This window comes from Microcebus murinus, chromosome 1 (assembly GCF_040939455.1).
Source record: "Microcebus murinus isolate Inina chromosome 1, M.murinus_Inina_mat1.0, whole genome shotgun sequence".
Lineage (NCBI taxonomy): Eukaryota > Metazoa > Chordata > Mammalia > Primates > Cheirogaleidae > Microcebus > Microcebus murinus.
In genome coordinates, this window is record NC_134104.1 from 83,072,060 (window position 1) to 83,360,417 (window position 288,358).

The following is a 288,358-nucleotide window of genomic DNA, read 5'->3' on the forward strand; positions in this document are numbered from 1 at the left end:
TCATGGACTACTCTTCAAGTAGCAAAGTTATTCAACTATTATGCAAGACAACAGTTTGAGGTGACGATAATTTGATAGACTCCACGAAGGGCTAAAAATAACCATTAAGGTAGTGAGCATTAGCCCCAGGAAGGGCTGCCTGATTCTCCAGAAATTTTGCTTATGGAAATCTACATCTTCCCTGTCAGCTGGATGCAGGTCCTCCTTATTTTGTAATATAGTACTGCCTCGCTGAGAGGCAGTATGATGGAGTAGAAAGATCACAGATTTTAGGGCCCAACATTTGGGTAAAATCTTAGTGTTCTTGATCTCTTAACCTCCGGAGTTTATTCGCCTGTAACATGGATAACATAAAGCCTACCTTATAGGGCTGTTGAGATCACATGAGATAATATTCCTAAAAACTTGGCAGGGTGCCTGGCTCATAATAAACACTTGAGAAACATCTAGGGTTGTTATCTTTACTATTATTATTAATGTATACATTAATTATTTTCCTCTCCTGCAGAAGCAATGGCAAATTTATTTGACAGTTTTTCTCAAACGATATGAGATATTTCTACTGTTTGGGGAGAGAAGACAGATATATGTGTATCCAACATATACTCAGTGGCACTGTCTTTCCAATGTCGTTTATGAAAGACATAATAGAGGAAGGACAGATTCCTCAGAGTTGACTTATTGATTCTCAGGGGCATTGTTGTTTTGAGTGACTACAGATATCCCTCCCCGACTCAGTGAATGTACAGACATTCACTGTCTGTACAATGATTTCTGAAAATCACTTCAAGAAATTGAAAACAAAATAAAACTATTCTTCTGCTCTTTTTTTTCCCCTAAGCTAAATATATTTAACATACATTATTTTTCTTTAAACCTTCCTAGACTTTCAGTTCAAGCTTTCTATCTTTTTTTTATTCATTAGCCCATCTTTTTTTTTTTTTTTTTTTGAGACAGAGTCTCACTTTGTTGTCCAGGCTAGAGTGAGTGCCGTGGCATCAGCCTAGCTCACAGCAACCTCAAACTCCTGGGCTCAAGCGATCCTCCTGCCTCAGCCTCCCGAGTAGCTGGGACTACAGGCATGCGCCACCATGCCCGGCTAATTTTTTATATATATATCAGTTGGCCAATTAATTTCTTTCTATTTATAGTAGAGACGGGGTCTCGCTCTTGCTCAGGCTGGTTTTGAACTCCTGACCTTGAGCAATCCACCCGCCTCGGCCTCCCAAGAGCTAGGATTACAGGCGTGAGCCACAGCGCCCGGCCTCATTAGCCCATCTTTACTCCCTTCATCTTCATCACTTTTTCTGTATTTATAGATGTGGTTGAGTTGGGTGGAAAGAATCTATTTACTTACAATGATTTTGTGATAACTCAAAACAGGAGAGAGACAGGAAATGAACCAATAATTTTTTTACAGATGGAAACAAAAGAAGTTCGGAAAGGTAGGCTACTTGTGCAAAGTCACATAGTTTGTAAGTGACAGGTGCAAGATATGAACTTAAATTTTTCCAACCTCACAGCTCATGATCTTTCAAGTGTGCCATGCTTATTCTCAAATCTAAGAAATAAAACAAGTACACAGATATGATAACTCAAGCCAAAGTGGGCGGCAGTGACATAAGTACACAAGAGTAGTATAAAGCAAGTGCTGCAATGATCAGAAACAAGGAGAGATGGGCTTAGTGGGAGGATCAGAATGGCTTTGTGGACTTGGATTGAGGTAGGTATGAGACACTGTGGTTTATTGGAATAGCAGAAGAAAAATGGGGAATCCCAGGACCTCTTCTCAGAATTAGGAAGAGCCAAGTTTCAAAGGAAATACCATAGAGATAAGCCTAGAAAGGACTCGTGGCCAAATTATAGAAGGCTACGCATGCCAGGTGAGTCAGGGACTTATAGTTCAGTAAACAACTAGAAACTGGTGCAGGCTCTTAGCCAAAAAGTGACTTAATCAGGGCTGAATTTTAGGAAAATAAATTTGACAATAGTATATCGGATGGATTAGGGCAGGGAAAAACCAGAAAGCTCTGTTGGGTGCCATGAGAGATACAAAGATCCATCAGACCCCCTTTATATCTTCAAGACTCTTATTATACAATTTATTATACAATCACTTTTTACACATTTACACACAAACTTTAATAAAAGGCAGAATTTAATACAAGTCATTGAAATGTACAAAATGCCATGGTAATTGAAGGTTGAGGCAGGAAAAAAATCTGTTTTTAGTTGGTCTAGAAAGGATAGATTTATTAGACAATCATTGTCAATGTGACAACTTTAAAAAGCTAGGTCTGATTTCATGGGAATTTAAACTTCTTTGAAATTTACATTTTGGTGCTTATGAGGACCCAAACAACTAGTTTACTATCTCCCCAATCAAATTAATTCATTCCAAATACTAATTTTGAAGTCATTTTTAAAAATTATATGTTATCTGTAATAGATATGCAAAAAGGCAAAGTTAAGAGTTTGGTTTTTAAAATAAAAGAAAAAAGAACAAATCTACAGTAAGTTTTATTTTTAGAGCTGCTGTTTTATCAAATAAACCAAGATGAAACAGTTACTCATCAGATGACAAGATTTTTTTTCTTCTTAAATTCATTTCTGAATTAATACATATCTGACTCACTGTCACCAAAGAGGAACCTTCTTACAGAGACTTATGCAGCTGCTCCAGGGTCAAAATCTATAGAAAATACACTTATCTTTATGCAATGCTAATAATGTGAATACTCATTAATTGAATTCTGGTTTTGATCATAAATAAATCAGATTTTATAAAAATTGATAAACTAGAATTTTCTTTGCAAAAGTGATATTTTTAAAACTGAGAGAATCTGCTTGTTACTTGAGAAAATACAAATTCCAGAACACTGACTCATTTGCAATAAGAAAGTCCATGAACTTCTCAGAAAGTAAGAGGGAGCGTGCGAATATCTGTAACAAGCAATAATGTCACATTGCAGAAAAAGTAGAATTAATGTCATTCTGATTCAAAGCTTTTAAGCTAAGAAATCCATCCGACAGAAGGCATAAGAACTCAAGTTCATTTCAGTTAAAGCAAAACAGGAAGAGCAATAAGTAGCTAATCCTGATAAGGGAAGGGGGAGGAAAAGTAGCAGAGAAATTGATGTTTTCAGTTTGAAAGAATTTGTGAAGTCTCTGGGATTTGGGTAAGTGTTGGGGCAAGTTGGGTGAGGATGGGGTGACTAAATTCTCCACCCACTTTTATTTATGAGATTCAACTGGAGAGATGGAAACGCTTTGGAGATATTCATTAACCAGAGAATCTGCCCTGATTTGTTAGAAGGAAATACCATATTCAAAATGAAACCTAAGTAAGTGAAAGCAGTTGTGTAGCTGTTGCAGGGTGGGCTCCTGTGAGCAGGGGCAGGAACAATCCAAGCATCAGGTCAGAAAGCTTTGGCTCTTATGTCAGCTCCACAGTTTATCAGATGCTTGATTCGATATAGGAGAGTTTCAGGGCTGCAGTGTTGCTGAAGGTTTTTGAAGCTTCATTTGCATAGCAAGCACATTGTTTTCCTAAGGTTGTGTAGTAACTGGTGTAGCTTGGAGGGCTGTTGAAGATGAGGGGTTGGTGGGGTCAGGAGGATGGGGACCTGACATTGCCCACCCCTGGCACTTCCTCAGGATCTAAGCAAGATGCTCAATTCTCTGAGCCTAAATCTGCTCCTTTGCACAAGGGGAATAATAATATCTCTTTAAACATCTGTTGTAGATGGTAAATGAGGTAAGTAACATGAAGTGCTGTCTCCTAAATGCTCCATAAGTGTATTTTAAATGTATATGATGTCAAAGGGGAAATACTAAAGTAGGAAATTTTTTAAAAGCAGCCTGTTTCTATTTTTAAAAAAGTCTTTATTCTGTCCTGTTCCTAGAGCATTTTAGATGTTTATTTTCAGATACAAATAAAATTGGCACTCTGTATCCTTGGGTTTGGCATATTCTAAGTCAACCAATCATGGATAGAAAATGTTTGAAAAAAATAATAAAAAATAGCAATACAATAATAAAAATCCAAATTTTAAAATATATAGTATAACAGCTATTTACATAGCACTTACATTGTATTAGGTATTATAGGTAATCTGGGGATGATTTAAAGTATATGGGATGATGTGCGTAGGTTATGTGCAAATGTTAATATTATACCATGTTATTTCAGGACTTGAACATCCTTGGATTTGGGAAGCTGCAGGGGTCCTGGAATCTATATGCCAAGGGATGACTGTATTTAGCCCTGGCTGTTAATTTTTCCCCCAAAGGCATTTTAAAGAAGAGAAAAGCAGTTCTTGTTTAAACCATCATTACCCTGCCAATACTGGGGTTCAAAGTCAAAGGGCTGGGCTTTCCCAAAGAGCACTTAAAAACAGGTGACTATATCACACCCATTAGTGTACTCGGCACACACTATGAGAACAGAAGCTGGCATCTGCCCAGTAGTTTTCTCCCATTCCTGGTCCCTGAGGAAAATGAATTGCTACAGAAGCCCTTATTAGTTGCTGTCATTTTGATGGTGAAGTGTTAGAGACTCCCGGCCCCTCCCCATATAACATTAAGAACTAAAATTACAACAGAAGGAAAAACAAAACTGTAAAAGTAGCTCAGTGCTCAAATGTTATCTCAGAGTAAAGGAAAAGCATAACAATTATCTCAAATTTTAGAACTTATGTCCTACTTCCACCCCAGCTTGACGACCTCACCTACCAGAGAAGATTCCGCTCCTAGAAGCATTAGTATTGAATCGAGCATTTTGTTAGCCTGATTCCATTTATTCCTAAATAGCTATAAGGATATCATTTTATCTAACAACACATTAAATACAAATAAATGAATGAATGGAGTTCTCAGAGACCTTCCTTTAGAGATCTACATTCATACACTCATTCATTCATTGAACAAAATTGATGGGTGCCTACTATGTGCAGGTGCCGTGCTAAGACTGTGGATATAGTGTCACAAGACATAAGTGAGTCTCCCAGGAGTGAGATTTTGGCATCAAATAATCATGCAATTGTAAACCTCTAGATCACATACAAAATAATGTATTAAGGCCGGGCGCGGTGGCTCACGCCTGTAATCCTAGCTCTCTGGGAGGCCGAGGCGGGCGGATTGCTCGAGGTCAGGAGTTCAAAACCAGCCTGAGCAAGAGTGAGACCCCGTCTCTACTATAAATAGAAAGAAATTAATTGGCCAACTAATATATATAGAAAAAAAAAAAAACTAGCCGGGCATGGTGGCGCATGCCTGTAGTCCCAGCTACTCGGGAGGCTGAGGCAGGAGGATTGCTTGAGCCCAGGAGTGTGAGGTTGCTGTGAGCTAGGCTGACGCCACGGCACTCACTCTAGCCTGGGCAACAAAGCAAGACTCTGTCTCAAAAAAAAAAAATTAAAAAATAAATAAATAAATAAATAAAATAATGTATTAATATTATGCTCTAGGTGTTATAAAATGGACCCAATTATACAAGAGGAAAGCTATATAGAATGTAACTTTAATACATCATACGCTTGATCTGAACTGAATTTGCTATCATTAACAATTTCACTTCACTTTCTTAGAATTAAATGAGCTTTTGGAGACATAATTTGGATATCTTGGTCTATTTAGAGAAGATGGCTAAGGAAGTCTGAACTACTGACTCCTTTTTCTCTTAAATATTCCTTGGGGCAAGAAGAGGCACTCAAAATCATTCTCTTAATCTTAGAGTTTTGTTCTAAAGAGCAGGATCTTTAATGGTTGTTGTAAGAATAGAATTTCTACCAACAAATAAAAATGTTTAGAGTAATAGTCAATCCACAAGCTCCTTTTCATCTTTTCTTACCTCCTAAGTAGAGTCTGAAGTCCAGGCTAAGTGGTTTGGTATCAGACCAAAGCAATTGTCTCCATCAGAAAACTATTAATGTTATTAAATTATTCTTTCTCACCTTTCATTACTGAAGGGAAGTGACATATTGTTGACAGCTATCAGAGCTCTTCATGCTTTACTGGAAAGTCACTTGAAAAATTACCATATCATTAAACTCAATTCTTAAAAAGTTTCAAAAATCTCTCAGAGAACTGCTAAAACAGGCGTAAGATAATATCTTTACTACATATTCCCTCTTTGCCTTCTAGTGCTCAGACACTGGTTAAAGGGAGGATGGGTTTGGGGAAGGGAAAGGCCTTTAATGGAATACAGTGCTCTTGGAAGAGAGGCCAACCCACTCTTTTAACTCTCCTCCCCTCTCCAAGGGAGGGGGGACCAATAGAATCACTTGGAAAGCAAAAAAAGACTCATTTCTCAGCTGGATACCTGCCCAGACCAGGAGCATGCTCTAAGAGCTGGAGATGAGTGTCTAGGATGGATGGCATGGTATCACACAGTGGCATTGCAGGCTTAGAAGGGCAAGAACAGTTTCCTCAAGTTCTTGGTTCTTGAGAAGGAAAGAGGAGCCAGTCTTGGAAATAGCACTGATGAAGATGGGAAGACAAAGAACCTACTCGCAGAAGAGCAAAGAACTAGGTGGGGTGAAAAATGAAGCAAAGTAGTAAAAGATGGACTGGGAAATGTAGGTTGGAGCCAGATTATGTAAGGCCTTGCGTGCCAAAGCAAGACGGGTATATTCAATTCAGTAAATAATTGGAAACCATTGTAGGTTCTTTGAGCCAAAAAAATGGATATAATCAGTGCCGTGCTTTAGGAAAATAAATCTGAAAAAAATGTATGGACTGGATCAGGGCAGGGAAGGCAGGAGGCAACATGCGTATGTGATGCTGAAGAAAATACAAAGATATACCACCATGCCGAGATACCACTACACAGCTATTTGAATAGCTAAACTTAAAAAAAAAATGACAATCCTATTGCTAGCAAGGACTCAGTGCAACTGGAACTCTCCACATGTTGCTGGTGAGAATGCAAAATGTACTACTAGCCACTCTAGAAAGTGGTTTGGCAGTTTCTTATAAGGTTAAACACACAGTTGCCATATAACCCAACAATTCCACTCCTGGTTATCCACCCTATAGAAATGAAAACATATGTTAACATAAAAACCTGTACATGAATATTTATAGCAACTCTATTCATAATTGGCCTAAACTGGAAAGCACCCCAACTGTCCTTCAGTGTATCCATGTGCTAAATGGATACACAGACTGTGATACTTCCATACTGTGACATACTACTCAGCAATAAGAAGGAACCAAGGTGTCATGTTGAGTGAAAAAAGCCAGTCTCGAAATGTTATATACTATATGATTCCATTTATATAAAATTCTCAAAAACAAGAATTAAAGGGATAGAGGACAAATAAATGATTGCTAGGGGTTATGGGAGGGAGGAGAGTGACTATAAAAGAATAGTATGAGGGAGTTTTGGGGGAGCAGTAGAAATGTTGTGTATCCTGATTGTAGTGGTTGTTACATGAACCTGTACATGTGTTTAAACTCATAGAAAGCTAAACTGAAAGAAAAAAAGTCAATTTTACAGTATAATTTCTAAAATAAAAATTAAAACAGAGAGCAAAACAAAAATAAATCAGTACAGAAAATAAGATATTTTCCATTGTTTGAAATCTCTAACTGATAGAACATACTAGCATAAATAAAGTCAATGCCATATGGGAGGAAGCAATGGAAAGACAGAATCTTAGATTGGGTTAGATTCTCATAGATCATTAATCCAGGGTTAGCAAATATGCTTGTGGCAATTGAAATACACGTTGCAAATATGTGTATTTCCAATGATAGCTACAATAATATGTGCCAGCCGACATGCTCTTCTACACCTGGCTGCTCCTCCATCAAGAGGTGTATGCCCCTGTCACTTGATAGTCATTACAATGGTATGCACTTCCTCCTGTTCTCTTGGAACACTCGCTCTTAGAACCCAGCCAGGGTAGTGTGAGGAATTCCAGGGAACCCATGGAAAGGCCTGCGTGAAGAGGAACTGAGATCTTTACCCTGTACCTGGGTGATCTTCCAACCAACAGCAAGCACCGACTTGCCAGCCATGTGAGAGAGCCATCTTGAAAAAAGTCAATTCTAGCTGACACTGCATGGAGCAGAGAAGAGCATGTCTGCCAGGCACTGTCCAAGTTGGATATCCCCGAGCAAAAAATGGTCGCTGTTGTTCTAATCCATTAAGTTTTTGGGTGGTGTCTACAGAGGAGAAAGATTAATTGATATTTTTACTCATCAATAAAAACAGATCAGAGTCCCTTTCTAGAACACGGTGTTCTGAAGAATTCTTGGGATGGGATGAGACTTAGAGAGAAGGAGTGTGAGATTGATTAATGAAGCCATCCCTTGGGCATAGTACTGAGTGATGGCACCAGTACTAGAATCATGTTAGAATTCAGCACCTTCATGTTATATAATTGAGTAAGACAGAATGCAGGCGAGTTGTGATCTGCTCAAGATCACACAGATATTTAGTACGAGAGCCAAACCTCCAAATCCGGTCTTCTGACGTGCAGTTTAGTATTTTTTCCACTTTGCCATGTCCCTTCCCAATGACAGATTCCAAGGACTTGAATTACAGGACGTAGAGCAGCAAATATATGCCTGAATGCTTATACTTCCCCTTTCCATGCCTGTGACAGACATCATTAGCTAAGTATAGCACTCTCCTAAGATCACTGGGATACATATGGATGATAGATTCCAAATTGCTATATAGCTAACGAGAACCTGAGTAGAAAGATATAAGAGCTATAACTGATTTGTATCAGGACCGTCAGAGGAATACAGCTCAAAGGAGGCTCAAAATACATGCTGTAAAAATATTTGATATGGAAATGCATTGAGTGTGAGCAAGAGAGAAGGCTTTAGACACGACTACTCTGTATCCAGGATGTCTGTCTGAAATGACACAATAAACTTACTTCTTACAGGATCTACTAAGGAATTGCTTCTCACATCCTTGGGGAACTCTGCTGCAGATCCTGTTAGACAATTTCCATTTAATATTTTTGAACTTATTTTGTTGTAATTGAAAGAAATCCTGTTACTTTAGTTATGGTGTTGCATGTATATAATTTGGTCTCCTGCTGAATACCACAGGACTGAAATGCATACAACACATACAGGGCAGTATTGAAATATTGTACACTTTGATGGTTCTATTCTTCATGGTGCACTTGGCATCATTTGGGAGCAAGGTGGGTTACGAAAAAAATAGACCATTTTTAGGGTATGATTTAAAAGCTGGGGTTACAAACCCATGGCACTGTGAATTATAGGTTAGTTCACTAAGAACTGGATTCAGATTCATCCAACATAGGGCCAAGAACAGAGCTTCTTTGAACTTGACATAGAGGAACAAAAATACCCTGTATAAGCAACTGTAACTTAAATCCCAGGAAAACAATGATCACTTCTCCCCTCCTGTGATTCTGAGTAGGGTGTGTGGAGGTTAAGTATGAGTGATATTTGAATAAAACAAGTAGCCAAGTGCATTCATTCATTTATTTGTTCACTGAGCATCTAGTAAGTGCAGGGCAGTTCTGTTAAACACATGGGTGATACAAAGATGAAATGATAAGGGATTTTGTCTTCAAAGTTTCTCTAGCAGGAACCCCACCATGAGCCTAATGAATCAGAAATGTAATTAGTGGTCAATGGCAAATGGCACCCAAAGAAAAGATCACTGGGCTTAATTCTGAGAAACAGGATACATTACTGCAATTGTCTACGCAAACCAGCAGGCATCAAAAATATTAATAGCGTGCTTCTCTCTCTCTTTTTCTTTCTCTCTCCCTCCTACCCTCTTTCCCACTCTTTCTCTCTTTCTACATGGATTTAATTATCATTGGAAAAATTATGAATTGCTGGGTCACTTAGACTCCTTACTATGCTCTTAGGAAATTGTTCCTGGTAATGGAATTCTTTTCATCATCTCCTCTCAGATTTGCAGTATAGGCTTGCCCTTTAACAAGTAAGTGTTCTTTTCAGAAAAATATGCAGCAAATGTGGCAAAACAAAAATATAATATTCTTGGAAGTGGATTAGTTTGGAGAATAATTAAACTTTCCTTTTTTGCACTTGGACTTCATTCTTCTAGTAATTTCTCCGTCTACATTAAATTTTCAGGAAGGTTGAAGTCATTTATTCTTAGCTCTTCAAAAGACAGTAAATTCGTGTTACATCTTTTCAGGTTTTGTATTCTATGTTTAGGAGCTGTTGATTTATAGTTCCCCTAATCTTTTCTAAAATAGACCATCTCAGTGCTTTCCACTGGACTTTCCTAAATACCAGCAACTTGTTTTTCAACAAATAATCTTAACCCAAAGCCTTATAATATCTGGTAAATGCCAGCACACAGGAACGAGACAGAAAAGAATCTAAAGAAAGTGGGCTTTGGAGTTGATCCAATTGGATACCCTGGAAGACTCTGCTACTCCCTCTGTGACTCCAGGTAAATTACTTAATCTTGCCTGGCTTCAGTTTGCTTATCTGTAAAATGGAGACAAAACTCACACTGCAAGGTCATTGTGAGTATTAAGTACAGTATAAGAAAGACCCTGGTACATGATAGGCAATCCTTAACTAACAATTTCCCTTTCTTCCTCCTAAAAATGACAATGATAAGGCTCAGGGTTTAATCATTAAAACAAAAACAGTTACAGAAGAAAACACTCGGGTCCCAATCAACTTTCCTGACACTTTGATATGCAAAAGATTTGGCATTTCTCCCCTTTCTTCTTAATGAACAAAAGCCCCTCACATTAGGGAAAATGAAAATCTAGGGAGAAAACTTTCCACAATCTCATCATCCTAATACCACGACTGTTTCCATTTTTGTCATGGGCTGGCTTTTATAACAAAACGGTCACATTTTCTCCACAGTAGCAATCAGGATGTGCTTACCGAGGCATCATCTCTTGTAAGGTACTAATAGATTTATTCCAGGTGATAGTGGGAAGCACTAAAGAAGAAGAAATGGAAGGCTGCGGGGGTGTTAGAGTTCTCTTGTGATATTGTTCAAACCTTTCTCCAGCACAGAAACTCCACAAAGAACTCCTCTGCAGTTTTTGTTACCCAGGGCTGTTTCTTTAAATTGTTTGACGTCAGAGAAGGAATGCTATAGCAACAGTCTGTCAAACTGGAATTAACTCAGAAGAAAGATGGGGGTGGGGAGAGGAAAAATGCTCCCAGGCGGTACTGACTTCAGAGGAAGCAAATTGGATAGATGCATTTATTTTATGACATTTTAAACATAAAACACCCAGAGAAAATGTTTTTTAAAAGTCGATTGAGATGCATGTGGTGTTTCACTCATGCAGAGAGGAGCGACTTGGCAGGGTTATCTGGAAGGCCTTCTGCTTTCATCAGTGAACAATAGTAACAACTTCCAAGTATTGATCATTTATTTAGGGGCAGGCTCTGTGCAAACATTACTTTATTTAATATGTTTAGCACCTTTATGAGGCAGGTATCACTATCCTTATTTTGGCGATGACCAAACTTAGGCCCCGAGACAGTACATGGTCACATAACTAGTGATGGTAGAGCGGGGACCGACACGCAATTTTGTATGACTCTGGGCTTCAGTTTACTTTCTGACATTTAGAATTCCAGAACGTTAAACCTAAGTGGGACCCCAGGGTCTCCTAGCTCAGCCCTTTCTCGTTCCCTGCTCAGAGCAAAGTACCGCCCGTGCAGGGCCGGGAAGGAAGCTGAGCACACCCCTTAGACGGGCGCTTCTTACAAGAGTGCTCGGGCGCCGCACCAACAAGAAAACGAAACTGCCCGGGAATTAATGTTTTTCTTCTCGTTCTAGCAGGAAACGAGAGAGAAAATAGGAAGCAGAAGCTGCGCGCGGCGCCCGCTCCCTTCGCCCCCCGCCCGGGCCGCGCGCTCCGGGGCCTGCGCGCGCCGCCTGCACGTCCCCGCCGGGCCCGCGCCTCGTGCCTCGCGCCTCGCGCCTCGCGCCACGTCCCCGCCCCGGCCCGGCGCGCGGCGGAGTTGGCCCTGGGCGGTGCGGGGCTGGGTGTGGCCGGCGGCTCTGGTCTCGGCCGCGCCGCGCTCTGCACGCCGGCTCCGCGCTCGAGGGGCTGCCGAGCGCCCAGCGGACACAGGCAGCGCCCGGCTCCCGCGGGCCCGAGCTCCCTCCAGGTAGGCGGCGAGCGCGAGCGGCGGCTCGTCGGTGCGCCCCGCAAAAGGGGCTCTCGAGCTGCCCGCAGGGGTGCGAGGCGCCGTGGGGCGGCCCCCGCGGAACGCGGCCCGGGTGGCGGCGCGAGGCCGGCGAGGTCCCCTGAGTCGGGGACTCGGGACTCCGGGCGTCGGCCGCTGCCCGGGAGGGACGGGGCGGGCGCACTCCGCCGCTGCTGCGTGGGGACCGGCCCCGCGGCCGCGGTCAGGCACTTCCTGGGCCGCTCGGACCGCCGCTCCGGGGAAGGAGGGGACGTCGGCCGCCGCAGTCCTCCAGACCCCCGGGTTTCTCCTCACGCCCGAGGCCTCCTCCCGGGGGGCTCAGAACGCGAGCTGGAGCTTGCCCCGAAAATAGCGGCGATTCGGGACTGCCCCGGAGGGTTATTGGGCGGAGAGCGCTAGGAAAACTCACGAAAGTTCTCCACTGAGTGCTAAAATGAGTCCGCTGGTTTTGTGTCAAATTTATTTTTAAGATGATATGTCCAGCGGTTTTTTTTTGGGGGGGGCGGTAATGAATTTAGAATATTTGTAAGTTGGGTACATGAGAGAGCACATTTGGTACATTCTTTTTCTGCTTCAAAACACAAATGATTACCTGATACTTTGATATTTATTGCTATTCTGTAAGGGACTGCTGAATTCCCAAAAGTTTAAAACCAGGCTTTCATTTGTTTCTAGAAGCAGTGCTTTGTTATTTTGCATCTCTCCCTCTTCTCCCACTCCTTCCCTTTCTCTTTCAGTAGAGGATGAAGATGTATCTTTTTCTTCAGCCACCAACAAAATAGCTTGGCGTGTATATTAGCACCTTACCAGGCAGTTTCTTAAGGCATTCGGAAATTAACTGTTGATTACTACTTTTATTATCACTCCATCTCACTGTCGTAAAACTGAGATGGTGACCTTTAAGTACATCTTCTAGAACAGAGGTAGAGCTCACAGTGCTTATTTAAGATGAGAGGGAGTTCATTTCCAGTTGCCGAGGGATTATTAACATTTAAAATGGTATGATTTGAGTCTCTGCCATTGCCCATTTTAATTCTCTTCAAAGTGTGGCTTTGGGTTTACCACTGATCCTAGGCTCTGAAACTTAATTGTATATGTCACTATCGGGTTAAAAATCATTTTAAGATTTTTCATGTTGCCTTTTGGTTTCTGGATGAATTTGAAACTGAAATAGAAACTTTTAAAATATAGTTTTATTGAACATTGTCAACCTTCTGAATACACATTTATAAAATTAATGATTAATTTAGATTGTGATACATTTAGGTTCATCTTTTTGCATGCAAGTTATTCTGAATAATTGGTCTTTGTTAACCTGTAGAATTGTTTCTTTTAAATCAATGATGTTTAAGTATGTTAGCACATAGTTTTACACTTTAAAAATAGACTCTGGGGAAATTTGAAAATTAAGAATTAAAACTAAGTGTTGGACATTTTTCTGCCCTTACCAAATATTGCTTGAGATGGTGTGATTTCTCTTAGGTATGTTATTGAAGTCAGCTGGCTGTGTTAGTTTCTTTACCTTGCTGATTAGTTTAATGTCTATTATAGGATTTATTTATTAAACATCTATTCTGTTCTGGACTGTTGCAATGCAGTGTACATTATTCTATTTATATCGCACAATAATTTGGCAAAGGACACATTATCGTCTTCCACAGGTAAGGAAACTGCCTGTGAGATGTCAGGTAACTTGCCAGTGGTCATGTAGCTGTTAAGTAACTCAACTGGGATTCAAAGCAAGACTTCTGTGTCTCTAGAATTCATATCCTTTCCTCTGTGCCACATTAACTTAGTGGCAGGGCAAGAGGAGTGACCCTCAATTACTTGTTAGCATATGTTTAAAATAACCAAGACATGCCAAAGATGGGTTTGTTTTTCCAGCACGGTTGTTACCATCCATCCATGTTACATACAGATTCTCACATCAGCCATTCTCCTTTCACCTCTTGTCTCCTGGTTAAATGTCTTCTTCAAAGTTCAAAACCTCCCTCTTGCTAGGGTAGAATTGATCCTACTGACAATAATAGGTAGTGATGGCTTAATTATCTTTCCAAAATAATAATCCCATTTTAATGTGGGTTCTCTAGAGACAGAAGGTTACACACAGGATGGCAGTCTATTTTGGGATATGGGAACCCTTTGATAGCCCTCAAATTAAACCAGAAGATATTTTGGTATTTTGTCCTTCAGTTAATCCTTCTCTCCTGTATCTTCAATTTGCCAGTTATTATGGAATCATTTACATTATTATACATTCTATCTCCCACCTTAAAATAAAATTATTTTTTGATCGAGTGTTATGCTTCAGTGACTGCCTCCGTTCTCTACTTCACCTTGAGAAAAGCATAATTTTTTGACAGAACAAAAATACATAGGGAGATAACCAGAAACTAATTAGTTAACCACAGGGTTGAGTAGGAACTGAGTAAACTGGAATAGCAGAAGGAATAGCACTGCTCTGAATATACCTTTTTGTATAGTTTTGGAAACTTGTTAATCTTTTATATGTTCAGAAATAAAACTAACAAGATGAGGGGAACTCCAAATTGAATACAAACAGCAATGAATGAACCACCTATATTTCAATGAGTAAGGTAAACTCCCTGAAGAAAAAAAATGAATCCAAGTAAATTCTGAGCACAAGAGTTTTGCTGTATGTCCTTAATTTAAAGATTAAAAAGAGCTGAGAGGCGGGCATGGTGGCTCACACCTGTAAACCTAGCACTCTGGGAGGCTGAGGCAGGCAGATTGCTCGGTCAGGAGTTTGAAACCAGCCTGAGCAAGAACGAGACCCCGTCTCTACTATAAATAGAAAGAAATTAATTGGCCAACTAATATACTCATATATATAGAAAAAAAATTAGCTGGGCATGGTGGCGCATGCCTAGGCAACAAAGCGAGACTCTGTCTCAAAAAAAAAAAAGCTGAGAAAAAAATCCTGAACTCTCTGTAGTGGGCTATTATTTGTATGGTAGAGGTATAACAATTCTGAAACTATTTTGTGTGTATTGTAGGATTAAGCAAATGAGTAAATTCATTGGTGTTTTGGAAGCTAGGGTTTTTGCCATGGGAGAAGAAAATAAAAATTGGCACCGAAGGAGGCAGTGTCTTCACTTTTGATTGGATTGGAGTTAGTGGTATCAATATGAACTCATGATTAAATATGTATACATACATGCATACACACATACGCATATTTCCTAGCTTTTATCTGCTGAAAGGGCCTAGGAGCAATGACACCCTAGGAGCAGGGAACATAACTAATGCCCGTACTAAATGGCTGATTCCAGACCTGGAGCAGGGAAAGTATGAAATGAGCCTTGAATATCTTGTGCCACAATATAAAGACATGTCCAAAAAAGTGATGGGAGGTGTCAAAAGGATATAGAAACTAGCCTGAAGGAGCTCCCAATGCCCAAAGCTGAGAAAATTTGAGCATCAAAATGAGTGATAGTAATAGATTATATAATAAGCCATTGAATAAAATAAGGATCCCCAAGTTCATAATAAATAAATAAAAAGGGAAAGCTTTTCCACGTAGAATGCCAATTAAAACATATGTAGAAGGAACGATAGCGTTAGAAAAACCATGAGTTTACAGTTATCATAATAATATTGATTCAGGCAACTGTTATACAGTCTCAAATGATCAGTGAACAAGGGGAAAACAGTAACTTTACAGTGGAGAAATCTGGCAGATACTACCTTAACCAAGTAATCATAGTTAGTGTAATCACCAATATTAGCATAATCATGTTTTTCTTGATGTGCTTGAACTGGGATCATCATTACTTTTCTGTGTATTTCTAAAATGTATACCAGAATCTAATCATAGGGAAACAATTGGGGGACCTTAAATGAGGATTATTTTACAAAGTGACTGCTTTATAATTTTCAAATATGTCAATGTCATGAAATACAAAGAAAGGCTATGGAACTGTTCCAGATTAAAGGAAGTTCAAGAGGCAGGATAATTAAATACTATGCATAATCCCAGATTGAATCTTGGATTGTAAAAAAAAAATTATTGCTCTTAGTACATTGTTAGGATATTGGCAAAATTTGAATATGTGCTGATTATTTAATAATAGCGTTGTATCAGTGTTAAATTTCCTGAATTTAATAATTGTACCATGATTATGTAATAGAATGCCCTTGTTCTTAGAAGATAATACAGTGAATTATTTAGGTGTAAAAGATCAAAATGTTTTCAACTTACTCTCAAGTGGATAGGCAATAATTATACTTACATATAGAGAGAGAAACTGGGAAAGCAAATGTGGCACATGTTAACAATTGGTCAATCTAGGTGAAGGGTGTAGGGGTGTTCACAATACTACTTTTTCAGATGCATTGTTCACAAGTATTTTCTCCCAATCTGTAGGTTGTTTGTTTACTCTGTTGATTATTTATTTTGCTGTGCAGAACCTTTTAGCTTAAATCCTATTTGTTTATTTTTTATTTTATTGCATTTGCTTTTGGGGTCTTAGTCATAAATTCTTTGCCCAGGCCAATGTCCGGAAGAGCTTTTCCTAGGTTTTCTTCTAGAATTTTTGTAGTTTCAGGTCTTACATGTAAGTCTTTCATCCATCTTGAGTTAATTTTTTTTTTTTTTTAAGGTACATTTCAGAAGTGAATTGAGTTAATTTTTATATATGGTGAGAGGGAGGGATGCAGTTTCATTCTTCTAAATTTATCAAAATAAAAAAATTTTAAAAACTACTTTTTTCAAGTTTGAAGTTTTTAAAAATGAGAAGTTAAAAATAAAACTTCAAAAATAGGCTGAGCGCAGTTGCTCACGCCTGTAATCCTAGCACTCTGGGAGGCTGAGGCAGGCAGATTGCTCGAGGTCAGGAGTTCGAAACCAGCCTGAGCAAGAGCGAGACCCTGTCTCTACTATAAATAGAAAGAAATTAATTGGCCAACTAATATATATATAGAAAAAATGAGCCGGGCATGGTGGCGCATGCCTGTAGTCCCAGCTACTTGGGAGGCTGAGGCAGAAGGATTGCTTGAGCCAGGAGTTTGAGGTTGCTGTGAGCTATGCTGACACCATAGCACTCACTCTATCCTGGGCAACAAAGCAAGACTCTGTCTCAAAAAAAAAAAGAAAAAGAAAAAGAAAAAAAAAAAAACAAAAATAATAAAGCTATAAAAAATTTTTTTGGCTGAGTAAGGTGGCTCATGCCTATAATCCCAGCACTTTGGGAGGCTAAGGCAGAAGGAGCACTTGAACCCAGGAGTTCAATATTATAGTGAGCTATATAACTGCACTCCAGCCTGGGTGACAGAGTGAGACCCTGTCTCTAAAAAAAATAATACTAATAATAAAAATCTTTGGAAGACTGCATGTAGGCTGCCTTTGCTCCACATCTCCTATCTTCCTCTGAACCTATTCCAGAGGGACTTTATTCTGCCTACTCCATGACACCACTCTTCTCCAAGTCACTGGGAACATCAGTCTTCCCAAGTTGGATCTTCCAGCCACATTTGACACAGGTAATAGATAACTCCTTCCTTATTGAAACATTTTTTCCCTTGGCTTCTGGGACACCCACTCTTTCTGATTTTTGTCCTGCCTCCATTTTTCATTCTTCTCCATCTCACTACATGGTACCACCATCCACCAGTTGCTCAGGCTAAAAATCCAAAGAGTTATCCTTAATTCTCCTGTTTCACTCATCCTAAATCTACTCCTCCATCAGCAAGTATTGTGGGCTCTACCTTCAGAATTATTCCAAATTTGACTATTTCTTATCACCTACACTGCCACCACCACTCTTGTGTCAAACCACATTCTTCCCTGGCCTGGAATATATTGTAGCTTCCCAGCTGGTCTGTCAGCTTCCAATTTCTGTCTCCCAGCAGCCAGGATGAATTTTAAAAGAGGTAAATAAAACCAGATTATATCTCAGTCATCAGAAACCATTACTGTTAGATAAAAGTCGGACATTTATCCCAGGATCCAGAGACCTGGGATCACAGTGATCACGTATTAGACTTCTGCTCACCTCCCTAATCTCATCTTATGCCCCTCTTTGCCTAGCTTACTCTCCTCCAGCCTCACCATCTTGAGTGCTGTTGATCCAGCATGCCAGGTTAGTTTCTGCCTCAGGGCCTTTGCATTTACTGTTTCTTCTGCCTAGAATGTTTTCTTCACTTAAGACATGGCTCATTTCCTCACTTCATTCAGGCCTTTACTGAGATTAATTCAGGGGTCCTCAAACATTTTAAACAGGGGCCAATTCACTGTCCCTCATATCGTGGGAGAGTGCGCACTGTGGGTCCAGGACGAGTTGGCTGCTAAACAGAACAGGCAGCAGCTGCAAAAACACCTGGAGGGCCGGATAAATGTGCTAGGCGACCCGCATGTTGCCCACCGTCCGTGGTTTGAGGACGCCTGGATTAATTTATTTAAAAATGGCTTTCCCACATGCAGATTTAGTTTTTCTATAGCACACACACACAAAAAGAATAAACAGTATAAGAGGCCGGGCGCGGTGGCTCACGCCTGTAATCCTAGCACTCTGGGAGGCCGAGGCGGGCGGATTGCTCGAGGTTGGGAGTTCGAAACCAGCCTGAGCGAGACCCCGTCTCTACTAAAAATAGAAAGAAATTAATTGACCAACTAAAAATATATATACAAAAAATTAGCCGGGCATGGTGGTACATGCCTGTAGTCCCAGCTACTTGGGAGGCTGAGGCAGGAGGATCGCTTGAGCCCAGGAGTTTGAGGTTGCTGTGAGCTAGGCTGACGCCACGGCACTCACTCTAGCCAGGGCAACAAAAGTGAGACTCTGTCTCAAAAAAAAAAAAAAAAAAGTATAAGAAAAATAAGAATTTAAATTAAAAAAATGGCCTTTCTAGTCACCCTCTAACTTCTTATAGTTTTTTTCTTGCATAGTATTCATTTGTATCTAAAATTATTTTATTTGTTTAGATGCTTTATTATCTGTCTCCTAGACAGATATAGAATAAAGTACCACAGCAATGGAAACTTTGTTTTATTTACTGCTAAATCTTTAGAGCCTGGAATATACCTGGCACATGGTTAGGACTCAGATATTTGTTGAATGGATGAATGAATTGATATTTGCTGTATTTTAGGTGATGCTGCTAAAGCTTTTATGGAAGCTAACAGGTTATCAACGTTGAGAGTTTCACATCTTCACCTTTCTATTTTCTGCCCTCTGGTGGAGTAATACTAATAAGCAGCAAAAGAGTAGAATAGGAAGAAACTAAAATGAAAGAACTTTAATTACCAACTAGATAATTAACTTTTTAAAAATTAGATTTGAAAATTTTAATTTTAGGTAAGCCTCCAAATTAAACATCATAAGAAAACAGGCAGTAGTTAGATTTGAATCGATATCTGGCTTAGGATGAAAAAATAAAACCATTGGGCTCACCCAATGTTTGGATTACTTAAAATGATTTCTGCATAAATGCACTTCTTTCCCTTAACATATTTTAGTATTTTTCCATCTGAAGTTCAAAGACCTTCTTTTCTCAACTGTACTAATAATTTCAGTTGACTTTTATTGACTTTACCATGTGTAAGTTAACATATGCAAGTGGGGAAAGCTCGTGTTCAGACTCCAGCACTTGGACACTAGGACAGCACTTTTAGCCATTTTGCTTCACTGTTACCTTCCTCTAAGGTCTTATAGATAGATGGTACTAGTACCAGAGAATTTCCTTTGGTGCAATAGTTAAAAACAAAGTGCTTCATAAGTTTACAGCATGTGTCCCTCAATACCATTTTTCTAAAATGCATTATGGAGAGCCTTTTCTTCCAGAATGCTGAGAGAGATATGTTATTTGATCTATTTTTTAAATTTTTAATTAATTAATTAATTTTGAGACAGGGTGTCCCTCTCTTACCCATGCTGGAGTGCAGCGGCGTCATTATACCTCACTGCAACCTCTAACTCCTAGGCTCAAGCAATCCTCCTGCCTCGGCCTCCCAAAGTGCTGGGATTACAGGCGTGAGCCACTGTGCCCAGCCTTTCTGATCTATTTTGAAGTAGAAATCACATGAAATGATTTCTACACTCAGGTGCTGCTGACTTGCTAAAATAATACAAAGTTTAAAAGTTTCTCTTAGTGTCCATATTTGATATTTAAGGCAGTATACAGTATAATTTTTGTTTATAATTAAATTTTGTTTTCTAGCTTTAGCCTTAGCAGAATTGGTTCCTATACAGTATAGTTATTATTAAAAGGAAATTTAGTATACTCTGCCTTGTAAGGACGAACTCCCACTGAGATGCTTATTTTACTTAGGACTGGACCCAGAAAAGAGAGATTTTGTTCAGGGGATATTATTAGTGCTGGCATCTTTGCAAGTCAGTACTTGGAGCTCCAACATTTTCTTCTTAATAGCTTCATAATATTTCATTGTATGGATGTAGCATATCTGCTCTCCTATTGATTTATATTTTTAATTTTTTACTATATAAACAAAATTGGTCAATGTTATCCTTATTTGTATATAATTATGAGGTATGAGTGTAATTTTGCTACATTAATATATTGCATTATGGTGAAGTCAGGGCCTTCAGTGCATCCATCACTGGAGCAAAGCACATTATACGCACTAAGCAAACTCCCATCATCTCCCCTCTCACCACTCGTCTCCTCAGTTCTCCATTGTTCATCATTCCACACTCTGCTTCCGTGTGTACACATTATTTAGCTCCCACTTACAAGTGAGAGCATGTGATATTTGTCTTTCTGTGTCTGAGTTGTTTCACTTAAGATAATGGTAATGAATATTATCTTTCAACATTAATACTCATTCAAAAGTAATGTTTTTAGAAGCCTTACTGTTTCTACTCTCTGTCACCTAGCTTGTCATACATTTTCAGCAAGTTCGTAGAATCCACTTTCATTATGGAACAGAGTCTATCAATTTCTCTATAGCTGAAAAAAATCGAGAATACTGCTTTGGGAGGTACAGAGATGAGGACAGTGGTCTCTATGCTCAAAGACCTGATACTCTCTGGGCTCTTACATAGTATTTTTAATATTTTTTGTGGCAACATTTAGCAATAGCTTGACTCAGTTTTTCCTCCCCCAATTTTTATGTTGAGTTCTCCATTTAAACACCTTTACCCAGGAATTATTTAAAATATGAAACTTGAGCTTTAACTGTTTGGTAATGTGAAATTAAAAAGCTTAACTTAAAAATTAATATAGCTTAAACTGAATGAGGCTTTGTTGTCTAACTGGTATATGACATAGATTGTATACACTGTATTTAGAATAGTTAAAAAGCCTTATACTGACCAGTTTTTATAAGGAAATTAAGACATTATAGAATTTTGTAATTTATATTATATATTTAAATAGAACATGGTAGACAGTTAATTAAGGAAATTTAAATTTGTCAACAAGAGATCTTCATTATTTGCCTTACTAAATGGGGCTTTGGGAAGCTGTTGGGAGAAAAACTCTGAAAGATATGGCCTCCTTATCATATGGTCTAAAAAGCAAAAAACTTGGTAATTTTTTTTTAAACTTAGATATTAATTTTCATGGTTATGTGTTAACTGTTACCTATATGAATTAAAATTTATGAACAAGGGATTTCATCATGTTTATTAGTCATTAAATGTGGCACTAGGAAACAGAATAGAGCAAAAAAATCCACAAAGATGACTCCTTGCTGTAAGGTATAAAGAAAGTAGAGAAAAGTTGGTATGTGCATTTCATTCATGTGTATGCGTTAACTCACCATTTGGTAAGGAAAGATTTTTGCAAAGGTTTTAGAGATGACGGTGAGACCAATTGTGAGGAGATGTATCAGGAGTAATGTGTGTTTCCTTAAGGTGCTGAAGAGCAATACTGGCTTATATGACAGTGAGTCTTACGCGATAAAAACATCAATAGGAGCATCAGAGCAATAGAACAACACTAAATGTGACTAGATATGACAAAAAATGAATATATTGTTCAAATCAGCCAATGGAGATAAACCCTTTTGATTGTTAGATTTTGAGAACTTTAATGGTGGGGGTAGAGAGTTGGGGATGGGGTGGAATCCCAAATAACTAGTCTGACTTGTTATCATAATTAGCTGTTAGTCTGAACCTGAGATAGCAATTGTATGATATTTTGGTAAATAAAGTGTGATCCTGAGGTATCAAAGGTGGATATCTGTTCATTTTAGAACAATATCACATAGATACACTTGCTTTTTAATTAAAACCTTCAAAGTTTTATCTTACATTATGTGTTACGACTTTATGTTAGAATAAAATCTGTGGTGAAAGACACTGAATGCTGTATTCTATTTATATTGTATTTATTATTGGTAACATTAAGATATTTTACTTTTATTAAAGCTATGAACATCATGAGTGGATTAATAAAATGTGATATATGTATACCATGGAGTACTACTCAGCTTTAAGAAACAATGGTGCCGGGCGCGGTGGCTCATGCCTGTAATCCCAGCACTTTGGGAGGCCGAGGCGGGCGGATTGCTCGAGGTCAGGAGTTCGAAACCACCCTGAGCAAGAGTGAGACCCCCGTCTCTACTATAAATAGAAAGAAATTAATTGGCCATCTGATATATATAGAAAAAATTAGCCAGGCATGGTGGTGCATGCCTGTAGTCCCAGCTACTGGGGAGGCTGAGGCAGGAGGATTGCTTGAGCCCAGGAGTTTGAGGTTGCTGTGAACAAGGCTGACGCCCACGGCACTCACTCTAGCCTGGGCAATTAAGCGAGACTCTGTCTCAAGAAAAAAAAAAAGAAACAATGGTGATATAGCACCTCTTGTATATTCCTGGATATACTACTAAGTGAAGTATCTCAAGAATGGAAAAATAAGCACCACATGTACTCACCAGCAAATTGGTATTAACAGATCAACACCTAAGTGGACATGTAGGAATAACATTTATCGGGTGTCGGGCAGGAGAGGGGGGAGGAAGGGATGGGTATATACAAACACAACAAGTAAAATGTGCAACGTTTGGGGGATGGACACGCTTGAAGCTCTGACTCAAGCGGGGAGGGGGAGCATGGGCAATATATAACCTTAACACTTGTACCCCCATAATACGCTAAAATAAAAAAAATAAAAAAGCTATGAACACATGGAATTGTAGGTGGATTTCCATAAGTATGTTAATTATACAAGTCACATTTTGTCCTATGAAGCTAAGTCAGCAAATAAGCTAAATCTGTTAGAGGCTCATAAATATTTGTTGGATAAAGCTCTGATATCTCCAGTAGTCATATTTTCATCCTTTAGTGGTGAGATTGATTTCTTTAATTTTTATATATGGCTAAGAATAATATGTAACCAAGTCTGGTGACTTTAAAGGGTTGTTTCTGGTAAAACAAAGCAAATTATGTGACTTTAAAGTGATGTAAGACTGTGTGATTTAGTGATATAGAGATAACCACACATGTCCTATCAAAAAATCCAAAGAGATGATAATGCTTAAGTTACATGTGAGAAGAAACAGAGTGACAAGGATATGTTTTATAATTTATTTGTTTTATTTATTCTTTTTAGAGACAGGGTCTTGCTGTGCCACCCAGGCTTGAGTGCAGTGGTGCTGCATAGTTCTTTGAACTTATGGGCTCAAGCAGTCCTTCTGACTCAACCTCATGAGTAGCTAGACCACAGGTGTGCATCACCAAACCTGGCTAATTAAAAATTTTTTTGTAGAGACAGGGTCTTGCTATGTTGCCTAGGTTAGTCTTGAACTCTTAGTTTCGAGCAATCGTCCCACTTAGGCCTCCCAAAGTACTGGGATTACATGGATGAGCCACCATGCCTGGCATTGATTTGTAGTTTAGGTAATCATAATTTATGTTCCTAATGTTTGAATCACAAAATCTTAGATTATTAAAACTAGAAGTTCCTCTTAGAGAAGGTAGTTTTAGGACTAAGCAAAAGGAAGTACCCTGCTATTTTACATAGCTGACAGTAAATTTACAGAACTTGTTCCTTTAAGAGTTCATACAGGCTGGGCACAGTGGCCCAGGCCTGTAATCCTAGCACTTTGGGAGACCAAGGTGGGAGGATTGCTTGAGGCCAGGAATTGGAGGCTGCAGTGAGCTATGGTGATATATGCCACTGCACTACAGCCTGGGTGACAGAGAAGGACAAAGAAAAAAAAAAGAGTTTATACAGATGAAAATACAAGCATATGAAAAATGATTTCAGTGAATTAAGGGACAATAGTTTCAAGATGTATTGCATAAAGTTTAAGAGAAATCCTTTGTGTGTTGAGTTCAGCCACATTCACATAAATATTTGATTTCAGTGACATTACACTAAATAGCTCTATCATAGCACTTACATCCTAATATAATTACAGTCATGCGCTGCATAACTATGTTTCAGTCAATGACAGACAGACCGCATATAGGACAGTGGTCCCATAAGATTATAATACCATATATTTATTGTACTTTTTCTATATTTAGATATGTTCAGATATACAGATACCATTGTATTATAGTTGTCTGCAATATTCAGTACAGTAGCATGCTGTGCAGGTTTGTAGTCTAGGAGCAATAGGCTATACCATATAGCCTGGGTATATAGTATGCTGTACCATCTAGGTTCATGTAAGTACACTCTGTGTTCGAGCAATGACAAAATTGCTCAAGGAAGCATTTCTACTTACCTGTTTTTTCTCCTGAGATGATGAGCATTTCTGATGGGGTGGGTTCCTGTGTCTCCAACAGGGTAGGTAATAAATCCATGTTTGTTGAATGGAAGAATGAATGACATGGTTTGGATTGAGAATGGGTCAGAATAATGCTCATTTCTATGTACTTTAGGACTGACTATAGATAAGAACACTAGGAATAATACATGAAGAAAATCTTCTAGAAAACTTTCCCAAAAGATTGGAAAGTAGCTAAACTTACTCACTTAAAGCTTCCATTATATATATTAACATTTGAGGATTTTTTAAAAGAATATACTGAAAGAAACATATCAGCACTATATTTAAAACATGTACTCTACATTAGGTCTTAATTCCATGACTTCCTATTCATCTTTTATTTTTATGCATGAAATATTACAGGGTCATGGAATTTACCAACCCCATTTAGATTTCTGCATTGATGACATCCTATTTAATGATAAAACCCCTAATTATTACGCGAGGTGTTCACCTCAGATGGATCCATTTATGATACATGGATAGTGAATTTGGTTTTCTTGCTGATTTATTTAAGACTGTGGACTGATCACATTGTGCCTTGTGGAGAAAATGTAATCACAAGTTCATTTTTTGAAAAAATAATAAATATATAAAAGTCACTTTTGGCATTTCAGAATCCAAGTTCCTTTTTTAGTTAATTCCCAAAATACATGAAACGCTATTTTCTTGGTGAGTATTTTTTCATATACTTTGCAACTTTAACAAAGATTAGTGCAGTTAAATCTTAATTTTTAAAAAAAAATTTTTTCAAGTATCTCTTTTTCCAGGAAGCAGGACTATTTCAAGATTTAAAAAGATAGCTTTGTTCCTAACTAAGCTGTCATTCTTGATCTTGTTGTTTATTTCATTTTTATATTTCTTAAAGAGTAAAACAAAACCAAACAGGGGTACATTATTTTTAAGGAGATATTAGCTACCCAGAAAAATCATGATTCTGTCTGATACATTGTTTCCCTCTAGGAAAGAGAAGATAATATCTAAAATATTTCAAGGAATGATTTCTTTGGGAAAACATTTTGAGTTGGGAGTTTTGAGAAATGTGAAATTTGTATGGGAACTTTTCTTTTTTTCTGTATTACCTCTTTCCCTTTATGAAGCCATTCTTTTGAAAAAAAATTCAAAATCTTGTCACAGTTAAGTTGTGGGAAATTATTTTGCTCTATTTTAAAACCAATTAAGAATGGGAAATTTTTTTTAAAAATCTATATTCCTTTTATTTTGTATTTTGTAATTTTTTTTTTAGAGACAGAGTCTCACTGTGTTGCCCAGGCTGGAGTGCAGTGGCTATTCACAGGTGTGATAGTAGTGTACTACAGCCTGGAACTCCTGGACTCCGGCCATCCTCCTGCCTCAGCCTCCTAAGTAGCTGGCTCTGCAGGTGCCTTGTATTCCCCTTAATGTCTTTATTTTTATTTCATTTATTTACATGTTTTGTTTGACCAGAAAGATATAATGTAAATGCCAGTTTAGTTGTTTTTAAGAACTTCCTAATGTATAAACACACATTCTTGCAGCATAACTGGAGTGCAAAGGCTCTGAAAAGACCTCTTTCTGGTAATAATTTTATTTTCCTTTTTTTGTATAGAGCGTTATGATATCCATGGATGGATCAATAGCTGTAGATACCATCCTGAGTAGTGTTCATGGTTACAGCTCTTTCATATATTTCCCTTGTAGGGCCAGATTAGCTCTGACTTAAATTTCCAAGGACATTTTTAAAAAGGTATGTTATTTAATTCTCAAAACAACCACTTGGGGGTAGATATCCTCACTATACAAATGAAGAAATTAAGGCTCAGAGAAGTTAAACAGTTTCAGGGATCACACTGTAGTAGAGTCATCTCTGGCTCCATTCGGTTGTGTGAACTTGGGTAAGGTTCATAACCTCCATGTGTAAAGTTTCCTCATCTGTAGAATGAGGGTGATACTAGTACCCACCTTCTGAGGTTGTTTTGAGAACTAAAGAGTTAGGATAGGCTGGACATGATGGCTCACACCTGTAATCCTAGCACTCTGGGAGGCTGAGGCGAGAGGATCACTCGAGGTCTGGAGTTCGAGACCAGCCTGAGCAAGAGCGGGACCCCCATCTCTACTGAAAATAGAAAGAAATTAGTTGGACAACTAAAAATATATAGAAAAAATTAGCTGGGCATGGTGGCGCATTCCTGTAATCCCAGCTACTTGGGAGGCTGAGGCAGAAGAATTGCTTGAGCCTGGATGTTTGAGGTTGCCGTGAACTAGGCTGATGCCATAGCACTCTAACCCAGGCAATATAGTGAGGCTCTGTCTCAAAATAATAATAATAAAAATAAAAGAGTTATAATAAGCTTTGAATGGGAGGTGCACATATTAAATGTTCAGTACATGTTATCTCTTAGTGGGCTAAGTCCTACATAGCATCTTTTAAGCCTAGGGGTCATTCTGTTTTTGTCAGGTAATCCTCCTGAAATATATATTACTGGTCAACAGTCTCTTATCCACAATTTAGAAATCCAAAATGCTTTGAAAACTATAGGTTTTTTTTTCCATAAATTGTATAATGGCAAAACTTCATATGATCTGAACTCATTTGGTGTCAGAAAACAAACAGTTTAGTGGTAAAACTTTATATGATCTGAACTTATTTAGTGCATACTATGACCTTAACAAACATGAAGCTATTGCCTATCTATTTTTTCCCTGCCTGTTGACGTACATGCTTACATTTTGTTGCAGAAATGTTAATTCTTGATTATTTGGGATACTGCCCTAAGCTTGGTTGGGGTATTATATCATATATGATGAACACATCTTTCTGGAACCTGAAAACTTCCAAATTCTGAAATGTATTTGGCCCTAGGATTTAGGGTAATGGATTCTGGGCCTATGTGTGTATGCATTTATATGTTTGTCTTATTTTGTACACTATAAACTCCTTGTGACCTGGGCCTAAGTCCTACTCATATGTAGCCCCAGCTCCTGGCACATTTAGTAAATGTTTGGTGAGAGAATAAACTCTTGCAGAACATAACAGTTAGGTGAAGAGAAACAGACTAGAGAGCAGTACCTTATTTATTTCCTGGAACACAAACAGGCTATCTTCTGTTCACAAGCTGTTGACTTGTTTTACTTTGGAAATACTTAAAAACGCTCAGTGTAATGAGTGATTTGGTAGCAAAATAAAAAATAAAATGAAAAACAAAACTTAATACCCGTGCTACAATTTCAGCATCTCCATCTTCTGTTTTCCTCTCTTATCCACTTGCCCCGTGCAGCTCTAAGATTTTAGCTAACTTCTTGAGAAAGAAAGCCACATAGAGATATCTCTATATTGAATACCATGTTTCCCCGAAAATAAGACCTACCCAGAAAATAAGCCCTAGCAGGATTTCTAAGCATTTGTGCAATATAAGCTGAAATACCCCTAAAATAAAACATAGTGATGGGCGTGGCTATGCAATGCATCTGTATCTGCACAACCCATGCATTTCGTCGCAGAGCGGTAAAGAAGACAGAAGACCAGCAGCCCTTCTCATCTGCCCCATCGTGACAGCTACTATCCCAGAGGTGACTGGAAAGGTGCGGGCAGCCCCACCAACAAGGTCGGCTCCCCCGTCAGGTCCCGGCCATCCTGTGCGTGCTGCAAGATGAGGCTTTGAGGGGAAAATAACACATCCCCTGAAAATAAGCCCTAGGGTGTCTTCTTGAGGAAAAATAAATATAAGACCCTGTCTTATTTTTGGGGAAACATGGTACTTGGGATGGGTGGGCATGTGTGTTTTTAAATTCCTTGGTAAGAATGATCAAAAACACTTAAATATTGTACCTGATTCATTATGGTTTTTAAAAATTATTTTATAAAATATTAGAAATATAAATCTGGATTGCAGAGAGAAAAGTAGAATATTAGAAAATTTAATTATAACAAACTTAAAATTAACTTTTCTGATGATTAGACTTTTAGGAAACAAAAGTGGTTTGTGCTTAAGTTTTTTAAGTATAATTTAAAATATTCTTTCATGCCTTATATGAGCTTTCAGAACCAGTATGAAAATTGTTAGTAGCTAAGAAATGCTTGTATTTTCTTGTCTTGTGTAGATTAAACTAGCTGTTCACCAACACAGCAGTATAATTGTATAGTCTACATAATGCTTTGCTTCAGTAAAAGTTCTATGGCCATTTTAAGATGTGGAATGAGAAGGCCATTTGAATTATGCAAGTGTATTTTTTTTCCCATTTTATTTAACAAATTGGCTTGGATACAATGGCTCATTGGTATCTTTTGATATTTGTAACTGGTACAGCTGAACTCTTAAAAGATAACTGATATGCTGCTTTCTGCACAACTTAGTGCTTTTACTATATGACAGTTATTTAAAATGTTAAATGAATCAAATATTCATGTTGAAGAGAACTTAGTCAAGAAGTTGTAGTAATTGAAAATAAAAGCACTGTGCTTATTATGAAACAATTTCTATTCAATTATTAGTTTATAATTGCTTCAGTCAACAATTTTAATGCCACTTCAAAGATTAATTATGACAAATAGCTCTAATTTGATCCTCAGCAAAAATCACCATTGGTGAAATCCCTCGACTCTTACACTGTACCCTTTTGATGTTTTGTTTTTTTTTGGTAAAGGAAAGTAGGGATGGCTTTTATATATAAATATATATGTATATTTAATATTCCTTTTTAGCTTTCTCTCCTTCTGGGAGGGAAGTTTATTAACTAGCTGGCTGAAGATAGAACCCTGGGAAACGTAAATATTTAAGAAATAAGTGGAGGAGAAGGACTCACAAAGATAAAGAAGGAATAGTTAAGTACAGGGAGAATTAGAGAAGTATGGGGTCATGAAAGCCACAGTAATAAAGTTAAAATAAGAAGTGAGGGGCTGGGTGCGGTGGTGTGTGCTTTGCCTGAGCCCAGGAATCTGAGGTTTCTGTGAGCTGGGGTGACGCCAAGACATTCTAGCCCGGGACAGACAGACTCTGTCTCCAGGTCTCAATCAGTCGATCAATCAATAAAATAAGGGAGGATCATCAGTCAGATTTGGTGAAGGGGTCCAATGAGATGCCCTTTGAAAGAGGCAATATGGATGGCATAATGGTTAAAAAGCCTGGGTTTCAGAGTCACATAGCCTTGGATTCAAATCCGACTCTTCCACTGATCCTAAGCAGGTTACTTGCCCTAAGCTGCAATTTCTGTTTTTCTTTCTTTCTTTTTATTTTGTTCCATTTATGTTATTGTTCCCAGTGGACTTCAGATGCAAGAGTTGGATTAGTTATACTCATCTTTGATCCATATATGACTCACTTTTATATATTTATGATTGCTTATTAATAATATGTAAACACCTATAAAGCAAATGTTTGACCCAATGTAAGAATTCAAAAATTAACAATTACTTGCAACCATTTGTGTTCCTACTTCATACTGCTTTATCATTCCCTTGCTTAGAAAGATTTGTATTATATATATGTATATTCTTAATATATTATTAATATTTAGTTTTATTTGTTTTGAGTTTTGTAAAAGGGATATGTTGCTGTTATGTGGCTTCTGGGACTTGCTTTTTCCTTTTTTTTTTCTTTCTTTGTCTCAACATTATTTTTGATTCCTCTGTGTTCCATATAACTAGCTTATTTGTTCTCACTGCGATATAATAATCATGTGAAACATTACAATTCTCCTGTCAGTGGGCATTAGTGTTCTAATTTATTATTGCAAGTAGTGTTGTATGAACACTCTTATACCCTGCTCTTGAGCACATGTACTAGAGTTTCTTTAGGGCATATATATCCAGAAGTGGAATTGAATTGTCATGTTGAAAAAAAAAAAAAAATATATATATATATATATATATATATATATATATATATATATATATATATTTCATCACCTTTGTTAGAGATTGTCAAATTGCTTTCCAAAGGGTTGTCCCACCAGAACATGGGTAATCATTTTTCTACAACCTTGCCAACCTCTGGTTGGGTTAAAAATTTTGTCAATCTAATAGGCATGAAATCATACTTTATTTTAATTTGCCTTTCCCTGATTACTGAGATTATCTTTTCATTTACATATTGACCCTTACAGCTTATGCTGCGGTTTGGCAATTCATATTTTTGCACGTTTTCCTATGGATTGCTAGTCTTTTTTTTTTTTTTTTTTTAAGACAGTATCTTGCTCTGTGGCCCTGGTTACAGTGCATTGCCATCATCATAGTTCACTGTAACCTTGAACTCCTGGGCTCAAGCAATCCTCCTGCCTCAGTCTCATGCACCACCATGCCTGGCTAATTTTTTTAATTTTTTGTAAAAATGGGATCTCGCTGCATTGCCCAGGCTGGTCTTGAACTCCTGGTCTCAAGCAATCCTCCTGACTTGGCCTTCCAAATTGCTAGGATTATAGATGTGAGCCACCCATGCCTGGCCTGTTTTTTTTTTGTTGTTGTTGTTGTTGTTGTTATTTAGTTTTTGGTTTTTTCTTTCATTCTCTTTGGGGTAGAGGAGAAACTCTCTTCTCATAGATATACTGTATTTACCCAGCTGAAACTGCTAACTCTTATAGTTGACCTTTTCTTCTCTTCTCAGTCTTTTTATAAATAGGGATAATTATAAAAATCAGCAGTAGATGTGTGTGTGGTGGGGTTTGGAGGTGCAGCTGATCATGGAGCTTTTTGTAAGCCTTTAGGAAGATTCTGCTCCATATGTTGGAACCTTTTAAAAAAAAAAAAAACATGCTTGATGCCTCCTTGTCTTCAGCTTAGGGGCCCATTCACTAGATCCGGGTTCTTGGGAGAACGCCCACTCAATTTTGTTATACATATAACCAGTGTAGATGGAAAACTTTAATTTCTGTCTGTAATTACTTCCCTTTTTTTGGTCATTAATTCAGGGAAAGTCTGATCAATGAGGGATTATTTTTTTAGTTTACTCCCTTCTGAGATTGTGATCTTGATTATATGAAGCTTTAAATAAGGAAGATTCTAAGGTCATTTATGCTACAGTTAGTCTGCCTGGCTAAGATCTAATGGAAGATTTCTTCAGTTGGGGGTGACTGTTTGTCTTACTGATTTTCTTTCTCTCCCGTACCCTTCCATATTTTTCTTTTCCACACATTGGATTCACAAAGTTTTAGAAAATAGTTTGCTACTTCACTTACTCCTTTTTTTTTTTTTTTTTCTTTTGAGACAGACTCTCACTTTTGTTGCCCGGGCTAGAGTCCCATGATGTCAGCTTAGCTCACAGCAACCTCAAACTCCTGGGCACAAGGGATCCTCCTGCCTCAGGCTCCCGAGTAGCTGGGACTACAGGCATGTGCCACCGTGCCCGGCCAGTTTTTATATATATATATTTAGTTGGCCAATTAATTTCTTTCTATTTATAGTAGAGATGGGGTCTCACTCTTGCTAAGGCTGGTTTCGAACTCCTGACCTTGAGCAATCCACCCGCCTCGGCCTCCCAGAGTGCTAGGATTACAGGCGTGAACCACCGCGCCCCGCCTACTTCACTTATTTCTATCTCTTCTTAAACTGTGGTGGCCATGCGTCGTGGCCCACGCCTGTAATCCTAGCAGTCTGGAAGGCTGAGGCGGGAGGATTGCTTGATCTCAGGAGTTTGAGACTAGCCTGAGCAAGAGCAATACCGTCTCTACTAAAAATAGAAAAATTAGCCAGGTACCCTGGCACGAGCCTGTAGTCCCAGCTACTTGGGAGGCTGAGGCAGGAGGATCACTTAAGGTTGCAGTGAGCTAAGATAATGCCACTGCTCTCTAGTAGCAGAGGCAGCAGAGCGAGACTCTGTCTCAAAACAAAAACAAAAAAACTGTGGATATAAAGGAACTGCAAGAGGGCAAGTAGTAAGATGACTTTCTTTTCTACAGGTCAAAATAAGGACTTCTCTGAATTTGAGCATGCTTTAGGTGTGTAGTATGAGAGAGCTACTTACTAAACTATACCTGACGGAATAATATTGTTCCGAAGAATTCAAAATTTTATAGTCATATACACACATGTCAACACACAGATTGGCCACTTCTTGGGATCCTCACCTTCAAAACTTAATTTACTAGGACTTATATTAGTTAGGCATCTTGTAGCCTCATTTTACCCTACTCAGCCTCTAGGCTTGTCTAGAAGAGTTGATAATCTGTTTGTCTATGCTAAATTTTATTGTACGCTCAGGAATCTAGCAATTGTTGGATGAGAAGAAAAGATCACCAAGAAATCTGTGTAGTCAAAATGTTCTCTCTCCAAAGTGACAAAACTAATCAGTTTATTTTTTTAGAGAGAGTGAAAAGTTAGTTCCTCTTTTTAGCAGCAGAAAGGAAAAGGGAGTAAAGGGCAGCTTTGACATTTCTTTTCAGACTTCCAAAGAAAGATTGCGGTTGTCTGGTACAAGCATCACAAGGGTTCTGATTTTGCAGCTTAGCAACATTTCTCAGACAGCCCCATGCTTTATAAGTGCCTGTCTCCTGTCCCTCATGCCTGCTCGCACTTAGCTGAGGCCTGCTGGACATGAGCGAATTTGGAGAATTCAGAATTCCATGTGAGAAAACAGGGTCATGTACAAGCAACCCTTTTTAAAAGTTCTTAATGAAGGGGAGAGAGGGACTTAAGTGATGGTGAAATGTGGCATCAAGGAATTTTTTTTTTTTAAGGGAGAGACTTGGGCATGTTTAACCACTGATATAAGGGGTCCGATTGAAAGTGAAAGGTTCCCCACAGATCGTTTGCTGGATGAGAGTGGGGAATTATAACTTTATAGTAAACAGATTAAGCTGTTAACATCTGAACACCCTGACAAATCTTAGCTTCACTAGTAGTGGCAGAAAACAAACATTAAATTCAGTCTGATGGACTAGAGTATGAAGTTCACAGCATCACCTAGAAGGAATTTTGCCAAATATATCAAACCTGAATATAATCCAGCCTGTAGATCTGACTTCCATTTTATAGGCAGTATAGAGGATAAAGGAACAAGTTAAACAGTGTCATAAGGAAGTAAGCAGTGTGTAGTACAGTCTGTCTAATAAGTCAGTATCATAGAGAAAAAAAGAAAGCAGGGGGTGGATACCTTTGGGTGGAGGGACTTGAGACATAATGAAATATATAGTTCTTAATTTGATGCTGATTTGAACAAATCAGTTGTAAAAAGATATTGGTGGAAGAGTTGGGGGAATTTGAAAATATACTGGGTATTAGATGTTAAATAATATCTGTTAATTTTGATAGCTATGCTAATAGTATTGTGGTTTGGCAAAAAAATGTCCTGGTATTTTTAGAGATGTATAATGAAGTATTTAGGGCTATGTCTTGATGTCTGTAATTGACTTTAAAATGCTTAAAATACTTTAAAATACCATCATGGTGTGTGTAGTTGACTTCATTTCTTGCCATGTCTTCTCACAAGACTTTCAGAATCAAGTGATTCCCGGCCAAGTAATAAAAGCAAAATTGTCCCACACCCCAGTGGATTTGGATGAAAACTGGTAATAAAATCAGGCACAACTGCAAGAGGAGACATTGGGTCTATAAGGAATTGCACGTGAGATGACACATTTTTTTTGTGTGCTGTATGACGGTCACTGTCATCTTACCATATCAAGTGGAAAATGTCACCACTATATGGGCAGTTGGACATGTTTTATTGGGAAAATGTTTTTTTTTTTTCTTTGTTTATAGGCTCTGTACTGGTAGACTGGTTCAGTGATAAATATGAGAGGGAAAAATGGGGGAAAAATTTGTTGGGGGAAAAATAAAAATACTTCAAAAACAAAAAGGTCGAAGCAAATACAGCAAAAAAAGTTAACATTTTGTAAACCCACATGGTGAGTATTAGGGATGTTTATTATACTAATTTTTCTACCTTTCTCTTTGTTAGAAAATTTTCTTAATAAAAAGACTAAAAGGAGAAAAAAGTAAGAGTTTGAATATACTAGACATGTAAGATAATTGAAAAGGTTAGAGTTTAAATCATCAGTGGAGGAATTGGCCCAAAGAACAGAAAAGTGAGCTCTATTACGATGGAAGGGAAGGAGAAGGCTACTATGAGTCAGTCATGTCTGTATAGCTTTGTGTGTCTGGTAGTGGAAAATTGAAAGAGTTGGTGTCTGATGGCTTCTGCTTTCCCCGTGATATGAAAGGCATGGTCATCTGCTGCAAAGGGGTTGTGAGAAGGTCAGAAGAGTGAAAAGAGTGCAAAGGAATGGAAATTGTTGATACCGACAGTGGAAATGATTATGGAAACGCTGCATAGTGTTGCTAGGTACTTTTGAGGGCCCAGTTGAGATCAATGATATGAATTTATAATAGAACTGATAGGCCCCATTGTTTAACTTTCTTAATCAATGTTTGGCTACTTGAGTGCTGGCTAAAAGAAAGTAGGTAGCTGAGTTCATCTAAGGTGTGGTTTTGTCTACTGAGTGTGACAAGACATTATGGAAGGGCAGGGGAAGCTAGGGTACTGGTGAATTCTTTTATTTTTTTGAGACAGAGTCTTACTCTGCTGCCCAGGTTACAGTGCCGTGGTGTCAGCCTAGTTCACAACAACCTCAAACTCCTGGGCTTAGGCGATCCTCCTGCCTCAGCCTCCCGAGTAGCTGGGACTACAGGCATGCACCACCATGCCCGGCTAATTTTTTCTGTTGTTTTTTAGAAACAGGGTCTCGCTCTTGCTCAGGCTGGTCTCGAACTCCTGAGCTCAAGCGATCCGCCCACCTTGACCTCCCAGAGTGCTAGGATTACAGGCATGTGCCACTGTGCCTGGCCAAAATAGAACTGGAGAAATTCTTGATGAAGTGCTGGACTTGAAATCTAATCTTGATAAGAAAGGATGTGCTGCAATCTCACTATTTTCCACATTGGCCCCCCTCATCTTTTTTCTTAAGAACCTTAATCCCTGTCAAGGACTGCAGAGGGTCTGGGATTTTTACCTATTTACAAGCTAATCAATTAGCCCATTACTCTTTCATGGATGCTGGCAGAAGCCATGAGACTTCTTGGGAAAGATTTTATTACAGCACAGCAGGTAGCATGGCTTGATGCTGTGGCTTGATGGTTCATGTTGGTTCCCCATACTCCCTAGTTCCCATGAGGTGGCACAGGAGGGCCCAGGTGGATGCTGCATTTACATGGGATTTGCGTCACAGCCTAGAGACAGTAAGCTTGGGGAATTTACCACTTTTGTGGTAGGTAGAAGTAAGCCGCCTCTTTGTCTTGTGGAAGACATCGTCTTATCCCTCAAGGTTGCTCATTTTAAATACAACCCTGAGAGATGGCCCAGGTAAAGCCACTAGGGCCTTGTATTCGTGGCATTCCCAGCAAGAATGTGCAGGAACACTCGGGCCATGGCGGATCGCCTCTCCCATCAGTGCCCCATTCATGGAGGGTGGTGATAAAGGGAACTACTTTGTCTTTGCCATTTGTATTCATAATATCTCCACCCTTTGGGGCACTCAGCCTGGAAAATCTCATTCTTTTGGTACAGGTCACAGTCTGTGCCAAGTAGCCGTTGCTGCAGAAAGTAGCTGCTTTAGAGGGTCACCTATATGTAGGTGTGGCTTTGGCGGTGGGACAGCAGTAAGGGTGGGTAATAGGTAGTTTTGAATGTGCTTAAAAATTCTGAGACACTTTTGGGCCTCTTCTAGTATTAATACATCAGCAAAGTAGTAGGGACCTAAACTAGTCCTGCTTGCTCAGGATGTTTTGGAATCCAGAAATAAAGGAGTGTCAAAACCAGTCAGAGTTTCTAGGACTTTGGGGCCAGGGATATCAAGGGCAACTAGAGTTGTAACTTTAAAGAACCTGGATATCTTGGTTGGTTATCTTCGGTTTGGCAGAGTGATATTCCAGCCAGGCGTGGTAGCCCACACCTATAATCCTAGTACTCTGGGAGGCTGAGGCATGAGGATCACTTGAGACCAAGAGTTTGAGACCAGAATGATATTCCAAACTGGCTGTGATCTAACCAGTCTGGTACTTTCTAAGGAACATACTAAATTGTCAAACTTCATAGAAGAATAACACTGGTGGCTGGGCGTGGTGGCTCACGCCTGTAATCCTAGCTCTCTGGGAGGCCGAGGTAGGCGGATTACTCGAGGTCAGGAGTTCAAAACCAGCCTAAGCAAGAACGAGATCCTGTCTCTACTATAAACAGAAAGAAATTAATTGGCCAACTGATGTATATATAAAAAATTAGCCGGGCATGGTGGCACATGCCTGTAGTCCCAGCTACTTGGGAGGCTGAGGCAGGAGGATTGCTTGAGCCCAGGAGTTTGAGGTTGCTGTGAGCTAGGCTGACTCCACGGCACTCACTCTAGCCTGGACAACAAAGCGAGACTCTGTCTCAAAAAATAAATAAATAAATAAATAAGACTGGTGAAGAAGATAAAGAAATAAAGAACATTTAGATAAACGGAGAGATATACCACAGTATTAAATGAAAAATGAAATAAGAAAGAGAATTTCAGTTCTTCTCAAACTTCTTTATACTTAATGCCATGCCAATCAATCCCTATAGATTTATTTATTTATTTATTTATTTATTTATTTTTTTGAGACAGAGTCTCACTTTGTTGCCCCAGGCTAGAGTGAGTGCCATGGCTCAGCCTCGCTCACAGCAACCTCAATCTCCTGGGCTCAAGCGATCCTCCTGCCTCAGCCTCCCGAGTAGCTGGGACTACAGGCATGTGCCACCATGCCCGGCTAATTTTTTGTATATATATTTTTTAGTTGGTCAATTAATTTCTTTCTATTTTTGGTAGAGATGGGGTCTCGCTCAGGCTGGTTTCGAACTCCTGACCTTGAGCAATCCGCCCGCCTCGGCCTCCCAAAGTGCTAGGATTATAGACGTGAGCCACCTCGCCCGGCCTAGATTTATTTTTAATGTGACAAAATGAATTTAAAGTTAATTCTGAAATAACAAACATATTTTTACCATAGTTAATGTGAACAAAGGATAGACATCAGAAACATATTCTCTGGTATGGGAATCACATTCTTTTTTATGGGAGTTTGGAGTTGGGACAGTGATTTGGGGCTACAGTCTTGACCTAAAGATATAAACTTGGATTTTGTGCTTGGAGAAACAGAGAAAGTCATTGTGTAGAAAGAAAAAACAAAGCAGATGTGAAGAGAAAAAGAAGACAGATGAAGAATTATACTAGTTTCTAGCCTTGAGTTTCTTCCTGAGGTAGCAATATTCCTGTCTTTGGGTTCTGTGATTCATCCTAAATCCTTAGAATGAAATTTCCTTTATTTCTTAAGCTATTTCAGGTTGGTTCATTTACTGGCGACCAAAGTGTCTTAGGTGATGGGGATATAGCAAAGAATAAAGCAAACAGAGACCTTGCCCCAAGAGGCTTACGTTTACCAGGAGGAAACAGACCACAAATAAGTAAATACATATTTACTAGATGGTGGTGTGTCCTATAGTGAAAGTAAGGTAGGGAGAGGGGCCTAAAGAGGAGAGTGGTTGGGTGTGTGTGTTATCAGCAAAGGCCCCACTGCGAAGATCACATCTGAGTAGATGGAAGGGGGCAAGGCATCAAAATATCAGGGGCAAGGGTGGTCCAGGCAGCGGGAAGAGCATGTATGGACACCAAGGCTGGAGCCACTTAGTGTGTTCAAGGAACATCACAGAAGCTTTTGAGCAGCTGGAGCAGAGTAAATGGGAACATGATAGGTGAGGTCAGAGTGGAGTGTGTGTGTGTGTGTGTGTGTGTGTGTGTGTGTGTGTGTGTGTGTAAGAGAGTGTACAGGGCAGGGTTCTGCAGGTCAAGATAAAGTGTTCAGCTTTACTCCAATTGGAGTAGAAAGCCATTGGGGGATTTAAAGCACAAGAGTGACTTGTTTTTTAAAAGAGTCTCTAGTTGCTCTAGTCAGACTAGACTAGAGAGTGGTCACGGGCAGTATAAAGGAGACCAGGTGGCTTGACCTAGGCAGGTGGAGAAGTGGAGACAATCAGATTGAGGCAGATCCTGGATAAATTTTTTAAGGGATATGATTTGCTGATGGACTAGATGGGGAAAGTAAGCTAAACAGAGAAGAATGACTCACAGATTTTTTAGCTTAAATTATTGGAAGGATGGAATTGCCATTTACTGAGATGGGAAAGACTTGGGCGTGGGGTAGGGTTCAGTTTTGAAATGTTAAGTTTGCGGTTCCTGTCCGGATATCCAAGTGGGGGTGTCTCTTGGTGCCCTCTGAACTATTGAGAAGTATTTCTTACTGGACTCTATTCTAGTATTAATTCCCCATAATTCAGTCTTGAATACTACAACTCAGCATTTCTCTTACATCTTCTGATCATTGTTGCATAAAACTCTTCACTAAATAATCTAGATCTATATTTAGTAAGTAGCTTTAAATTCCAGTAGTAATTGACTATCTCACTTGAGTTTCAGAAAAACCAAAAAGAAGTTATATGTTGGTTCTATAAAAAAAAAAATCTGCACTGGAATATTTATAACAGCACAATTCACAATTGCAAAGATGTGGAAACAACCCAAGTGCCCATCAGTACACAAGTGGATTAATAAAATGTGGTATATAAAACAATGTTGATCTAGCACCTATCATATTATCCTGGCTAGAGCTGGGGCCCATTCTACTAATTGAAGTATCCCAAGAATGGAAAAACAAGCACCACATGTACTCACTATCAAATTGGTATTAATTGATCAATACTTATATGCACATATAGTAGTGACATTCATCTGGTGTCAGTAGGAGGAGGGGATGGGTATATTCACACCTAATGGGTACAGTGCATACCATCTGGGGAATGGACTTGGGTAGGGCAAAGGCAACAAATGTAACCTAAACATTCGTACCCTGGTGATATGCTAAAAAAAAAAAAAAAAAAAAAAAAAAAGAGGCAGTGAGACTTATAAAACCTTAAAAAAAAAAAGAAGCTATGGCCCGGTGAGGTGGCTCACTCCTGTAATCCTAGCACTCTGGGAGGCCAAGGCAGGTGGATTGCTCAAGGTCAGGAGTTCAAAACCAGGCTGAGCAAGAGCGAGACCTGTCTCTACTAAAAATAGAAAGAAATTAATTGGCCAACTAAAAATATATAGAAAAAATTAGCTGGGCATGGTGGTGCATGCCTGTAGTCCCAGCTACTCGGGAGGCTGAGGCAGGAGGATTGCTTGAGCCCAGGAGTTTGAGGTTGCTGTGAGCTAGGCTGATGCCATGGCACTCTGGCCTGCACAGCAAAAGTGAGACTCTGCCTCAAAAAAAAAAAAAAGTTATATGTCAGTATTTTAAAAGTATATTGAGATGTCAATGGAAAACTGAATCTTTGTGTGTTTTTTTTAACTTTTCTCTCTGTTTTTTAACAGTTGCTTTCACTTACTAATTCCTGACGTAAACAGATTCAAAGGATGAGTGAGCTGGAACAGTTGAGGCAGGAAGCAGAACAACTGCGGAATCAGATTCAGGTAAAAACTTTTCATTTTGAAATTTTAACACATTTATTTAGTATCAGCAATGTATAAAATTTGCTTATTTATCAGTCTACATATATTAAATAATTTATAAGGCTAGAAATATTTTTTTCTTACATATAAACTAAGAGCTAAAGTCTCTTTGTGTTTATCATGCCTCTAAAGAACTCACCAAAAACCATTCCTAATGAGTACCTATCCGGAAGAACGGCCTCTGTGGCCTGAGAAGTTAATAGTATATCTGTAATCTCAGCTGAAAGACAAACATAGTTGTCTTCTTTTTAAAAAAATTATTATGGGTACATAATAGTTGTATATCTTTATAGGGTACAAGTGATGTTTTTATATAGGCATACAATGTGAATTAATCAAATCAGGGTAATTGGGGTATCCATCACCTCAGGCATTTATCATTTCTTTGTGTTAGGAACATTCCAATTCCACTCTTTTAGTTATTTTAAAGTATACCCTAACTTGTTGTTGATTATAGTCACTTTGTTGTGCTATCAAATATTGTTCATTCTATCTAACTATGGTTTTGTACTCATTAACCATCCCCATAATTCTCTTCTTATTCACATACCTGGAATAATAGAGTTTTTGGTATAATGCGATGAAGCAGATAATATCACCTTATAATATACTAGGAAAATATTAATGTCTACATTAGATTTCAGGGAAACTTTAAAAATTATTAATGGCAAGATCAAGACATACCTAATACTCCTGCAGATGAACTCAAACACTAAGAAGGATAAAAAACAAGTAACAAGCTTTAGCTTTGAGAAAATTAAAAGACACTTAGAACTTCAAGCCATAATAGTGTGGGGAAAAGTTGGAAACACTGTGAAGCGACTGCAGGTGGGAAGGCTTTGAGAGAAGGTGCCTACAGTTGTAAATCTCATACCAAGTAGGCAGCATTCTCTAAGGACAGCACCAACAGTCCCTTCTGTGGAACAATGGAAACACATGCTTCCTTGGACTTCGTTAGTACTGAGGAGTATCGAGGAAGGCAGAGCTAAAATGAAAGGATGTAGGCCTGCTATCTTGTAGGAAGCCTGTTGGAGAGCAGGGTAGGGGAAAGAGACTGAGTTGTGAGTAGCCTGGCAGCTACCTGCTTCCTTTCATACGGCAAAGTAAAGGCTAGAACAATTTACAAATATAAGCAGGGAGAATCTCTGATAACCTGGAACACAGCTATGGGCCTTCCTAATGTGAACCTTTTGCAATAGCTATTTCAGAAGAACTTGTCTAATTTAGAAATGAAGAATACAATCTATACAAAGATATTACAAGACAAGAGAATAAAACATCAGGAAAAACAAGGGACGAATGAAGAACGTTGACCAGAAAAGTGCTGGTTCTGAGTGGAGTGAAGTCCTCACCAGACTCACTGCCAGGAGTTCAAGGAATTCAGTGACTTAGATGTGAATAAGGATTCTAAGTTGATACCTTAGGGGTCTGAGCAAAGCTTTCAGAACAAAGGAGGGATTTATGTTGCCTGGGATTATCAGAGAAGGTTTCACAGGCTAACCTCTGAATTAGTGTCACTGCCACCACCAGAACGAGTTATCACTTACTCCACATGCTGAGCAGGAGCAACTGATTGGCCAGACTTGTGGTCAGTTGCCATCTCATTTATTCCTCACAGCATCCCTGTGAAGTAGATGGTGTAGTTGAGGAATCTGAAGCTCAGTGAGATTAAATAACTTGCCAAAGTAACATAACTAGTAAATAGTAGGTCCACGATTCAGACTGGCCACGTTTCGATTTCACAGCATGTGCTCTGTCACCAGTGCTGCACTGCCTCCTGCCCTTTTTTCCTAGCATGCTTCCCGGCACCCTGTTCTGCAGCAATACTCACAGGTTGCTGCTCCCGAAACATGCATTAGTCTTTCCCACCTCATTGCCTTTGATCAGATTATTTCCTTTACCTGGAATTATACCACCTCTTGCTAGATCTACCCACAGAGTCTTGATCCTCCAAGGGTCCTCCGCTTGAATTCATTCTTTCTTTTCTTGGAAGGCAGCGTGGTGTGGTGGAACATGCATGGACTCCACCTTTTCATCACTTTGTGGCCATGGGCAAGTTCCTTTACTTTTTTGATGCTCTATATCTTTGCCGTGAAGCAAGAGTACCAATGTTCACTTTATATATCTGTGCAGAGGATTAAATGAAGTAACACATAAAGGACTTAGTCTAATGCCAGCAGGTGGCAGTTCCGTACTTGTATGGCACGCTAGACTCTTATGGGATCAGTCATGGTCTGTCTTGTATTATAGTTCCTTGTGCACATTTGCCCCTAATACTTGTCCTTGGATGGAAAACTATGTGTCTTTATCATCTCCATATCTCACAGCATCCCCAGCACAATGTCATGGGCACAGGAGCTTACTGAATCATTTCCCCCTGTGATTTCAAGTAACCCCATATATATAAAATACTATGTACTTCTCTTTTCATTTTAATCATGTCTCACTATATTTAAAAACCCTCCCTTCCTTCTTTATTTTCTTTCTTCTGCCATTCCAGAAATATAATCTAACTATATTTTTACCTAACTATGTTATAAACATATGGCATAATAGAAATGTGTGTTATTTGGTTTAATAGATGATTTATTTTAAATTCAACGTAGAGAAGGTATTTTATTTTTTAAAATTTTTATCCATTATGATTTATTCTCTACAGTACTTCATTCAATAGTTCAATGATTTGCACTCAGAAGTTATATAGCCAAGAGGCAACCAAGTGTAATACAAAGAATTGGTCTGAAGTTTTTGCACTGAAGGCCATATAGTCTCTTGCTTCAGAGAAAAAAGAACAAACATAAACAAAAAGAACACAGCTCCCTATGCTAGAGAAAGAATTTTAAATTCAAGTAGAGAAAACAGATTTTGTTTTCTTTTGTAATTGTTACATCTTTGATTTGGAACAAGAAATATGTCTTCTTTTGCACAAAGATGTTAATATCAGACTATTTCTTGAGGTGGACAGTATGGAATTCAGCCTTTAATTGAGAATATTTGCTTTAGATTCAGTTTTATAGTGGATAATAGTGTTCATAAGAGTAAGTTCTTCTCCAGGCGAACAAAATCTTTGCAGAATGTAAATTTGCAAGTAACCACTGCTAAGATATTTGTAGAATTTTTGTATTCCAACATAATGTTTTAATTTTTGTACTGATTTTCACTATAGTTCAATAATTTTCATTTACAGTTTTTAAATTGTTAATGTAAGCTCTGTGAGGATGGAGTTTTTTTGTTTACTGATGTATCCATGGTGCCTAGAATAGTGCCTGACACATAGTCTTTCAACCAATTTTTCTATCAAATGACTAAATCAAGAAAGATGGCCTAAACAGAGATAGTTCATTTTCATAAAGCTTGAAATTAGAGAATCTCTTTTTAGAATTTTAATCTTCAATTTCACCATTTTTGGAACATGGCTAAGGCCATCACTGTCATTTCTGGAAATTCTTTTCATTGTAGGAATGTGGGGTAAATTATTCCTTGCCAAATGAGGTCTCTAAACCCACAATTTGGCTAAGAATGAGAGAATCAAATCATATGTTTGTGCGATTGCTTGTGAACACCCTTACATAGAAATATTCTGAGTGTTTATAAATAGGTGGAAAGGGCAGCCAATAGGTCATATCTTCAATCCAGTCTTTGCTGTGAGCTGAGGCAGGCATTTCTCCCTTGGCCGACTGGAACAAGTTGTCCATTTGGAACATTTATTCAATAAATATTGTGTGCCTTCTCTTTGCCTAGTAGTATACAGTACTAAGCACTGTAGAGAAAAAACAAAGTTAAAGAGGATATTATCCTACCCTTTGAGGAAAAAAAATTTAAGTCTAGCAGGAAGGATTAATTCCACTTCTGATTTTCCCATGTATTTGAATTCTCTAAATTTTTTATTAACTGATAAATTTGGCTTAAAATGTTTTATTACTTATTGTTCTTTGTTGTCTTTCTTATTTTATGTCAATTTCTGTTTCACTGTCTTCCTTTTGATAATTCCCTTCAATTTGTATAAAAATTTGGAGTTTCTTTAAAAGGCTACTTTATAATGCTTACTCATAAATACCTGCTAACATGTAGGGAATTTGCTGTTGGTATAAAAATATAGATGCCACTCAATGTAAATTGTTGCCTATTACATAAAAAATTATTTTCCTGAGATATCGTTTTTACATACTGAATCAAATACTTTCTGTCTAATAGCATCTAACACAGTATATTTGCAAAGCATTTTCAAGAAATGTTTTGTATTTTTTTTTAGTATTTCTGAAATGACTTAGAGTATACTATAAAAATCCTTCCTCTTATAAATGTTACGTTAATAGTATACTATACATATCACCTCAACTTTTAGATGCAAAAACAAATAGAAGGAAACTCAGAACTCTTGATTTTTGCTGATGCTTAGTAACAAATATAATTTGAATAGTAAGGACTTACTAAATCAACCTAGATCATTTTTAATCACAGGATGCAATTAAAAGATATTTTATCATAAACCAAAAGTATATTTGTACAATGAGACTAGAATTGAGGCCGGGTGCAGTGGCTCACGCCTGTAATCCTAGGACTCTGGGAGGCCGAGGCGGGCAGATTGCTTGAGGTCAGGAGTTCAAAACCAGCCTGAGCAAGAGCGAGACCCCGTCTCTACCATAAATAGAAAGAAATTAATTGGCCAACTAATATATATAGAAAAAATTAGCCGGGCATGGTGGCGCATGCCTGTACTCCCAGCTTCTCAGGAGGCTGAGGCAGAAGGATTGCTTGAGCCCAGGAGTTTGAAGTTGCTGTGAGCTAGGCTGACACCATGGCACTCACTCTAGCCTGGGTAACAAAGCAAGACTCTGTCTAAAAAAAAAAAAAAGAAGAAGAAAAAGAGAATAGAATTGAGAGTCCATAAATAAATCCATATATTTATGATCAGTTGATTTGTAACAAGGGTAACAAGATCATTCAATAGGGAAAAATAGTCTTTTCAACAAATGGTAGTGGGACAGCTGGATATCCACATGCAAAAGAATGAATTTGGACTCCCCACCTCAACCATATACAAAATTAACTCAAAATGAGACATAAATGTACTGTTTAAAAGTGTAAAATTTTTGGAAGTAAACATAAATGTAAATCTTCATGATGTTGAACTAGACAACAGTTAAATATGACACTAGCATCAAAGGAAAGCACAGATAAATTAGACTTCATCAAACTTAAAAACCTGTGTGTCCAAAGACACTATCAAGAAAATGAAAATATAGCTGATAGAACTGGAGAAAAAATTGCAAATCATATAAGGGTCTTAGTATCCAGTATATATAAGAAACTCCTACATCTGAACAATAAAAATACAACCCAATTTAAATATTGGCAAAGTCTTTCAACAGACATTCCTCCAAAGAAGATATGTACATATGGCCAATAAGTGCATGACAAGATGCTCAACATCGTTAATCTCTAAGAAGATACAAATCAAAACAACAGTGAGATACCACTTCACACCAAGATGGTTGTAATAATTATAATAATAAAAGCAATGGACAATAACAGGTGTCGGTGGGGATGCAGAGAAATTGAAACTCTCATACATGGCTGGTGGGAGTGTAAAATGGTGTAGCTGGTGTGAAAAACAATTTGGTAGTTCCTTGAAAAGTTAAACATAGAGTTACAGGCCGGGCGCAGTGGCTCATGTCAGTAATCCTAGCACTCTGGGAGGCCCAGGTGGGTGAATCATTTGAGCTCAGGAGTTCGAGACCAACCTGAGCAAGACCCTGTCTCTACTAAAAGTAGAAAGAAATTAATTGGCCAGCTAAATATATATAGAAAAAATTAGCCGGGCATGGTGGCGCATGCCTGTAGTCCCAGCTACTTGGGAGGCTGAGGCAGGAGGATGGCTTGAGCCCAGGAGTTTGAGGTTGCTATGAGCTAAGCTGACACGATGGCACTCTAGCCGGGACAACAAGAATAAGACTCTGTCTCGAAAAAAAAAATAAAAACAAAATAAAAACATAGAGTTACCATGTCACCTACCAATTCTACACCTAGGTATATATAGCCAAGAGAATTGAAAACATGGGTACACCAAGAACTTGTATATAAATGTTCATAGTATCATTATTCATAATAGCCAAAATGTGGAAACAACTCAAATGTTTATCATTTTTTATTAGTAGATAAACAAAAAGTGGTATATCCACACAGTGGGTTAGCATTCAGCCATAAGGGAATCAAGTAATGATACATGCTACTACACAGATGAACCTTGAAAACATGGTGGTGAGTGAAGAAGCCAGACACAAAAGGCCACACGTTGTGTGATTCCACTTATATGAAATGTCCAGGACAGACACAGCCATAGAGAAAGAAAATAAATTAGTGATTGCTGAGGCCTAGGGGAGAAAAAGGATTTGGGAGTATGGGATTTATTTTTAGAGTGATGGAAATGTTCTGGAATTAGTAGTGATGGTTGCATAACATTGTCGGTATACAAAAAAACACTGAATTATATACCTTAAAATGGTTAAAATGGTTAAATTTATGTTATGTGAATTTTATCTCAATAAAAAAATTGAAAAATAAAGATTATATGGTATGCTGAAAAGTATATTTGCAAATCTACATTTTTAATTAAAATATTACTTTAGTGTAAGCTGTAATTTATTTGTTAAAAATTACTTTAGTCATTTCTAGAGGTTTCCACATCTAAATGTGCTATACTCATTTTTCTTTACTTTAGGATGCTAGGAAAGCATGTAATGATGCAACCCTTGTGCAGGTAAAGTTTTTTTTCTCCTTATTTCATTTTAGTAACTTACACAAAATAACACTGATGCAAATAACATTCAGATTCCTTTTATTAGTACTTAATTGAAAAAAATGAAATGAAATCGCTATGTAAAATCACTTTGTAATATGCCAAATACTATACATTACCAAGTGCTTTTTAAAACAATGTTAAAATAGAAGTCTTTAGAAAAATAAATGGTATATTATAGATTTTTAAGTAGTTTCTGATTCTTTTTGGTATACTCTGATTAAGTTTTCTTTTCTTATAAAAACTCTTAGGAAGGCTTCATGTTTAATTAATATTGATCATTTTTATTAAGGAAATATTTTATGTGCTCTACAAATATAAAACTGACTTTCTTACACACAAAATTATAAATGTTGCTACTAGATTTTTATTTGTAGCTGCATTTTTATTAAGATTTAAAGGTTGTGTGTATTGTTTGTAATTAATAATCTACAGAAGATATTCTTACCTATAATAAATAGCACACAGGATTATTTTAAATTAATCATAATTTTTATGAACATATTCATCCCATGACAACTCTGTGAAATTATATATATTAAATTACCTTCAATTACTATAGATTTACTTGTGTTTGCTTTTTTGCTTACTAATTAATTATTTCTAGTTTATCTCCTGAACTATGTCTAAGGTAAAGAATAACATTTTTGTCACTTTCTAAAGATCACGTCAAATATGGACTCTGTGGGTCGAATACAAATGCGGACAAGACGTACGCTGAGGGGCCACCTAGCTAAGATCTATGCTATGCATTGGGGATATGATTCAAGGTTTGTACTTGTCATTTTCAAATTGTCAGCAGAACTATTTTTATTAGGAATCATCATTTGCATTTTTATTTACTTTCTCTACAAAAACAAACTGTATTTATGAAGTATTTACAGAAAGTGCATCTAAACTGACACTTTGCTTTCAGTAAGAATATTCATTGACACTTTCAAGGTTTAAAAGCCTTTAATATGGCTTTTAAAAATATCTCTCAAAAATATCCTTTATCCAATAATCCTGGACAGGTGTTTAGAAGAGGATTTCTTTTCTTTGTAGTGCGATATTATTATACTTTGTTTTTTTTTTTTTTCTTTTTTTTTTTTTCTTTTCCAAAATGTCCATGCTACTGATATACTTTGTTTTTTAATACACCAAAAGCAGGTTTACTCTATATTAACCTTGAAATCTTAATAAGCAAATATTTATTGAACACTGTGTACAAGTTACTGGACAAAGCTATGATTACTTATTACATAAATTCACAGATGATGGAATTACATGAAATGAGGATATTTCCATTGATACATCTTTTATTCTCCCAACCCCAACTCAGAAATGCATGTGCTTGAATGTGCAAGTTGACCATCTGTAAGTGCATGCACACACACACGCACGCACGCACGCACGCAGCTGCCACCTGGCCTGCAGTTAGATGTTTTGGTCATCAAGATTCACTATGTTGCCGGGTGCGGTGGCTCACGCCTGTAATCCTAGCACTCTGGGAGGCCAAGGCGGGCGGATTGCTCAAGGTCAGGAGTTCAAAACCAGCCTGAGCGAGACCCTGTCTCTACCATAAAAAAAATAGAAAGAAATTAATTGGCCAACTAATATATATAATATAAAAATCAGCCGGGCATGGTGGCTCGTGCCTGTAGTCCCAGCTACTCGGGAGGCTGAGGCAGGAGGATCGCTTGAGTCCAGGAGTTTGAGGTTGCTGTGAGCTAGGCTGACACCACGGCACTCATTCTAGCCTAGGCAAGAAAGCGAGACTCTGTCTCAAAAAAAAAAAAAAAAAGTCTTAAAAAAAAAAAAAAAGATTCACTATGTTAATAGGGTTATACTGTGGCTTGTGCTTTTTCTAGAGTGTCTGGTAATAGCAGGTCTGCCTGCTGCCTCAGTGATTGACTTGTTATCTTATTGGGAAGTGTCCAAAGCAAGAAATTACTTTTTAGTAGAAGTTGCACATTTGCCGGACGTGGTGGCTCTCACCTGTAATCCTAGCACTCTGGGAGGACGAGGTGGGAGGATCACTCAAGGTCAGTAGTTCGAAACCAGCCTAAGCAAGAGCGAGACCCCATCTCTACTAAAAAAAAAAATAGAACTAAATTAATTGGCCAACTAAAAATATATAGAAAAAATTAGCCGGGCATGGTGGCGCATGCCTGTAGTCCCAGCTACTCGGGCAACTGAGGCAGGAGGATCGCTTGAGCTCACGAGTTTGAGGTTGCTGTGAGCGAGGCTGATGCCACAGCAGTCTAGCTCAGCCAACAAAGTGAGACTCTGTCTGAAAAAAAAAAAAGAAGTTACACATTTATTATCTTCTTCTAGGAGACAGTAAAATTGTCAAGTAGAGGAAGCCTCATTTGTTGCTCTCAGATGTCAGTGGAATACTTGAGCACAGTATATAGAATATGTGCCTCTTAGGAGGGGATATGTAAGTTCTATAATTGACAACTGACATAAGACTAGGGCAAATGTTTTATTCTTTTTCTTTTTTTAATTTTTTTCTTTTTGAGACACAGTCTCACTCTGTTGCCTGGGCTAGAGTGCCATGGCATCAGCCTAGCTCAGAGCAACCTCAAACTCCTGGGCTCAAGTGATGATCCTGTCTCAGCCTCCCAAGTAGCTGGGACTACAGGCATGCGCCACCATGCCTGGCTAAGTTTTTCTATATGTATTTTTAGTTGTCTAGCTAATTTCTTTCTATTTTTTAGTAGAGATGAAGTCTCACTCTTGCTCAGACTGGTCTCGAACTCTTGAACTCAAAGCCATCCCTCTGCCTCAGCCTCCAGAGTGCTAGGATTACAGGCATGAGCCACCACGCCTGGCCTATTCTTTTTCTTAAAGTTTAAGATAAACATAATTTACCTATTGATATAGTAGACTTTTTTTTAACTCAAAATATAATAACTTCAAACAATGTTAGTGATTCTTACTTTCCTTAAAAATTTTCTCAAGACTATTAATCTTCATAAAAAAACAAAGATATCATGTAGGAACCTATCTCACATTGTCTTTCTACTCATTCTGATTATCAGCTCGTTACTTAATGCTATTCTCAGCTCATATGCTGATGATTCCAACTGATTTTTAAAGTAATGTTCTTTATGTTCCACCCATACCTCACTATTAGATCTTTTCTTTTCATAAAAACGTAAAGTGATTGATGATACATAGGAACCTGGTAATGTTTACCTGTAGGGAAGGGAACTTGGTGGCTGGGGGTGGGCCTAGGAAGATGATTTTTTCACTGCATACCCTTTTGTATCTTTTGAATTTTATATCATGGTGAGAAATAAAAATTCCAAACAAAACAAAAAATTAATTGGTTAATAATTACTTAGTCAAAAGTTCATACTCCTTAGCTTGGCAAAGCTTTCGCAGTTTAAGCCCAGTCTACTTTTCTCAATTTATTTTTTTCTCACAAATTCTATATGACTGAAAGGCACACAATTCCTGAAACACTTGTCATATTTTTCTACCTCTTGTCATTGATCATATTAAGCCTCCTCCTAACATAAAGACTTTCCCCTATCTTTTGCTCTCAAAATTTCATTTTTTAAGATATATTCTTCTTTGATTAATTCAACTAGCTGTTGTTTGTGCCTCCTTTACTCTCCTATGCCATTTATTTTGTACCACTCTCCTAAGTTTTCACGTACTTGATTTATTATAAATATGAGTAAATGTCTTATCTCCACCAGAAGGTAGAGGCCTCAAGAACAGGAGATGTATCCTGTATGGTACCTATGACACTGTCAGTTGATGAGTCACAGTCAACTTTATGATTTATGTTCAAAATTTTTGGTATGCATCATAAATTTTTTTAAAGTTAGGCTGAGCGTGGTGGCTCACGCCTGTAATCCTAGCACTCTGGGAGGCTGAGGTGGGTGGATCGTTTGAACTCAGAAGTTCGAGACCAGCCTGAGCCAAGACTGAGACCCTGTCTCTACTAAAACAAAAATAGAAATAAATTAGCTGGACAACTAAAAATATATGTAGAAAAAATTAGCCGGGCACGGTGGCGCATACCTGTAGTCTCAACTACTCGGGAGGCTGAGACAGGAGGATTGCTTGAGCCCAGGAGTTTGAGGTTGCTGTGAGCTAGGTTGATGCCACGGCATTCTAGCCTGGGCAACAGAGTGAGACTCTATCCCTGCTCCGCCCCCCAAAAAAGTTGGAAGAACATTTCTTGGTGTCAAGTTTTTAGAAAAATGGTATTTTTCTTTTCTGAACTATTCTGTATTAATGTAATATACAACTAAACTACCTTTTCCCTCTAAGTATCAAATTATTTTTGTGTTTGTTCCTCTAGGCTACTAGTCAGTGCTTCCCAAGATGGAAAATTAATTATTTGGGATAGCTATACAACAAATAAGGTAGAATTTCTTAATCATTCTTTTAAATAAACTTGTATTTGGTTTGCCATCCTGCAATTCTTTCCTTTATTGCTTCAAACTTTAATTGCCTTCTGAGAAAAATTTATTCTATTTATTTTAATCTAGATCTTTTCCTTTGTCTTAGTGTTTGTCTTTAATATTTGGCCCTTTTTTATTTCCAAAGGCAATTTATTTATTTCAGAAAATATATTTATTTATATACAGAAATATTGATCACTATTTTTTACTTGACTCTCATATTTCAAATTTAAATATTAGGAAAAAGTACCATTTTTACATATAAATGACTTTGTTTTTAAATCCCATTTCTTAATATGACAGTGACTCTAAGATTTTTATTTCTAGTTATGAGTGAGCTAGATGACTAGAGTGAAGCTTTTCTTTGGCCCACTCCAGGCACTGATTTGTGTTTCTGGACTGCTTAGAAGATACAGTAGATTGGGGCAAATTACAAGTTCTTTAGATCTCTCAGTGGTGAAAGACTGTGGATTCTTTTCATACATCCACTGGAAAGAATCCCTGATTTAAAGTATTTTTATTAATATTTTAATTCCTTAGTATTCCCAATATATGTTGAATTTTTCTATCTGACCTTCAAATGATTGATGTTGGGATAACAAAGCACCATACTGTGGTAGATCAATGCAAAACTGTCACCATTGTTTAAGTGAGATCCCAGAATAAGTGCCTATTACTAGAAGGATGGTAATGTCATCCCTTCATGGAAGAACCATCTTAATCAACTCTGATACTTGCTGATTACCTCGCTTTTTATCATTCAGTGTTATGTTGGAGGAAATTCATTTCAGCAGTACTGCAAAAACAAATAATTTTATTAAAATCTTTAACATTTTATACGTAATTTTTCAACTGTCTGCATTAGCATTGAAAACATCCTCATGTATTTCTAAAAAGAGTACTTCCTAACTCTGATTCAATAATACAGAAAAAAATAACAGGCATTTTAATCTACATGAGTATTTTATTTTTCATTGTTCACCTATTCAAGCCATTACATTTTTTATTTGGCTTCTTTTTCGTAGATGTATTTGAGTTTTAGTAATATGTACTTCATTGTAAATAGGTTTACAAAATAAATGTGTGATTTGTAGTGTTTGTTTAGTAATAGTTCCGTGTGGAATGTGTTCTGCAGATGCACGCTATTCCTTTGAGGTCCTCCTGGGTGATGACCTGTGCTTATGCTCCCTCTGGCAACTATGTTGCCTGTGGAGGCCTGGACAACATCTGCTCCATATATAACTTAAAGACCAGAGAGGGGAATGTGCGAGTGAGCCGAGAGTTGCCTGGCCACACAGGTGAGCTTCACTAAGCATCATTCTTTAGTGAAGGAGTCAAACCTAGCTCTTTCTGTAGAATGCGCTGATCCAAGGGCAAGTGACAAATTATGCTCAGCTGGCTAAAGGATGAATAACAATTGGGTGAGAGTAGAAATTACTATGAATTAGGAAAACATTAACTTTTTATAATCATACATGCAATGACTGCAATTTTATTTTTCTTTCAAAAATAGCAGTATTGTTTTTGTAAAAATTATAAATTTACTGCCAAAAATTCAAACTAATGAAAAATACAAAAAGAAAGCAAATATAATTTTCTCTGTTTTCTACTGTATAACAGGGCTTGTGGCATCTATACTCAATTATATAATTGAAAGTAGGCACTAAGGCACATTAATGAAGTATTTTTCACCATGTTAGTGCATTGCTTTATCTGCCAGTATGCACACCATAGTTTAGTAGAGTCATATTTGGTTAGCAGTGTTAGTTAGGAATTTGTTGCCATTCATCTGTTGTCTGCCCATTGGAACTTTTGCCAGTCCTGTTTGACCATGCTTTCACCAAAATCTCTAGAATGGTGTTTCCCTGCCATTTCCATATTTGGAAACACTGATGAATGCTAATGTCATATCTTTATTTAATGTCAATTAGATGTCATATCTTTCATAAAGCCTTCATTGATATTCTTCTAATTTCTCACAATATTTTAAAATTATTTCTTAAAGGTGCTTAACACAGTTGGCCATAGATTATATTAATAGTTATTTGTGTAAAGGATTATCTTCCCTCACTAGGTAATTTTCTTAGAGGGCTGTGTCTTACTCAGCTTTCTAACTTTCAGAGTGCCCAGAACAATGTCATTGACACATTAAATGCCTGAGAAGGTTTGTTGATAAAATTTACTTGTAGACAGCACAGAGTTTGAAGTAAGTAAAAGTAGAACTGTAGACTATACTGACAAGCCCACTTGTTGTCCAGGCATTATATTTTTGAAGATATATATTACTGTTTTATATGGTAACTGGAGTCATTCAGTCAATGATAACCTAAAATTTGCTTCTGTCTGTGCTGTAGGCTACTTGTCCTGCTGTCGTTTTTTAGATGACAGCCAAATTGTTACAAGTTCAGGAGATACAACTTGGTAAGTTTACTCCAGAAAAACACTAATTTGGGGTCTGAAATAATAGGAGCTAATGCGTGAAGAGATAATAGTCATGAAATATTTTATTTATTTTTAATTGTAGTGCTTTATGGGACATCGAAACTGCCCAGCAGACCACCACATTCACTGGGCATTCTGGAGATGTGATGAGTCTCTCTCTGAGTCCTGACATGAGGACTTTTGTTTCTGGTGCTTGTGATGCCTCTTCCAAGTTATGGGATATTCGAGATGGAATGTGTAGACAGTCTTTCACAGGACACGTCTCAGATATTAATGCTGTCAGTGTAAGTGAATAGGATCTTCACAGAAAATGTATTCTGCCTTTAAAGTGTTGAACTCTGGGGTGGGCGTGGTGGCTCACACCTATAATACTAGCAGTAGCACTCTGGGAGGCCAAGGTGGGAGGATCGTTTGAGCTCAGGAGTTCCAGACCAACCTGAGCAAGAGTGAGACCCTGTCTCTACTGAAAATAGAAAGAAATTAACTAGACAACTAAAAATATTTATAGAAAAAATTAGCCGGGCTTGCTGGTGCATTACTATGGTCCCAGCTACTTGGGAGGCTGAGGCAGCAGGATTGCTTAAGCCCAGGAGTTTGAGGTTGCTGAGAGCTAGGCTGATGCCACAGTACTGTAGCCCAGGCAACAGAGCAAGACTCTGTCTCCAAAAAAAAAAAAGTCAATGTTGAGTAGTGCCAGTATCTGAGAAGAGGTATCCACAAACTAATCATTCACAGTTTTCTTTATTACTTAGCCTAATCGGAATGTTTTAAATTTATTTATGTTCTATTTATTTATTTATTATAATGGGATTTTGAATATTTCTTTAAGAATACTTATGTAAGCTGGCACAGTAGCACATGCCTGTAGTCCCAGCTATTAAGGAAGCTGAAGCTGGAGGATTGCTTGAGCCCGGAGTTAGAGGCTGTAATGTGTGAGGATTGTGCCTGTGAATAGTCACTGTATCCAGCCGGGGCAACATAGCAAAACCCCATCTCTAAAAAACAAAAAGAAAAAATATGAATATGTATGTATATACCCACATACATACACATTCTATAAATAGTAATATTTGACTTAAATGTTTTAATAAGAAATATAGGACACCAGAGGCAGTATTTGTTGAATACTTGCTATGTGCTAAATAATGAGCTATATACTTTGCATCTGTTATTTTATTCAATCCTGACCAACACTCTGAAACTAAGGCCCAGAGTATTTAAGACTCTTAAATGTCCAACATCACTTACCTGGTAAGTAGCCTCGTTGGAATTTGCATCAAGATCTGTCTTACCCTAGAGTCTATTACTACACTGCCTCTCATTTTTATTTACATCAATGGAATAAATGTTTGTTGCTTTTCTTTATAGTTTTTTCCAAATGGATATGCCTTTGCCACTGGCTCTGATGATGCCACTTGCCGGCTCTTTGACCTTCGTGCAGACCAAGAGTTGCTGTTGTATTCTCATGACAATATCATCTGTGGAATCACTTCTGTAGCCTTCTCAAAAAGTGGGCGCCTCCTACTAGCTGGTTATGATGACTTTAACTGTAACGTATGGGACACGCTAAAAGGAGATCGTGCAGGTTTGTAAATGAGTCCATATTAAGTTATGATTTTCAGGAAGCATGACGTGGTTCCCCTTAGTAGTTTTCTAGGCTTCCACAGACAGCCTGGAGCTGTGGAAAATGGTAACTCAGAGGTTCTCATTCCTGTTCATTGTTGTTACCCTTTGAGTGCAGTCGTAGTCCATAAACTATTTATATTTTTGTTTTCTGAAGTAACATTTAGTTCTATAATATGTTCTTGTTTTTTGGTAAGTTTCAGTATTAAAGATGAATAGTGAATATGATTCAATTTGGTCTTGTATGAATCACAGGTTTTTTCTTAACCTGTAACTTGTAAGCGCCGTGGATTGTCTTCCTTCTGGAGCAGCCCTTCCTTCTCAGCAGCCCTGAGCAACAGGACACAGGCCCATTGTCTTTCCTCAGCCTCATTCTCTGAGTGCTCCCTTGAGGTTCCACAAGGTTAGAATACACAGTAAGCCATACTGGGGACTGTCATTAATAACACATGACATCCTTGTTAGTATAGTGCATAGATGATAGATAGATAGATAGATAGATAGATAGATAGATAGATAGATAGATAGATAGATAAAATTACATTGAGTGATTTTTAAAAATTTTTAAAAATCAAAATTATACTCAATATTACACTTAAAGGAATCAAATAGTTCTATTGGCTTGTTACCAAAACACAGCAATCCTTTGATCCCAACTTAATACTTTTGGCTCCCCAATACTTGTCGCTCCCCAAAGCAGCTGCTTTTAACTTTTTTTTTTAATTTACATTAAAATTTTTTTTTTCTTTTTTATTTTTCTTAGATTAATGAAAACACTCTTCAAACTCAAGCTTATAACTTTTAAGTATTTCCTTTTATGTCTCTAAATAACATGCCAGTATTGTGGCTACTTGATTTTATTTGTTCAGTTTAGGCCTTATCTGTTGTTGACCTGTTATCACAGAGGGTGAGGGTTTGGTTTTACAGCCCTGCCCCCACCACAGCCACATCCTTCCTGTCCAGTTTTCCCCATGTAGTAAACTTTGTTGAGAACAACATTTGGTGTTTACATAATGGTGGCCTTTTAAGGAGTATTTACTGCTGAGCCATGAGGTACACTGTGACTTCTTTTGCCGTGTGCCTTTTTTGTGTTCTCTAAAGTTTTTGGTTTACAGTCTCAGTTTTGATGTACTTCTCACTGATGAAGCCTCAGACTTTCTGCCAGTTTCCGTATGTCTTGGAGTGGATCCCTTGTCATCCATGGTGCTGGGATGCAGTGGGCCTTTTTGATCTGGAAACTCATGCACTGTAGTACTAGGAATTTGGGGGGGCTTGTTGGATTATATTTCTTCTCCATTATTATCATTCCTTCTTTCTAGAACTCCCTAATGAGAGTTGATGTTAGACCTCCTGGACTGGTCCTTTTACTTTTTACTCTTATGTTTACCTTTTACTCTTATGTTTTCCATTTCCAACCTTTTTTTTCCCCCTTATATTCCAGGAGAAATCCTCATCTATTCTTTCAGCCCTTCTATTAAATTTTGGTTTTCATTTGTGCTATCATTTTTTAATTTTGAGAGCTAATTTGGTCTCTATTTTTTTGTGGCACTCTTTTTTATTTTTCAATAATGAAGTCTTTTGTTTCTCTGATGTTAGTAGTGAAAGAATTATTTTTTAGTTTTCTTTTTCAAGCATAGACTTTTATGTTTCCAAGTTGCTTTTCCCCTTCATCTTTTTAGTCCCCTGTCCTTATTTTTAGAATATTTCCTTAAAAGTTTGGTGATTCTAAGTTTCTTATTCATACTTGAGGGAGGCACCAGAAGTGTGTGAAGCTCTGTGCACATGGTTGATGTATTGACTGTAGGCCTCACTGAAGGGAGATCTGGCCAGGCTTCCACTGGGAACCTCTGGTATATCTTACGGCCTTTTTGTCTTGGGCTAGCCATGTTCCCCTGAACAGATCTTCACTCTGCTACCTGAAGTGTATAATAAGCTGGTTGACAGTTTCAGGGCCCATTTCAAGAGGAAAACCAGGGGCCATAACAATTAGCAAGTAAACTTTCTTTATTCCTCATTTTCCTCACAGTTTTACCGATCTCAGCTGTGCCTATTTTCCTCCAGTCAAGAGACCCTGTTTTTCCAACAGATCAGAATCCATAAAAAAAAAAAAAAGAGAGACCCTGTTTTACCCCCTCCAAGGAATGTGTCTCTAATCTTTAGGCCACAGTGCAGGATGATAAGTCACCTGACTCTGCGGAGTGAAGGAAGAAGATACCTGGGAGAGTCATACTGACTCATAAGCACTTTCTCATGCAATCTTATTTTACCCTATCTTTGCCACTACCTGGTTCCAGAGATACCTGGTTCCTCTAGTAGGGACACATTTGGAGGTTCTGCAGTATAATTGTTTCTTGGCTTACAAGATCATTCATTTTGAACTCAGCATTTTGGAGTTCACTAACACAGTTGCCACCATCCAGCTTACAAAATTTTGTTGCCATTGCTTGCTCTCATCTTCTCACTGTCCTTGTGAATTTATGGCCTTACCCTTTTAAACCCCTGGACAGTTCTTGTGGTTTCTGAGGGAGGACAGGCAGTGTCAACATTCCCAGGAATAATTTTCTATACCCTCTCTTAAGAAACTGCATGGTTCAGTTTTACACTTTGCAAGTAGATTTTTGGAAATATTCTGTTGCCCAAAGCCAAATATTTTTTAAAATATTAGGTGTTTTGCCTGGATTGAATAACTAGTATGCATAACACAATAAAATGTGTTTTGCACATTTTTAACATTTCCCTATTTTCGTTTCACTGCTGCATACAGCTGGTTTTAAGTTGGCTCAACTGGGACTTTCACCTTAAACTGAATTCTGATTCGTGAATTGCTCATTCATTCTCCTACCCAGTATTTCTTGGACTATTTAGCCATAGTGTTCATTTTTTGTTATTTCAACCAATAATGGTAAATTTGCCCATTGTCAATCTGCCATATTGGAAATACTGCAGAAGATATTAAGAGTTAGATGAGATGAACTTTTCTATTCCTGAGATAGAGTGAAAATGATATGCTTATCACATATATAGAGATAATGCAAATTCAAACACAGTATATTAAAAAATATTTTGAGAATTTGATATTCTCCAGTTTTTCTTTTTAATCTTTATATTTCTCATTTTCCTCCAAAATATTGAAATATCTCATATTATCCTATGTGGTAATCAGGATGTCAAGTTTAACTTTAATATGCAAAGAAACTAAACTTAGATAAGTTTGATGGTTTCACAAAGCTGTTATATAATAAACAACAACATCCCAGTTTTTCTTAGTTAATAGAAATAAGTAAATTATGTTGGTATTTTTGGAAGTGGTGATATAAGACAACTTCACTCTTCTTTGTTGTTTTTGTTGCCGGGCATGGTGGCTCATACATGTAATCCTAGCACTCTGGGAGGCTGAGGCGGGAGGATTGCTCGAGGTCAGTAGTTCGAGACCAGCCTGAGCAAGAGCGAGACCCCATCTCTACTAAAAAAATAGAAAGAAATTAATTGATCAACTAAAAATATAGAAAAAATTTAGCCAGGCATGGCGGCGCATGCCTGTAGTCCCAGCTACTCGGGAGGCTGAGGCAGCAGGATTGCTTGAGCCCAGGAGTTTGAGGTTGCTGTGAGCTAGGCTAACACCATGGCACTCTAGCCCCGTCAACAGAGAGAGACTCTGTCTCAAAAAAAAAAAAAATATATTTTTGTTGAAAATAGCATAGCTCAGTAGCAAAATCTGGAATATCGTGAACTTATCAGAGTTATGGAATAAATGTCAACATCTGTTTCCTAGATAAAACAAAACTTAATTATAAAATTATTTTTCAAAAATTAAAAACAGGCCGGGCGCGGTGGCTCACGCCTGTAATCCTAGCTCTCTGGGAGGCCGAGGTGGGCGGATCGTTTGAGCTCAGGAGTTCGAAACCAACCTGAGCAAGAGCGAGACCCTGACTCTACTATAAATAGAAAGAAATTAATTGGCCAGCTAATATATATAGAAAAAATTAAGGCCGAGGCGGGCGGATTGCTCGAGGTCAGGAGTTCGAAACCAGCCTGAGCAACAGCGAGACCCCGTCTCTACTATAAATAGAAAGAAATTAATTGGCCAACTAATATATACAAAAAATTAGCCAGGCATGGTGGCGAATGCCTGTAGTCCCAGCTACTTGGGAGGCTGAGGCAGGAGGATTGCTTGAGCCAGGAGTTTGAGGTTGCTGTGAGCTAGGCTGACGCCACAGCACTCACTCTAGCCTGGGCAACAGAGTGAGACTCTGTCTCAAAAAAAAAAAAAAATTAGCTGGGCATGATGGCGCATGCCTGTAGTCCCAGCTACTCGGGAGGCTGAGGCAGAAGGATTGCTTGAGCCCAGGAGTTTGAGGTTGCTGTGAGCTATGCTGATGCCACGGCACTCCTAGCCTGGGCAACAAAGTGAGACTCTGTCTCAAAAAAAAAAAAAAAAAAAAAATTAAAAACAAATTGATGTGCATGTCAAAAATTCAAGTAATTCAAAAAGGTGTCTTTTATCTACATGTCCAACATACCCCTTACCACTCGGAAGAACCTGTTAGTTTTTAATTTTTGCTGCTTTTTAAATTTAATTATTTTTACTGATGAGCTATCAAACTGAACTGTTAAAGTACCCTTCTAGATATTTATACATATACTTCTTTAATATTAAAACTCTATAATTGCTAACTTTATACTGAATTTTTTTTTCAGGTGTCCTTGCTGGTCATGACAACCGTGTCAGCTGCTTAGGTGTAACTGACGATGGCATGGCTGTGGCTACAGGCTCTTGGGACAGTTTTCTTAGAATCTGGAATTAAGAGTGTCATACATATTTTCTGTTCTCCATTGGTATCTGGAGAAATCAATGTTACAGCCTATAGCTGTGAAAAAATTCTACCTTATATTTGCAGGTGAAGATTTTTCTATTGAGATTATTATATACAAAAAGAAGCTTTCAGTAAACTACAAAAAAAGTGGGGGAAAAAAAAAACACAAAACAAGGCAAAAGTGCCTGGTGAGATTAATAGGACCAGTGTATTAATCTGAGGAGTTGCGTTAATTTAACCTTGATGAATTATTGCGTGTACTCAAAGTCTAATTATTTTCTTTGTGTAGAACAGAATGTACGTATTATAGCAGCTTGTAACTGTGTTCGTTTGAATTTTTTAAGGACTACATTTTTAACTTTGTATACACAAGAAATGTCATATTTTTGAGTTTTGTAATGGAAGAACCAGGCAGAGTAGTGGATGGAAACAGTCTTCTGTGTGTGTGTACTTATGCTTCAAGAAAGTCCCCTTGAATTCTGACATTCCTTTTAATCTAAAGGAGATCCTTATGACTTTAATGTTTAAGACTGTTGACAGGCTACGTGCCTCTGAGGCAACTCATTAGTCTCTCATACATCCTTTGCCATAATGTCAATCTAAATAAGTGCTCATTTTCAGTCCTTGGAGGGGACAATAATCTAAAGAGCAGGGATTAGAAATGTCACTCTGATATATTAGACATACATAAGGAACTTCATTAGAATTTATCATATTCATAAAAAGTAGATAATAATAGCATTTAAATGATTCTTGGTATTTTAAAAGCCTGGTTTTGATCAATTGACACTTTTGGTAGCCCTTTAAATAGTTGGACTTTCCTATTGATTTCATATTCTAGAACTAAGTTTATGAGTATACTCATATTTCAGAAGTTAGATAAACGTTTGGATTGACCCTGCATCTGAAGAATTTTCCGCAGTGTTCTCTATCAGTTTATACTAGATAGAAAATATAGTGTGACAGTGTTACATTTTGAAAGAAGTAAAATCTAACTAATCACTAGTACTGATTTGTTGCAATTGTAATAAGGTGGCTTTATGGGTTTTATGTTCATGTAATATAAAATCTGAGTTGATGTAAAATATATGCCTTCAAATTTCTTAAAATGAAACATTTAATCTTTTTGTTCTTCTGTAATTTTCTTCCCTTAGCACAAAATACTGGGTTCTAAAGTGGTTTTGCTTCAAAGAATGAGTAGATCTAAGTGATTCCACTTTAAAAACAAAAGAAAAATTCCTAAAGCAGTTCTTAAAGGAGTCAGAGGAATATATTAGCAATTCCTCTACTTGTCAATGGTATAATAATGTGTCTGTTACGAGAATGCCCCCCATTCCCCCCCATTAAACAAAGATAGTTTCCCTCTTGGATTTTCCCTTACAAATGAATCTAAAAACAATAGAAGATTGTTAGTCTTGCTTAAAATGGTGAAGTCATGGGTTATTCTACTATATAGAGTGCATCATGTTTTGTAACTTAGTAAGTTGCTCTTCAGATAGGTCTGTTTTTTTGTTGTTTTGGGGGCACATTTTTGTTTTTTTAAGACAGAGTCTCACTCAGTCCCCCAGGCTAGAATGCTATGGCATCATCGGCTCACAGCAACCTCAAATTCCTGGGCTCAAGCAATCCTCCTGCCTCAGCCTCCCAAGTAGCTGGGACGACAGGCATGTGCCACCATGCCCGGCTCATTTTTTCTATATATATTAGTTGGCCAATTAATTTCTATTTTTTTTAGTAGGGACAGGGTCTCGCTCTTGCTCAGGCTGGTTTCGAACTCCTGACCTTGAGCAATCTGCCTGCCTCGGCCTCCCAGAGTGCTAGGATTACAGCGTGAGCCACCGCGCCTGTGTTAACTTTTGATCACTGTAACTCTAACCTAAATACTCCCAAATTTTACCTGTAAATTTTCACTTTTGTGACTGTACTAATACGTAATGAAGTCAGTATCAGTTTTATTAAAGGTGAGTTGACAATTAGAATAAAAAGGATAAAAGCAAATTAAGATAGAGGACCAAAACAAAATATTATAATGGCAGTTATGAATGTATTTTTGTATTTTGGTTAAGATTTCTGTGAACTTTTTGCTATTAATGTTTATTTGTGGGCTATTTATATCACTTCATAAAGAGCAGCTCTTTGAGATAAGGCAAAATTTTTTTAAAGGAACATATTCATTTCCAAAATAGTGGGGGGATTGAAGTTTGCCATGTAGTTCACCAAATTCATTCTAAAATACTGTTCAAGAAAGCACTTCTATGTATAAAATAATCTCATATATATGAGAGCATCGCTTCTACTTAAAAGTTATTGTAGTAACAAGATACTTTAGTCAGAGAGACATACAGACCACAAGAATTATATGGTCTTAACATATTTTAAAATGACATTTTCATGTTATTAAAGATTGTGTGGAAGAGTTTAAAGCAATTCCCCTAATTAAATATGTACTAGGCAACTGAAAACCTCTATTGAACACTTGTGGCTAATTAAACATATGACCAAATAGTGACAAGTAACTTCACTACCACATTAATTAACTAACTGGTTAATTCTTTGCTTTCTGGTGATAGCAGTTCCACTTACTAAATATACTTAATTTACTTGCAGTTTGAATTGAGCTGATTGTCTATTTAATTCTGTTATTGTGCATAAGACTTCCTAAAATCAGTAAGAGTATATAATTTGTAGAGACGTTATGTAGTTTGGATCTTAGTTTTTCAAGGCTAAAAAATATGGCTGGATTTGGTTTTAAAGAATTTGTATCATCAAAAATGTTACATGTATTTGGTCTCAATTAATTTTTCTTCTTTATAAGGAATAGTTTAACATAATGTGCCTCAGCAGGTTGACCTGTAGACTATAGCACATTAGAAAGAGTAGTTTTTTGAGACCTGGCAAGAATATTTCAGTGTTACATATTTTTTTCTAAAATGTGATCACCATGTGGTTTAGCAAATCAACCCAGAAACCCACTCAAGAAAGCAATTCTTGAGTAGGTGCCATGGCTCACACCCTGTAATCCTAGCACTTTGGGAAGCCGAGGCAGGAGGATCACTTGAGCCTAGGAGGTTGAGGTTGCAGTGAGTTGTGATGACACCACTGCGCTCTACCAAAGGTGACAGAACAGAGACCCTGTTTCAAAGAAAAAAAGAAAGCAATTCTTGCTATCAACAAGGGTATCTCCTCCACTTGAATGGACAGGTCTCATTTTCGGTAGCTATACTGTTAGAGATTTCGACTGAACATCCAAGGTTCCTCCCTAGCTTAAATTTTTATCTTATTATTTATTATTATTTTTTTCAAGCGTGAAAAGAAGTTTCTTGAGGAAGGACAAGATAGGTTCACAAAGCAAGAGCAAGATCCCCAACTTAAATTTTCAACTGTGATTAAACTTAAACCATATTGAATTTCATCTTCACACAGAGATTTGTACTCAATATCTCAAGAGCAAGAGAGAAATTACCTACATTTTAATTTAGACTCAGGTGAACTGACTATTGCATGATGATCATATCCATGAAATAATGGATTTAGGTGATTCCAGAATGTTAAGGAATTTTAAAGTTAACCTATTAAAAGAGAAGTGGATCTTGACTTCTCCAGCTGAGAAAATGAAACTTTTATTATTGCTTAAAATCATTGTGCCAATATTATACAACTGAGCTCCTCAGACACTTTTGATATTTTAGATTTAATAATAAGACCTTAAGTGTTTTGAAATGTTCAGGGAAATTTATGCTTTGATGTGAATGTCTCAGATATCAAATTATAATGTAGTTTTGAACACTTATGGCTCATTGTTGATGTGTTAAACTTAGGGAAACTGATTAAACAGTCCCTCCAGTGGGATTGCATTATTTTAACAGTAAAGATGTTCTCAAATCTTCAGAGTCAGGCTTTTAAAAAAATTTTTTTTAATTAAGTACTATGTTCAACTTCTTTCTCTTTTGCCATTGTGGGAAGCAAACATTTAATTTTTGCTTTAATTTCTTAACTCTTCTTAGAATTTTTTTAAAGACACCCACAGGTTAGACCATCTTTCTTATAGATAAAATAGCACAATGAATAAAATTGTTCTTTTATTTTTATTTTTTTTAGAGATAAGAGTCTCACTCTGTCACCCAGGTGGAGTGGGATGGCACATTTTATAGCTCACTGCAGCCTGCAGCTTTTGAGCTCAAATGATCCTCCAGACCCAGCATGCCAGTTAGCTAGGATTACAGGCACATGCCCCTATACCCATCTAATTATTTTTTGGGGGGAAGGAGTCTCAGTATGTTGCTCAGGCTGGTCTCAAATTCCCGGGCTTAAGCAATACTCCTGCCTCAGCCTCCCAAAATGCTTAGATTATAGGCATGAGCCCTGTGCCCAGCCAAAATTGCTATTTTGAATCCGACTAAGTAGAATGTGAAGTATACTTCAGATTTACTAGTTTTCCTTCTATTGTTCATTTTGAATTGCCTCCCTCACATTCAGTGTATATTTTAAAATACTGGTTACAATAATAGGGATTCATTAAAATGGTTTATAGTAGAATGTCTAAGCTATCATTTTGTTTAAAAAGTAATTTATTAATCACAAATTGATGGTACACCTTGTGTTTAGGAAACATTTGCATGTTGGTAAAATTTCCTGCGTCTGTTTTCCTAAATCTAATTACTGATTTTGTAAAAAGTAGTTACAATGCAGCATTATGGAAAAAAACTTATGTTTCAACTGGTGTTAAATGTACCCAATAAAATCTTACATCATATAGTATTTATTTCTTCATTACTAGAACTTCAGTGATGATATACTTGGTAGATATTTCAGACCTTTTCTGTCTTTTACACAATGGTGCTCTATCCTATTTTCTTTTCAAAGAAGCATCTGGATACTTGTATTTGCATTTTCTTATCCAAAGGCTTTCACATCTAAGTGTGTTTTTAAAGTTGATTAAAATATTTTTCTGCTAAAGCATTCTGAAAATGTTTTCCTTCACCTAGAATGGTTTCTACATACTTCTGGCAAATTGACTGTGAATGTTAGTGGTATGTCTAATGATGGGAAAGATAAACGTGCTCTTACAAGTTTTAAACCATATAAACAAACTATGGACTTGTACCATGATTTAACAGTATTCTTGGATCTTTCTTACAGTGATTCATTTCTTTGTGTGTACAGTGGCTTTGTGAAATCATGTTGCCGTGAATTGATATTGTAATCAATAAAGTGCTTTTAACCAGCTTTCACTGAACCAGTTTTCAGTAGGATTTATTTTTTAAATCAAGTCCTAGAATGCAACTCTAAGGCCAAGATTTCATGCTCAGCCCAAGTTCTTGATCTAAACATTGGTAAATTTTTTCTCATGAAAAATGGGATGTTAGGACTTCCATGGATTTGATAAAAAAAAAAAAAATTGGGATGCAGAAGCAAACAGGAAATCAGAGTGCTACTGATCTATCCTTTAGTGTATTTGGTTTTGTTTTGTTTTTTTGAGAGAGTATCCCTCTGTCACCCAAGCTAGAGTGCAATGGCATCATCTTAGCTCACAGCAACCTCAAACCCCTGGACTCAAGCGATCTCCCAGCCTCAGCCTCCCGAGTAGCTGGGACTACAGGCACGTACCTTGATGCCCAGCTAATTTTTCTATTTTTGGTGGAAATAATGGGATCTTACTCTTGCTCAGGCTGGTCTTGAACTCCTGACCTCAAAGCCATCCACCTAAGCCACCCAGAGTTCTAGGGTTACAGGCGTGAGCCACTGTGCTGGGCCCCTATGCTTCTAGCTTATAGGTAAAAGGCTACAGATTTTTATTAAAACACATGTTGTTCATCCCCCATATGTAAATCCCTTGGGATAATTTAGCTGTCTTTTGTATAATTTTTAAATAAACAATTCTGTTTATAGTATTGATAAAAAAGCACCTTGGCTATGACTTGGTAATTCTTGAAGCTGGGTGATGGGTCATGGAGGTTTATTATGCATTCCTGGCTACTTTTGTTCTTGTTTGTTTTTCCACAATAAAGCAGTTTTTTTTAAGATGTAGACACACATAGCCCTGTGGGTTGAAACACAGAGTACAAATAAGCTCCCCTTTCATACTTTGGATGGTTCTATTCAGGGAAGAGTACTGAATAAGTACCTGTAAATTATATGTCTAATGTAGAAAACACAAAATTTATTCCCCTAATGGTGGTGGGCTATGACATCTACCAAGGACTAGTGTATGTAATATTTACTTACCCTTTCAATGCTTGGCCAGAACTTAACAGTAATGTAGTCAAAAGAGCCAGTCTACTCAAGATAATCTATATGCCTGCCATAAAAATGATTAAAAATAAAAGATTAAAACTCACTAAATACTAATATAAATGCTACATTTATAAACTATCAGGCAAACAGCTTTGTTTTATTTTTACCTTGTAAGCTGGCATACTTATAAAAAATGTTTTGTAAAAAGTTTAAGATTTTTTTAAGGTTATACAAAGTTTATAAATAATCCTGCAAACATACATAGTAAACAATCAAGTATATGTGCAATAACTTTGAACTACATCAGTCACAAGTACACAATTTCTGTATAATTCATGGGCTTGGTCATAGATGCACTTATCTCCAGGCATAAGAGTTGAATTTCATTATTTTAGTGTTCCATTTCCAACAGTCACATAATTTCAAACTTGATCAGATAGAACTACATTCAAACTAGTGATGGAGGAATTAACCACTGGAATAGTGGTTCCCAAACTTTAGTATCAGGATCACCACGAGGGTGTGTTAAAACAGATTTATCGTCTAGGGTCTCTGATTACCTAGGTCTGGGTTGAGATCCAAGAACCTGCATTTCTTGCAAATTTGAAAGTGATGTTGGTGATCCAGGAACCAAACTTTGAGAACCACTTTACTAATGAGGCGAAACCAAATTCCAAAGTTGAAGTACTTTCACATAAAGGTTACAACGTAAATTAGTAGTTCCTAGTCTTACACATCAGCCTTCATGTTGTAGTTGTTACCTAATTCCACTTGGTGGCCTGTACCATTTTTGGTGTTATAAATCAGCAATAAAAGCTAAAACCCAACATTTATTTGCATTTGTATACTGCATTCTAGTATCTGGTCTGCATAAAAACAAATATTTGAAAGGCTTCCATGCCCTAAATAATGTTTTCTCTTTAAAACATCTTGAAAAACAGAGTTGCACCTGCTGTGAAGAGTGAATAGCATCCAGAAACTTTAAAAGGCACAGAAAGGGAAGTACTGAGTACTAAAATGGAAAGAAAAAGCCTGAAGTTTTCTCTCTCCTATGAAAAGGAAGCTTAAATTATACTTTGCCAAATGTACTGTATCCCCTGGGATTGTGCATTTCTGACAAGCATCTAGGAGATGCTGATCTGGTGGTCCTATATTTTGTGTAGCAAGACCCTAGAATGATGTCATTTTTGCATATTTCATTCCATATAAGTTTCAATCACTTTAATATAAAAGCAGACATAATACTTGAACCCATATTTCATTTGAGGTAAAAAATACAGTAAGTTTTAACAGAACCCTGGCAAATTCATATAATTAACCACTTCGGTACGGTGCTCACCGGCTACGAAACCTTGCTGGCACTCATGGTCCACATGATAGTTTGTGCTGTGCATTGATGACGAATCCATTTTGCTCTTGTGTGATGAGGAAAGCTTTAAAGCACTGAAAGCTTGTTTTACTTTACAGGCAGCTTTACTTGTAATGTAACTCAGAATAGGTAACATATACATATATGTTTTTATTACGTTATTTTTAAATGTTCACAATTTTATTTTGATATTGAAAAATTAGAAAAGTCCTATCACGGCTGTCGGCTAAAGTCGCTGTGCTCGTTCATCTGTGGCTGTCAACTATAGCTGATGCTCGTACAGAAGTGGTTAACTCCATTGGGGGACAATCAAGCAATATCCTGGGTAAATGCCTTTTGAAGAACAGCTTTTAAACATTAATGTTATCATTCAAAATTCAGAACTCCATTCCTTGGTATGGGGGCCAAAAAAAAAAAATTCAGACCTCCCATATCTTTGGCTATTTTTATCACTTCAAACTTTATTCCTAAAACTGAGCTAGAAAAGCTTTCTTTTACTGGAATCAAAATTGGAACAAAGCTGAAAATGTTTCTTTAGAAACAACTCAGGGAATTTCTAGATCCAGATACTTTTATAAGTGACCATAATAACAAAACTTTATAATGTTTTACATCAGTTTTAATAGAAATAAAAGAGGAAGTAAAAACAGCACATTTATTAGTGGTTTACATACCTGCCACGATGGCAAAAGTGATTCTAACTTGCATAAATAATACACTCAAGAACATTCCACACTCCTTGGTGGTTCAAGCAATGCAGTTTATAAAATAAAACCAAAAAGTGACTATTGCCATTAAAGAAAGCATCAAAAACTAGCATTGAGAAATTAGATGAAAGGATCAATCTCTAACTCCTGGATGCCAGGAAGCAGAGTTTTTCAGAATCAAAAACAAAGCCCTAAGTAAGAGCTCAAGGCCCCACCCCTCAGGGGTCACATAGTTGGTGCTGTTGCTTTTAACCAATTCATTATTTTAACACAAACAATTCAGCCTTTTCTCTACCCAAAATTAAAACTAAGGACATATAACTGCTCTTCAGAAATGCAAACACCCTGACATAGCTCATTATCAGAACCTACACAGGGATTTGCTATTTAGGTACAGCTAGTGTAATTCATATTTAAAGTTATTTCATAAAAATAACAATTGTCCCAATCTTCCAAGTTCTGTTTCTTCCTATGATGGTTGCCAAAGTAATCTCTATTAAGATTCTTCTTCATTGCTTGAATGTAGAAATTGCTTAGTAAAATTCTCCAGCTCATTTTCAAGTTGAACAGCTTTATTTCTAATTTTAAAAAATAAAACAATAATCTAATTATCATAAAGGTCAAGGAGAAAAATTCATTCCAAACAATCCTAAGAAAAACTCACTAGCTAGCAGCTGCTACATTTATCTGAACACCGACTCAACTGTTATCAAAGCACTTTTCAAAGCATTCATTATATGTGCTACTGCAGCTTTGTAGGTAAACACAGACCTCAATGTCCAGGACCTAAAAACGTTATGGTGAGATAAAAGGTAAGAACTTTATTTTTCGTTTTTTTTTTTTTTTTAGTAGAGACAGAGTCTTGCTCTTGCTCAAGCTGGTCTCAAACTCATGACCTCAAGCAATCTTTCCACCTCGGCTTCTCAAAGTATTAGGATTACATACAGGCATGAGGCGCCGCACCAGCCAAGATAAAAACTTTATAATAAAGAATGAAAAGTGGCTGGGCACCATGGTACACACCTGAAATCCTAGCACTCTGGGAGGCCAAGGCGGGAGGATTGCCTGAGGTCAGAAGTTCAAGACCAGCCTGAGCAAGAGCAAGACCCTATCTCTACAATAGGTAGGAAGAAATTGGCCAAACAACTAAAAACAGAAAAAACTAGGGGCATGGTGGTGCATACCTGGCATGCATACCAGACATGGTGGTGCATGCCTGTAGTCTCATCTACCTGGGAGGCTGAGGCAGGAGGATCACTTGAGCCCTGGAGTTTGAGGGTGCTGTGAGCTAGGCTGCCGCCAGGGCAATCTAAGAGCCCAGGCAAGAGAGTGAGACTCAGTCTCAAAAAAAAAAAAAAAAAAAAAAAAAAAGAATGAAAAGCATAGTAGACAGTGGGGGTCACATCACATCATCTTACATGGGATTTATATCCTAAGTTACAACCAAGACTGTCCAAAAATTTCCTTTAAGTAAAGGATTAAGTACAGAGGAAGTGGTTTTATGTACATGTAAAGAATCTGGCAGATCTCAAAGGGCCATGGTATACCAAAAATATTTCTTTGAAATACTAAATTATACTTGGTGTGCCAAATGCCAATAGTAAGAGAAAAACTAGAACTAAACTGACAGATTCACTCATTGAGTGGGTGTGTGCTCTCTCTCTTCCTCTCCCTCTATTATGAAGAGAAAGAGAACTGTTTTGTTGCTGTACACACACATATTTGAGGTCATATAAATGTATAGATATTACCAACTCCACAGTATATATTTCTCAGGCAACTCTTCTGAGGGATTAGGCAAGTTAAATTCTATACAAATGGCTGAGCTTAATCTATTAACAGTAATAGTGGAGATTCTAAATATTATGGCTTTAGAAAACTTTTTCCTACTAGAAAAAGGATTTAAATCAGCAGATCAAAAATATTCATACTTAAGTGAGTCTTGCCAAAAGCAGAAGGCTACATGATAAATGACAATAATCTATTTTATAATTATGTTTTACTATAATAAGATGAAACACTACTTAAACTTACCTAGGTAAAGACAAAAAAAAAATTCTACTGGATAGTTTCACCAAATTTGCAAGGTGTATTTGGGATGAACTAACTTAAAATAAAATAAGAGCAATGGAATATGTAAAGTTCACTTGGTGGGTGAGGTGCATAGTATTAAAGTGACAGGCAGTCATCTTTTGTAGAGATTTTGAAACTGAGGTACAAAGTAAATGTGATTTCTAGTCAGATTAAGACATCAAGGATAATCATTACCACATGTTTTTAAATATATGTCCCCAAATCCAGGTCGAAAAGACAGTCCCTCCAATTTGCAAACACTAAGATGCTCTTACATGGGCTATTTTGTGTAGCATGTGCATTAGAAGTAGCAGCAGGGATTAAATGAGGTTTAATGATTCTCCCAGATATCCTAGAAAGCCAGCTAATGAGTAAGAGAGCTGAAAAGAACTACCAACTGAAGGACTAATGAGAATCCATAATAAATCCCATAAAACCAAAAATCCAAACTTTTCAGGAAATCTTATTTACCTTTTTTTTCTTTCTTTTTTGTTTTTTATTTTAGGAAATCTTATTTACTTTTGTTGCTTCAAATTTACATTTACCCAATCAACAGTCCACAATGAGAACAGAAGTTATGAGTCCTAGACATACAGGACTCAAAACTCACTTTTAATTACAAAACTTCTGTTCTGAAAAGGGACTGCTAACCAATAATAAGTTTATATCTATAAATTTGCTTTTAATTTAGATTTGTTCTCTTGTGGAAACTAGCTTTCATTAAATTGCAAAACATAAGGGATTAAACAAGGAAGATTCTAATTTAAACCAACACAGAAAACTGTAAGTTATACAAAGTCATCTGTGATTTTACACATATATTTTGGTAATGAAACTAGTAAATGTTCCTATTACTGGGAAAATAGGTTTAAATACCTTAAGAGCTTTGAATTGTTTTGTATTTTCTCCAATTGATCTATTTCTTTGGATAATCTACCAATTTCTTCTTCCAGATGTCTTTGAGTAATATCAACTTGTTGGCACAGACGAGCAAAAGTGGTAGCCATTTCTCTTAAAATTAAAAAAAAAAAAAAAATCGATTAGCATTCATGAGTGTCTTCTAAAATGAATGATAAAGCTTATATAAAAAGAATACAAGTTTGAAAAATAAATTATAAGGAATCAAACAACACTAAGAATGGTATGAGAGAAAGTATGGCATCTGTAGGTTTAATTTCTTTTTTTTTAAACCCTGAGTTACAGTTTTATGTAGGCTTAATTTCATCTGGCCTCAAGAGGCAGCATTACTTCTGCTATATGACTGTGAATAAGCTATAAAAAGGCAGAAAACAAGTAGATTTCTTCAAAAGCACAATAATAAACCTTATTCTTGTCCCCTCCCCAATAAAAGAAATTATCGAGAACAGCAAAGAAAAAATCCTGTGACCTTTTATGATACTGGCAAAATTAGTTGATATATTAGCTCTGGCCAAACATTATGCTTGTATTTTTACAACTGGGAGCATGCTTAGTATATGTGTACCTCCAAAATATAACTGATTTATTTTTCTTTCCTCCTGTGCATACTAAGCTTTCCCCTGGTCTTTCTTCTCTCTCCCCATTCTACCAAATCCCAATATTAGGTAAATGAAGCATGTTTCATTGTTTTACTATTTTGTTAAACATTAAATTAATATTTAGTGAATATACTGTACCTAATTCTTTGAGGTTGCCTCCATTAAAGTCCTCGGAGAAAGAGATCAAGTTATCTTTAACTTTTTATTAATATTTCCCATAACCCCTAGCATATCTGTTGCCGAGAAGGCAATTAATAATAAATGTTTGATGTTTCATGATCAAATGAACAGCAGAAAGCTAAATTCACTTAATGAACAAGTTCCTCAAATCTCTAGTCTCCTTGTTTCCATTCTCTAACTGTAACTGTTAGTTCAAACTTTTATGTCTGAAACAGTTTAACCTCCCTCCAGTTCCTGCCTCCTGAGTCTAAACCATTTCATATACTCTATTACTGCACAGTTATTTGTTCTAGAGCTATGTGTTGATGGATTCCAGGATTCCTAATTATCCAAATCCCAACATCTACACAAAAAGACTGTTTCCTGCCATTAGGTGTATGATCCAATGTACACCCCTAATACACACATCTGCTGCACAAATTTTCTATTCATGTTCTTGAACACATTCCTTTCCCTCTTACCTTCTTGCTTTTGGTTTGGGTTGTTTTCTCTCTCTTATCTTCTCATCTGTGTGTTCAAATCTCATATAGCGTACCTCTCCTCCATGAAACCTTTATTGACCCGCTATCCTTCATGATTTAAGAAACTTTAGAGCCTCACATTGAGAACACTTTATCTTTCTCTTATATTTCTTATGACTTTTACTTTGTATTATAATTACATATGTTATTTTCTTCCATTCAACTGCAATTCTTGAGCTCAGAGAACATTTTCTGCTCACATCAACATCCAAATATAGAATATTGTGTCTTAACTGGAGTTCTATATATTTACTACATCAGTGAAACATATTTACAATGCAAAAGCAGAAACTGGGTGGACATAGGCATTTATTACTATAAAATTCTTATGAGATCTAAAAAATACCTTTAAGCCTATCTACAAATTTTTATTGAGAAGAAAAAAATTACGTTCACCATAAAATTGGAGTCAGCCTACCATCAAGCTCACTTGTTAAATGTTAAGAATTCATTCAGTTTTCTTAATTAAGCTACAACAAATATCTTAAGGACAGGAACATAAATTTACAATAGGTCTGTTGAAGAACAATTTTTTGAAATCCCTCTATAGTTCCTGAGGAGTTCCTATTTACCAATTTTCAAATGTTCAAATCTAATCTATCAGGAGACTGGGGAGAACAGTTATTAGGAGGGAGAGAGCGCATAAGTAAGGTTCAGTGTTGTTCTTTTTTTTCAACTTGGTGGGGATCACAAAATGTATTCATATTTGTGGCAATTCTTTGACCTATACACTTATCTTCTTGCATTTTCTGCATGCATGTCATACTTCAATAAAAAATTTTAAAAGAGCCGGGCGCGGTGGCTCACGCCTGTAATCCTAGCTCTTGGGAGGCCGAGGCGGGCGGATTGCTCAAGGTCAGGAGTTCAAAACCAGCCTGAGCAAGAGCGAGACCCCGTCTCTACTATAAATAGAAAGAAACTAATTGGCCAACTGATATATATATATATTAAAAAATTAGCCGGGCATGGTGGCTCATGCCTGTAGTCCCAGCTACTCGGGAGGCTGAGGCAGGATTGCTTGAGCCCAGGAGTTTGAGGTTGCTGTGAGCTAGGCTGACGCCACGGCACTCACTCTAGCCTGGACAACAAAGCGAGACTCTGTCTCAAAAAAAAAAAAAAAAAAAAAAAAAAAAAAATTTTAAAAGAAAAAAATACACCTTTCAACTTACTGTTGCACTTGGTGGCTACAGTTTGCACTCGTGAAGCTAACAATCATCTGTAGTTTTTCAGTTGCATAGTTCACAAACTGCTGTTTAAAGGCTCTCTCCTTGGCATGGGTGGTCCAGGTCAGCCGTTCATAAAGATACAAAGCTCCATACATGCTTAATGAAACAGATATGAGTTTCCAGCCTATAGTTTTCCAGATCTGTAAGATAAAGTCACAGGTTACTCTGAGAAGCAAAAATACCCCTTGGGAGAGTATATTAAATGGCATTTTAGCTCCCTATAGATCTTCAAGTCAGATCCATTGTCTAAAAATCTATATTCCAACCGGGCGCGGTGGCTCACGCCTATAATCCTAGCACTCTGAGAGGCCAAGGCAGGCGGATTGCTCGAGGTCAGGAGTTCGAAACCAGCCTCAGCAAGAGCAAGACCCCATCTCTACCATAAATAGAAATTAACTGGCCAACTAATATATATAGAAAAAATGAGCCGGGCATGTGGCGCATGCCTGTAGTCCCAGCTACTTGGGAGGCTGAGGCAGCAGGATTGCTTGAGTCCAGGACTTGGAGGTTGCTGTGAGCTAGGCTAACACCATGGCACTCACTGTAGCCTGGGCAACAAAGCGAGACTCTGTCATAAAATAAAATAAAAATCTATATTCCTTCTTCATGAGAAAACCTGAAGTTACCAGAAATCAATCAAGATGAAAAGGCATCAGAACGTAAGTATCAGCAAGGTTAAAGCAAGAGCTTTTAACCTGCCAGGTCTGTGAAGTTGACTGACTGTATCTCACAGAAACAAATGTTCTTTTATCTCAGAAGTTTCAAAAACCAAAACAAGTATATCTATGCTATTAATGATATGAATTTTACTTTAAACATATAAAAAATACTAGTAAAAAAAATCTTTTAAGACTTATGACAGATCCCATTGGCATTCAAAAAAGGGCATCCGGGCATTTCTAGTTACTCCAATGTACAAATATTGTGTGCTGTGATATGAGAATAGTTAGAAGCATTGTTTTAAGGGCCAGCTAGTTGGTGATGTTTCTTTGTAAAGATATTTTCAAAAAATTTCAGATTAGACTTCTGAAACTTTTTAATTCACTTTTAACCTATAAATTTTTATATCATTTATAGATTATATAAATAGAAATATATCTTTCTGTAAACAGGCAGCTCTACAAAAAGTTCAATTTTCATTATACTAAAAGTAATGTTTCTTACCACTCCTCCAACAACAATGATGCCCACAGAAGTTCTAGATGTAAGAGAAGCCAATCCTGTTATTAAGGTAACCATGATTTCTTCCTGTGATGCATTATCTGGTGTTGCTGGATTGGTAGGAGCAGTGGGAGTAGAAGCTAAAGACCTAGGGAGCTGATTAAGTTTGGGGGGGAAAAAAGATTACACTTAAATAACTATAAATGAAATAGTAACTTTTATAAAATTCTTTTGTACTTCTTTTAAAATTATAGTAGCAAATCTATGGGGAAAAAATGATCCCAATAATGAGCATTCCACAAATATGTAAAAAAAATGGTTTAAAAATTATTTTCTATGACATGGACTAATGATATCATGAACAATAATAAATTTTCACAATATACAATAACACCTACATGTAACAGTAGGTTCTCAACCCTCAAATGAAACTAAAACTGTAGGCTGGGCACAGTGGCTCGCGCCTGTAATCCTAGACTCGGGTAGGCCGAGGCGGGAGAATCACTCAAGGTCAGGAGTTCATAACCAGCTTGAGCCAAGAGCGAGACCCTGTCTCTACTGAAAATAGAAAGAAATTGGCCAACTAAAAATACAGCTGGGCATGGTGGCACATGCCTGTAGTCCCAGCTACTCGGGAGGCTGAGGCAGAAGGATTGCTTGAGCCCAAGAATTTGAGGTTGCTGTGAGCTAGGCTGATGCCACGGCACTCTAACCCGGGCAACAGAGTGAGACTCTGTCGCATAAAAAAAAAAAAAAAAAAATTAACAAGTGTCAGTGAATATGTCTAGAAACCAGAACCTTCATACATTACTGGTGGGACTGTCAAAATGGTCCTTTGAAAACAGTTTGGCAATTCCTCAGAAAGTAACATAAGTTACCACATGGCCTAGCAATTTCACTCCTTGTATATACTCCAGAGACATGAAAACATAAATCCACCATAAAAACATGTATATTAATGTTCACAGAAGCATTATTCATAGCAGCAAAAAGTCCAAATTATCCTCATGTCCCTCAAGTGATGAATAGATAAATGTCTTATATCTATAACGAAATATTACCCAGGCATTAAAAGGAATGAAGTACTGATGCATGCTATGGTAACCTTGACAACATTACACTAAGTGAAAGAAGCCAGTCACGTAAGGCCACATTTTGTATGATTCCATTTATTGGAAATGTCCAAAAATGGCAAATTCATATGAACAGCAGGCAGGTTAGTTGTGGAGCAAGAGACAGGAATGATGATTGACTACAAATGGCATAAGGGACTCTTCTGGGGTAAGAGAAATGTTCAAAACCTGGATTGTGGTGATGATTTTATAAATCATCATACATTTTCTGAAAAATTAATAAATTTTTTTAAAGTTTTTCTTTCAAAATGCCTACATTTATTCCAATTTATTTGATATCTGAAAAAAAAAACTTTTAAGTTAACAAGTTTCAAAAATGAATGTAGAACCACCTATAATACTGGATGAAAACTTTGGGATTGACTTTCCCTTATGTATGGTATAGATTGAGTATCCCTTACCCCAAATGCTTGTGACCAAAGGTGTTTCAGATTTCAGATTTTTTAGGATTTTTGAATATTTGCATACACATGAGATCTTAGGACCCAAGTGTAAACACAAAATTCATTGATGTTTCATACACACCATATATGCACGATCTGAAGGTAATTTTATTAACATATAACATTTAAATAATTTTTGAGTACACTGATCCATCAGAAAGCATAAATGCTGGCTGGGCGCAGTGGCTCACACCTGTAATCCTAGCTCTCTGGGAGGCCAAGGCTGGTGGATTGCTTGAGGTCAGAAGTTCGAAACCAGCCTGACCAAGAGGAAGACCCTGTCTCTACTAAAAATAGAAAGAAATTAATTGGCCAACTAAAAATATATAGAAAAAATTGGCCAGGAATGGTGGCACATGCCTGTAGTCCCAACTATTCGGGAGGCTGAGGCAGGAGGATTGCTTGTGCCCAGGAGTTTGAGGTTGCTGTGAGCTAGGATAGACTGATGCCACAGCAGTGTAGCCCAGGCAACAGAACAAGACTCTGTCTCAAAAAAAAAGTATAAATGTTACTAAGGCAGCCACTCACATGGATAATCTGTGGTTGTTTGGCATCATCATCATTCCTGACTCTGAATTTATATGCTACAGTGAATAATGCATGTAGGACTTGGCCCCCTGCAGAGTATCATGGGGAACCTGCCCTAGTGGCATCCAGCATTACCCTTTGTGGGCAGTTTGTGAGGGTAATCTGGGGGTGTATGGAAAACTGTACCACAGCTGAAGGAGGCTGGGTCTTTTTTCCACTGGAGATACTGAATAAACTGTTGTGTGTCTGTGTTTTGACCTGTCATGACATCAGGGTATAGAATTTTCTACTTGTGATATCATGTCAGAGTTCAAAAATTTTCAGATTTTAGAGCATTTTGAATTTCAGGTTTTCAAATTAGTGTTGGTCAACATGTATATCTGACTCAGAAATGGCTCTATGAGATAGATGTTAGCTTATAAACATGAAGATTTGGTAAAGCTAGTTTTATCAGAGAAAACCACATAAACAAATTAAGAAAGAGTCTCGACGAGTAGATACAAAAATACCTACCTGAAAGATAGGCTCTGATAATCCTAGGAGCACTCTCTGAGCATTCGTAGGGCCCAAGAATCGATGCACAAGGGAAGACCAGCCCATGGAAAAGCGAAATACAATATCCTCCTGAAAATCTGAACATAACTTGTGGCAATTTAGGTCGTAACTCAGATCAAATTTCTTGCAAGGGATCAGCGTATGTAGTTTATTCTGTATACCAGCTGGAAGTAATGGCTTCAAGTTTTCTAGAAAGAATAAAATTACAACTTTTATTTTAAGAAAGAATAGTAAATATTTTGCCTCCTATGAAATACCACAAGGAAAATAAACACTTCACCAACAAAAGAAAGAAAAACTATACAAAACTTTGTATACATAAATATTACCAATAATTTCTTGCTGCGACTGAAACATTGAGGCATTGACTTCACTGGTACACCGATCCGCCAGATTTTTTCCCATACCATCTTCTATGTGCTTATTTAACTCCTATTAACAATGAAAAATTGTGCACCTTAATTTTTCACCAGAATATATAAATTTTATAAAGACTTTTAAAATGTAGTAAATGCTAAAAAGATCTTACTCTCATTCTAATATTAATAGTGTAAATTTTCTCTGTGCTTTTATATACATGAGAGTTTACATTTATTGGGTACACAAGAGATATTAACAGTTTAATTGCATACTGATTGCCATGAAAACACTGAAGTGGACAAACCACTAAATAAAGTATAGAATAACATGAAGAAACAGTCCCTGAATAATTTTTAACTATATTTTAACTTACACTTTTATATACTTTCAATACACTTGGAGTAGGATGAAACTCGGAACAAAATTCATCAACCAAAACAGACAGTCGACAAATTTCATCTGTCATTGCACATGAAACCTGAAAATATTTTAAAGAGCAGAGTTAAAAAAATTAAACAAGATTACCAACTCCTCAAAAAGTGAAATTGAAAAACACTTAAAATATTTTTTTAAGGTAACAGGAGTAACATTTTTAGCATTATCAAGAATAACTTACATTTCCAGATACTCCAATCATAAAGTTATTGTTACACACCTTGTTTGCCACATCCTCCGTAACCTCCTTGATTTTTTTCTTAACATCCAGTGTTAAAAGGTTCATCTGGTTTCGGATAAAGTCCAGTCTATCGATTTGGTCTTCCCTCTCTTCCATTGAATAAACTCTATTATAGTATAAAGAGTAATTAGTATTCAGGGGATATTAAAGTCCCAAAACAAGTAAGGGAATTCACTCATGTATTGAGCCATCTATTAGCATGACAAGAAAAAATAAATCTCAAATTTCAGCATCCAAAAGGATTCAAATAATTCACTTTATGAAATACTTTTTATATAGATGATTTAATATAAACAACTTTTGTCTCTCTGCCCATGTTACACCTGAATTCCAAAGGATTAATAAGGATTCTAAGTCTTCAAACACCCCATAGATATGAACAGCTAAAATAGAACTCAATATTGACTTTAAATAAACAAGAGTCTGCATATGGCACCCTAGAAGTCAAATCCAGCCAGCTGCCAGCTTTAAAGTGTTCTGGAAACACAGCCACACATATTCAATTACCTATTACCTATTTATATGACTACTTTTACTATAAAGCTATCTGAAAGGAGACAGTAAGTATAGCCCACAAGGCCTAGAATATTTACTGTCTGGCATTTTATAGAAAATTATCTGACCCCAGAATGATGATCTGAGACCCTTTTAAGAAGGTCTTTTAGATTAATAAGTTCCTTACATGTGACTGTACTAACAATCTTCAAATCATATCATCTTTGTACCATATTAACTTTAATGTCCTATATTTTTAAAACTAATCCTAATAAGGTCAAATAATAAGATCAAATTTTAGGTACTAGAACAAAGCCATTGAGCTGGAAGAAAATTCTATTGCAACACAAGATCATTACACAGAGGCTATACAAAGGCTCTGCACAGGGACTAAGATCAGACTCAGGGTTCTCACCCTTGTGTTTTACATGCTGGCAGGTCTCTGCTTTTGAACATAATGCATTCCTGAAAAAGTATCAAAATCAAGCAATAGGCTTAGACGGGATGAAAGGGGCTTTGTTGCCAGCAAGAATACATTTCAAATTCTAATTTTATATTATCTTGGACTCAATCTTTCATGATTTATGTTTCCTTAAGGTAGTTTAAGCCCACTAAAGGTCCAATTGAGGCTTAACATACATATATTTTTCACATGTAATAACATTCTTATTTTTGTGAGAAATTTACTTTTCATCAATCCTGTTGGTACTTCATGCATTCACTGCCACCTTCGTAAGGTAATGAATGGAATAAAATAGGGCAGAACAGTATGACATACAGGGTACGCTTACCAGATCAAATTTCTGGTTGGCAGATAGTAAGTATCACCTTGTTTGTTCACCAGCTGATAAACAAAAACCCACAACTAGTATAAAAGAGTGATTTCAACGTATCAATGTATGAGAATATAAAAGAATGTGTCCTGGGTTGAATGCAAAAAAGAGGATCACCTGTTTTGTACTTCTTCAAAAAAAAAAATCTGCTTGAAGAAATGGTTCTTCCACTGCCTTAAAAATATTTTAAAGCCACTAAAATTTATAAAATCACAATTCGTAAACAGGAATACTGAGATCTGGAGAATGTAAATGATGTGTTCAAGGTCACAGAATGCTTATACTTTCAAATATTCATTTAAAAATATATAAGAATGCATCAGTTAAATTCACAACATTGATTTTAATGAGAAAAGTATCTGTAGCACAATTTAAAACTTTGGTCTTAACAACAAAAAAAATTTTATGTTGCAATAAAATGAACTCATACCTTTTCTCTGCTGCTGCCACGTTTACTGAATCCATTATGTCTTTCACAGTATCTAGTATCTGTTTAGCTCTGATAGTGTGCTGTTCAAACTTTGTTTTCACTGCTGACTGCGAGATACACTCCTGCGAGGGGCCCAAGCCATAACACATTACTGTAATTCCATCCCAACATTTTAAGGAATTTAAACACAAAAACTTGCTGCTTTTAACTTTAACCAGAACAAAAATAAGGACAGAAAATAAACACATGATAAACACAACTTAAAATTACAAAGGCTAAAAAAAAATTACAAAGATTAAAAAGTAAAAAGAGCTTTAACAGCAAGTTCATCTTTGTGTATTTTTACACAGTAATGTGCAATGGTTTGACTATAACGCTAACAAATAAAAAAAAAAACAGGGCACTGCATTTCAATGTTTAAAAAGCTTCCCTCACTAGAATTACTAATTTTATGTAGAGCACCTTTAACCCAATTATAGTCTATCTATCTTGATTTTTTCTCATACTTGTAATAGATAACCTAATAAAGTTCTTGAATTAGTTATGTATTAGAATTCTACTTTATTTTTAAAAATTAGTTAAATGATATGATGATTCAAGTAAGGTTACTAAAAAGGATTTCTATGTATTGAAATGTGAACAATTTTTAAAAATAATTTTGGGTTTTTTTGAGACGGAGTCTCTGTTGCCCTGGCTAGAGTGCCGTGGTGTCAGCCTAGCTCACAGCAACCTCAAACTCCTGGGCTCAAGAGATCCTCCTGCTTCTGCCTCCCCCGTAACTGGGATTACAGGCATGCGCCACCATGCCCAGCTAATTTTTTCTATATATTTTTAGTTGACCAATTAATTTCTTTCTATTTTTAGTGGAAATGGGGTTTCGCTCTTGCTCAAGCTGGTTTCGAACTCCTGAGCTCAAACGATTCTCCCACCTCAGCCTACTAGAGTGCTAGGATTATTCCTAAAGTTTATTACTGTCCTTCCTTTGTCAAAATAAATAGCTTTCGGGCTTTAAAAGGTATTCGATTAATATCCTAGTACTACATTTGTTATCCTGCAATTATTAGTATATGTTCATTTAATGTGCAATCTACAACCTATGCTTAGCCTTCATGTCTCTAAAATTATTTGTACACTTCACTAGACAATAATCTCTTTTGCCATTTTAGCTCCCCTCTTCAGGATTTTGAAGTACAGAAAACAAAATATACTGACTTCTTTAGCTATAGGGCATATGAGAGTAATTGATTAGTCAACAGTTTAACTCAGAGTTCATTACTTTCTTACATTGCCTAGCTTCATTTTGCTCATGGTTAAGCTTATTTTCACTAATCTTGAAGATTATTGGTAGGAAGTTACACTATTCCTGCTCCATACACACCTAAACCAAAGATAAAACATTCCTACATGCTTTCTTCTTTAAAATCATCAACAATTACACAATAGTAAACATTTGAATTATAAACTACTTTTTTTTTTGAGATAGAGTCTCACTCGGTTGCCCAGGCTAGAGTGCCATGGCGTCAGCCTAGCTCACAGCAACCTCAAACTCCTGGGCTCAAGTGATCCTCCTGCCTCAGCCTCCCGAGGAGCTGGGAATGCAGTCATACGCCACCGTGCCTGGCTAATTTTTTTTTCTATATATTTTTAGTTGGCCAATTAATTTATTTCTATTTTTAGTAGAGATGAGGTCTTGCTCTTGCTCAGGCTAGTTTCGAACTCCTGGCCTCGAGCAATCCTCCCACCTTGGCCTCCCAGAGTGCTAGGATTATAGGTGTGAGCACCTGGCCTAAACTACTTAATTTTTAATGACCAAAATAAAGCTTTAATTTTATTTTAAATAATTGTGCCTAATAATGCGCTAAGTTAACTCCCACAAAAAATTATAATAAAAACATAAAAATATTTTTAAAAGGAAAAAGTTTAAAAGAAAGTCTATTCCTCGATGAAGCAGATCTAGATATCAGCAATGAAGATCCAAATTTGCAGATAACAGCACAGTGTTAGAGCTAGACTTGACAGAAAAGAAAAGATCTTCAAAAGTTATTAGGTAATATAAGTTACATTCTGATTCAAAAATACATAATGATGAATAAATATAGAAAAGAAAACAGGCAATGTTCTTGTAATTTAAAATTACCCCAAACTGGTATTCTCACTAAGGATACTAAGAGGCATCCTGAAAAAGAAACAGTCTAGTCTCAAGTAAGCATGGGAAATGTTAATTTAAATAAACCTTCTTTGAGTTATTTCTCAACATCCTTAGTAAATTAATATGCTAATAAATCTCCACAGGAAACACAATTTGTGTAGCAGTTACCAGACTTAACTTATTAGGGACTCTAATTTTCTAAGAAGTTTAATATACTATGCTAAGCCAAATTTAAATTCCATCTTATAAGAGTATCCTATAATCTGTTTTAAAACTTACCAAAGATTTAGAACCAAAATAATCACATCCTAATTAAGACAGTTTTCTGTATTCCTAGTAAAAGCTAAAGAAGCCAGTTGATAATCAATAATCATTACAGTTTACATTTGTACATATTTTTATGTGTAATTAATTAAAACATAAAACCAACAAAGTTGTCAAATCTCCTTCATAACAGACCCTACATACACTTAACAATATTCTAGTCATTACTCTCAACTATTTTGATGTATTTTTAAATAGAAAGCAAAAAGCAAAGTACCAGAAAAAATGCCAATATACCCTTCATCTCATTTGTTTACCTGCCCCCTCTCTCTCCACACACATATCCCTAAATCTGGTGGGGTGCATACATTTTTATACACATTTATATATTTTTTTCCCTTGCATAACAATGTAACAGGTCATGACAGCCATCATGACCTTACTAGTAAGTACATCAACACTTGTCTTCTAAGAAAGGTCATATTTTCCTACACAATCACAGAACAATTATATTCAGAACATTAACCAGTGAGACGATATTATTACCTAACACAAAATTCATGTTCAAATTTCACCAATCATTCTAGGAATGTCCTTTATAATAAATCTACTGACATTTTAATTAACAGTTATTCTATACCTCTCCTTCCCATCATACAACCAAAACTATTAAAAATAAACGGTGAGATATTTGGGCAAAGAAATTTGGATTTCTAGCTTGCCTTTAGAATAATGCAGGCCAAATGCATTTTCAAACTGTCCAAAGGCATTTTGAAAACAATAAGGAAATGTCTTAATAGAATAACACTGATCTTGATTGTTGTTACTCAACTTCCAAGCCTTGTTAAGCACAGTACATTAAATGTCTCAACTGGGTACAAAGCTACAAAAATCACAAGACTACAAACAAAAATAAGTGAATCCCAAAACAAAGAGAAAATGTGTAAAGGCCACATTATGTGACCACAATGCTAAGAAACCAAGAAATTAATAACCAAAAGTTGGACTAAAAGATTCAAAACAATGGGCTTTTTAACAACTCTTGTATTGATAAGGAAATGCCAAAAACTATAACTAAAAACCAATTAAAAAAAATAAAAAACCAAACTAGATATTGAAAACCTTGGGATATGTGCCCAAAACTGTATTCAGACAAATTCCCAATGCTAAATCTTTTCTTAATGAACAAAAAGCAAAAACCAATGCAACTTTAAAGGAAGCTATGTTAAAGATTACAACAGAACTTAATGAATAAAACCCAAACAATGGTACTTATTGATAATTAGTGAAAGGCTGGCTCTTTGGATGATAAATTATTGACAAATCCAATTAAGGCAAATATATATACTATATATTTTTATAAATATTTATATTTTTAAAGGCATATATGTAAATATAGAAGGACAAGATATTAAAACATAAACATAATTTTATGCTACTAATTATAAATTATCAGAAATGCACCAATTTCTAGGAAATCACAAATTACCAAAACTGATTTAAGAAGTATCCAATCTCAGCTTTGGGAAAAAATGCTGACCAAAGTTGTCAATATAATCACCAAAAATGCTTTGGCCTATTATAACACAGCGGGACATAATTTTTACCCAGCTGATTATTTCTTTAGATAAATTTAAGTAACTTTTAATTGATTCTCATTTTAGATATTTGTTTTATTTTTTAAAAATTTTAAACTCTAAACCCTGATGTTCTCCATGACTTTATGTAAAAGCTACTGCTCAAAAAGCAGTGTTTTTCCATATATAATTTTGAGTCTCAAATGAACTATTACGATAAAAAAATGAACTGCCTAGTTTTTTCTAAAAACATTTTTAAAGAACAGTTCCTAAGTCTGTCTGATTATTGCAATCATTTGGGGAGCTTTGAATATATATAGATTCCTAAGCCAAACCCAGCCTCACTGGATCAAAGTCTCTGGGGTAGGTTAGGAACCTGTAGCAGTTCTCTAAAGCACCTCATATGATTCTGATGATCAGCCAGGTTTGGGAACTGATGGCTATAACCCATCTTTTATCCTTCTCATTCCCACTTCTTCATGGAGATATCCTAGGAAAGCAAAGGTGTACCATAAACCATTATGAAAGACATATTAAGTGTATAACAGAATAATAAATAATCTGGTAGAAGAAATCAATGATAAACATCCACAAAAAATATATAAAGAAAAGGTCAATTAAAGAAGGAAAGATATGGAAATGGAACAATAGATTCTCTCCCTATATATTTTCCCCATGGATGGAATAACTAGTAAGAGTGAAGAGCATCAATTCCCTCATGAAAGCAAATGGGGAAAAAAATAAACAATGATCTTTGTGTAACTGGGACCTCGTGTATCCTATGGCTTGGCTTGAGAGGACGTCGGACATCTACTGATATTTCAGAGGCCTCAAAACAATTAGAGAGCTTACCAAGACACCTGGTTGTGTGTTTCTTTCTTCCACTCTATCATACTCTGTCTAATAATGACCTCTTTATTACTCATCAAATTAAAAATGAAGGACAGTAAGCATTTTTTTATTTGAGGGTGAGTCTCACTCTGTTGCCCAGAGTAGAGTACACTGGCCTAATCATAGCTCACTGTAACCTTGAGCTTCTGGCCTTAAGCAATCCTTCCACCTCAGCCTCCCCAAAGTGCTGGGATTACAGGTATCAGCCATTCATTGTGCCTGGTTGGAAATTTTCATTTTAAAAATTCTGCCAAATATAGGAAGATCACTTGACCCAGGAGTTTGAGGTTTAAGTGAACTATGATTGCACCACTGCACTCTAGCCTGAGCAACAAAGTGAGATTGTCTCAAAAAAAAAAAAAAAAAAAATTCTCCCAAGTATACTCAACATTCATGTTCCTCCTATTAAGGCAGTTACTACTTACAAGGAGGAATAATTACAGATGGAGGTTTCTTCAATACTAAACTCTTGGGCCCGGTGCAGTGGCTCACGCCTGTAATTCTAGCACTCTGGGAGGCGAGGCGGGAGGATCGCTCAAGGTCAGGAGTTCGAAACCAGCCTGAGCAAGAGCGAGACCCCGTCTCTACTAAAAATAGAAAGAAATTAATTGGCCAACTAAAAATATATAGAAAAAATTAGCCAAGAATGGTGGTGCATGCCTGCAGTCCCAGCTACTTGGGAGGCTGAGACAGAAGGATTGCTTGAGCCCAGGACTTTTAGGTTGCTGTGAGCTAGGCTGATGCCACAGCACTCTAGCCTGGGCAACAGAGTGAGACTCTGTCTCAAAAAAATAATAATAATAATAATAATATTAATAAATCCTAAAGTCTTTGTGCTCATGCATAAGTGGGAAAGTGATATGGAATCCAAGCAGAACTGCATCATATAGGGCTAAATAAGAGTTTAGGATGTTAACACCTAAAGAAATTTTCAACAAATGTAGGATGAGTTTTGATGTCTCTGAATAAAACATGTATCACGCAACATAAGAAATTATATTCTCTCCCCAATGCCGCATACACATCAGCCATTCATACACTTTAGTACTTTCCCACCAGATTCCTAAAGTAGTAGAACTGTATCTTAACAGTTGTACCCATTTGCTATGTTTGTACCCATTTGCTTCTTCAGAATGTTTGGCACAAAATGTAGAGAATGAACATGTTGTAATACAGCTTAGAAATGTAATAAAATTTTGTCAAATGGCATTAATCATGTTCTATATATCTCTATTAATATTATGAAACAAAAGAAAAAAAGATAATCCTCACTTTGCTCTATTATCTGTTCCAACAGCAATTATACTTGTTTGCTCTTGCTCCAAACTACTGAATACAGAGAATTTCATTCATTGTACAATACAAGCAATATTGGAAAATAGTTTCTCACTTATATGTAAATATATAAACAAAAAAATAAGGAAGAAATAATTTTTATTCTCAGTTCTTACAGATCATCCATTTTGCAGGAGCTCCCTTTCTTCAAACTTTCCATGTCTCACTTCCTGTGTCAATAACTACACTAAATAACAGCAAAGGTTATTGACAAGGATAAACAATGAACACAGATTACCATCACTCTCCATTCACTGCAAGAGTTTTGTTATTAGCCAATACACTGACAAAATTCCTACCTCAAAGATTTGTTCAAAATTTTGAAACTCCTGTAATCTTGCCTGAAATCCTTCAGCAAGTGCCCCACCTGTAATACACAGGCAAAGATTTTAAAACCTAGTATGTAGCAAGGTAAGATTTCTGGCATGTTACTGATTTTATAATCCATTTTTAGATTTAAAAATGGAACCCTACAATTAATACATACCACCTTCTGGCATCCCCTGTGATTTGTGCTTTCTGGCACTAAGAACCTCCTTTGCCGAAACGAAGAAGATACGATTTCGTGCTTCTAAAGAATCAACAACTTTAAGCTCCTCGACCAAGAAATGCAAGCATCTTTCCATGTGCTGTCTGCGTACCTAGAGAGAAAGGAAAAGTATTCAAAGAATTCTAATAGCTTAAGCAAATATAATGATAACCAACAACTATGGCATATACTAATATTATAGCAAGTATGCATATACTTAATAAATCTAAGAAATTCTAACAAATCAAGTTTCATACTTGATGACAGGAAATTTTCTTAATGATTCTTCATTTTGAATCTTTTTTTTTTTTTTGAGACAGAGTCTTGCTTTGTTGCCTAGGCTAGAGTGAGTGCCGTGGCATCAGCCTAGCTCACAGCAACCTCAAACTCCTGGGCTCAAGCGATCCTTCTGTCTCAGCCTCCCAAGTAGCTGGGACTACAGGCATGTGCCACAATGCCCGGCTAATTTTTTCTATATATATTAGTTGGCCAATTAGTTTCTTTCTATTTATAGTAGAGACGGGGTCTCGCTCTTGCTCAGGCTGGTTTCGAACTCCCGACCTCGAGCAATCCGCCCGCCTCGGCCTCCCAGAGAGCTAGGATTACAGGCGTGAGCCACCGCACCCGGCCCATTTTGAATCTTTATTTAAAATTTTGATGGACCATCAACTACTACTATATAACCACTATAAAATATTATAGACAAATATCAATACTTAATAGCATGAAAAAACGTCTCGGTTCTATATTAAGAACATATATGATCCTACTATAAAAAATATGCATATATCTGTACAAATTATAGTAGTAGTAGGCAGGCAACACCCATAAGAATGGCGAACATTTGTATTTCTTCCTAATTATGCTTTTCTTATTTTCCAAATTGTCTGCAATGAAGCTATTAATACCTTTGAAATCAGAAAATGAGCGCTACAATAAATCTATTTTTATTTCTTCTTAAAAACAATCAGCCAGGTGTGGTGGCATGCACCTGTAGTCCCAGCTACTCAGGAAACTGAGGCAGGAGAACTGCTTGAGCCCAGGAGTTTGACGCTGCAGTGAGTTATGATGACACCACTGCACTCTAGCCCAGACAACAGAGCAAGACCCTGTTAAGCAAAATTCCAATGAGGGGAAAATGAAAGCAAATAATCTAACATGTTAACAGTGGTAGGACAGTATAAGTATTTTTAATCTCATTTTCTAAATTTTCTACAATTAACCTACACTACTACAATAAACCTATACTGTTATTAAAATCAGAAAAAATAGTAACACGTAAACTAAATAACTTATAGACCAAATGCCAGATATTCTAATCTTTTTCAAAAGTTTCTACAATCACTGGTATAACCAAAATGCTAAAAAAAAGTGTTGGTGAGGATGTAAATCACCTGAAACTCTAAGTCTGCTAATAGGAATATACACTGATGCAAATGCTTTAGAGAACTATTGAGCTGTTTTTACTAAAACTGAACATATTCTTAACCTGTAATCCAATAATTTTACCTATAAATATACATACCCACTGCTTACTGACCTCAGCATTAACGACATTTTGTTTTTTTTTTTTTTTTTTTTTTTTTGAGACAGAGTCTCACTTTGTTGCCTAGGCTAGAGTGAGTGCCGTGGCGTCAGCCTAGCTCACAGCAACCTCAGACTCCTGGGCTCAAGCGATCCTTCTGTCTCAGCCTCCCGAGTAGCTGGGACTACAGGCATGCGCCACCATGCCCGGCTAATTTTTTTTTCTATATATATTAGTTGGCCAATTAGTTTCTTTCTATTTATAGTAGAGACGGGGTCTCGCTCTTGCTCAGGCTGGTTTTGAACTCCCGACCTCGAGCAATCCGCCCGCCTCGGCCTCCCAGAGAGCTAGGATTACAGGCGTGAGCCACCGCGCCCGGCCCATTAACGACATTTTGGACGAGCTGAAACTTTGGGGGGCTGTATTGTGTTGCAGGATGTGTAGCAGCATCCCTAGCCTCAACTTACTAGATGCTAGCAGCACAATACCTCAGTTGTGACAACCAAAAATAACTTGAGACATTGCCAAATATTCCTTGGGTTTCATAACTGCCCACCCCACCATAGAGACCACTGGTATATACCTAACAAAAATGCATATGTATGCCAAAAAAGACATATAACAAACAGTAGCATTACTCTTAATCGGTAAATACAGAAAGTTAACCCAAATGCCCATCGCTAACAGAATAAATATATCAATTGTAATGTATTCACAGGATGGAACACTATACAGCAAAAAGAACACACTACAACTATGCACAATTTGGAAGCATAAGACAATCATGTTAAATGAAAAAACATACACCAAAGTCTATACTATATGACTCCATTACATAAAGATGAACCACCAGAAAGATTAATCTAAGTTGTTAGAAGTCATGGTAAGTGGATAAGTTATTCTTGGGAGGTAGGATAGAGACTGGAAGGGGGCATAGGGAGGGCCTCTGGGGTATTGAGAATGTTCTGCTTTTTGATCTGGATCCAGACAGTTGTGACCATCTGTGTTAAATCTGTAAAATTCACTGAGCTGGACAATTAACCACTTCAGTACAGCGTTCATGGGGTGCGAAACCTTGCCCACAGCCGGCACTCATAGTACACACGATAGTTTGTGCTGTGCATTGACGACGAATCTGTTTTGCTCTTGTGTGATGAGGAAAGCTTGAAAGCACTGAAAGCTTGTTTTACTTTACAGGCAGCTTTACTTGTAATGTAAATCAGAATAGGTAACATATACATATGTTTTTATTATGTTATTTTTAAATGTTCACAATTTTATTTTGATAAATGAAAAATTAGAAAAGTCGTATCATGGCTGTCGGCTAAGGTCTACGCTCGAACTGAAGTGGTTAATGCACTTTTCTGTTACTTGTATTATTTATATTTCAATACAAAAAACAATCAAAAAAGATGTTTCAAGCTCTGAAATGATTAGATAGTACTTTTATAACACAAATTGCCTCAAAGTAGCTTAATACTTTGTTCTCTATTACATACTACTTTCAAGTGTTCTCTAACTATATTCGTCATTTCCCAAGTAAGAGAATAGTTGCTTATCATGTTCTATTCTATAAGGTATATTGTCTTCTCAGATGACAATGTACACCACTGTATTTCAAAACTTAAGGAAAAAAATAACTTACATCTTCCATATATTCAGGCTCTGATGCAGAGGCATCCCAACGATTATTCAGAATGAAAATATTGGGTTTGGAAAGTCGCTCATTTACCTTGTGAAAAAAATGCTTTTCCTGGAAAATATCAAAAACCACACAGTACATTCATTTATAAAAGATATTTTCATTAAAAAAATGAAATCTAAAGAGATATTTTATACTTACATTTATAATTGAAAATCTTATAGACTATAATGATTAACACTCTTTGATAAAGGATCCAAATGAACTTTACAAGCATTAAACTTTTCAAAGATGACAAAATTAACATATATGGAAGGCAAAACTTATAATTTTCCTGCTCCTGCCATAAGTCTTTTGAAATTCAACTTAACAAATACCTATCAGTCTCTACTATGTACAGGAACTGCTGGATAAAAATAGCCCAGGTTCTCAATAAGCTATCACAAATCTTTTTTAAGAGTTAGGCTAAGTAAATTAATAATAATATAAAACACTTCTATAACTCATGATAATAAACAACAGAGAAAAGTATATGTCATAAACACTATAAATAAATGTTATGATTACTCAAAGGAAAGAGATATCATATCTAGTTGAAAGTAGAAAAAGCTCCATAAAGAAGGAAGTGGTGACAAGAGGGGCTTCAAAGAACTAGTAAAAGGGCTTTTGGAAAGACAAAAAGTTCAGAGACGGATGAACTGCGGTCAAAGAACAGCATAAGGAAAAACACCAAAATCATAATGTATATCAGAATGTATAATCATAATGTATATCAGTTTGTCTATCTGGCTGGGCACAGTGGCTCACGCCTGTAATCTCAGCACTTTGGGAGGCCATGGCAGGAGGACTACTTGAGGCCAAGAGTTCAAGATAAGCCTAGACAACACAGTGAGACCCCGTCTCTACAAAAAAATTTTTTTAAATTAGCCAGGTATGGTGGCATATGCCTGTAGTACCAGCTACTCAGGAGGTTGAGGTGGACATTGAGCCCTGGACATTGAGGTAACAGCGCTATTCATCACCCCACTGAATGCCACTACCTGGACAACAGCAAGATTAAGACCCTGTCTGGGCTGGTCCAATGGTAGTGGGTTATCAGGACTTAACGTTAGTGTCACTAAAGTTGGTATTCAACCCCCCACTGTTAAATTTGACTGGCTAAAAAAAAAAAAAAAAAAAAAAACCAACTCTGTGACTCTCTATGTCTACAAATTTTTCCTTTTTTTTTTCCTTCAGAGACAAGTCTCAGTGACGTCATCATAGCTTGCTATAACCTCAAAGCACCTGGACTCAAGCAATCCTCCTACCTCAGCTCCCAAGTACTGGGATTATAGGTGCCCAGCTATCTATTTTTATTTATTTATATTACCATGTTGTTAAACAACTGCCAGTATTGTTGTTAACAGCCTGGTCTACCTGATATTGACTGAGCGATCCAAACATGAATAACACAATCTTGCTGGTAACCTCTAGGTTATAATGGTACTAAGTCATTTATATGCTTTTAATGAATAACAATTTTTTTAAATCATGTTGTAGTGTTGGATATAAGATACTTAAGCTCTAGGCCGGGTGCGGTGGCTCACCCGTTATCCTAGCACTCTGCGGGGCTGAGGCGGGCAGATTGCTCGAGGTCAGGAGTTCGAAACCAGTCTGAGCAAGAGCGAGTCCCCGTCTCTACTATAAATAGAAAGAAATTAATTGGCCAACTAATATATATAGAAAAAATTAGCCAGGCATGGTGGTCATGCCTGTAGTGCCAGCTACTCGGGAGGCTGAGGCAGTAGGATCGCTTGAGCCCAGGAGTTTGAGGTTGCTGTGAGCTAGGCTGATGCCACAGCACTCACTCTAGCCTGGGCAATAAAGTGAAACTCTGTCTCAAAAAAAAAAAAAAAAAAGATATCTAAACTCTAGAAAATTTTCACTGGGATGAGTCAGGCTCTAGACATCCATAAAAAACCATAAATAATCTTCTGAGTTTAACAGTATGTTAAATTACACAAGTAAACTAAAACCTAGCGTATCAGGGTAAAGCTGGAAAAGGTTGACAAAACTGAAAATATGAAAAGCTCTGGCCGGGCATGGTGGTTCATGCCTATAATCCTAGCATATGGGAGGCTGAAGTGGAAGAACTACTTGAGGTCAGGAGTTCAAGACCAGCCTGAGCCACACAGTGAGACCCCGTCCTCTACTAAAAGTAGAAAAATTAGCCAGGCCTGGTGGTACACGCCTGTAGCCCCAGCTACTTGGGAGGCTGAGGCAGGAGGATCGCTTGAGCCCAGGAGTTTTAGGTTGCCGTGACCTAGGCTGACCCCATGGCACTCCAACCCAGGCAACAGAGCAAGACTCTGTCTCAAAAACAAACAAACAAACAACAAAAAGCTTTGTCTCACACATGGCAGGGAATGGGACTAGGAGTGGTTTGTACTTTTATTCAAGAGATCTCAACATCCTAACAATTCTGGCACCCATTCTCTGAGACTGCAAATAAGTGCCATTAAGCCCTATACTGCTACAGAAACCCAGGGAACACACACAAATAGCCCTTCCGGTCCCAAAAAAACACAAACTCCTTCATTCACCCCTGACTTTAGAAGTTCTTTCTAATCCACGATTTGGATTTCCCTCACTTTTCAAAATTAAATACCATTTCAGTTCCTACCACCCCAAAACAGTATATGATTAAACCCTACCGTGTTCATTAGTGTTGATTCAGAGTTTGCAACCAAAACGAAGACATCAGCATCTAAGCAAAACTTATCAATCCAGCTATCCAGCTCTGTAGTGACATCTGTGCCTGGACTAAGAGTGAAATAAAAATTTTATTATTTCTGTAGCATAACCTGGTAGGCAAAAGTAACATTATTTTTTAAAAAAAATAATTTGGGTTATAAAATGAATTTTAAAAACATTTATATATTAAGTTATTGAGTATGAAATGTCTGATTTCCTTAAGTACTAAGTTTGACAGTTGATATTTCTGACATTTCACTTTGACATTTCTTGTTTTTTTGTTTGTTTTTATTGTGAAGGTACATCTTCCTCCTTTCAAATGCATGGTTTAGCTCGGATTTTCTTTCATATTTTTTATAACAATTTTTGTGAAACCACAGATAAGTCAAAAATTCATGTTATTTTTGAGTATGAGTTCTATTGTGGAACCAGCACAGCACAGACAGCTCTAAATATCAGTCAAGTGTTTGGGAAGGATGTAGCTAATGAATACATAGTATATCATTGGTTTGAGAAGTTCCATTCTGGTGATTTTCATCTTGAAAATGAGCCATGTGTATGACCTGACACCAAGGTAGATAATGATGAGCTGAAGGATGTAGTAGAAGCAAATCCATCTCAATCCAGGTGTGAATTAGCAGCAAGGTTTGACATTACTATTCCAACAATACTGGACCATTTGAAACAAATCAGCAAGGTAAAGAAGCTGGAGAGATGGGTTCTGCATGAATTAAACGAGTATCAGTAGAGAAAACATCTTGAAGCTTGCCTTTCTTTGCTGTCATGACATAAAGATGAACCATTTCTATATCATACTATTATGTACAATGAAAAATAGTTTCTTTTTGATAATCACAAGCATTCAGCACAATTGCTGGATAAAGATGAAGTGCCAAAACACAGTCCAAAACCAAAAATTCGGCCAGGCGCGGTGGCTCACGCCTGTAATCCTAGCACTCTGGGAGGCCGAGGCGGGCGGATTGCTCGAGTTCAGGAGTTCGAAACCAGCCTGAGCAAGAGCGAGACCCCGTCTCTACTACAAAAATAGAAAGAAATTAATTGGTCAACTAATATATATATAGAAAAAATTAGCCGGGCATGGTGGCACATGCCTGTAGTCCCAGCTTCTCGGGAGGCTGAGGCAGGAGGATTGCTTGAGCCCAGGATATTGAGGTTGCTGTGAGCTAGGCTAACGCCACGGCACTCACTCTAGCCTGGGGAACAAAGCGAGACTCTTGTCTCAAAAAAAAAAAAAAAACCCAAAAATTCATCAAAAACAGCTAATGGTGTCTGTTTAGTGGTCCAGCCCTGGTATTATACACTACAGCTTCATGACACCAGGTCAGTCGATTCTAGAGGATGTCTACTGCAACCAATTGGATGAAATGATGAGGATGCTTATGATTAAGCAGCCAAGATTGGTCAGAGACAGGCCAATCCTCTTGCAAGACAACACTTGACCACATGTCACACAAACAATGCTGCTTGAACTACAGCCAACGGATTTGGAAATTCTGTCATCTACCGTATTCACCAGACCTTGTACCAACTGACTACCAGTTCTTCCATGCTTTGGACCACTTCTTGCAAGAAAAAATATTCAATGCTCAACAAGCTGTGGAAAACGCCTTTTGTAATCTCATCACCACTTGATCTCCGGGCTTCTTCGCTGCTGGCATAAACAAGCTACCATTAAGATGGCAATGCTGTGTTGATAGTTTAGGTGCATACTATAATTGTATTGCTTCTTGTTTGAGATATAATAAACCAAACTTTTGATTCTAAATCAGATATTTCAGATTTAATAACTTAATATCATTTGAAGTCTAAAGGATAGGACTTCTATCAGTCATCTGCATGAAGCCTAGGAAATTTTAACCCAGTGAGATTTCTGATAAATACCATGGTCGATATTTCAACCTCTTTAATTTTTTGTATTTGGGAAGGCTGAAAAATAAAACAAACTAGGCTAATAGATAATACAAAGTGAGGGTGTAAGCAACTCTGTCTTGTATAGCTCAGAAGATTTAAGTGTTTATAAATAAAAATAATAAAAAATAAAAAAACCTAGTGGTAGATATAAATTTAATATGCCACCAATATAAAAATTACATTGAGGCATTTGCCATCTGTCAGTCTTGAATGATTGGGTCACAGATACAGTCTGGCCATGAAATAAAGCAAAACTAGCTAATGCTGTATTTAAACAAAATATTTAGATTTCACAAGTATTTTCTTGCTCATCTGTTCCAATTGATTACTTGAAATACTCTTCCATTTAAAAGGAAAACCCACCATCAAAAACAGAATGGTGGCCTGGAGCGGTGTCTCACACCCGCCCATAATCCCAGCACTCTGTGAGGCCAAGGCAGGCAGATAGCTCAAGGTCAGGAGTTCAAAACCAGCCTGAGCAAGACCGAGCCCCCGTCTCTACTATAAATAGAAATTAAATGGCTGACTAATATATATAGAAAAAATTGGCCGGGCATGGTGGTGCATGCCTATAGTCCCAGCTACCCGGGAGGCTGAGGCAACAAGACTGCTTAAGCCCAGGAGTTTGAGATTGCTGTGAGCTAGGCTGATGCCATGGCACTCACTCTAGCCTGGGCAACAAAGCGAGACTGTCTCAAAAAAAAAAAAAAAAAAAAAATCAGACTGATGAATTGGCATTTTTATGTAACTATTATAATTATAAAACAAAACAAATACCTTACCTGTTCTTTGACAATCTAGCTAATGAGAACAAAACAGCAACTGAATATTTTAAAATTTTATACACCATACAATAAAGTAAGCAGCATTATACTGTTGAATAAGCCTCCACCAAGAGAAAATACAATCCACATGTAATTTTACCTGTCTACTAAAACCAGGTCATCTCTCAAGAGGGCACATTTTGCCTTTGGCCAAAACACATGTACAAGACAGCCAGCTTTCAAGTCTTTGTCCATATGAAGGGCATGGGCCAGTTGATTAACAGTCTAAAGCAGGAGGGAAAGAAAAAATATATTCTACTTGTAAAATGCAACAAAAATTAAACATAACTATGATTTAGTACATTTATTTTTATAAAAATGTATACAAAAGGTAGAACTTTGAAGAAATGTCATTATTAAAGCATGTTTAACTTAAATAGATTTAAAAATCCCATAGAAATAAGGTAGATGCAATACAAGAGGATATCAATACATATTCAACTTTTAATAAAGCATTTCCCTCAGCAGGCAGTTATTTATTCACACAAACCTGCCTGACACCAATGACTACCTTTTCTTCTATTTAAATTCACCCAAATTTCCTATTTCTCAAGATGACTTGTGATGTACATTAATTTATCAAACTAGTGTTAATTTAATACACTTCATGCATGTGTTAAATTAAATATACAATAAATACAGAGGTTTTAAGATAAAATTGATAAATAAATCAAGGAAAGGGCATCAGCACATACACCTCTATGGTTTGTTTGTGATTTTGTATCAAATTTTAAAAGGATCCTCTATTATTTTCAAGTGGGCACAACAGTCCTGATCAAGGCTGAAGTGAATTTCCATCATGACAATGTTAGTTTTTTTTTTTTTGCTCATTTTTATAAAGTTTCTGATAGATTTATAAACTTGTAATATAATCTTGGTGCTCAGCCTATAAAATTAATAAAAGCACCTGACTGACATAGTTGAAATTTGAGTTATTTGAAATGTTTAGAATAGTGTCTGGTACATAGCAAGTGCTCAATGAAGTATTACCTACAGCTGTTCCCTTTACTAAGTAAACTATTACAGCTCAAGACTCAGTTTGTGGCGAACTGTGATGACACCACTGTACGCTCGCCAAGGCAACAGAGCGAGACTCTATTAAAAAAAAAAAAAAAGACTTAAAGTTGATTTATACCTTAAAGCAGGCCACTACTTGAGGTAAACAAATTTAAATCTGGGAGGTGGGAGTTAAAGAGTGTGAAAGAAGAGGATTGGAAGTAGAAAGCACAGATGAGGAAAAATTAGATGGCTTCTTTTAGAATACCACAGTACTTTCTTTTGAGACTCTAAAGCCATGAGTAGTCTGAATTCTGATTTAGTAAAAATCTTAATTACAAAATAGCAATTCCTTTATTTGTATGGGTTAAAGGTCTGAAAAGTATTTTCATAAACATCATCTCGTATTTCCTCATAACTAACCTTAAGGATATGCTCATTCTAAGATTCACTGACAGACTGTTCACCAGAACTAGATCAAACAGCAAACTCATAAGAACCACCCATGACTTCACCTACAGATTACTAAGAACCAAAATGGCTTGGATTTTCAAGTACTAAACTTTTGTGTTTGTGGAAGATATCTTTAGACTCAAGTGAAACTGATCATAAGAAACAGTGCCTTTACCAACTGCTTTCAGTCCAGAGTCAATATCTTGCATCCTAATTTCTTTTTTTTTTATTATTATTATTCTTTTTTGGCTGAAAGAGTCTGGTGGCACTGAATCAAGAAATTTACAAATGGTACAGAATTGTCACTGGCCCTTATCTGATAAAGCAATAACATTTATTCATGAACATGCTTACTAAATATTCCTGAGATAAAACAGTTTCTAAAAGCTCAGAAAAGTATTAGATTCCAGGACCCAGTTTCTAATGTTTTTTTAAAAAGACAAATTTGAGATTAAATAGCAATAATACACTTCAATGTTCTTCTCACTGGAAAGTTTAAAAAACTTTTAATCCTAATTTACTTTTATTTTAAATTTAGCTCTGAAGCAAAAAAGTTTTAAAGGATTCAAAATTAGTGACAGCTTTGAAAGTTATGAATAGAAATATTAACAGTTTTTCCATCTCCAGTTATGTAGGCATCTTTAAAAAATGTCTTTTAAATGACAGGAACATTTTTCAGGTAAATTATGTTGCTAAAGGTTAAATATTATACCTTCACACTCTTTTTTTCATCTGATCCTTCTGTCATAAGATAGGCTTTATCTCCATCAGTTCCTTCAACACTTAGGAAGCAATTAGTTGTATGGCCAATCCCACTAGGGAGAACTTTATCCCACAACATTGCATTGATAACAGAGCTCTTCCCACTGCTTGTCCTGAAGAACATTTAAAATCATGAAAAACAAAACATAACAGTAAAAAATCTGTTTTCACTTGGTCTAATTAGATCAACTTTTTTAAAATTCAAGTTTTCTTAAAATTTCCTAAGACTACATTTTTTATGAAAAGGTTGACAACCTGACTTATACAAATATTAGCAAAGTACATTTAAGAAAAAACAAAGTACAGGAAAACAAATTTCATCTGTTTTATAAAGCTACCCTCAGCTTTTCTTTCTTGCTTTCTTTCTTGAAATCATGGCTCAAAATTCTGTGACATTCCTCCCATAACAAGATGGAGGTATATCCCATTTCCTTAAATCTGGGCTGGTCTGTGACTGCTTCAACAAATAATACACGTCAGAAGTGACACTCGGTAGCTTCCAAGACCAGGTCATAAAAGGCAATACAACTTCTCTTTTGTTCACTGGAACACAGGTACTTGGAGACTTGCCACATTAAATCCAATTACTCTGAGTCTGTTATGCTGCAAGGAAGTCAAGCTAAATGGATTGGTTTGGGTAGGTGCTCTAGTTGATAGTCTTTGTCTTTGGAGTCATCCCAGCCCAAGTACTAGATATGTGAGGGAAGTTTTCAGATGATTCCAACCCTTAGGTGTTGAGCCAACTTTCATGTCTGCTCAGCTGAGGCTCCAGAGATCATGGAGTTAAATACAAGACATCCCTGCTGTGCCCTCTCTGAATTCTTGACTCACAGAATCAGTGAGCATAATAAAATGGCTGTTTTTAGTTGCAAAGCTTTGTGTAATTTGTTATATAGTCATAGCAATCAGAACACTTCTAACGGTTCTGAAACCCAAGGAACACCTCGTACCCATTGAGGATTTTCTATCCAATCAGTCAACTCAAACCCCAAAGGACATTGGGAACCTTTTGCTTTATTGCAAAAACAGCATGCTATCTTTATGGTATATGCTTTACCACTTTGCTCTAGAGTAAGAAAGAACTTTTCTTATCTTATGGATATTATTCCCAACTCCTTCCCAAGGAAACCACAAAAGCTTCATTATCTGTACATTGGTTTCTATTGTCACTTTATCACAACCTACAAAAGGATGTCTATGACCTCACTTAAAATTAACCCTTCCTACAAACATCTTGATTACGTTAAAAGAAAGAAAAAAAAATAAAAAAAAATTAACCCTTCCAATTGCTGCATGAAGCCTTGCTGCAGTGATCCTCAAGAGTCATTAGCCCCCCCCATATCAGAATCACCTGGGAAGTCCATTGATGATGCAGGTTCTTCAGGTGCATTGTGAACCTATAGAATCGGGCTTTCTAGGGGTGCTCCCAGGGTGATTCTTGTAACTTACTAAAATTTGAGAACACTCAGTCACCCTGCCTTCCCAAAACATTAAAACAACAAAAAACCAACAGTGGAAAAAAACTTTTTCTCCTCTACTATCACACTTGGCATAGACACAGTACATACTTCTGTGACCAGATATATAGGGCAGGGGTGGGGAACCTGTGGCCTTCTATGTCCTTAAGTGGAGCCTTTTGACTGAATCCAAATTTTACAGAACAAATCCTTTTATTTTTATTAATACATTTTTGTTCATCTTTTGTTTTTATTTCATTTTTAAAATGAATGTACTTAAAATACCAAAGAAAATAATTTTCAACAGGCCGGGCGCTGTGGCTCACGCCTGTAATCCTAGCTCTTGGGAGGCCGAGGCGGGTGGATTGCTCAAGGTCAGGAGTTCAAAACCAGCCTGAGCAAGAGCGAGACCCCGTCTCTACTATAAATAGAAAGAAATTAATTGGCCAACTGATATATATATAAAAAAAATTAGCCGGGCATGGTGGCGCATGCCTGTAGTCCCAGCTACTCGGGAGGCTGAGGCAGAAGGATCACTCAAGCCCAGGAGTTTGAGGTTGCTGTGAGCTAGGCTGACGCCACGGCACTCACTCTAGCCTGGACAACAAAGCGAGACTCTGTCTCAAAAAAAAAAAATAATAATAATTTTCAACAAAATACTCCTCCCAGACTGGCAAAATTAGCACATTAGTAGGCCATAAGGGCTAAATTGATGGCTGCTACACTCATGATTTAGTTCTAATTTTCCCCACCTGACTGGACCCACTACTGTATGAGGCTGGTTGTGGAGAGTTTATGGGGGTCAAGTATGCTAGTCTGTTATCAGCTTTTGACAACAGTGCGGCTGTGTTTGCTTGAAGTGGAATTTGTGAATAGCTCACAGCTCAACAGTATTTTTTTAATTCTGTCTACTTAACAGCCCATCATGTCAAAGAAGTCCAAGAAAACACAAAAGGAAAAAAACAAATTTGTTAATGAGGACTGAGAATTGAATATTATTTTGTCTCTGCTAAAGATAAGATGATTTGCTTGCTTTGTGATACTGCAATATCAACATTAAAGAAACTCAAAGCTCAACAGCATTATAACACTCATAAGGACCACAAATATTTTAGAGGGAGATGCACGAAAGGCTGTATTGCAGAAATTAAAAGATGAAAAGCAAAGACAATTCTTTCAAGCAGCAATAATGGCTGGAAATAATGCCACTGAAGCAACTTACAAAGTAGGTTATATACTCAGGAAAAAAGGGAAGCTATTCAGTGATGCTGAAATTGTAAAAGAATGCATTATCAGGCCAGGCGCAGCGGCTCACGCCTGTAATCCTAGCACTCTGGGAGGCCAAAGCCGGCAGATTGCTTGAGGTCAGGAGTTTGAAACCAGCCCGAGCAAGAGCAAGATCCTGTCTCTACCATAAATAGAATGAAATTAATTGGCCAACTAATATGTATAGAAAAAACTAGCCTAAGACATGAGCCCAGTGAACTAAAGAAAAAAAAAAAATAAAAAAAAAAAAAAAAGAAAAAAAGTAAAAAAAAAAAAAAAAAAGAAAAGAAAAGAAAAAACTAGCCGGGCAGGGTGGTGCATGCCTGTAGTGCCAGCTACTTGGGAGGCTGAGGCAGCCGGAATGCTTGAGCCCATGAGTTTGAGGTTGCTGTGAGCTAGGCTGACACCACGGCACTCACTCTAGACTGCGCAACAAAGTGAGACTCTATCTCAAAAAAAAAGTTACTTGGCCGGGCATGGTGGCTCAGGCCTGTAATCCTAGCACTCTGGGAGGCCGAGGGGGTGGATCACTCAAGGCCAGGATTTCGAAACCAGCCTGAGCAAAAGTGAGACCTGTCTCTACTAAAAATAGAAAGAAATTAATTGGTCAACTAAAAATACATAGAAAAAATTAGCCAGGCATGGTGGCGCATGCCTATAGTCCCAACTACTTGGGAGGCTGAGGCGGGAGGATCACCTGAGCCCAGGAGTTTGAGGTTGCTGTGAGCGAGGCTGACACCAAGGCATTCTAGCCCAGGCCACAGAGTGAGACTCTGTCTCCAAAAAAAATTAGTTGGGTGTGGTGGTGTGTGCCTATAAACCCAGCTCCTCCAGAGGCTGAGGCAGGAGGATCACTTGAGCCCAGAAGTTTGAGGTTGCTGTGAGCTAGGCTGACACCACAGCCTAGCTGGGCCATCCACTGTAGCCTGGATGACAGAGCAAGACTCTGTCTCTAAAAAAAAAATGAAAATCAAGATGCCCTTAAGGTCATAAGTAACATCTAGAGGATCAACTGAAACTGTAAATGCTTCCCAATAAAAAGCAGACATAAAAGTCATTAAAAGGTTAACTTTAAAATTAACAAATTGTAGGCTGGTCCGAAGGTAGTGAGTTATCTCACGTGATTGTTCACAGTCAGTTACAGATTTAACTCCTTGTTCTACTACTTTCCCCCCTCCTCACTACTGCACTTGACTAGTCTTAAAAAAAGAAAAAAAAAAAAAATTAACAAATTGTTATTTTTTTAAATTATTAAGTACAAGTAGTTAGATTTTTACAAAATAATGTACATTTTTAATATATCTAATTGAAAATTCTGGAATACAGCCTTATTTGATTACAGCTAAATTAATGTAGCCTTCCAACATGAAAAAGTTTCCCGCCCCCAATATAGGGATTTTCCCATACACACTGAGCAATTCTCCAGCAGACACCAACCTCCTACTTCCTTAGGGTCAATAATTTGCTAGGATAGTTCAGAGAACTCAAGTAAACACTGTGCTTATATTTACTGGTTTATTATAAAGGATATTATAAAGGACACAGATGAACAGCCAGACGAAGAGATGCTGGAGCATCTATGCCCTGTCTTTATCCTCCCAGCATCACTACCTGTTAAGCTACCTGGAAGCCCATCAATCTTCTTGTTCAAGACTTTGTCCTTTCTGGTCACTGGCCCCATTCTAAGCCTATCTAGAATTCCACTAAGTCATTCATTAGCAAAAATACCAGGTGTGATCAAAAGGGCTCATTATTAATAACATAATGATACTCCTATTGCTCAAGGAATTCCAAGGATTTTAGAAATGTAACTCGCTGAAACATCAGACAAAAAGCTGATTTCTGGAAACTAACTTTAGAAAAAATAAAGGATTACCTGCCAAAAAATGCCACTTTCATGTGTCTCCGAGATAACACCTCACCAATGACAGAAAGCTTGCTTTTATATCCCTGTATTTCTACCAGATCATCCTCAGTGGCTATTCGATCAAGTTCTGGATTCCTGTATGTTGCTACAAAATAGAAATGGCATTAGAAAAGCGATATAAATGAATACTAAGTCAATTATACAATGGAATACTTAAGATTTTATATATTTTGGCTTTGTTCTATATTAACATGCCATTTGAAAAATAAAAATGCCCATAATTTCTGAATGTTTGGTAAAAGGCACATGCCCCATTGCAATGAGTCATAAGAATCCTGCCCAAAAGAACTTCAACAAAATTAAAAATTGCCAAGGGCCCTGTCAAAAAGGGTACTTATTATTCACCAAAGTTTCAAAAATGCAAACTACCTACCCGAGAGAAGAATGCACTTCTATAAAGAGAAACTAGAACCTAATGCCCACTTATTATTGTTCTACCCTGACTGGACCTTTAGATCTTGAACTGAGAAGGGGGATCCACATATTAGGAAAACAGTGAAGTTTGAATAGGAACCCCTCAGAAATTATGATATGGTTTAAAGAGCCAGGCATGGTGGCTCATGCCTGTAATCCCACCACTTTGGGAGGCTGAGGTGGGAGGATTACTTAAGCCCAGGAGTTTGAGACCAACCTGGGCAACATAGTGAGACCCCATCTCTTAATAAAAAAAAAAAAAAAAAAAAAAAAAAGATATGGTTCAAGGTCTCCAAGATAGTAAAGACCTTGCTACCTTAGTACTTTCTGTATGCTTCCCACTGCAGTGGGGTGAAACATGAAAAGAGAGAGAGGAAAAAGAACTACAGATTGTATCCTACTCCAGTGAGGTTTAGGGTTAACTGCCCATCCTTGCTCTAATGTCTCTTCCATGGATGGAAGTAGCTAGCAAAGCCTGGGTTTGAAAAATAAAGAAACCTTTCAGTTTTGTTTCTATTTCAGGACCAGGAGATAACGTGACATTTACATTCTTATCACCTCTTTGAAGGTTAAGACTCCAAGATTGTTCAGGCATGGTGGCTCACACCTGTAATTCTAGCACTCTGGAAGGCAGAGGTGGGAGGATCACTCAAGGTCATGAGTTTCAGACCAGCCTGAGCAAGAGTGAGACCCCATCACTACTAAAAACAGAAATTAGCTGGACAACTAAAAATATATAGAAAATATTAGTCGGGCATGGTGGTGCGTGCCTGTAGCCCCAACTACTCGAGAAGCAGGAGAATCACTGGAGCCCAGGAGTTTGAGGTTGCTGTGCGCTAGGGTGACACCACAACATTCACTCTAGCCTGGGCAACAAAAGACTCTATCAAAAAAAAAAAAAAAAAGACTCCATGAAATTCCACATGGTCATGAAGCAATAATAAAGAAAAAAAATATATATATATATAAAATAAAAATAAAAAATAAGAAAAAAGACTCCTAAGATTCACCTATTTGAAAGATCCTAATTAGAGAAAAACACTGCCACTTAGAACTTATCCAGTGCACATCTAATTAAACTTAAGCTTTTTTCTGGTCATACTTTTCTAGCACATTAATAAAAATATGTGCAATTTGGTGAATAATGAAAAGACAAGCCTGGCTTAAGTATCATTATACTTACTGCCATTTCACTACCTCCTAACATAATGTACAATCTATAATAGGCTCAATACATGAAAGATATTACATTTAACTTCATTTTCACTTCCTATCAAAAATATTTTGAGAAAAATATTTTTCAAAAGTCACTGTTGTGGGCCAGGCGTGGTGGCTCACGCCTGTAATCCTAGCACTCTGGGAGGTGGAGGCGGGCGGATTGCTCAAGGTCAAGAGTTCGAAACCAGCCTGAGCAAGAGCGAGACCCCATCTCTACTATAAATAGAAAGAAATTAATTGGCCAACTAATATATATAGAAAAATACTTAGCCGGGCATGGTGGCGCATGCCTGTAGTCCCAGCTACTCAGGAGGCTGAGGCAGGATTGCCTGATCCCAGGAGTTTGAGGTTGCTGTGAGCTAGGCTGACGCCATGGCACACACTCTAGCCTGGGCAACAAAGCGAGACTCTGTCTCAAAAAAAAAAAAAAAAAAGTCACTGTTGTGGAGTTCTAGACCAGCCTGAGCAAGAGTGAGACTCCATCTCTACTAAAAATCAAAAAAATTAGGCGGGCATGGTAGCATGGACATGTTGTCTCAGGTATTCAGGAGGCTAAGGCAGGAAGATTGTTTTAGCCCCGGAGTTTGAGGTTGCTGTGAGCTAAGCTGATGCCATGGCACTCTAACCCAGGCAACAGACATTTGTCACCCAAAGTCACTGAACCAGCTTAAATTCTTCCCAAGCAGGAAGCAAATGGATTCTATACCAGTGGTTTATCCATTTTATCATTCAACAACAAAGCCTGAATTGTGTTTGGTGCTAGAGACACAATAATAAGGTAGGGTCTCTGCCCTAAAAAGAGTTCAAACTCTGTTGAGGGAAGGTTAGAACAGACATGAAAAAAAAAGTTTGATTCTGGCCGGGCGCTGTGGCTCACGCCTGTAATCCTAGCTCTTGGGAGGCCGAGGCGGGCGAATTGCTCAAGGTCAGGAGTTCAAAACCAGCCTGAGCAAGAGCGAGACCCCGTCTCTACTATAAAATAGAAAGAAATTAATTGGCCAACTGATATATATATAAAAAAAATTAGCCGGGCATGGTGGCGCATGCCTGTAGTCCCAGCTACTCGGGAGGCTGAGGCAGAAGGATCACTCGAGCCCAGGAGTTTGAGGTTGCTGTGAGCTAGGCTGACGCCACGGCACTCTAGCCTGGGCAACAAAGTGAGACTCTGTCTCAAAAAAAAAAAAAAAAAAAAAAAAAGTTTGATTCTACCAATCTACCAAAGGTTTCCCCACTGTCACTGGAGAAGTTTACATAATCTCTCTCTTTTCATCTTATATTTGAGGGACACATAATCTTAAGATAGTTATCTTCAGGCTGGGCAGGGTGGCTCACGCCTATAATCCTAGCACTCTGGGAGGTTATCTCCAGGCTGGGCGAGGTGGCTCACGCCTATAATCCTAGCACTCTGGGAGGCTGAGGAGGGTGGATTGCTCGAGGTCAGGAGTTTGAAACCAGGTCAGGAGTTTGAAACCAGCCTGAGCATGAGTGAGACCCCGTCTCTACCATAAATAGAAAGAAATCAATTAGCCAACTAATATATATAGAAAAAACTAGCCGGGCATGGTGGCGCATGCCTGTAGTTTCAGCTACTCCGGAGGCTGAGGCAGCAGGATTGCTTGAGCCCATGAGTTTGAGGTTGCTGTGAGCTAGGCTGACGCCACAGCACTCACTCTAGCCTGGGCAACAAAGCGAGACTCTGTCTCAAAAAAAAAAATAAAAAATAAAAAAATAGTTATCTCCAAAGATGTATTCCCTAATAGAACATTGCTCACTACCTGTTTGGAAAGTTACAAAAAGAAAACTTTTTGGCCCTTTTCCACTACAACCCAGCCTCATTTGAGATAAAGTAGGTCTGAAATTGGGTATAATGGCTAAATGTGAACTGCCTGAATTTTCATCTGGGTATGTACTAGCTATGTGATCTTGGACAAGCTGCTTAACTTTTCTGTGCCTTGGTTTCTTTAAAATGAGCATGATTAAAACCTGCCCACTGGTGATATGAGAGTTATTAATACAGAAAGTGTCTAGTTATTATTAATGCCATTTAATCTTCCTCTTTGTGGGGGGCAGAAATGGGTTTTATTCCTTATATTATTCCTCATATAGCACAATGCCTTAGGTATGTGTTCAATAACTGGAGTTGAAAAAATAAGGCACTTCTATATATTTTCAACAATAATCATTTTAAGAACTTAAGAGGAACTAACCTTCAATAAAATGTGATCCTTCAGTAACAAACTCCAGTAACTGGTCAAAGATTGCAGTAATTGCCTTTTTAGCGAGCACAAAGTGCTTCAGTGGAGAAGCAGTTGCTGACATTATGCTACTACAGGGAGAAAATAAAGTTAGAAAAGCACAAATTAAACTGGATGATACAATTGTACAAATTCATGACACTTTCCAGTATCATTCACTAACATCCCACTGGAATAAATAAAACAATTTTGGCAGTTTATGCCAAAATATTTTTAGGTAATTGCTTTTTGAGAAAAAGTGTTTTAGTCAGATAATTCTACTTTTGAGTGACATTTCACTAAAATAAGTGAAATCTATTAGCTAAAAATCTTGGTTGCAATTTCTACTTCATTTCCCTTTGGTGAAGATGAAACTAATTGTGGCTAAGTTGTGACTGCATGTGACTCTTAAGTACACCAGGGAACTGGGTTAATGAAACGAAGCCAAGTCACAAACAATAACTAAGTTATTAAGTTTCTCAACCTGGAGCTCTAGGTGGGTGGAGGCGCCCACAGAGTGAGAAAATAAAATTTCAAGGCCACAGTACAGTACTGACGTTTAGAAACAAGTAGTTTTCATTCCAACAAATGAAGAGGCAAGGCTTAAAGGGAGCACTGACGCTTCCAGCCAAAAGTACCCCAAACTAGAAGGAACATGAGTTTAAGAAAAAAAATTTTCCCTGGCGGCTTCTCATGAAAAAGACACCAAAGGCAATCACACCCAGTCTAATCCTGGCATGTAGTGGAACGGACCACGGTGGCCATAAAGAAGGCAGATCCTTCCAGAGAGTCAAGAAGTGACCGCGCGAAGGAGCTGCGTGGGGAAAGCAGGGTGAGGGCAATGACCCGAGTCAGCTGGTGTGAACACCTACCTTGGGGACAGGCCTTCCACTCGGCCGCCGGAGCCCCGCCCGCCCGGTTCGGGGCCTGAACTCACCACTGCCCCGCGTGCGCCGGCCCGGGCCGGACCTCCCCACCCCCGAGCTTGGCCTCGTGGGCTCCGCGGGCTTGGCCCGGCGGCCGGCCCCGCTCGCCTAGTTCACTCACTCCTTCTCCAAAGGGCGGCGGCGGCGCCTCGTCACAGAGCGCTCCGCGCACGGCTGTCCGCCCCCTGTCCGTAGCCGCTCGAAGGTCACCCCGAACGAGCTGGCGCTCAAGGCAGAGGACACTCACACTGTCTCGGCTCTGACTTGTCAACCAACAACCGCAGCTCGGCCACCGCTCCCGGACTGCCTCATCCTCCCGAGAGAGGTTAGAAGTAGAGAGGAAGGGGGAGGCGTGGCAAAAGGCGGCCACTTCCGGTCTCCTGTCTCCCCTATTTTGTTTGGTTCCGTGGCCGGAAGCGCATCTATGCCAGGCGCCATTTTCCTTAAGGGCAAAAGGCGAGGCTTGTTGTGGGCAGGGACTGCTACCAGAAGAGCGGTTTTTCTGTTCCACCCTTCAGCTTCTCCCACTCCTTTCTCCCTTCAAAGTTTCCAAAGCTCTGCTCAGGTTAGGCATTAGCTAGCTTCCAATGGCTTCCATAAGGAGGGAGAACTGGAAGTATGGTGAGGTGGGACTGGTGCTGTGCGACAAGAGGTGATGAAAAAAAAAAAAAAAAAAAAACAGGGTGGCTCGGGTGTAGGGAGAGAAAAAGAGAATGGAGGAAATAAATTTAGAGAGGTAGGCGTTAGGGCCCGGCTGACAGACACACATACACACACGCGAAGCCTCCGGTTTGGCAAAATGCTGTTTATTTTGAGCATCTGGGTGGAGGGCCTCCACGAGAGATAAGGAGGGAGCCTGGGGTTTTGTAGAGGGTTTTTCTGGGAGAAGTAAATACTTTTCATATAGCCGGGAGGGAAAAGGAAAGTAAGTTCCCCTCTTGCATTCCATTCTTTTGTATCCCTGGGGAACAACTGAGAAGGATAAATTTAGTCCTTATCTGGAGGGAAAAGGAAAGTAAGTTCCTCTTTTGCATTTCAATCCTGTATCTCCCTAGGGGCCTGGCAAAGGCTAGGTGCCTATTACACCCCTAGGAAGGGAAAGGGTGGGTTCTATAGGAGGTTGGGATGGAAGTTTGGGCAGGGTGAATTCTTTAAACCTAACAGTAGGCAGGTTAGAATCATATAGGCCGAGATCAGAAGTTTGAATTTTAAATGCAGTGGCAGGCTTTTGCAAAGTTTTGGGCCCAGAGAATATTATGATCTGATTTACATTTTAAAAGGTCACCCTGATTGATCTGTGGGTACTGGACTGTAGAGAAATTCCACACAATGCTTATTAAAGAGCCTGGTCCATGGGCTGGAAGTAGAAACATTTGAGAAAAGATGGCTTTTATTAGTAGTGACATACTAAACTCCTAGGCGTAACTGCAAAATAAACTGGAATGATTTGGCTTAAGTTTACAATGTTTATCTCTTTTCTCTTCTCCCCACACCATAAACACAAACACACAAATATTATGCTAACCGTATCTGCTAGGGAATCTTTCTTTCTTTCTCATTCTTTCTTTTTCTTTCTCTTCTCTTCTCTTCTCTTTTTTCTTTTCTTTTCTTTTTTTTGAGACAGAGTCTCACTTTGTTGCCCAGGCTAGAGTGAGTGCCGTGGCGTCAGCCTAGCTCACAGCAACCTCAAACTCCTAGGCTCAAGCGATCCTCCTGCCTCAGCCTCCCGAGTAGCTGGGACTACAGGCATGTGCCACCATGCCCGGCTAATTTTTTGTATATATATTTTTAGTTGGCCAATTAATTTCTTTCCATTTATAGTAGAGACGGGGTCTTGCTCTTGCTCAGGCTGGTTTTGAACTCCTGACCTCGAGCAATCCGCCCGCCTCGGCCTCCCGGAGAGCTAGGATTACAGGCGTGAGCCACCACGCCCGGCCTCTCTCTTTCTTTCTTCTTTCTTTCTTTCTTTCTTTCTTTCTTTCTTTCTTTCTTTCTTTCTTTCTTTCTTTCTTTCTTTCTTTCTTTCTTTCTTTCTCTCTCTCTCTCTCTCTCTCTTTCTTTCTTTCTTTCCTTTCTTCTTCCTTTCTTCCTTTCTTTCTCTTTCCTTTCTTTCTTTCTTCTTTCTTTCTTTCTTTCTTTCTTTCTTTCTTCTTTCTTCTTTCTTTCCTTCTTTCTCTCTTTCTCTCTTCTTTTCTTTCTTTCTCTCTTTCTTTCTCTTTCTCTCTTTTTCTTTCTCTCTCTCTTTTTCTCTCTTTCTCTCTTTCTTTCTCTCTCTCTTTCTCTTTCTCTCTCTCTCTCTTTCTTGAGTCTCATTCTGTCGCCCAGGCTAGAGTGTGGTGGTGTCAGCCTAGCTCACAGCAACCTCAAACTCCTGGGCTCAGAAGATCCTCCTGCCTCAGCCTCCCAAGTAGCTGGGACTACAGGCATGCACCACCATGCCCAGCTAATTTTTTCTATATATTTTTAGTTGGCCAATTAATTTCTTTCTATTTTTAGTAGAGACAGGTCTTACTGTTGATCAGGCTGGTTTCAAACTAATGACCTTGAGCAATCCTCCACCTTGGCCTCTCAGAGTGCTAGGATTATAGGTGTGAGCCACCCCGCCTGGCCCATAGTTTTTCTTTTTATGGAACAGACTCATCAGCAAAACCCAGGAGGAGTATGCACAAAGAAAGTAGGAAAAAGAATGAAAATAAAAGACTAAAACCAATAGAAATGTTAACAAAAACTAAAATTTGGTTATTAGGAAGAACTTATCTACATATCTCTACTAAATCTGTCCAAGAACATAAAAAATGAAGGAAGACACAAAGCAAGTGGAAAATTTTAGGAGTCTGACATCTAAGACTAGGAACAAAAAAGGAATGCCTACTACTTTCATTTCTGCTTGTTACAGTAATGAAAGTACTGAAAATTATGTGATAAAAGGAAAATAGATTGCTTCCTGTGATTTGAAAAAGCAACATAGAAAATAGTTTTTTATTTAAAAATTAAAAAAAGAAAATAGAGCTATTAAGGACTCACAGACTAGAAGAAAGGAGATATATGTCATTTATAGATTATGATTATTTACATTAAAAATTAAACAAAGATAGGCTGGACATGGTGGTTCACACCTGTAATCCTAGCACTCTGGGAGGCCGAGGTGGGAGGATGGGTCCAGGTCAGGAGTTTGAGAACAAGAGCAAGACCCCGTCTCTACTTTATTAATTTTATTAATTTTTTTCTATTTTTAAATAGAAAGAAATTAGTTGGACAACTAAAAATATATAGAAAAAATTAGCTGGGCATGGTGGTGCATGCCTGTAGTCCCAGTTACTCGAGAGGCTGAGGCAGGAGGATTGCTTGAGCCCAGAAGTTTCAGCTAGGCTGATGCCACAACACTTGAGCATGGGCAACAGAACAAGACTCTGTCTCCAAAAAAAAAAAAAAAAGCAGCCAGGCGTGGGGCTCACACCTGTAATCCTAGCACTCTGGGGGGCCGAGGTGGGAGGATTGCTCGAGGTCAGGAGTTTGTTGAAACCAGCCTGAGCAAGAGCAAGACCCCATCTCTACTATAAATAGAAATAAATTAATTGCCCAACTAACATATATAGAAAAAATTAGCCTGGCATGGTGGCACATGCCTGTAGTCCCAGCTACTCAGGAGGCTGAGGCAGCAGGATTGCTTGAGCCCAGGAGTTTGAGGTTGCTGTGAGCTAGGCTGATGCCAGGGAGCTCACTCTAGCCTGGGCAACAAAGTGAGACTCTGTCTCAAAAAAAAAAAAAAAAGCATTCTGGATATTTAAATCAGAAGCCTTCTAGTGTACCAGTAATAACCAATTAGAAAATAAGATAGCATGTCAAAGTAACCAAAACTGTAAAGAATCTAAGAATTGACCTAACAAAACTGTATACAACCTTTATAGAAAACGAAGTAATTGAGAGCTTTTAAAAGAGACCTAAGTGGAGAAATATACAATATTTACAAAATGAAAGATTTATTATAACACAATAATTATTTTAATTCTCTCTAAAATGATCTCTAATTTTAATGCAAATCTGTTAAAATATCAACAAGACTTCTAATGGAATCAGAACTAATTCTAAGTTTACATGGAAGAAGAAAAACTCCATGAATAACTAAAACAGTTCTCAAAAAGAGCAGAGAGAATGAATTCACACTACCTGATATTAAGACATATTGCAAGGACCTAATATTTAAAGCATACTGTTACTATTAAAGTATTATATGTGATACTGTTGGACAAACAATGGAATGTAATTGAGTACAGACACAAACTAATATGCTAATTATGCCCATGAGGAGTTGATATATGATATAAATTGGTATCATGACTCCTTGGGGGAAGATGAATTATTTAACTAATAGCACTGGGGAATTTGGCTTACTTGAATTGAACAAATATAAAATTTGAATCACACTTACACACAAATTCAGATCGGTATAAGACCTAAACATGAATAGTAAAACTAGAAAATTAAATAATTTTGTAACATTGGATTGGAGAGAATTTTGTAAACAGAAAGCACAGCTTATAAAGGGAAAATGTGATGGATCTATCTACATTAAACTTAAGATTTCTGATGAACAAAAGACATCAGTAGCAGGTGACATACTGATAATCTATTTTTTGCAGTGTATATAGCCAACAAAGATCAATGATTAAAATGTATAAAGAACTTCTGAAAATTCACCAGAAAACCCAATAGAAAAGTGGGTAAAGGATATGGAAAAGCAGTTCACAAAATGAAAAACCTAAATGACCAATAAGCATATACAACCTTGCTAATAATCAGATTATGTAAACGTAAACAATAATGTACTTCCTTATACTTGTCAGATTTATAGAAAATTATTTTTCTTTCCATTGTCAATACTCAATATATTTGCATAAAATCAAAAAGTTCTATTATATTAATTGTACAAAACATGATTTTGCTCGTGGGAGTATAAACTTTAGCCATTCTGAATTTTTTTGGAAGTAATCACAAGTATATAAAAAAACTCTTAAGAATATTTATGGTAGCATTATATTATACATAAATCAAATAATAAAAGTCACTCAATTTGATATTTAACTGGAGTTCAGAAACGTGACACTTTCCTGCATTATATGGTAAATTTCTTTGAGGTCAAAAATGACAATTTATTTATATTTGCACCACTGAGCACTTGGCTTGATAGTAGCTATTCTAATAGCTGTTTGTTTAATTGAAGAGTAGTGAAATGGAAGTTTTTAAGGAGTTGCAGAGTCCATGGATAATTTTTTTTTTAATTTAGTAACAGAATATTCATTGTTCATGGTCATAGTCACACAATTTGTAGTTAGCGAACAGGGATTATAAATCATTTATATGGCTGGGTGCAGTGGCTGACTCCTGTAATCCTAGAACTCTGGGAGGCCAAGGCGGGAAGATCACGGAGCTCAAGACCATCCTGAGCAAGAGGGAGACCCAGTCTCTACTGAAAACAGAAAAAATTAGCCAGACATGGTAGTTCGCACCTATAGTCTCAGATACTAGGGAGGCTGAGGCTGGAGGATCACTTGAGGCCATGAGTTCAAGACCAGGCTGGGCAACACAGCAATATCCCATCTCTAGAAAAAAATTAAAAAATTAGCCAGGCATGGTGGAGTGTGCCAGTAGTCCTACCTATTAGGGAAGCTGAGGCAGGATTGCTTGAATCCAGGATTTTGAGGTTACAAAGAGCTATGATGGTGTCACTGCACTTGGCTGGGTGACAGAGCAAGACCCCATCTCTAAACAATAAAAATAAAACTATGTACCATAAACAATTATTTTTATATGATGTCACTTTATGAGTCTTGATTAGATCTCTGAGATCTTTCTTAGAGCCAGCATTCTGTCATTCTAGGTTAATTTCTTCTACTTTAGCATTTTAGTTGCTCACTGATATTGGGCCAATGCCATAAGGAACTTAACCATAACTTTGTGACCATAAAGAAGAAATTTATTAATGTTCTGCTTAAAATCCAAAATAGACACATTCAAATTTTACAAATCCAGCACAGCCAGACAGGTACATATATTTAGTGTATACAAGCAAGCAATGTGATATATGACATGAAGGAAGTAACTTATTTTAGCGTAGAGGGAAAGAAGAATCAAAGAAAACAAATCTACCCTGTCTTAGTCAGTTTGAGCTGCTATAACAAAATGCCTTAGACTGGGTAGCTTATAAAGAACAGAAATTTAGGCCAGGCGCGGTGGCTCACGCCTGTAATCCTAGCACTCTGGGAGGCTGAGGTGGGCAGATTGCTCGAGGTCAGGAGTTCGAAACCAGCCTGAGCAAGAGCGAGACCCCGTCTCTACTATAAATAGAAAGAAATTAATTGGCCAACTAATATATATAGAAAAAATTAGCCGGGCATGGTGGCACATGCCTGTAGTCCCAGCTACTCAGGAGGCTGAGGCAGGAGGATTGCTTAAGCCCATGAGTTTGAGGTTGCTGTGAGCTAGGCTGATGCCATGGCGCTCACTCTAGCCTGGACAACAAAGTGAGACTCTGTCTCAAAAAAAAAAAAAAAAAGAACAAATTTATTTCTCCAAGTTCTGAAGGCTGGAAATCTGAGATGAAGGTGTCAGCATAGTCAGGTTCTGGTGAGGGCCTTCTTCCAGGTTGCAGACTGCTGGCTACCCATCGTATTCTCACATGGAAAATGAGTGAGAGCTCTCTCTCTGGGGTCCCTTTCATAAGGTCACTAATCCTTTTCATGAGGGCCCCACCTTCATGATCTAATCACCTGCCAAAGGACGCACCTCCTAATACCATCACATTGGGGGTTCGGATTTCCATATATGAATTTGGTGGGAGAACACAAACATTTAGCTCATTGCAACTCACCTTGTTAGTTGGAAAAACTTTAATCTTTTGAGACTACCCAAAAACCCAAATAAGGTGAAGAATTATAAAGATGATGGAAAATCAGCCATAGAATATATTTTGAAGAATATATTTCAGAAAAAGATGAATAATGCTGTTCTATAGAGTTAACCTGGGAATAAAATGAACAGGTTAAACAGGAAGAGTGGGAATTCCGTATTCTCAAATTTTAGCCAGCCAAAATTCAGAACAGCATGGTAGATGGCCTTAAAAAGAAAAAAAAGTTACCCATCAGAAATTACATTTAATTATTCCAATTTCTTTTATTTTTTCTTTTAATTTTTTGTAGAGACAGGGTCTGGCTATGTTGCCCAGGCTGGTCTTGAACTCTTGGCTTCAAACAATTCTCCTGCCTCAGCCTCCCAAAGTGCCAGGATTGCAGGTGTGCCACCATGCCTAGCTGGATTCCAAAGTCTGATCTTGGCTTTACTCTGAAGAGTAAAGGCAATAGTATCAATTATTTCAACTGCAATATTTTCAGTAGTGGACCTTCTCTGGACAAGATATTAACAAGTAGAAAACTTTGTGTTTTCATTAAAAAGAAATGTACTATTCATTATTATATTTTTCAGAACATAATTCATTCCGTTCAGTATTTCTAGCTAGGGAAAAAAAAGATCATTCAGGTCAGATTCATATACCTATTTAAAAACAAACAACAAACTTTTAAAAACTCTCTTAATCACCCCTCTTTTTTTTTTTTTTTTTTTTTTTTTGAGACAGAGTCTCGCTTTGTTGTCCAGGCTAGAGTGAGTGCCGTGGCGTCAGCCTAGCTCACAGCAACCTCACACTCCTGGGCTCAAGTGATCCTTCTGCCTCAGCCTCCCGGGTAGCTGGGACTACAGGCATGCGCCACCATGCCCGGCTAATTTTTTTTTTTTTTTATATATATATCAGTTGGCCAATTAATTTCTTTCTATTTATAGTAGAGACAGGGTCTCGCTCTTGCTCAGGCTGGTTTCGAACTCCTGACCTCGAGCAATCCGCCCGCCTCAGCCTCCCAGAGAGCTAGGATTACAGGCGTGAGCCACCGCGCCCGGCTTAATCACCCCTCTTATAGTATGGGAATAAGATTAGTAGATAATACAATATTCTTATTTAGCAATGTGAGAAAATTATTTTTAGAATGAAGAAATTCCTTTTCATGAACTTATTACTTATTAATATTTTGGGTTCAGGTGGTTACCAGTTTAACACCAAAATTACTAAGGAGGATGAGCTTAATAAAGAAGTTGTGGTGATTGATGCTTTAATATGCAAAATCTTTATCCAGAAAATTATTTTTCAAATGACTAGTATGAAGTGATTCCAAACAACTGATAGGCTCTTAAAATCTTATTTTTAAAGTTGTAAATTGAACATGTAACTTCATATTAACACACAAATTTCATGTGAAAACTTGTAGCTTTATGAATTTTCATACACACACATATTTTGAGACAAGGTTTTGCTCTACCACTATAGTGCAGTAGCATCATCATAGCTTACTGCAACCTCAAACTCATGGGCTCAAGTGATCCTCCTGCCTCAGCCTCCTGAGCAAGTAGCTGGGACTACAGACATATGCCACCGTGCCCAGCTAACTTGTGAATTTATATTTCACACCATAAATGTACACATCCCTTAGATTTGCGTGTTATTTTTTATTTTAAATTATTTTCTACTTTTATTTTTTTCTTTTATTTTTTGGCTTCTGAGTGATTTCTCTAATTGCATATTGTTTTAAAACATTAATTTATGGAAAGCCAAATTAATACAAGGGATATACGTAAACCCATAAATTCAGTGCCATGAATAAAACTTTTCTTGTGATACTCTATCTTTAGTCATCAACATTGAGGTTAAAAGTTACTGGCCAAGGAATTTATATCCCAAAATTTCATTTTTAATTTATAGGTGTGCTGCCATATAATTGTAGAGTAAGCCTAACCAAATTTGCTTCTCCATTGGGATTTTATTATCATTTTATATATTTCAATTTTTTATCATATTTTCTTTTTTAAATTTAAAATGTTTAAATCTTTTTACTTTTCTTTTTCTTCTGAAATATATCTATTGTGATGAAATTGATGATTGGGATTAACGGTCTTAACTATTTATTTTCCCTGAAATTCTTTTTTTTTTTTTTTTTTTTTTTGAGACAGAGTCTCGCTTTGTTGCCCAGGCTAGAGTGAGTGCCGTGGAGTCAGCCTAGCTAGCTCACAGCAACCTCAAACTCCTGGGCTCGAGCGATCCTTCTGTCTCAGCCTCCCAAGTAGCTGGGACTACAGGCATGCGCCACCATGCCCGGCTAATTTTTTATATATATATCAGTTGGCCAATTAGTTTCTTTCTATTTATAGTAGAGACGGGGTCTCGCTCTTGCTCAGGCTGGTTTCGAACTCCTGACCTTAAGCAATCCGGCCCGCCTCGGCCTCCCAGAGAGCTAGGATTACAGGCGTGAGCCACCGCGCCCGGCCTATTTTCCCTTAAATTCTTAATATTAATTTTTTGGGAAGCCAATCTACTTTCCAGGATTGTGGCCATTTGATTTTTATAAGCTTTTCCTAATTTACATAGCATGTTATGTATTAGCAGTCCATTAAAAAATTAATCACAATAGTTTGGAAAATATATTAAGCTGCTTGCCACAGATAGTAAGACAAAACAAGCAAAGTAAGGTTAATGGAAAAGCGACAGGAATTAAGTAATTCAATGATTTGTAAATCAGAATAAAAAATTAGAAATACTGTTAATCTATTTTTTTAAAGCCTATATATACTACACCTGCAACAATTCAGCAGTCACCTAACAATAGGTTATAGACCCTGTGAAACTTAGAAATTGGTTAATGTGTGATGATGCATATTCAGAGAAATCTAAGAAAGGTGATTTAAAGTAGTAAAACTTGCAAATTTACAAGCAGGAAAAAAAAGACCATTTTGAAATTCTGGAGTACCAGGGAAAGGTTTTGGAACTTCAAAAGTAATAACTCATTGCAAGGTGAAGATAAAAAAAAAAAGAAGCAAGAAAAATAATGATGACCTGTCACTACTGTTCACTGCTGCCAAGAATCCTACTGAGGTGTTATTATCACCATCAGTTAGTCTCAGAATTGCAATGTGGTTCAAGTCACAAAAGAGGATGCTGGAAATATTTGTAGCTGAAGTGAAAAAAAATCTAGAAGTAGTTAGAAAAAATTTTAAGGTAGGTTTGTTTTTCCAAAGTTCATTAAGCTAAAAATACAGACCAACTAACAGCAATTTATGGTCAACCACAGACTTATTTGAAAACTGAGTCAAAGCAAAAAATTTTTATTGGACAAACTGTCATTGGGTTACAGGCTCAACCTGCAGATTCATCAAAAAAGTACAAAGTTATGTTTTTTGTTTTTTTCTTTGTTTTTAGACACTGTTCCTGAGGAAAATTATATGGTTTTAAAACTTGGATTTATCTCTGTTGAGTAGTTTCATTACAAGCTCTTTGATTTGATTACTAACACCTGATCAAATGTAAAGCCATAAAATAGATTTTTTTTTTTTTTAAACCAAGGCATTACTTAAGGTATCTTTCCTGAAAATCAAATTCCGAGAGCTGGATATTTAAGAAAAAGTATAAAAACAGAAGTATCAAGAAGCTAGGTGAATGGCTAGGTAAAGCAGTCATGAAAAACACCCCAAGGACAAAGGTTAGGTTTATGTAATATGGTGTAATGGAAATATCACTAGACTGTAAGCCAAATAATCTGGATTCCACAGCTGTATGCTAAAACTGGTTGTGTCCTTGGCCTTATAATGACCTATGTTTCTATTTGTACAGGAAACTTAGAAAACTAGAGGGTTAGATCAGATGGTTTCTAAGGTTCTCTTACAATTTAAACCATTACAATTTTAAGTCTTCTGAGAAATATTTGTATCACATAGCCCCATCAGGAATGTTACAGTCAGATGGAATGTGAGTTTCTAGGAACACAGGCTTACATGTACCTGTGGTACCCAACCCCTGGGGCCTGTTAGGAACCTGGTGCACAGGAGAGCCACACAGCAGGAGGTGAGCAGGGGGCTAGCCAGCAAAGCTGCATCTGATTTCCAGCCACTCCCCATCGCTTGAATCTCTGCCTGCACTCCGTGTCCCCCCCCCCCATCTCCCTCTCCTTGTCCATGAAAAAATTGTCTTCCATAAAACTGGTCCCTGGGGCCAAAAAAGTTGGGGACCACTGGCAAATAGTGGAAATAAAAACGATAGGTTGAGGATACTTGCAGCCACCATTTTCAAAAGACTAAATTCCCAGGGTTCTTGAAGTGGGAAAACCATTGGTCATAAACTGGTCTATTCAACTGTATCAATACACCTGGACAATAAAAGCGTTGGCAGCAAAGCTTGTTAAATTTGACGGCAACAATACTCATAATTCAATTTTCTTGATAGTGCTGTTTCACAAGCTGCTGTTGAATTGTGTCCCCCCCAAATTTGTATGTTGAAGTCAGTACCTCAGAATGTGACCTTATTTGGAGATACAGTCTTCATCAGGTTAAAATGAGGTCGTTAGGATGGGCTCTAATCCAGTATGACAGATTTGCATACAAAAAGAACACCAAGGAACATGAAGATAGCCATTTACAATCCACGGAGAGGCCTGGAACAGATCCTTCCCTCACAGCCCTCAAAAGGAACCAACTCCATCAATAACTTAATTTCTAACTTCTGGCCTCCAGAACTGAGAGACACAATAAATTTCCACTAGAGAGGTGACCCACTTTGTAGTAATTTGTTATGTCAGCCACAGGAAACTAATATAGATGCTAAAATCAATTTGTCATATCGGAAATAATTTGTATATTTCCCTGCCAGCAACCCCCACCCAGATCTTCCTAACCTCTATATTAACACTTCAGTGGGTTTTCTCAGTCAATAAAGCAATCTGACATCAAAAGTCTGGGCATGACATTATGGTTCTATAACTAAAAATGAAATATGTTCCTTCCCACCCCCATCTTAAATTATTCGTCATACAGACAGGGGCTTAGGAAATTTCTTTTAAGAAACAGACTAAGAAAACCAAATCTTTTCCTCCTATAATATTGGCCTCCTAGTGTTAAAACAATCACACAGCATTTGTGTTTCTTTTTAACTTGTGGACAAAGATTTACAGACAACTCCAAAAAATAAATCCTCTTTTGCAACCCAGAACTCGCTGTTCAGTATGAGTTTTGAGAAATATATATAAGGAGTATGCAAAAAAAAAAAAAAAATCAGAGATTCCACTGATTACCTAGAGGATAATTACTGATGGGAAATGCAAAAGGAGGGGTTTGGTTTCTTACTAATGGGATTATTAGTGGACTTAATTATATATTATGTTGCATTTTAGTTCTCGTAGTGCAATAATTTAATGACTTCATACAAGAAAAACTAAGCTTGTCTTGAGTTTAAAAATGAAAAAGTTAATGGTACCTATGGTTAAGGAAGGAAAACTGTAGCTCCTTTCTTCAGTACATCTGTTTTTCAATTCATGAAATTACAACACATACAAGAAACAGGATAGTCACCAAAAATAGTTAAAACCATGAACTACCATGCAACTGAAAATAACACATTTAAGATATAATTATATAGTTAAAAATAGAGCAATGCCAAGAAAATTGGACAAGTAAAAAAACTAATTAAAGGCAAATTTCATAAGTTGTGTTTAAAATCATCCATCTTAACATATCCAAAAAAAGTTGAATTTATTATTTTACATTGACATTCTGTAAGTTAAAATAAAGAGATCAAGTTGTCTCATGGACTGGAAGGTGACTTATTAATTCCCTTTCATTTCCAAACCTCATCAAGCAGTCACTACATTTATGAGGTAAGTCAGCTGAATGCTTGAAATCTAGATGAATTTTAAGATCTTCAATTTGTCCTGTTGAATATTCACAATATTGACATAAATAAATCCCTTCAGATAAATGTGAATTTAAATGCTTGCAATATTCTAGCATACTGGAAAAGCCTTTCCCACAGTCGTCACAAACATGAGGAAAAATTTTCGTATGTTCAATAGCCACATGCCTATTAACATTTGTATGAAGTCTACTCCGAAAACCACATACTTGACATACAAAGAAGTTTTTACATTTGTCAAAGGTAATTTTGCTTAAGAGGCTGTACTGTCCATGTTCTCCATTGTTATACTTATCACTTAACTCTATTAATTTACATGCATGCTCATTTACCACGTGGCTATGCAAGTCTTCTGGATCATTAGTTTCGTGTTCACAGAACTGACACAAGTACTGCTCATCACAGCTGTGCTCCTGGAAATGTAGGTAGAGCTCACTGCTTGAAGAGAACTGCACGTCACACTGCTCACACCAATAGAGGTGATCACTAAAATGGGTGTCTGCAATGTGCTGGCTGAGGTTCTCAAAAATTACTGTCTTATAATCACAGTATTTACAAATATAGGGGTCCTCTTCATGTAGTTTGGCATGTTCTATCAGAAGCATGTTGGTAGAGAAACTTTCCTTGCATACTCGACACACATTTGAATCAGTCCGTTTATGCTTTAAGATCATATGCTGCTTTAAATCAGAAAAATATTTGCTGTTGAACTCACAAAGTTCACATTTATAGAGGCCACTGCTGTTAGCTCTCAGTAAAGGCCATTTCTGCTGAGCAGTCACATTCAAAGCCTGGCTCTTGTCAAGAATTTTACAAAGTTTAGCTGGTGCCTCTTCATCAGTTTGGTCTTGAAGACTCTCAGAGGAATTGTTTTCTGTCTCTATATCATAATCCTCGGAAATTGCATGCACTTCTACAGCAATTGGAACATCTTCAGCAGTGTGAACTTCTATAGGACTCTCCTCTTGAGTTTGTTGGTTGACTGATTCCGGTGAGTCACATTCTTCATCGCAAATTTCAATATCGGCAGATTTTTCTGAGGAATAAAACAAGCCTATTATTATTTCTAAGTAAGACCTGTTAAATAAATGCAACTGGGCAAAAAGAAATTTATTTTAAGCACTGTTTTTCACTGATCTATACAAAATATGTCAATGCTAGTAATTAGTTTCCCCAACCTGTAGAAAAGGCAGTGTGGTCTAGAATTCTAAGTACTGGACTAGGAACCAGGTAGTTCTGGTTTCTGTTTCTGGCCTTGATTCCATCTGTAAATTTTGGCAAGTCACTTGACGTCTCAATATCAGAATCATCATCTGTAAAAAGGAATTTGGAAGAATACATTTTATATCAAAGCATTAAGCATTAATTATAAAATAAAGCACCAACTGCTTTTAATATAATTTTGATTGTTATGTATATACCCCAGTCACACAGAAAATCTGCCCAAACAAGCAACTGCTTTTGCTTCTATGCCCCATTTAGACCAGAATACACTTGTTTATGTTAGTTGGGAATTTTAAGTTTCAATTACTGAGTTTGAATAAACCTTTATTACTTCAGCCCAGTCACAGTGTTTTTTAGAATGGGGAAACTGAAATACAGGTCAACAGAGAAAATTGGGCTTCGCCATGTTTATTTTTAATACAATTTTTTAGAACAGTTCTAGATCTATAGAAAACTGAGAAGATAGTATGGAGTTTCCATATATCCCACACTGTTTCCCTACTATTAACATCTTACATTAGCATAATGCATTTCTTATAATTAATGACCAATACCAATATACTGTTAGTAACTGAAGTCTCTACCTCATTCGGATTTCCTTAGCTTTTACCTAATGTTCTTTGCTGTTCCCGGATCCCCTCTAGGATACCACATTATATTTGTTATGTCTCTCTAGACTACTACTATTGGCTGTGGCGGTTTCTCACATTCTTGTTTTTCAGGACTTTGACAGTTTTGAGCAATATTGGTCAGGTATTTTGTAGGATGTTCCATTAATAGCATCTGTTGGGGTTTTCTTTTCAGTGATTAGACTGGAATAATGGGTTATTAGAAGGTAGACCAAACAGGTAAACTGGCATTTTCATCACATCTTATCAAGGGTACATATTATCAATATGATTTGACTGTTAATGGTGATCTTGACCTCCTGGCTAAGGTAGTACTTATCAGGTTTCTCCACTGTAAACTCACTTTTACTTTTCATACTTTACCCTTTGGAATGAAATTACCACGCACAGCCCACACTTAAGACAGTTATGTTCCAACTCTTTGAGGGAAGAATATCTATATTAAAAATTTATAATTTTTCTGCACAGACAGGTCTTTCTCTTATTTATTTAATCATTTATATCAGCATAGACTAATTAATATTTTATACTCTGGTTATAATTTTTTCCTCAAATTGTTTCAGTTTTGGCTATTGGGAGTTCTTTCAGTTGACTCTTGGGCTCCTGCAGCATACTCCTATATAAAGTAAGTGTGTTTTGGTTTTTTTTTTTTTTTTTTTTTTTCAGTATTTCCTTATTTTCCAGCACCATAAGATGCTCCAGGGCTCATCTTGTATATTTCCTGACCCAGACCTAGAATTAGCAATTTCTCTGAGGAACCATAGTTCCTTTTATTAGAGAAAGGTATTACAAACCAAGACCTGGGCACTAAATGTGCTCTTTTAGTGGTGTAGTTTCTTTTAGGCCCTCTTAGCTAGTAGAGCAAAAAATGTGTGTATAATATACCATGTATATATATATACACACACACACACATATCTATAAACATTTCTGTATGTAACCATCTGATTCTATTAATTTATTATGCTAAACATCAGTTCATATTGATGTCTCTGACTCCACATGTTTTCGAGCTCCAGGGAACTGGGACAATCCCAATGCCAAATCAGGAATTGGTGCAAATTATTATTCACTCAATGTTCTAGAAAAGAGGAGTCAATAGAAAATGCAAGATTTGAAAAGACCAAATCACCCTATGTTATTTCCTTCTATCAGCCCTCTAGACCGACAGGTATAGCTGAGTGAAGAACTGTGTGTAAAACTATTCTTAACCTTTCACCATAAATGCTCCCAACTCTAGGTCATTCCTGCTTTGCCACCAATTCCTAGCCAACTAAAATGGACTTGGGAGCATGTGCTTTTTATTTATATATCTGAAATAATGTTAAAAACTAAAATTGCTTATTTGCTTTCTTATGAAACTTTGTTTTCTTACATTATAACAAATTCAAACAATTGCCTGTTTAGAAATTATCAACCCACATTTCACCCATATTTTCAAATAAGGAATAAAAATATGTAAAAGCAATTTAAGCAAAAATACTTTCAAAAATATTAGATATACCTTTGTTGTCAAAATATTTTAAGTCTGGCTGTCTCATAGAACAGACACTATAACAATGATCAGAAAAAATTCCATTGAATCCATCTGCAATTCTGCTTATTCCAGAGGAATCTGAACATAAAACAAAATTAAAAAAAAAATTCAAGCATAGTAAACATATACACATTTAATGAGATATCCCTTTATCTAACACACAAATTTTCATGATTTTAATTACAGTATCTATAATGAAAATACTGCATAACATTTTCATCAATTTGTAAAGATTTTATTTTCAGATCTCATACTAACATTAAGTTTTGAAAGAATCACAAATTATACACTTTAAAATATAATTTTGAAACAAAGATACATTTGCTGTGTAGTCAGAATCTCACAAATATGATACTGCCAGCAGACAGCAGACCAAACCTCAATCAAAAGATCTAAAATTACAAAATCAAAATGAAAGTTTATATTTTCAAAAATAATGTATAGGATAAAGTCCTCCCCCCCAATGCAAAATATCTTCCACTGAGGTTACTGTTGTGTCTTAAGCACAGCTTGGAATTCAGACAGCTAAATCCCAATTAGGCTGCGTAAGTAAGTAATCTTGGCTACCTAATTTTAAATATCTATAATCCACAGAGTTGTGAGAACTAAATAAAATATCTAGAATATTTAAAGTTTTCTCTTACCTAAAACTTGACCCAGATATTTAAGTCTTACCTGATCAATTATGAAAAAATGGATGGGAATAAAATTTCACTGAATTAATCCATGGCCCAATTTTAAAATGACTTAATACTAACCTGAATAACGAGAAGGGTGTAAAGTCTTCCTTTTTCTTTTCTTAGGATATTCATTCATATCTTTTCAATCTAAAAAATGAAAAAAAATATGATAAATAACTGCTAATATTGTTATAAAAATTTTTTCTAACTAAAGAATTTGTTGCCAATAAGAAATGTGTATGAGGCAGTGGTGTGATCCTATCTCACTGCAACCTTGAACTCATGGGCTCAAGTGATCCTCCTACCTCAGCCTCCCAAGTAGCTAGGACTACAGATGCACACCACAATTCCCAGCTAATTTTTTTTTTTTTTAGACAGAGTCTCACTCTGTTGCCCAGGCTAGAGTGCCGTGGCGTCAGCCTACCTCACAGCAACCTCCAAATCCTGGGCTCAAGAGATCCTTCTGCCTCAGCCTCCCAAGTAGTTGGGATTACAGGCATGTGCCACCATGCCCGGCTCATTTTTCCTATATATTTTTAGTTGGCCAATTAATTTATATTTTTTAGTAGAGATGGGGTCTCACTCTTGCTCAGGGTGGTTTCCAACTCCTGACCTTGAGCAATCCACCCGCTTCATCCTCCCAGAGTGCTAGGATTACAGGCGTGAGCCACCACGCCCGGCCAATGTTTTAACTTTTTTTTGTAGAAACGAGGTCTCACTCTGTTGTCTAGCCTGGTCTTGAACTCGTGGCCTTCAGTGATCCTCCCAAAGTGCTGGGATTATAGGCATGAGACACTATGCCTGGCTTGAAAAATCTACCTTTAAGAAAACTATTGGCTGAGCGTGGTGGCTAACGCCTGTAATCCTAGCACTCTGGGAGGCTGAGGCGGGTGGATTGCTTGAGGTCAGGAGTTCGAAACCAGCCTGAGCAAGAGCCAGACCCCATCTCTACCATAAAAGGAAAGAAATTAATTGGCCAACTAATATATATAGAAAAAAGTAGCCAGGCATGGTGGCATATGCCTGTAGTCCCAGTTACTTGGGAGGCTGAGACAGAAGGATTGCTTGAGCCAGGGGTTTGACCTTGCTGTGAACTAGGCTGATGCCACAGCACTCACACTAGCCTGGACAACAAAGCAAGACTCTGTCTCAAAAAAAAAAAGAAAACTATTAAGGATGCCTCAGGTTTGTATTTTGGATTTTTTTTTCCTATCAAGTTTAAAGGCAGGACAGATTTCTATTCTTTCTTACTAAGGTTGAGAAATTCTATTTCAAATGTTGATGTAAGAACTAGATAATTACAATAAACCCTATGGTTAAATTATTTATTTTTTAGAAAAGAAACATTGTGCCCATGGCACCACACTGATTTTTTGTTTGTTTGTTTGTTTTTGAGACAGTGTCTCACTTTGTTGTCCAAGCTTGAGTGAGGTGCCCTGGCATCAGCCTAGCTCACAGCAACCTCAAATTCCTGGGCTCAAGCAATCCTGCTGCCTCAGCCTCCGGAGTAGCTGAGACTACAAGCATGCGCCACCATGCCCGGCTAATTTTTTCTATATATATATTAGTTGGCCAATTATTTCTTTCTATTTATAGTAGAGATGAGTCTGGCTCTTGCTTAGGCTGGTTTTGAACCCCTGACCTTCAGCAATCTGCCTGCCTCCACCTCCCAGAGAGCTAGGATCATAGGCATGAGCCACCACGCGCGCGGCCCACACTGATTTTTTATAAGCACATTTCCTACAATTGAGAACATTTTCATAGAAGTTTCAAACTAAAGGCAGGTATATTTCCTCAAAAAATATTATCATAAATGTGTATTGACCTCCTGGCTTCCAGAAAAAAAATATTCATTACACAGAAGCTCAGAATATAAATAATTTTCAAGAAAAAATTTTTTATTTATAAGGTCACATTCTTCTACTGAGAACACAACAGGTATAGCAACCATTGTACAATTAAATTCCCATGAACTGTCATAAAATTAATTAGTTTACTATATTCCACTTACTTGGTATTATTCTTACTACTGGAATGAGGAAAAATGAAGTGAATTACAGGGAAGTTTCCACAGATGGTTTAAAAAAATGCCTGTAAGTAAAACATAAATTATATAAGCAAAAGTGTAGCTTACTTCTGAGATTCAAGAATATGATACTTTATTCAAGCATAATATTCTTTTGAATATAAAGTACTGAGTACTAAAAATTATATATATTGATAAATGTGATTATGCATAACTTTTTCATATTTCTTTGAACTGAATTCTTCTGTTACAGCTATAATTTGACACCAAAATAGGAATATAAATCTGCATTGATTTTTCAGCCACAGGAAAGCAAGCATAATGAAAACAAACACCAAATCAGACTTAAAATCCATATCATCCTCTCAAAATTGTTATTACTTACTCTTTGATATTGATGAGGAAATACAGTCATAGTAAAGGTAAGTAAAGTTGGATACTCAAGTGCTGGGGTTGGGATTTGAACAAAGAAAGATCTAATGGATTTTAAAGCCCACGCTTTCAATTCCTTTATTTTAGTTTTGGAAACAAATACATAGATAAAGTAACCACCACAATTCCAGTAGATCAGTGTCTTACATTGGTGTTCTTTCCAGTGAAGCAGTGGCCAAGTAAGGAATGTCAGAAATAGAAATGCATTGTGACGTTTTCTCCATCAGTTTTATTATATATACTGCCTGCCTGCCTGCCTGCCTTCCTTCCTTCCTTCCTTCCTTCCTTCCTTCCTTCCTTCCTTCCTTCCTTCCTTCCTTCCTTCTCCATCAGTTTTATTATATATACTGCCTGCCTGCCTGCCTGCCTGCCTGCCTGCCTGCCTGCCTGCCTGCCTTCCTTCCTTCCTTCCTTCCTTCCTTCCTTCCTTCCTTCCTTCCTTCCTTCCTTCCTTCCTTCCTTCCCTTTCTTTCTTTCTTTTCTTTCTTTTTTTTTTTTTTGAGACAGAGTCTCGCTTTGTTGCCGGGCTAGAGTGCGTGGTGTCAGCCTTGCTCACAGCAGCCTCCAACTCCTGGGCTCAAGCGATCTTCCTGCCTCAGCCTCCAGAGTAGCTGGGACTACAGGCATGCGCCACCATGCCCAGCTAATTTTTTCTGTTTTTTTGTAGAAACAGGGTCTCGCTCTTGCTCAGGTTGGTCTCGAACTTCTACCTTGAGCAATCCGCCCACCTGGGCCTCCCAGAGTGCTAGGATTATAGGCATGAGCCACCGCGCTCGGCCTTATATTACTGCTTTTCTTACCACCAAGGTGATATAGTGATATGTCAAACAGTAGGTAATAAGATAGTGCCTTTTTAGTTTATTAAGCATTTTCCTAACTCTTATTCTATTTCATCTTCACAACAATCCTGTGAGGTACACAGAAGGGCTATTATCAAACCCCATCTCATTTTCACCAATGAGGAAACAAACACCACAAAGAAAGTCAAGTTAAGTTAACTAAGAAGTGACAGAACCAGAGATGTAAATGAATCTTCCAACTCCTGGGCATGGAATAACTAACGCTATGTTAGTAATCTTCACTGCTAACCACTGCCCCCAGCAAGTTACATCTTGCTTCCAGTTATTACTCAGCCACCTCCAACTGAGAAAAGGGTAACAGAATTGCTTAAAGAAACGTACAACCATGATATGGATAGAAATGATGCCAATATATATTATAAAAATGCCTCACCAAACAATATAGTAGAACTCCTTGAGTAACCATCCCAATCCACTGCATTCAAAAATAAAAATAAAGAAAAGCTGTCTTCCTATTTATGTAATAAACTAAAATTTCAAGACTTATTCCTGATACTCTGAGGTACGCTTCCAGAATTTATATAGCCAAAAGCTTCACAGTGCATGTTCTAAATACAAGTATCAGGGAGAACACTAAACCATCAGCCAAACGTGTTAAGTGGTCTCTTGTTACTTCAGAATACATTTCAAGTTCTTTAGAACTTGAAGAATAAAAAAGTAAGAAAAGGAAACCAAGCATGGCATTAAAATGAATGTTGCAAGCTGGCCTGGATTCAGACTGTCAGGTGAGAAGAGTAGGATCACCTGGCTCAAGAAGGGTTTTTGTCTCCTACCTAGGGCTGAACAATATCCAAACGTTTATCAGGCTTTTCAGCAGGACGTTGAGATGCCCACTCAAGACCAAAAGTGCTAATCATGTCTCATTTCAGCAAACATGTTTATGTGCATTTTGTATGTATAATTGCCATGATGAAAAAAATTGGCTTTTTATTCAAGGATGTCATAGAAACATTTGCTCACGAGTCCTCTTATCAGGAAGATTCTGAACCACAGGCAACTTATCACTCCGCTTTTCCCACTTAAATACAAACTACACATGTAATACATGTCACTGCAGATCAGAACATTTTTAAAAAAATTAAATTAAATCACCTGAAATCCGTTCTTCCAGAAAAACCACTGTTAACATTTTGGTGTATATATGTAGACTTTTTCCTATGCTAAGCTATACATACATATTTTACATTTTCAAAAATGGGATCAAACCACAGGAAACATTACCGACTTGGAATCAGCCTTTGCTCAAATATATGGGCAATGAGTATCTGAACAGCTATTTTTCAGACCAGCACAAATTTTTATCTCTTTGCAAAGAGATAAACTGCCTCAAATTACTCATATCCCTAGGTAACCAAAAAAGGGTTTATAAGCACCGAAACGAGTGGGTTAGACTACCGACTGGAGACTTGGGGCGCCAGGACCGAAGCCTGCTCTCCGCGGCTACGACCGGCCGCGCGGGCACAGTGATGCGCCGCCGGAGGGCCAAGACGCCGGGCGGCCGGGCTGGGGACCATCGAGGTACCGAAGGGCGTCCGGAGCCCGGAGCAGCAGCAGAGCACCAGTCGCCCGGCCCAGCCGCCTCCACCCCAGCGCCACGCAACCGCCTCGCCCGAGCCCGGCGACCAGCGGCAGGCGCCGAGGACACTCCCGAGCCGCGGCCCCAAGGACCGTAAGGAAGCAGCAGCGCGGGGCCGCGGCGGGCCCCGGACGAGGGGTCCTCCGCGGGAGTTGGACCTGCCGCGGGGGTGGGGGAGGGGAACGCCATCCCGCCATAAAACGAAGGCAGGGTTTCAGTCTAAAAGAAGCCATCCGGTCTTTCCTGCCCTCTCCCGCTGGACGAAGCGCCCGCGCGCCCGCGTCCTCTGCAGCAGTGCAGCACCCGGCCCACCGGCTCCTCCCTCACACTCACCCGTCCCCCGGGGCCCGCCCGGCCGGCCCCAGCTCAGCTCCGAGGCGGCGGCGTCCAAGGCGCCGGAGCGCCGGCGGAGCGGCCGCGCGGTCCTGCCCGCAGACGCGCTGCAGCGGGCGGCGCCGCTCCAGCCCTCGCGCTCCGGAGCGCTACGCTGGGCCGGCCCCTCTTCCTCCCGCGCGCCCCACGCCCAGCGCGCCAGGCCCAAGGCCTAGGCTCCGAGGCCGCACTCACCGCCTCACTCCGCGCCTGCGCCGCGCACCTCAGAGGCCCGCCGACAGGGCGGGGAGAGGAGAGGGGGCAGGGGAGCGAGCTGCGCGGCCTCACAGCAAACCGGGCCTGGGAGGGACCACCCGCCCGCAGCCCCGGGGGTGGCCCGGCGGCCGGCGCCCCCTCTCTGCGCCTCTGCGCAGCCTCAGGCCTTTTCTGGGCGGGGAACCGCCCCTCGCGGCCCCACAGGGTGATTCCACCCTGTACAGTTGCTCCAGAGCGGGCCGCGGCCGAGCGGGCGTCCCTCTGCCCACCCCGCTTCCTCCCTCTCGCCCTGGAAGAAGCGGGGAAGCGCGGCGCGCGAGAAGCCCCTTTCCCACACTTCTCCTCCAGGGGAAGCGCGAGAATGGTCTTGCCCAGGTTAGGCTAGGCAGATGGCGTGCCCAACTCCCAAATACGCCAGCTGTCTGTTGGGGACAAAAAGGGCAAGAACCGCGGCATGGTTTTACTGGGCCGCCCCAGAGAACCGCGCGAGGCTGGGATGCTGTCCGCCGGGCAAGAGGGTGAAACTTGAAGGTCGTAAATCTGTATTAGGCTTTGGCCGGATTCCTTGGCTCAAGAAATCGTCGTGGAATGAATGTGAAGTTATAGGGGAATTGGATTCGGCCACTTAAATCCTTTTCCGATCCTGAGTTTCTACGAGCAGATATAGAAAGAATTGAATAAGCGTAAATAAATCTGTGAACACAGTTTCAGAGATGATCTCTGCGAGTGTGGTCATATGTTTAATCCTTTTGCCCGCTGGTTGAGGTTGTTAATCCTAATTTACAAATTAGAAAGGCGAGTTTGTGAGAAGCTAAAGACTGGGTAGCCTCAGCACCTGAGGTTATAACAGTTGTTAAGTGGATGAATGCGATCCATGTGGATTATCAGGTGCCCAAGGTCACTCGGACAGTCAGGGTTGCGAAGGTGTCTTTTTATCCACGCCCACTGTTGTTTCTGATAACCACAGGCTAAAGCAACCAAGAGCTGGAAAGTGCTAATCACAGACCTTACTCCGATCCCTTCACTGTTTTACAGGAGATAAAGCTATATTTGAAAGAGACATGACTTGTCTGCGAAGCTCACTTTTTATAACCTCATAACTTTAATGTGTGGACTCAGCCCAAATAAAAGAATGTTCACGAATAATAGTATGGGCTGAATAAAGTATGAAGAGAAGTAGAGACATTTTAAAATTCCCAGAATAGTTAGTACCTGACGCAGAATAGGGAACCTGATATAGTAGAAGCCACAAGGGGGTGTCATGTGACCATATGTAGTTGCTGTTTTGCTCCTGCATAGCCTTGTGTCTCGCATAGCCTTGTGGATGAAGTTTTATTCAAAAACATTTTGTAGTGAAAGCAAATGCACATTCTTCCTCGCTGCCCCACCCTTGGCCAGTGCATTACTTAAAAAAAAAACCAAAAACAAAAATTCATATTCTTTGCATTTAGTATTGTATTGTTTCCATGTCATTTAACATAATCACACAAATCAAAGTGTTTTCCAATTTAATTTTTGGTTTTCCTTTTTCCTCTTGTCCTCTTCCTAGGGGAGGGTGGCCCCTGAGATAAAACCCTGAAATTTCAAGAGTGCCAAGTTGTAGAGTTTGTTAAATTCTTTTCTTTTTCTGTGACATCATTTTATTTTACTTTATTTCAACATATTATGGGGGTACAAATGTTAAGGTTACGTATATTGCCCCTGCCCCCCCCCAGTCAGAGCTTCAAGCGGGACTATCCCCCAAACGTTGCACATCTCACTCACTATTTTTGTATGTACCCATCCCCTCCCCCCCACCTGCCCGACACCCAATAAATGTTATTCCTATATGTCCACTTAGGTGTTGATCCTTTCATACCAATTTGCTTGAGTACATGTGGTGCTTGTTTTTCCATTCTTGAGCTACTTCACTTAGTAGAATGGGTTCCAGCTCTATCCAGGAAAATACAAGAGTTGCTATTGTTTCTTTTTTTATTGTTTCTTTTTTAAATTTTTTAATTTAATTTAATTTTTTTTTGAGATAGAGTCTCACTCTGTTGCCTGGGCTAGAGTGCTGTGACATCAGCCTAGCTCACAGCAACCTCAAACTCCTCAAGCGATCCTCCTGCCTCAGCCTCCCAAGTAGCTGGGACTACGGGCATGTGCCGCCATGCCCGGCTAATAATTTCTACATATTTTTATGTTGGCCAATTAATTTCTTTCTATTTTTAGTAGAGACAAGGTCTCGCTCTTGCTCAGACTGGTTTTGAACTCCTGACCTTGAGCTATCCTCCCGCCTCAGCCTCCCAGAGTTCTAGGATTACAGGCGTGAGCCACCGGGCTGGCCTCACTATTGTTTCTTAAAGCCAAATAGTACTCCATGGTATATATATATATACCACATTTTATTAATCCACTCATGATTGATGGGCACTTGGATTGTTTCTACAACTTTGCAGTTGTGAATTGTGCTGCTATAAACATTCAAGTGCAGGTGAGTTTGTTAAATTCTATAATAAATTTGACTTAGGGAGTATTTCATCATCATTCTTCCAACTTCTTTGTGTGTGTGTGTGTGTGTGTGTGTGTGTGTGTGTGTGTGTGTGAGGCAGAGTCTCACTCTTGCCCAGGCTAGAGTGCGGTGGCATCAGCCTAGCTCACAGCAACCTGAAATTCCTGGGCTCAAGCGAACCTCCTGCCTCAACCTCCTGAGTAGCTGGGACCACAGGCATGCACCACCATGCCTGGCTGATTTTCTATATATGTATTTTTAGTTGTCCAGCTAATTTCTTTCTATGTTTTTAGTAGAGATGGGGGTCTCACTCTTGCTCAGGTTGGTCTCGAACTCCTGAACTCAAACAATCCGCCCACCTCGGCCTCCCAAAGTGCTAGGATTATAGGCGTGAGCCACCACGCCCAGCCTCTTCCAACTTTTTGACACAGTTGTAGAATACCTTAAATTTTTCCTGGTTAGGAAAGGGATACCAAGCCTGGAGATGCTGGCCCTTGCCTTAGTCCCAGCTTGTAGGAGTTGGAGGCTGCAGTAAGCTAGGATCCTGTGTCTGTAAATGGTCACTGCATTCCAGCCAGGGCCATATAATGAGATCTCTATTTCTAAGTATATATATAATAATTTTTATTGATTTATTTATTATTATTTTTATTTTTTTGTAAAATTATAAATATTCTTTTCTTTTTATTTTTTTTCCTGCCATGAGGGCAGCATCTGAATTTAATAAAATAATTTTTAAAAGGGATACAGTTTGGGCCGGGCGAGGTGGCTCACGCCTGTAATCCTAGCACTCTGGGAGGCCAAGGCGGGCGGATTGTTCGAGGTCAGGAGTTGGAAACCAGCCTGAGCAAGAGCGAGACTCTGTTTCTACCATAAATAGAAAGAAATTAATTGGCCAACTAATATATATAGAAAAAATTAGCCAGGCATGGTGGCGCATGCCTGTAGTCCCAGCTACTCTGGAGGCTGAGGCAGAAGGATTGCTTGAGCCCAGGGGGTTGAGGTTGCTGTGAGCTAGGTTGCTGCAACAGCACTCACTCTAGCCTGGGCAACAAAGTGAGACTGAAAAAGGGATACAGTTTTGTTACATAATGGAGACAAAAATATAAAGATCAAAAGAAAAATTTACCATAATCCACATTCCTGAGCTAATCACTAGTAACATTTTGCTCTATATCTTTCTGTTATTTTTATACTTATATAGACATATACATTTTTTTGCAAAATTAGAATATCATATTCATGTTGTTTTGTAACAGGTTTTCCCCCTCAAATTATAGCATGAACATGAAAATATAGCATGAACATGAAATTAATATAGCACGAACATTCCTTATGCTATTAAAATGTTAATGGCACTTTAGAGCTATTATAAATGACTATACAATAAAATAGTGGACATTTGGGTTGTTTCCATCTTTTTTTTTAAGAGATGGGATCTCACTATGTTGCCCAAGCTGGTCTTGAACTCCTGGCCTCAAGCAATCCTCCCACCTGGGCCTCCCAAATGGTGGGAATACAGATGTTAGCCCAGCCTGTTTCCATCTTTTAAAATGCTTTGCCAATTTGGTAAGTAAAATACAGTATTACATTTTAATATGTACTTTTTGTATGAAATTGAATATTTTCTAATGTGTTTGTTGGCCATTTGTATTTCTTTTGTATAAATTTTCCAGTTATGTCCTTTGCCCATTTTTTATAGGCTGTTCTTTTTTTAAGTAAACTACAACCTTTTGCCTGTGATTTCTGTTCCATAATATCTCTTTTTAGTTTGTTGTTTGCTTTTTAATTTTGTTAGTGGTACAAATGTTTTAAACCATTGTGAAATCAAGTCCATTGATCTTTTCCTTTACAGATGCTATTATTGACCTTATGCTGAGATAATTTTTTCTTCTACCCAAGATCTGGTTGTATTTTTTGCTTTAACTTTTTTTTTTTTTTTTTTTTTGAGACAGAGTCTCACTTTATTGCCCAGGCTAGAGTGAGTGCCGTGGCGTCAGCCTGGCTCACAGCAACCTCAATCTCCTGGGCTCAGCGATCCTACTGCCTCAGCCTCCCGAGTAGCTGGGACTACAGGCATGCGCCACCATGCCCGGCTAATTTTTTCTATATATATTTTTAGTTGGTCAATTAATTTCTTTCTATTTTTGGTAGAGACGGGGTCTCGCTCAGGCTGGTTTCGAACTGCTGACCTTGAGCAATCCGCCCGCCTCGGCCTCCCAAAGTGCTAGGATTACAGGCATGAGCCACCGCGCCCGGCCTGCTTTAACTTTTTATTAATAGTTTATAATTTACTTTGTATTATGAGATGTGGAGAACTCTCTTTCTCTGTCATAATCCTTTCTTTTCACATTTTTCCCTATTTTGTGTAACAGCCTGAAGTTAAATTTGTAAGAAATAAAATAACTTCACCTGATGTTCAAGTAGTCTCCTAAAACATTAGTTTTCAAACTTTAACTGCATCAGAATCACAGGGAGATCTTGTGAAAATACAGATTTCTGTATTTTATTTCCCAGAGTTCCTGATTGGGTAAGTATGGGCTAGGGCCTGAGCAGCTGAAGTTCTAACAAGTTTCCTGGTGATGCTGCTGTTGCTGGATCACATTTGAGAACCACTGTCCTAAGGCATTCTTCACCCAACCCCACACTAGGTGGGTTGTGTTTCTCACTGTTCCACAGATAAGCTCTGTTGATTTCTCACTGATGTGAGTTTGTACATGTTTCTTCCCCCTGCAATGCCTTTCCTTTGTTTTTGTCTATAAGATCAACCTTACAGTTTACCTGTTCCATGAAATCTTTCATTTTCCCTTACCGAGATTTCTGATCAGTCTTCAGAGATTCTACAGTAATTAGCACATTTGTCCACTTGTCACCAGAGATGCATTTCTGTGAAGGTAATGAAGCTTAAGTTACAAGTCTCTTCAATTGCATGAACATCTTCCAAGACAAGGTACTTAATTTTGAATTTATAATTTTATATTATTTTTCTTCAATTGACCACCCCAGTTTGCATAAGCTTCTGTTCTCACAAAATTTGGCTCTACCAGTTTGTCATGTTGTTTCTCCACAGATTGTGAGTTCCAGTTTTATCATCTTTTAAAAATACTTTCTAAATTTATTATTATTTTTTTTTTAGAGACAGAGTCTCACTCTGTCACCCAGGTTGGAGTGCAGTGGTACCATCATAGCTCACTGAAACCTCCAACTCCTGGGTTCGAGTGATCCTCTAGCATCAGCCTCTTGAGTATCTAGGACTACAGGTACATGCCACTATGCCCAGCTACTAGTTTTATTATCTTCTAATCTGCACCATCTGCCTGCCTGCCACAGTGTCTTGCATACAGACGCATTCATTTTTTTGAGTAGAATATTCATTGCATATCTATAGTCCAGCACTGTACTAGACACTAAGAATACAGTGTGAGCAAGATAAACATGGTCTTTGCCCTGCTAGTTGTATATATAGTTGAGTAAGAAAGATAGGCCATTACAACACTGGGATGTAATGAGTAAACATACGGTACCAGTATGGAGTGTTATGGAAGCACGTGAAATATGGCCTATCTTGGTATTAACTTGTTGAATGAATTGATAAACTATGTTATGGACACTTACTCCACTGACACTGGTGTACACCTGACTGGGAAATATGCTCCCGACTCAGGCATGGGGCAGCTGCGTGCCAAAGTCCTAAGTCAGTGATCTCACATACTTAACAGAGCTACCTTTAGACAGTTACAAGAGCTAAATTTATACATTTCTACCTTGAAAGCCCAGATCTGGCCTGCCAGTCAACCCACTCTGACAATTTGCTTTCCTGAAATGGGACAGTGACAGTTATATAAGCTTATAAAAATCTACCCCTTTTCTCCTTTTACCTTTCTTTAACCTCATCCCTGAGAGCCTACCTAGATCTTATACTGGACCAGGGTCTCTGTTTGACTGTAAAACCTTTTTACTCAGTGCTCAATTTTCAGTCTCAGTCTTTATTTCTTTTTCGTTAGCTCAGTGGATGACTGAATAAATGAATGAATAAAATCTGATTAGTCTTCCCTATTAAAATATTAATAACGATACCTTATACAGTGTTTCTGTGGAACTTTTCATTTTTCCCGGGCACTGTATTTACAGCACCTGGGAATGCAGATCACGTTGTATCCATTTGATAGATTGGAACTCAGACACACACAGCCACAAAGATCCAAAGATTGAACCACATCAAGTGAAATTAAGATTAATAGATAATGAAAAGGAAGCATTTCCCCACTAAATAGGTGCGTTTATTCTAAGAAAAAAACTTATTGATTGTTTAGGTCTCTGGTAAGCATTACTACTCTTCAACAATATCAATTTTTAGACTTCCAGGCATATAGGAGATTATACCGCTTGTCCTCCTTTAGGTTAGATACAGCCATATGACTTGGTTCAGCCGTTAAAATGTCAGTAGAAGTATGTGTCACTTCCAGGTGGAAGCGTTTCATTTCCAGTGCTCAACTCCGTAGCCCTCCATTCTTCCGAATGGAATCGTCAGGACCCATAGCAGACACTGCACGTGAACGAGAAACAAACTTTACTGTGTTATATTGCTAAACTTGTGAGATTGTTGTTGCAAAATCACTAGCCTATCTTGACAGTTGCAAGGGCTAAATTTGTATATTTCTTCAGCCAGTGTCTGAGACTGAATAACAGAATCAATTAACATTTATATTCCATTAATATGCCTTTGGATTTCATTTGGATTCATTTAGCAAGCTTTTATGAAAGCCTACTAATTTCAAGATGACTGTAGTAGCCACTGTGGACGGGGCAATTCAAAAATATGTTTTTAGTTACTCTTATGATGGTCTTATAAGGCCATATTGAAACTGTTTGTAAATCTGTTAGAACTGTAATTTTCTTGGAGTATTTTAAAACATTTTTAGTTTATCTTTTAGAGACAGGATCTCACTATATTGCCCAGGCTGGTCTCAAACTCCTGGGCTCAACCAATCTGCTCGCTTCAACTTCCCCAGTAGCTGGGATTATAGGAGCATGCCACCACCGCACCGCTTCTTAGAGTATTTTCGTGTTGCAGTTCTCAAGTTTTACACCAAGCGGTGCCAAATACTAAGTAGTAACTGTGGGAGCTGCTGTTGATGATCAGGCATATCCAGAGAGTTTACTTCAGAGTGTGACTAGCTCAAACTTAGCAACATTGCTTTCCTGTTGTTGCCAATAGGCATAAAAAACCCTCAAAGGCATAATTATCTGTAATGATTGCTAATCCCAGTGAAAAAACAATCTCATCACCAGGGCAAAGGTGAGGTATATGTATTTTACTTATTTTAATTTTTTTGTAAAGACAGGATCTCAGTATGTTGCCCAGGCTGGTCTCAAAATCTTGGCCTCAAGCAATACTCCCGCCTCACCCTCCCAAAGTACTGGAATTACAGGCATAAACCACCATGCCCAGTCTGCCTTGTTTATGTATAATCAAAGCTTAGCGCAGTACTGATACAGAGTAATCACCTAATAAATATGTATTGTGTGAATGAAGGACAAGAGGAAAGAATTCATGAAATTCATGTCTGCCTTAATATGTTATAAATATTCATACAATGTTTAGTTCAAAGTATGTTTAATGACAAAAGGCTTACTTGGCAGGCATTTCTTCTCATTATTAATTCCTCCCAAAATTAAGTTTTTTTTTTTTTTTTTTTTGAGACAGAGTCTCACTTTGTTGTCCAGGCTAGAGTGAGTGCCGTGGCGTCAGCCTAGCTCACAGCAACCTCAATCTCCTGGGCTTGAGTGATCCTTCTGCCTCAGCCTCCCGAGTAGCTGGGACTACAGGCATGCGCCACCATGCCCGGCTAATTTTTTTATATATATATCAGTTGGCCAATTAATTTCTTCCTATTTATAGTAGAGACGGGTCTCGCTCTTGCTCAGGCTGGTTTTGAACTCCTGACCTTGAGCAATCCGCCCGCCTCGGCCTCCCAAGAGTTAGGATTACAGGCGTGAGCCACAGCGCCCGGCCCCAAAATTAAGTTTTGAAATTTGAAATCTTTATTTTGAAATCAGAAAATTGATGTGGAATTTTAAGGAGAAAGGTAGCATCAAAGCAAACTTTGCTTGGTTACCCATAAAACTATAAGGTTTTCAGGTATTTTCAAGCCTTTAAGAAAAGAAAAAAGATTTAAGGAGGAACAGCATAATGAATTAAGGTCTTGGTTTTTTTGCTCTTCACAAATGTAAAATGTCTTTTTAAAAGAATTTTTAAATGAATTATGTATAATTGATTTAAACAATGATGAAGTTTGATATATTCAAAAGGTAGTTTGCACAATAATCTCCCTAAATGAATTTTTTCCTTTTTTTTTTTTTTGGAGACAGAATCTCACTCTGTCACCTGGGCTAGAGTGCTGTGGCATCAGCCTAGCTCACAGCAACCTCAAATTCCTGCTTTAGGCTTGAGCAATGCTCCTGCTTCAGCCTCCCTAGTAACTGGGACTACAGGCATGCACCACCATGCCCGGCTAATTTTTCTATTTTTAGTAGAGACAGGGTCTCACTCTTGCTGAGGCTGGTCTGGAACTCCTGACTTCAAGCCATCCTCCTGCCTTGGCTTCCCAGGGTGCTAGGATTACATGTATGAGCTACCTCACCTAGCCAGATTTTTTCCATTTTTAATCTGCATGCCTTGTGGATATTTTTATGACTATTCTAACATTTTCCAAACATACAGAGAAATAGAATGATAAAGGAATGAACACCCCATGCTCATCATCCAGTTTTTGCTTTTTTTTTTTTGAGACAGTATCTTGCTCTGTCACCCAGGTGAGAGTGCAGTGGTGTCATAGCTCACTGTAACCTCAAACTCCTGGGCTCAAGCAATCCTTCTGCCTCAGCCTCCCAAGTAGCTGGGACTACAGGCATGCACCACCATGCCTGGCTAATTTTTCTATTTTTGGTAGAGACGGGGTCTCACTCATGCTCAGGCTTCAGACAAAGAAGTAGTAGAAGGAAAAAAGGAACCAGGATGTGTTCGGGCTCCAACAAAAGAATCCTCTGAAGAGGAATATGAATTAGGTGTTGAAGAAGAAGGATGGCCTTGTCAGGCAGATGCTGCAAACAGCTAAACTGTCAGATTCCTGTCCTGTATATAAAGCTTTTATTTCTTTTGTTTAGGATCATAACTGTCTCTACAGTCTGATATTAAAGGCATTGGATCTATCTTGGCTATCATACATGGTCAGAGAAGCCTTTAGGATAAGAATCAGATCATGTATATTATTGTAACATCACATTGATTTATACAGAAGACATTGTGTGAACTTTAATGATGCAATGTTTAGAGATAAATGTATTGGTTCAATTTTTTAAAAATATGCTTTAACAAAATTCTTAGGAATTCTTTCTTTTTTTTTTTTTTTTTTATTTATCCCGCGCCCCCTGGAATTCTTTTAAGCAATGCAGGTATTGCAATAACTGTGGATTTTACAGTAATGTTACTCTACAAATAGGAAAATAAATTCTTTAAAATTAAAAAAAATTTGCATTTTTTACTTTCAAAATTTTTTTTACCTGTGCTATAAAAGTTTCAAATGTTTTAAATTGTGTTAAAACAGAAATCCAATGATTCACATTTTAAAGAATCTTATATCTCTGAGTCTTTGCCATTTTACAAAAAGCAGACTAATCTTCAAAATAGAATAACTAGCCTTATGGGGACAAAAGGACTCTGTTTTTATGAATTTATTTGGTGCCATAATAAAAGCATATTTTCATTTTCCAAGAAGAAATAAAACATTGTTGAGTGTAGCATAGGTAATTTGGTCATATTTTTCTAGCTTATCACTATTAAGACTTGTTACTTCTTTGGCTGCTTAATTTTTTCCCCTGTAAGGACCTGAGGGAATTAAAGTTTAAACCAAGATCAAGAGTTCCCTATTCAACATACATCTCACCTTTTACTTTGAGAACTAAATCCTAATTTGACTGAGGACTGCAATGTATCAAATTTTAAAACTGTGTTTTCCAGTTCTAATTACAGGTAGGTGTGATATTAAGTGCAGGTCTGGCCAGTGAAATATAGGCAAAGGTACTTACTTGTGAGGGGCTACCAGAAAGCTCCTTTCTAAAAATGGAGACAAAACAGTTTATAGACAAAGAAATAGAGATGGCTCTTAAATATTTTTTTTAAATGGTTGGGTTAATTCATAATAATATATATATAAATTAAAACTACCCTGAGCTATCCTTTCTCACTGTCACATTGGCATAGATCCAAAAAATTGACAACAAATTCTTTTAGAGAGATTACAGGGAAATAGGCAATTTCGTAAATGCAAAAATGATACCAACTCTTGGGTGGAAGATTTGGACAATACCAGCAAAATTTCAGATAAATTTTCCATTTGATTGATAAATCCCACATTTAGAAATTTATCCTTAGAACACACCACCACTAATGTGAAATCACATATGCACAAGGTATGTTTGTGTATATGTGTGATTGTGTTTTCAAGCAAAAATTACAACACTATCTAATGTGGTGCTCATTATATGAAGAGGAAATGCATACGATGATTGCATTTTTAAAATTGAGAGGGTAAAGGGACATAAATGAAATCAGGATCTACATTTCACTCAAGATAGTAAAACATTCTTACCAATAGGCTATGGTAAATTGCATATTTATAATATATTGTAATACCTATAGCAAACACTAAAAAAACTACACAAAATTAGATACTAAAAACACTACAAATAGACCAGATGCAGTGGTTCACACCTGTAATCCCAGCACTTTGGGAGGCTGAGGAAGGAGGATCACTTAAACCCAGGAGCTTGAGACCAGCCTGGGCAACATAGTGAGACCCCATCTCTGCATAAACTCACTCTATTTCCCAGGCTGGAGTGCAGTGGCTTGATCATAGCTCACCGTAACCTTGAATTCTGGGGCTCAAACAGTCTTCCTGCCTCAACCTCCAGAGACTATAGCTAAGACTATAGGTGTACACTACCATTCCTGGCTGATTTTTTTCTTTTTTTGTAGAGGTAGGGTCTCACTATGTTGCCCAGGCTGGTCTTGAACTTCTGGCCTCAAGTGATCCTCCTGCCTTGGCCTCCCAAAGTGCTGGGATTGCAGGTATGGGCCACCATGCTCAGCCAGATTCATTATTATTCACTATAAAAAAAGTATTTACAAATCTATGAAAATAGGCATCTTAAATTTCTGTGTGTGTGTGTGTGTGTGTGTGTGTGTGAGAGAGAGAGAGAGAGAGAGAGGAGTAATGATAATTCCTATCTCACAGGATTATTCATGTTAGAAAATATCAACATTATCTATAGAATGCATATTATATACCTGTGTTTGGGTAACTCACTGAGGAATACAAAGTTGAATAAAACAAAACACCTACCCACCCTAATAGTCTTCTGGGTTAGACAAATGATGTTAGCTAGGTTGTGTGGTACCGCGTAGGGAGGGCTTCTTGAAGGACTGGTAGGAATCAGCCAAGTGACAAAGAGCAGGAAGGTTGCTGGCCAGAGGGAATGCATGAACAAAAGCAATGAGAAACAAACATGGCCTGTTATTTCTGGAAGAAAGGGTTAAATTTGAAGTTTGAGTGTGTTTATAGACTGGGACCAAGGGACCAAAATGAGCAGGGACCAAGTCTGGGAGGGTTTTGGATATCTTACTAAGAATCTTAGACTTTATCCTATAGCCAGTAGGAAGCCATTTATAAGTGGAATAGCCATTGGATTTGCATTTTAATGGTGGTTTCTACCAACAACTGTAGAATAAGTGTTGTTTCCTAGGAAATAGAATAATTTAGAAACTATTGCATTGTTCTAGGTGACAGATGATAAAGACTTTGAGATAGGGCAATAGTATTCAAGAAATATTTAGGAGGTAAAAGAGTCAGAACTTGGTAACAATAGAATGTTTGGAGGTCAGGAGGAGGGAGCAGCCTACAGTGAATTCCCTGGCTTGTATGGCTGATTAAGTCACAGTTTAACTGGCATAGGGAATCCAGGAGGGGGAGCAAGTTGGCTGGGGAAAAAGGGTAAGCTAAGAGTTGGTCTTGTTGAATTTGATAGAGTTGGGGTTTGTAGGCAGGTCTAACATTTTGTGGAAAAACCAGATCTCGGGATAGACATACATCATGAAGATTCAATCTCCTAGTTTATATGCATAGCACAGATGTCAGATTTATTCATTTATGATTCCTGTTCCAGTGTATTTTGTGCTATTAACACTGTCAGGTACCTGCTGTAGGTGATAGAAATCAAGTATGAATAATCTTAGGCAATAGAATATTGGTTCACATACAAGTGGGGAAGAAAGGACAGAGAGAATATAACTTGTGGCAACATTAGAGGGAGAGAGGTCAAGAATATTTTAGAAGCTGGAAAGTAGATACCCAAGAATCAGCAGACTACAGAAAGCTGAGTTCTGTGAAAGTTCACTAGCCAGCAATCACCAGAACACACCTGGAGTTAAACAAAGTTATGTTTATTTAGTTTGCTGCATCAAGGGAGAACATGCCTCAGAGAAACCCTGAATGCGTCTTAGTAAGGGGGAGTAGGGAGGGGCTCCTTACAGGGTTGTGTTTGTGCTATGTGACTCTGAGCAGAGATTAGAGATTCAGGCTGCCATCTCTGAAAGAGATATGGTCAAGAAGTAGGGGAATTTCAGCAACTGGATAGCTCAGAAATTTTTTTTTCAGGAGGCTGAGGAACAAAACCAGTCTGTGGATGTCATTTGTAACAAAGCAGCAATCACTTAGGAGAAAAGATTTAGTCATTTTTGCAACTGTGGTGTGGTATGGTATGGAAACATTGTTTACATGGCCTTGCCCATGTCCCTTGGAAACATTGTTTACATTCTGTTAGTTGTATCACAGGGTGATTACCAGCAGGGCTGATTTTCATTTTCTTAAATCTAACTGCCTGTCAGATGGTGACTCCAAGAAGCAAACTGATTTTCACAGCAGAATTCTGGAAAAGCTCAAATTAAACGCAACAGGCATGGGTGGGTATGAGTGGTATTGAAAACCTGAGAAAGTCTGTACAAGAAAGTAGCTAGGCCTCTAGAAATCTCTTTCTACATAGCCAGTGAAGATTTGCTCCCTAGAGAGCAAATCTAGGGAATTAGAGGTTGAATCAGAAAGACTCTGGACTTGGGAATATGTGAAATGGCAAATGAAGGGTGGGGGGGGGGAGTAGTACTAAGCATGGGAACTGAGGGAAAGTTTGCATATTCATAGTTAAACTTTAGTCTTCTTCCCAGACTCAGCTGTCAGAGGACTGGCTTTCAGACTTAGAGTTAGGATAATTCCCTTGGGAAACCAGTTAATCTAAGGAAAAAAACCTTTTAGGGATGGGCTATAGAGAAACACATGGGCCCTCAGGGAAACATCTGGGTCCCAGCCTGATCACCCTACAAAGCCCACCGCTGTGCTCCCAATCAGCTTTGTAGTGCCTTAGTCTTAAATATGGACCGCATTCAAGGACCATGTGACATCTGGGGAAAGCATTTAACAGAAAAAAGAGAGTATAACAAATGCTTTTTTTAAAAGTTGGAAGAAAAGACAATCCAGGAAGTGGAAGAAGATATTGAATCTACAAAATAAGAAAAAGATACTCTAGAAAAGGAACATTTGGAGGTCAAGAAAAAGTTTTTGACTATTAAAAATGTGTTAGTTAAACTGAAATTGAAATTAATAAAAGCTCTGGAAGATAAAGTTGAAGACATCTCCTTCAAAGTAGAAAGAAAGAAACCTGAATAAAGAAATATAATGTAAGGGAGTAGGATCATTTGAGCAGGTTCAATACTCAAATGAAGGAGTTCCAAAAAGATAGAAAATAGAAAAAAGAAATAATTGGGAAAAAATATAAGACACTTTCTCAGAACAGAAGTGCATGAATCTCCAGATTGAAGGGTCCACTAAGTGCCCAGTGAAATGAATGAAAAAAATAAAATCTGCACCAAGACAAAGCATGGTGAGATTTTAGAATGTCAGGATTAAAGAGAAGATTTTAAAACTTGAGGGATGGGGAGGGGAGAAATCACATACCAAGGATAGAAAAAGTGGACCATCCATTGGGTGTTGAGTCAGAAAAAAAGAAGAAAAAAGAAAGAAAGAAAAAAGATAAAGTGGACCACAATGAAGCAACACCTTCAAATTTCCATGGGAAAATGAAATTCAATCTAGAATTCTATAGCCACCATATTATGGGTAAAATAAAGGCAACCAAGGCTTTAAACCCCTTACTCTAATTATGTTCTTTTTCAGGAAACTCTAGAGAATGTACCCCACTGAAACAAGGGTGTGAATCAAGAAAGGAATATGAGAGCCCCAGTAAACAAGAAACACAACACAAGAGAAAGGTGAGAATTCCCAAGATAATGACAATTCCCAGAACACAGTAATATATGGTAGGCCTAGAATACAGACAGTCCAGATTAGAGAGGGATGGTGGAGAGCTCCAGACATGTTTAAATTTAAAAACAAAATAGAGTACCTGAGCAGACGTGGTGGCTCATGCCTGTAATCCTAGCACTCTGGGAGGCTGAGAGGCTGAGGCAGGCAGATCGTTTGAGCTCAGGAGTTTGAGACCAGCCTGAGCAAGAGTGAGACCCTGTCTCTAATAAAAAAAATAGAAAGAAATTAGCTGGACAACTAAAAGTATATATAAAAAATTAACCAGGCATGGTGGCACATGCCTGTAGTCCCAGCCACTTGGGAGGCTGAGGCAGGAGGATAGCTTGAGCCCAGGAGTTTGAGGTTGCTGTGAGCTAGGCTGACGCCATGGCATTGTAGGCCAGGCAACAGAGTGAGACTCTGTCTCAAAAAAACAAAAAACCAAAAACCCCCAAAACCAATTTTGTGTCTGTGTAGAGTTCTATGTAATTTTAACATATGTATAGACTCATGTAACCAACACCACAATCAAGATACAGAGATATTGTATTAATATCATCACAAAGATTCCTATGTTAGCCTTTTATAGTCACACCCATCCCCCTTCCCTCTTCCATCCAATCTGCAAGCTCTGGCAACCATTAATCTGTTCTCTATAATTTTGTCATTTCAACAATGTCATATAAATGGAATTGTGCATATGTATCGTCTTGAGATTGGCTTAAAAAAAAAAACAGCATAATACCCTTGAGATCCATCCAAATTGTTGCATGTTTCAATAGTTTGTTCCTTTTAATTGTTGAGTGGTATTTCATGGTATGGATGTACCACAGTTTAACTATTCATACATTGTAGGATATTTGGTTGTTTCTAGTTTGGGGCTATTACAAAGTAAGCTACTATGAATAATTATGTACCAAAATTGTATAACAAACAAAGAAACAAAAAGCCCTGGCTTCAGACTATCAGAATCTCAGAGGTAAAGCCCAGGCATCAACATTTTAAAAATTCTTCCCAGATAATTATGTGCATCAAGGATTTCTAAAACTCAACTTGATTTTAGAAATCTAAAAAAATCATTTATTAATAACAGTTATCATTATTATGTACCTACAATATGCTTGGCATTGTACTCATTTAAAGCTCTAAAAAATCCTAGAAGGTATATTATTATTCTCCTTTTGCTTGTCAGAAGACTGAGCCTTAATTCTCTCAACTTAGATAAATGGACATTCTCACATGTAAAGAAAGAAGTAAATTTTCTTTTAGCCTCTTTTGGTTACAGGAGAATCTAGCTTACAGCTTTTTTCTAAACTATTTTGCATGTGGAGAAAGATTTATATTTCTTCTACTTAGAATCTTTTGAGCAAGGAGGACTGTTAATTCCTTGTATCTGTTATTATTATTATTATTTTCCAAAACAATGGTCCTGGTTCTTGAACTTAGGATGCTTTTTACCTGAGACCATTACCTATTGGTACAGTAAACCTAAAACCATGAAACACATATTTTTGTGCTAAATGTTGCACTATTTTTTTTTTTAGTATCCAGCACAAATAGTGGTTAGCTTCAAAAATTAAAGAAAAAATGTATGAGAAAAGAGGTATTATAGCTGAAAAAACTTTCTTTGCCTAATAAATTACAAAAAGATAACAATTGCTCTATGTCTTTGAAAAATAGTCACATGTCAGTGAAAAGAGCATATCTGTTCCTCTGTAGATCAAACATTTAACATGAGGAGGGCACAGAATTCTTTTTCAATTTCTTATAAAAAGGATAGTGTCCCCAATGAAAGTGTCAGAATACGTCAACCCAAGATATGCCACTTTGGCATAAGGATTATTTTGAGCTAAAGGTACTTACAAGATAGTAGGTACAAGGAGAATTTTCTGACCTCTTCTTTGCTTCCCGAAAGTAGAAGATAAAACTCCCATGTGAAAGATGTTCTCTCTATACCAGAAGGAAAGAAACACTCTTATCACCAGAGACAGGGAGTTGAGGCCTAGAGAATTCTGTACAAACCTTGTTAAAATAACTCTTATCTTCCTTTAGCTTCCCCATATATTTTAGTTACTTTTCCACAATTGCCTCTTTTTGTTCAACCTAATATAAAACATTTAGGTTTAGCCACTTGTTTGGGTCTTCTTTTCTTATGAAGAATCCTGTGTCATGTAAAACTTATATTAAATAAATTTGTGTGCTTTTCTCCTATTAATCTGTCTTATGTCAATTTAATTCTCAGGCCCAACTGAAAACTCTAAGAGGGTAGAGGTAAAGTTCTGCCTCTGCTATACCAAAAATGGGAAAATACTGTACAATTATTATAAATTATGTTTGCAAATTCTGTGATCTTATATGTGTTTGTTCAAAAATTGCAATATTGTAGTTTTATATAAAATTCATTCTATATGCATTTTAGAAATCATTGTAGGGAAAGACAGAAAAGAATAAGTACTATATAGCAATAAATAAATGTACTTCTTTTATAATTATTGGCATTATAAAATTACATTTTATTGGCTATTTATTTATTTGAGAGAGGATCTCACTCTGTTACCCAGGCTGGAGTGCAGTGGCACGATCATAACTCACTATTAGCCATCCTCCTGCCTCAGCCTCCTGAGTAGCTGGGATTATAGGCATGAGCCATCACACTTGGCTAATTTTTCAATTTTTTTTTTCTTTTGCAGAGATGTCTTACTCTTCTTGCTCAGGCTGGTTTTGAACTCCTGGCCTCAAGCGATCCTCCCTCCTTGGCCTCCCAAAGTTCTAGGATTACAGGCATGAGCCACCACACCCAGCTTCACTGTGGTCTTAATACACATTTTCCTGTCTGATGGTATTGAGCAACTTCTTATGTGCTTATTTGCCATTTGTATTTCTTCTTTGGTGAAGCACCTATTAAAATCTTTGGCCAATTATTTTCTCAATTGAATTGTTTATCTTCTTATTACATTGTAAGAGTTGAAAAAGTTTTTGTTATATTCTGGATAGAAGTGCTTTTTTTTTTTTTTTTCTGAGACAGAGTCTCACTTTGTTGTCCAGGCTAGAGTGAGTGATGTGGCATCAGCCTAGCTCACAGCAACCTCAAACTCCTGGGCTCAAGCGATCCTTCTGCCTCAGCCTCCCGAGTAGCTGGGACTACAGGCATGCACCACCATGCCCAGCTAATTTTTCTATATATATTTTTAGTTGGTCAATTAATTTCTTTCTATATTTAGTAGAGACGGGGTCTTGTTCAGGCTGGTTTTGAACTCCTGAGCTCAAGCAATCCGCCCGCCTAGGCCTCCCAGAGTGCTAGGATTACAGGAGTGAGCCGCCATGCTTGGCCTGGATAGGAGTCCTTGAACAGATGTATCAGTGGGTTTTCAAACAAAGAATCAGAACCACTAAGCAGGTAGAAATATATTCTGAAGATACACATGCAAATTTTTAAAATCAGGGATTTGGCCTTATATATAGCTGGGGTCTGATTGTGCCCCATTTACGAGATAATAAGTTAGTTTATTAGTGTTTCTGGCAGAAGACATGTGAGTCTTGGGTCGGAAAAAAAAGGGATTTAATATGCATGGCACAAGCCACATAAGTATCAGCATTTTGGGCTCAGCCCCCATTCCCCCTCAAGTCCCATGGGGTGACATGGATGACACTGATGGTGCTTACACATGCAGTGGTCTTACAGGAAAAAAAATGAGCCTAGGGAACTCACTACTCTGTAGCAGCCTGTAAACAGTCTGCTCTTCTTCCCGGAAAGAGACATTACTTCATCCCACAGGGTTACTCACTGGAACCATCACCCTGAGAAATGGCCTGGGTAAAGAGCACTGAGAGACGTGTCCTTCGTATTCTCAGCAAGAATGTGCAAGGAAGCACAGGGCCTATGGTCAGGCCTCTCCAACAATCCAGCTGTGGTCTCTAAGGCCCCTTGGGCATCAGGAGAAGTCTGTGAATTTGTATCAGCGAGACTGAAACAATGTTGTGCTGGTCCCTGTGTTTGTACACAAATGGGGGCTAGAGGCACATTCAAGAGCTGTCACTGAAAGCCTCAGGCATAGGAGACTAGTTCAGCATCAGACATATTCATAGGAATTTTTGTGTTTTCATAGTGCATGGACACGGGTGACAAACTCAGTGGTATATCATATCTGCTGCTTAATACGGGTGGATCATATGATTGTCTTGCTGGGCTGTTGTGGTGGGTATATCAGACAGAAAGAACATAAATTGTTCTCCCCCTCCCTAGGGAAGACCTAGGGTCTAAGGTTTTCGCTTCCCTGGTGCCAGAGTTATTACTCTTCTTCCATGGCCACAAAACGGATGTGTCCCATTCCATTAGCTATAACTTCATCTTTTTTTCTATGAATCTCCTATTCATACCCAGAGGGGTCAGGTGTGAGAGGTACAAGGGTATTGTTATAAAATTTACAAAGATCCACTATATTTTCCAACTTGGCTCACATGGGACATTATATTAATACAAGAACTTCGCAATCGGTGAACCAAGTGGTCATTATCTTTAGAATCCAGGACCATGTCACTCCAACAAGATTGAATTCAACAAGAGAATCAAACAAGTTTGAATCCTTAGGCCTCCTTTTTGCATGGCTGCTACCCAGAGGATGTACCAATCACAAAAGTCTGGGCACCAGTTGGGAAATAAAAGAATCATCGTGTCCAGAAATGGTAAGGGTAAAATCACACATTTTCAACATAGGCCTATATAGCCCTCTCTTCCTTCCTTCCTAATCATTGCACAGCACATTGAGACTGAAAGAAAAGGATCTCTCTATGGGGATAGCCACATGCATTGCTCAAACTACTTTAAGCAAGTGTGTGAACCAGAAGGAAGTGAGGGAGATAGACTAAGAAGTCTTTTTGAGTTGGTTTTTAGAGGATGCTCTTTTGGTGCTGTATGACACCTAATGCCAGCACATGGTGGGGAGCATAGACTCTCCTCTGAATAACTTGATTATTGGCCCATCATCAGATGGCCTTTGAGAGGGAAAAGGACAGAGGATATGATGGCTTCAGCCTATGCCTGTGAAGTTCAAGTCTTCCTAGTCTTCTCTTCCTGACTGCCTGCCCTTAGCCCCCATAATTGCATAAACCAATTGCTTGTAATAAATCACATACACACACACACACACACACACTGGAAAGAATTACTGGGAGGAACAATTTTGGGAATGAGAATCAGGCATTCTCTTTTGGACAAATTCAGTAGATGGTACAGACTTCCAAATGGAGAGGTCAAGTGGGCACTTGGATGGCTAAGAAGCATGAGGGCTAGAGACATAAATTTAGGACCTATGATTATAGAGATGCTTATTTAAATCATGAATCTTATGAAATTGGATGGGATCACCAAGGGAGAAAGTGTATACAGAGAAAATGAGGGGGACTGCAACTGAGCTCAGGGTGGTTCAACATTTAGAGCTCCAACAGAGTAGGGGAAACCAGAAAAGAAGATGGAAAAGGCATGGTCCCTGAGGTAAGAGAGAACAAGAGAGTGTCATGTTGTGGAAGCCCCAGGAAGACAGTGTTTCAAGAAGCTAGAGGTCATTCAACAGCCTTGTATAAGACAAAAAAAAAAAAAAAAAAAAAAAAAGATTGAGGCCAAATGATGCTAGTGCTGATATACTGTATAATGAGGTGAACACTGGATTTGATAATCACTATAATTCAGAGCATTTTTACAAAATACATTTTGGAGCACTTATACAAAATCTGGAATCTCAGAGTGTTTCTCTTACATGATATAGTGGGAAGTAGTTATGATCACTATTGTCATTCTTTTATTAATGAGGAACCTAAGCTCACATAAATTTCAGGGAATTGCTCAAGGTTAAACTAGTTAGTTATGGCAGACCTGGGTTAGAACCAGATGTTTTCATTCTAGCTCAATTCTCTGATTCTAAACCCTGGTTGGCATAAGAATCACCTGTGGGTGGGGTTGTCTAAAAGTACAGACACCCAAACCCACCCCAAATAGTCTAGTCAAGGAACTCTGGGATAAGGGCCAGGGCATGAGCATCCAAAAGGAAATACATACAACTAAACAAATAGTTCTAATGAGAGACCAGAGTTGAGTTAGTTTATAATGTGTTCTGAGCAACCTTTAAACTGGACTTCTTAGGATTAAAGTCTAAGCAAGGTTTGGTTAAAGTAGTTCACAAAGGTCAGCTGGAATTTCTTTGAGTTTCCCAGGGTGGAAATACTAATTAACTCAATATGTTAACACCTCAGTTCAATCTGCTAAGTTGTTTTCTTATAATTAGTCCCCTGCTTCTGAACGGAGAAAGCATTTCCCCAAAGACGGTTCTTTTCTTGGTGTTTGAACTTCCAAATTAAACTTAGTTGTCTCATCAGGTGAATTTCCATGACCAAGTCCCCCAAGTTGAGAACCACTTAGAGTGATGAGAAATGCAACAGATGAGAATGTGTGGTGGAGACAGTCATCTGTACGTTTATGACAGAAGGATGGTGTCTAAAACATAGGCACTTCTACCTGCTGCAAAAGAGAAAATTGTGCTTCATAGGTAATTTAAAGCAAGGATTCAACTTACTAAATTGTGAAGTACTTTTTCTAAAATTTAACAGCTTATTATGCTCATCAGTTCAGGGCACTGATATGACAGGCATTTCCATTCTTTCTGTGAGAAGTTTATTCAATCCTACTGTACTTCTTTTTCCTGGGAATATAGTTAGTCCAGACCAGAGCAAACCCAGGACTAATCCTGCTCAGATGTGGCTCCTTAGAAGAACCCTTTTGCATTTGTCCATGATCATGTTATTCTGCTGTGTCTTTTCCCGCTTTTTCCTCTAAGAACTGACTGCACATCAGAATCACCTGGGAGATTTAAAAAAATACGTTGATGCCTACGTTCTTATCCCTACAAGTTTAATTTCCTCAACTGCCCCTTTTATTATCATGTGTTTGGACTTCTGCAGTAGCTGCCTCATTTTTAATCTCTTCTCAAACTAATCTGTTTTACATATTCCCACCAGGTTAATCTTTCTAAAACACATCTTGATGAATTTAGAAGATTAAAGATGACTTTCTGCCTACCTCATACTATGTACAAAAATTTACCTAAAATGGATCAAAAACCTAAATGTAAGAGCTAAAGCTATAAAATTCATAGGAGAGAATATAGGCTTAAATTTTGTATTGCTTTAGACTAGGCAATAGTTTGAGATACGATGCCCAAACCACAAGCAATAAAATAAAAAAAATAAACTAGACATTATTAAATTAAATTTATTTTGCCTCAAGGGATAGTATCTCCCAAAGACTGGGAGAAAAGTTTTTCAAATAGTCATCTGATAAGAGACTTGTATCTAGAATATAAGAGAACTATTACAACGTAATAATAAAAAGACAAATAACCCAATGTAAAAATGGGCAAAGGGCAATGGGCTCGGTGGCTCATGCCTGTAATCCCAGCACTTTGGAAGGCTGGAGGATTGCTTGAGGACAGAAGTTTGAGAGCAGTCTGGGCAACATAGTGCCCCCCGCAACCCACCATCTCTATAAAAATTTTGTAAAATTAGCGGGCGTGGTGGCACGCACCTGTAGTTCCAGCTACTCAAGAAGCTGAGGTGAGAGGATCACTTGAGCTCAGGAGTTTGAGGCTGTGATGATGCCACTGCACTTTAGCCTAGGTTACAAAGTGAAACCTATCTCTAAAAAAAAAAAAAAAAGGAAGTATGAACCTTGAACACATTATGCTAAGTGAAAGCAGCCGGTCACAAAGAGCTACATGCTGTATGATTCCATTTAAGTAAAATGCCCCCAAATAGGCAAATCTATAGAGACAGAAAGATTTATGGTTGCCAGGGCTAGTGGAAAATGAAGTATCGAATAGGTGATGTTTAGGGGTGTGGGGTTTCTTTTTGGGATGATGAAAATGTTCTAAAATTGATCGTGGTGCTGGATGCACAACTTTAAGTACAGTAAAAGCCATTGAACTGTACACTTAAATGACCTGCTGAGTCTTTTAAATGCCTTAGCCTTGTTTTCACAGCTATCTACCTTTAGATCTTCTCTGCTCAAACTTTGGTTTTCTGCCCTTTTATTCTCCTCCCTGTACTAGGTGACAGCCAAACTGGACTTGTCAAAGTTTCCCTAACAGGCCTTGAACTTTCCTGTCTTTCTTCTTGTAATGCCCCACCCACCCTGCCATAGGTACTATTTCAAAGTCCCAGTGAAGTGCCTCCCCCTCCATCCCTGCCCATCTCAATTCCCATAATGTTTTTTGTCAGTCTTCTTAGTGCTGTTATGATTGAATATGGGGAAAATCTTGCCTCCCCCCCCCCCGCCCTCTTGTTCCTCAGGTTGCCTCCAATTGCCTTCATCCTCTCTTCGCAATGCTTGCAAAATATGTGAAAAATGAAGTCAAAATCACTTTTTAGTGAGCAAAAAGGGTTGTAAGTACCCTTGTATCTTTTTTTGACTGTTTGTGAGAATGTTTATGTGTTGGATAGTTTGCATCCTGAATCTGACCATCAAGGTCAAGTTGCACCAAGCAGAACACACCTGTGTGATAAAACCTGGGGGTGAGTGAGTTCAGATGTCAGTTTAGGAAACATCTCCTTTTGTTGAGTGAGTGGATGACAGGCACACAGAGACCATCCCTGAGCCAGGAGCCTTGCATTCACTCTGCTGCAGGCCTCAGCCTGCTGAGCCCTGTGCGGGTCAGAGTGTCGCGCCCGCCTCGCCAGCAAGGAAGACGCGGCAACTGGAGTTCTTCTGACAGTGCTTTAATGGGGTTCCCTTTAGACTTACATGATGCGGAAGACCCTGAGCACAAGCTCTCACACACTTATATACTCTAAGGAAGGAGGGAAGTGATGGGGATAGGTTAAAAGCGCGCGAGGGTTATTACTGATAGGCCAAGCTAAGATCCTTCATATGCATACTTATAGAACAGGCCAGGACTTACTCTGCGCATGCGCTGAACTTGTTTACTACAGGCGGGCCACCGGAAATCGGCGCCATCTTGTAATGGCGTTGTCACCGCGCCCCACATCTCCCCCTGTTTTATTAATTTAATGAGAGCTGAGCAACCGTTCAGCACCGTCCTTCGACCGTGCGATCAAGGTTGCAGAGCCTCACTTTCACCAGCAACCACCTTACCTCGTGCAATGAGCAAAACTCGGAGGTGTGCAAAGGCTGGCTGTGGGATAGGAGACATGCCTTATCTGGTGCAATGGGAGAAATCCCTCAGAGTGCAAAGGCCATGTCTGCCAAAATACCTGGGGGTAGGAGCGCGTGCAACCCAAAACTAGGCTAACCCTTAAGCATGGTCAACCACACCTGTGTAGGCTGTCCCAGTTCAAGCGCAGCAAATGCCTGTGCCAATACCACATGGTCCCTCTGTCTCTGGGCCTGCAGCCTACAGATGGCCCACAGCCCGCCGCCAGCCGCAGCAAGCAGCAAGACGGCCGTGGCTGCAAGACCGAAACAGTCATAGAGCTAGGAGCTTTCACAGAAACAGGAATGTATCTAGGCAAGCGGGTAACAATGGCAGAGGGGTGAGACGTGGCATTCTAACACAATGTATAATTGCACGTATTAGAGGAACAGTTCACATGTGTACCAGAGGGTTTTTCCGTGGATACCACCCAGATAAACGGGGGCCAAACACAGACAGGTGTAGGGGCAAAGGTCGAGTTTCGCCCTCCCGCAATCACCCTCACAGAACCTTCAAAAGAGTCGCTAAGATTCCATGCGAAACTAGCATTCCCTGCCATACCCCCAGCCACCAATGGACAGGGGGGCCAAGTCCGTGCAGCTTCCGTTAACCCCACACAAAACACAAAGTCCCCTTCAAGGAGAAGGATCTATTTCCCTCCAGTTAAGCAGGGAGCTCACGGGCTCTCAATAACAGTAGGCAGGGAAAAACTGATGCGTCATGTGTCACAGGCAACGGCAGGGGAAGCACTGACAGGATCCCCCAGCGTGGCTCCGCTGCCATCCTCGCGATCATCCATACTGTCGTCAGGAGGAGTAGCCACTGGGTCCCCATGCTGCTCTGGAGGCTGCTGCACCGTTGTGGGCACCCAGATGGGATTGTCCTGGTCCAGTAGTCAAGCAGGCCCTTGTTGTATTACTCCAGTCATCAGGGGTCATAGCTAAGTTACCAAGCCTCTCCACTTGGGCTATGGTGAAAGATGCCGTAACCCCCCAGGACCGCACCGACTCAGCAAGGTCTTTCAATTGTTTGTGCTGGAGAGGCTCATGATACCATTGCTGATTGTTGTTCTCGAAAACAGGGAATGAGAGAAACATTTTCCTCATATCGCGGGGCCTGATAAACGAGCTCCCGCTGACTTGTTTTGGTCTGGCTCCTCCCTATCATTACTCTGAGTATCCTCAGCTGAACAACATCTACCGCTTCATTTATTCCTACCACATTACTTGTATCGCTAATCACATCTTTTTGAATTTTGTCATCTTTTCCCAATTTCTCTTGGCTGTCTTCCTTTTTAAGTCCAACTTCACTATCAACTGCCTGAATATCTGCCTCATTTTCTCCAGTCTCTTGAGAAACTAAATCTATTGTTTGAATAGCAGTATCTTTAATTTCTTCAGATTTTACATTTCTTTCTCTCCCTTTTCTTCTTTCTCTCCCTTTTCTTCTTTGCTCTGACTCTCGCTCCGGCGCTCTGGCTCTGGCTCTGGCTCTGGCTCTCACGCCTGCCTTGGTCAGCAAAGGTCCGAATTCGGTTCCGTCCCACGCGTCAGTTCTAAACTCTACCTCTATCGAGGTCGTCTTCCGCTGGTGCCTCAAAGTTGTTTCAAGTCCCGGGTTTCGGCACCACTTGTCGCGCCCGCCTCGCCAGCAAGGAAGACGCGGCAACTGGAGTTCTTCTGACAGTGCTTTAATGGGGTTCCCTTTAGACTTACATGATGCGGAAGACCCTGAGCACAAGCTCTCACACACTTATATACTCTAAGGAAGGGGGGAAGTGATGGGGATAGGTTAAAAGCGCGCGAGGGTTATTACTGATAGGCCAAGCTAAGATCCTTCATATGCATACTTATAGAACAGGCCAGGACTTACTCTGCGCATGCGCTGAACTTGTTTACTACAGGCGGGCCACCGGAAATCGGCGCCATCTTGTAATGGCGTTGTCACCGCGCCCCACATCAGAGGAGGCTGTGGGCAAGCTCCCAGACACAGATGAGGAACAGGAAGACTCTCTCTTGCTCTGCCTCCAGTGTCCTCCTTTTCCTTCACTCAGGGTTTGAATGGCGCTTTCCAGGTAGTGGCAATAAAAGGACAGGCGGGACCTAATTATGTGTCCTTAATCTCATGTGTTCATGCTGAAATTAGAAATGTAAGAGAGGAAGCAGTAATACAAAACCCTACTGTGAAATCAGAAAGAGAATTTAAAGTACGTCAATGTGCAATTTTAAGGTCTCAAATTTTATCTTTTAGAAAATCTTGAGAATTAAAGGATTGTTCTGGTTGAATTTATCTCCCTACTTTAAATATTCCTAAATGAAGATTTTGGAAAATTATGTAGGTCTCAGGTTAAGGTAATCTAAACTGGGTTACCCAACATCCCAAAGCATTAGAATTTTTTGTCATTATAAATTACTTAAGTACCACATGCTTTCATTACAAATTCAAGCATTATGGAAGCATATATCCTTCAGAGTTTTGTTTGTATATGATGGCATTAGGTCATCCTCTCGTGTATTCTGTAAGTGAAGTAACAGTACATCTTGTGTAAAGTACATGGGCTTTGGGGTCAGAGAGACAAGTACAGATTCTAGCCTACAGGGTGTTTTACCTTGAGTAAATTGCTTAATTACTCTGAGTCTGCTTCCATGTCTGCAATTCTCCTTTAAAGGATTGTTTATGAGGATTAAATGAGACATTAATGATTAACCGTTTAACGTGATCATGCTTGGCACTTGGTTGAGTTTCAACAATTGAGAGCTAACTAGAAAAGTGTGTAGAGATGTTTTCTTCCTTACTCAATTATAAACCTGTGTCTTATTTAGCTAACAATTAGGATATGATGCCTAACCGCTAGTCAGTGTTTGTTTAATGAATGAATGAGTGATAGCTTCTTGGAGTTCCTGATAAAAATGAGTAATACATAGATTTTTAAACATTGAGATATTGTTTTGCATTTTTTTTTCTACATGGTTTCTTTTTCCCTGAAGTCATTCTGCATGTTTGTTTTCATATAGCAAGATTTGAACAGAGCTTCATATACTCTGGATGCTTCTCACGCAGATGTCCCCTCCCCACCTTGGTGAGGAAGGCAATTACTATTTTCTCTTTCTGCCGAGGGAAGGGATTTATATGTCACAGGCTTTGCAGTAAAATTAGCATTAGAATGTTTAGTCTTCACAGTAGCAGAATTAATTCTTCATTTTATTCTGTTGGGCCCTTTTCTGCTTTTCTATTCATGTGTAGGGAGTCCATTCGATAAAAATCACCTCTAAAGTCCTTATTCCTTCTCAGAGAAAGCACTTTCCAGATAAGAAATGCTATTCAAAAGAAGAAACATCAAAATAAATGATCAAAGTGAGAAGCTGAAGGAGATGATTGATGGTGTTACTTAGCTTGCCCCTCCTCCCTCTTTTAAAACATTTTTATTGTAAAATATTGCACATTTGTTTAGAAATGTGCATCTACTTATTTACGCAGCTCAACAAATATTTGTAAGGAAAAAATCCATGTAACTGGTACTCAGATTAAGCAATCAAACACTGTGAGCACTTACAGTAATCCACCCATCAATTTCTGATCACAATCCCTATCTTCTATTATTATCCTTCTCTTATGTTAATCATTTTCTTGCTTTTTCTTTATAGTTTTGCCACATCTAGAAGCATTCTTTTTTTTTTTGAGACAAAGTCTCACTTTGTTGCCCAGGCTAGAGTGAGTGCCGGGGCATCAGTCTTGCTCACAGCAACCTCAATCTCCTGGGCTCAAGCGATCCTGCTGCCTCAGCCTCCCGAGTAGCTGGTACTACAGGCATGCGCCACCATGCCCAGCTAATTTTTTGTATATATATTTTTAGTTGGTCAATTAATTTCTTTCTATTTTTAGTAGAGACGGGGTCTTGCTCAGGCTGGTTTCGAACTCCTGACCTCAAGCAATCCACCCGCCTCGGCCTCCTAGAGTGCTAGGATTACAGGCGTGAGCCACCACACTGGCCTGGATGCATTCTTAAATAAAATTGAATAGTTTTTGAACTTCATATGAATCATATTTTATATATGCTTTGTGTCTTTTTCTTTCAGCATTATGCTGTAAGAGTTACTTAGATTGCTGCACATAGCTGAAGTTCATCAGGTTTGTTGTTGAATGATATGTCTGCATGAATATACTATAACTTTTTTATCCATTCCAGTGAAAATGGATTGCTTCCTTTGTACATTTTCATACATGTATTCTGGTTCATATGTACTCACATTTCCTTAGGATATATGCTAGCAACAAAACTGCTAGATCACTGAGTAGGTATATCTTCAACTTTACTAGATATTCTCAAGTTGTTTTCCAAAGTAGTTGTACCAATTTACAACCTCCTCAGCAATGTATTAGAGTTCCAGTTGTTCCAAATCTTTACCAACACTTGGCATTTTCTTTTTTTTCCCCCTTTAATTGTAGCTATTCCAGTGCCAACATCATGTTTATCATTGTGGTTGTAATTTGCATGATAACTAATGAAGTTTACTACTTTTTCATTGACAATTTGGATTTCCTGTTTTGTGAAGTATCTGTGTCTTACTCATTTTTTTATTGTATGCCTTTTTATCCATAAATTTGGCCTGTCTTTCAAGAGTTACAAAGGTGGACATTGATAGAGGGAGACGTTCTATAGTAATATTCAACCTTTTAAGAAAAATGCTAAATGCAATGTAAATTATTTGGGGGGGAGAGAGTTGTATTCAATCCATTTTCCTTTTCAGATGTTATCTTCAGATAGTTCGTGAGTTTTCTGCCCTTGAGCCTGGATAAGTGACTGTTAGTAAAATTTGACTAAGTACCATGGGGCACAGGAAGATAAACAAAAACCTGATATCAGGAGATTATTTAATGGGGGACAGCAAAGGATGTCCATTGCTTGGGGAAGACCTTCTGTTTATTACTACTAGAAGCAGAGAGCAGAGCATAGGTGGATCAGTCCCCTAAACTGGCGAGTCCCCTTTAATCAGTGCTTTGAAGATACTCAAATTCCCATCAGACCCATTAGCTCATCTGGAAACCACTGTTTACTTGGAAATGAGCCAAATGAGAAAGGGATTTTCTGAAACAGTCCCCTGGAGGAATGCATCTTCCTTTGCCTTAAATAAAGCAAAGTGGAGGACAGAGAGGAAAGTAGAACAAAGTTAATTGTAGTTTCTAATAAACACGGTGCTGGAGCACCTCTGCATGTCTTTAAGCACTGTTTTAGAAGAGCTGACAGACTAACTCTGCAATGTAGTGACCAATAATCAATACTCTACCTTTTCTGCACAGAGGATTAATCTTAAGAGTTTTTTTTTTTAAATAATGCTTGAGGTAGTTGAAATTTTGCAAAGCATAATTTCTCAAACAAAACTAGAATTGTAGCTTCTAATAAGCTCCATATGGACAGATTTGGGTCTCTTACATATACTATTGTTATTTCAGAGCCTTGAGCAGTGCCTGGTACATGGTAGGCACTCAAAATATCCATTAAATAAATGAATGAACAAATGATTTTTTTTTTGGCATTGATGGATATTGAATGCTAATATCTTAGTAACAGAAGAAAGCGAAGATGATGATCAAAGGGAACAAAGTTCAGTTATCAAAGATAATTAAGTTCTGGAGATCTACCATGCAGCATAGTACCTATAGCTATCAATACTGTACTATGTACTTAAATTTGCTAAGTGGGTAGATCTTATGTTAAGTGTCCTTAACATAAAAATAATAATAAAAAAGGAAGTGGGAGGAAACTTCGGGAGATGATAATATGTTTGTGGCCTTGATAATTTCATAGGTGTATATTTATCCTTAAACTCATTGAGTTGTGTACATTAAGTGTGCACAACTTTTTGCATGTCATCATACCTTAGTAAAATGCATTTTTAAAAAGATGATGCTTATTATCATGTGAACACACACACTGTCACTACTTTGACTGTTTATGTTTATGTCTTCCCAGTGAAAAAGATGCACAATTCTGCTCTTTAGAAGATAATGCATGTAAATAACTAATGAACATGGAAATAGTTTTAGAGCCATAGACACAAGCAATAAACTTGAACATCTTAGTTTTTGAGGGCAAAAACTGCTCTCCCAGGCTGGGCGCGGTGGCTCACGCCTATAATCCTAGCTCTCTGGGAGGCCCAGGCGGGCAGATTGCTCGAGGTCAGGAGTTCAAAACCAGCCTGAGCAAGAGCGAGACCCCGTCTCTACTATAAAGAGAAAGAAATTAATTGGCCAACTAATATATATAGAAAAAATTAGCCGGGCATGGTGGTGCATGCCTGTAGTCCCAGCTACTCAGGAGGCTGAGGCAGTAGGATTGCTTGAACCCAGGAGTTTGAGGTTGCTGTGAGCTAGGCTGACGCCACGGCACTCACTCTAGCCTGGACAACAAAGCGAGACCCTGTCTCAAAAAAAAAAAAAACTGCTCTCCCCCTTCTATTTCTTAAGGATCTTCTGGCTTAGAAAAGCTTAAAACAGGTATTGTACATAATAGATTCTCAAATAATCTCCAGAGGATGAACATCATTTTGAAATAATTTACCTGAAGTTATAATTTAATTTATTGCAAATCAACTCATCCTTTGCAGCATTTTTTGACTGCTGGAAATAAGCCCGGCAGTGGGAAGTGTATGTAATAGGACTCAGTTATGTTGATTGAAGGCATTCATCAATCCTATAAAGAAGAATTGAAGGAACTGAGCATGATTAACCTGGAGGAGGAGAAGAATTTGGAGAGGAAACAAGCTTGCTCTCTTTGGATATTTGAAGGCCTACCCTGTGCCAGACGAGGAGCAGAATGAGGACACTATGGGGACACTTCCAATAGGCAGATTTTTATTCATTACATATCAGCAGAGGAACAGCTTTATCTTAAAACCAAAACCCAGAAGAGAGAAAAGTTGATTCCTTTTCTGGGTTATTTTTTTCAAGCATTTTTATGGGACACCTTCTTTCCCCTATTATTTATTCCCTTTTTTTTCCTCCAAGGTTCACAGTATGAGTTCCCTGATTCAGCAGGAAAACTCCAGCTCTTTATCAGCATATTTGCTTCCTGAGGAATGATGGTTCTCTTTGGGTCATTACATATACTGCCTTTCAAGGCCTAGGATTCCATGGCTACAATCAGTTAAGGGTAATGTAGTGAGCTACCTTGGTCTATAAAAACGAGACTTAGTGTGGTAAGACATAAATCAGTTTCAGGGCTACCTAAATCTCCATAGCGTTGCTCCTAGTGGTGTCAGATGCTAAGGACTGCCCACAAATCAATGTGAAAAATTAGTCTCTACAGACAGTGATGTGTCTGTCGCCCTTGGTATTATTTGTATATTACCTTGTTATTAATATGTATATTATCTTGGATTAAAAATATTAGTTTTACCTTGACTTTTGTTTGAATGATAAAAATCTCAACTATTAGGCTATTACCCATCAATCTTTTCCACTTTATATTCAGACCTCATCCCCTCTTTGGAAAATGCATGTCATTGAAAAGAAGTGTTATGACTTAGAGAGAGAGACCCGGAACAGGAATAGAAAGTGTTCTCACCTTAAGTTTGCCTTATATAATCTTAGGTAAATTGTCTAATTTCTCATTGTTCTACCCATAAAATAATGTTAATAAGAGAAATTTACCTCATTCTTCTTATTGGAAGATGAAGGTATATTTAAACATTCTTGGCATATAATATTACATTGTCCTTGGAAATAGTGTAAAAATAACTAACTTTGAGTCATTTTTTTTTTTAAAAAAATCTTTGTTCATACTTCTAGCTTTCTCTATGAACAGGGCTATGTAGGACCTGGCTTTGGGGCCCTCAGTGGCTGAAGTTTACAGACTGAATCGTGGTGAGGATGCAGGAGTCCCCACGGAGAGTTCATCCAAGGAGGGAGAGGGTTGGGATGGGAATGCGGTCAGTTTGAGGTATGACTCAAAAGATGCCAGCAAATCAACCACAGCAACCCATCAGTTCGACAGCGCCTCACTACACAAGGTGTGGTAGGAAAGTCACTGTCGGAAAGCTTGGGTTGCTCTAACTCAACTACAGACTGACAGCAAGCCGGAGCAAGTCACTTAACCTCTCTGTGCTTCAGTCTTTGGAAGCCCGGGGAGTTTGAGCCAGGTCTACATTGTCCAATGCAGTTAGCCACTGGCCACATACGCTATTGACCGCTTGAAATGTGGCTAGTGCGATTCAGGAGAAATGGAATTTTTAATTTTGTTTAATTTTAATGAATTTAAAATTAAAAGCCAGAATAGTATAAAATATTTTTCTTTTATTTGTCATTCCCTTTTTCTTTTTCTCCCTTCCCCATGCCCCACTTAAGTCCTGTTTCAGTTGGGGAATCAAATGTTTTTCTTTTAAACACAACTTAATAACTTTGATAGGACTACATTTCACTTCAACCATTGAAATTTTGTGTCCATATTGAGATGTGCTAGAAGTGTAAAATACACATTGTATTTCAAAGACAGTATGAAAAGGCCAAACTATCTCATTGATAATTTTTTGTATTGATTACATGTTTAAATGATGATATTTTGGATATATTAGGTTAACACATTGACTGCCCCACTAGAAAAAAAATTTTTTTCTTGGGGCCACAGTGTTTTATTTTGAAAATAGAATAAAAACATTGAAAGCAAAATGATCTTTTCTAATTTAATGAAAAATTTGTTATTTTTTATTGTTTTCTATGTTTTGAGTTCTATGCAACTTGAAAAATATTTCACACAGCTCCCAAGGTGAAGAGATATGAGTTGCATATGCTTCATAAGGCCCTGGGCTCAAAACTAGCATGAGTCAAATACAACTCACAGGGTAGTTAATGTGTTAAATAAAATATATTATTAAAATTAATTTCACCTGTTTCTTTTTAACTTTTTAAAATGTGGCTACTAGAAAAAATTAAATGACATATAAGCTGACATTATCCTCTATTAGATAGTGATGGGCTAGATGATCTCCATTGCATCTTCCAACAATGAAGCCTATTGTTCTAGGTAGCTTTTGTGAATGTTCACCTCTGAGTGGCTTTGACCATAAACTTTCAAAGTAGAGAGTGTTAATTATAACCCCTGCTTGCTAGCTGTGTGATTTTTGGGCAAATTACTCAACCTTACTGGGCCTCAGTTTCCTCATCTGAGGCAAAGAGAGTAACGCATCAACTTTATAGGGTTGTCGTGAGGGTTAAATGGAATAGTATGTGTAGGCTGCCAAGCAAAGTGCCTATGGCCATGTGAAATAAGTTCTCCTCAACTTTCCCATTTCTCTGTTGTGATTTTTATTTTATTTTATTTTTTTTTTAATTTTTAATAGAGACGGGGTCTCGCTCAGGTTAGTTTTGAACTCCTGACCTTGAGCAATCCGCCCGCCTCGGCCTCCCAGAGTGCTAGGATTACAGGCGTGAGCCACCGCGCCCGGCCTGTTGTGATTTTTAATACCCACGAGGACCAAAAGGGGAAAAAATGACATGACAGTTTTAGCACAAGCACCAGTTCTTGTGAAGAATCAAGATGAGGAGTGGTTTAGGAGGCCACAGGAAACATATGGCTTTGTTAACATGAACCAGCCGTGTTCACCTTGGTTCTTGACTCGATCCAGATGCCCCCTTTCTAGCCCTGCAGCTCCTGTCGCTCCCTCCCTTTACTGCTCCCCCTTTGCCCTGATTAGTTGTATGCCAGGCTTTTGGAGCTTGCTGCTGTCAAGATGTCGAATTGCTGAAAGACAAAATTCAGACCATTTGGGAAAGAAGACACAACCTTCCTTTCCTTCCTGGGTGTTGCTGTGAATCATGGAGGTTTCTAGGATGCAGGTGAGAAAAAACGCTTTGTAGCAGGCACCACCTTTGTCTTACGGTATTTAGGCTCCCCAAGTCCTCCCTGCCACCTCAGCCCTCAGCAGAGAGCCCCAGACAGAATGATGAAAAAAAAGGGCAAGAGATGAAGCATTTGCTTTAGGCATTGGGCCTAGTGTTAAGGATAACAGATGTATAGCATGCTATTAATATATTTTATTTAATCATCATTTATTCATGGACATTTTTTAAATTCAATCAATAATTGACTATTCATAGTGATGAAGAGAGTAAGTTCTAGGATCATAACATGAGGTGTATTCTTGGATAAGCTACTTAACCTCTCAGAGCCTCAATTTCCTCATCCGATAGTTGTATCTATTTTTTTTTTTTTTTGAGACAGAGTCTCACTTTGTTGCCCGAACTAGAGTGCCATGGCATCAGCCTGGCTCACAGAAACCTCAAACTCCTGGGCTCAAGTAATCCTCCTGCCTCAGCCTCCCGGGTAGCTGGGACTACAGGCATGTGCCACGATGCCCAGCTAATTTTTTCTTTTAGTTGTTTGGCTAATTTCTTTCTATTTTTAGTAGAGACAGGGTATTGTTCTTGCTCAGGCTAGTCTCAAACTCCTGAGCTCAAGCAATCCTCCCACATTGGCCTCCCAGAGTGCTAGGATTACAGGTGTGAGCCACCGCACCTGGCCAGTTGCGTCTATCAATAACATTGTCTACTTAACAGCACTATTGTAAGGATTAAATGAGGCAATGCACAGTGCGTGGGGCATGAAGAGAAATGGTAGTTAAGGGATGGTTACTCAGAAAATGGTAGTTATTATTGTTGTTATATTTATTTCTTTTTTTTTTTTTTTTTTTTTTTTGAGACAGAGTCTCACTTTTGTTGCCCAGGCTAGAGTGAGTGCCATGGCGTCAGCCTAGCTCACAGCAACCTCAAACTCCTGGGCTCAAGCGATCCTCCTGCCTCAGCCTCCCAAGTAGCTGGGACTACAGGCATGCGCCACCATGCCCGGCTAATTTTTTGTATATATATTTTTAGTTGGTCAATTAATTTCTTTCTATTTTTAGTAGAGACGGGGTCTCGCTCAGGATGGTTTCGAACTCCCAACCTCGAGCAATCCGCCCGCCTCGGCCTCCCAGAGTGCTAGGATTACAGGCGTGAGCCACCGCGCCCGGCCTATTTCTTTAAAATTATTATTCCATTATTATTTAACCAACTTAAAACTAGTCCTCCTGTTTTTTGGTAGCAGCTTTTCATCTCTTGTCTGATTTCTGTTAGGGGTACTTTATTTCTTTGTTATCTGTGTAATCTATTTACTTTGACAGTTAAAAGCATAGAAATTATAATATAGATTAGTAAAGAAAATATCCTTACGTGCGACTTGCAACTCTAAATATGACCCTATCCCCGAGGGTTGTATTTCAGTCATGCTGCTCGGTGGGTCACTGAAGTGGGACTCTTCCGTGGGTCCCATAAGAGTCAGCTAAGGCAACTAAAGTCCTCGGTGCTCTTAGCAAGAATAGAGATGCTCAAAAGACCCTGATGAACGTTGCACCAAGGTTTCCTCTCTAGAAAACAGGGAGAGATAACCAAAGGGATTTTTTAAGAAACCTAAACATTTAGCCACCTTTTGGTTTTGCTCTTTAACACCAGCCAATCAACTACAGGTTCCTTGGAAGAAAAAGCAAAAGGGATAATCATTCCTTGTGGATTGATGTGTCGCCTGCTCCATGAACTGCAGTATCTGTGGTCAGTGGCTAGGCTGCCTCACTACTGCCCCAGGTTCATGCTTTGGGAGCTATCCTGGAAGCCAAGAAATCTCCCTTTGGTCTGGTATTAATCACTTTCCAGAAGTGCTTCCTGATGCACAGGAATGCAGCATGCAGGAATGCCAGCAGGCGCCTGAACCCTGGGCCTGCTGCCCCCTTAACTTGAGGGAAGCCATTCATGTCAAGCAGGACAGATAGAGCTATTCTGTGACTTGACCAGGTTCCCATGACGCCTTGCACATACTTTATTCCTGCACCTTCCCCACATAATTCTTTCTTTCTTTCTTTCTTTTTTTTTTTTTTTTGAGACAGAGTCTCGCTTTGTTGCCCAGGCTAGAGTGAGTGCCATGGCGTCAGCCTAGCTCACAGCAACCTCAAACTCCTGGGCTCAAGCGATCCTCCTGCCTCAGCCTCCCGAGTAGCTGGGACTACAGGCATGCGCCACCATGCCCGGCCAATTTTTTTCTATATATATATATTAGTTGGTCAATTAATTTCTTTCTATTTATAGTAGAGACGGGGTCTCGCTCTTGCTCAGGCTGGTTTCGAACTCCTGACCTCGAGCAATCCACCCGCCTGGGCCTCCCAGAGTGCTAGGATTACAGGCGTGAGCCACTGCACCCGGCCAATTCCTTTATAGCTCTGTCACCAGCAGGAATATGGATGCTTCTGGCAGGGCCACCATATTGCCAACTTCAGGCGGCCACCATGCACATAGTAGCTGCATAGTAGCTGGTGTGAATGGCGCCTCCTGGAGGTGGCAGTGCACAGCCGGAGCCTGTAGCTGCTCTGCCTGGGGATGGGGTGAAATGGGTGGGTAGGAGATTGGCCTTGGATTCATCTTTTATCCTGGCATCAGGTACATAATTTGTGCTCAACAAATATTTTTGAATGAATGACACTGGATTTCCTACTTGTTTTGCATTGACTTGATCCATCTGTGGATCAATCTATGGATCTTTTCATCTAGTCAATTGTCCTATTATTATGAGATTCTGCCATCCAGGAAGGTGCTTCAGTTTTAATAGATTTATGTTAATGATGTTTCTTCGCATCTAGCAAAACTTCTGGAGAGGTGAGTGCATACCAGTCCTCATGTGCAGGGAGCTGGGAGTATTCGGGCTGCTCCATGCTGCTGGGGACTTGCCAGTGGAGGTGGGTAGGTCTTGGGGGCTGGTTTGGTCCATGCGTGACCCACTTTGATGCTTGAGAATAACTCAGTGATTTTTCTGGCCTCATTTTTGATCTCACAGATGTGGCCTGGGAGAAGAAATCAAGCGTATAGCCTCAGAATACAACATCAATGAGTTTGGGTCACAGCTGCAGCACACCCAACCAGAAACAGATACACAGTACCCACACAGAGTGGGAATAAATCCAACCCATTTTCCTAATTGGGAATATGGAGACTGAAGAGTGAGATTGTGGGTGCCTTATCCATTGTAGGCTTTTCTGGTTTCTTGAATTCATACTTCAATGCAGAGAAATTGACTCTGGTGCCAGGTGGGAAAGCCTCCTACCTGTGCCCTTGCCTTTCAGTTTTGCCAGTTCAGGTGGACAAACAGTTCTGAGCACTCACTATGTGCCAGGCTTGAGGTGGCCTTTGGTATTTTCACTTCCTTCTGATCCTTTCCCCTCAGGCTGTAGGCCCTGTGTTCTGGGGGAAATTAGGAGCCACGTCTTCCTTAAAGTTCTAAAAAAACTGCGCTTCCCAGACTTAGGTTCACCTGAGCTGCTTCTTGAGTGTTACAGAGGAACATAAAGGCACAAGAAAATCCTTTTCTCTCGACAAAGCCTGGCTTTCATATTCTGTTGTGTTGCTGCAGACCCCAAACTCATACATTTGGATCTCAGAGACTGAATACTGATACCCTGTCTCCTATCTCCACTTCTCCCCACTTAGATGCCCCAGAGAGCTGTGTGTCTCAGTCTGGCTGGAGAGAAGATCACGCATGTGGAGAAGCGAAAGAGGAGACCCCATCAAGGAATTTCAGAAACGCTACCCTGTAATACCAGAATTGAGTATTTGAGTACCACATTGAGGCAAGAGGCTTAGCTAACCCTCAGCCTCCCAGAGGAGAGAGGAGCGATCCAGTCCCAGCGCTAGAACATGCAGGTGGGGCTCTCTCCCAAGCGTCCTGTGCTGTTGCCCTACACCGGCCCCGCACCAGCGCCCTCTCAGCTACCCCACCCATGGACAGAAGTGGTGGTCTAGACACACATGGACATGTGCCAGGTTTGGGAAACAAGCTTCCTGAAGAGAGAGTAGAAATAAATTGCAGTTATTCATAAAGGATTGTTGACAGGCCATACATACTATAAATATAATTTGGAAAAGGGTAAATAGATATTTGCCTTTGGCTCTTTGGAATCTAGTCCAGGCCTATGGACTTTTAGGCTTTCTTTTGCTGCTTTCCTTTTTTTTTTTTTTTCTTAACATGTCAGGGAAATGCAGCCTAGATATTTCAGCTTGGAGGAACCAGATGTGGTAACCCATGACGGTGCTGATGGTTTTTGCCCATGTAGCTGCAAGTGAGGCAGGTAATTGTGTGCTCTAGAAATAACCATGGTGCAGCGTGTCCTCAAAGTGAGGGCTGTTTTCTTGCTGCCAAAGTGTTAATGGATGTCTGAGAATTTAACTTTGCCAATATTGGTGTAGATGCTTTACTTCAATTTATGATTAATAATTCATAATTATGATTAATTATTAATATTCAGTTAGAATATTGGCTTTAATTTATGATTGATTGTTGGCACATAGAGCAAATTTGATTTTCTAGCCTATTTACTCTTTCCCGGATCATTTAAAGTGGGTAAGTTGATGGGTACTGCACTTTTTATCATCTTTGTGCGTATGTGAATGGGTCGGGCTTTCAGTAAAAGAAGACAGAAAATAAAAATAATTACTTTAATGTTTTCATGAAATTTCTTTCTTTCATCTAAATGGCAGAAATTGACTCTTTCAGAGACAAGTGAAAGAAATCCAACTCCATCTAGCTTCAGCAAAAAGTTTGTTTATTGACTCATAACAGGGCAATGTATCCAGGAATGGGTTGGCTTTAGGCACAGCTGGATCTAGGAGTTCACACTTTGTCATTCAGGCAACTTTTCTTTTCTTTCTTCTTCTTTTTTTTTTCTTTTTGAGACAAAGTCCCCCTCTATTACCCTGGCTAGAGTGCAGTGGCATCATCATAGCTCACTGCAACCTTGAACTCCTGGGCTCAAGCAATCCTTCTGCCTTAGGCTCCCGAGTAGCTTGGACTATAGGTTTGTGCCACCACGCCCAGCTAATTTTTCTATTTTTTGTAGAAACCGAGTCTCACTCTTGCTCAGGCTGGTCTCAAACTCTTGGCCAAGTGATCCTCCTCTCTCAGCTTCCCAAAGTGCTAGAATTGCAGGCACGGGCCACTGTGCTGGGCCAGGCAACTTTTCTCTCTCAACCTTTTTGTCTCTGCTTGTCTGTTCTACAGGCAAGTTTCCCCTCAACCACTGCTTTTTGTTTTTTTACTTAACCAAGAGAAATTTATTGGCTTACAGTTCTGGAGGCTGGAAATCCAATATCAAGGTGAGGGCAGAGCTGGTTTCCTCTGGAAGCCATAATAGAAGGATCTGTTCCAGGCTTCTGTTCTTGGCTTGCAAATGGCCATCTTTTGGTGACTTCACATGGTCTTATCTGCATGCGCATATGCCCTTCCTTCTGCTTTCTCTCTCTGTTTTTTACCCATAAAATGTATGACTCAAGGCCGGGCGCTGTGGCTCACGCCTGTAATCCTAGCTCTTGGGAGGCCGAGGCGGGCGGATTGCTCAAGGTCAGGAGTTCAAAACCAGCCTGAGCAAGAGCGAGACCCCGTCTCTACTATAAATAGAAAGAAATTAATTGGCCAACTGATATATATATAAAAAAATTAGCCGGGCATGGTGGCGCATGCCTGTAGTCCCAGCTACCCGGGAGGCTGAGGCAGAAGGATCACTTGAGCCCAGGAGTTTGAGGTTGCTGTGAGCTAGGCTGACGCCACGGTACTCACTCTAGCCTGGGCAACAAAGCGAGACTCTGTCTCAAAAAAAAAAAAAAAAAAAAAAAAAAAAAAAAAAAAAAAAAAAAAAAAAATGTATGACTCAATACTTTCTTTTCTTATAGGGACACCAGTGGTGTTATATTCGGAATTGACCAAATAGCCTCATTTTAAGTTACTCGTCTATTTAAAAACCTTATGTGCAAATACAGTGTTAGACAAGATGAGTGACAATAGCCCTGAACCAATTCTCTAATTTAGCAGCCCTGAGTGAAAGTAAAAGTTTTCTCTTCTAATGTCCTTACATTACCCTCAGAGAAAACTCTCATTTTCTCCGCTTGGGTCATATGTTCACCCTTGAACTAGTACCTGAGCTAGAGGGACAGTACATGCGAACTGGACAGTCTGGGGCAAGCACTCATCCCTGTGGTGGGGATGGCAGAGCACTGCAATGGAGGGGTCCCCAGGGACACATGTGGTTAGGGAGGAATTTTTCTAAAGGAATCAGAAGAGGGGTGAGAAAATGGGACCAGCAGATAAAAGTCATAGTTACCACAGTCTTGCAAATGGTCTCACAAAATGACTCCCTTTCCCTCATTTTACCAGATCCTGACTTTTCTTCTGGAACTGTCTGGGTTTCTCTGGCTTCAGGGAAGCTTCCTTTTATCATTTCCCTCCTCTAGTGCCTTCTGGCATTTGTAGGCCAGTGCCACTAATTTAAAAATTAGTCACCTGTTGCATTGTATTTTTTTGAATTAACAAAAGTACTTACAATTTTATAAATGATTTGATGATGCACTTGGCCACAAAAAATGACAACAAACTTAATAAAAATAAAAATCACATTTTTGACCAGGCGCAGTGGCTCACGCCTGTAATCCTAGCACTCTGGGAAGCCAAGGCGTGCAGATTGCTCGAGGTCAGGAGTTCAAAACCAGCCTGAGCAAGAGCGAGACCCCATCTCTACCATAAATAGAAAGAAATTAATCGGCCAACTAATATATACAGAAAAAAATTAGCTGGGCATGGTGGCACATGCCTGTAGTCCCAGCTACTTGGGAGGCTGAAGCAGGAGGATTGCTCGAGCCTAGGAGATTGAGGTTGCTGTGAGCTAGGCTGATGCCACAGCACTCCCTCTAGCCTGGGCAACAAAGTGAGACTCTGTCTCAAAAAAAAGAAAATCACATTTTTAAAAAGGAGGGTGTTGGCCAGGCCTGGTAGTGGATGCCTGTAATCCTAGCTCTTTGAGAGGCTGAGGCAGGATTGCTTCAACCTAGGAGTACAAGACCAGCCTGGGCAATAGTGAGACCTCATCTCTACAAAAAATAAAAATAACTTAGCCAGGCATGGTGGCATGTGCCTATAGTCCCAGCTACTCAGGAGGCTGGATCACTTGAGCTGAGGAGTTTGAGGTTGCAGTGAGCTATGATGAGACTACTGCACTGTAGTCTGGGCAACAGAGCAAGATCCTATCATAAAAAAAAAAAAAAAAAAAGGTTTTCTCAGCAATGTGTAGAAAGGTAGAAAGTAGGCATTTAATAATAATATCTATTGATTTGACTTGTGTTTTATTGTTTACAAAAGGTGGCTAGCTCCTGCAGGGCATGGGTCCTGTACTCTGAATGTTCCAGAGAGCCCAGAGCACTGGCCAGCCCCTGAGGCTTGTGTGCTGAATGCTTGAGGATTAACATAGAGGCCTATTGACTGTATATTATCTGCTTTGGCATAAACTTTTCTGGTGCTCATACAACTTACTCCTGTTACAATTTACTAAAACACCACATGGCAGGGAAACAAATAGTAAAGTCCCCTGTTTCTAGACTTTTACTGACCCATGCTGCTGAGGAAGATCCAGTCTTTGCAGTGCCAAACTTGGGACACCTTGTTGTGCTGATTGGTGTAATAGATAAACCTGAAGATTTAGAAGTGAGAGATTTAAACTGAATTACATAAGAACAGGCTTTGGTTGACAGGGGAGGGGCTGTTCAGAGAGGGAAGTCTGAAATGTTTTGTTGGGGTCAGTGTACAAGAGAGAGAAGAGAGATTGGGAATACAAATGGTACTATGTGAGACTGTAGGGAAAGAGAAATGTAATAAGAATTTTTAGGGCACACGCTCCAGACTGTATACTGTGATTTCTTCCCTCACCCAACCCCAACTCTGCTGGTAGTTCACGTGAATCAGTTAGAACCCACTAGCCAAAAGTAACAGGAGGCCGGGTGTGGCAGCTCACACCTGTAATCCTAGCACTCTGGGAGGCTGAGGTGGGAGGATCACTCAAGGTCAGGAGTTCAAGACCAGCCTGAAGAAGAGCAAGACCCTGTCTCTACTAAAAATAGAAAAAATTAGCCGGGCATGGTGGCATACACTTGTAGTCCCAGCTACTCAAGAGGCTGAGGCAGGAGGATCACTTGAGCCTAGGAGCTTGAGGTTGCTGTGATCTAGGCTGACACCACAGTGCTCTAGCCCAGGTGACAGAGCAAGACTCAAAAATAAAAAAAAAGAAAGAAAAGAAAAAGTAACAGGAAAAAAAACAAGTGTTTAGAGCAAAAAAAGGGAATTTATAGCCTGTGTAACTAAAATATTATCAGGCAGTTTGATTAGCTTGATTCAGTTATAGTTTGATCTAGAATCTCAAGCAACGTGATCAGAATTTGATATCTGTTCAGTTTTTGACTCTGCTTCCAGCGATATTGGTTTCATTCTTTGCTATCATGAGACGATCCCAGATGTTCAGAGCTTCAATCTCAGTTTCAAGTCCAGTGGAAAGAGAAAGTGTGTCTCTCTTCCAACAATCCCAGAAAAAGTTCCTTTGTGTCTCATTCACTCTGATATGGTCACATGCCCAACCCTAAATCACATATGAGATCAAAAGAATATGCTCCTTTGATTGGCCAGTCATATGCTTTGCCCAGAGACAGAGATGTAGGATGAGAATGGAGAGGGAAGGAGGGCTGGTGCCAGAAAACAGTTGGCATAGGCCCAAAGGAGAGCAGAAGCTGGCCAGCTAAAACAAAGCACATTAAGGGACTTTTTTTTAAGAGACAGGGTCTTGCTCTGTCACCCAGGCTAGAGTACAGTGGTGTGATCACAGTTCACTGTAGCCTGGAAATCCTGGGCTCAAGTGATTCTCCTGCTTTAGCCTCCCAAGTAGTTGGGACCACAGGTGCATGCCACCATGCCAAGCCAATTAAAACAATTTTTATTTATTTATCTATTTTTTGAGACAAAGTCTCACTTTGTTGCCCAGGCTAGAGTGAGTGCCATGGAGTCAGCCTAGCTCACAGCAACCTCAAACTCCTGGACTCAAGCAATCCTCCTGCCTCAGCCTCCCAGGTAGCTGGGACTACAGGCATGCGCCATCATGCCTGGCTAATTTTATATACATATATATATATACATATTGGCCAATTAATTTCTTTCTATTTATAGTAGAGACGGGGTTTCGCTCTTGCTTAGGCTGGTTTTGAACTCCTAACCTCAAGCAGTATGTTCGCTTCAGCCTCCCAGAGTGCTAGGATTACAGGCGTGAGCCACCGTGCCCGCCCAAAATTTTTTTAGATATGGGGTCTCTATGTTGCCTAGGCTGGTCTTGAACTCCTAGTCTCAAGTGTTCCCCTCCCCTTGCTCCCCCCAAAGCGCTGGGATTACAACTGTGAGCCACTGCACATGGCCCACATTAAGAGACCTTAATAAAAGTTTGCATTTATTGTTTCAGCTTTTTAAGGTTGGATTTGTTTTCTTTTTTATCTGACACTATATTGAGACCTAAGGAAACATAAGTTTATCCTGGTTACAAATATCTGTATTTGTTGAGTGGTCTTGCTTGTACACAGTTCTTCCATAACTCCCTATAATAATCCCATGAAGTTTGTGACTTTTCTCATTTTGCATGAGGAAGCTAAGGTACAGAGAGGGTAAATAACTAACCCTACGCTGCACAGCTAGTAACTGGAGGGAGCAGCATTCAAACCCAGGCTCTGCATTTTCCACTCTTCCCTGCGAGAGAGAAAGAAGGCGCCACTAAAGCAGCTTCAGTGTGAATAGGAAGAGGGCACAGATTCAAGAGATAGTTCAGAGGAATTATCAGCAGACTGCAGTGACTCATGGCTGTGGGTGGAGGTGGTGGCGGTGAAGGAGACACACATGACTCAGCTTCCAGCTTGGGTGACTGATGGGGTGGGTGCTGCTGCCATTAATTAAGATAGAGCACACAGGCGGAGCTGGCTCCCTGCGTCTCAGGAACCTCCCCCGGCCCACTGCAGTGCCTGAGCCGGGCCTGGTAGGGGCCAAGCGATAACCAGCCGTCTTTCTCCACACCTTCCTCCATCTGGTGGGGCTCCTTCTTCTAGATCTGGGATCTTGTGGTCTAGCTGGGTCTAGCCTCCATGTGGTCTTGTGGTACAGCATTTATGTCTTCTCTCAGAGTTCCTCCAGGATCCAGGTTCTTTGCTGCAAGGAATTTGGACCCAGGGTTTGGTGTCCTGGGAGTGAGTCCTGGTGCTTAGATAGCTTGAGTTTCAGCACATAGTAAACTGTCTCGGTTTCCCCTCCTTCGTCCCAGCATATCAGTGTTGCGCTGAGGACTGGTCCAATGGTTGGCCCCGGTGTCTTCCTCAAATCTTGCAGTCTCCTTCTGTCTGGCTTCCTGGCATGTCGGTCAGGACTATGCCTCTCATAAGCAAATACCTGTTGGTGATGAGCTATTGTCCTGTTTTCTGATTATTGTCCATAGGTTGGATGCCCCAGAGCATTGCTCTGCTAGACTACTGCATGGCTGGGAACCACTTAGGACCTCCTAGACCCTGCTTCCCTGGCTTGGATGGCTTAGCCATGGTTACCAGGCCTCCTCTTGTTCCCCTTGCTGCCCAACTCTTTCCCACCTCAGAGACTTTACTCCACCTGTCCCCACTGCCTGCAATGCTCCGCTCCCTGGCCTGGGTCCTTTGCTTGCCATTTGGATGCCAGCTTCTGTGCCATGTTCCTATTTAATGTTGCCTGCCCTCTTTACATCTCTCTCCATGCCATCACCCATCTCTTTCTTCACAACATGAATCTCTCTGGATTTATTTTATTGGTGTCCTTGTTTCTTATCCATCTCCTTACTAGAATGAAAGCTCCTGAAAGGCAGGGCCTGCCCTACTATGCTTGCTGTTCTATTAAGGGCCTAGAAGAGTACCTGCTACCCAGTAGGTGCTCAACTGACTATGGAATATGCCCCATGATCTGTATGGCTGAGACCCATGTCTGGTCTAACCCAAGGGAGAGAAGATAGGATGGATTTTGTGCAGGCTGAATTGGAGGGCTGTCCACTTGGAGCTGTCCAGCTCCCTTTGCTGGAATTTTCCTCCTTCTCTCTCTCCTAGGTTCAGTTTAGAAGACATCTTTCAAGAATCTTCTCTTGGCTTAACCCCCAAAACAGTACCAGGCATCCCTTCTTCTTTGCTCTGGTAAAACCTCTTTCCAATCTTTAATTATTCACTTGTCATATAGCTTTGTGCATTTATTTGTTTGCTTATCTATCTTTCTTTCCAGTTTGATCGTGAGCCTTTGCCGGCAAGAATTCTATGGGTTTTGTTGTTGTTGTTGTCATCTCTGATGTCTAGAACAGAGTTACAGTTCAATTCCACAATTATTTGTGTGGGATATACAAGTTGAGTACCTTAAAAAACTAGATGTGTTGGCCGGGCCTGGTGGCTCACACCTGTAATCCTAGCACTTTGGGAGGCTGAAGCGGGTGGATTGCTCGAGGTCAGGAGTTCGAAACCAGCCTGAGCAAGAGTGAGACCCCGTCTCTACTATAAATAGAAAGAAATTAATTGGCTAACTAATATATATATGGAAAAATTAGGCATGGTGGTGCATGCCTGTAATCCCAGCTACTCAGGGGGCTGAGGCAGTAGGATGCTTGAGCCCAGGAGTTGGAGGTTGCTGTGAGCTAGGCTGACGCCATGGCACTCACTCTAGTCTGGGCAACAAAGTGAGACTCTGTCTCAAAAAACCAAAAAAACCCAAAAAAACTAGATGTGTGAGTCTGGTATGCAAGACTCAGGTAAGGCTTAGTGACAACAATAATTGATTTAGCAGCCATTTATCCCAAAACTATGTTAATGAAGAAAGAAGCCTTTGAAACTTTGGCTAGTCATTTGCAAAAGAGCTCATGTCATCATTTTTGTGTCATATTCCTAAGTTCATCTGAGCCATCCTCTTGAGTCACAAGCCTAGGCTAGGTTTACTAGGCTGGAAATCCAAAGAGTTTTATATCCTGACCACTCAGGATAACTTCAGATTCATGGATCTGACATTTTCAGCTCCAGAATAACTCTATTTTCATCTAACTTGAGTTATAGTCATGAGCTCTTATGAGACCAGCCTCATTAATCATAGAAGTGTCTGCACTGGGGCTGGTGTCTACCTCATCTTGCCCATGTGCAGACTTAGTGACGCATGACATGAGTTAACTCAGCCTCATTCTATTCACTTTCGATTCACTGATAATTTTATTCCACACATCCCTTGGCCCACTGTGTTATCACAGATTTGAAATTCAAGGACACAATTCATTTGGTAATTTTATGTAATGCCATCCCTGAGGTGAAATTTTAATTGTGAAAGAGAATTAGTTATGTATTCAACAACCATTTATAAATTATGTGTTACATTCCAAGCATGGTGCTAGGAGCTAAGGACAAGGATGAGTAAGATAATGTCCTTGTCTTTGAGGATCTGATAGTCTAGGGCGATGCAAGACAAAATTTGGAAAACATTAATTGAAAAGACAGTATTAGTAATGCTCACTGCGTGCCTGTTTGTGCTGAGCCCTGTGCTTCATCTTGTGTTAGGCAGGAGGACTACAGTGGGGAACAAACAGGTACAGTCCCATACTCCTGAGGCTTGCAAGCCAATGAGAAATGTAGGAACTAAACAAAGTAATTACAAGTGAGGAAAGTCTCAGAAAGGAGCCTGAAGGGTATTATTGAATATAGGATAGAGTGGTTAAAAAGAACAACAATTAACATTCTTTTAGCCCATGCCATGAACCAAACCTTGGGCTAAGGGCTTCACAATCATTATTACACTTAAAGCCAAGTAGGGAATATTCTGATTTGCCTTTTGCATTTCTTAGTGTTAGGCATAGCAATAGGGCATTTCTCAAATGAAAATGACCACAGGATGGTTTTTTCACAAAATATCCCTGCAGTTCTATGGTGGTTTTGGCAGGACTGTCATGAAGCATGGGGAGCCAGTGAAGGGGTGCTCCAATGGGGAAGGATAAGGGGAGGTTTAATTTTTCAAATGATAGAAACCATTTACTCAGAGATCCTGGTGATTCACAAATTGCCAGAAACTTTAGAAAGGGTTTAAGAATCCTCAGCTTTGCCAGAGCATAAGAATTACCTTTACTTTTCAAAATACCTGCTTATCAAATCTAAGTTTCCTGAAGAATAGTCTGAGTTTTTTAAAAAGTACAGATACCTAGGAAAGTGGTAACACTGGTTGTCTCTGGGGAGGGGGACTAGGTGGCTAGGCATCAGGGACAGGAGGAAGACTCTTCACTGTAAAATGGTGAACTGTGATTAAATATTACCTATTAAAAAAATAAATGTGTATTTTTTTTTGAGACAAGATCTTGCTCTTTCACTCAAGCTAGAGTGCAGTGGTAAGATTATAGCTCACAGCAACCCCAAACTCCCAGGCTCAAGCAATCTTCCTGCCTCAGCCTCCCAAGTGGCTGCATCTAGAGGTGGGTGTCACCACACCCAGCTAATTTTTACTTTTTTTGTAGAGACAGGGTCTCACTATGTTGTCCAGACTGGTCCCAAACTCCTGGCTTCAAGCGATCCTCCAGCCTCTGCCTCCCAAAGCACCAGGATTATAGGTATGAGTCACCATGTCTTGCCAAAATAAATGTGTAAATTAAAAAAAACAAAAACAAGAAACCTCCATGGGTGATTCAGATATAGCCAAGATTGAGAACCACTGGTACAGTTAGTTAAAGAATTAAAAAAAAAAATAATGTGAAACAAGTAATTAAAATTTTCTATTTAAGGAGGGAGGATGAAAGGAGAGTGAGGGATGAAAAATTGTCCATCAGGTACAATGTACACTATTTGGATGACAGAAACACTAAAAACACTGACTTCATCACTATACAATTCATCTGTGAAACAAAAAACCACTTGTACCCCTAAATCTATTGATTTTTTATTTTATTTAATTTTTCATTTTTAGTCATACACTCTCTAGATGCATCCCTAAATCTATTGAAATACATTTTTTAAAAAAATGAACCAAACAAGAAAGTTGTGCTAGAATAGATTTGATCACTGGGAGGTTATTAACCTAAAAGAAAGCAACTTTCCAGTGATGGGGTGGAGAAGTCAGATCACAGGGGGTTAAGGAGATAAGAAAGGGAGGAAGATGGTCAGCTGCTGTCTGGGGGGCAGCTGCAAGTGGCCTGTCTACACCCTGATCCCTCCACTCACGAACTGTGGGACTCAGTTCCCCAGATTACTTATTTGTAACATGGAATAATATTATCTGTCTTAGAGGATGGTTGGGGAAATCAAATGAAAGAGTAAATGAAGATTATAAACACAGACACCCAGTGCTTAGCATAGTGCCTGGTGCAAAGATAGGATAGAAGATGTGGATGTTTTTGAGAGGAGAAGATGGAAGTTACAGATGAACACCCTATAGATGGAGGGAAGGGAGGGGAGGAAAAATGCAGAAACTTTTTTTTTGGCTAGGGGCAGAACACTTTCCTCTGCGAGAGAAGGACGGAGAGGTGGGCAGGTGCAGAGGCAATGTGGCAAAACAAGCATTTTGGGGGAGAGGAAGGGAGCTGCAGAGCTTGGGTAAGAAACCTCACTCCTCTGTAAAGAAAGAGGCAAGGTTGGGCCATGCACGATGGCTCACGCCTGTAATCATAGCACTCTGGGAGGCCGAGGCGCGTGGATCATTGGAGCTTAGGAGTTTGAGACCAGCCTGAGCAAGAACAAGACCCTGTCTCTACTATAAAAAGAAAGAAATTAGCTGGACAACTAAAAATATATAGAAAAATTTAGTGAGGCATGGTGGCACATGCCTGTAGTACCAGCTACTCAGGAGGCTGAGGCAGGAGGATCGCTTGAGCCCAGGAGTTGGAGGTTGCTGTGAGCTAGGCTGACACCATGGCACTCTAGCCCAGGCAACAGAGTGAGACTCTCTCTCAAAACAAAACAAAAAACAAAAAACAAAAAAAAAAAAAAAAAGAAAGAGGCAAGGTTGAAACTATAGTACATAAAATGTTTCAAATATTCATAGTATTTGATGAACAGAAACAATATTATATTTTTAGGTTAAAATAAATTGGTGCCAGTCCTTATACTTGGATAAAAATGCATCCAACTTGTCTGCTGTGTCACCTTCCTGCTTCTCTACTTTTTACTTCATTACCTCTGGCACAAATAGCATCAAGGTGCATTTATTCATTCAAGCCTTTTGTTTTGAGCCTACTGTGGGCAGGTACTAAAAGACCAGGGAGGTTGACACATTGGTGATGGTACAAGATTGTGGGGTTATGGGGAAGAAAAGCACAGCTTACCTCTTCTTGTCTATGAACTTAGAAATGCAGAGAAGGCTGGATGTTTCCAGAGCAGGAATTGTGTGGTTTTCTCCGCACAGTCGTGTTGAAACCTACTTATTCCCCCATATGAACTCATTGAGATGAAACTATGGATTCACTTAAGTAGACATGTTTCATTTGGCTCAAGAAAGATGCTGGCACATTGTATATGCTGTATCAAAAAGCCTGGAGAAGAATATGTTGAGTCAAGTTTTAAAAAAATCCTAAACTATAATTGTCTATGTTTTTAGCAAGGAGAACAGTAGTGTTCAATCCCTTCAGCCACAGTGCCCACTTCATACCAATCACTTTATGATTCTGAAATGAAGTTCATAGATAATATAACTTACCTACATACCTTTAAAAATAATATGATTTCATAACTATAGGATATAGGAGAAATTAAAATAATTTATCATGAATATCATGATAATATCCACGTGAATATTTGAGCATGGCTGTATCAGTAGTACAACTCAGACACTGACATCGAAATGAATAAACACTAGATATTTCAGAAGAAAACAGGCCAATTTTGGTGTGTTATTGTATTGGCAACTCAAACACTATGAATAGCTTTGCTGCTGGTGATGTGGCTTTTTTAAAATGGTGAAGAACTTTTGGTAAAGTACCACATTTATCTCAATTTACAAGGTAGATGCATTTTGGGAAATTCAGTGGATATTGAAAAAGTGCAAAAGATACTCAAACACAAGGTACTTTGTGTTTATATGTAAAATGGAATTGGGTTTTAGCTTAGATTATGATAAATAGCCTTTCAATGTACATGAATTTCCAGTGAGGCATGAAAAGCTCCGTGGCTTCAGCAAATTCTTTGTTGCAGGGGACTGACTTCCCTGCGAACTGCTGAAATGCCTGGCAGTGCCCCTCCAGTCGTGGTGACAACCAAGAAACACTCCCACAGATTTCTAAAACGTCCACCAGGGGGTGGCACCATCCCTTTTGAGAATCTCTGGAGCGAAATGTTTGAATAAAATTGAACTCTCTACTATGAGAGGCTAAGTGCTTGTTGAATAGAATGGCTAAGAATCTTGCTGATCCTCAGAGCCATCATTTTGAATTTTGATTCACAATGTAGGGAGGCAGTAGATATAAATGGGAGATCGAGACAGGGATAGCCTAATGTTTCAATCCGTCCAGCCTACCCCAATTTGTTGGAAGTCGCTGTATGTATCTAGCTTATTCAATCATGCAGGGACTATATATGGAACATCTGTACTGGGCACTGTAGTAGGAGCCAGTGATACAGTAATGAATGAAAAAGACACAGATTCAGGCCCTCATGAAGCTACAACTTCAAGCTCAGCAGCAACTGACAGAAGGGTCTACCATGGGGCCAGGAACACACTAACCATGAATTTGTCTTACCTGAAACAAGAGAGTTACCCGAATCACTTCGGACCCCCAGGAACTCTCCTGGGATTTTATTTTAAAAATTAAGTAGATGTATGTTCATTTTTCTGTTTTTCATTTTTTCCTCAGAAGGCGAAATAGCAGCAAAGCAAAACAAAACAAAACTTGTAGTTTGATTGAGAATTTAGGTTATTTGGAGTTTTGTTAACAGGGGTTATTCTATTAAGGATGTGTTAAAATTCATAACCAGGGGAATGCAACTGTAAGGAGAAAGGGCAGTGGATATCAGTTAAGTTCCTTATGTCTTGCCCTGAAATTGCTTCCCTCTCATGGGGGCAAATGAAAGTACAAGGCTCTGCTACAACCTGTAAGGACTGCGAAGTATGGCCTGGGGCAGTCGGGCGTGGGATTGGCGAGAAACAGGAACTGAGCATTCTCCTGGCGTGCAGCCTGCAGATGTGAAGGGAGTCGTCGAGAGGGGTGTACAGACTCTTGTGATTGGCCGAGGGATGAGTGAGGCCTTGAAGGTGCCTCCATCAACTGTGGACACCTCCAGAAACATGGCACTGATATGCCGGTCCTCCAGACAGAGGTGGCAGTGAAGGAGTATAATGCCTCGGCTGCCCAGGAGGTCAGGGTGGGAGGTGTCTTCCATTCTCCCTGCTGATGGAGCCTTAGGAGGAGAATAAATCACTCTGAAAAAAAAAAAATGCATAACCAGATATCATTTGCCAAGAAATAGGGACTTCAGCAAGTCTGGAACAAGAATTTATGTAAAAGTAATCAAGACATTAATTACTATTGTAATGTCTTATTTTGATAGACTTTTCAAAAGTTATGAACATCCTGTCTGTATGACAACTCAGCCAGCAACATACCTGGGCAAAGGGGTAGGTTCCCTTAAGCCTTGCGAATAAGATACTTAAAACAGTAAGTCCAAGCCATTGAGTGAGAAGGCAGAATATTATTGTCAGTAAAAGCATGGGCTTTTTTCCCCTCAGAATTTTAAGGAGTAACAAATGTTTTGGTTGCGTTAATTACTTTTGTATAGATCACCCAGATAGTATGTATTATACCCGTTAGCTGTGAATTTACCCATCCCTTTCTTCCCCCCACCACCTGCTTGATTTCCATTGAATTTTACTACCATATATACACATGAGTGTTGATCATTTAGTTTTAATTTAATAGTGAGTACACATGGTGTTTATTTTTCCATTCTTGTGATACTTCACTTAGGAGGATGATCTCTATTTCCATCCAGGTTGTTACAAAAGGTATTAGTTCACCATGTTTTTATTGCTGAGTAATACTCCATGGTATACATATACCACATTTTATTAATCCACTCATGTATTGTTGGGCACTTGGATTGCTTTAACATCTTTGCAATTGCGAATTGTGCTGCTGTAAACATTTGAGTGCAGGTGTCTTTTTTTCCTTTGGTTAGGTGCCCAGTAATGGGATTGCTGGATCAAATGGTAGTTCTACTTTTAGTCCTTTGAGGTATTTTCATGCTACTTTCCACAGAGGTTGCACTAATTTGCAGTTCCACCAACAGTATATAAGTACTCCTTTCTCCCCACATCCATGCCAGCATTTGTTGTTTTAGGACTTTTTGATAAAAGCCATTCTCACTGGAGTTAGGTGATATCTCATAGTGGTTTTAATTTGCATTTGCTTGATGATTAGAGATATTGAACATTTTTTCATACAGCATGGGCTTTTGAATCTGATCTGTTCTGGAGCCCTGGACCTGCCTTTTGTTGTTTTGTGATTTTGTGCAAGTTACTTAGCCTCTCTAGTCATCTGTGTGCTTATCTGCAGAATAAGTAAAATACCTATCTCCTTGGGTTACATGACTGAAGGACATAATGTTCCCATAGTACTATGTGCAATGCCTGACACACAGTTGCTCAGGGCACCCAAGTCATCATTACTTGTCTAGGAAAAGTGGGATTGGGCTGTTGTGGCTAGATTCTCTTCTCTTCTTTCTAGATAAGCATCGCCTCTTAGCAGCTGCCAGGGCAGTTCTTGCATTATGTAACTCCAGGAGAGAAAATATCTGCTCCTTGCAAACAAACTTAGGGTTTCACACACTGTATTGGATATTAAAGGCACATTAAATCATCTGCTCCAGCTCCCATATTGCACAGAGAAATAAGCTGACTTCCAAGGAGGCAGCATGACTTGCAATTAGAAGTGGTGCTGTTTTCCAAGGCCAGGCCTCCAAGGCCTGTTTAATGCATAATGTGACCCAGTGTTTCCCAGAGGATGAATGATCCCATATTAGGATCATACAAAGGGATTTTAAAAATGCATGTGCATTTTAAATCCTATACCCAAACTATTTTATCAGAATCTCTAGAGATGGGACCTGGGAATCTGTATGTAATAGAGAGTCACACTTGAATTCCAGTACCACTTATGTAGTAAACAATTACATTGACTTACAGTATTATAAAATGTGTCTGTGTCACCTGGTAAGGATTTCAAACAAGATCATAAATGGAGGGCTGTTGAACTATCTAATAATTTCAACTATTTTTTCTATTAGTTTCTGCCTCAATTATCCATTGAGTTGCATGTATGCTAGGATAGGCCCAGTCCTAGGGCTCTTGTGAGTTTGTATAAGTCAGTGTAGTTCTTTGCTTTTCAAAAAGCCCAAAAAGTGAATTAATATATGTGTAGGCTTAGAACTGTGGCTCAATAAATGTTACCCATTAGTACTATTACTCAGAGCAGAAAAACCATCCGCATAGAAGTGGTGCTGTTCTCTCTGATATGAGGCTAGTTCATGGGGTCAGGTGTCCATTTGGTTAGCAAAGATGGCTGGAGATAATGATTAGGAGAAAGAAAAAGGAAGATTCCATCTAACACTCCAAAATTGTGTGACAGATCATACTTCTTTGTTTTTTGTTTGTTTGTTTTTTTCCCTGCAAAGAGAATGTAAGATTAGATATGACTTAACTTTTGACAGTATAAATTGTTGCTTGCATCAGCAAAAATTCCCCATATTGGGAAGATTGTTCAGTTAGGGATTTATTTATTCTCCTACACACAAATAGATACAGTCACACAAAGAACATAGGCTGTTGTATACTTTTTAGGTTGTTGTTGATTTGTGCATCTCTAAATTTGAAAACACAAAGATAGTTTTCATAAATGGAGAATTTCAGCTATAAACAGATTCTTAGTTGTAATACGTAGTGTGTAATTGAGAGAATGTGAAAAAGAATGAGAAAGTAGTTTCTGTAGCATAGTGAAAGGGAGAGAGAGTTTTTTCCCCCTTGAGTAAAGCATCTATTTTTTTTAATTTTATTTTATTTTATCAAATTATGGGGGTACAAATATTGTTAGGGTTACATATATTGCCGCTGTCATTCCTCCCCCTGCCCCCTGCCTTACCAAAACATCAAGCGTGTCCTACCCCTAGGTAGGACATGCACATCGCACCTATTTTGTAAGTATAAATTCTTTCCCTCCTCTCCCCTCCCATCTGCCCACCACCCGATAAAAGTTTTTTTTTTTTTTACCTTTGGGTTGCATTGTATATCTTTGCCTTTCCCTAGGGAGGGTTAGAGGTATTCCCTCCCCCCCCACACACCCCCATGCTCGTGAAGCATCTATTAAATGCAAAATAAATAACTGTGGACTCTGGAACCAAGAATCCACAATGACAGCATTTTGCAATAATGGCCCCTTTCATATATAGATTTCATAACAGTTTATGGACACTAAGTTTTATCATGCTCATACAACACACACTGGGTTTTTATTAACTCCTTTTTTACTGAGGAAAAGCAGGGCAGGGAATTTGTAAAGAGTTACTTGAAGTTACAAAGCTAGGATTTGAACCCAGTATCCAAAGCCTTTGGGTCAGATTGTGAGGGGGCCCACATGACAGGCTTGACAGTTCATTCACAGTTTTGGTTTTGTGGAGCAGGCAGTGATCTCCAACAACTCAAAGGAAGAGGTAAGCTAGGAGCTCAGGGAGAGTCTAGGGGACCAGAGATCCTGACGTACAGGACCCGGCCAGATGGAATACAGAATCACCACATTCCATCTGGCTCAGCCTTGCCATGTTCATGCATGGACACACTGAGATTGCAGTTCACATCATCCACTCTAGGTTCTTCTTGAGAGGTAAGCTGTGAGCCCCGAATGGAGCATGCGTGTGTAGGGGGCTTGGCAATCAGGGCAAGAGGGGAGTGGGTGTGGTATTTGGGGACAGAGAGGCCAGTTACCAGGTGAAGGGACATCAGGAAAATACCAAAGAGCAGAAAATTATGTTACTCTTATCAAACAGAAAGAAAGAACAAAGTGTAGGCTAGCTCTGAGATTGTCTCAGATGGCCAACTGAGACAGTTACACCTAAGATACAGCCAGGCCCAGACTTGTCCAGGACCCAAAACAAATCTGTGAGAGTCTATCAGAACTCTTGAATCAGGACTAAAAGTAACTTAAAATAACCCGCTTTCTCTATTCATATCTTTTAAAGATTGTAGATGATTATTTTTTAAATTAATGATTTATTTTTTCAAGAGACAGGGTCTCACTCTGTTGCCCAGGTTGGAGTGCTGTGGCATCCTCATAGCTCAGTGCAACCTCAAACTCCTGAGCTCAAGCAATCCTCCTGCCTAATTAAAAATTTTTTTTGTAGAGATGGTATCTCACTATATTGCCCAGCCTGGTCTTGAACATAGATCCTTTTTCTTCACCCTCCCAAAGTGCTGGGATTATAGGTGTCAGCTATTGTGCGCAGCCTCTTTTAAATGGATCAGGCAGGTGTGGTGGCTCATGCCTATAATCCTAGCAATCTGGGAGGTCAAGGCAGGAGGATTGCTTGAGGTCAGGAGTTTGAGACCAGCTTCAGCAACAGTGAGGCCCCGTCTCTTCTAAAAATAGAAAGAAATTACCTGAGCAACTAAAAATAGAAACCATTAGCCAGGCGTGATGGTATGCACCTATAGTCTCAGCTACTCATGGAGGCTGAGGCAAGAGAATCACTTGAGACCAGGAGTTGGCGGTTGCTGTGAGTTAGGCTGATAGCACGGTACTCTAGCCTGTGTAACAGAGCAAGACTCAGTCTCATAAATGAATGAATGAATGAATGGAACTAGAATCATAGTGAGAATGACCAGAAAGCTCCAGTAAAGGCAGATGCAAGTTTGGGATGCCAAAAAAGGGTCTTTATAGGCTCAAAATGACCATATTTCTGAGGTTGAATTAATTACATAAAAGTAGCAGCAAATCATCCACTTCTTTAAAGAGTTACATACCAAGTTTCAGGGGGAATTTATTAGCACATCTAAATCTGAAGAGGAAAAGTTATCATATATTTACAAGGCTAAGTTGGAAGTAGGAGGCAGAAGGAAAAAAATCCTAGTTGCTATCAGTTTTTATTCCAAATTGCATCAGTTCACTAAAAACAAATATTTTACAGAGAATGTAGTCCTTAACTCTAATAGAAAAATAATACAAATCAGAAGTATATAAATATCTATCTTATATTAAACAATATGAACATGGCTGCCAATAACAGTTTATGTAGCCATATATTCATGGATATTAATAGATGAGATTATGCTTATATTGTTGCTCACACCAACATTTGGAAAATGTTAAGATAATTTTGCCTTGACTAAAAAACATACAGCAGAAGTGATCTATTTGGCATTCTATTACCCACATCTATAGGTGCCCGTAGCAATATGTGGTACTGTAATATAATGATGTTCATAATTTGGGAGTATCCAAAGATCCTCAAATGTCTTTTCAGGTAATCAAAGAAAGATAAAATAATATTTGATATAATTTAAAAAATTTTTGAGATAGTTTTAACGGTGAGTTATTTTGTGGCTCTTTGAGTCTTGAAAAACTGGGAAGGCACATATGGTATTAAAGCTAATTCTCTTAATTGGAACATGCAATTAACCAGAAAAACCCATTCTCTAAGCTGCACTCTAACAGACAATTTGTGGAAAAGGAAACGTGGCCAGGGCAAAACATTTCCTCTTCTTATAAAGCTTGAACTGAGTATGTCCCTCACCAATTACAGAGGGTCCCTTGGGCCTCAGAACTTTCCACAAGCCTTCAGGTCTCTATGGCGATGCACTCGGCTGCTGAAGCGGAAACACAGGCGATAAGGTGGAAGCGGGCACCGTGCAACGCCAGGGGAGAAGCTTGGGCTGCAGAAGGCCACGCAGGTCCTTCTTGAGCATCTAGGACTGACTGCTCCGCCTGGCCGGGCGTCCGCGGGGCCACCCGGGTCTGCCTGCCGGTTCCCGCCTCTCCAGGAAGGCGCGCGGGCCGCAGCTCCCAGGCGCCTGCTTCTGCTGGCCGCCGCTGCGCTGGGGGCCGGGGTCCCCTGGGACTCCACTTCCTGGATGCTTAAGCTTCGGCCTCCTCGCGCCCTAAGAGGGCACGACGCAGCTAACAGGGATCCGTTTTGCTCAGCCCCCTAGTCTCATGCAGCCCTTCAGCATTCCCGTTCAAATCACGCTGCAGGGCAGCCGGAGGCGCCAGGGGAGGTAAGTCACCCCGGGGTATCTCAGCCTGGGACCAGCATCTCACCCGGCAAGCGGTCAGGAGGGGGCCATGTCCAGTTTGGGGGTTGAGTGTGGTGTTTGCCCTCCAAGGGTGCCCACTTACCATGCCTCCTAGGATACCCGAAAGCTTCCCCAGTGCTGGCATCACAGGGCTACATCCTTCCTCGTTGGCTCCTTCCTCTAGGTTGCAACTTCTTGGAGGCCAGATAGACGTGGGCAGTAAGAGTCCCTCAGCATAGTGTATACGCTCTATGTACTCTTTCAACTATGCCGTCTGTATACTTTGTAGCTATCGTTATTAACCAACGACCTCTGCTCCTTAAAGGGGGAAGTGAGACAGACTGGCTTCAGGACGGCTCTTCTCCCTGGGGACATGCAAAGCCGAGGAGCTGAGGGCCTTCAGCGAAGCCGCACTCCTGCCTGCCCCGAGGCTGCCGCCCTGGGGCAGTCAGAAGTGGGCACCCAAATGGAAAGAAGAGCAATGCCTGGGGTGTTTGAGAAATAAGATATTGAAGGCCTGCCTGCTTATTTTTGGGAGAGGGGCATTTCACAGCCAAGTTCAAATCACTATCTGGAAACTTGCATGTTTGTTAGTGGCTCAGGTAGAGTTGGGAGTTGAGAGTGTGGAACATTAAAGATGGTAATGGTTTCACGATACCAACTGCTACTATCACTCAACTACACTCATGGATATTTGAGAGGAGAATGGAGGAAGAGAGTGAGACACAGGGGTTTGGATGGCGTGGGGGTTTAGAGAGGAAGCAACAGACAGACTACAGAGGAAAGAAAGAGACTCATCTGTCCTAGACATGAACTAATTCTTTTGCGAACAATTAAAGTGAATCATCATTGTATGGCAAAAGATCAAATGACAAACATGCAAGCAAACAAGTTTTAATGCCCTGTTCATAACATAATTAACTAGATATAAAGGCAGCCGTATTCTCAAAGCAACGTAGTATCCCATTTTCATTTCTGAAACGCACAATTGGATTATTGCTCTTTCCTCTTGCTGAACTTGATGAACCATGTTGACTTTACTCACCCTTATTTTTCTGTTTCAAAAGAAGTTGTTAAATAATTTTGTAATTAAAAAATGGAAGGATAAAAATCATCACCAAAGTCTCCTCTGCAACAAAAGCAAATTACAAGGAAATATTAATTTAACATATCCAATGCTTAGAAGTTCCGTGCACATGTGAAATGAGTGTCAGATGGTATTTATGGAGCTTTGATGAGCCGCAGCACCTTTCTAAGGGAACACTTCTTGTACAAGTTTAGGTGTTGGAGGGAGAGGCTGCTGGCTTCTGTGGGGCTCACACCCAGATGACTGTGTCCAGGCTCTTTGTAATGGAGTTTGCCACAGGCTAAGCCAGAAAGAACCTGTAGCAATGTATAGTACTCGTGTCTGGTGGGAAAGTCAGTCCTGTCTGCAGTGAAGACAACAGAAGAGGGGTCGATACTGCCTTGACTATGAATAAAACACCTCAAGGTAATACATTGGTTAGAAGTGGAGATGAATTACTGGCAAAAAAGAATAAAATGTTTTACATCCATCTCACTGATGAGAGAGCAAACGAGATGATTCTTCAGTGCTTTGAGGTCCCTGGTGTCTAAGGGTGCTTGTAAATACCACAAAGTTAATTACGGGGCTGTTTATAGTCTGGGAAAACTAGAAACAACTCAGTAATATTTAGCGGTAAGGAAATGGTTAAGGAAATATGGCATATCCAATTGATGGAATATTATTATGTAGCCAATACAAGGGTACAAAGAACTGTTAATGACATGGGAAAGTGCTTATTATGATAGATAGAAAAGACAAGATGAGAAAAAAAAAACCCAAACTATATCTAGAGTGATCTTATTCTATTTAAAACACTATAAAGAGGAAGGGGAATAACCCAGCAAGTGAACAGAAAGTACATTACTTTCATGACTCCTTTGACATTTGTTGAGGCATTCTTTATGGATAAGTTTGTGATCAAGGCTCATAAATATTCCATATATGCTTGAGAAGAATATATATTCTATAAGGGTCAGTATTTTATATTTATGATTTAGATTAAACTTGTTAATCGCTTTGCTCAAATATATTTCCTTATTGATTTGTCTGGGTTGAACTATCAATTACTGAGGGAGTATATAAAAATATCTCATAATTTGATAGTGGATTTTATCTATTTTTCCTTATAGTTTTGTCAAAGAGGCAATGCTGTTAGGTACACACAAATGAGCATTGTTATATCTTCCAGGTAAATTGAACCTTAATCAGTGTTATTACTTTCTTGTCATAAAGTTTTTTATTTTAAGATTCATATCAGCTTGCTTTTTGTTGCATTTTGTCTATAAATTTCAACTCTTCTGCATCTGTGTATTTTACATCTATCTTTTATGAAAACAAATACAGATGCTCCTCAACTTATGATCGGATTATGTCCTGATAAACCCCTCATAAGTTGAAAATATTGTAAGTCAAAAACTTGTATTGGTTGTTTACCCTTGTGATCATGTGGCTGACTGGGAGCTGTGGTTCGCTGCCTCTTCCCAGCATCTCGAGAGAGTATGGTACTGTATATTGCTAGCCCAGGAAATAATCAAAATTCAAAATTCCAATTACTGTTTCTACTGAATGTGTATTGCTTTTGCACCACGGTAAAGTTGAACAATTGTAAGTCAGGGACCATCTGTATATCTTTAAATCTAGTTTGACCGTCTTTATCTATTGACTGGATCACTTAATCCATTTAGCTTTATCGTAATTACTGAGATACCAATAGAGTAACATGCTTTCATGTTATTTTGAGCTTTCTATTTGTCCTTTCTTTTTCATGAGTTTTTTCCTTTTCTTTTGGATTATTTTTCCCTTCCATTCTTTCTCCCTCTGCTAGTTTGGAAGTTATATCACCTATTTCTGCTCTTTTAGGGGCTATTCTAGAAATTTAGCATGCAGACTTGATCTGTATTATACTCTGGCTATTTGGGGGATCCAGCTCTCTGTTTCCTAATTATCTTGTCACATATATCTAATTGACTGTTAAGTCTGTTTATTAAGTTTTTACTTTTAATTATTTTATTTTTCGTTTCTAGAAATTCTATTTGCTTCTTTTTAACATTAGCTTGGTCATATTTTAGAGTCTCTTGCTTTTTCTGACATTTTCAATCCTTCATTTCTGTAAACATATTACAGATACATAATACACATTTTATATTCTGTTCAAATACCTGAAATTTTTGTGGATCTGACTTTGTTGTCTATTTTTTTTTTTTTTGCAAAGGCCTAGATTTCCTTGTGTGTTTTATGAATGAGAGCACATACTCCTTAGAAATTTATAGGATTCTTTCAAGGCCTAAGTTGGAGGTGGGCTTCTACAGAGCAGATATGTATTCGCTTCTGCCAAGTGGCAGAGGGCACTACCCACTGAAACAACATTAAACTAAAATTCTTAGCTAGAGACTTTTGGATTACCCCAGGTAGTGTGAATTCAAGCTAAAACCTCTCTTGAGGATAACCTGAAGCTTATAAAATTTCAGGGGAGATTGTAATTTTCCTCCTCTAGTCAGTGTCAGGTTTTGAGAAAGGAATTTTTCTTGCAGTCACATATGGAGTTGTTTGTGTGAGGAGTGGGGGGAAGGCTTATTGCTAGTTCAACCTGACACTGAGTCTTAGGTCCTTGGGGTCCCAGCCCTTGTTGAATGGTGTATTAAATTCCATACCTTGGATAAGCCTTGGGTGTTATCTCCTGTCCCCGTGACCCTACAAACTGTGACACTAAGGCTCAGGCTCACCGAGTTCTGCATATGCCCTCAGGGGAAAACTGCTTCTGTCCACTTTCCTCCCTCAGTTCCCACTTTCACATAGTTTTTGGTCCTTTGAATATTTCCAACTCTTTTTTTTAAGCTTTGTCTATAATTTTTAGTTGTCTGCAGTTAGAGTGGGTGTCTAGTCTACCATACTGCTGAAACAGAAGCCTATTACTTTTATAATAATAAAAACATATCTGTTTTAATTTTTAATTATTATTTTATATTATCCCTTCCCACAAATATGAGATAATTTACAAGGGATCTATGAGATTGTCAACTTTTCATAAAGCCTTGGTACAAAGTGGACAGAAATAGAAATAAAAAAATCTAGTCTAGGACACCACCAGGCCTCTCTTATTCCTAAATTAGATCAGAATCAGGTTATGCCGGTTTTGTATAACATACCATTATAATTGGATACGTTAAATGAATATATTAGAAATGCCATAGAGACCTCATTATAACCCTTTTCACCCATGGATTCCAAGGATATCTTACAATAAGCCTCCAAGATACCTTATGCTACAGAGCCAGTTTCAGAGCACAAGGGAAAATGCAGGGCATTGAGTATCGGAAACTAGAAAAAATATCCAAACCTTACTTTAGGGCTAAAACTCTCTCCTTAATCTGCCTTATTTGTTGATAAATGATAAAATGTACTGGCTCAAAATTTATTAAAATTATTTTTTGTGCTCATTCTCTGCGGGTGGGATGATAGAGGATGAGCAAAATATCAAAGGGGACTACAAATACCCAACCAGATCGTCAGTTCCCAGAGTAGTGTTGACCAGAGTCCTGCGTCTTCTGAGGCCAGTGCTTCCCGGTGCAGCCTCCTGGGACTTTCTGGATTGTCTGACATTCCTCCCCTCTCTTCATCCAAAGATGTTGCCGAGGGGAAAGGGAGGAGAGGAAACAGGAAGACTGTGGCACAAGGTATGAAATATGCTTTTGGGAACTAGTAATTCCCTAGATAGGGCTTTTGCTTGGCTTCAAAATTTAGGAAGCTTTTAGGCAGCTGATGGAGCCTGAGTTTCTACCATTAGAGCTGCATTTGTTTAGTAAGATTTCATTAATTTTTAAAAAATGGAAATACCTCTGGAACTCAAATGGCTACTGAGCAGACATTGACCATAGGTAGTGGTGGGGACTCTGGCCAACTGGAGAACACGCCCTGTCCACAGGGGCAGCCACTGCTTGGCCAGCTGTTCATATGCAGGAATCTGGATCTTGTGAATTTTTCAGAAATCAGAAATCACCATTTTTATGAGAAATGTCATGATTTTTATAGTGTTAGTAACTTATCCCACATTAAAAACAAGAAGCAGCACAGAAAAGACCAAACAAAACACATCTGTGTGTTTTCCACAGGCCACCAGTTTGCAACCTTTGTGTCAGACTTTACCATTCACTAGGCACCCCATTCAGAAAGAATTTACCACATCATTTACTGGGGCAGGTTTTCAGGTAGAAGAGAGAGAGAGAGAGAGAGAGAGAGAGAGAGAGAGAGAGAGAGAGAGAGAGAGATATGCAGGGACACTCATACAGAGCTGTGAGTGGACAGAGAGGAGGGAAAGAAGGCTCACGTCTTTTCCTGAACTTTGATCTCTGGACCCTGAGGTGGGGCCACGGAGGTCGGGTCTGGAGAGGGACTCCATGGCCAGCCTTCTCCAGGGACTCCTGTGTCTCCACAGCAGGGTCTGACTCTTGAGGGGTCAAGTCTTTGGTCTACGGGGCCCTGGCAGCCACCTGGAGAGGCCTTTTGGTCACCTGTGGATCTGAATCGGATGCCTGGGGACGCTCAGCTGACCCCTTGAGGGCTGAGTCTGATGGCAGGGGAGGAAGGTCCGAGGCCTGGGGCCCTCCTTGCCGTGCCTGGTGAAGCAAGCCCTGGGGAGCCTCATGAACAATTTTATAGTGATCAAGTCATGATAAATGAAGGAAAAGAGGGGAGAGAGGCAGCAGTGAAAACTCCATTCATAATTCTGAGTGGACTGGGCCATGGGCTGGAAAGCCTGGTGGTGGATACGCTGCTTTTCCAACAGGTGACTGTGAAAGAACCAGTCAAACCCTACTATTTCAAGATGCTATTAATTCCAAATGTGAACTTTCTGAGTCATTCTTTCGATATGGAATTTATAAGAGAATGTAAAAAATATTTTCAGGGGGAATGTGCAATATCCCTGAAAGACAAATAAATTTATAACACTTATTTACATAAAACAAAAGAAAGCCACTTATAGATAAGTCTTTTCTAGTCATTGATTAAACAGATTTCCAAAGACTTCTACAAGGCAACATTCCTTAATCTTGCTTGTTATATATCTTTAAAAATGTTTGATAACATGTAGCACATCATTTTAGTTGTTTAGATGGATAGGACTTTTTACTGAATTCTAAACGTGGGACTTCATTGTGTCTCATTCAACCTGCTCACGGCGTTCCAGTGGGAGGCAAATGGGATTATCCCTCCACCCCCCATGACTTGGCTCCCCCTTTTTCCCCAAGCTTATCACAATGTCTCCTCTTCACTTTCCCCAAAGGACAGCCTTTCCTACCTCAGGGAAGAAGAGAGATACAGACTGCAACGATGGAGAGCTGGCAGATGTGCACAAGAAGCTGCCGTCCAGCGCTGGAGAGGACCGAGCCATGCTGCTAGGGTTCGCAATGATGGGCTTTTCAGTCCTAATGTTCTTCTTGCTTGGAACAACCATCCTAAAGCCTTTCATGCTCAGGTAAGAAACAGAAAGGAGATCCAGAGTTTCCAATTCAGATCAGATCCAGACCCAATAGTAAAGGAGGGGAGGCTGGCTTTGCTTTCTCCAGTCTCGGCCTACTTGATGCGGTCTAAGACAGGGAAGAAACAATACCCGGCGCTCTCTCAGTGCTGGGGGGAGCTGGGTGTGCAGGAGCAGGTGGCAAGAAAGTTGAAGATATTCCTTTGTCTCTCTCCACCCCCCATCTCATAATCCACATATAACAGAATCCACAGACTAGATACTCATTAGGTCATAAATTCTCCCTTTAAAATGGACATATTCCAGGGAAGGGTTAAAACTTGTGTGTGAGCACAATGAAAGTTTTTTGGGTCTGAGGTTTTTGAGTTTGACAATGTACACCTGGCACATAGTAGATGCTCAGTCAATATTAGTTCCTTTCTTTTCTTTTAGTTTCCTTATTAAACACATGTAATAATGCAATTGGCCCCCGAACAATATGGGTTTGAACTGTGCAGGGCCACATATACGTGCATTTTCTTCCACCTCTGTCACCCTTGAGACAGCAAAACCAACCCCCTCCCCTTCCTCCACCTATTCAACACGAAGACAGTGGGGATGAAGACCTTTACGATGATCCACTTCCACTTAATGAATAGTAAATGTATCCTCTCTTCCTTATAATTTTTGTTATTTTAGTGTATTATGGGGGTACAAGTGTTAAGTTTACTTATATTGCCCATGCCCCCTCCCCCCTAGAGTTAGAGCTTCAAGCATGTCCGTCCCCCAAACATTGCACATCTTACTCATTGTGGTCGTATACACTCATCCCCTCCTCCCCGCTCCCACCCTCCTGACACCCGATAAATATTACTCCTATATGTCCACTTAGGTGTTGATGTGTTAATACCAATTTGCTGGTGAGTACATGTGCCTTATAATTTTCTTAATAACATTTTCTTTTCTCTAGCTTTATTGCAACTGTTTATGTTATTAGCAAGGCTTCCTACTTTAATTTTCACTTTATAAATGAGAAAGCTGATGCTCAGAAAGGCCAAGTAACTTTCCCAAGGTCACATAGGCAGTAAGTAATATGCTTGTCATTCTGACACAAGATTCCTTGCCTCTTAATACCTAATGAAGTTTGCTGAAATGAAAGGATGGGGATTTTGGATTTTGATTATAGCAGGAAAGGAGCTGTTTAATTTTGGAGCATGTCTCACACAACATGGAGCATTTGAGGGAGGTCAGGACAGAGTAGGGGCAAAGAAAGAGATGCTTTCGCTTTGGACAGCTGAAGAGTGACCGGAGGCAGGGTGGGGGGGGGGTGAGGTTGGGAAGAAGATGGCCTAGGAGTTCTCTGAGGGAAAGGAGTCATAGAAAAGGACATAGGTGGCCTATGTTGGTTATTTATTAGAGTCATCTTCTGCCAGTCCTGGGTTACCCTTGTTAGGGCAAAAATGTAGAGGTCACCATCCACTACAGCACTACCATCCTGCTATTAGGATTCCAGAAGAATCTTCTCTTTAGTATTAGCACGAGGAGAAACTGTGCTGCTCCTGATCGACCAGCTTACTTTTATTCAGTGGACAACAGGAATCATGTATCTGGTTGTGTTTATTGCTTTGGCTGCTAGGAAGCTCAGAGTCACATTTGTATCTTGGTTCTCATAACTATAAGGGATCTTTTGGTCATCAGGTTACATGTTTGTATGCACTCCTGACTTCACTTTAGCTTTCACTCCTCTTTTTCCTGTTACTCTACTTTCCTTATCTATTTTTTTTTTTAAATATAGCTGCATTACATATGTCTATATCAGTTGAGTAAATATGTATGCATATGTGTGCTCCGACAGATATTATTTTTTAAAATGTGATATATTTGGAAGATTTTTCTTTTTTTTTTTTTTTCTTTTTTTTTTTTTTAAGCTGTTACTTCTGAAAGAGGAGATTTTTTTTTTTTTTTTTTGAGACAGAGTCTCACTTTTGTTGCCCAGGCTAGAGTGAGTGCCATGGCGTCAGCCTAGCTCACAGCAACCTCAAACTCCTGGCTCAAGCGATCCTCCTGCCTCAGCCTCCCAAGTAGCTGGGACTACAGGCATGTGCCACCATGCCCGGCTAATTTTTTCTATATATATTTTTAGTTGGTCAATTAATTTCTATTTTTAGTAGAGACGGGGTCTCGCTCAGGATGGTTTCGAACTCCCAACCTCGAGCAATCCGCCCGCCTCGGCCTCCCAGAGTGCTAGGATTACAGGCGTGAGCCACCGCGCCCGGCTCTTTTTTTTTTAATCAGGGTCTCTGGCTGGAGTGCAGTGGCATCATCATAGCTCACTGCAACCTCAAATTCCTAGGCTCAAGTGATCCTCCTGCCTCAGCCTCCTGAGTAGATGAGACTACAGGTACATGCCATCATGCCCAGCCAATTTTTCTACTTTTTGTAGAGACGGGGGTCTCACTATGTTGCTCAGGCTGGTCTCAAACTCCTAGCCTCAAGTGATCCTCCTGCCTTGGCCTCCCAAAGTGCTGGTACCGGTGTGAGCTACTGTACCCACTCTAGATTTGGGAGCTGTTTTGAAGATATCTTTTTTCTTTTTTTTCCTTTTCCTTTTCTTTTTAATGAATATTCCCAGAAGAGTTATATGAAGATACCCTTTTCCAAGCTGGCTCCAAACTTGCTCATATTTAAGTTTTACTTTTCCAAGCATTTCTGGAAATTGTTGAGTTAAAGTAATTAAGTGAATGCTTAAGAGTGGTACATTGTCATGTCTCTCTTGCCTTATAGTCTTGTGCCATCTCAGAGAGCAGTTTTACTCCATAAAAGGTGGCAGTTAAGAAGCCCTGCTTTTCAAACATTCTGACTTTAGAGCTTGCTAATCTAACTTCCTGTGTTTAAGGCAACAGTAAATAAACATAAAGAGCCACCTAGATGTGAGTGTGAGGGTGTATGAGGAGCTGGTTGCATACATTCAATCAAAGCATTTCTTCTTGCCTTCATTTACTTTATCTTGGACTTTTTCTCTAATTATTGCATACATACACATATATCCTTTCTCCTCAACCACCACAAGGTCTTCATGGCAGGAATTTTGTCTGCCACTTCTCATAGCACCTAGGACATTCTGTGTATGTAGCACATGTGCAAATTCTCAAGGAATGTTTTCCAAGTAAAATTTACTTCAGCACAACATTTATTGTGCATCTATTATGTGAGAGGTATTCTGCTTCATGCCTTGAGGAACATAAAGATGAATAGGCTGTAGCTCCTAATGTCAAGGAATTTACTGATAGCAAAAACATGGTAAGTATTCTAATGAGAGATTCCTTGTATGGTTTGCACTTGCCTCCTTGAAAGTAGAGGGGCACATGGAATTGTACCTTGTTACCAGATCTTCTGTAGGCTATGTTGACTAAGGTCCCTGTAGTTGGACTCCTTCCAAAGGCACATTTTCATCAGGACGAGGCAGTGGGTGCATCCTGAGATAATGAGGCAGGCAGGAGAGATGATATTTCTGAATGAGTGTGAACCTTAGTGGTTACAATACGTTGCTTAGAGTATGGTTCTCCAAATACCTGCATCTTAAATGCTGTTAAATATGCAGTTCCTGGGCCTCAACTCAGACCTATTGAAACAGAGTAGTTTCCGGGAGTGAAACCCTAAAATCCACATTTCAAAAAATTCTTCATTCTAACAGACTCATTCAGGTGATTCTGAAGTTTGAAAACCATTGATCTAAGCCTTGGTGTAGTGAGAAATATGCCAGTAGGATCAGAAGTGAGATGAAACTTGGCAACGTGCTGCCATTTACCCCGCCTCTTGTCCTCCCTGCTCCCTGATCATTATGCGCCCTCTGCAATGGCCCTACGTTGCACTGAAATACACGGATGCCTCTGGCTACCACATTGGAAATGTAGAAATGAATTTTCTAGTAGGTGAAGAACATTTCTCTTTCCATTTTGAAGCACTTGGAGAGAAGAATCGAACTGCACGACCATCCACACACACATCATGGAGGACTGGCTGGACTGCGCTTTCCCCTGTGGTGTGGATTGCCGTGGTCAGGGGACGTTCCCGTGTCTTCAGGTGTTTGTGAACCTCGCCCATTCAGGGCAGAGAGCTCTCCTACATTACAATGAAGAGGCTGTCCAGATAAACCCCAAGGTAATGGGAAGTTCATGTAACTAAAGAGTTCTTACTGCAACAACCCTTCCATGTGAGACTGTCCCTAGCAGGGTACAAAACCCAGGGCTGTCTCTAGGGATAAATCTATTTGCTTCTAGTGAACAATCTTATAGCGATCAAGTCAGAATAAATGAAGCTCAAAGCATTCTTGGAGAGAAATGGCATATATAGAAAGCAGAGGGATTATTCCAGCTTCACAACTTGGTGTCTGGATTTACAGGCTGAGCCAATGCGCAGTCATTTGCGGGCAGCCTTGCTTTCAGAGACCCTACTCTCCATCATTGAAAAGTGTTAAAATGTACTCACAGTCTACTATAAATCAAGCAATTTTTTTATCAAAGAAATTTAAAGGTTATTATAATTTTTATTTTAATAAGTTATATAACTGGGTCCTATCATTTACAGTTTATATACACCTAACTATAAAAGTTGTTAGTTGACATGTTACACTTTGTGTCTTTAATTGAGCACTAATTTCAATTTGAAGATTTCTGTTTTCTATTTTGGATGCAATAATTTTTGAGGTTTCAAACATTTTGTGGGCCCTTAGCACAGTATCTCAAATGTCTAACGGATATGTTAATAAACCTCAAGCTTTTTCGAAAAAGCCTCCAGCTGATAGAGGTCCCTTCTCCACTGGTTCTGTCTCCCAGGAACCAAAGCCCCAGTGGGGCTCCCTATCTGTGGACCTAGAGAGAAAGCCTCAATGAACCCCCCCCCCCCCTTAGGGAAAGGTTTGGTGGCAGGAGATCAAGACAAAGACAACAGAGGCACTACTAGGTGTTGAAAGCTCGTAGTAGGTAGGGCTCAATACGTTTTTGTTGAATGGACAAATGGATTTGTTGGGTTACTGTCCAGAAAGAGAACAAGGACCTGGATGTGGGAAGGAGTCATACTCCTTATGAAGTTGGTCACTGCCTTTCCTGCAATATGATATAGTCTAAGAATTCCTTCCCATATCCTTGCTTAGTGCTTGGAAATGGCCATTTCACTCTGGCCCTCCTGCTATGTAATATTTTACCATTTGCTACGATTGAAATTTCCCTCTGGAAGCTTCAGCCTGAAGCTATTTCAGAATCAGAACTGTTAAGTGCTTGGTATTGGTGACAGTGCCCTTTTTTCCTCCTCTATATTCCCAGTGCTTTTACACACCTAAGTGTCACCGAAATAGGAATGATTTGCTCAACAGTGCTCTGGACATAAAGGAATTCTTCGATCACAAAAATGGAACCCCCTTTTCATGCTTCTACAGTCCAGACAGCCAATCTGAAGATGTCATTCTTGTAAAAAAGTATGACCAAATGGTTATCTTCCACTGTTTATTTTGGCCTTCATTGACTCTGCTAGGTGGTGCCTTGATTGTTGGCATGGTAAGATTAACACAGCACCTGTCTTTACTGTGTGAAAAATATAGCACTGCAGTCAGAGATGAGGTAGGTGGCAAAGTACCCTATAGGAAACACCATCGATTCAAACTGTGAAGTGCCAGGAGGAGCAAAGGAAGGAGCAGAGAAATCATAAGATGGTGGCCAAATTAAAGTCCTGGCCTTCAAATACCTGGGGTTTCTGCAGTTGAAGACCTAACTATGCCTGCTTGTAAACTAATCATGTAAAGGGTAATTAAAATTAAGTATCGTGTGGGAAAAATATTTTAAAAACTCTTATTAATATATAATTAAAACCCTTGTTAATTATAATATATATTTTATTTATTCTATAAATACATACAAATCCACCAACTTTTATACTCCAAATCTCTTTCCGCATGAGCCAAAGAAGCACTTTTTGTTCCCACATGGCAAAATGAGATCAAGGTATTCTTTATCTAATTTTAGCTCTAGCTAGAATCTGTCAATACGGAAATAAACAATGAGAGTATCTAACCTATTGAACATTGAAGCATCAGCCTAATTCTGTGCAATATAGTTCATATTAAAACATTTCTCATAAAAAAAGTCATAGTGAAGAACAGTTCATTCACTGAAGGAAGGCAAGAGTCTGGTAGAAAATTTAAGAAAACATGGACTGATCACTGATCATGATAAAGGTGGAAAGCTGCTGCCTAGAAAATTCATTAAGTTTAGAGTTATTTGTATTTAACCTTGCCATGTACCATATAATTTTCCTAGTTAATTATACATATATAAGCTCATTTTACTCTTAGTGCACATTCTGGTAGGAATGGGAGAAATGGCCAGAAATGTGAAGGAAAAATGGACTGGATTTCAATATTCATATCAGATAATCCACACCACAGAAAAGTCCCACGTGAGTAGTCAACAATTGTCCATACTTTAATTAATGAATCAACCACGGTTATTAAGTAATAATGTCACAAGACTCTTTCAACAAGTGCTTTCCAGGTTAAATAAGCTGAATTTGAGTGAAAACAGTTTGTTCTGATTTTTCAATGTGTCTTCAAGTGTCTTTAAAATTTTACTAAAAAATCTAAAATTATGGACAATAGAGACTTTTGAAGCTACTTTCATATGTAGATGTAATCAAACCAAAAACTATGATTCTAAGTTAAATACCTTTTAGCAATTAATTTCAAGTTATAAGGTACCAAATAAGCTGCATAATTAGAACAGAACAATATTGACTTGACTAGTAATGAATAATCTTTCCCCTTTCTTGTGTGGAATGGAGGAGAAAACATGTGTCTCAGAGTAGGATTTATTAACTTTGTAGGCCATAATTACAACTTTGGTATGTATCCTTGGGCCAATCAGCTAAACTGAGCCTCTCATTCTCATCTATAAAATAGATATAACCTCTACTTTCATGGGGTTATTTTAAGGAATAAACAAGGTAGAGTTAAGTGAAACACCCTGCTTAGTTCGTAGCATCTAGTAGAGGTGCTCAAAAATGTTAGTGCATAGATCAAAAAAAAAAAAAATCTTGTGTTAAGTTGCAATATTCAGTCAGCATTGGTACTGTTTATTGGACAGCTGGTATCTATATACCTCTAGGCTAAGGGTAGGAGCTGCAAGAGCTGATTCCCCCTGCTTCTACCTCTGGTCTCTTGGCTAAATGTGATATTGCATTTAAGACCCAGAACTTGCTACTTAAAAGGTTGTGGTAAGTTATTTTGTATACCAAAGCCTTCTCTGTAATAAAATATATATGTATGCATGCATATTTTAAGTCATTCTTCAATTGAGATTCTACAGTTTTCTTAAATTAGGGGCACATCTCTATTTCATTTCTTAGTAAATTTGACTTCCACCTAACAAGATGCATTTGTTAGGATTTTTCTCCTAAAAAAATTCAAAACCACTTATTTGAAACCTAAAATGTGTGTTTCAATTAATATTTTTTTTTTTTTTTTGAGAGAGTCTCACTTTGTTGCCCAGGCTAGAGTAAGTGCCGTGGCGTCAGCCTAGCTCACAGCAACCTCCAACTCCTGGGCTCAAGCAATCCTCCTGCCTCAGCCTCCTGAGTAGCTGGGACTACAGGCATGTGCCACCATGCCCGGCTAATTTTTTTTTTTTTTTTGAGACAGAGTCTCGCTTTGTTGTCCAGGCTAGAGTGAGTGCCGTGGCTTCAGCCTCGCTCACAGCAACCTCAAACTCCTGGGCTCGAGCGATCCTTCTGCCTCAGCCTCCCAAGTAGCTGGGACTACAGGCATGCGCCACCATGCCCGGCTAATTTTTTTTATATACATATCAGTTGGCCAATTAATTTCTTTCTATTTATAGTAGAGACGGGGTCTCGCTCTTGCTCAGGCTGGTTTGGAACTCCTGACCTTGAGCAATCCGCCCGCCTCGGCCTCCCAGAGAGCTAGGATTACAGGCGTGAGCCACCGCGCCCGGCCTAATTTTTTTTTTTTCTATATATATTAGTTGGCCAATTAATTTCTTTCTATTTTTAGTAGAGACGGGGTCTCGCTCTTGCTCAGGCTGGTTTCGAACTCCTGACCTTGAGCAATCCGCCCGCCTCGGCCTCCCAGAGTGCTAGGATTACAGGCGTGAGCCACCGCGCCCGGCCAATTAATAGTTTTTCATTCAGATATCAGCTACTTGGTTCATTCCAGGAAAGAGAGACATTATCCTTGGAGAACAAAGTCAATTCAAAGTTGCTCAAACTATTTAGCAAATAAATAAAATTTAAGCAATGATTTGTTTAATTGCTCAGAAGTACTAAGTGATCAATGTCCATGTGTATTACTGGCCAAAGAAAAACCCACACTTACCTTTTGCCGTGTTTTTGCAGAGTTTCCAATAATGGAAAGCCAAACCAGTTTGCTTCTTCTAGCCTAACTTCACTTCTAGGTTCTGGTCTTTAAGTGACTTGAAAAAAAGTTCTGCTATGTATCCATATACATATATAACATACATATATGTATATATATATGTTTCTGCTTAAAATACAAGTAATTCTTTATGCTTAAAGGAAGTTAATATTTAAACATACATTTTTCTAATATTTCATCACTTTACCGAGGCAGAAGACCTTGCTTTTAAGGCATAATTGTTACAGATTTTCAATCAAGTATTCTTAGTCATTATTGAAAAGAATTCAAAGCCAGCTAAATTTTGATTATAGCAACACTGATTTGCTTTTCAAGAGAAATGGCAAAATAGAATTACTGGTTTTTTGTTTATATAGTACACTAAGGATTGTTTAGACACAAGTCAAAGTAATATATATATATATTTTTTAATAAACAGCGTGATGTTACAGACTGCAAAGTTAAAGAAAAGCAGACATTGACAATTTCTGATGAGCACAAACAAAAGTGCAGTCACAGGCCAAACTTCTTGCTAGGAAAAGCAAGACTGGGAAGAGGTCTTAAATTTAGTGATACTGTATTATTCTATATTCTCAATATAATAACACATGCATCTTGCTGTGTCACATTCTTTTTGGGCCATCATTAAAAGAACATTAAAAACATTTTTCTTCTAACTAATGCAGTATACCACAGGACTTCAATTCATTGAATGACGAAATATAGAGAAATAGAATTGCTACAATTATAGGGACAAAAAAGGGTGGTTCAAACCCCTTGTTGAAGCTTCCAAAGTAAACATTTGATGTGTTAGTAAGTAGTCTTCTTTTGGTAGTGTAACATTCCCCAAGATATTAAAGTGTTGTTATGCTCCGAAAGGATATATTTTTTAGATTTTATTCAATCCAATTAAGTCTGAGGACTGAATCACACTGAAAGCATTTAACTTCATTTGAAACTTGGGTTCCATAGCTGAAAACATTTGTAGAAATCAGCTGAAGACCAAGTCTTCCCACCACTCTTAATTGAATCTAATAAGGGGCTTTTTGTTATGAAATCAATAGATAATGACCACATTTAGAAATTCATATTAGAATTTAGTCATTATATTTTAATATAAAACAATGAAGGTTTTCTGCTTCCTTGCTACTCTAGAAAAATTAACAAAAATAGGTATACCTAAAAATATACATGGTTCTTAGCATAACCACAAAATAATTGTAGTGACAGATTATATAAGGTTGCAGATAGATTCATAGACTTAAATGGTTTGCAAAATGCATTTAAAAACCTTTTCTGTACTTACCTATATGAGGAATGGAGTATACTGTTGGTAGTGAAAATCATTTACCTAACTACACTATATGTACAGAGGACTAATTTTTACTTTTTTTCTCCACTAAAACTCTTATATGTAGTTGTGTAAAAATTAAGCCAGAAATTTCCTTATGGCTCACACCTGTCACTTTATGCTAACTAGCAGGGATAAAATATTAACATACCTAAAACCAAGCAAAAGGAATGTACAGCACTAATAAAAAGGAAGTGTAAAACCTTAATCAAGTGTAATACTTGAATGAAATGTTTATTTAAAAACTAACATCCCAACTTGGGAGACTGCTAATAAATTCTAAACTCTTCTGAATTTTAGAACCTTGGTATTTGTTTATATCTTTTATAAAAGATGCCTCTTGACCAGGCCTAGCAAGCAGTGTGTATACAAATAGAAATGTGCAAGTATACACACAACAAATGCACTAAAATAATAGAGAAAAGAGAACAAAATGAATTTCAGATGCCAAATTCAAGAGCTTAGTACCATGAACTTCCTCACACTAGAGCATTTTCCAAATGGCTGTAACAATGATTACATTTTAGCCAAATTTTTTTCTTAATGTCTTCTATACCATTAAAAACAAGGCATGCCAATGCTGACTTTATAAATTTAAAATACAATGATCTGCAAAATTTCTGTAATATCAGAGCCTGAAGCAATGACTGTGAGATTTATATTTTTCCCTATTAACCTTCTGAGGTAGAGTTATCCGATTTTATCAGGACCACAGTTATCTTGAGCTAAACCCCATAATCTTTTCAGAGAGTGAAAATAAAGTTTTAAAGAAGAAAACAAAAACAGGCTTCCCAGGCCATGGCACATAAGAGATATTTACAATTTTTAATGTAATAATTAAAAATGGTTTTGTTTGTATTTTCAAAAACAGCCCAGCTGTATTATTCTTTCACCAAGAATGATTATCTGATGATGCTGTCAGTGCTGAATTTTACAGTTTAGTTTTCACAATCCTATCCTTGATGAAGAGTTAATTCTCTCACAGTATACACAATATACTCTCACAACTTTCAGCCTTCTCTTGGACATGCCCCATCTGAGCTGCGTGGATATAAAGAATGTAATGCATTCAAACGAGTGAATCCTCCTTTTTCTGCCCCCACCCTTCACATTCTGCTCTTCTCAAAAACATCTGAAGTATGAAAGTTGTCTTTAAATAGTAGAAGCACCACAATCTATTAACACCACATATTATCTTTAAACTGAAATATTTTAGTGATGTCTTGGACATCAAAATAATTTTTTAAGGTGGACTGAGTATGTGGGTCCAGCCCACGTCTGCAGTTTGTGCAGACACGGAAACAAGAGGAACTTAAAATATTCAGGAACAGTTAACAGGCTAACTTTAAAATGCTGCTGGAAATTAAATTTCTTCAGAGTTGGCAAGCATGGGCTATTGATCAAAATATGAATTAAAAAGATTTACAAAATCATTAAGGAAAGAAACAAACCAAAATTTATGTGCTGTGAAATTTCCATGGTGCCTTTTAAATAGGCTGCTCACAATTATTTTTTATAATGCCAAATCATTCAGTTTTTGATGGAAAAAAGAATACAGATGGACTGTGTTTTACCTATGTAAAAATCACTAATCCATTTAAAATAAAATCCAAGAGGGTATATACAATCTAATCAAGTCATCATTTTCCTGATTAATAAGAACTACACTTTACACAAAATACTTTATCAGCAGCTGTTTTCATCAAAAAAACCAATAATTTCACAGTTGAAAAAGTTACACATTAAAATATTTTACAATTCATTATATATTCACCAGGTTCCCATTTCCCAATGGGCTTTTAATATAAAGCAGAATAGAAGGGAAAACCTCAAAGTTGATCACCTTGACACTAAGTTTTACATAGGACACTAAGAACCACAAAAAACTTAGGTTCTATCATAAAATAGCAACCAAATTCCATTCTTCTTTTAAAAATCCAATTAGAAATATCTTTTTTAAAAAACCAAATTCTACAATAAGATTAACAGATTTCAAATTAACAACAATCTAAAAATCTTCAAAATAAATGTTTTTGTATAGCTGAGAATATGGTAAAAAGTTAAAGCATGATTTTCACAGTTTTTTCTTGCCACCATGTGTTTAAAATTAGGTTTCACTTTCTTTAGACATTTTTCTTTTCTCCAAAATATTTCTCAAGTGACCCAATGAAGGAATATTTCTCAAGTGACCCAATGAAACTGCAGAGCCAATAGTCAGTTACACCATATTCACTGACAATGACGGTTGGCTACAGGAACTGTCCAATCCATGGGAACTGATCTCTGATACTGAAATAACTAGAAGTGGCTATGGTCATTGCTGGCTTGAAACAGATCCTAGTCATCTATGTAGCATTTAACTCAATTTTTGGTTATTTGACTTTCTGAGCATTACCTGCCCCTTATTTCTTTCTTAGATCACTTCATCTATATTCTTTATAGAATTTGTCTACACTTCAAATAATATTTGGCTGTAATAATTCTTCAAAATAAACGTAAATGATAAAATAAGCTATGTGGACTGTATGTTTTAATGGTGGAGAGGTCTTGGGAGAAGGGGACACAACTATCTGGAATGATGTGAAAATAAATGCAAAACTTACATAAATTTTGAGCAAGGAGGCTCAAGGCTTTTTGGCACTCGGGTAAAACACAGTTCTCTGTTAAATCTTCAGTTTCCACCACAAAAGTTTTAGATTTGTACCATTTTGCTGAGTTTTTCCTATAATCAGTCCCTGATGTAGAAAAGACTGGGATATTAGTATATATCAACTGTATATATTTAAATGACACAAAATATTAATTGTGAAATTTTAGTTAAGTTATGAAATGTTCTATAATTGCAAAAAAAAATCGATCTGGTTTCCTGCTTAAAACAGAATTTAAATTCTGCTTAACTATTCCAAGACTGTTTACAGAAATAAGTTCCCTTAATCTTCAAATTTATTTTTCTTGTTGGAAATATTATATACATGCTTTAGTGAAGTACCTAAATCTCCAATAATTATGCCCTTTAAGGGTTCTAAAATAGCCAGATATTAAGAGTATTTGTATTAGAGTCCCTTGTTCACTATTCAAGACTTCTATTATAGGTAACAGATTTCATAAATGAATATTTTTAAAGTGATGCTGTTTTACTAGAGTATACAATGTTCACTCTTTATAAAGCTGCTTTCCAATAATATGCCTAATCTAGAAAACTGTCAGTAAACTATTGCACTTTTTTTGGTGTGGCACCTGGACATTTGCTAAAGCTAATTTCCTAGGACATTAATCATTCATTTCAAATACTGAATAAAATATCAGATTCTAGAGTGATCACTAGCACTAGCCCCTACATTTGGGTTGATGTTTTTCAAAGTGTTTAAGAATGTGTCCTGTGCTTGAATGGCATTTAATAAAGTTGGAGAGTGAGCCCTGACTACTTGGAAATGGGACATGATGTTAATTAAAATGGTTTGATGTCCTATTTTTATTTTTGAGATATGGATAAATAGCTTAAAAAGGTAAAAAGTTTATGGTTTCTATTCCCCCATATTATTATTATTCATGAGCATACCAGGAAGATAGTCTAAATTGTAGACTTAATCTTGGTAATGAATTTCATATGACTGAGCCATTCTCAACTATAGAAGAAGATGAAAGAAGGGGGATTCATATGAAAACAAAGAAATAAAAAGAAAGAGGATGAAGTTTAATCTGTTTTAAGTAGTTATATACTGGTTATTGACATAAAAAAGGGATAGTGCCTGAGCCTCATCTATAGACCAAGAGAAAAGCTGACCATGCTGCTACAAATAATAAAAAATTTGGGGTGCAAAAAAATGCATGACTATGGGACAGATCATGTAAATAAAGAATATATATTAATGATAGTTTCTATAATATAAATAGCCTTTAATAAAAAAAATAATCTTTTTAATAACATTAATACTTCTATTTTCTGGAAAACATGCATGAAAAATGTATTCAGTTCAATTGCAAAAGGAGGAAAAAAATCAACTTAAGGTGAATACTGTACAATTTTGGAATAAGAACTATTCCTGCTCATTCTTTTTCTATGATGATTTTTTTTTTTTTTTTTTTACTTTGTGGGAACCCAGAATTTCCCTGGGAAATAAGAATCAGATCCTTGTCAATACTGTCCAGAAAAAAACCCAAAAATACCATCTTATAACAGGTCTCATTTGTGACTGCTTCCAAAACTGTGCAGATAAAACCCCAAATTGTCAAGACATTTGATTTATTAAAAAGAAAAAGTTTCTGGTGAAATCTCAAGAGTCCCTTCCACCCCAAGCATTTTTCTTCATTAAACAAGGAGTCAAAAAACCCACTTCAAACTATAAATTGAACAGCAATGGAAAATAAAAAAAATTTCATTCTTTTCCAATCTTATGTAATTTAACATAAACTCCAGTTTACTTAGACCTAATGCAATAACAGCCTTTGTTATGTCCACATTTCAAAACATAGAACATTTTTAAGACAAAAAAAGAACATTCTTTTTCCTTCTCCATCATGTCTATATATTTTGGGGATTTTTGTCATGTTTTGTTTTGTAAAAAAAGATACAAACAATCTTCAAAGTTTACCTTTTTGGACTTAAGGCATAACATGAAATTGCGCATTATTCTAAAGCTTAATTTTGAAATGAACTAGTTTAAGTGCTATCAAACCCTGTTTGCGTTTACATTATTTAAATTATATAGTATTTTATTTCTGTTCTTGCTGTAAATTCTAATGCTGTTCATGGATTGTGCAATTCCTATGCAATCAGTCTTTGCCTGTTGACAGTTATTAACAGTGCAGTGTAGAATCCAGATAGTGAGCTTTCAGTTTCTCAGTTATCATTTCAGTTCAATGCATGCTGCTTAATTGTGTGGAAGATCCAATCCATTTTTGTTGTCCAGCCACCATGATGTGCATCATTCATTTGTTTCATAAAATATTCCAAAGCCTCTTGCTCAGTTTTATCTAAGGCTAGAGTCTTTCGAATATATGCAATGTCATCAAAAGATTGTAGTTCTGGCATTCCAGAGCCAAGCATCATTGAGAAAAGATTTATGAAGAGATTGGCATGCTGCCGAATAGCTAGGTAAGCCTTGTAACACATCTCCTGAAACCTATAAGTAATAAGAACAGTTTGGTCAGTATGGAGCAAATGGTGTCAGGTCTTTGCTCAAATGGCACATAATTACAAAGGCTTCCTTAGACAAAGCTATAAAAAAATAGTATTTCTTTCCTACTCCCCTTGTCAATACTTTTCTATTCCCTTCACCCTACTAGAATGTAAACTCCATGGGAATAAGGACTTTTTTTGTGGCTTTATCACCAGCACCTAGAACAATGTCTAACATATCAGGAGTTTAATAAGCACTTATTAAATGTAGAATACTAAAGCCTTTAAAGCTTAGACTAGTGTCAGGACTAAGTTACAGATAAAGCAGAATTTTGTAAAAGGTTTCCAAAAGTATTTTAAGGTCTAAGATAGAATAATGATATACCATAAGGCGATAAAAAAAATTATGACTAAACATGGTAATTACAGTTGACTTTCCTCAAACTGTATGACTAAACAATGTTGTTTTAAGCATTATACATTATTTGTCAAATATAGAGAGGGTAGAATCCAACTATTTAAAAAACAGTAAAGAAAAACATTTAATGTGTTATGAAGTTTAAGGATTACTTTTTTTTAGGGCTTAATTAGCTCAATAAATTATTATTTTTTGAGACAGGTTCTCACTCTGTTGTTTAGGCTAGAGTTCAGTGGTGTCATCATAGCTCACTGCAACCTCAAACTCCTTGGCCTCCAGTGATCCTCCTGCCTCAGCCTCCCAAATAGTTGGGACTACAGCAGTGTACTACCACACCCAGCTAATTTTTCCATTTTTTGTAGAAATGGAGTCTCACTACATGGCTCAGGCTGGTCTTAAACTCCTGGCCTTAAATGATACTCCCACCTTGGCTTCCCAAAGTGCTAGGATTACAGGCAATAAATTAAACTGGTTTCCCCTTTCCATTTTTCTTCACAGTACCACATAAATAAGTAAATAAATAAATATTAATAAAAACATTTAAATAGTTTTTGCTTAAGTGGTAATATAACATCTATTATTTTAAAGTTGCTTGCAAAACATCAATTATTTATAATAGAGAAGCAAGAATTCTTTATTATGTGCTTTTGATTTCTTGAGCTTACCTCTCAAATTCTCTTGTCTTTGTGCATTCTTGGGCTCCTTTACTAATCACTATTAAGAAATCTTGTGTCAAAACAAAGGGCACACGTTCTCGTTTATAACCAAATTTTTTCTTCTTGTGATCCAAAAAGTGTCCAAAATCTATATGAAACAGCTTTCAAAAATAAGACATTATGTTATAGTTTGACACAGGCAGACATACAATATCTTAAATTAATACATTTAGTTTAAGAACACCAAAACATTTTAAAGAGAGAAAGCCATTACTTGTCCATCATCTTTCACCATGATGTTACTATTGTGACGGTCTCCAATCCCCAAAATGAAGGTAGCTACACAATATCCAGCACATGAACGTGTAAACAGGTCAATGGCTGCATCATATCTAGAAAGAAGAAACAAATACCTTAAGAGTGGTGTGGAAATATAGAGTGATGCAGGCCAAACTGGGAAAAGATGGTCTAAGTGTCTATTTAAACAATAACAACAATCAGTGACATTATGGAAGGAGGTAATTATGTTCAAAGACCTGAGGAATTTTGAGATTCTGAAGTTTTCAAGGGTTTCTAAGGAAATTTCTAGATGCTCCCTGACCAAAGCATAATTGAAAAAATAAGATGTGAAAAGTGAAAAAATACTTATGTCATTAAAATTCACTTTTTCTAATCATTTTAATAATGAATTAGAAATAAAATTTTGATTACATATCATGAGTTCTAAGGATAAAAAATAAAATCTTGAATATGCAATGATAATTTTTAAAAAAAGAACATGCAATAGTAACACATTTTACATACAGAAGTTGAATGTACAGGATTTTACCAAATTATTAGCAATTCTGATCATTTAAGCACAATAACCTCAAATATTTCAAAGGTTGAACATCCTTTTTCCCAATGTAAGTACAACTGTTTTCTCTGGTCTATTTTAGAGGAATACACAACCACTAAAAGACTCATCTAATAAAAACTTAAATTAACATAGGAAGAAAGAATAAGACTCACATTTCTCCTTTATTCTTGTCTTTTAGCCACTGATGTAGTGTGTGGCTGTTGAACTGCAATGCGCCTTTCAGGCCGCCTTTGCACTGAATTTGCATAATAGTGTGAGAATTTCTCACCACCTCAATAAGTCCCACACAGTCACCGATTGACAGACAACCGTAAGGTAACATTCTGAAAAAGGAGCAACACATTTACAATTAAATGATGGAATTTTAAAATAGTAAGTATTTTAATAGGCTAAAACATGAATGTTTCATTTATAAATCTGTCATGCATGACCTTCAATGCCTTAATCCAATTTAATTTTCTTTTGTATAGTGACAAACATATTCCTTAAAAAATCCTCAAAATTATCTGCCATCATTTATATTACAACCTTCAACTGAGAAAGTACTTCATTGTATATTCAAAAAGGACTATTTAATTGATATCTAAATAAAATTGCAGGGTAGCAGTTCTCAAATTTTTGGTCTTGGAACTCTTTTATACTTACAAAATTACTGAGGACCCCAAAGAGCCTTTATTTATGTGGATTACACCCACTGATATTAGACATTAAAACAGAAAAAACAAAAATTTAAAATATTTATTAATTAATTTTTAAAACAACAAACTATGACATGTTAATAGAAATAACATCTTTTTTTTTTTTGAGAGAGGGTCTCATTCTGTTGACCAGGCTAGGGTGCAGTAGCATTATAGTTCAACCTCAAACTTCTAGGCTCAAGCCATCTTCCTGCCTCAGCATCCTGAGTGTCTGGGACTACAGGCATGTGTCACCACACCCAGCTAATTTTTCTATATTTTTATAGAGATGGAGTCTTGCTATGTGGCTCAGGCTGGTTTTGAACTCCTGGCCTTAAGCAATCCTTCTGCTTCAGCCTCCCAAAGTACTGGGATTACAGGTGTGAACCACCGTGCTTGGCCTAAATAACATCTTTTATGAAACGGAAAACCCCTATATTAAAAAAAAAAAGCAAATTAGTGAGAAAAGTGATACTCTTTCACTTTAAATTTTTAAAAATGTCTGGCTTTATAGCACCCAGCTAGGTTCTCATATGCTTCTCTATCCATTCCAATGCAATGTTTTAACTGAAGTATATAAAGAAAATCTAGCCTTATACAGATTTTCATATTGTAATAGCTTTTTATTTTTTTTGAGTCTCACTCTGTTGCCCAGGCTAGAGTGCCATGGCATCAGCTTAGCTCACAGCAACCTCAAACTCCTGGGCTCCAGAAATCCGTCTGCCTCAGCCTCCCAAGTAGCTGGGACTACAGGCATGTGCCACCATGGCCAGCTAATTTTTCTATATATTTTTAGTTGTCCAGCTAATTTCTTTCTATTTTTAGTAGAGGTGGGGTCTCGCTCTTGCTCAGGCTGGTTTTGAACTCCTGACCTCGAGCAATCCGCCTGCCTCTGACTCCCAGAGTGCTAGGATTACAGGCGTGAGCCACTGCACCCGGCCTGTAATAGTCTCTTCATATAATTGCAGATATTTTTGACAAGGTTTCAAAATTTGACAATAGTTTCTCAAGTTGCAATATGGAATATGAAACCATATCAATAATCTTTGTGTACTCTGTTATATTAAAATCAATTTCTCTATCTTGCCTTTGAATGGATCTTTTCCCCATATATGACTTTACATTATCCTGCATTGGTCATTTGTACATCTTCCAAATGTTGATATTTTTCATTATACCATACTAAAAAATCAAAACTGTTAACATTACCAAAATTTCATCAGAGAAGTCTTAAGTTTGGGGATGCTGTTATGTTCAGTGGCAGATATAAGTTTTTCAAAATTCTAATTTTTGCTTGAAAGCTCAAATTGTCTCATTGGCAATAAATACTGTCACAGTTGTTTTCTTTTAAGAGACAGGCACATATTGTTCATTTTCAAGAAAATGTCTGCCAAATATCCATGTCTGAATAACCATAGCTTGCCTATTAGTTATTTTTAAAGCAAAAAATGGTGTTCCATGAAAAAAGCAGCTAGTTCAGCTCACAACTCAATCCCACAAATGCTTCTGTTGATACAACGACCCTGAGTGGGGATCTTGCGCAAATGTTTTTAGAGTACTATCCGTTTCATCACACAGAATATCAAATGGGACATGTAGTAAATAAAGGGCGGAGATGTGAGAATTTAAAGAGACAATGAAAAAAAAGCACCTACCATCCAAACTGGCACACAAGTACTTACAGTATGGTTTTCCTTGCTCTGTGGTCTCATAAGCTACTGTTCATTCTTTCTACCTTCCTTTACTTCTTAAGTTCCTAAAACAGTCTACACTTATTTTCATTTTCTTACTTGATTACTTGTAGCCTAGCTTCTATGCCTACCACTCTAGTGAGTAAACTCTTTGTAAAGCTAACCACGAGTCATCAAATCCAAGGGCTTTTCCTAGATCTTATTCTCTTAAACCCCTTGAAGAATTTGGTACTACAAATTGTTTGTGAATCCCTCCCCTCTTTTGGGTTCTGTGAATCACTTACTCTGATACTTGTGCTCCTTTGACCATTTCTCTTATAGAATCTTTTCTTCTACCTGCCCTGGTAAATACAGAAATTTCTTAAGGTTGTGCTCCTGCTCATTCTATCTTATTTTGTTTTCATTTTATTACTGTTGAGAATGCTCATAGATTAAAGAGTCAAACTGTCTTCTAAATCGTCTTATATAAAAAACAGAGTTAGACTATAGAGTCTGAATTACAGTTTTGCCAAGTATAAATAAATATGCTGCTATGATTTGAACTTAAGTACTTTCTATTTAAAATTAAACTTCAAATAAAATTTTTTAGCTAAATTTACTTAAGTTAAAAAATATTCAGAAAATATTATAAGACTAAAAAACTCTTAATATTTCTAATGATCTTGCTTAACTTCAGATGCTTTTTTGCACAGTCACTAATTTACAATTAAATTTTGTAATAATAACTAATAACTAGAGTTATATAGTTAAATCCCTTACTCTTTATAGTTGTACAGTCTTTTTTACACTCTATTCTGCTGGAGGAGGTGGGAGTAGTGGCATGTGGATCTCTTACAACACAGGAAATTATACCAAAAAAGGAAACTTAACTCATAAAAGATTAATTGTCTTTGGAAAGCAGCAGAGATTAAGCAATGTATTAGGAGTTAAGAATTTGAAGTTGATTAATTTTGTGTTTAGCTGGTTACATGAAATGTCCATTTTCTTCCTTGCAATAAAGGGGTACTGTATTTGTCACTGATACAATTTTTGTATACTAGCTACTTAATCTATAAAAGGCATGCCGATTAAGCCCTTGCCTGGTATTACTCGCTATTTCTACCTAATCTACGCAGTTGTTGCAGTTAGATTTGACTCTTATACCCACTTATAGACAAAAGTACTTTCAGAGAGGGTAGCTTTTGTGTAAATAACTATGAATTTGCATAGAGATAAGTCAGAGAAAGAAAAAGTACTGGAAGCAACAATGATTAGAAGATGAAGTATGACAAAATCTTGGAGATAATACTGATAACTGTGAGAAGTTGGGCAGGAACCAACAGACTGATAAAAACTTTAAGACTGTTGATTTCATGAATTTTGCTGTAAAACTGATTCAAGATTAGAGGATTTATAAAGCTTTAGAAAATTTATACTATGAAACTTTCTTTTAAACTCAACTTCTGAATGAAAACAGAGTCCTTTTGTGTCTCCTATGTCTTGTTCCTAATGGTGAACACTCCAAAGGCAGTTGCAGAGTCTCAACTAGCTTATTAGAGATAATTCTTCTTACTTAGCTAAATCTCATTAACTATTCTAGCTAAGTAAGAGGACAAATTAAAGTACCATACATAGCATAATGAACTATTGTTAATCACTACTGTGTACGTTTCTTTACAGATATATGCCTCTATAAGCTTCTATAATTAATATTTATTAATAGTTTACTCTTTCAGGATAACTTTCTGAAGTTACAACTTTCTAAGTATGGCAGTACGGTTGCCTTATTAGTTACCTACCGAAGATCAAGACCTTGATTTTGCCAGATATTTTCCATAATGCGAATAATTTGAAGTGTTAGCATATCTTGTCGTAAATCTGAAATTCAAATAATATGTATCACCACTTAATACCACAAATGCAAATTTGAGAATCATGCCATAAAATTGTTTTCAAATGGAAAACAAATAGCTATATTTACTCTTCAAAAGAATCTATAAGAAAGCAATATTCTTATTCTTTAATTCACTTCTAAAGTCTCTGCATAAGCATGTCTGTGTAACAGTATAAGTGAGCAAGCATTTCATAAAATTTTAAATTAAAATGGTTCAAGTATTTATTTTTCTGAATCCTTAAATTTGAACATGTTTATATTAAAATACTGAGAACAACAGAATTCATTGCTGAAATGTCATTTCCTATTGGAAACCGATCCATGATCCTTCCCCTCTCCCCACATAACCTGTTCTCCAAATAAATTAGGACCTTCTTTTATATGGTTCCTTAGCAGACTGCATTTTTCCTTTGTACCATGGTTGTAATTTTATTTTTAGAATTATTAGTTTAATGTCCCTCTTTTCCTTGTTATACTGTGAACTCCACAAGGGCAGAGATTTCTGCTTTGTTTATTGCTACAATCCCAGGGCCTCGCACACAGAATGTTTATGGAATGAATGGATGCTCACACAGCTAAGCAAATGATAATTAGAGACTGATTTCAAGACTTCTGACTCTAAACCTAGTACTTCTTTTCTTTTCAATGATTAAATATGTATACTGCAAAGGCTAAGGCATTTGCTTAATATTATATACTTTACCACGTGTATGTGTTCCTTAAATGGCTTTCAATAGTCTTCATGGTTCATAAATATCCTGTGTATAAAAAGATAGCTAAATTCATGCATCATAAGCTCATTGATGTTCTTCCTTACCATCCCCATTTTTAAAGATGATCTCATTGTTCTGAAACAGCAACTCTGACATGATGTCTGGGTTCTCCCAATTCAACCACAGTGGCCTTTTTGCAGAGGACATAATTCGACACTCTTCAAGCCTTTAAAATAGTTAAAAACTTTACTAAGTACCTTAGCTTTGTCATTTTATTTATCCTCAAATTTATTTTAAAATACATATACAGTATAGGTTTTTGAAATGTTATAAAGATTTAAAACTTTCGCCTCAATTTTTATTTAGAAATTCATGTTTAAGGAGTATAAAGAAAAAAATGAAGCTTTAATTATTTTAATAATTATAATATGAATTTTCAATAGAGATATATCATTAGTTTTACAGATATTACATTCTATTTTTTATCATATGATACCAGAAATCCGGCCATAGAAGGTTTTAACTTTTATTATTAAGTAGTAAAAACTCATTCTGAATAAATGCAGTTCTGAACTTAAGACAATTTACTACTCCTATTTTGAGGTTAAGAGAATGAGAGAATAAAGCCTATATAATTGGAGATTCTAATTATAAAAGATATTTTGGCTTTTCCTCAGATTTTATCCAGAATAATTTGAAGTATTATAAAAGGCACTTATTTAAATGTCAGTAAAACTCCCAAGAAAGTACTTACCTGAGATTTCCTAATTGATGAGCAGGGTTTAGAGGAGATAGAAAGCCCTGTAGAGCATCCATGAAATCTGGTCGCCTCATTTGCTCAACTAAAAACTTCATCTGTACCTGGTAAAAAAGGATAATGATGGTAAGAAACTGATTTCATAAAAACTAACTGCTAATCTCTGTTACACACTGGAACCTCAGTATTGCCTATGTAGTCTTTGAATCCATATCCTAGACTGGCTGCAATCTAAAGGGTTTCTACAACACAGAGCAGCGTAACTCACGGAGAGAGGCAAGTGTTGGCAGCACTGTAAGCCTTCCTGTAGGAAGGTGAACTCTGCTTGCTGACATTTGGCTCTACAGCAGGGTTGGTCAAGTATGGCCTGCGGGGGTTAGCTGCCAGTTTTTGTAAATCAAGGTGTATTAGAATATGGCTATGCCTATCCATTACATAGTGGCTGCTTTCACACTAGAACAGTGTAGTTGAGTAGTTAAGACAGAGACCACATGGCTTGCAAAGTCTAAAATATTTTCTATCTGGCCCTTAAAGAAAAAATTTGCTGATCCATGTTCTACAGGAAAAACTAAGGAGACTATGCTATCTTAGCTTAATAACCTTACTTTTAGGCTTTTCAGAAAATACCACAGTCACACTTTCTGTTGGGTAAAAAAGATCTAGTGAGGCTACAAGAAACTGTTGGGAAAAGGACTTGTAGAAACATTTGTTATGTGGAGTTTCACATTATACTTAGGTTCTGGTATATAGCTATAAAGAAATATCCCTTTTTAATCAATTCAAACCAGAACCCAGACTGCTGAGCTATCATGCAGTATCTGGCATTTTATTTTAGGAATCCTCCATCTACTGAAAATATAGTATGTGAGTGGGGGAGGGGGGAAGAGGTTAGGAGCTACTAATTCATAATAAATTAATTTTCATGCTGAAATTTTAGTAATAAAATTTTTTTCTTCTTGCTATATATAAACGAATAGCTAGAAAATCTAGTCATTTTTGACTAGGTACCTCTTTTTCATCCCTGACTAGGTAGCTCTCGTTCATGTAAAGGCATTTCTTTTTATATCACTGACATCCCTAATGTTAGCACAGTGCTTCATATGCTTTATTATAACTCATTGTTATGATAAAACACAAAACCACTGAAAGTAACTGCTTTTATTTTGATGACTGCAATTGTAGTTCCCTATCAAAATCTCATTTCAGCTAGTAATGATTTGAGTAATGAATTTCATGTTCTTAATTAATCCACTGTATCATAGCCAATTCGTGATATGAAAACTCTAGCTTAGAAGAAATGCCTATACAGATGGTCTCTGACTTACTTTTTTTTTTTTGAGACAGAGTCTCACTTTGTTGCCCAGGCTAGAGTGAGTGCCGTGGCATCAGCTTCGCTCACAGCAACCTCAAACTCCTGGACTCAAGCAATCCTGCTGCCTCAGCCTCCCGAGTAGCTGAGACTACAGGCATGCGCCACCATGCCTGGCTTATTTTTTCAATATATATATTAGTTGGCCAATTAATTTCTTTCTATTTATAGTAGAGACGGGGTCTCGCTCTTGCCCAGGCTGGTTTCGAACTCCTGACCTGGAGCAACCTGCCTGCCTCGGCCTCCCAGAGTGTTAGGATTACAAGCGTGAGCCACCCTGCCCGGCCCCTGACTTACTTTTGATTTATGATTTTTCAACTTTACCATGATGTGAAAGTGATATGCATTCAGTAGAAACCATACTTTGAATTTTGATTTCTTCCTGGGCTAGCACTATACAATATTCTCGTGTGACGCTGGGCTGCTGCTCCCGGTCAGCCATGAGAATCACAAGGTATATAACTTATACTCTACAGTGTACTGTGCTGCCAGCATCCCATCATGTCTACAAATGGCCATTTTTGACTTAAGATATTTTCCATTGTTTCTGATGTGAATGTAACCCTAACCCTATCGTAAGTCAAGGAGCATGTATATTCACAAATGTACCTAATATCTAGTTCTTTTTTCTTTTTTTTTTTTTTTTTTTTTTTTTTTTTATTGAGACAGAGTCTCGCTTTGTTGCCCAGGCTAGAGTGAGTGCCATGGCGTCAGCCTAGCTCACAGCAACCTCAAACTCCTGGGCTCAAGTATCCTCCTGCCTCAGCCTCCCGAGTAGCTGGGACTACAGGCATGCGCCACCATGCCCAGCTAATTTTTTATATATATATTAGTTGGCCAATTAATTTTTTTTTTCTATTTATAGTAGAGACGGGGTCTCGCTCTTGCTCAGGCTGGTTTCGAACTCCTGACCTCGAGCAATCCGCCCGCCTCAGCCTCCCAGAGTGCTAGGATTACAGGCGTGAGCCACCGCGCCCGGCTTAGTTCTTTTTTCTTAGCTCAGTTACAATATAATAAATTTTGTTCTTTCAAGGCAGTTTAGTCCTCTCTTGCCCATAAATTCCAACATTAGAAACAGTACAATTATTTCTAGTATTCTACATTTGAACTTATATACCACAACTTCAAAAAAAATCAACTCAGTCACACACTATATGACATTTGGATCAATACAGTAACTTTCTTTTAAAGTTTTCTTTCTCCTTCAAGTAGTATTAATGAAGATATTGGAAAAATTCATTCAGTATTGCTAATTTACATTCTCTGTTCTTTGAGAACTCACTAATAAACTGGGACGTTTTTGTCCCATTTCACTAGAGATGAGGAACAATGTCACTTTTTACTGTGCGATGTGGTGAATTTAGGATGTGGTGAATTTAGATGTGATAGATTAGACTGAATAAAGGATAAGGAGTATGAAAAGGTCATGGAAACCCTTTACACTGTATTTCATCTTCCTTAGTCACACCAATCTAGATTGCAGAAGTCTAAAGTGTGTGATATATTTACTACCTGACTTGGAGTCCATTTTAAACTTAGGAATATAAAAACTAATTTCTTCCTGCTCATTTTCAGAGTCCTTGCTAAGAGAAAATAAATGATAGCAGAAAGAATGAATCATTTTAAATATTTAAAGCTATTTAAAAGAGAAAGGAAGAGAAAGTATAGCGGGAACTAACATTTATTGGGCACTTTCCATGTTCTAGGAACTATGATACGTGCTTTGCATATCTTATGTAATTTAATTCTCACAACCCTATGAAGAAAGTATTCCCATTTTGCAGATGAGAAAATGAGTTTTAAAAGTCTAAATAATGTTTGTAACATTACACAACTGAGAGGCAGTGGACCTTGGATCTAAATCCTAATTTGCTTGATTCCAAATACCAAGATATACACTGGGCTTCTAAACAATCCCGCACCATGGCAAGACGACAGTCTCAAATGCAAACTAAAGAGTCATATACCTTTTGTGTTTCATCCTTCTTCTCCTGTTTGAGAATGTCAGTTAAGTTGATGAGCTTTTCCATTGCCTCAACTTGCCTATTCAGGTGCTTCAAATACATTCCACATGCACGACAATACGACTCCAAGAGAAGACCAAACCTCTGACTAACTGTTTTATTGTGCATCTCAGATCTAAAAGAATAGTGCAAGATTAATGTATATATATATGGTTTTAAATGAGTATACATATAAACTTTGTTAAGAAAATTAAAAAATCCACTTTCTAAATCCAATAAGCAATACAATCATACTAACAATAAAATGATTCCAACCTATTATTTAGAAGCAAAACAATCAAGAGTTTCAGATAGTTCCTCAACATATAAATTTAAAAAGCAAGTTTTCAGTTTTATTTCAACTACTTTTCATCCACTAATCTCAGAATAAGATATAAAAACATAAAAAAAGGAAACTGGGCACAAAAATAATAAAATGAATAGGGAGGGAGCAAGAGCTCAGTGAGTACTATTTGACTCTTCTGGCACATGTATGTCTACACTTTTCTATACTGTCTCCAAATTTAAGTTATTTTCAGCCTAGCTTCTAGCTTCCATTTTTTAACATTTAAAAAATCATATTAGACACAAATATTTCTATATTTATAAAAATGTATATGATTTATGTCCTCTAACTTTGAGTACTAGATATATCACATTCTGCAAAATATTTTTTATTCTTAATTAGCTTGTTTTCTAGTAAGAAACATGGGATTTTTGACATTCTTGTTCTGAATGTCAAGGTAAAATTTTTTCCCCATATTTTGGGATGTTTTAATCCACACATACAGCGATACCTACAGTAATAATATTAATCTGGACCTAGAAAATTTTGCTTTACTGAAAGTGGAATCAAAATCTTTAAAATATTTCAGCTCTCATTCATATATAAAATTAAGTTTTGAATTTTACTGCTTATTTAATTTCAAAGAGAAAAAGTTGAGGAAAAGCTCATCTAATGGTACAAAATACTTTCAGTATGAAAAACTCTTTCAGCCAAACAAAAACAAAAGAACATAAAGTAATATGTATTTATACATCTATTAAAAAAAGCAAACAATATATAAAGAATTTAATGGGGAAGTAATGACTTACTTTAAATGCCAAAAGAAAAAGTGCCCAATCCTTTGATTAGTCAATGCTTTCTTGAGTAAAAATCTCACAAGCAGGTTATCCAAATATTGTTCATATTTTAGGACCTAGGTGATCAAAAAGACAAAAAATCAAATAAATCAGGGTCAGTTTCAGTATAGCTAGATTTAAAGAAAATTTTTCAGAAAGAAAGTAGATACTACTGGTAATAAAAACTGATTTTTTTAAAAAAGCATTTGGAAGTTACATAGATTTAGAATAAATCATTATTTTGATTAAAGATTATTTACTATTTTACATCATTTTACCTGTACTAGCTGAATTAAGTACTGAGAAAGTTTGTCATCTGTTAAATACTTTTCCAAGCATCGAACAGCAAAACCTCTAACCATAGGATCTGGATAATTACAGTCTAGAAGCTCCATAGCCTGTTCAGGTTTGATTGGAGGCCAGTCTTTCACCAAGCAGTACATCTGTGTATGAGAGATACAATAAATTATATTTAAAAAGCAAAGAAAGTTGTAATGAACCCTCTAAAACATTGTCTTAACGTCTGATTTTAAAATTAGTTGAGATAAAAGACATCCTTAAAACCTGCTTAAAATTTTTGGTTCTAACTGTTTATCAGTGGAAATGATGTGAATGGTATTTTTCTCCACTACAATACCATTATGAATGAATTTAAAACATAGGCTATTTCATATCTTATATTTATGTAGACTTTTTGAGAGAAAACAATATGAGTGACATACCAATTTTGTGCAACAGTTATTCAGTAATCTCAAACACACATTTACCTGGGCTACTTCATCTCTAGAATTCCATTTAACAGACAGAAGCAATTTAGGTAGAATTTCAGGGATAGTTACACAATAGTGTCTGTGTGGGAAAGATAAAACAAAATAAAAAACATTTGTGTGTTATTCGAAAGGTTCAGATGTCTAATTTTTCAATTATGCAATCTTTAAGAAGTTCCAAACTACTTACTAGTCTTCTGTAAAATCAAAAGAAATCAGTGTTTAACACTATAGTTGTATATACATGTACATATAGATTTAGATACAGTTATAATGACAAAGAAGACAAAAAGAAAATCCAAATGGAGGACAAGCACTTAAGTTTAATTGATAATTAAGGAAAATTATGAATAGATGTTATAGCTTATATTTTCCACCTACTCCTTATATAGCTCATATTTTCACCCACTTATGCAACATGAACCATATAGAGTCACCACATCTACTGTGGTCACTGGACAAAATTTATGCTTTAATGAACTTTCTATCGAAATGCACTACAACTATATTTATTTGAATATACCAGTGTCACTTATGAATAGCAGGATAATTTCTTCATAAGTGAAAATAAGGCATAACACTATTACTTTGAAGAAGTGTAAGAAAAAAGAAAAATGGAAAGGCACTCCTGAAAATTATAATATTTAGACCAACCTAATCACAACAAAATTGATCTAAAACTAGATTAAAATTGATCAAAACCGATCTAAAAATCAAGTGTTAAAAATCTTGAATTTTATTTTAAAAAATCCTAAAGGACAGTCATATTAGGAATTTAGAATTAAAAAAAAAAGCCTTCAATGAGCAAAGTAAGTACCAATGCAGCATAATTTTCTAGAAATATAGATCTATATCCATAGCTTCTAAAAAGGCAAAGTTTATAAATTTAAAAATCATGTAAATTGTGCCTTATTTACTCTAATAGGTATGGTAAAAATATAGCAAGACCAGCCAAAGTCAGTTCTTTTTTTCTGTAATAAAAAAATAAAACCAAGGCCGGGCGCTGTGGCTCACGCCTGTAATCCTAGCTCTTGGGAGGCCGAGGCGGGCGGATTGCTCAAGGTCAGGAGTTCAAAACCAGCCTGAGCAAGAGTGAGACCCCGTCTCTACTATAAACAGAAAGAAATTAATTGGCCAACTGATATATATATAAAAAAAATTAGCCGGGCATAGTGGCGCATGCCTGTAGTCCCAGCTACTCGGGAGGCTGAGGCAGAAGGATCACTCGAGCCCAGGAGTTTGAGGTTGCTGTGAGCTAGGCTGACGCCACGGCACTCACTCTAGCCTGGGCAACAAAGTGAGACTCTGTCTCAAAAAAAAAAAATAAATAAATAAAAAAAAATAAAACCAGAAAATCTCCACCTTTTTTTTCTCTCTCTTTTTAAAAATTAATTATTTTTATTTTAGTGTATTATGGGGGTGCAAGTGTTAAGGTTACATATATTGCCCACGTCCCCCTCCCACCTTGAGTAAGAGCTTCAAGTGTGACCCATCCAGAAAATCTCCATCTTAACACTTACCTGTGGCTCCACAGAAAATCTTTCTCTTGCTCAGTAATTTCAGATAGAGGATCTCGTGTACAAATTGCTCGGAGCTGTTCTTTGTCATTTTCTCTTAATTCATTGTCTCTAGCTAGTCTGTTACTCTGCAAAATAAAGTAATATCTAATATGGTTTTCTTTGCTATATTTCCTCACCCACAGATTCATGAGTGATCTACCAAAAATGTTAATTTTCAATACACTTTACATTGCTTAACTGTTGTAAAAGAATTTATTGTCATTGCAAGATTTTATTTTGGGGGATAAGGAAGAACCAATTTTAGACATAGAATATGTGGAACAAATCCAATAATTTACTTTGTTAATATTACCACCAACCCACAGTTAGAAAAGTAGCTGCCTAAGTTCATCAGGGAGAAGACCAGATTGGGATACTACGTATGCTAGTGAACAATTTATTTCTTTTCCTGATGAGACCCCTTCCTAGTATCCTATTAACTTATTTATTAATGTTTCTGATATAAGAGAATAAGAAACAGTAAAATAATAAAAGCCAGGTGTGGTGGCACATGCCTGTAGTCCCAGCTACTCAAGAGGCTGAAGCAGGAGGACTGCTTGAGTCCCGGAGTTTGAAGCCAGCCTGAGCAACAGAGTGAGACTCTGCCCCCACCAAAAATAAAAAATAAAAATAATAAAAACTTTAAAAAAGTAAACACTTTCATGTTCTTTGTGGTAATACATCCTTGTAATAATTGCTGCAAGGCTTTCAAAATTAAAAAGTAAAAATAAGGGAAAAAAGAAGAAACACCCCCATTACAACCCTGTATACTGAATATTAGGAAACTAAAAAGAAAACATAACTTTTTTGTATAATTCCAAGTAATATATTTATTCCCTTTTAATATAGATACATTAACTGTGTAATGAATAATTATGAATGCATATTACCATATTATATAAAACAAATATAAATCTTTAGAATGAGTTACACATATTCCTAACAGCTAAAAATGAAAGCAGATAGCCATGCTACTTGGTTTTTTTTTTTACATTTACACATTGTTAATTTATTCAACAGCATGAAGAAATATTACTGGCATATCAACAAGTATTTATTAAATATGTACTGTGTGCTTTGTCCTGTTCTTGCAGTTGGGGTTACAAAACAGTAAAAGACCCTGCACTAACATAGCCTCCACTTTAGTGGGAAATCAAATAAATAAACAATATTGGATAGTTGCTGTAAGTATACTGGGTGTTAGAGAGTGACTGAGAGGCTACTTTATTTAGACTGAGTATTTGGAAATTTGTGATTCAAATGGCAAGAAGGAATCATCCACGCTAAGTTCAGGGAGTCTACTGTAGATGGAGAAAATAGTACAGGGCCCCAAGGAAAAAATAAGTTTGGTGGGAATGAAGAACAGGAAGAAAGTCAGTAAGTCTAATGCTCAGTAGAAGAGGGAGAGGAGAAATAGGATGTCTAGTTCAGAGCATGTAAAATTTATAGGTCAGCATAAAAAGTTTGGATTTTATTATTATTGACAACTATTTAAAGGATAAAAACCATGATTTGATTTGTTTCATAAAGATTATTGTGGCTGCTCTGTGGAGGGAAGGAGACTGGTTGGGAGGCTATTGCCATAGTCCAGGGAACAGATAATAAATACTGAGTACTCAATTTACCAGGAAAAGTAGTCATTACTGTTTATCATCTGGGTCCAATGGACTCTTATATTATTTACTTATATTTGTTTATATTTTTAATATAAAATAACTAGAAGAATAATGTGATGGTAGAAAACAATTTTCTAGACATTTTAATAAGAAGTTAAACATAGTAAAACCAAATTTTTACCTATATTTTCCTGGTTTTGAAGATAAATGTCTTTGTCAGACTGCACACTACATCATCAAAATGTAGTACTTTTGAAAACTCTGATGGCTTATAACTTTGTTGAGGAGAGGATGGCCATCTTCTTTGCTTTGTAATTGTAAAACATTTCCATTTTTATAAATGGATTTATAAATGGTATTTACTTATAAATACCAATCAGAATGATAAATCCAAGGTATTTCTTTTACTTCTACATCACCTTTTTCCTTCTAGTCACCTATATATACACACCTGCCTTCAGCATTTGACCATTTAGAAAGGGCATCAAGTAAATTTTGGTGTATGTCATAAAATATTAAAAGAATACTGCAAAAACATGAGGCTGTTCAGGTTCTTGTCACAAAATATTGTGTGAAGTCATTCCTGTTCAATGACTAATTGAAAGTGATTACCAAATTTCCTTTTGTCCTAGGAAATACTACTAATTTTTTTGTCCTTAGAAATATATTGTCCACTAACTACTACCTTGTGTTTGAGAAAACTAATCTAGGATATTATTAATATAAAATAGCTCATATTTCATTTATATAATAAATTTCACCATCATCATTGGAGTCTGGAGTGGTGTTTCTCAACTGGGGTTATTCTGCCCCCTCTACTTCCCAGGGACCTTTGGTTGTCATACCAAGTTGTGACATCTTTGATTGTCACAACTTGGTATGACTGGCATCTAGTAAGGTAGAAGCCAGGAATGCTGCCACACATCCTGTAAAACATAGGATAGCTCCTACAACAAAGAATTATTTGGCTCAAAATGTCAACAGTGCTGAGGTTGAGAAAGTTTATTTTCTAGAGTGCTATTGTCTGTCTCTTTGCATTCATACTGTGACCTAATGATTATGAAATATCTTCCTCTGTCAATTTTGTTCTCTTTTGTCATTACGGGTGGAAAGTAAAAAATTCTGAATTCTCAACAGTGTCCAATGAAAGACTAAGAAAAACAAAACAAACAAAAAAACCTACAAAGATGATGTTAGCAGACTTCTTTTATATCTCTGGAAAGATGATGTAAGACATTGGGCAATGTAGTAAGAAAACTGAATGATAATGTGGTAATGATGATTTATTTCACTATTGTATTATCCTTCTAGGCTATTCCATTCTTCATATTATTTTAGGTTTTTCTTAGCATAGTTGAAAATAATTAATGAATACTGATGAAAATAACTTCTAGGATGATGAAATACTAAAATATTTACAATACAGAAAAACTAAGATCCCATAATGTATCTTAGATTTATAGACGTTTCTAACAAATGCAAATGATAATTGAAAGAGTTTTTATTCTATTATAAAATTAAGCAATTTTTCTTTTTTCTTTGACAGAAAGAAAAATTCTTTTAAGAAAGAATATAGTTATTCACAAAGAGTTAAAACTGCTCAAAGAAGAAACTCATATATTTGAAATTATATATGCAAGAAAGATACTATATAATTCAGCTTACAAAAAGAACTGGTAAACTCCTTACTGAGATCACAACTGTAAATTAATAAAGGTCCTAAGTACGGTATTCCAGGCTGCCACTTGGTGCTGCTGTTACTGTTACTGAGATAGACAAATTTCAGGGCCTCTTGGCTCAATATTCTTTGGCTATTCTATCTATAACCTACAACCAGGCCAAAGAAAAAGTGGTAAATTTGGAAACTGGGGAAAAGAGACACCAATGAACAAAAATATCTTATCTTGGCACTAATACCTTTTGAAAAATTAGGGAGGATTAATGGTCCTTGAACCCAGTTGTATTATGGTTCCAAAGCCTCTGCCAAGTTTAGACAACTAGATTAATATTTAAACTCTATATTCTATACATTCTTTTCTGGGGAACCTGGACTAACATGGTGAAGACTTGCTATTTCCTCTCCTTCCAACCTCAACTGGTGACACATTTATATAAGCATACCTTGTTTGTATTGTGTTTTGCTTTACCGTGCTTCACAGATATTGCATTTTTTTGCAAATTGAAGGTTTGCAGCATCCCTGTGTTGAGCAAGTCTATTCGCACAATTTTCCAGCAGCAAAAGTGCTCACTTTGTGTCTGTCATGTTTTGGTCATTCCCACAATATTTCCAAGTTTTTTTTTATTATTATTGTATCTATTATGGTGATCTGTGATGAGTGATCTTTGATGTTACTATTGCAATTGTTTTGGAGTACCATGAACCATACCCATATAAGACAGAGAACTTAATAAATTATGTGTGCTCTGACTGCTTCACTGACTGGCTGTTCCCCACCATCTCCTCCTCTCTTTGTGCCTCCCTATTCTCTCAGAAACAACCATATTGAAATTAGGCCAGTTAATAAGCCTACAATGGCCTGCAAGTATTAAAGAGAAAGGAAGAGTCGCACTTGAAATCAAAAGCTACAAATGATTAAGCTTAGTGAGGAAGGCATGTCGAAAGCCAAGACCGGCCAAAAGCTAGACCTCTTGTGCCAAATAGCCAAATTGTGAGTACAAAGGAAAAATTCTTGAAGGAAATTTAAAGTGCTACTCCAATGAACACACAAGTGATAAGAAAGCAAAATAGCTTTACTGCTAACAGAAAAAGTTTTTTAGTGGTCTGGATAGAAGGTCACACTATCCACATTACTTATGCCAAAGCCTAATCCAGAGCAAGGCCCTACCTCTCTTCAATTTTATGAAGGCTAAGAGAGGCCAGGAAGCTGCAGAACAAAAAGTCTGAAGCTAACAGAGGTTGGTTCATAAGGTTTAAGGAAAGTAGCTGCCTCCATAATATAAAAGTACAGGTGAAGGAGCAGGTGTTGATGAAGAAGCTGCAGCAATTTATCCAGAAGGTCACTTATCTAGCTAAGATCACTGATGAAGGTGGCTACATTAAGCAATAAGGTTTCTTTTCTTTTTTTTTTTTTTAGAGACAAGATCTTGCTCTGTCGTCCATGCTGGAGTGCAGTGGCATGATCATTGCTTACTGCAGCCTCAAACTCCTGGGCTCGAGTGATCCTCCCACCTCAGTTTCCTGAGTAGCTGGGACTAGTGGTGGGCACCACCACACCTGGATAGTTTAAAAAAAATTTTTTGTAGAGACAGGACAACATATTTTCAACGTAGACAAAACAGCCTTCTCTTGGAAGAAGATGCCATCTAGGACTTTCATAGCTAGAGAGTAGAAGTCAATGCCTGGCTTCAAAGCCTCAAAGAACAGGTTGCCTTTCTGTTAGGGGCTAAGGTAGCTGGTGACGACAGCAGGAGGGATTGACTCTAATTTTGACAGAAGTTCTACTGTGAGTAAAATGCTATCAAATGGTAGTGTGTACTAAAGAAAAATCTTTCATGAAAGGAAGAGAGTCACCTGATGCAGCAAATTCTATTGTGTTATTTTAAGAAACTGCCACAGCCACTCCAACCTTTAGCAACCACCAACCTGATCAGTTAGTAACCAACAACATCAAGGCAAGATCTACTACCAGCAAAAAGATTATGACATACTGAGGGCTCGGATGATCATTAGCATTTTTTTATCAAAAAAATATTTTTAAATTAAGTTATGTACCTTATTTTTTTAGCTATAATGCTACTGCACACTTAATAGACTATAGTACAGTGTAAACATAACTTGTATGTGCACTAGGAAACCAAAAAATTCATGTGCCTCTCTTTATTGCAGTGGTCTGGACCCAAACCTGAAATATCTCAGAAGTACGCCAGTACTTCAGTCTCAACCTCGAGGTTAATACCTCAGAGGTCTTTTTTTAACCCAAAAACCATCAGTCTGTCCCCTCAATCCTGCTAGTTATTCTTAGAACACTATTGCTTTTTCCTTCATGGTACTTACCATGATTTAGATAGTTGACCCTGGAACAATGTAGGGTTAAGGGTATCAACCTCCTACACAGTTGAAAATCTGTGTATTAACCCCCCCCCAATATTATAGGGGTACTAATGTTTTGGTTACATGACTTACAATTGTGAAGTTACAGTCAAAGTTATATGTATGCCTGTCACCAAGATAGTGTGCACTGTACCCAGTAGGTGTGAATTTACCTGTCCCCTCCTCACCATTCCCACCTACTTGGTTTCCTTTGAGTTTTACTTCTATATGTGCACATGGGTGTTGATTGATTAGTTCCAATTTAATACTGAATACATGTGGTATTTGTTTTTCTATTCCCAAAACTTAATTACTAATGCCTACTGTTGACTGGAAGCCTTACTGATAGTACTGCACTATATTTATTGATACGGTAAGTTTGTGTTATCTGTTTACAAGATGAATCATTTGTCTGAAATGTATGCAACCACAGCTGCAGACCTCAATCTATGGTACTTATCAAGCAATTCATCTTTTTCTTATAATGTCATGACTTTTCTTTGCTTCTTGAGAGCATTTCCAGCATCACTAGTGGCACTTTGTATGGGTTCCATGGTGTTATTCAAGGTTCATATATTGTGCTAAACATGATGAAATAAACATGAGAACTGTGAAAGATTACTTTTTATTGCAATATACAATTCACTGGAGACCAATTGCTCACGAGGAGATGACTAGCATCACATAGCGTTTTAAGTAGATACTTTCAACACTTGAGCTCACCACAACAGCAACAGGAGGTGGCTATGAAATTATTATAGTCATACAGTAGGTACTGCAGATAATTTTGTGCAGTTATGATTTAATACTGCATCTTTATGTATATTTACATTTCCTCAACTGCAAATGGTGCCATGTGTGGTCTGTAAGTATTTGTATGTGTAGGTTTTGATAAATTTTAAGTTTCTATAATAGTCTTGTATATATTATGTGGTAGCAAACAAGACTAGTATCTATATATATTTTATGCATTCATGATATACCTTAACTTTTCCTTAATTTTTTCAGTATTTTCAGAATACACAGTTCATCTGATTTTTTTCAAATTGTTGCAAATCTCCAAAAATTTTCCAATATAGTTATTGAAACAAATCTGTGTGTAAGTGGACCCATGTAGTTCAAACTCATGTTCCTCAAGGGTTAACTATAATCTTACATTTCTACTTTTATCTGTTTAATGTCTATTTTCCCCATTAGACTGTATACTCAGTGTAGGTCTGTTCATGATTTTGTTACCTAGTGCCTATCCCAGTGCTTTATATATAGTCAGCACTCAATAAATATCTGTTAAATGAATGAAGGCAGGTTAGGACTTTGAAGAAGCAGAGTTATAGTAAAAATATTAGCATACAGAGAATTTTATTCTATTGCAATATATCCCAGAGCTCAAAGTATCTATGCCAGTTTAACTAGAATACATGAAACTTTTCCATACAAAGAGTATGTACCCAAGTCCACAGATTATGACAGATAGTTAATAAACTGAGTGATTTGCCTTACCAGTCCTGCATGGGAATAACTAAATCCTGCTTCTCGGGACACAGACCAATTGGCATGCTCTTCAATCACTGACATATCTGGAAACTTTACCACACTGCTGAACCAGTCAAACTCCAACTCTAAGCATGGAGTTTCCTAAGACATGAGAGAAAAGTCATTTTTTAAATATACATATATATAGTGCTTGATGGTCATAAAAAAGAAAAAAATTTAATTTATGATAATAAAAAACTTACCTTATTTGGATTTGATCCAGTAACACCAATAGGGTTCAGCAAATCTTCTAATCCATGAGGTACTGGCCAAAGATTCAAAGCCATTTTTCCAGATACTAGAGTGTCCGTGTAATCAAATAAGTTTATATTTCCCCAGGCTAATGGACAATGTTCCTTAAGAAACAAAGAAAAATATTCACTCCTGTATGGATTTAATTATAAAACACATTTCAAAACACTTTTCTTCCCCAGAAAGTTTTTTTTTTTTAAAAGAGGCACAGTCTCGCTCTGTTGCCCAGGATAGAGTGCAGTGGCATGATTATATGCTCGTAGCTCATTGTAACCTCAAATAACTGGGCTCAAGTGACCCTCCTGCCTTAGCCTCCTGAATAGCTAAGATGGCAGGTACATGCCGCCATGCCTGGCTAATTTTTAAATGTTTTTTTGTAGAGTTGGGGGTCTCTCTATGTTGTCCAGGCTAGTCTCAAACTCCTGACCTCAAGTGATCCTCCTGCCTTGGCCTCCCAGTGCTGGGATTATAGGTGTGAGCCACCATGCTCAGCCCTCAAAAAGGTGAATTCATCAACTGTCTCTATATTTATAAGAATATGGTATCTACAAAAAGCCATATTGATTTTTCAAATTTAAGTACTTTCCTTCCTTTCTCCCATTTGAAATTATAGGTATTTTCTTTAATTATAAATTGGAAATATGAACTAAAGCAAGCACGACAGATATTTATATACTCACTATTATGTATTTACTCTGCATGTTTAAAAAATGTATCAATATGAACTCAAAACATACTTATTCATCATAAATTCCTAAAGCTCTCCCAAGGTATTCTTCTATGATACATTTATTAAAAAATTTTAAAATAGGTTTAATTTATTACTGTTTTCTTTTTTTTTCATTTTTTCCCTTTGTAGCCTTGTTCACTAGAATATTAATATTTTCTTTTTTTTTTTTTTTTTGAGACAGAATCTCACTTTGTTGCCCAGGCTAGAGTGAGTGCCATGGCATCAGCCTAGCTCACAGCAACCTCAAACTCCTGGGCTCAAGCAATCCTTCTGCCTCAGCCTCCCAAATGAGACTACAGGCATGCGCCACCATACCTGACTTATTTTTTCTATATATATTAGTTGGCCAATTAATTTCTTTCTATTTTTAGTAGATACGGGGTCTCGCTCTTGCTCAGGCTGGTTTCGAACTCCAGACCTTGAGTGATTTGCCTGTCTCGGCCTCCCAGAGTGCCATGATTACAGGCGTGAGCCACCACGCCCGGCCTAATGTTTTCTTTAATAAAGAAATATAACATCCATTTTGTGTAAAATTTCATTCAGCAATATAATTTGTACCTAAGTTTTTAGAGGTAGACATAATGGTTCCTTCTGAAATACTTTACCTCTTTAGCACCCTTGCGTCCTTTAACAGAGCAAATGGAAAGGCAAAGTCGAGCAGCACGAGGAAGATCAGGAATGTATATATCATAATTCAGCCATTCATTCCATCTATGTAAAAGTTTAAAGAAAAAAGAATTTACCAAAAAAAGGGTTTTATCCAGAATATATAAATGACTCCTAAATATCATCAAGAAAAACATAAACCAAATGAAAACCAAGCAAAAGACTGACCAGAATAGGCACTTTATAAGATCATATCAAAATGGCCAGTAAACATGAAAAAGTAGTCATTATTATTTGCTGCACAGAAAATGCAGATTAAAATATCATGGAGATATCATCATACATGAGAATGGCTAAAACTATAAAGACTGATGATGCCAAGGGGTGGTAAGGGTAATGCTGTAGTAGTAAATCGCATATACTAAGGGGGGGGGTATAATTTGTTATAACCAATTTGGAAAGCATAATCTACTAAAAGTAAATATATGTATACCCTATGACCCAGCTTGACTTCTAGGAAGAAAACCACAAAACTGTGTGCATCTGTTAAGAGCAGAATTATTAACAATACTCCTAAACTGCAAACAACCCAAATGTCCAACAGTAGCATAGATATATTGTGATATAGTCATAAAATGGAATATTACATAGCAATCAAAATGACCAAGTTACTTACAAAATAGACGAAATCTTACAAACATAATATTGAGTAAAGAAGCCAGACACAAAAGAATACCTACTCTTTGAGTCTATTTACATAAAATTAAAAAACAGGCAAAACTAATCATTAGTGGCAGAAGTTAGGATAGTGGTTACCTTTTGGAAGAAGTAAGAATGAACATCAGAGGGGCTTTTGGAGTGTTGGTAAATGTTTTATTTCTTGACCAGTGTAGTGGTTACATGGGTATTCACTTTGTAATAATTCACTGAACTATATGATTATTTGTATACTTTTATGCATGTATCCTATATACTTCACTAAAAAAACCTCAATTTTGCTTATAAAAAATCCAAAGAAAGGAAAATCAAACAAGATTAAAGGAGATTTTTTTAATGATAATTAGTTATCATAATTATATTTAATTACTTTTATATGTAATATAAAGTATTATTCAGAAGAGCCCACTAATCTAAATAAATTAATATGTAAATAAAATGAAGGCTATATAAAGTATTTGAAGCTTAGAATTTGAAGCTTAACTCCTTCATAAATGGTAATAAAACTTGAAATTCATAATAAGGAAAAAATAAAAAATTACTACAAAAAGCAATAAGAAAAAATCATTCAAATTTTTATGATAAATTCCTTCAACTTAATGGATGCTACATGTTATGTCTATATTTGGTGGGCATATTTATAAAGAGCCACGTATAATAAATATTAATACTTCTGTGTTTTTAAAAAACATTATAACAATAGTTAAAGAATATGAACTCAGAAGTCAGACTACCTGGAGTAGAATCTTGTTTCTACTATTTCACTAAATGTGTAACCCTTGCTTTGTCTTTTGTTTGCATCATTTGTGAAATGGGACTAATAATAGTCCTACCTTCATAGGTTGTTACTATCTCATAAAATTAATTGAGGCAATATAAGTAAAAGGATTAGAATAGAAACTGGCCTATGAGCTCAAGTGTTAGATATTAATTTTGAAAACTTTTCAAGTGTCTTCATTGTTCTATTCTTTGATTATAAATAAAACAATTCTTAAACAACAAAATGGTATAAAAATTCTATTTTTACTTAGTCAAATTAAGTTACACTTTATCAGTAAAATACATTCTAGCTCAAGTATGGACAAAGATTTTTTAAAAATATGGTCATTATAGAAAGAAGACATATTTAAAATGGGGAAATTTAGCATGAAATCTAAAGGTAAAAGAAACAAATGTTGCTGTTAGTACACAGTAATTTAAGAAAAATTAAAGATATATCCATTTAAATTTACTGAAGCCTTTTTATTACTCCTAAATCTTTAGAATTGCTCATAAATTAATAAAAAGTGTTCTATACACCATCTAAGAGAGCTATGTTCTATGAATCTAGTTGTTCAGCACTATGCTAATAGAATAAATGTTTCTCTCTTCTAAAGTCTACCCATCCCACAATACACACACATATACCCCTAAAATTAAGTCCTTTATTTTTAAGAAATGGTTTTGCACACATAGACATACACGCATTGCTTCTGATTTTGGGAGATAACTGGTAACAATCATGAAGAAATCATCAAGTATCTATTATAATTTATCTAGTATATGGGAAGCACAGATTTGGAATAATCTCAGTAAGAATTTTAAAAATCTACTTTTCTACCTTTCTAATAACTTCATATTCATTTATCTCTGATTTTTTGTTTTTATAAATATAGAAAAGTTAAAAATTTAAAATTTTCATACTACCACAAAGATGTCACCTTTCAGATTAGAGAATTCTTGAAGAAATGATAACCAAATCTAGCCCTTTCTAAATAGTTTCTTTAATTTACTAAAATTTCAACATTTTAATCAAATATTATTAAATAAGTCCACCTTTTACTTTTATAAAGCTAGTTTACTTTTGGTACTTGAAACAAGTAGGATAAATCTATCAAACATTATTTTGGGGTCTTTGCTTGGGGCTTGTGGAAGTCCTTGGATTGGTGAGTTTATAGTTTTTACCAAATTCAGAAAAATTCTGGCTATTATTTCCCTCAAATACTGTTTTTCTTTTCTTTTCACAACCGCCCCACCTAACCTGTGACAGACAGACAGTATGAGAGGAAAATAAGCTGTTGTTTTAGCAAAAATTAAGAAACATCCTAGGGTTGTTTGTTGCCACAACATAATCTCTAACCTGAATGATATGCATTCTGACCTACGATGATTCAGATAGGCTAAGGAACTATCTCCCTTCCTCCTGATAAAGAAGGCTACCAGCTCTTTGAACTTAACCTAGGCTCTAGAAGGATGGCCACCTTTAGCAACTTAATTATAAAACTAGAATTTTTTCCTGAGTCTCCTAGAAGTCAGTCTAACTTTATTATGAGATTTACTTCTGGAGGATTAACTAGTTAGCTCTACTGCTATACAGCCCATCTTCAATCTTTAATACTAACTTGAGTTTTCTCAAAATATTACTGGTATTATATTCAGTATACAGGGGTAGACTCTCATTTCAAAATGACTCCAAAGAGAGGCAAAGAAATAGCACGTTGGCAAGCTATTGGATTATACTACCTTTTATTTAATTTAAAGTGTTCCTGATTAACTTTCCCCTCCCCCCAAGTAATTGATTTATTCCCCCAAATCTTCTATTTGAATGCCATAAATATCTCTTTTTGGGAGTGATTTAAAGGAAACTGCCTCAGAGTAGTTTGGCTGTGAAGTTCTTTACCAACTCTTACTTGTCTTCTCCTTCACATAAATGATGATGGAGATAAGAAAAGAAGAAAATGCTAGGTTTTTGAACTAATGTGGGGAATTATCAGCACAAAATTATAACCATATCTTGTTCTCTTCTTGATACAATGGGAAGAGAGAATCAGAAAAACTCATCTGATAAGATTTTAGAAATAGTCAATAAAGTGATGCTGTGATTGATACTCATTTGACAGATATGGTGTTTAAGTAAATGTTTGGTAACTTACATAACTTGTATAAAACTAATGATGTAAAATACACTACTTTTATTGATCACATTGCTAAACACTAATATGACCTTTGGAAATGGAAATCCATTTACTTCCTTACCTGGGATTAGAACAAGGTACTCTCTGAGTGTTTACATTGTCACATAAGGGTTCTCCTCCATGGTAGATACCTGTTCGAACATAGATCTAAAAAAAAAAAAGTATGTGTATATAAATATATACACTTATACATACACATATGCACACATATTAGATAGAACCAAATAGTAAACAATAAAATTTTTGTTCAGATATAGCTTTTCTTCACATATATAGTAAGTTAATACTGATGTAGATTCTTCACCAAAATTTGTTGCTGCCTTTATCCATTAATAACAATGGGGACATTAGACTACTAAAATATTAATGTAGACACACAGTTCCTTTAAGCCAGGTATATAATTCAGAGTTTTTCATATTTTAGAAAGATACATTGGTATGTACTAAGTATTACTTTAAACATTTAGAAGCTGGAGCAGTATCCCATGACATGAATACTTCTATAATAAGACACATGAATATTTATACTAAGTGGGATTAATAAAGATTATAAAAAGTCTCACTTCAAGTTGGGTCAGGGTTTTCTGCCAAATGAATTCTGTAAAACTTTTGGATTTTTCTTTTAGAGGCAGGGTCACACTTTCTTGCCCAGGCTGCAGTGCAGTGATGTGATCATAGCTCACTATAACCTGGAGGCTTGGGATCAAGTGATCCTCCTGCCTCAGCCTCCTGAGTAACTAGAGCTACAGGCATACGCTACCATGCCCAGCTAAGTTTTAAATTTCTCTGTAGAGATGGGTCCTGCTATGGTTGCTCAGGCTAGTCTTGAACTCCTGGCTTCAAGTGATCCTTGGCCTCCAAAAATGCTGGGATTACAGGCATGAGCCACTATGCCTGGCCAAACTTTTGGTTTTAAGAGGTAGAATTATGGATATCAGAATTATTGACAAAGGACTATGGGCTGTGTAATAGCTAATATGGATGGAAACTCAAATAGAATTTATTATATGCTTTTATTTTCTGAGATTTGGGTGTTTTTTTAGACATCTGAAAACATACTATAGGTCAACCGATTATTGTATAGTTCAATAAAAAAGGTTTATATAAAATAATTTATATAAAATAATAAACATAAGCATCTGACCTTACCTTATCAATGTCTCGAATATTTACATTCACATAGGTTGCACAAAGAATTTTTATTCTGAGTGCACTATTTATAACCCAAAGAGATTTTGTAGATGTTTCTCCATTCATATATGGTGTAGCTGTGGAAATACGTCTGGAATAAGATGGCATTGTAAAACAGTCCATTGGCAGTTGAGAGTAAAGGCTTTCTTTCGCCATCAGCATCAAATTGGGCATCCTCCCAAGCATTATACAGCTTCTTATATACTGTAAGATATTAATGGGAGAACCCATTTCCTATAAGATTTTTCATTTTAAAAGCAGCAAGAGTATTATGCGAATTTACATATTAATGTGTAAAGGTGATAAAAAATCAAACATTATAGATCACATTTATTAGCAGTTGCTATAACACTTAAAATACTAACATTTGGGAGTTAGGTTATAGTACAGGATAATCCAAGCACCTCTGATACAAACTGTACAAAAGAAAAAAATAAGGTCAGCTTTTAACATTGTACTTCTACCCTTAACTGGAAGCAAAGAAAAATAAAAGGAATTAAAATTAAGGATCAGGCTGGGCCTGGTGGCTCACGCCTGTAATCCTAGCACTCTGGGAGGCCAAGGCAGGTGGATCGCTCAAGGTCAGGAATTTGAGACCAGCCTGAGCAAGAGCAAGAGCGAGACCCTGTCTCTACTAAAAATAGAAAGAAATTAATTGGCCAACTAAGAAAATATATAGAAAAAATTAGCCAGGCATGGTGGCGCATGCCTGTAGTCCCAGCTACCCGGGAGGCTGAGGCAGCAGGATTGCTTGAGCCCAGGAGTCTGAGGTTGCTGTAAGCTAGGCTGACACCATGGCACTCTAGCCCCAGCAAGAGACTGTCTCAAAAAATAAAATAAATAAAATAAGGATCAGATGATATTCATTATGAAAATGTTGTACTCGATAACAGAAAAGCAACATCACTTATTAAGCCTCTGTTATTTATTTATTAAAAAAAATAAAATTGTCTGGCCAAATTTCTTTTTATTTTTTAGTAGAGACGAGGTCTCACTCTTGCTCAGGCTGGTCTCGAACTCCTGAGCTCAAGCAGTCCTCCTGCCTCAGGCTCCCAGAGTGCTAGGATTACAGATGTGAGCTACCACAACTGGCCAGCCTCTGTCATTTAATCTATTAAGTCAAACTGATATCCCATCCAAGGGTTGATGTTCACTTGCTCTTTTTGTCCAAACATTTCCTGGAAACATTAGTTTTGTTTAAAAATAAAACATCCTGATCTATTTGAATATTTAAAAAAATAAAATAAAATAAAAAAATAAAAATAAAACAAAACTCATTCTGCAAATAGAGGAGACTGATAAAATTATGAGAATATTTACAAAAAAACCTAAAATGTACCGGTCTGAAATTTGAAATGGTAGTTAGGATAAAGATTTTTGATATAAATGCTACTGTATACATAATAGTCTATTTTCTTACCCCAAAGCTACACTAGACAATAAGTAACCTGAAGGCCAGGACCATGTGTTGTAAATTAGTACTCGGCATATACTTTGTACAAACATAGTTTCATTTTTTTTTTGGAGACAAGGTCTCACTTTGTTGCACAGGCTAGAGTGTAGTGGCTCTTATCATAGCTCACTGCAACCTCAAACTCCTGGGCTCAAGCAATCCTCCTGCTTCAGCCTCCAGAATAGCTGGAAAACAGGCATGCACTACCACACCTGGCTAATTTTTGTATTTTTTGTAGAGATGGGGTCTGAATATGTTGCTCGGCTGGTCTTGAACTCCTGGCCTCAAGCAACCCCACCGTCTTGGCCTCTCAAAGTACTAGGATTACAGGAGTGAGCCACCATGCCCAGTTTCTTGTAGGTAGTTATTAAATGAATAGAGAAAGAGAGTTGGGAAGTACTAACAGTACATCTTAACAGTAGATCATCAATTTTTTGAAATGTCCATTTTAATTCCATTCTAGTACCATTGCTTAGAGATAAAAATCATAAAAGACCACAGGTTGTTTAACTGTCAACATTTTCAGCCTCTCAAATTAAATAATCACAGTATAGAAAATAAACTCAAAGTGCTATTTAATATTAATTTTCAAAAAGTATGTCCTAAAAATACAGATACTAGTCTTCAATGTGATTACTTTTTAAATGTAAAAGTAAAATTAATATTCTTGAAACTTTTACTCACCTTGTACTGACTCAGAGGATATTTTTCTAGGAAGTATTCATCACATCCACACACTTTTAAAATATACTTGCCCTGATATTCTAAAACACAGAGTTTTAGTTGTTCAGAGGATAGCAACATACTTCGAGTTTTTTTCCTGATTGCTTCAGCAATTACTTGTTCTGGCACACAGTCATGGTTGATTTTCAGAGTATACTTCTGCTTGTCATTATTTGGAGAAACTATTACCCAAATCACCACTATTATTTGCCCTGTAATAGGAAAACATTATTAGATGCAATCACCGTATCTGTTTCATTCTTCAAGAGATAAATTTCAAAAAGTATACACTATCATTACTTTAACTATAATCAGAAATGATTTACAATCAGCCTAATTAAATCTAGGTAAATATCAGGTAGAAATAGTAAATTTTCATATCTGATAGGGCTAGCAGACCATGCCTGAATCTCATGTTTTATGACAAGCATGCAAAACTCTGACTAGTGGGTCACAAGTACCTGAGACCAAGCTAATTTCCATTCTAAACTGCATGACATACTTCAAGGGTGCAGCCCCTGTGAAGAGTGACTCATGATGGTATCAAAGGTTCAACAGTGCCTAAGGTAGAAGTATTTTTGGTAACTATGGGAAGTAAAGAAAGAATCAATAGAGGCTTAAAGATGCTGAATTGAAATGACAGAAAAGATGGAGAAGGAAAGGTAGGAAAATGAGGAGGGAGAGGAAGTGTATTTTCTAGTTTTCTCCTTTTAAGATCAATTAAAGCCAAAGGACCAAAAGAGAGAGAGAGAGAGAGAGAGAGAGAGAGAGAGAGAGAGAGAGAGGGAGGGAGGGAGGGAGGGAGGGAGGGAGGGAGGGAGAGAGAGAGAGAGAGAATGGAAAGATTAAAACTACGTTAGAGTGGTCTGGGTGCTCACAATACAATTCTTTCAACTTTTCTGTATGTTGGAAAATTTTCATAAAAAATTTTGGGGAAAAGTGAAGACCATTTCACCTAAGAAGTATACTGGAGCAGAAAAGAATTTTGAATAAAGATTTTATGTTGCACTAGTTTGAAAAATATGGGTGAAACAGTAATATGAATGTCTTAACTCATTCTACTGACAGAATTTTATATGTAATAGTGTATGAGAGTCAATCTATTATTTCAAATTGAACCTTCACCTCATTATCCTGAAAGGTATAGATATTTATCTGATATAATATTTATTTCCAAAACAATATAGTTTATGTATTTTCATGTGTACTTAACTCTACAAATTGATACAGTAAATGTCAAAATTCTGTCTATAAATTATCACTCATTAGGATAAATTACAGCATTTAACAATTAGGAAAATTATTTTTTCTGCATATATATGGTATGATAACAAGAATGTGTATTCACATTTCATAAAATGTTTCTGTTTATACTTGTTTTAATTTATAAAAAGGTAATCAGCTCTAATTCTGTTAGTGTCCTGAAAAATAGTGAATTTCAAGTTCTTCAGCTTTATTGAGGTAGACAAATTATGAAGAAATAAGCACCATATGCACACAATTCATCAATTCATTGAATCAATAAATATTTATTGCATACAAGTTGTATACTTGGCATTCAACTATATCCTGTCACTGTAAGGAGTCCCTGCCTTCAAGAAGCTTATTATCTAGCTGGAAAAAAAAAGATAATACAAAAATATAGGAACAGGAAGAAGATTTCACTATAGTAATGACTGTAGATTGATAATTTTCTTACCTTTATCTAATTTATTATATATATGCTTTGGCAGTTCTGGTGAAGATTCTACATTTGGGGGATAGACATACATTGCTCTGCTATGAGGTGAATTGAGATCCCTAAGATCCACAGCTTCTTTACAAACATTCAAAATATTTCTTCGGAAGTCTTGTACTTCTGGATCTTTAACCATATCAAATTCACACACTGGCATGCCAATGGCAAAACCTTTAAAAAATTATACAAAAAATATAACATTTTATTACACACATAATATGAACCTGCTTCTTACGAACAAGAAACAGGGAACTTTGTAGATATGGAAGATTACAATGGAGTAAAAAAGTTTCTCTGGATTAAAAAATTTTTTGATGAATATATATTTCTTAAGAGCTGACGAGGTCCCAAATATTTTTAATATATAAAAGATAATATCATCAGCAGTTTAGAGCAAAGGCAGCAAACATCTGTATCAATTATTTTTAAAAGAATAATAAAACAAAACTGGAATATAACAAATCTATCTCACAAATGAAATATCACAAGTGGTATTTTTTAAAGAAAACCTTATAGAATAATATCAAGGTGTAAATAAAAATAGTTCCATAGCTTAGCAGTCAAAAATACTTCAGATTTATACTGATTTATATTTAGAAAAGTATTAAGATTACAAAGGTACTGGTTTAGGCAGAAATATTTTAGTAATAAGAAGATGAGCTTCATAGTTATTTGTATTTTAGAATAGGATGACAATGCCATTTAGCTGAAAGTTATATCATACCAATTTCTCGATTGAGGATCTTTTCTTCACGGTTGCCTACTGGTTCAATTACTTTTAAAAAGGGTTGAAAAAGCCGAAGGTCACAAAGTCGTCTTGTTTCATCAAAAAATTCTTCCCTTTCTGCTTCTTGGGTAACACTTACGAAAATGTAAGAAGATTCATCTTGCAGAAGTTGATGGAGAGGGTATTTTCTTGCTTCTTTAAATAGTTCATGCTTTATAGTTATTAATGTAGCCTCACGGAGGCATTCTAAAGTCACTATCATTCCATTTGGTAGTAAACATTCTACTAGGATTCTTGGGGGCATCAAGTGGATGCCCCACAGTTCACCTGATGATGGTCGTGGAGGCATTGTTCTGATCCTTTACAAGTTTTACATATAAAACTACTTTAAGGAATTAGATGTATGTCTGTCCCAAAGCAGAAACCTACCAAAGAAAGGAAATATCTGTTAAAAGAGAAACAACTGTAGAATACACTTATGGCATTGCTAGATATAAAATATCATTTTTGTAGTTTGAATTGATTAGGATAAGTAATAATTATTCATCTTAAATATTTTAATTGAGACTACTGTTCTGAGGCTGTAAAGAATTGATTTCAGCAGATTACAAAGATCACGTGTATTTAATTATATTTAATAAAGTCATTTTAAAAACATTATATTTGAGTGGATTTTCTAGTCGGCTCTCATCAAGACAGAGCTGAGGCTATGGGAAGAATGAAAAGTTGTAATTCAAACCAAAATTCCCATCACATTTCATCTTTATCATTCTCTTCTATGTTATAAAGCAAAAGAATCTGGGCTAGAATCTTTTAGAACATGAGTCTGTTGCTCTTATTTGAAAGATAAATAAAGCTTAGAGAAGTCAAATCCTTTTACTTTTATAACCTCTACCTGCAACCTGTAATAATGAGAAATTACATGGCTTAGTTGTTCTCTCTTAAAACAATTTTTGAAATTTTGGGGTATTGATTCTTGTTGAAGTGGTATCTTAGACCATTTTGTTCTTAAAGTATGATTTAGGTATATATTTATAATAATACAAAGTGTCATTAATGCATTTTCTCTGAAGTATGATGATGAATTTACAGTGATCCATCCACTTTCTCAAATAACTTAGTCCTAATACTTCTGATTGAAATGATCTACAAACAAATAAGATCCACAACCCTGTCAGTACAATGTCCCAAACACTTGTGTTAAGAATTTGTAATATGGGCCGGGCGCTGTGGCTCACGCCTGTAATCCTAGCTCTTGGGAGGCCGAGGCGGGCGGATTGCTCAAGGTCAGGAGTTCAAAACCAGCCTGAGCAAGAGCGAGACCCCGTCTCTACTATAAATAGAAAGAAATTAATTGGCCAACTGATATATATATAAAAAATTAGCCGGGCATGGTGGCGCATGCCTGTAGTCCCAGCTACTCAGGAGGCTGAGGCAGAAGGATCACTGGAGCCCAGGAGTTTGAGGTTGCTGTGAGCTAGGCTGACGCCACGGCACTCACTCTAGCCTGGACAACAAAGCGAGACTCTGTCTCAAAAAAAAAAAAAAAAAAAAAAAAAGAATTTGTAATATGTTAAGAACTATTAAGTGCTATTATGATTTGAAGGTCCTGAAATTTTTAGACTTTAACAATCTTGGTTGTTTTTTTTATAAGATAATATCAAAACCCATGAAACATCCTATAATCCATCTTTCACCCCACAGCAGTGTGACCTAAAGAGAATAATAAGGCCTAATCTGACCAGACATTTCTGTTGTACCAATTCTCAGCTGCAAACAAATGACTATGGTATGCTTCAGAGTTAACATACGAAAAGAGGTGAGAAATAGGAATAACAGAAATTTACAGCCCCCCTCCCACCTCTGGAAATATAGAAATTAACTGGAAGATAATGAAGAATATAAAAAAATTATTTTTTGATAGTTGAAAATATTTTTCTTCAAATTTATAAAAGAGAGCCACTGAAATTATAGAATTTAAAATATAATTATCCTATTTCATATACTTAAGAAAAATTTATCAGCTAATAAAAAGACCAAATGGGTCAGTCTGTGTGTACACTTATAGAAGTGATTTAAGCTAAGCTTTCTAAAATACGCAAAAAAATTTGGCAAGGGAAAACACCAAATGACTACCTTTAAATGATGATCTGCCTGCATAAAAAAGCTGAAATGAAAACAAAACCAAAACCACAAGCTACACCAAAACAGCAGCTGTGTTTATGATTTTCTTTGTTGAATGGAGCTGTTACAGAACCACTGGGGCAACTATTTTATATAATAAATAACAACCCACAGAGTCTCATATATTCCCTAAATATTATTGAGAAAGAAATCTGCTATAGTAGACAGATCACTGATTTTATTTCTTATTCTACTATAGTATATTTATGGATAATTAACTATTAAATACTTAAACACTCTTTTTGTTAAAAGAACAAATGTGATCATAGCATTCAAACACTTGGAGATTCTGGATGGCAATGGTTGACATTATGGTAGTGCTATACAGAAGACAGAGGATAACTCTGATGGTTATTTGTTTTACTCACACCAGACCTTATTCTGCAAAAACCATTACCCCAGAGCTCACAGAGAAGTGTAGAAGAGGCAAATGGTGCTAACATTTATTATTTAGTACGTACCATGTACTTAGGTGGGCAGTAACTTTTTGGGGGTAGGTATAACCATTTTACACATGGGGAAACTGAGATCAGAGAAGTGAAGTTACTTGTCACCAGTAAATGGAATTTTGAATCCAGGTCTAGATAATTTTTTTTTTTTTTTTTTTGAGAGAGTCTTGCTATGTTGCTGGGCTAGAGTGCCGTGGTGTCAGCTAACTTCATAGCAACCTCAAACTCCTCAGCTTAAGTGATCCTCCTGACTCAGCTTCTGGAGTAGCTAGGACTACAGGCACGTACCACCACGCCTGGCTAATTTTTTTCTCTTTTTAGTTTAAGACGGGGTCTACCTCTTGCTCAGGCTGGTCTTGAACTCCTGACCTCAAGCAATTCTCCCGCCTTGGCCTCCCAGAGTCCTAGGACTATAGGCATGAGCCACCGTGCCTGGCCTAGATGATTTTTTCAGCCCTTACTTTGACCATGCTGCTATCTGGACTTCAGTTATGGTTAGGCAATATTCACTGGTGGTGAATACACTAGATTCAAATGCTAGCTCCCTTAGTTAATAGTTATGTGGCCTTGGGCAGTTTAGTTCAGTTCACTCAACCTCATTTTCTACCCTTATTTGTTAAATTGGGATAATAGTGTCTACTTCGCTGGATTGTTGTGAAGATTAAATGAGGTAATATATGAAAAATACATGAGCAAAAAGAGGTCAGCACACAGTAAGCACTCAATAAATGGTAAATAGTTATTAATAGATTTGTGAAGTATTACCAACATCACCTCTTTAAACTATTAGAAATTATCTAGAGATGGCACCAGATGGGGATAGGAAAAAGGGATTTTGTTTCTTTTACTCAGAAGTCAAGTACACAAGGAGTCCATAAAACAGTGCCAGTTTCAAGTGCTAATAATGCTTGAAGGCAGCATGGATAATGCAAGGCTCACACACAGGCCTAGAATAATAAGGGGTTCAGATGCTCGTGCTTTCTCAGCTGCTTCCAGTTCCCCAGATTTCTCAGATTCCTATTTAAATGGTATAGCTATCTACAGCTTAGGTGTGAGGAATCCCTTGCTAGCTCTCCTGTCAACCCCTCCCCCTTCCCTGTTTTCAGAATTACCTGCTTAATGTCAGGCTCCAGGCTAAGCATGGTAGGAAAACAAAGGTAAGTAAGATGCTTCCTTTCTGTTGTGGAGGGACTCAGTTTATTGGGGAAACAACTTTAACAATGTTATAATTGTTACAAGACGGAATATGGAAAAGCCTGAGGAGGTTAAAGGAAGGCTTCAGAGAGGTAAAGTTTCAGTAGAATATTATAGATTAGTAGGAATTTCAAAGAGAACTGATGAAAGGGTTATGCGTGCACAAAGCACAGACCATAAAGAATGCTGCCCGTTCCCTGCAATATGAGCTATTTTTATTACTTGAGTGTAAAGTGCATGGGAACAGGTGGGGTATGTGACATGGAAGGAAGGGGTGAAAGGTAGGCAGGGGTCAGATAATAAAACCACGTTAAAGAGTTTGAATTTTATGTTGCACACTGTTAGTAAAAAGGAGTCCCTGAAGGAGTTTAAGCTAAAAAATAACATTTTTCATGATTTTAAAAATTCTCTCATATTTCTTTTTTTTAAAAAATTGCTTTTCAAATACAGGACATAATCAAATGAAAATTAAAGTGTAAAAACTACATGTTATCAATTCTCAGAATTTAGAAAAAAATCTCTAACATTAAGAAATCAGATAGCCGGGCATGGTGGCACATGCCTGTAGTCCCAGCTACCTGCGAGGCTGAGGCAGGAGGATTGCTTGAGCTCAGGAGTTTCAGGTTGCTGTGAGCTAGGCTGAAGCCACAGCACTCTAGCCCCGGCAACAGAGTGAGACTCTGCCTCAAGAAAAAAAAGAAGGAAAGGAAAGGGGAAAGGAAAGGGGAAAGGAAAGAGGAAAGGAAAGAGGAAAGGAAAGAGGAAGGGAAGGGAAGGGAAGGGAAGGGAAGGGAAGGGAAGGGAAGGGAAGGGAAGGGAAGGGAAGGGAAGGGAAGGGAAGGGAAGGGAAGGGAAGGGAAGGGAAGGGAAGGGGAAGGGAAAGGAGGGGAAAGGAGGGGAAAGGAGGGGAAAGGAGGGGAAAGGAGGGGAAAGGAGGGGAAAGGAGGGGAAAGGAGGGGAAAGGAAAGGAAAAGGAAAGGAAAGGAAAGGAAAGGAAAGGAAAGGAAAGGAAAGGAAAAGGAAAAGGAAAAGGAAAAGGAAAAGGAAAAGGAAAAGGAAAAGGAAAAGGAAAAGGAAAAGGAAAAGGAAAAGGAAAAGGAAAAGGGAAGGGAAGGGAAGGGAAGGAAAGGAAAGGAAAGGAAAGGGAAAAGGAAAAGGGAAAGGGAAAGGGAAAGGGAAAGGAAAGGAAATGAAAGGAAAGGAAAGGAAAAGGAAACAAAGAAAGAAATCAGAGTACATAACATTGTAAATAAAAGGTCTTTTAGACTGTAGGAAAAACTAAATGTTGATGAAGAAGATAGAATTATCAAATTTAAATGCATGTTCTTCTATTTACAAAGAAAAATAACTCATTTGAAAAGCAATAGCAGGGGATAAATCACTATAAAATTAATTTTTGAAATACTAATCTCTCCAATTTGGAGGTGTTAGGTCGCAGAATTAAAAATGTATTTACTAAAAATAAAATAGTTTAAGGTTTAAAAAACTACTCTATTGAAGTTTTGAGTTCAGAATGCTAGGAATCTCTCTCTCTCTCTATATATATATATATATAGATATAAAAAACAACAAATCATGACTAACCAGAACTCAGGAAATAAACTGGTTTTGCTTATCCTAATTTTCTATATATCTAAATGATAAATTATTTCAATTAGGGCAGTCCTGTTTTCTTAGAAAATTATATATATAATTCACAATTCACTCTTTTTTGGTGAGTTACAGTCCTCATTATATACACCAATTACTCTGCTATACTAAAACATGCAAAGCTCTTTAGGATTATAGAGAAATTTGGCAGGGGATGGGGACAGGGGATGGGCATAGGGGATGTGTTTCTGGCCCTAAAACCAACAACCCTACAGTGTTGAATGCTCCCAGTCCCTTGTTTTCTAGCAGTCAAGGGTCATTTGCCAGCTGAGGCAAGCCTGCCTGATTATAGTAGCACCTCCTTTTGTTATTCATCTTTAGTTAGCATAAACATGATCACCATTTTACAATAGTCTATAAACTAAAGGCTGAAAGACCAAATGATGATATGAGAGGCTCTGCTCTATGACCTTAAGAGCACAAAGTATGTGACACATAGTTTGATAATCAGAGATTTTTGTTTCCTTCTTTATTCTGGAGTTAAAATTACTGTTAAAAATTATCATGTTTAGGCCGGGCGCTGTGGCTCACGCCTGTAATCCTAGCTCTTGGGAGGCCGAGGCGGGCGGATTGCTCAAGGTCAGGAGTTCAAAACCAGCCTGAGCAAGAGCGAGACCCCGTCTCTACTATAAATAGAAAGAAATTAATTGGCCAACTGATATATATATAAAAAATTAGCCGGGCATGGTGGCGCATGCCTGTAGTCCCAGCTACCTGGGAGGCTGAGGCAGTAGGATCACTCGAGCCCAGGAGTTTGAGGTTGCTGTGAGCTAGGCTGACGCCACGGCACTCACTCTAGCCTGGACAACAAAGCGAGACTCTGTCTCAAAAAAAAAAAAAAAAAAAAAATTATCATGTTTAAAGCACCACATATATTCACCAGCAAACTGGTATTAACTGAGTAGCACCTAAGTGGACACATAGGTACTACAGTAACAGGGTATTGGGCAGGGGGGAGGGTATATACATACATAATGAGTGAGATGTGCACCATCTGGGGGATGGTCATGCTGGAAACTCAGACTTGTGGGGGGAGGGGGGAAAGGGCATTTATTGAAACCTTAAAATCTGTACCCCCATAATATGCTGAAATAAAAAAAAAATTATCATGTTTAGGCAGGAAGTACTGAAAATCTTTTGGTTCTTAGAGGGCCTGAACCTGCGTTTATTTCTTGATAAGAACTAGGTCTGCATTAATAGTCCATTTGGGGTAGATGCTACTGCTCAGCAGGAGTAAAAGACACCTTTAAGCACAAAATAAGTAGTATAAATGATGAGTAGAAAAGAGACTCAGACTCTCCATTGTCACGTGACTTTTTTATACTGGAAGGCTTATAATTCATTAGGCAATTCAATATTTTGAACATTTAATGTGCACTCTTTCAGTCTAAGAAGACAACAAAATCTTGATAACTTGTTTTTTAATCCATAAATTGAAAGTCTTTCTCCATTTATATCAGAATTCTATTTCTAGATTTCCTCATTCAAGCCGAGGGTGATCAAAATATGGCCCATAGGCCAAATCCAGCTTACCGCCTGCCTTTGTAAATAAAGTTTACTGGAACACAGCTAACAAACTGTGTTTACATATATCAATGATACCGTCGCACTAGAATAGCAAAGTTGAACAGATGCTATAGAGACCATATGGCCTGTAAAACCTAAAATATCACCATCTGGACTTTTGCAGAAAAAAAGTTCACTGACCCCTGATATCAGAATCACCTGAATCAGCTGGAGAATTTCCTAAATGCAAACTGGCTAAGAAGTTATCCCCAACTTGTCTCTGCAACCACAATCCTACAGAGTCAACCTAAATTATTTGCAGGGGGGAGGCGGACAGGAAAAAAACATTAATGTTAAGCCAGAGAAGGTAAAAATCTTAAAATAGGAAAGTATCTCAGAAGTCATTTAATTGAGTACTTACATTGTTGAGAGCTCACTATCTGATATGGAACTTTTTGTGGAGTACTTATGAAGCTGTCCCTAAACGTTGTTACTCCTAAATTATCTTCTTTATTGCCACAGTTTTGCTTTCTCTATCTCATCACATATTTAGAAGCTATAAGAACTTCCCCTAGGTCATTTTACCCCCAGTGCTTTAACCATAATTCAAGCAAGATAATTTACCATCATCATCTTTGTCATCACAGGATGTGCTCTTTTGCTAATATTCATCTTAAAATATGGCAAAGGAAATATAGTACAATATTCTAGAGTCAATATTACCAAGGCAGAGTACAGAAAACTATTACTTGACTGTGGGTTATGGGTCTCTATAAACATAGCTTAAGATGCAAAGATATTTTCTGACTTGATTACTTTAAAATATACAAAAAGTATGTTTCCTATATTTTAAATTCAGATTTCAATATCAGAAGTGTATTATGTTTAAAACACTTATGTTTTAAAAACATCAACATTATTATCTGCATCAGAAAGTCATTAAAAATAAGAAAGCTAGTTTGAAGCATAACTCTCCAAATTTAGGGGCTATATCTATTACTGACTCAACTGGCAGCCTAATCAACTCAAACAGGCACCATTTGCTAAAATAAGCAGCCTGTAGTTTCTAGGTATCTATGTTCCACAAATATAGAAGCTGCTTAAATGTTTGAATGATCGGTGGCTTTACAAATACTTGTTTCTGATTTTTAAGTGACACATTTACAAAGGTGTATATTTAGAATCATGTTGACGTTTTCCACTCACATTCTTAGATTAATGTTTAGTTTTGTGGCTCAGTTAATCTCTTTATTTGCTCATGTTTGGGCTCAGAAAATGATACTCCAAAGCATGGTGATTTGACATGCTAAGTTCTTTGAACTTAAAGAAGCAGTTTCAGAACCAAGGTCTCTCTGACCTTCCCCTGCACCCCTGTCTCTAGAATGCTTTTTCTCTACCAAAGTGAAGAAAGGGCTTTCTCTGAAGTTTCCCTTATCTGACTAAAGGAAGTTCCTCTAGAAGGAATGTGATTGTGACCCCCCCTCCCTTGAATCTACATTAACCAGAAAAGATTAACTATTATTACAGGAGAGGAAAGTCATAACCAGGCAGACTTTTTACCTATCCTTCTGAGAGCTGCTACCTGAGAAACTTTATCTGCATAGTAAAACAATCTTTGTTCACTGTGAAGTTCCTCCCCTTACCCTCAGATAGCTTGTCACCACCACCCTCCAGGAGCCTTTAAGCCCCTATTTCTTTCTGTAGTTCAAATTGCTATTTAAGCTTCTACCATCTGGTCCCTCTTTGAGTCTTATACTTTGTGAGACCCCAATGCATATGCATATAATAAATTTACATGCCTTTTTCTCTGTTAATCTGTCTCCTGTCAAGTTTATTTCTCAGACTCAAATTTTGAAGCCCCAGAGGGGGGAGAGAAGGTTCTCTCACCCACTACACATTAACTAGAAAATAAAAATAACCTTTCCTGATTTTGAAATTACCAAATGAATCTTTAGTCTGATTTAGAACAGGAGAACAAAAACTTCCCTCTACATTTGCTACTGAAACAACACAATTAACATCTGGGTTAATAATTCAATGGTCTTATTTACTGGACTTGAAGTTACTTTATTCCTAGAGTCAATTACTCCCTTTCTTATCATCACTGCTTCTTACATGTATTTCTATTACTGTACCTTAACACATTCTTATTCAAATGATCTATATCCATATTTGACTTCCTACCAGACTGTGAACTTTTTCAGGATAGGGTCTTTTTTGGAGGTTTGGGAGGGGTCACTATAATCCTAGAGTATAGAAGAATAAGTAGAAAAATTAAATTGTTGAAATTACCCCAGGGAAAATGCAACAAGGGCCTGAACAAAGAGAGGAAGCAAAAGGAATAGAAAGAAAAAGATGGATAAGATACCTTGGGGTAAAGGAAAATCAAAAGCTCTCAAAGACCAACTGGATTCAAGGAATGGCATGCTTTTAAACAAATCTTACGGCAGTGGAGAAGCATGGGAAGCAAGTGTCCTTCAGTACAATTTTTTGATCCCTAGTTAGGGCCTCTAAAATTCTCTTCCTCTAAGAGTCACTAAGCTGTTGCTGGAGTGAGTCCAGAAGGACAGCTGTAATATACACTAGGTCTGGAAGGATGCATATTATCTGTTTCAAAGCGTTGCCCTTCACTGACCTTTGCAAACTGACCATAAGAAAACAGGTTTAACTCATGCTTTTAGCTAGACAGAAAGACCTTTGCAACTTCAGGGTAAAAAATAAAGTTCTCTTGAATAGTATGTAGAAAATTCAAATTCCTTTAGTAAGGGCTGCAGTTAATTTTCACTATTAAATGCATATTTACAGTGCTATGAAAGGTGTTATGAAAATACTTTTCAGTGATTTAATGCATTATATAAGAAAGATCTCCTTAATATGAGGTTAATGGATGAGCTTAGTGAGGATCTGTGCTAATGGATTTTTAAAAAATGACAAATAATTAAAGCCTAGGTAAGCAATAGACACAGCAATGTAGACTTTTGATTATCAGTAAATGTGAACAATGTGGGTTAAAACAATCCAGTTTGAACAGCAAAATCAAATGTGGTAAAGAACCATTAATGCACTATAGTATAGAATAAATATTTGATTTCAGATTAGATAAATCATGAATTTTAAATTTTGTATTGTATAAAGATATATAAAGAAACCATACCAAATCCTGAAATATGTAGTCACTAATCTTCTTAATTTGAACTTTAAAAATTCAAATTGTAGTGTGTAATAGGAGAAATTAAAATTTCTTAACATTTAAGCTCAAAAGGAGACTAAACATTAATAAAGGTGAAGGTTTGAGAGATAAGATTATGAGGAAAAGCAAATGTAGTGAACAATGTGGAAAATACATTAAGAGATATTCATGATATTATATAATTTGACACAAATGATTCCATACTGATAAAGACTTTTCTAGTAAATATTTTTCTCATCTTCCTGAGGGAGTCAAGGCAGATTATCATGGTTTCATATAAAATGAGCAGTACGCAGTCAGAAGACAATCGTAAATCAGGCAACTCTAAAAACCCTATTTACATTTTTAGATCAAGATGACAGTATTTGGTTAATGATGATTTCAAAATACATAACTGGAAGAATGACTAATACTTATAATGAAAAAAATTTAACATTTTGCCTTTTTTCAGGTAGTGGAATACTTGGTCTCTAATTCTTTGATTCCTCTTTATTAACCAGCCCACCAATGGCATGTACTGATAAGACAGGTGGACAGGATCAGGGATGCCTCTTTCTGGCCAAAGAAAAGGACAAAAGCTAACCATACCACAAAGAGAGTCTTAGTGACTTGAACTTTAACATCTTTAACATCTGTAGCAAATGAATAACCAAGGAGCCTGAAAACATTTTGAAAATCTCTAGATTTTTTCAGCCATATTATTTAGTATGTATGTATTTATTTTCTGTCATGAAATAATGCATGCATTATTTCATATTTAATAACAAGAGAATAACGTATGTTAACTCAGCCTAGTCTTAAGCAGAAATGGTCCAATCAGAGTGTTTTGCTTTAGTTCAGATCAGTACTCCATCATTGTCAGACCCTAGAGAAAACTCTGCAATTCTTAAGATTTCCTCAAAAAGGGTAGGCTTATTTGAAGGGTGTTTTCTTATTTGTAAAAGGCAAGTAAACATAGTTACTAATGCACAGTGATGTTATAAAAATTAAATGATATAATATATGTAAAGTCCTTAGCATAATGCTTGAAACATGGAAATTCAATAAAGGTTTCCTCTCTCTTATCTATTGTATCAATGTTATCTAGATCCATGTGTCCAGAAAGGAGCCAGAACTTTATAGTTTCAGGCTTGTTGTAAATAGATAGTAGATATTATCGTGCAAGATCTCCCACACTTTGTAAGACATTAATTACTTAGTTCACTGAAGCAATACTTAAAGGAAATTTGGCATAATGTAGGAGGTAATTTTTTAATTAGAAAAAAGGTATTTTACTTATACAAATAATCATAAGGTGGTATCTTTTATATAAAGAGAGAAACAATTTAAGTTTGGCAGCTGTATCTCCTCCATTTAAGGCCCAAGTGTATACTTAAGACAGTGAAAATAAAAGTCTATGCACCTGATTGCCTCAATGAAAATTTAACCAATGAGATAAATGACAAGATGAATGCAGCAAGGAAGTGTAGTCTAATATAAAGGAAATGCAAAATACATAAAATAAATGTTATTCTAATTTCCTGCTATGTAAAATTTTAGCCCCTGTGGAACACAAAGAGAAAAGTCCTGAAGGTTTAACCTTTCACAACAAGCTTATAAGTAATTCTACACTTCATGTGGAACCACAGAAGACCCCATATAGCAAAAGCAAAAAAGCAAAAAGGACAAATTAGGAGGCAACAATTTACCAGACTTCAAGCTATACTACAAGGCGATAGTAACCAAAACAGCATAGTACTGGCATAAGAACAGAGACACAGACCAATGGAGCAGGACTGAGAACCCAGATATAAAACCATCCTCACATAGCCATCTGATCTTTGACAAAGCAGACAAAAACATAAACTGGGGAAAAGAATCCTTATTCAATAAACGGTGCTGTGAAAATTTGATAGCCCCATGTAGAAGACTGAACAGGATCCACACCTCTCACCTTTCACAAAAATCAACTCATGATGGATAACAGACTTAAATCTAAGGCATGAAATCCTAAGAATTCTAGAAGAAAATGTTGGAAAAACTCTTATAGACATCAGCCTAGGCAAAGAATTTATGAAGAAAACCCCAAAGGGAATCATAGCAATAACAAAAAAGGATCAGATCAAATTAAAAAGCTTCTGCACAGCCAAGGAAACTATCAGCAGAATGAACAGACAACCTACAGAACGGCAGAAAATATTTGCATGCTACACGTCTGATAAAGGGCTAATAACTGTATAGAAATCAGGAAAATAGCAAAACAAAACAAAACTCCATTAAAAAGGGCAAGGACATGAAGAGAAACTTTTCAAAAGAAGACTAATGGCCAACATATGAAAAAGTGCTCGACATCTCTAATCATCATGGAAATGCAAATCAAAACCACAATTCAGGCCGGGTGCAGTGGCTTACGCCTGTAATCCTAGCACTCTGGGAGGCCGAGGCAGGTGGATTGCTCAAGGTCAGGAGTTCGAAACTAGCAAGACCAAGACCCTGTCTCTACTTTAAAATGAAAGAAATTAATTGGCCAACTAAAAATATATAGAAAAAAACTAGCCAGGCATGGTGGCACATGCCTGTAGTCCCAGCTATTCAGGAGGCTGAGGCAGTAGGATTGCTTGAGCCCAGGAATTTGAGGTTGCTGTGAGCTAAGCTGACACCATGACACTCACTCTAGCCTGGGCAACAAAGTGAGACTCTGTCTCAAAACAAAAAACAAAAACCCACCACAATTTAAACTACAATGAGATATCACTTATCTCCAGTGAGAATGGCTTTTATCAAAAAGTCCCAAAACAACAAATGCTGGCATGGATGCAGAGAGATGGCAACACTCATACAGTGCTGATGGGACTGCAAACTAGTACAACCTCTATGGAAAGTAATATGGAGATACCTCAAAGAACTCAAAGTAGAACTACCCTCTGATCCAGCAATCCTACTACTGGGCATCTACCCAGAGGGAAAAAAAAGTCTTTCTATAATAAAGACATTTGCACTCGAATGTTTATAGCTGCACAATTCACAATTGCAAAGATGCGGCAACAACCCAAGTCCCCATCAATACATGAGTGGATTAATAAAATGTGGTGTATGTATACCATGGAGTATACTGTCTACTACTGAGCCACAAAAAACAATGGTAAACTAACACCTCTTGTATTATCCTGGATGGAGCCTGGAGCTCATTCTCCTAAGTGAGGTATCCCAAGAATGGAAAACAAGCACCTCGTGTACTCACCATCAAATTGGTACTAACTGATCAACACTTATGTGCGCACATAGAGAAGTTACCTTCATCGGGTGTCAGGCAAGTGGGGGAGGATGGGTATATATACATCTAATGGGTGTGGTGTGCACTGTCTGGGGAATGGGCACGTTTGTATTAACAGCTTCGACTTGGGTGGTGCAAAGGCAATATATGTAACCTAAATGTTTGTATCCCTATAATGTTCTGGAAAAAAACAAAAAAAAAACCAAAAACCTATACTGATGATAACCAAAAATAGAGCTCATGGTCCTTTGTAATTTCCCTTTATAAACAAGACTTGTACCCCACATACTTCAGAAAGAACTCTCTATTACTTGGAACTTAAGGATGATGCCAGCCATGCATTGTTCCATTCTTGATCGATGAATTCATATTTTTAAAAACGTATAACAAGGTCTCTATTTTTCAACTGAAAGTCAGTATTAAAACCAACTCTCCTTCCTTTTTATTTCAAAATCCTGGAGCTGGCTGGGCACAGTGGCTCATGCCTATAATCCTAGCACTCCGGGAGGCCAAGGCAGGCGGATCGCTCAAGGTCAGGAGTTTGAGACCAGCCTGAGCAAGAGCGAGACCCTGTCTCTACTAAAAATAGAAAGAAATTAATTGGCCAACTAAAAATATATAGAAAAAAATTAGCCGGGCATGCCTTTAGTCCCAGCTACTTGGGAGGCTGAGGCAGTAGGATCGCTTTAGCCCAGGAGTTTGAGGTTGCTGTGAGCTAGGTTGACACCACAGCACTCTAGCCTGGGCAACGAGACATGACTCAAAACAACAACAACAACAACAACAAGAAAAACCTGGAGCTTTACCAAAAGTAACTTTACTCTTCTGTGCCATAATGAAGCTAAACATCATTCTGAACTTGGCTGACTTGTAAAATAGTTGTTTCCTGGCTGCTAATAACTGAAAGAAAAAGAAGAAACCAAAGAATACATCATCCAGGGCCCAGCTAGATGAGTTCATTAAGAGTTTAAGAATATCCAGATTAACATCTTAAATTAAGAACATCTATATGATACTGTGATATATATCTGGTCTCCATCCCTTCTGGCATACAACTCTAAAAACCTTGGACTCTCCTAAAAACCTTGGACTCTCCAAGGTGCTAAGTGTTTTTCTGTATGCTAATGAGTTCACTGATGGCAACAGCCCCTAGCTTGATTCAGGATGGGTGCTGGTCACCAGAAAGACCAAGGCAAGATTAAAGGGTTGGGACTTTCAGCCCAACCCTCCACTCACAACCTTTGTGGAGGAGAGAGTAGCTGAAGGTTAAGCTGATTACCAATGGCCAATGATTTAATCAATTGTGTCGCTTAATGAAGCTTTCATAAAAATCTAAAAAGGACTGGGTTCAAGGAGATTCTGGATAGCTGAACATGTGGAGTTTCCTGGATGGTGAAGTGTCCAGAGAGAGCATGGAAGCTCTGCACCCCTTCCCACATGCCTTGTCCTATGTATCTCTTCATCATATCCTTTGTAATATCCTTCACAATAAATTGGTAAACATGTTTCCTTTAGTTCTGTGAGCTACTCTAGCAAATTAGTCAAACCCAAGGAGGGAGTAATGGAATGCCCAATTTATAAACTATTCAGATTACAGGTAAGACAACCTGGGGCTTGGGATTGGCATGGGAAATTGGAGGTTGGGGGGCAGCCTTGTGGGACTGAGCTCTCAATCTGTTGGATCTGACAGTATCTCCAACTAGACAGTATCAGAATTGAACTAAATCAGAGGACATCCAGCTGGTGTCCACTGAAGAAAATGCTGTGGAATTGATTGGTTGTTTTGGGGAGAAATCCCCACACACAGCTTGGTAACCAATGACCACAGAAGTCTTCACTATTGAGTGTTGTGGTATGAGAGCAGAGGAAAAACTGTTTTTTCTACAGAATCTAGAAAAAGGTAACACTAGCAACCTGTATTCTAGCTCACCTTTTGAAGACATTCTTTTGAAGACTTGTAATAAGCTGACGGCAAGATGTTTCTGTAATGGCTACCTTATTTCCTTATGTCATGGGATGAGGACATAATTTGGCCTCTAAAGGGACTTACATTCAAGTACCATTCTTTCTGGTGGTACTCCTCTAGTATCTAGATGCATTAAAACTTGCCTGCATCCCAGTAATGAACCTTATTGTCTTGATAATGAAGAAAAGATGAGTCTTTCTCACAAACCTTATATAGTACTGTCATCATCAAGCGAAACTTGGGTCAGTTACAGGTTTCTCAGTATAACCAATTCCTTTATCTTTCTTAACCACTTTGGTATGGTGCTCACCAGGTGCAAAACCCTGCCCACAGCTGGCACTCATAGTCTGCATGATAGTTTGTGCTGTGCATTGATGACGAATTCATTTTGCTCTTGTGTGATGAGGAAAGCTTTAAAGTACTAAAAGCTTGTTTTACTTTACAGGCAGCTTTACTTGTAATGTAAATCAGAATAGGTAACATATACATATATGTTTTCATTATGTTATTTTTAAATGTTCACAATTTTATTTTGATAAATGAAAAATTAGAAAAGTCACATCACGGCTGTTGGCTAAAATCGACATTTGGCTGTGTGCGTTCATCTGTGGCTGTCGACTATAATCTATAGTCAACGCTCATACCGAAGTGGTTAAACATAACAGTTTGTATCACAGAGAGAGAGAGAAAAAAAACCCTACACCAAAATGTCAAAATATAAGATTTTTAGTCTAGTCTGGTCTAATAAAGATAAAAAGCTAGAAACTTTGGGGATAGTAGCAGACAATATATTCACCTAATTGTACCCAGATACGTTTCCCAGGTTTCTTTGGAGTATTATTTTCATTTTTGATCAACATTCCAAATTTAACAAATTTATCTGTGCTATCTGTCAGAAGGCCAAATTGATCTGGGGGGAAGAGAATCAGGGACCAATCATAAAGCTGCATCATGGTCTACTGTCCCTAATAGCATTCCCTATTTCCTGAGGCCAAGTGTCATAACACTGTAGCTATGATGTCTGTCCCTATGATTACATACTCCCAGGCACAAATAACGAGCAAAGCAGACATTCATATATCATTGCCCTATTTGGCTGTTGCAAGGACAATATTTTCAAAATTGAATGACAAGGTCTGGACTGTGCTGCTGTGATCATGGTGGTGATTCTGCCAATACTGACAGACTAAGGAGGAGGTGTAAATGGACTCCACCAATTTGCTTTGCAGCAGGAAAACAGCCTACTGGTAAGTGAATCAAATAGAAAGATTAGTTTAAAATATAGAGTACTTCTTGAATGTGTATATTAATTCTGCAGGGGAGGGACCATGCCAGTCTTCTGTTGTCATTCCAATTTCAGTACTGTGTAGTGTGGAAATAGGAGCTAACCAATGAGCTTTTACCAAAAATGCCAGGGGGACCTTGCTTTTAATTGCATTCATCCCAAGCCATAGTCCCTGATGGTTTGCATTACGTAATTAAGCATCAGTTAATACACTGGCATAAAACATAGTTTACAAAGTATTTAACGTACAACTAGAATTAGATTAGACACTGAAAACAATCTGGCTCAAGATGTACTGAATATCTATCAATTCCCTGACATTTTTGTCTAGTTATTTATCTATCCTTGCTATTATCTTTTTGTCCCGTATCACAATTTCAGCCTATGTCCTTGAACTGATTCCCTTTCTTAGAGGTTATTATAATCTCTTAAAGTACCTTTCATCTTATTCCATACTAATATATTGCTGGTATTCTTACAGATACAAAGCACAGAATGTATACTATATTGAAATTTTATTTAATTTAAAGTGATTACTAATGTCTATTCTTAACCTGTCCATTTCAAATGCCAAATTTATTGGCTAAAACAAGTGTTTCTCAGTTCTATTTAACTCAATCAGATGAACCCATAGAGAACTACTTGCAAAAATGTTCCATTTTATTCAAATTACACTCTAATAAATATAAGATATGGTATTATTTGTTCAGTAAATACTCCCCAACTCTATTTGGGATGTTATAACATTGGAAGAAAGATAGAAAATACAGTAGAAACTTGATTTAAAGTACACTGCCTTTTCAATAATAAAAACCAAATAATAACATTATATTCTGATGTAACTGCTTGCCATCTGTCCCATTTTCTGGCAATAACAGAATACTCTAGTATTACATTAGTAATAATGAAAAACTTCATTACAAGCAATTGTTGAACAACCTTAATAGTGATTTATTATCCTTCAGTATTTGATCTCTGGTAAAAGGGCTATTTTACTACAATAAAACCTAAAGTAATGTAGGATGGCTGTTTGGCAAGGAAGGAACACAGATCTCCCAGAAGTGCAATCAGAGAGCTTAATTTCAGCACATGTGTCAACCTAGCCAAGATATGAAAAGTAGTAGTTTTACAAATGATAGCAACAATGTGAAGTCACGTAAACATAGATATGTTTTTTTAAAAATCAATCTTTTAAACAATGCAATATAGGCAAAGTACTACAGAATTCATTTAATGGTGGGAGAGAAATATTAGTATGCACACACACACCCACCCACACACACACACACAGTCTTGCTCTGTCGCCAGAGCTAGAGTGGGGTGGTGTCAACCTAGCTCACAGCAACCTCACACTCTTGGGCTCAAGTGATCCTCCTGCCTCAGCCTTCCAAGTAGCTGGGACTACAGGTGTGTACCACACCCAATCTTTCTATTTTTAGTAGAGATGGGGTCTCACTCTTGCTCAGGTTGGTCTCAAACTCCTGACCCCAAGTGATCCTCCCACCTCGGCCTCCCAGAGTGCTAGGATTACAACATCCAATATGCCAGCCTAGTATATGGTCTGTATTTTTCCCTTCCAAATATTTACTATTTATTTACACTTGTGGCATAGTACAATGTACCAAGTATCTTGGAAATTATATCATTGTTTCTATACCTTAAAAAGACAATGATGAGAATGACAATCAGAAATGGGTTTAACTGTGTAACACCAGCAACATTAAGTGATCAGTAAGTAGAATGTTGACATTTTTATTCATTGATGATGTGTATGTCATTAATTAACCACCCAAGGCATAAAGTTAAATAATAAATTACTTGTAATAATTTAATGAGTTAAAGTGCTTCTTTATAGAATTTATCAACTGATAAAAACTTTCAAACTAGTTATTTAACATAAGTCATTAAGCTATTATCCCAACAACTGTTTCACACATTATGATTCATTAGCTAACTTTTGCTGAAATTAAAATAAAGGCACAGAAGGAGATATAAGAAAGTTTGAAAAAGGGAACTTTAAGAGCTAGAATTCTAAGCCTTCACTAGGGAGTGGTTAAAGAGGTAATTCAAGAAAGGGAATGATTGCAAAGATTAAAGTGAAGAAAGGAGGGAGAGTTCCTAGGTTGGAGAGAGAGATTGTGAAAGACATTAACAAAGACTTGCATATGTGCCCAACAACAGTAATTACAGGGATGAATGTGTGATAAAGTATCCTGATGTGGTTTATGGTATATAAAGAGCACACTCAAACCTCTATTTCTTAAACTACAAGATTAAGGTTAAAACTGGAATATAAAGTTTCACATAATCTCTATTATTTGACAGTAGCCTTATGGTCTATGTGTGATTAGAATTTGATGGTCTCATAGCAATTCTGAGGGATATAAGAAAAAAGACACAGAAAAAATACTTTAAATTATCTCCACTGTCAATATTAGAAGTTAGAAATTTACCTTCTGACACAAACCCCTCAAAATAACGAGTATTAAAAACCTAAAATTATGGGTCCTATTTTTATTGTATAATTCACAAAATTACAACCATTGAATTATTAGTTTTTACAAAATCTACTTTCACAGCTCCTAGAATCAGCTAATTAAAACATGCTTGGTTCCTTTGTTACAACTGGGTTTATAATACTAGTGTTCTTACCCATTACTAGTCTACTCACAATAGTATCAGTACCACTAAGATCCAAATAACAGCGCTGTATTTATGACTGCACTTTAGTTTCCACAAAAGCAAAATTCTGAGAAGAGCATGAGTCATTATCCCCAGGGTAAAAAAAATGTTTCTTTGGTCAGAATATGAAACTTATTACTGATACTAGTAAGTTAGTCTAGAAATTCCTTTTCTGAATAAAAGGAACAGAATGTTTCTTTTCTCTATTCACACACTCCAAAACTAACAGAACTGTCCATCTGTCTGCTTTTACTACTCTCCATATCTGGTGTGTGATGACAGAAAAACAACCTTTAATTTAGCTATTTTCAGTACTGCTCTTATTCTTCTGTCCTTTCAGGATGTCATTTTCCCAGGCCAACACACACACACATACACACACACACACTCAGGATGTCATTTTCCCAGGCCAACACACACACACACACACACACACACACACACACACACACACACACACAAACTCACACTTCTATCTTTCCCTTCCTACTTGAGCATCTATTACAAAATCATTGCAATATATATACATAACATTTTAGAAGTAGATATTTCCATAATGTTAAATGTAAAAAAGTTCTCAGGTTCACATTTTATATTTTATCTTAAAATATCTACAAAAATTAAAAGGTAAAAGTTACAAAGGTAAGGAAATACACTATAAATGATTTCAAGCTTTCCTCCTCAGTATCCCCAATTAAAAGTCAAAATAATCTGTGATATTTTTTATGACTTCCTTTAATTGTTTCTTTTGTTGGTACCTCTTACTCTGCTTATTACTCTCACATGTGGGCATTCTTCATGACATCACCACTTTCTCAATCTCCACAGTTAGAACCTTTAGTATTTTCAACTCCTCTCTTGCATGATGTCACTTCTGCCCACTAAATCACCCTCAAATTCATCACTTTTTTTTTTTCAATCTTTCTCTATCACTCTTAGACTCTAAAGAGTTCTCATATGGAGTCTCTAGTTCAATAATAAGCATTCACTAAGTAACTGCTATCTATAAGACACCGGCAGTTGACGTGAAGGGATGGGTGATGGAAAAAGAAGAGAAAAATAATCATATGTGTATACAAATAAAGGGGAAAAGGACAGTTACAGCCTTTATTACCTTACAATCTACAAGACAGAATGCAGTTATTATAGGAGAATGTGTGTGTGTGTCTCTGTGTGTGTGCTTGTTTAAGGGAAAGGCACATGATGAATAAAAAGGATTTGACAGGTACAGAGTGAGAAGGGCATAGTAGGTTAAATGGGCATTATGAACTAAAGCAAAAAGCCCTGAAAGTACACAGTATTTAATTTCTTCCCTCCTCATCTCATTATCCACAGCATCACTAGAACTGGCTACCTAAAACACATATCTAATTATACCATTATGCAATTAAAACAATATGGTGAATCCCTAGTATCTTAGAAAATAGCTCAGCCTCAAAGCCTCACCATAACTATGCACTGTTCTTACTTTTTTCTTCCAACATTCCAAACTCTAATATTAATGGATCAATCTTTTCCCTTTACAGTTGTCTTTGCCTTTGTCAATAGTGTCCATGATATTTCTTTTATCTCTATTCCCATTTGTTACCATTTCAATCATACTCATCCTTTAAATTTAGCCCAAATTCTCTAAATTCCCTTCACAGTCTCAATAAACTTGGCTTGTAATTCCAGGTGAACTTGAGAATATTTTATTAAGTTCAAAAACAAAGATCAAGGCACAACTTGTTGGTATTTTGATTGAGAACACTTTGGTTTATACTAATTTAGGGAAAACTGACATCTTTACAAAGTATTTTTCATATTCAACTATGTATTTTCCACCTATTTTGCAATGTTCCTTAGTAGTTATTTTTAATTGACGTGTAATTAACAATGAACCGTATTAACCATTAAGCATTAAGTCTGATGACTTTTGAGAACTTTTTACATCCATGTAACCACCACAAAACAAGATATATAACATTTCTATTATCCTAGAATATTCTCTCATGCTCTTTTCCAATTCATTTCTTTCTCTGCTCCCAGGCAATCACATTTTGGTTTCTGAAATTATACATCAGTTTTGTTGATTCTTAACTTCACATGAATTAAATCACAGTATACACTCTTGTTTGGCTTCTTTTGCTTAACATAACTGTTTTTGAGATTCACATTAAAAACATAACTGTTTTTAATGTATCGTAGTTAGCTCTTTTTAATCACTAAATAGTATTCCAAAATATACTACAACTTATTTATACATTCTCCAGATGTTGAATATATGGGATGTTTCAAGCTTTGGCTATGAAAATTCTTACATCAATTTTTTTTTTTTTTGGTGGACATGTATTATACTTTCATTTATCTTGGTAAATACTTAGAGAGTGAAATGCTGGGTTGTAAATATATGCAGAAAAAGTTAATATTAATATGATGTTTATCCTTAAAAAGGCCTGTTTATAAGGCTGGCCCTTGGTTAATGTCTGGAAACTTGGATCTTGGATTTTGGGAGGATTCCCACCACCCTGATAACAATGGCTCACTGTGCCTAAAGTGTTTATGACAACAATATGGTTTATGCTGAATACTTGCTTTCCTTCTGGGAATCTGGAATTTAGATTTCCACTGAACAGAGGGTGTGATCAGCCCCCAATAAAAACCCTGGGCACTGAATCGCTAACGAGCTTCCCTGGTTAGTAACATTTCTCAGACGTTGACACAATTTCTTGCTAGGGGAAGAGTGTCTTGTGTGACTCCAGGAAAGAGAACCCTTGGAAGCTTGTACCTGGTCTCCCCTGGATTTTGCCCCATTCACCTTTCCCTTTGCTGACTGTGCTTTGTATCCTTTTGCTGTAATTAAGTCATAGAGCCATGAGTATGATGACATGCCGGGTACTGTGCAAACCATCAAACCTTGGGGGAGGTCTTGGGACCTTCCGGCACATAAGGTAAATATTATAAGAAATAGTTCTTCAAAGTTAGTTGTCTGTTCTGCATTTCCATCAGCAATAAATGAGAGTTCCAGTTGCTCTACATCCCCATAAATATTTGGTGGAATCAATCTTTACTTTAGCTAGTCTAGTGGGTATCTCAATGGTTTTAATTTGTAATAGTATATCACTATGTTTTAATATGCATTTACTGATAATTAATGGTATACAAAACCTTTTTATGTACTTATTGACCACTTGTGTATCTTCTGTGAAATGTCTGCTTGAGTCTTTTGCCCATTTTTATATTAGGTAGTTCACTTTTATAAAATGTTGATTTCAGAGGTTCTTTATATATTCTGGATACAAGTTCATCACTTAGAAGTATTGAGAATTTTTGCCCCCATTCTGTGGCATGTCTATTCATTTTCTTAATGCTATCTTTTGATGAGCAAAAATAACTAATTTTGAATAAGTCCTATTTATCAAATTTTCTTTCATGATTAGTGCTTTTTATATATTGTCCAAGAAATCTTTGCCTTCTTAGTATCAAATAGTTTTAAAAGATTTCTTCATGTATGTTCTGCTATGGTTTAAGTTTGTTTCTAGATTAAATGATCTTTTTGTTAATTTTGTGAGTGGGTTTTCTCTTCCATTACATTTTATATTTTTTTAAAGACAGGGTCTCGCTTTGTCATCCAGGTTGGAGTATAGTGGCCTGATCATAGCTCACTGTAACCTTGAATTCCTGATCTCAGCCTTCCCAGTAGTTGGAATTTAAGGTGCACACCACCGCACCCAGAGCATTTAAAAAAATTTTTGTAGAGACAAGGTCTCCCTATGTTGCCTCAGGCTGACCTCAAGCAATCCTATTCTGCCTCCCAAAGTGCTGGGATTATAGACACGAGCCACCCACCATGCCTGGCCCATAGTATTTTATGATGGTTATGATTGTTCATATGAAGGAAAACCATAGTTTATATATTAATACTAAGAAGCTACACAGAAAAAGATTGATACATCTCACTAAATAAAAGTCAAAGATTCTGGTTTAGCAAGTGTATCATAAGTCAAACTGAAGACCACTGGCAAACTGGGAGGGCATTTGCAACACATATGACAAAGGGCTAATTTCTGTAATTTACAAATAGTTCAGATAAGAAAGAATTAAATAAAGTTATAAATACAGTTTGCAGAGAAAGAAACTTAAGTAGCCAATAAATCTAAGAAAATAATGTAAAAATATAAATAAAAGTAATGATACATTCCCATTTTTTACCTATTATATTGAAAAAAAGTTAAGTTTTGTGAAACCCAGTGATTGCAAAGATACTTCTCTCATATTGTTGGTGGGAATGTCAACTTTCTGGGAGACAATCTGACAGTGTAATTCAAAATTTAAATGCACATATTCTTAGACTAAGCAATCCTACTACTGGGAATTTATTATATGCACATATTTGTAAAAATTCACCAAAAAGTAGGCTAAAGAATATTCATTGCAGCAATATTCATGAAAGCAAAAAATAGAAACAAGCAAAATATTCATCAGTAGGGGAATGATTACATAAATTATAATAAAGCATTTTAAGGATTACTATTAATATATAGCTATTCATATGAGTGATAGAGATTTATACATATTGATATGAAAAGAATTCCAAGATACAGTAAGTTAGCAGGGGAGGAGCTGCAGAACAGTGTGTTTATAAAAAGGGGGAAAATAGACTTTTGATTTAAAAATATCAGAGTGGAGACCTTTGTGCTACTAATCATTCCTAAAAAAGGAAAACGAGAAAAAGAAAACCACCTTCTTTGATGAGGGTGGAAAATTGTAACACTAAATCATAATATATAAAGGCAGGGGAAAAAAAGAATGAAAGATTACTGAGCAGAGGTGAAGAATATTAAAGTCCCTAAAATAAGAAGCAAGCCAATTGTCATAAAATTCCAAAAGATTCAGGACTAGGACATTCCTGGAACTATTAGAATTCCAGGTCTCCAACTGGACTTAATATAATCAATGATTTCCGAATCTTGCAGAAATCAGAAGGCACAGTTTCTGGAAAAACTAAATGCAAGAGGTTCTGGCAGTCAACAGACACAGAAGCAGACATGGGTAAAGTTGGGAGTAAAACCACATTATGTGAAAATCTAACGAGACCCAAATCCCCTTTCTTCAGTTTAGCTCTAGAATATATGAAGCCCTACAGAGGTGACTATAGATTTTCTCCAGAAGAAGATTCAAAACTGACTAACCTAGAGAAGGACCATGAAATAGAGATTTCACCAAAAAAGAGTGCTGACTTCAAATCCAGAGCTTTCAATCAGCTTTTAGTGACTTTTAAATATGAATGACAACCAAGGATCTTCATACATTTAAGGAAAGTTTTCAATATTAAAGACTGAGACCAAAACAAAACAGATGTGTTGAGACAACAGAGAGAATGATGGGACAGAGGAAAATGTCAAAGAAACTGTAATTAAACTATTCTAAGACAGGAGAAAATATTGCATCATTAAGAAAAAGAACCAATAACAAACAATCAGAGAGTAAGAGCTCAAAAAAAAATGAATAAAAGTTTGACATTAAAGTCATGGCAATTTTCCAGAAGGCAGAATAAAAAGAAATAGATAAATAATAGAAAAGAAAGGTAAAAAATTAGAAAAGCTATCCAGGAAGTCTAATATCTGATTAGTAGGAGTTCCAGAGAGAAAAATGAAAATAGAAGAGAAGGAACTATCAAAAAAGTACACAATAAAACTTCCAAGAATCAAAGAATGTTAAGTCTGCAGAAAGCAAGGATCTATTGAGTACACAGCACAATAAATAAAAACAGATGCACACCAAAGTACAACACTACAAAATTTCAGAACACCAGAAATGAAGATAATAATCATTTCCATCCAGAGAAAGAAAAAAAATACAAAAGTAAAAGATAAGAAACCAGAATGGCACTGGACTACTAAACAGCAACATTGGAAGCCAGAAGATACCAGAGCAATACTTAAAGATTCTAAGTAAAAACGGTTTTCAACCTAAAATTCTATACTCACTTAAAATATCAGAAAATTGTAGGAGTAGAATATGACATATTCAGGCATGTAAAATATCAAGAAATTTATCTTCCAGTTGTCTCTCTTTAAGAAGCCACTAGAAGATATGCTCCTGCAAAATAAGTGAGTAAAACATGAAGGTATGGAACACAGGGATCAAGTCTTCAACATAGGAAGTAGGTGTAGGGAATTTCCAGGATGAGAGGAAAGAGAAGTCTTAAGACAACAGCTGTGAAACAGACCTAGAGAGCAACCAAGATTAAATCAGAAAGACTGAAGGCTCTAGAAGACTACTGTAGGAAAATAACCTATTATCATAGGTGAGAGTTACTACAAAGATGGATTAAAGCCTGTGGGAAGACTAATTCAGATGCAATGGTAGCTAATCAAATTTTTTAAGATGAGGCAATTATTTAATTAAAAAACGTTTTAACAGAAAAAACAAACTCATCCAGTATTTGCGTCATTACTATATAGTCACTGAAAAATGAACACACTAAATGTACATTTAACCAGTAATGATTTAATATATCAGGATGATGAGAATAAGGCAAAGGAAGGTATAAGAGAGTTAACAATATAAGAGAAACTTAATAGATAATGTCAAATATTGAGGGAACAAGAAAGAGCAATACACCACATTATTATGGTAGTAAGCACCAGAAGAAGAAGTTAAAATACTTTAAAGTGAGTTTCCTGAAGCTTGACTTGACATTAGACAAGACAAGTCGGGGGGAGGTGTTGGGCGGGAGGTATGGTAATAAACAGCTGGCTGTTTTTATTAATGCTTCCACCTTAATTTAAAACTATATATATAAGGATTATATTTAACAAAGGAGGTCAGAGATATTTACAGGGAGAACTAGGAAACACTGAGAAAAGAAATTGTAGATGATGTGCACAGATGGAAATCCCTACCATGCTCATGGATTGGTAGAATCAATATTGTTAAAATGTCCATTCTACCTAAAGTGATCTCTAGAATGCAAACCCTATCAAAATTCCACCATCATTTTTTACAGATTTAGAAAAAATAATTCTACGGTTCGCCTGGAACCAGAGAAGACTTCATATAGCCAAAGCAATCTAAAGCAAAAAGAACAAATTGGAAGGCATCAGTCTGCCAGACTTCAGTATTTACTGTAAGTCTACAGTAACCAAAACAGCATAGTACTAGCACAAGAACAGAGATACAGACCTTTGGAATAGGACGGAGATCCCAGATATAAAACCATCCTCATATTGTCATCTCATCTTCGACAAAGCAGACAAAAGTACACATTGGGAAAAAGAATCTCTATTCAACAAGTGGTGCTGGGAAAACTGGATATTCACATGCAGAAGACTGAAACTGGATCCCCACCTCTCACAAAAATCAACTCACACTGGATAACAGATTTAAACCTAAAGTGTAAAACCTTAAGAATTCTGGAAGAAAATGTGGGGAAGACTCTTTTAGACATCGGCCTAGGTAAAGAATTTATGAAGAAGACCCCCAAAGCAATCACAGCAGCAACAAAAATAAACAAATGGGACCTGATCAAATTAAAAAGCTTCTGCACAGCCAAGGAAACTGTCCTTAGTGTGAACAGACAACCTATAGAATGGGAGAAAATATTTGCTTTCTACACATCTGATAAAGGGTTGATAACAAGAATCTATATAGCACTTAAGAAAATCAACAAGAAAAAATCAAGCAAACCCATCAATAAATGGGCAAAGGACATGAACAGAAACTTTTCAAAAGACGACAGAATAATGGCAAGCAAACATATAAAAAAGTGCCCAACATTTCTAATCACTAGGTAAATGCAAATCAAAACTACAATGAGACATTACCTAACTCTAATGAGAATGGCCTCCATCAAAAAGTCCCCAAATATCAAATGCCGGTGTGGATGTGGAGAGACTGGAACACTCTTACACTGCTAGTGGGACTGCAAATTAGTACAACCCCTGTGGAAAGTAATTTGGAGATACCTCAAAGAGCTAAAACCAGAAATACCATTTGATCCAGCAATCCCACTACTAGGCATCCATCCAAAGGAAAAAAAGACATTCTTTAATAAAGAAATCTGCACTCAAATGTTTACAGCAGCACAATTTATGACTGCAAAGATGTGGAAACAATCCAGATGGCCATCAATATATGAGTGGATTAATAAAATGTGGTATATGTATACCATGGAATACTACTCAACTACAAAAAACAATGGTGATCTAGCACCTCTTTATTATCCTGGATAGAGATTAAGCCCATCCTTCAAAGTGAGGTATCACAAGGATGGAAAAACACGCACCACATGTACTCGCCATCAAAGTGGTACTGATTAACACTAACTAAGGTGCTCACATGGTAGTAATACTCACTGGGTGCCAGTCAGGTGGGGGTGGGGTTAGGGGGATAAACTCACAGCTAATGGAAACGGGGCACACTGTATGTGGGAAGGACACGTTTGTAGCCCTGGCATGAGCGAGGCACATGCATTTCATGTAAACAAAATGTTTGTACCCCATAATATCCTGAATTTAAAAAAAATTAAATTAACTCTTGAGAAGAAAAAAAAATATGTATTTATTAGCTTCAGTTTTATTTGAGGTACAATATAAAGTGCAGTTCCATGAGTCTTGGTAAATGTATACAGTTGTGAAAATCACCACTTACCATCAAGTTTTAAAACACTTCCATTATCCATCCCTAAAAGTTTTCCCCCTTTGCAGTCAATCCCTAATTTTACACCAGGTAAGTAACTAACTGCTAGGTAAGCACTTATGTTTAAGTCTAGGATCCATTTTGAATAAATTTTGGGGTTTGGTATGAAGACAGCATTAAGTATTTTTTAAAAAATTCCTCCAGTTATGGATATCCAGTTATTCTAGCATCATTTTTTTGAAAAGACTATTCTTTCCCCATTGGATTATCTTGGCACCTCTGCCAAAAATCAATTGCCACATAAATAATATCTAACCTATGAGTTCTTATGAGAACTTATGAGTTCTTATTAGCAAATGAGATAACATAATACACAAAGTAAAAATGTTCAATAAAAATTATGTTGTATTTCATTAATATCATGGGGAAAAGATATGTGGGATGTACCAACTGTCCAAAAGAAGAAATTAATTAGAAAAAATAAATTACTATGTTGTATTATTCTATTTCTAGACTTTCAAATCTCTTCCATTTATCTATGTCTATCCTTATGCTTATAATGTACTATTTTGATTATTATAGCTTTATAGCAAGTAAAAAATCAGGTACTTATAAATCTTCAGATTCTGTAGGGTTTTTTTTTTTTTTTTTTTTGGCTTTATGTTTTTGGACTTCCATATAAATTTTAGAACCATCCTGTCAATTTCTATGGAAAAAATTGACAAGATTTTGATTGATTTCAACATGGATTTTAGGTAAGAGAAAAAATACCCCCCCCAAAGTATAAAACAAGGAAAAAAAAGATTTTGATTAAGACTGCATTGATTCTATAGATCAATTTCATGAGAACTGCCATCCTAACAATATTCTTCCAATTCACCAAGATGGTGTACTTCTCAATTAATTTAGGTCTTCTTTAACTTCTGTCAGCAATATTTTGTAGTTTTCGGTGTATAGGTTTTGCATGTTTTTTGTTAGATTTATTCATAAGTAATTATGCAATGCTATTATGAATGGTTTTGCTATTTAATTTCATTTTTGGATTGTTCATTGCTGGTATATAGAAATATAATTAATTCTTGTTTATTATCTTTTACCCTATGGCCTTGCTAAATTAACTGTTCTAGTAGATTTTTTGTTTTTTATTTTTTGTAGATCCTTTAGAGCAGGGGTCCTCAAACTTTTTAAACAGAGAGGCCAGTTCACTGTCCCTCAAACCGTTGGAAGGCCGGACTATAGTTTAAAAAAAACTATGAACAAATTCCTATGCACACTACCCATATCTTATTTTGAAGTAAAAAAACAAACAACAAAAACACCCGCACGTGGCCCACAGGCCGTAGTTTGAGGACGCCTGCTTTAGACCTTTCTATACACATGCCATCTATTTAGTTTTACTTCTTTTCCATTCTGTATGTTCTTTAATTTCTTTTTCTTGACTTACTGCACTAGCTAGGACTTCCAATATAATGCTGAATAAAACCAGTAAGAGCAAACATCCTTGCCTTGTTCTTGATCTTAAGTGGAAAACCACAAAATCATTCACCATAAAGTATGTTAGTTGTTTTTCCATAGACATATCAGGATGGGAAAGTTGCCTTCAATTCCCAGCATGCTAAGAGTTTATTATGAATTTTGTCAAACACTTTTTCCTGCATCTATTGCAATGATCATATGAGTTTTCAATTTTACCTTATTGGTGTGGTGTATTACAATGAATTGATTTTTCAAAGTTAAACAAGCCTTGTGTTGCTGGTATAAATCCCACTTCACTATATCATACTGTTCTATATTATCCTTTTTTATATAATAATGCTAGATTAAACATGCCAATATTTTGATAAAGATTCTGTGTCTATGTTTACGAGGAATATTGGCTTCTAGTTTTCTAGTTTTGCGATGCCTTTGTTTTAGCTTTGGTATCTAGTAAAACTGGCCTCATAAAATGAATTGTGGTGTTCTTCCTCTTGTATGTTCTGAGAATTTGGACAGGACTTCACATTTTTTTCTTCTTTCAATATGTGACAGAATTACTATGTCATTGGGGCCTGGATTTTCTGTGTTGGAAGGTTTTTAACTACTAATTAAATTTCTTTATATAAGTCTACTTAGATTTTCTATTTCTTCTGGAGTCAGTTTCAGTAATTTGTATCTTTCAAGGAATTTGTCCATTTCTTCTACGTTGTCAAACTGGTTGTTGTAAAAATTGTTCATAATATTCTTTTATTATCCTTTTAGTATCTATAGTATCTCTAATAATATCCATTCTTTCATTCTTAATATTGTTAATTTACATCTCTTTTTCTTGATCATTCTAGCTAAGGGTTTATAAATTTTATTGAACTTATACAGGACCGTGGCATGATCATAGCTCACTATAACCTCAAATTCCTGGGATGAAGTGATCCTCCTAGCTCAACTTCCCAAGTACCTGGGACCACAGGCATGCGCTACGATGCCTGGCTAATTTTTAAATTTTTTGTAGAGATAGGGTCTCACTATGTTCCCTGGCCTGGTCTCAAAGTACTGGCCTCCCAAGTTGCTAGAATTATAGGCCTGAGCCACTGTACCAGGCGTTTTCTAGCTTCTTAAGGCCAGCAGCTTGGATAATTAAGTTTAGATCTTTCTTCTTTTCTAATATAAGCATGTAAAGCTATACATTTCTTAGTACTGCTTTAGCTACATGCCAAATATTTTTTTATGTTGTTTTCATTTTCATTCAGTTCAAAATATTGTTTAATTTATCCAATAAATTTTTTTTAACCTATAGGTTACTTAGAAATGTGTTGTTTAATTTCCACATATTTGGGAGTTTTCCTTATTTCTTTCCATTGTTGAATTTTAATTTCATTCTTTTAACATACTGCTTAATTTCAATACTTTCATATTTATTAATATATTTTATTTTTGTGGGTCAGTATATTGTTCACTCCAATCAATGTTTCAAATGCACTATAAGAAGAATGTGTATTCTACTGCTGTTGGGTGGAGTATTCTATAGATGTCAATTAGGCTGAGTTAGCTGACTGCCTTATTCTAGTCTTCTGTATCTTTTTTTCTTTTTTTTTGAGACAGAGTAAAACATTTTTACATAATCATATTACTGTAAATACTATTAGTTTGAACTTTTAAAATCTACCTATAGTCAAAATATAACAGGATTTAAGTTTGGTTATAGAAGAAAACATAAATGTTATCATTACTTGTCAACATAAAAAGTAATTGTATATAATTGTTTTGTGGAAGGGTATGAGAAGACTTAAAAGGAAGAATGGGTAATATTATAATATTATCATGGTCTAGCACAGTGAGGAATCAGAAATATTACTGAAAGTTGATGTGACAGAAAATAGAGATTTAAGTATCTTAAAAGTGGAACAATAATATTAAAAGCTAAACAAAGAGAGAATGGAAGGACAGTTGGATGCTGATTAAACATGGTAACAAAATTAACAAACAGTAGCAGAAATTTTAAAATGCAATTAGAAGCTGGGCACATGCTGAGGTGGGAGGATCACTTGAGCCCAGGAGTTTGAGAGCAGCCTAGGCAACATGTGAGACCCCCACCTGAAAAAAAAAGAATTAGAATGCTCAAATTTGTTTTAATAATCTTCAAGTCCAGTAGCTATGAATAGAGGCAATTCTTCAATTTCTCAAATATTGTACTTATATTTACTAAGGTGTATATGAATTTCAACTTAATATTGGGGAGAGTTATTACAGGTATTTGCTTTTTGTGAAAATCTTTTGAGGCACTGAGAAACTCCATTTGGAAATCTTATAAAATGTAACAGTTTTTCAAGTGTTTAGTGTATTTCAAAGTGTAGTACCCTAATTTTCATTTTCTTAGTTTCAGTTTCAGAAATATTGGCAGAAAAAGTAAAAAGCTGACAGCTGGGTATAAGGATATTACAAGATGACTCTAATTATCTAAAATGTTTCTTTTAAAAGAACAGTTGCTACTAAATATTTCATTGCTAACGTTTGGTTTAAACCATGGCTACACTTATTCTGTGGCATACTAGATTTGAATTTTGCAGCTGGTCGTTGATTTCCATCAACACCTTAAGACTGAAGTCTACAGCAAGGCTAAACACATCTAACTTTGGAAATTGAGCTTTCAAAACTATAATAGAAACCCACTTGAATACTTATACATCTTTTTGCCTTAATTGTTGCAGAACAAAATGTTTCCTACATGAATATTAGCTGAATGAAATTAAACAAGTATTTGTGGTCATCCTTTTAGGCACTATGATTTCTGCAAGGGATACAAATAATCCTCACAAAGCAGAGTACAGGAAGTTAGATGTGAAAGTGAGACAAACAGCATGAATTTCCAGCAATCCATTCTTGCCCTGGAGGAACAGGCATTATTTTATATTGTGAATATGATAAAAATTTATTAAAACACCTTCTCCCCAAATATGATAAAAGGTCAACTAATATTTGAGCTGAAAAAAAATGCTTAGAAAAAGGAGGGGTTAATTTTACAATGATAGTCTACCTTTCCTGTATAGACCAAAACCAGAAAAGCAGCCAGATATTTTGAATGTGAGTTCCATGTCTATACTTACAAGCTGGGTAACTACAAGCAAGTATTTATATCTCAAGACTTCATTTTCTTCACTGCAAAATAGGACTAATCACTTTTTCCTGCCTTCTTTATTGGATTGTTAATCATTTGACGAACATTTACTATGCAATATTAAGTGCCAGGTTTATGCTAGAGGTATAAGATAAATAAAATGGCATGCATCCCTGACCTCAGGAGGCTCACAGTCTAGTGAGGAAGGTATGTAAATAAGCATAATTTAGTATGTGTGTATTGCAAAACACAGGCTATGGAAATACTTAGAGGGAAAGATTGACTGCCTAGAAGAGTGAGTCCAGGAATACTTTACACAGATTACACATAAACTGAAAATAGCATGCCAGGCCAACAAGTTACTGAGTAGGAGCAGCCATAGCAAAAGGGCCTCTAAGCAGCAGGAATAGCATAAGCATAAGCATAGGAGTCCACAAAGGCCTATGTGAATGTAAGACAGTTCAGAATCGCTAGGTTATAAGGCATTCCATGAGGGAAAGTATAGAAAATGAGTACAGAAAGGTGAGTTGATGCCAACTTGTGAGGAAAATTATAGTAAAATAATGAGATTGCACTTTATTCCAGAGTCGGTGTTCCTCAACATCTTGTCCTAGGATCACATGCGTGAGGATCATGAGAGAGAAGCTTATTATAATAAAATTCAGGTTTCCAGGATGGTGGATCCATTGAATCAGAATTTCTAGGGTCTGGGTAATCTGCATTTTAACAAGTTCCCTAGATGACTTTTTTTTTTTTTTGTAAAGACAGGGTCTTGTTATGTTGCCCTGACTGGCTTCAAGCAGTCCTTCCATTTTAGCTCCTCAAAGTGCTGGGATAATAGACATGAGCCCCTGACCCCTACCCTCCCTGGTGATTCTTATACACTCCAAGTTCAAGAGGCTCCAATACAGGTCATAGGAATTACTAAGCTTTAAGCAGACCAATTTTGTATTTTAGGGTGATCATTGTAACAGCAGTGAGGAAGCAGTGTCAACCTCTCTCCTGCTCTCTTCCATGCAACCTATTTATTATAGCACATACATAAAAGTATTTTAGTTAACTACATGTCTGATCATTTTGGCAGTAGTAAAAGCATAAAGTAAAAGAGGTGGAGAGTAGAAAAGTAGAGCGACAGGTTGAGATACTTCAGTAACACAGGAAAGGACTAAAATAAGACAGTGATTATGAGAAAAGATAGGAATAAAATCAAGAGACATTTCTAAAAAAGAATACTCAAGATCTGGTGATCAGTTGGATTTGGCAGGTCAGAAAGGCCAGAGTCAAGGTTAGCAGAAATATCTAACTTAGGCAATTAATGATGTTATTAAATTAGAACAGATAAGGATCACTTAAAATAGAGATGTGAAAACATTCTAAAACAAAATCTAAGTGTAAGGTATTATTAATCAGTTTCTTTTCTAGAATGCTTCCCACATTTCTCCTTTTCTTAACTAAGATAGGGAATATATTCATGTTTCTTTCAATGTAAAAGTAACCCATTTTTAAAACAGAAATTCATTCACTTAAGCACTAGCTAGTATGGGCCTAGACTGTGTCTGCAAGTACAATGGTGCATAGATGAATGAGGAAAACAAAACAGAAAAATGCACCTAAGACAACCATTATTATCCACTTTGATGTAGTTTCTTACAGCTTTTATTTCTATGCATATTTTTTGGTTTATTTCTTTGTTTTTTTGTAGCAGTACTCATATAGTATACATAATTTTGTATCTTGCTTTTTTTCACTATAAAAACATTTCCTCAAATTATTGTAAATTCTTCATAAACACATTTTCTATGACTACCTATTTCCATGAGAGATTTAACAGTTTGCTCAATACTTAAGCTGTTGTAAATTATTACATATAATGCTGCAAATGGAATTATTGCGTCAAAAGCTAAGTTAATTTTAAAGGCATAAAAATTGCCCACTTGTTTTCCAAAAGGGTTGATTTAATTTAAACCACCAGTAGAAATAAATGAATAAGCACATTTCATGGCACCTTAACCAGCAAGAATACCATTAAAAAATACTTTTGCTAACTCAAAAAGTAAAATTATCACTGCATCTTAAAATTTCACTTCTTCAATTACCTTTCAGGGAAATACATTCTTTTATATGTCTATGAATTTGCTAAAGGAAACTCAACCATACTAGGCAGAATTTATTTTACAAAAATACTGAGGTTTCTGCTAGGGCGCCCCCCTCCTTTTTTTTGAGACAGAGTCTCACTTTGTTGTCCAGGCTAGAGTGAGTGCCATGGCGTCAACCTAGCTCACAGCAACCTCAAACTCCTGGGCTCAAGCAATCCTACTGCCTCAGCCTCCCAAGTAGCTGGGACTACAGGCATGCGCCACCATGCCTGGCTAATTTTTTCTATATATATTAGTTGGTCAATTAATTTCTTTCTATTTATAGTAGAAACGGGGTCTCACTCTTGCTGAGGCTGGTTTCGAACTCCTGACCTTGAGCAATCCGCCCGCCTCAGCCTCCCAGAGAGCTAGGATTATAGGCATGTGCCACTGTGCCTGGCCTCTGCTAGCCCCTTTGCCTGGAAAAATGTAAAGACTAGAAGACAGAAATGTAACTAAGGTGATTAAACTATGTGTTACTCTCACCTCCTTATGTAATATTCATTCTCTTCTTAGAAACAACCAATTTATGTCCTATCTGATCTGTGTGAGGAAGAAGCACTTCCCTTAGAGCCTTGCAAAGAGACAAAAGTACCCTGACCCTGAATGTGCCATTCTTGGTAGCTGGCCAGAAGGCATGATCTCTCTCACACTGGGGGAGAAAGGAAGGTTTGATGGAGTGAAACAGCACATTTGCTTATAATTCTAGATTAGAACTAGAATACTAACCTGCCTTCTAATTATGTGACATTAAATAAACTACTTATGGTATGAGTCTGAAAAGTTGTTAACTGAATGGTTAGTGACTGGAAGAGATGTTTCCAGGGTGCTATGTTCCAGAAATGAGCTTGTGCAAACAAATATAGTCTGCAGTTGTACAGAGTCAACATTTTCCTTGAAAAATTTAAGCCACTTATAAAGTATAATGTATATGGTTTTTGAATACCACATTGTACAGAAATATGTTTTATATAAAGACATGATGTATATATACAGTGATAAAATCATATCAGTGATACATAAAATACATGTAGAATTTAAAATATGTGGGCTTATACATGTGGGTGTATGCATGTGTATATCTAAGACGATACATATGCACAAATGGTAGCTTGTTGTGGCCATATCTACAGGCCACCTCGGAGACCAACACAACTGCTCAGCAAGTCTAAACATCAGTTTCTCTTCCGACACTCAAATAAATTGCTGTTTGAATAGTAGAGGCTGGGTATTAGGGGTCATGCTGTATGAAGTTTATGTATGTCTGAATAACAGAATCACACCACTCAATACAGGGAGATGTTCACACTTAGGTACTGAGACCAAATGAAGGTACAGCAAATTCACAACTTTAATCTCATGTCTACTCTGAAGCAAAAGCTTAGTAGTGGAATGTGACTATAATATTTAAAGTTATGTGCTGCATAACATTTCAGTCAATGACAGACTGCATACACAATGGTAGTCCCGTAAGATTATAATGGAGCTGAAAAACTCCTATTGCCTGATGTACTGTCATAATATTGCAGTACAAAAAATTTAGTTTTTAAAAAATCTAGTGTAGCCTAAGGGTATAATGTTTATAAAGTGTACAGTAGTGTATAGTAATATCCTAGGCCTTCACATTCACTCACCTCTCACTGACTCACCCAGAGCAACTTCTAGTCCTGCAAGCTCTATTAATGGTAAGTACCTTATACAGGCATATCATTCTTTATCTTTTACACTGTATTTTTACTGTAACTTTTCTATGTTTAGTTAGACAAATATTTACCATTGTGTTACAAATGCCTACAGTGTTTAGTACAGCCGAGTGCTGTACAGGTTTGTAGCCTAGCAGCAACAGGCTATACTAATAGTCTAGGTATGTAGTAGCCTATACCATCTCAGTTTGTGTAAATATACTTTATGATGTTTGCACAATGACAAAATTGCCTAATGATGCATTTCTCAGAACATATTCCTATCATTAAGTGATGCATGACTGTATTATTTTTGTCATGTTTTTATGTTTGGTTGAGTAGATACAATTGATTTCATATAAATTAAATATGATGAGATTCCACTGTACTGATTAGATGTGGGACTTCAGTTTCCTAATCCTTAAAATGGAGTGCCTACATGTGTACCAAAGTGTTATTGTAAGGATTAAGGGAGATAATAAATAAAAAGTCCATAATATTGCCCTTCCTCAGATTCATGATATTAAAGTTTGGGTTTGGGGGAACCCAAAATACACACACTAATATGTACATTTAGAAAATCAGGACAGCTTTCTTACACAGTTTTTCAGCTATAATTCTTTGTTATGCCATTTAAATATAAGTAATTAATTCTTAGTTTTAGTGCCTAGGTTAGTAATAAGCCCAGTGTAAGGAAAAAAATTCTTGGTCAGTACTAGGGCAATCCAATGTCATGTTATTGTTTTCATTGTGCATAATACTTCCCAAAAGGTAGACTATATTCTATACAGTTTTACATGCATGAAAAAAATATTTGGAACTACGTTTAATAAAAACCATTCTTTAAATGCAAGTAACAATGAAAAACTTTGAACAATTATACCCCAAATCACAGATACTTCCTGAAGCAATTTTCACATAAGTTATATGTAGTTTTTAAAAATTGTGTGGATATTATTATCCTGGTTTATGACAAATACAGACTATGGAATCACCAACTTAAGAAGAATAATTTATCTTATGTAACCATCCAGAACAGTCTAGCCAAAACTGCTAAAAAGCAAGAGGTAAGAAAGCATATACATGCTGGGTGTGGTGGCTCATGCCTGTAATCCTGTCACTCTGGGAGGCTGAGGCAGGGGGATCATTGGAGCTCAGGAGTTTGAGACCAGCCTGAGCAAGAGTGAGACCTCGTCTCTACTAAAAAAATAGAAAGAAATTAGCTGGACAACTAAAAAACATATATATATATATATATATATAATTAGCTAGGCATGGTGGTGTATGCCTGTAGCCCCGGCTACTCGGGAGGGAGTAGCTGAGACAGTAGGATTGCTTAAGCCCAGGAGTTTGAGGTTGCTGTGAGCTAGGCTGACACCACAGCATGCTAACCTGGGCAATGGAGACTCTGTCTCAAAAAAAAAAAAACCCAGAAAGCATATACATATATATGTTTACCATAAATGTAAATATGAACTAATAGTTTCATTTATATAAGGTACTGAAACCAGGCAGATAATGCCATAGAAACTTGTATCAGTGGCACCAGGTAGCTATCTTGGTAATTAAAGGCAAAGACTCTGATTGAACTTACGGAAATAATCAAATCGTATGATTGCTTTCCTAATTTTCACATAAATGACCTATGAGATTTACACAATGTCCAGTCAGTGTACACTAGGTAACAAACAGAATGATATACAAAAGAGTTAAATATTATATTCAATAAAGATTTCATAGCAAGTAGAATGGGCAAGTGAGATACAAGCAGCTTTAAAACAGGACATGAGAATTCTTTAAAAGCCATGTAACATAGGGACTATATGACAATATGACACAACTATTATCTTTAGTGTGTGAAGAAAGACAGGAGGTAAATACCAAGTAGTGCAAAACAAATACTGTCTCAATGGCAGAATGCTATTAAGATATCGGTTGGGGATTCAAAGATTCCAGGAATGGAGAGGAAAAAAATCAATCCAAAGGAAGCTCAAACTAGATGTGAAAAATACATCCATTTACTTCATACCTTCTATCCATTAATTCCTGATCCCTATTACGCTAAATCTCCATATGCTAACTTCTCTAAAGATTACGTATGAAACTGAATTCAGAGTCCTAGAACTAGAATGAAATTGTAAAAGTTTTAATATAACAATAAGCAAACAATAATGTAAAGAATTTAAAACTACTCTAAGCTTGTTAGAAGGCAAGCTTATTGTTCACTATTCAGAATCTGGATTCACTAGTAAATCCTCAGAGTGGACAGAATTCAATTCACTACATAATATTAAAGCCCTCAAATAAATTGATGAATACATGGTTCTGACTCTCAAGGAGTTCAGGGATATTTGCTGAATACTTACTACATGATAGGCACTGTTCTAAATGCTTTCATGTATTATTCAGTCAATCCTCATTACAATATTATAATGTATGTATTTACTATCCTTTGTTTACAAATGAGGAAATAAGTATTACCCAGAGAATATTTAATAGGTTAAATAACCAAAGTTACAAAACTAGTAATTTGACAATCTGGCTCTACAGAACATGCTCTTAACCATTATGACATATTTAGGAAAAGAAAAAGAAATTTTAAAAAGCCTAAGTACTCTGACCATATCTTATGGATTTTCTAAGACTGTCCTGACTTCAGATATTTTGTCCTGTTGTCAGGTTACTTGCCCAAATTTTGGCTGGGAAAAAAACTATTTGCAGGACAAGTGTACTAACTTATATGTCTAATATTTATACTAAAAAAGGAAGGAAAAGAAAAGGAAGGAAGGAAAAATAGAAGGGAAGGAGGGAAGAAGGAAAGAAAAGAAAGGAAGAAAGAAAAGGAAGGAAGGAAAGAAAAAAGGAAGGAAGGATGAAAGGAAGGAAGGAAAGGAGGGAGGGAGGGAAAAGACAATAGCATGATGATACATTTAGCTGTGTTTCAGTAGCTGCACACCGGTAGAGTTAAATCAAAATGATTTTGAGGAAATCAATAGTCCCACAATATCACTAAGAAATCTGAAAGCTGGTTATTTCCAGTGAAGTAAAACCAACCAACCAGTCTCCATTCTATAAAATTACTAATATTCTAAATTTCTTTGAGTTTCGCTACCATTGTTATTATCAAGTCTAGAAACTGCTTTGAAAAAGTCATGTTCAATTTTTAAAATTGGTATATAGTTGGAAAACAGAACACAAACATCACTTTCATAAATACTTTAAGATGCTGCCTATCATGGTCTCAAATGCAAGCAATAACAGCCATTAGATTTAAGGAAATCTTTACAAGGCAAATAACTTTAAAATAATGTTACTATGTCTTAATATTTATAAGTATAAAAGTGAGAGTCAAAATATAACTCTTTCCTGTCCCTGCTGTCATGTATTGTTTCATTTCAGATTGGAGTTTATAATTAGTGCCTAATTTTAATATTTTCCCCCAAATTTTCCCATTAATGCTGCTTTACATTTGGTGATATGCTCTATAAATCTATATTGACAGAAGTGGCTGATTTAGCAAAAAATTCCAAGGGTTTTGAACTTGCCAAGAAGTTAGCCTCCTAAGGAAAAAAATACAATTCAGTCACTTTTAGACTAAAAGTATTCAGTGGCTTTGAAATACAATAGCACTTTCAGGTCTAGACTTGCAATAAGTCTATCACGAAAAGTACTTTGAAAAGCAAGATCTCTTAAAGAAAAAATAAGCCACAGAAATCTGCTTAGCTTGTTGAAAAATGAATACATACTCAAAATAACTCTAAATAATATTTCATTACCCGAGCAGTTTGCTGGTTAAAAAATATCCAAAAGTTGAAGGTAAATAATTTAAACATTAATAGAACAAATCCATGGCATAAACATCACTGCTTTCCAATCAAGGACAATGATTTTTGTCATCCTTCCACACATTTTGTCTGCACAACTAAGGACAGACCAAGAAAAAAGAGGCTTACTATGCCTCCGGAATTATGTTTCTAAGATTAGAACACATTTTCTGAAAACCATCTAGTGGGATGAGTTACCAAGGGAAATTATGGAACATACTTTCCTAGAAGTCTTTAACAAGTAAGGATGATGGCCAGTGGCTATTAAGGGTGCTGTGACAAGTCTGCTGGCATTCATAACCCTAGCAACTGGTATGCAGTAGATGACCTACTCTTAATGCCTGTCATTTAATTATTCTAAGTGCCAGTAACCAAAATGACGACGCCTGCAGTAAGTGTGATTCTCCAAAATTACTAATAGTTTCAGAAAGAAGAAAAAATCCTTCCACTCCATTCTTTTCCAGTAGCAGCTTAGCTTTTCTCTGCCACAGAATTTCACATAAAGGCTTTCAAATATGTGCAAATTTATTATAAACAGGCAGAGAAAAAAATCTTAGCTTCTGAAAATACAATAAACTGAGATAGACTATCTTCCCTCTAGGGAGTGGTTTACTTACTCTTCCCTGAGATAAAAAATAGACTTTAAAACATGAGGAATCTCATAACATTTGGGAATTGTAAAGAAACCTAGAAATTTTGCAGGTGAAGAATAAGCTTTGAAAGGTCAGGATCTAAGGCCAAACAGCTAGTTAATACATGAATGCAGAAAGGATATTTTCTGATTATTGATTTAATGTTCCTTTCAATATAACACACAGCCTATCCTTAATCTACCAATCTTGTTTAAAAGTGTCTCCAAATAGCAACAGAAACAAGCAACTAGTTAACAACTTACAAAAAAGTGTTTCTCATACACAATCTTCCCTGAGTATCCATGGGGGATTGCTTCTAAGACTACCCACAGAAACCAAAATCCATGGATACTCAAATCTCTTATGTAAAATGGTGTAGTATTTGTATATAACCTACACACAACCTCCCATATACTTTAAATCTATGGTCCCCAATCCCCAGCCACAGACCAGACCCGCTGCTGCAGAGTTCTGACAGCCCCATCCTCATCCTTGGAAAAACTGTCTTAGGAATTTTTAGGAAATGGGGGTTGGGGGTGAGACGTGAGGGGTGGGTTGTGCACAGCAAGAGGTGAGCTGCAGGCAAGCAAGTGAAGCTTCCTCTGTATTTACAGCCACTCCCCATTGCTGGCATCACTGCCTTAGCTGCGCCCACCCCACCCCCACCCTCACCAGTGGAAAAATTGTCTTCCATGAAACTGGTCCCTGATGCCAAAAAGGTTGGGGACTGCTGCTTTAAATCATCTCTAGATTACTTACAATACCTAGTACAATGTAAGTGCCATGTAAATAATTCTTACACTGCATTGTTTTGGGAATAAAGACAAGGGGGAAAAGTTTGCACGCATTCAGTACAGATGCAACCATCTGGTTTTTTTCCCCTAATATTTTCAATTTGGGATTGGTTGAATCCACGGATGCAAAAACCCATGGCTACAGAAGGCTGAGTGTACTTCAAATCTATACTCAATAAATAATCAACTACAACTGGCACATAGAAATCTACCTGCTTTTTAGGTACTTTAAAGTGTATAGCTCCTAAATGATAGAGATATAAGATAGTATTTTGATTTAAAAATATGATTCTACTTCAAAAACATCAATGCTTTCCGATCACCTACATTCGGGCCCTATGCTAGGTACATGAAGATACAAGAATGAATACAACATGGTCTCCTCCTATTCAAAACTCTATGTCTAAAATCCTCTTCATAATATTGCTGTATATTTCTGTTATAAGACACATTTCTCCACTGAGCCTACTGACCCTTGGTGAGTTAGGAAAGAGAGGTATGATCAGAGCAGAATGACTCTATTCCTACATAGCTTTTATCACATCATACTTCTTTGCCTTCTACTACACAAATATGTAAAATGTGAAGTGTATCTGATAAGTGTATCATATCTAAAAATTCTTAAAATTTTTTTAAATACCACATTTATTTCAAATGGCAATGCTGGCCCTGATACAACTCCTTTGTAACAATTGCTAAACATATGCTAAATTACTAAAACTTAACCTCTTATATATGAGTGCAATTTAGATAAATTATCAAGCTAAGCACCAAAATGATACAGAAGAAATGAGTATTTAATTGTCAAGTCAAATATAAAACATTATTCTTGTACTAGGTATATATTTAAAATAACTAGTTTGCATACATTTTTGCCTAGTTTGATGCAATTTGGGATCATTTAATTATCTCATTAATTGTATGAGTTATGTAGCAAGCAACACATTATAATTCCTATTGTATCAATGCAGAAAAACAGGCAAAAATGTGATATAATCAGGCCTCTACCACATACAAATACAAAGTAGCAGTCTGGGATTGGAATTTGGTCCCTTAGGCATACCAGAGCTCCCTAATACATACTAAAAACAGCTTCAATTTAAGAAATATTCAACTTGAAGAAAACAATAGCTCTATGCCCCTACTTTTAGTATGAACTTGGAAACTTTATTGGAGCATTTTAACTTTAAACTCTCTAAACTGTATAGGTGGGGAGGGGAAGAATGAACACCTAAAATGTCCTTAACCAGGATCAATTGATCCATAAATTAAAGGGTTATAGTATATAAATAAGGTATATAGCTACAAAACATTATCAGTATATCCAAAGTTGAATGACCTTTTTGAACGATGGAAATCTCTAGTCTGAATCCTCAGACTTCATTGTATGATGCCTCACATTTCTTTTCCATCGTAACATTTCAGTTTCTCCTATCCACAGGTTTTAATTTTCATTATAGTATTTCTTCCAGATAAGTTGTTTATAAAATTCACTTTTCAATAAACTTAAGGGGAAACTCAGGCAAGCAAATTTGATTTATAAAAAAATAAGATTGGTAACAGGACACTTTAGCAGAATAATATTACAGGTTGACCATCCCTTATTCTAAATGCTTCAGATTATGAATTTTTTAATATTTGCATATGTATGAGAAATTGGGGGATGGGACCCAAGCCTAAACACAAAATTAATTTATATTTAATATACCTCCATACACAAGCCTAAAGGTAGTTTTATATATTTTAAATAATTTTGTGCATGAAACAAAGTTTGTATACACTGAACCATCAGAAAGCAAAGGTGTCAGGTGTAGAATGTTCTACTTGCGGCACCATATCAACATTCAAAAAGTTTTGGTTTTTGAAGTATTCTGGATTTCAGATTTTTGGATTAGGGATGCTCGGCCTATATTATATGTCATATGTAAGGTTACTCTCAGTATCACCAAATAAATAAAGGCTAAAAGCATTACATAAAATTAAGAAACATGGCTTCCAAACAGAGAAAAACATCAACTCAGTCTGCTAACTGGTATCTGGAACTGCTAATCTGACACTGGGAACAGTCTTTGTGTTTATCTTCTAGAACTGGTCCTGACGAGAAAACTAATTTTTCATATATTTTCTTTGTCAACTGGAAATTACAATATTAATAATGGTCTCTGAATTTTAAGATTTGGTGAATAGAGATTTCACCAAAATCTCTGTGTCTTCTTTTATAAATCATCCTTAATTTTCATTTGTTCCCTTCTTTTAGAATGATCAAATCTGATGTTACTCATCTTTGGAGATGGTATAAGGTCATCAGTTTAGGTTTAGACTTTCCCCTCCAACATATTATGTATTATATATAATTATATATTATAATATGTATTAATAGCTTGGCACTTGCTATCCTATCATGGTTCAAACTTCCAGGCATAATTATTTCCCAAGTAGGTTGACTAACGCCTGGGTGTTTGGCAGTGGAATAGGGTTCTAAGAAAATGAAACCAAATGCCACAGTGGTTTTTGGTCCCTAGACACACCTGCAGGGCTAGCAGTCAGCAAGGTAGAAATAGGACTTATTACATAAACTGTGTTCTTCTGTTATCTCAGATAAGTCTGCTCATGAGATCTAACACTTCCTAAGGTGAAAGGAAATGAACATTTATTAAGCATCTGATCCAGGTCAAGAATTCTCTTGGATCTACATTATCTCATTTAATTCAACAAAAAGTCCATTGATTATATAGATTAGAAAACCTGTCCAAAGTAATCCTGCCAATAATTTTAAGAACCAGGTTTTGAACTAAGGTGGGTCACATTCCAAAGCCAATATTAACACTCATAAAATTTTACAGCTACATCACTAACCATATATAGAAACAGTTGCTCTATGTTACAGAGGAGGATGAAGCCCAAAGAAATTGAGACATGCCCGAATGTTTGTGGTAAAACAGGGATATGAATTCAAGTCTCCTGATTTCCAGTGCAGTACTATGTACAATAATGCTCCTTATTTTTGCCTCTTTTTTTGTGTGTGTCTGAGGTGAAATGTCACTCTTGATATAGTTTATAACATCTCAATTGTCTCCAAATAAAATTCATATGTGTGGCAATTTCAGGGATGTACGTTTTTAGTGACCAAACATATTAAATATATTTGGCAAGAACAAAAACTTAATTGGTGCTCATGAATCATTACATGTTGTAAAGAAGTCTGTCTCTAATATATTTATTTGTTTAGTCAAGTGCCTATAATGTATGGGTTGCCATGCTTAGCAATAAGAATATAACTGTACAGTATATAAGACAAGAGTTCCTATCCTCATAGAATTTATACATCAGTGGAGGATACAGAAAAACAAATAGGTAATTACAATGCAGTGAGGTCAATTCTATGACAGTGGGAATATGAGACGCTTTGGGAACAGGAAGCAGGGACACCTAACCCAGACTAGATCTTTCAAAGGAGTTAATGTAAAAGATGAATGGGAGTCAGCTAGTTAAGGAAGGGGAATGGAGTATGCAGATGTCTCAAGTACAAACAGTATTTGCACAGGAGAGCAGGAAGGGTCAGGGGAGCCATAACAGTGGGGAGGAGAAATGAACCTAGAGAGATAAGCAGGGACCAAATTGCACGGCTCCTTGCTTTTTTATTAGAATTATCTGGTGAACTTTAAAACAAACAAAACACACATGTCTAGGCTCCATCTCAGACCGATTAAATCAGAATCTTCGGGGACAAGACCCTGGCACTGGTATTTTTTAAAAGTTCCCTAGATAATTCCAATGTGTAGCCAGGATTGAAAACCACTGTTTAAGTTGTAAAGCGAATTAAATAAACATATGTATTAATGCAAATAAGGAAAAAGATGATTTTAATTAAATCTCTCTGGGCCCTAGTTACTTTAGTTCTAATAAAAAATGAGCTGCAGCAAATTAGAAGTAGCATGAAAGGAGTCAGAAAACATTGGTTTTGTTGATGAGTCTGTCACTTGCCACCTGTTTGACCTTAGATTAGAATATCATTTCCTATGGATAGTAACACTGCTCTGTCCACAGGATTGTTATATAGCTCGATAAATGATACTTAAAACTGATAACTGTGCTAATAAAATATAAACCACAATATTCTAAGACTTATGCTTCTGAAGTTGAATGATTTTTAAGATCATAAACATTTTCACCAGAGATGGAAATCCTTTATAACGCTAAGAAACACATTGCATTTAAAGAATCACCCCTACCTTGGAATTCAAGATATAAAATAATAGAGAACTGATCCTTTTAATACTACTCTAGCTGCTAAAGAGATCAAATGGGATTAAGATAGCTCTCTTCAAATAAACAGATCAACAAAGCAAATGCCCTTTAAATGGTAATCACAACTGTTTAAGAATGTTTAATCAGTAAAGGGCACTAAAAAGGAATAAACTACACACAAAATGAACTACTTTAGAAAAAATTATAATCCATTTTACATTATTTAAGTATTTAGCTTTTAAATTTAGTTTATAAAGCTCTGCCTCCAGAAGGATTGTCCCATGCAGAGAGCCAGGCAAAGCTACTGCACTTTTACAGTCTCCCTTTGTAATATAGCTAGCTCCATGAGAATTTACACGTTCATGAAGTAATTTTTCAGTTTAAGTACACTATTTGTATTTAGTGACATCTCTTTAATGCTATATCCAGTTTACTTATAATAAAAAAAATTTAGATAGAAACACTTTTGCGGGTTCATTTTAAATTCGTTACTTAAAACTGACAGGAATGTCTTTCAAACTTTATAGTCATAGTCAATGATAAAATATTAATATTTATTTACTTTCTTGTAATTTCCCCCATGATGCTTTTACTATTATGATGTGCTATCATTTCTTTCAATTACCTATTTTGTGATTTTAATAGGAGAGTCTTCTATTTTGAAAACACACAAGAAGCAAAGTTATGAGTGAAATTTTATTTAATTTTGTCCCAAAATGTGACACGGGAAAACTTAAAAAAAAAACAAAAAACACCCAAACACACACACACACACACACACACACACACACACACACACACACAGCCTTCTTCAGATAATTCTGGCT

At 37.5% G+C, this 288,358-nt stretch overlaps 5 protein-coding genes, 1 long non-coding RNA gene, 1 other non-coding gene and 1 pseudogene across 11 annotated transcripts in view; 4 read left to right on the plus strand and 4 right to left on the minus strand.

Moving 5' to 3' along the window:
- Positions 1-11,872: 11,872 nt before the first annotated feature.
- Positions 11,873-65,656, plus strand: GNB4 (G protein subunit beta 4). Its single transcript, XM_012737009.2, has 10 exons — positions 11,873-12,129; positions 40,199-40,297; positions 47,058-47,096; positions 47,799-47,905; positions 51,439-51,502; positions 52,677-52,839; positions 53,896-53,962; positions 54,066-54,267; positions 55,352-55,568; positions 60,305-65,656. The coding sequence occupies exons 2-10, from the start codon at positions 40,241-40,243 to the stop codon at positions 60,409-60,411; spliced, it is 1,023 nt and encodes a 340-aa protein (XP_012592463.1). The 5' UTR covers positions 11,873-12,129; positions 40,199-40,240; the 3' UTR covers positions 60,412-65,656.
- Positions 65,657-68,620: 2,964 nt separating this feature from the next.
- On the minus strand, positions 68,621-108,289 carry MFN1 (mitofusin 1). 3 transcript variants are annotated; one of them, XM_012737011.3, is made up of 18 exons: positions 108,163-108,289; positions 106,963-107,081; positions 103,073-103,208; positions 98,424-98,586; positions 96,363-96,487; positions 93,467-93,575; positions 90,777-90,884; positions 87,565-87,718; positions 87,377-87,444; positions 80,862-80,983; positions 79,083-79,209; positions 78,801-78,905; positions 78,397-78,499; positions 78,026-78,255; positions 75,412-75,564; positions 74,191-74,387; positions 71,680-71,814; positions 68,621-69,308 (listed from the first exon to the last, which is right to left on the minus strand). In XM_012737011.3, the coding sequence occupies exons 2-18, from the start codon at positions 107,072-107,074 to the stop codon at positions 69,227-69,229; spliced, it is 2,229 nt and encodes a 742-aa protein (XP_012592465.1). In that variant the 5' UTR covers positions 107,075-107,081; positions 108,163-108,289; the 3' UTR covers positions 68,621-69,226. The 3 variants fall into 3 exon arrangements, with proteins under 3 accessions (XP_012592465.1, XP_012592467.1, XP_012592466.1); XM_012737013.3 differs by having other exon boundaries at positions 108,037-108,170; XM_012737012.3 differs by lacking the exon at positions 108,163-108,289 and adding an exon at positions 107,862-107,956.
- Positions 108,290-118,099: 9,810 nt separating this feature from the next.
- ZNF639 (zinc finger protein 639) lies at positions 118,100-130,392 on the minus strand. Of its 3 annotated transcripts, none has more exons than XM_012737016.3 (6): positions 130,222-130,392; positions 126,772-126,851; positions 124,839-124,907; positions 124,048-124,158; positions 121,869-122,003; positions 118,100-121,726 (listed from the first exon to the last, which is right to left on the minus strand). In XM_012737016.3, the coding sequence occupies exons 3-6, from the start codon at positions 124,894-124,896 to the stop codon at positions 120,573-120,575; spliced, it is 1,458 nt and encodes a 485-aa protein (XP_012592470.1). In that variant the 5' UTR covers positions 124,897-124,907; positions 126,772-126,851; positions 130,222-130,392; the 3' UTR covers positions 118,100-120,572. The 3 variants fall into 3 exon arrangements, with proteins under 3 accessions (XP_012592470.1, XP_012592469.1, XP_075859767.1); XM_012737015.2 differs by lacking the exon at positions 130,222-130,392 and adding an exon at positions 129,988-130,213; XM_076003652.1 differs by lacking the exon at positions 130,222-130,392 and adding an exon at positions 129,171-129,257.
- LOC142875454 (small nucleolar RNA SNORA40) lies at positions 119,912-120,036 on the plus strand. Its single transcript, XR_012922808.1, has one exon. It is a non-coding gene; the product is annotated as a small nucleolar RNA SNORA40 (small nucleolar RNA).
- Positions 130,393-131,679: 1,287 nt separating the features above from the next.
- Positions 131,680-147,124, minus strand: LOC142874295 (uncharacterized). Its single transcript, XR_012922116.1, has 4 exons — positions 147,010-147,124; positions 137,117-137,279; positions 135,546-135,619; positions 131,680-131,817 (listed from the first exon to the last, which is right to left on the minus strand). It is a non-coding gene; the product is annotated as an uncharacterized LOC142874295 (long non-coding RNA).
- A 33,898-nt stretch (positions 147,125-181,022) lies between these two features.
- On the plus strand, positions 181,023-181,624 carry LOC109730751 (mth938 domain-containing protein pseudogene; annotated as a pseudogene).
- A 4,417-nt stretch (positions 181,625-186,041) lies between these two features.
- KCNMB3 (potassium calcium-activated channel subfamily M regulatory beta subunit 3) lies at positions 186,042-199,918 on the plus strand. The gene is made up of 4 exons (XM_012737020.2): positions 186,042-187,467; positions 193,833-194,024; positions 197,969-198,167; positions 199,328-199,918. Exons 1-4 carry the CDS (start codon positions 187,406-187,408, stop codon positions 199,667-199,669), a joined length of 795 nt encoding a protein of 264 aa, XP_012592474.1. The 5' UTR covers positions 186,042-187,405; the 3' UTR covers positions 199,670-199,918.
- Positions 199,919-204,565: 4,647 nt separating this feature from the next.
- Positions 204,566-288,358, minus strand: part of PIK3CA (phosphatidylinositol-4,5-bisphosphate 3-kinase catalytic subunit alpha) — an 85,804-nt gene continuing 2,011 nt past the window's right edge. The window contains exons 2-21 of the mRNA XM_012737019.3: positions 241,645-242,072; positions 240,882-241,091; positions 239,144-239,394; positions 236,965-237,210; positions 235,877-235,962; positions 232,144-232,249; positions 230,760-230,912; positions 230,524-230,658; positions 223,318-223,442; positions 221,798-221,879; positions 221,309-221,473; positions 221,004-221,107; positions 219,873-220,044; positions 216,534-216,640; positions 215,884-216,005; positions 214,972-215,050; positions 210,978-211,148; positions 210,241-210,358; positions 209,976-210,127; positions 204,566-208,896 (exon numbers count right to left, since the gene is read on the minus strand). Of these exons, the coding sequence (XP_012592473.1) occupies positions 208,626-208,896; positions 209,976-210,127; positions 210,241-210,358; positions 210,978-211,148; positions 214,972-215,050; positions 215,884-216,005; positions 216,534-216,640; positions 219,873-220,044; positions 221,004-221,107; positions 221,309-221,473; positions 221,798-221,879; positions 223,318-223,442; positions 230,524-230,658; positions 230,760-230,912; positions 232,144-232,249; positions 235,877-235,962; positions 236,965-237,210; positions 239,144-239,394; positions 240,882-241,091; positions 241,645-241,996 (3,207 nt within the window). The 5' untranslated portion in view covers positions 241,997-242,072 and the 3' untranslated portion in view covers positions 204,566-208,625. The remainder of the gene's footprint in view (positions 208,897-209,975; positions 210,128-210,240; positions 210,359-210,977; positions 211,149-214,971; positions 215,051-215,883; positions 216,006-216,533; positions 216,641-219,872; positions 220,045-221,003; positions 221,108-221,308; positions 221,474-221,797; positions 221,880-223,317; positions 223,443-230,523; positions 230,659-230,759; positions 230,913-232,143; positions 232,250-235,876; positions 235,963-236,964; positions 237,211-239,143; positions 239,395-240,881; positions 241,092-241,644; positions 242,073-288,358) is intronic.

Coding starts and splice junctions, on each gene's coding strand:
- GNB4 (XM_012737009.2), top strand. CDS start 40,241: ATGAGTGAGCTGGAACAGTTGAGGCAGGAAGCAGAACAACTGCGGAAT. Junction 54,268..55,351: donor CAGATATTAATGCTGTCAGT/GTAAGTGAATAG, acceptor TTTTCTTTATAG/TTTTTTCCAAATGGATATGC. Junction 55,569..60,304: donor GCTAAAAGGAGATCGTGCAG/GTTTGTAAATGA, acceptor TTTTTTTTTCAG/GTGTCCTTGCTGGTCATGAC.
- MFN1 (XM_012737011.3), bottom strand. CDS start 107,074: ATGTCAGCAACTGCTTCTCCACTGAAGCACTTTGTGCTCGCTAAAAAG. Junction 93,576..96,362: donor GACCTGGTTTTAGTAGACAG/GTAAAATTACAT, acceptor TTTCACTCTTAG/TCCAGGCACAGATGTCACTA. Junction 78,500..78,800: donor TATTGAAAGTATATAAAAGT/GTAAGTTAAAAT, acceptor CATTGTTAATAG/GAGTTAAATAAGCACATAGA.
- ZNF639 (XM_012737016.3), bottom strand. CDS start 124,896: ATGAATGAATATCCTAAGAAAAGAAAAAGGAAGACTTTACACCCTTCT. Junction 122,004..124,047: donor AAAATATTTTGACAACAAAG/GTATATCTAATA, acceptor TCCTTTTTACAG/ATGATGATTCTGATATTGAG. Junction 121,727..121,868: donor CCACACTGCCTTTTCTACAG/GTTGGGGAAACT, acceptor TTTATTCCTCAG/AAAAATCTGCCGATATTGAA.
- KCNMB3 (XM_012737020.2), top strand. CDS start 187,406: ATGCAGCCCTTCAGCATTCCCGTTCAAATCACGCTGCAGGGCAGCCGG. Junction 187,468..193,832: donor AGCCGGAGGCGCCAGGGGAG/GTAAGTCACCCC, acceptor CTTTCCCCAAAG/GACAGCCTTTCCTACCTCAG. Junction 198,168..199,327: donor CTGTCCAGATAAACCCCAAG/GTAATGGGAAGT, acceptor CTATATTCCCAG/TGCTTTTACACACCTAAGTG.